At 30.4% G+C, this 285,071-nt stretch overlaps 25 protein-coding genes, 3 long non-coding RNA genes and 1 other non-coding gene across 39 annotated transcripts; 14 read left to right on the top strand and 15 right to left on the bottom strand.

Annotated features, from left to right (window-relative positions):
* The first annotated feature begins 7,624 nt into the window (after positions 1-7,624).
* LOC123199691 lies at positions 7,625-8,415 on the top strand. The gene is made up of 2 exons (XM_044614732.1): positions 7,625-7,983; positions 8,130-8,415. The coding sequence occupies exons 1-2, from the start codon at positions 7,727-7,729 to the stop codon at positions 8,305-8,307; spliced, it is 435 nt and encodes a 144-aa protein (XP_044470667.1). The 5' UTR covers positions 7,625-7,726; the 3' UTR covers positions 8,308-8,415.
* Positions 8,416-8,643: 228 nt separating this feature from the next.
* On the bottom strand, positions 8,644-13,984 carry LOC123199814 (small GTPase LIP1). Of its 2 annotated transcripts, XM_044614882.1 has the most exons (7): positions 13,428-13,981; positions 12,448-12,539; positions 12,209-12,350; positions 10,764-11,068; positions 9,399-9,452; positions 9,134-9,264; positions 8,644-9,044 (listed from the first exon to the last, which is right to left on the bottom strand). In XM_044614882.1, exons 1-7 carry the CDS (start codon positions 13,522-13,524, stop codon positions 8,849-8,851), a joined length of 1,017 nt encoding a protein of 338 aa, XP_044470817.1. In that variant the 5' UTR covers positions 13,525-13,981; the 3' UTR covers positions 8,644-8,848. The 2 variants fall into 2 exon arrangements, with proteins under 2 accessions (XP_044470817.1, XP_044470818.1); XM_044614883.1 differs by lacking the exon at positions 9,399-9,452 and having other exon boundaries at positions 13,428-13,984.
* Positions 13,985-15,613: 1,629 nt separating this feature from the next.
* On the bottom strand, positions 15,614-18,193 carry LOC123199674 (probable WRKY transcription factor 51). Its single transcript, XM_044614707.1, has 3 exons — positions 17,874-18,193; positions 17,622-17,777; positions 15,614-15,898 (listed from the first exon to the last, which is right to left on the bottom strand). Exons 1-3 carry the CDS (start codon positions 18,110-18,112, stop codon positions 15,676-15,678), a joined length of 618 nt encoding a protein of 205 aa, XP_044470642.1. The 5' UTR covers positions 18,113-18,193; the 3' UTR covers positions 15,614-15,675.
* Positions 18,194-35,946: 17,753 nt separating this feature from the next.
* Positions 35,947-39,705, top strand: LOC123199677 (ras-related protein Rab7-like). The gene is made up of 7 exons (XM_044614712.1): positions 35,947-36,220; positions 36,320-36,346; positions 37,600-37,699; positions 37,841-37,987; positions 38,711-38,791; positions 38,883-39,028; positions 39,450-39,705. Exons 1-7 carry the CDS (start codon positions 36,156-36,158, stop codon positions 39,511-39,513), a joined length of 630 nt encoding a protein of 209 aa, XP_044470647.1. The 5' UTR covers positions 35,947-36,155; the 3' UTR covers positions 39,514-39,705.
* A 1,350-nt stretch (positions 39,706-41,055) lies between these two features.
* On the top strand, positions 41,056-43,241 carry LOC123199295 (iron-sulfur assembly protein IscA, chloroplastic). Its single transcript, XM_044614220.1, has 3 exons — positions 41,056-41,253; positions 41,854-42,075; positions 42,994-43,241. The coding sequence occupies exons 1-3, from the start codon at positions 41,094-41,096 to the stop codon at positions 43,134-43,136; spliced, it is 525 nt and encodes a 174-aa protein (XP_044470155.1). The 5' UTR covers positions 41,056-41,093; the 3' UTR covers positions 43,137-43,241.
* A 9,403-nt stretch (positions 43,242-52,644) lies between these two features.
* LOC123199297 lies at positions 52,645-56,666 on the top strand. The gene is made up of 2 exons (XR_006498320.1): positions 52,645-53,352; positions 53,490-56,666. It is a non-coding gene; the product is annotated as an uncharacterized LOC123199297 (long non-coding RNA).
* A 2,365-nt stretch (positions 56,667-59,031) lies between these two features.
* LOC123199296 lies at positions 59,032-59,868 on the top strand. Its single transcript, XR_006498319.1, has 2 exons — positions 59,032-59,220; positions 59,552-59,868. It is a non-coding gene; the product is annotated as an uncharacterized LOC123199296 (long non-coding RNA).
* A 13,073-nt stretch (positions 59,869-72,941) lies between these two features.
* LOC123198942 (iron-sulfur assembly protein IscA, chloroplastic-like) lies at positions 72,942-74,433 on the top strand. The gene is given in 4 exon segments (XM_044613747.1): positions 72,942-72,948; positions 73,216-73,341; positions 73,344-73,421; positions 74,236-74,433. Coding segments are annotated over 4 exon segments (348 nt in total). The 3' UTR covers positions 74,373-74,433.
* A 10,178-nt stretch (positions 74,434-84,611) lies between these two features.
* Positions 84,612-87,721, bottom strand: LOC123198774. The gene is made up of 2 exons (XM_044613544.1): positions 86,962-87,721; positions 84,612-86,877 (listed from the first exon to the last, which is right to left on the bottom strand). Exons 1-2 carry the CDS (start codon positions 87,503-87,505, stop codon positions 85,493-85,495), a joined length of 1,929 nt encoding a protein of 642 aa, XP_044469479.1. The 5' UTR covers positions 87,506-87,721; the 3' UTR covers positions 84,612-85,492.
* Positions 87,722-90,029: 2,308 nt separating this feature from the next.
* Positions 90,030-91,577, bottom strand: LOC123198940 (filaggrin-like). The gene has a single exon (XM_044613746.1). It carries the CDS (start codon positions 91,575-91,577, stop codon positions 90,030-90,032), a length of 1,548 nt encoding a protein of 515 aa, XP_044469681.1.
* Positions 91,578-95,880: 4,303 nt separating this feature from the next.
* LOC123198470 (probable ATP synthase 24 kDa subunit, mitochondrial) lies at positions 95,881-99,853 on the top strand. The gene is made up of 7 exons (XM_044613150.1): positions 95,881-96,034; positions 96,492-96,585; positions 97,035-97,179; positions 97,578-97,688; positions 98,041-98,187; positions 99,169-99,291; positions 99,457-99,853. The coding sequence occupies exons 1-7, from the start codon at positions 95,996-95,998 to the stop codon at positions 99,518-99,520; spliced, it is 723 nt and encodes a 240-aa protein (XP_044469085.1). The 5' UTR covers positions 95,881-95,995; the 3' UTR covers positions 99,521-99,853.
* A 1,172-nt stretch (positions 99,854-101,025) lies between these two features.
* Positions 101,026-110,204, bottom strand: LOC123199605 (RNA cytidine acetyltransferase 1-like). The gene is made up of 26 exons (XM_044614635.1): positions 109,833-110,204; positions 109,618-109,709; positions 108,910-109,081; positions 108,701-108,823; positions 108,211-108,384; positions 107,544-107,654; positions 107,310-107,443; positions 107,111-107,204; positions 106,635-106,733; positions 106,357-106,493; positions 106,074-106,171; positions 105,126-105,249; positions 104,925-105,012; positions 104,742-104,841; positions 104,613-104,665; positions 104,302-104,478; positions 104,161-104,198; positions 103,790-103,883; positions 103,296-103,475; positions 103,066-103,174; positions 102,900-102,975; positions 102,683-102,827; positions 102,433-102,561; positions 102,059-102,184; positions 101,539-101,604; positions 101,026-101,444 (listed from the first exon to the last, which is right to left on the bottom strand). The coding sequence occupies exons 1-26, from the start codon at positions 109,935-109,937 to the stop codon at positions 101,181-101,183; spliced, it is 3,108 nt and encodes a 1,035-aa protein (XP_044470570.1). The 5' UTR covers positions 109,938-110,204; the 3' UTR covers positions 101,026-101,180.
* Positions 110,205-112,112: 1,908 nt separating this feature from the next.
* Positions 112,113-115,067, top strand: LOC123198569 (protein SLOW GREEN 1, chloroplastic). The gene is made up of 4 exons (XM_044613272.1): positions 112,113-112,863; positions 113,913-114,059; positions 114,269-114,349; positions 114,545-115,067. Exons 1-4 carry the CDS (start codon positions 112,228-112,230, stop codon positions 114,728-114,730), a joined length of 1,050 nt encoding a protein of 349 aa, XP_044469207.1. The 5' UTR covers positions 112,113-112,227; the 3' UTR covers positions 114,731-115,067.
* Positions 115,068-116,528: 1,461 nt separating this feature from the next.
* LOC123198609 lies at positions 116,529-119,587 on the bottom strand. Its single transcript, XM_044613324.1, has 2 exons — positions 119,213-119,587; positions 116,529-118,178 (listed from the first exon to the last, which is right to left on the bottom strand). Exons 1-2 carry the CDS (start codon positions 119,537-119,539, stop codon positions 116,868-116,870), a joined length of 1,638 nt encoding a protein of 545 aa, XP_044469259.1. The 5' UTR covers positions 119,540-119,587; the 3' UTR covers positions 116,529-116,867.
* Positions 119,588-128,167: 8,580 nt separating this feature from the next.
* On the top strand, positions 128,168-134,843 carry LOC123199777 (tRNA(His) guanylyltransferase 1-like). Of its 3 annotated transcripts, XM_044614828.1 has the most exons (13): positions 128,168-128,579; positions 128,712-128,843; positions 128,954-128,998; positions 130,413-130,582; positions 130,669-130,754; positions 130,921-131,028; positions 131,355-131,611; positions 132,025-132,156; positions 132,246-132,290; positions 132,791-132,960; positions 133,136-133,221; positions 133,591-133,698; positions 134,263-134,843. In XM_044614828.1, the coding sequence occupies exons 1-13, from the start codon at positions 128,476-128,478 to the stop codon at positions 134,377-134,379; spliced, it is 1,560 nt and encodes a 519-aa protein (XP_044470763.1). In that variant the 5' UTR covers positions 128,168-128,475; the 3' UTR covers positions 134,380-134,843. The 3 variants fall into 3 exon arrangements, with proteins under 3 accessions (XP_044470763.1, XP_044470764.1, XP_044470765.1); XM_044614829.1 differs by lacking the exons at positions 128,168-128,579; positions 128,712-128,843; positions 128,954-128,998 and adding an exon at positions 129,232-129,418; XM_044614830.1 differs by lacking the exons at positions 128,168-128,579; positions 128,712-128,843; positions 128,954-128,998 and adding an exon at positions 129,435-130,261.
* A 773-nt stretch (positions 134,844-135,616) lies between these two features.
* TRNAG-GCC lies at positions 135,617-135,687 on the top strand. The gene has a single exon. It is a non-coding gene; the product is annotated as a tRNA-Gly (tRNA).
* Positions 135,688-136,301: 614 nt separating this feature from the next.
* LOC123199459 (geranylgeranyl transferase type-2 subunit beta 1-like) lies at positions 136,302-142,826 on the top strand. 2 transcript variants are annotated; one of them, XM_044614472.1, is made up of 10 exons: positions 136,302-136,394; positions 138,895-138,948; positions 139,063-139,213; positions 139,449-139,565; positions 139,894-139,960; positions 140,039-140,187; positions 141,251-141,384; positions 141,462-141,560; positions 141,725-141,800; positions 142,505-142,826. In XM_044614472.1, the coding sequence occupies exons 2-10, from the start codon at positions 138,895-138,897 to the stop codon at positions 142,597-142,599; spliced, it is 942 nt and encodes a 313-aa protein (XP_044470407.1). In that variant the 5' UTR covers positions 136,302-136,394; the 3' UTR covers positions 142,600-142,826. The 2 variants fall into 2 exon arrangements, with proteins under 2 accessions (XP_044470407.1, XP_044470406.1); XM_044614471.1 differs by lacking the exon at positions 136,302-136,394 and adding an exon at positions 138,280-138,625.
* Positions 142,827-146,827: 4,001 nt separating this feature from the next.
* Positions 146,828-149,409, top strand: LOC123199682 (glucan endo-1,3-beta-glucosidase 8-like). The gene is made up of 2 exons (XM_044614720.1): positions 146,828-147,193; positions 148,158-149,409. The coding sequence occupies exons 1-2, from the start codon at positions 146,859-146,861 to the stop codon at positions 149,257-149,259; spliced, it is 1,437 nt and encodes a 478-aa protein (XP_044470655.1). The 5' UTR covers positions 146,828-146,858; the 3' UTR covers positions 149,260-149,409.
* A 1,438-nt stretch (positions 149,410-150,847) lies between these two features.
* On the top strand, positions 150,848-156,164 carry LOC123198703 (S-adenosylmethionine carrier 1, chloroplastic/mitochondrial). Of its 5 annotated transcripts, none has more exons than XM_044613452.1 (13): positions 150,848-150,950; positions 151,099-151,160; positions 152,074-152,181; positions 152,623-152,705; positions 153,124-153,200; positions 153,522-153,612; positions 154,044-154,097; positions 154,197-154,292; positions 154,445-154,534; positions 154,735-154,786; positions 155,317-155,378; positions 155,454-155,534; positions 155,793-156,164. In XM_044613452.1, the coding sequence occupies exons 2-13, from the start codon at positions 151,106-151,108 to the stop codon at positions 155,916-155,918; spliced, it is 975 nt and encodes a 324-aa protein (XP_044469387.1). In that variant the 5' UTR covers positions 150,848-150,950; positions 151,099-151,105; the 3' UTR covers positions 155,919-156,164. The 5 variants fall into 5 exon arrangements, with proteins under 5 accessions (XP_044469387.1, XP_044469386.1, XP_044469390.1 ...); XM_044613451.1 differs by having other exon boundaries at positions 151,059-151,160; XM_044613455.1 differs by having other exon boundaries at positions 150,899-150,950; positions 151,059-151,160; positions 155,858-156,164.
* Positions 156,165-156,530: 366 nt separating this feature from the next.
* LOC123199786 lies at positions 156,531-178,261 on the bottom strand. Of its 3 annotated transcripts, none has more exons than XM_044614842.1 (26): positions 177,967-178,261; positions 176,984-177,165; positions 174,550-176,799; positions 173,015-173,090; positions 171,193-171,315; positions 169,108-169,363; positions 168,519-169,013; positions 168,262-168,447; positions 167,862-168,155; positions 166,490-167,122; positions 165,885-166,284; positions 165,669-165,796; positions 165,083-165,250; positions 163,618-163,818; positions 162,872-163,432; positions 162,729-162,788; positions 162,287-162,612; positions 161,653-162,079; positions 160,771-161,238; positions 160,117-160,233; positions 159,900-160,021; positions 159,091-159,814; positions 158,635-158,889; positions 158,292-158,474; positions 157,689-158,030; positions 156,531-157,614 (listed from the first exon to the last, which is right to left on the bottom strand). In XM_044614842.1, the coding sequence occupies exons 2-26, from the start codon at positions 177,156-177,158 to the stop codon at positions 156,865-156,867; spliced, it is 9,720 nt and encodes a 3,239-aa protein (XP_044470777.1). In that variant the 5' UTR covers positions 177,159-177,165; positions 177,967-178,261; the 3' UTR covers positions 156,531-156,864. The 3 variants fall into 3 exon arrangements, with proteins under 3 accessions (XP_044470777.1, XP_044470778.1, XP_044470779.1); XM_044614843.1 differs by having other exon boundaries at positions 176,984-177,159; XM_044614844.1 differs by lacking the exon at positions 167,862-168,155.
* A 7,044-nt stretch (positions 178,262-185,305) lies between these two features.
* LOC123199772 lies at positions 185,306-186,970 on the bottom strand. The gene is made up of 3 exons (XR_006498417.1): positions 186,413-186,970; positions 186,022-186,316; positions 185,306-185,918 (listed from the first exon to the last, which is right to left on the bottom strand). It is a non-coding gene; the product is annotated as an uncharacterized LOC123199772 (long non-coding RNA).
* Positions 186,971-192,992: 6,022 nt separating this feature from the next.
* LOC123198597 (zinc finger A20 and AN1 domain-containing stress-associated protein 6-like) lies at positions 192,993-194,061 on the bottom strand. Its single transcript, XM_044613311.1, has one exon. The coding sequence runs from the start codon at positions 193,708-193,710 to the stop codon at positions 193,186-193,188; it is 525 nt and encodes a 174-aa protein (XP_044469246.1). The 5' UTR covers positions 193,711-194,061; the 3' UTR covers positions 192,993-193,185.
* Positions 194,062-203,439: 9,378 nt separating this feature from the next.
* Positions 203,440-214,279, bottom strand: LOC123198891 (receptor-like protein 56). The gene is made up of 12 exons (XM_044613690.1): positions 213,867-214,279; positions 213,599-213,760; positions 212,797-212,871; positions 211,257-211,331; positions 210,874-210,948; positions 210,246-210,311; positions 209,281-209,355; positions 208,798-208,872; positions 208,547-208,612; positions 208,182-208,256; positions 207,145-207,219; positions 203,440-205,706 (listed from the first exon to the last, which is right to left on the bottom strand). Exons 1-12 carry the CDS (start codon positions 214,255-214,257, stop codon positions 203,581-203,583), a joined length of 3,336 nt encoding a protein of 1,111 aa, XP_044469625.1. The 5' UTR covers positions 214,258-214,279; the 3' UTR covers positions 203,440-203,580.
* Positions 214,280-249,960: 35,681 nt separating this feature from the next.
* On the bottom strand, positions 249,961-256,042 carry LOC123199419 (putative receptor-like protein 16). The gene is made up of 3 exons (XM_044614418.1): positions 255,422-256,042; positions 253,073-253,147; positions 249,961-251,791 (listed from the first exon to the last, which is right to left on the bottom strand). The coding sequence occupies exon 3, from the start codon at positions 251,522-251,524 to the stop codon at positions 250,529-250,531; it is 996 nt and encodes a 331-aa protein (XP_044470353.1). The 5' UTR covers positions 251,525-251,791; positions 253,073-253,147; positions 255,422-256,042; the 3' UTR covers positions 249,961-250,528.
* Positions 254,604-256,012, bottom strand: LOC123198939 (zinc finger A20 and AN1 domain-containing stress-associated protein 6-like). The gene is made up of 4 exons (XM_044613745.1): positions 255,717-256,012; positions 255,515-255,614; positions 254,812-254,909; positions 254,604-254,646 (listed from the first exon to the last, which is right to left on the bottom strand). Exons 1-4 carry the CDS (start codon positions 256,010-256,012, stop codon positions 254,604-254,606), a joined length of 537 nt encoding a protein of 178 aa, XP_044469680.1.
* Positions 256,043-265,259: 9,217 nt separating the features above from the next.
* On the bottom strand, positions 265,260-270,383 carry LOC123198938 (receptor-like protein 15). The gene is made up of 6 exons (XM_044613744.1): positions 270,380-270,383; positions 270,177-270,251; positions 268,654-268,758; positions 268,157-268,231; positions 267,164-267,400; positions 265,260-266,887 (listed from the first exon to the last, which is right to left on the bottom strand). Exons 1-6 carry the CDS (start codon positions 270,381-270,383, stop codon positions 265,260-265,262), a joined length of 2,124 nt encoding a protein of 707 aa, XP_044469679.1.
* Positions 270,384-270,817: 434 nt separating this feature from the next.
* Positions 270,818-278,878, bottom strand: LOC123199417 (internalin A-like). Its single transcript, XM_044614416.1, has 9 exons — positions 278,817-278,878; positions 276,006-276,080; positions 273,997-274,071; positions 273,636-273,710; positions 273,384-273,449; positions 272,010-272,084; positions 271,560-271,634; positions 271,309-271,374; positions 270,818-271,015 (listed from the first exon to the last, which is right to left on the bottom strand). Exons 1-9 carry the CDS (start codon positions 278,854-278,856, stop codon positions 270,921-270,923), a joined length of 642 nt encoding a protein of 213 aa, XP_044470351.1. The 5' UTR covers positions 278,857-278,878; the 3' UTR covers positions 270,818-270,920.
* Positions 274,361-275,379, top strand: LOC123199418 (3-isopropylmalate dehydratase small subunit 1-like). The gene has a single exon (XM_044614417.1). The coding sequence runs from the start codon at positions 274,538-274,540 to the stop codon at positions 275,048-275,050; it is 513 nt and encodes a 170-aa protein (XP_044470352.1). The 5' UTR covers positions 274,361-274,537; the 3' UTR covers positions 275,051-275,379.
* An 88-nt stretch (positions 278,879-278,966) lies between the features above and the next one.
* Positions 278,967-282,844, bottom strand: LOC123198937 (receptor-like protein 56). The gene is made up of 7 exons (XM_044613743.1): positions 282,463-282,844; positions 281,394-281,468; positions 280,274-280,348; positions 279,801-279,875; positions 279,377-279,451; positions 279,069-279,143; positions 278,967-278,989 (listed from the first exon to the last, which is right to left on the bottom strand). Exons 1-7 carry the CDS (start codon positions 282,842-282,844, stop codon positions 278,967-278,969), a joined length of 780 nt encoding a protein of 259 aa, XP_044469678.1.
* Positions 282,845-285,071: the final 2,227 nt, after the last annotated feature.

Here is a 285,071-nt window from a genome sequence, read left to right as displayed (position 1 = left end):
GAGGATGTTCATAATATGTAGAAAAATGACAAAGTATATAACATATTGAGTATCTAAATTAAATTGGTATTTAATTGGTTTAAGATATTTTAATAATTGGTAAATGACATAGATTTCTAGCCAGAAATTAAAATTTTTAACAAGAGAACTGTTAACCCTTCGATTCAAAAAGATTTAACATTAATAAATAACAACAAAGCTAAGGAGGTTTTTACATTAATACATAAATTTAAAAAATAACAAATTATATATCATATTTTTGTCATATCAAATAAACAAGGAAAAGATACTAGTGATGAAAACTTTGCTCTTTTATCTTTATAATACAAATTAATAAGATTAATGTTGTATGTTTTGAATATTTATGTAACATCAATAAATTAACTTGTAATAAATTAACGTATAATAGTATCTGATTAGGAGATTTTAAAGTGAGAGAATTAATAAATAATCGCATCATCTAATCACAAGTTATCATTTAAGTTTATACAAATAAATTAGTAAAATTTATTTATACATATAGGTTTTTTCTTTCTGAAATCCATGGATACAGGCAACTGAAAAAGACGAAACACATAACGATAAATATCTATTTTTTACACTAATCAATAGCCACTACGAAAAAAAATCCAACACTAGACATAATACATCTTATGGAAAATATTAATTTTTTTAACAATATTATATATACATATTTTGAATATATAAAATAGGTATATAAATAATGTGTTATTTTATTATTAATTTAGAATTACCTAACTATATTATAACACTTATTTTGTACTTATTTTATATATGTGAAAGTACATAAAATATATACACATAATTTAGTTTTTTTTTTTTTTTCATAAAGAGAAGGTGGTGGTATACTGTAAATATTGACAACTCAGTTTTGCATGGCACTTTATTTCCCACAACTACCTTATCAACTTGTTAATGAATGTTATATTAAAAAAAAAATTAAAAAAACCTTGTTAATAAATGTGTTCTCGATCCGTGTCTTTCATTTTATACCATAGGTCTTTTCTGGGGCACAGTTCTTTAAGAATTGCAGGAGATATATTAATGGCTTCGTCCCTTAGTACTGGTTAACAAAATCATTTTATTTTATTAGCAGAGACATATAACAACGAAGCATCAGAAATACATCAAGCAAAATATATCAATCGACCCAGAGAGGGATTCAAGTAACTAGAGCAAAGATTTAAATCTCAATCTTATTATATTTTAAAATTAATTTTTTAACGTATTTAAAATAATAATTATTAAATCAATCATTAAATTTAAAATTTTACATATTTAATATAATCAATTCAATCTTAAAAAAACAATCGAACTCTATATAATTAAAATATAATTTCAATCATAACAGCACGTTTATAGTTTACATGCATGTTAATGTTAGTAGTACATTTTCAGATGCAGCTGAGGAGCTTCAAAAGACTAAAATATAGATTGAATATTCATCTTTCTATCGAGAGGATGCTTGTTATCGGGAAATTTTTTACCACTAGATCATGTCAAGATCTTAGTCATTCAGTTCAAAATGTTCGAATAACAGTGCTGGCAGTAACATGCTACGAAAACTACATACGAGTAATAATTTTTTAAAATGATATAGAATTCATTTGAAGCTTGGAAAAGAGGTAAAGTTTTTTCTTCCTTCATATTTTATGATACTTGAAAATCATTATAGTCCGGGAAAATTTTATGTTTGAACATTGATGCTTTTATATTTATTTTTTAATTGTTATTGGTTTTTATTTCAATTAAAAAATCATATCAAGAGAGAATTGTGATCCGTAGCAACACTAGTCAACATATATATATATTGTATAATTTTTAATCCACAATCTAATGTATTAACATTTAATCAGATAATTTTAAAATAAAAATAAATAAATAATTATATTATTTAATTATAAATTTTCATCCTGTTTCTGTATAAAAAATTATATAATTTATTTATTGATATTATTTTATTCTTCACATATATATGAATCGTCAGGTGGTAATACTTTGTTCAACGTATATTTAATTGAATCGGACTTACTCTGATTATCAAACTGTCAGTTCATTGATGATGCATTCATTCATGGCTGTATCCGAAAACTGTTTGCAACATTGATACTTTCAAGAAAAAGGATAGGATTTGATAAAAGGACTGAATATATTAACTCGATGCTTGGAAATTAGAGTTGGTTTCCGGAACTCACCCAACGGTGAATTTAAGTTTAGTTTGAATTTATATCATTTAAGTTAAGGTTAAATTTATTCAATTTGATATATAATAATTTAATAATATTATATACATAAAAATTATACACAGAGTTTATACACAAATTGATATTACGATAACCGGAGATAATCTGTCAACTGGTTTTATCTTCTTTTATAGGAATCAAATTATGAAGATAAAATATTTAATTTAATAACACTAATGTAATATTTGTCACATTACTGTCATATCAATTTGTGCATAAATTTTATACACCTGTAGCCTTATTGATAGTAATATTATATAATTGTTAAAATAATATTTTTAATAAAGTAAATATAATTATCGAAAGATGAATAATATAACTAAAAGGAATAAACAAGTCAAGTTGGAGTTTTATCTCGAATTTAATTTGTTAAAGCAAAGCGTGGATTCAAACCAAAATTGACTTGGATTTAATCCACCCTCAATGAAAATTCAAAGCATGAACACTACCACAGTAAATTAAGAATACCTTTCTTTTCTTTTTTTTTTAATCTAAACTTTACTATTGGTTCATTTAACCCGAAATTTTCTTCAGTTTCATTCAATTAAATTGTTGCTTCAGTGATTCATTCATCTCTTTTGAATCTTTCAAAGCTGAATCAGTTTGATTATTTATAAAAAAACAAGTTACTAAGTTAGATCTCCCCAATGAGCCATTAGGGGGCCAGATTTTCTCAGAGTGGTGTCATTGTTCACGAGGCAAGCAATTTGCATGTCACTTAAATATTTGATATCGAAAGGAGGCAAGAACTATCGCATGTCACATGAAGAAATGAAGAGGAGCAACTGACACCTGAAATGAGATTAAATAAAATGTTCACAATTCATTGTATCAGTATTGGATTGACAACTCTCCCTGAAAGACATGAACATAAATCTTGAAGGTGACTGATTGTTTCAATATTTTTACAATATTAGGAAAAATAAGCCACTCTAATGCTCTTCTCCCATATAAAGATACATCATTCATCGGAAAAGTTAACTAGACTCATAATTATTGCATTGGATAACTTAAAAGTTTAATTTTAATATGATATTTATGAGTCTCAAATCTAAATTCTTTTAAGACTATTAAAAAATTCCACACATAATCATTCAAGCTATCATTGGGATAATACTATACATTTAAACAGTGCTATATCATAGTAGATGAAGCCAATTCTGGTGTGATAAAAATTGAATGATGGAGGATTTTGAGACTGAAACGGGAGATAAATAAGGCAACAAATGTTAACATTGAACACTTCATACAATCACAAACACTATGAATCTCAACTTATTTCACGAGGAAATTTACATGATCTAATGGATTTTAATTAGACCGTCGACTATTATGAATCTGCCTGTTTTTTTTTTTAAATTCAGAATTCAGTTTCTTAGTAGGAAAAAAAAGGTCCTATTAAACATAATATTAACAAATTGTGGTATGAAGCAATGCTTTTAAACCTAAAACAAGTGCTAATCTGGTTATAGTTAAGAGTTCTTATTGAATCTATGGAAAAAATTCTGAATAGACAGCTTTACCTGACTGAGGGACCACTAAATTATTGAATCTAGGATGAAATATTAAAAACCTACTTCATTTAAAACATAATAAAAAAATCTAATAAACTTTCAAAAACCCTAGCTGGTTTAGAAAATGGTACCCTAATTCATATTTCATTAAAAAATTTCAGTAAAAATCTGACATTAAAAAAAAAAAACCTTTTATCAATGTTCTCTAACATATCATAGAGTCATTTGAGGATTGACCTCAACACACCTCTATAGATAGAGTTGCCCACCTTAAGAGTTGATCATTGAAGATTAAACTCAGTTTGAATCTATAATAATTTCAATATACTTCTAGAGATCTAGTCTTATATCAACACTTTAGGCATGATAACACGTTTGAGCTAGATCAAGCCTCACAACACTATTAATTAGAGGTTAGATCAGCTTTATCCAAGATAATACATTAGCATATTCCTATAAAACAATTCATCTCCTCTTCAAATTATCACAAGTACCATGTCGATACATTCTAATTTGCCATTTTGAGGTTAATCATGGAATACTGAACTTGATTTTGCCCTAAAAGAGATGAATTTTAATTAAAATGTACACATTTTAGTGAAAGACCACTTAAAAGATAACTTTGAGATCATTGAATCATTTACATCTAATAAATTTTATTTTAAGTTTGTAAGTGTCTAGTAAATTATGAATTTTTCTGTTCACATATTATTTTGATGTGTTCAATCATATTTGAATACAATATATGTTTACATTGTTGATTTTAGTGTCAATCTGAATGTCAGTATGTTCTACTTTTCCGTGTTCATGTCAACCATAGAGTATTGAATTTGATTTTGCCCTAAAACAAATTTTAATTACAATGTCGACATTTTAGCGAAGGACCACTTAAAGATGACTCCGACGTCAATGTCTCATTTATGTCTAATATGACAGTTTTCTTCTCTTTTATGTAACTTGTTAAGGTAGTTAATATAGATATTGAATGAGATCCACAACTCCTGTAACTCCCCTTCCTCATAATTCAGTTTCATCCTTAATGTTTGGGTGAATATTTTGAAGAGTTACGAAAAGGGTCCCCAAAGTTGAATAAATTTTTAAGGAAAGTATACAACATTTTACTGTAAAATTCATATCAATTGGAAGGCCTCACATTCCATAACTAAATTCATGATATCCTCCAGCATATTAATCAAGTAATGGCGAGAGGTTAATGTTTTAAATTCTACACATATTTGATTTTGTTTCTATCTTGTCGATTTGGTTCAATGCATGGATAGAAGATGAATTTTATGTCCAACATAGTAAATTTTATTTTTAGCTTGTAAATGTTCGGCAAATTATGAATTATTTTTAGCTTTTACTTGAAAGGATTTTAGAATAATAGTTGAAAGGATTTCATCTTACAGTTTAAGGAAAGCTTGGACAAGTCGAGTGGGATATGAGGGGTGGTCCTAAAGAAGGGTTCTTGAGTAGATCTGATAGTTTGTATCATTGAATAATATACATATCGTGTTAATTTGGATTTTTTATCAAAAACTTTCAACTCTAACCCAATCTAAATTAGAATTGTATCGAAATTTTTTAATCTTAACCCAATCTTTTAATGTTCGAATTGATCTGATTTGATCTAAATTGCCCAGAATTATTTATTATTTTTACTCTCTAAAGTGTTTTTTATCATTTTAATCTCTTTACTAAATTATCTCAATATATTATTAATAAAATACAGGATATAATATTTTGTCTTATTGACAAATAATCTAAAAATTTACTTACCAAAACTTTTAAAACACTTTAATAATCTGACTAACCAAATTAAATTTTTATTACTTAGTAATAAAATAAAATATTTAAAAATATAATTATATGCAATCTGTAAATATTTAAATTTTTACTATAAAGGTACAATATATAATTTCACTAACTAAATTAATTTCTTACTATTTAATAATAAAATAAAACATTTAAACAAAAATAAACAATAACATGAGTAATTATAATTATATATAATTTATACGGATTTCAATTGTTGTTGATATTGTGTTTTAACATTTTTATAATTTATTTTTAACAAATTTTATTCAAGTAACATTTCTCTAAAATATTTGAATCATATCATATTACTTTCGTGTGAATCTTAACACTACCTGATTTAATGTCAAATCATATTGGGTTAACTCAAAATAAATTTTGTATTAAAAAACGCATCCCTAACCTAATATTTTTTGTGTCGTATTGGATTAACATGTTGTATTGAAAATTGTCAGTTTTATCCCTGACCCCCCTCGAGTTTTAAAAATATGAATTATCCTCCCTAGGCAAATAAGTATTTAATATCTTTTAGGTTTGAAAAATTACTAATTTAATATATTTGAAATCTCAAAATAATTCTTAATTGAACCTCTATATTTTTATTTATATTCAATTTTAACTTTTTTATATTGTATTTTTTGATCCACCACTGGAGATATGCGTGTAATTCGTATATGAGCTTAGCAATTGGCAATTAGGATTTGTCGAAATAAATATTGTAAACAGTAAAGCTTGCTTAATTTCAACTTAGTATCAGACCGTTGAATATTTGATCAGTGATTTTATTTAAATTAGATTTAATGTCATTGATGTGGACCAAAAAAATCTTTTGCATTTAGTTGATGTTTGTTGGGTGTAGCAAACTTTCATATATACAATAATCAACTCCATGTCGTAGGGACATCTATACATGTGGAAAATTGCCATTCCAGTTCAATAAAGTGACAACTTCAACATTTTTTATATATATATATATATATATATATATATATATATATATATATATATATATATATATATATACATACACACACACACATACACACGCACGCACATACACATACATATAAAGACTCAAGCAAATTTATTTATCATTTTTAGCAGATCAGTAATATTTTGTACATCTAGTTTTGAATATCTAATTAAGATCTTTAATTTGAAATTATCTAATAATATTATGACATATCATTTAAATACTTAAAACTATGTACATATAGATATATTTATATATATATATATATATATATATATATATATATATATATATATGTATACACACGTATTTATTTCCGAAAAAATGTTAAATGACAACTTCCCGCCTAAGGTTTGATGAAATGGAAAATTCTCCTTTCTAAGATTGAAAAAATCAAATCTTCACTTGTCATTTATATCAGTTAGTGATTTTTATTTGATTTTCTTGGAAATAATTGTCTTACGCTATTTTTAAAATTGTAAAATTATTATTATCACTTAATATAAATGTTAATTTGTCAATATATTCTTATAATTTTAAAATTTTAAAATTTTTATCACTTAAACTCTTAAAAAATATGATAATTTTAACTGTGTTAACATTTTTCCCTTCGTTTATTATTATGAAGGTGTAAGTACATTTTTAAACCATCGATGAGCATATTAAAATTTTAAATTTTCAAAAACATCCTCAATTTTTTAATTCCAAAAAGGTCTCAAAAATTATAATTCACCTGCTAACTTTTGAAAGGGGAAATAGAAAAGAAAAGGAGAAAAATGAAAATAAAAAAGAATAAAAACAAAAACAAAAAATAGAATCAGAGAAAAAAAGAAAATAAAAAAATTTATGCACAATTAACATCCTATCTTTTCACTTGATAGGCTTACTAGTAGAAGTGAAAAACAGGTGAGAATTTAGCTTTTTCAAACTTAAAAGTGAAAATGTGTTACTTCAGCCAACCTTAGGCGGGACATAAAATTTTGGCCAAAAGAAAAAAAAAATCCTTTGGCTGTGTGATTGAATTGAACAAACCTACGGATCTCACCCTGTTCAAACGGACATGACCACCTTAAATTAGCCTTTCTTTACTAGAACGCGTAAAAACTTCCACCAACTTCCGAAACTACTTTTCTTCTCTTCCAAATTCATGCGTGAGCGCCATGGACGACATTTTCAAAACAACTTTAATCCTTCTTTTTCTCTGCTTCCTCCTTCTTTCTCATCAAACCCCCTTTGCCGCAGGTGATGGCCGAGGAGGAGCAACAGACACTTCCATACTACAAGAAGAGAAACCATCTCTAGCCAAGATGGTAACAGATTCAATTTCTACTTTGAAAAACTCCCACGAAAATTCCTGGGGAAAAATTAAGACAGTCTTTCATGCCATGCAGTTAAAGTTTTTTCCTCCAGATTTAGAGTAAGATTAAAATTTATGATTTTTACCTTTTTTTTCCTCATATATTTTATATTGATTCTAAGATCTGTTTTAGAACCTAGCCAGTAATTATGAATCTTGATTAATTAATATTTGTAGGCCATTAATGAGACTTTTGTGTGGAGTAGTTTCAGAGGGGCCAATGAAGCAGATGCCGAAGGTGGGGCCGGAGAGAAAGTGAAAGAAGCAGCTAAGAAGAGTGCAAGCAAGAGCAAAATTGCAGTGGAAGAATCAGCAAAATCTGCTGCAGAAGCAGTGCAACAGACAGCTGAGATCGTGAAAGAGAAGCTTCATGATGAACTTTAATTATCTGGGTCATTACCATGCCAGAACCCCAGCGGTTTGGCATGAAAAAACATCATTGTATCGGTTAAAAAAAATTCTCTGAATAAACTATCGATATTTTCAGTCAAATGATCGAAGAGGGGAAATCTTTCAGAACAAACCACAGTAACTATAATTATCTCTAATTGATGTTATTGAGTTGATTCAAGTAATTTATAATCCAATCGATCAAATAACATGAAAGAATTCGAAGAGAACCATCTTCCCAGAATCTGAAGAGCTATATCTAATCTTCAAAAGCAATAATAAAACAAAGCAACCTACTTTAACAAACTTCCATACATCAGCTTGAGGCCATTAGAAAAGAGAAAGAGTTCAATTAAAAAGAATTAAATGTAATTTCCATCGACGAATATCATTTTATACATTATACATAGGCTTTAGAGATGTAAAAGAAACGACGAGCCAGGTTTTTACAAGCAGAACAATCAGGCAAAAGAATCGTAAAGCAAAAATATGAAGTACCTCCTGGTAAAATCTCACTCATTGTAAGCCAAAATGATTAGACGTTTATATCAGTGCGCTTTGACCGAGCAGTGTTGCTGATTTCCTGGGAACTGCTCAGGGAAAATCTTGGGAGGCTATAATTCTCAGGCACCGAAACTGGCTGCTGAGGATACAACGTTGGAGGTGGCGTGAGATTGCGCTGCGCTGGAAGAGGAGGAAGCATGTTGTGCTTGTACAGATTGCTGCTAAAACTGGAGAACCCAGAAAGATAAAGATCCATAACTTTAGAATGGTGAATGCAAAAAGATATTGAAAGCATATTAATATATTAGGAAGGTACCTTTTAGTGTTGTATGGCTTTTCCTCGTCACTGAAATTTTCATCTAATCTTTGAACAGATCTATGAACAGGGGGAATGGACCATGGATTTGATGCCGGTAAGTCATCTGAAAAATATCTTCTCCTGATCAACTGAAACAAAACGAGGATTCTCAGAAAAGTTCCCACAATCTCCGATGCATAAAAAGTTCTTAAGATACATGCATATATGCTGCAACTAGATCTGTAACATTGACACTAAGCAAAAGAAAGACAATTATACAGACCGCACGAAAAAATTTCAACAAAGCTTCCTTGTCATATCTCGCTCCTTTGGCAGCCTGTACATGGCAACAAAGGAACCGTCATATAGATTCACATCTAATATATAAACATCAGAATTTTTATGAGAGATATTACCAATTAAGCGAATCAAATTTTACTGATTACCAACTTTTTGTAAGTTTTCACTTCCACATATTATACTGACCTTATGCCACTTCTGTAACTAAAAAGAGAAAAAGCTGTAATCTATAGAAATGGAATCACTGAGAGAAGGATGGCCACCACCAGGTGAAAAGAAAGTATCATGCAATGAAATCTTAAGATATCATTACAAATAATATCAAATAATGTAGTTCAATGAAGAAGATTAATTTTGAGGGAACGCACATAAGAAACAGAACAAATATGATTTCAAGACTTTGAATGCTAATACCCTTCTCTGTCGAAAGTTAGAAAGAGAATAGAAGATCTTAGATGAAACAAGATACCATATCATTTATACATCTATCCAATAAAATGCCATCAGAAACGCATTCACGTTAAAACCAGCAATCATGGTAGTGATAAGTAGCAGAAAGATAAAACTAAGCACATAGCATGTGGATAATGTAGTACATTTTTCCCGCATATAACTCTCTGTAGACAGATAGTTGTTATCAGATTCAACAGGAAGAACCAGATTGACAAAAGAATTGATACCCCTTCCAAAGTGGAGGTCTGGGGTTGGTATTATAATGGGATCATAAAGGCATGGAATTATATACCATCTAGCAGATAATATATGATAAAGCCCCTACCATCTCCCACTTTTTCTCTCTTTAAAAAATAAGTAGACAGCAGAACATGAAATACTAAAATGTAAACAGGGAGGCTAAGTGCAGCAAGAAGACAGGATAGTAAGGCATAATAGACAAGGAAAAGTTGGAGTGGTGCATTCAGCAGGCCAATTCCAACAACCAAGAGACTTCACAAATGCACCTGATAATTCCAGATATCAAACGTAAATGGCATTTCAGGCACTACTGAGTTGCAATTTGCCAGTCCAAAAAGTTAACCAAAATGGTCAAGCATGTAATACAAACAACCAAGAGGAGACAAACACATAGAGCATCTGACTCATCGACGACTCTGTTAAAAAAGGCCTAATCCAATGCAATCCATACATGCACTCTACATGTGCTTTGATTAATAGTCTATAATGTTCAAATGCCTATAATGTTCAAATGCCATATAAAGCGGCCAACCTATAGTAAATACAGAGATTAAATTCGTGAGGCATGCAAACACCCTCAAAAGTTTCCAGAATGACAATACAAACAACCGAGAGGAGACAAATGCATTTCTTAAACTTGCCAGTGCATGCTTACCGCAATAAGGCTTCCACTGCCAGGGAAACTTTCAGTCAGAGGAAGTTCCTCACTAGATGGAAGCAAACCCTGTTTCTCGACCCAATGACGAGCGACATCAACAAGATTGCCACTGCTTCCTCCTGTACCCTCTTTTGCAGCAATATCTGCTTTGTTACCAATTACAATATATGGCACAGGAAGACCACCAGGACCTCCAGAACCCAGAGGAGCTGAAAATGACCCAGTAGCAGCAATCTCAGCTGCCCATTTCTGCAAGCTTGTTTTTGTCCTTCTCTGAGAGAGATCATGAACAAATATTACACCTGCACACAAATTATTTTACCTATAATCATTTCTAGAGATTCATAGATAGAACAGGGTGAAATATGTAATAGAAAAACTAATCATCATTGAAGTGGGAATAGAATTAGAAGAAGAGTATCTACATACAGTTGAATTACAAATGAACCTTTTAAGATAAAAATACTAGTGTATATATACTATGGTACAGAAATTGATGTTCAAAGCAGATTCTTTTCCAAAAATATATTTTTGGAAAGTGATTCCATCATGGTTAACAAAATTTAATCTGGCTGCTAATAAGTGGCAAAAGTTTTCAATAGTACTTCTACTGCTCTGCCGCATTAAGAGTAGGGTGGGTTAAATGAAAAGCAAATATCAATCCATACAGCAAAAACTGAGAGGACACTACTTGTGAATTTACAATACCATCGGCAGAAGGTATCTACCATATGAAGCTCAACATAGACCAACCAAAGACAGTGACCTCGACAGGTGAGAGCACATTTAGGTAATTATAGGAAGCCATCATTCCCACTTAAAGGTATTATTCAGCCAGGACTGTACAAAAGTTCTCAAACTTCAAGGCAAAAAGAAATCCAGACAAGAACCTTTGCAATAAAAGATAAAGATTTCATTGATAAAACCAAAAATTACGATAGAAGTGACAACCCCATAGGCTGCCTCACTCCAACATCGTGTTTTTTTCCCTTCTTTTTTAGTAGGAAGCACAACAATAAAGTTTTGCACAATTGAAACTAACCATTGAATAAAGAAGGGCAAGCACACAGCCAATGAAGCACCTACAGTAGCAACTTATGTTTTTATACCCAGAATCCCTAGAATTTTCATACATCTTCACCAACTACTAACCGAGGGATACTTCCAGAACTCAGATCACTGTAGTTTGAAACTTGTAAAAAAAAAAAATTCTGAAGTACGTGGCTCTCAGGACTTGAACCAGTCAACCCAACCCTTAGGATTAACAAGAAAGTACAGTGACAGGCAATAACTAAGGTTCACTGACTTACAAGCATACAAGGCCATAGGTTCCCAATAAAGAAGTATTAAGGAACAAGTTATGTATAGATAACTTTCTTTTCTTCTTCAAACTAGAGCCTTTGACCTTCTTAAAATTTGACATACAGTTACTCATATCTCACCGTTAATTTGCGAGTAGAAAAGTGACCGACAATCTTTGTATCTCTCATGTCCTGATACATCCCAAAGTTCAACAAAGAAATCTCTCTCTGAATCACCTTTGATGCTATTTGAAGAGCTACCGGAATTTCCATAAGTAATGTGCTGCATGAAAGAAAATAATAAGTAAATAAACAACTGACAAAGATTTGAACTACAGCAATAGGTGTAGAGTTCAGAACATTGCTGAAGTATGTCCTACCTTCACAGCAACTGTACATCCAATTGTTTGGGGAGGGTGAACAACAGAAGAACCATTGACAATCAGATGAACAAGAGAAGTTTTCCCCACACCTAAGAGAATATGAATGTTAGAAAATGAAGTCTAACATCAAATAATGAATTTGATAGATAAATGAACAAGACAAGTGGTTGAAAGACAACTGAGGACAAGTGTAGCGAATAATCAAAAAAGCAAATCTTTTGTTTTTGTTCACAGATTCGGCAAACAATTGTGACTGATTCACAATGTGATCATCTCAAAGAACCAGCAACCAAACCAATACAGGAATAGGTATTCTGAAATATCAAATTGACTTGTATACCAACTTTTTAACTGAATAATCAGAACCATCAAACCCACAATTCCCATAAGTTGCCTATACAGCTACTAGCCTAATCCTCATATGGACTAAACGAAAAAAATAAGCAGAAAACTCAATAGCATTCTACATGTAAAGAAATTTAATTCATTCTCAAATGCAAAGAATCTGCCTTTTCTCCAAGACTTCCTATGCAATGTACCACAAGGCCTCAACCATATGAGATTCAATAAGTTGATAGATCCAAAGCCTAACGCACTTCTCTTATAATACCAATCATACTTCTAAATGATTGAGCTCCACAAACTTAACATTTACAGCTACCATAAGCTCTTTTACTCTCATAAATCTTTAACAAAGAGAACTCTTTTCATTCCAAAACCTTCAACTCAACCGATCCCAAAAACTAACCTTAATACAACACTTAAAAACCTAACACAATTTCCACAAACAAAAAAAAAATCACTCAAAAGCATACCAAAACCAGAAAACAGCAACAAAATCAACATAATCTAGCACATTGCCAAAACAATCAGATTCGAGAGCACCTGTTTCTTAAGTTCCCCCAACTTAAATTCACTTAAAAACACAAACATACAACTGAAGCAAAATCAAAATCAATTAGATACAAACTAACTACCTGAATCGCCAACAACAAGAACTCGAACTTGCCCACAAAGTGGCCCACCATTCAGCTCTTTGCTATTGTTCTCCCGCTCACGTTCCCTCCAAAACATTTTTTTTAATTTTTTTTTCACAATATAACCCCCAAAAAAACAAAAGAAACTCAGCTCCAAACCAACAAGCCAAAATCTTCAAGTCCCATCAACCAAACCACTCAACTTCAATCCAAACCGACACTTCCTCCTAACAGGTACCTCAAAATCCATGTTAAACTCAATTTAACCCAACATTTCTTCACATAATCAGAACCAATTCGCTGTAATTAAAAATACCCAGTTCAATTAAATCACTAATTTGCAGATCTAACAGTAAATCTCGATCCGGATTGTTGAAAAAAAATCAAGTGGGCTTATCCGCAAACTTGCTGGAGACTTGAGTTTCGAATGAACAAGATCTGAAATTGAGAATTTTTATGAGTTTGGGATTTTATTTTTTTTCCCAGTTGAATCTGCCGAAACCAATTAAAGGGTTTTTTAAAAAGTTATTTTCTTTTATTTTTAATTTCTTTTGTGATCCAACTGAGTGTCGTGACGATGGGTATGCGTGAAGACGAAACGTAGAAACGTGTAAATGGAAGGTGCTTTACACGCGCTAAAAAGCACGTGAGGTTTTCTGCTTTCTTTTACCACTTTGTTGGAGCGGCCCATGGACACTAAACTATTTGGAAAAACATTTAACATGAATTAAAAATTTGCGGCCCAAGTGTACCCACCCATGTTTAGGAACCGGATCCGCAATTGATCCAGTGGAGTAGGCAGTCTGATCCAACTAACAGTTGAACTGTTTAATCAATCGGATTTTATAGATAATAATTTGGGTTGATGGCGCCGTTACGTGTTTAAAAATTTTTTAGATTTCTTATTTGAAATCTTAATAAAACAATTTTATCTATTTAAAATGGGTATATTTTAAGGATGTTTTAGATCCAAAAAAATACGATGCTTTAGATACTGATATAATGGTAAAAGATTTCAATTCAATATTTCATAACTTTTGTGTAGATCCTATAAATTGGAATCGTTTTCGTTTGTTCTCAAAAATTAAACTTACAAATTCAATTTGATGTTTAATTCAAATTAGTCAAACTCACGCAAAAGTAATCCCAAGTCAAGTTGACTAAACTCAATCAAGTTGTCAGAAATTCGTCAACAGATTCATACCTCATGTAACTTTTCAACTTATTCGATAATTTTTTTTCATCTCTGATAACTTTTACTTTTTTTTAATGGCCTTTTACTACATCTCTAACAAATTTATTGTCAATCAATTGATCCAATCATTTGAACTCATGTTAACCTTGGTTTGATTTTAATTTAATTTGAATCGGCCTAATTGCACTACTAATGTTAACTTTATACGTTAACTATTGCACTACTAATGTTAACTTTATACGTTAACTAGAAAGTTTTGGACAGGCCAACCCAAAAAATCTCTTAATGATATGGCCCCAACCCAATGTGTGTGTGTGTGTGTGTGTAATATAATACATGCATATTTTGTAAACACAAACGAGTACAAATTTATATGTATTATCATATGATTAGATATTATTTTATTATATTTCAAAATCACTCAATCATATGATGATACACATAAATATGTACTTATTTGTATATTAAAAGTAAATACATATAATTTTATTATATTTTAATATACAAATATGAAGCACATTATTATCATCTATTGATAACAAAAATTACATCAACTTAAATTAAAGTGTATAAGAACTATCTAAATTCATTTCCTTGCATGTGGCATCAATATATAAATCCCCATTTAAAAAAATATCAACTAGTAAATACCGCGATATATGTAATAACAAACTAGTTACTGTAATAATTTAATAAAAATAACATCGATCTTCTTTTAAAGGCCAACCTTTAAAATTAAAAAAAACCTAGTTGAGGTAGCAACACTTACGTCCAATACACAAATATATATATATGTATAGCTAACATTTCATGTAATAATATTGCATTCTGAAAAGATGAATTGTCTATCAATAACAACGATTAAATCATTTTAAATTTAATTATAATAACGATCTAAATTGATCTCATCACATGCAATATCAATCTGGTAATGTTATTTAACTAATTTTCATGTTATACATAAAATTATCGATTTTAGTGTATATATATATATATATAAACACTTAAAACATGTATTGACAAATCAAAACTCTGAGAAGAAAGAATAGATAGCTATGAAAAAGACGAAGAAGAAAAGAGAGGAGAAGAAGCCTGCAAAGTGCAAGCATCGTTAGGAAGCATATTGAAAGAAGGGATTTGATTATAATAAACATCACAAGGGCTTTCATGATTGTGAACTCCTTCATAAGTTGTTATCACATAGCTTGAATCTTCTCTGTCTCTTTCTACTCTTTTCTTCACGTTACATCCCCCACTTGAACATTTGTAATAGTTCCTACATTTTTCAAATTTATTTATTAGAAATTTGTAATTATATAAATTTGTTACACTTAGAGAGAGGATGGAAAGCAATTGAAAATTTCAAAAAAAGAGAATTTCTTCTCAACGTGACAACGATAGTGAAGAAATAATTGAATAATAAAACTATATGCATTTAGTTTTGAGTATCCAATCGAATGTCTAGATAAAATATTATAATGTGATTAATGTGATGCAACCCGATTAAAATCATATCAAACATGTGCAATTATAATGATCATGACATCCATTTTCATCTTAGCTATGATTTTGACAATCAAAATTACACCTTTTGAAGGGGTGATTTTCACAAAATGCATATAAATTGATACAATCCAACCATAGTCTATCTTTTCGATTTTGTTTTTAAAATTAAAAAAAAAAAACATTCAGAATCATTTAATCGCATCAAGAAAGATACAATCTAATTGAAATCATATCAAACATGCGCAATTATGATGATTATGACATCCATTTGCATCTTAGCTATGATTTTGACAATCAAATTGCACCTTTTCATGGGTAATCCGACAAAATACATATAAATTGATACAATCAAACTATAGTTTATTTTTTCGATATAATTCATCAATAATAATATTATATGTATAAATAATATATATAATTTTTATATAAATAATAATATAATAGATAAAATAACACTTAATGATTTAAATATGTACATGATTTTGATAAAAATTGTAATTTGCTAAATATAATATTCTATAAATATTTATTTATTTATTGAGATTTCAATCTCTTAGCATATATTCTCTTCATTTTTTATAGCCGCCTTGCTTTACAAGATGAGACAACTGAACTGACAAATAAGAACTAGAACACAATTTATAACATAAATTAATAAATTAATAAATTACTTAAAATATTTTATATATATATATACACACACACATTATTCTTCAAATTACCCACTAGATTTTTATATATATATATTTTTTTTAATTCATCTTTCCCAAGAGCATCTAGTTTTAACAAGTGTGAATATAATAGTATGTTATCTAAGAGGATATGAACAAGAAATTTAAAATAAAATATTTATAATTTACCATTTTTATTAGATTAACTTGACCAAGTAGGGACTACTTTGACTCATAATTTTCACTTAATTATATATTAAACCACTTTAAAGCAACATTATAAAATAAATGAACAAAAACTATCAAAATATGAAGCAAATGAACATATTATTCTATTAAAAGTAATTACTATTATATACTAAATTTTACAATTTGGTTTTTGTTTTTGTTTTTATTTTTTTTAAAATTGATAGCTATAGTGGATAATGCCCATTTGCAAATTGCAAGCCATTTTCATCTTTAGTGTTGAGTGCCTTTCAATTATTTCCATCTCTCTCCAATTAAAGCTTAATTATATGGATAAATTAAACTCCAAATTAAGAGAATTATTTAATCTTAATTAAGTTCTATATCAGTAAAAAAAAAAAGTCTAATTTTAAGTATTGTCACTAACTATATAATATATATTTTAATTAATTAAAGGCAATAACCCAACTATGAATAATAATAATGGGGTCCATAATCTGCCATTTTTATCATGACATCTCCACTCAATTAATGCATCACCATGGAACTTGAATTTATATAATAATTAATATAGCCTCAAACTTAATGATCTAATTAGCCCTTAATCATCATCTTAATCAATTCTTAATTAATTACCTCGGATTGGGGCTGTTCTTCACCGACTTCTTCCCATATTTCCTCCATTTAAATCCATCGTCCATCACTTCAAGCTCCGATTTCGTCCTGAAGGCCACCCTGTTCCCCGCTTCATTATTCTTCTTCTTTTTCATCGCCACCCCATTTTCGGATTCCCTTTAATCACATAATTAACAAAAACATAATCAGAATTGATAACATCAAAAGGGTTTCATCTTAAAAAACCAAAAAAATAATTTAAAAAACACTTGCATGTTACTGTTTCTTGAGGCTGCACCAGTAGAGTATCCGTGAGGGATCATTTGTAAAGACACCATGCTTTGAGAAGAGTAAGAATCTTGATTATCTTGATCATGGTCGTGACGATAATCAGCGGTAATCAGATAATCGGAAAGCTCGAACTCCGGCTCGACTGTCGTCATGTTATAGTGATGATGATCAGGAAATAAGGGAAAATTAGGGTTAGGGTTAGCGTTTTGAGGGAAGTTCATTGTTACCTAAAAAAGCTGCAGAAGAAGTAAAGAGAGAAAGCTTCACACAGGAGAGGAGAAGAAGGCAAGCTTTAGCAAGCAAGGTAATTATACATATATATAAAATTATTTATCTATATATATATTTATATATTTTGTAATTAAAATTTCTCTTTCTTCTAGTTGGTCGATGGACACTTTCCTAGAGGGATCCAGCGAAGATTCCTCGGGTTGCCAAGTGTCGTGATCAGATGAGGGCAATGAGATGATGTCAGCATGATGACGTCATCCTAAAATAAAGTGAAGATAACATTGTTGTTTAGTGGACCACATATAATAATAATTATTATTATTATTATCCTTAATATTGATCAAAAATACGATCACAAATTTGAAGAACTTTAGAGTGTCACGGCTAATATAGATTTTATTTAATAGTTTTTATAGATAGTTTGGGTGACAAATATAAGATTATTTCAATATGAGACATAGATTTAAAATTTATTAACTATATATTAAAATTAAATATTAATTTATCGATGTAAAAATTACGTAATCGATCATCGGATTCGAATTTCTCCTGTTTATATAATCGGTTTAGTATATTTTAATGAATAAGAAGAACAAAAAAATTAAAAAATAAACGCAAGCAGTGTTTGCTTAACCTTTATTTTTTCTACAGTTGTGGTTGTCTTCATTTTAATTTTTTGTTTTTGTTTTTGATTGGCTGCTTTCCTTCCAGGCTTAAAATTTTTTCTATGGGTGGGGGCTCTTCTTTACTGTTAATCGATTCCCTTTAAAAATAATAAATGCAGTTTTTTACTCATTTAGCATTGACCTTAAATAATAGACTTTAAAATATTATTATTTTTAAGAACTTAATTTGTTATTAATTTGTTCGTTTTAATAGGTATTTATATGATCTTATTTGATATAATTTGATAATTTTTTAACTTAAATTAAAAATTTTTATATCAAACTAAATTATTTTAAATTTTAAATTAAACTAAAAAAATACAATTTGACCATGATATGAATCTATTAAAATCATTCACTTCTAAATATATATTATTTAATAAAATTATATTATTTAATAATATAATATAAATATGTAAAATAAATATTAATATATATAATATACATGTAATGAAAATAATAAAATAAATATAAAAAAAGTTATTCACCTAATTATTTATTAAAAAAATCTGTCAAATATAATTATATATATGTATTTTAAAAAAATACGGTTTACAGTTTGATTTAGTTTTAAAATCTTTCAAACTATAACTCGAACTAAAAACTGTTATTAAAAAATTTATCAACTAAAATTAAGTTATTTTACAAACTAAATTATAATTTTTAAACGATTCCATCTGATTTTATAATTTAAACTAAATTATACACATCTTTACGTTCTAGAGTCGGCTTCCTAATTGGAGAAAGGCTTTAATATAAAATTCATAATTTGATAATCGAGCCCAAAATTTTTTTATTACAGAATAATAACTCTAATTAAATAACTATTAACAAAATCGTAGAATGCATTATTGGATACTTGACTAATTAGACTTTGAACAATGAACAAATCCATCATTGTTAATTCACTTAATCACATCTAGTTGTAAAACCAATAATTCAACCATTTTAATGATGGAAAGCATTATTACATTTATTTCTTTATTTAATTATAATGGCTTATAAACAAAAATTAATTTAAATTAAATTCAATCATTGAATTGGCAGTATTCTTATATTTGACTTTAAGTGCTAATAAAATTAATAGAGTATTAAAATTTTTAATAAAAAGGCTTAAATTTAAGTTTATACTATATTTATGAAACCTTAACTTGATACAGTGATTAGGACTCTTATTATTATATTATGGGTTTATCTATTTAACGAATTCGAACGAAGTTCTTGATTAAAAAAAAATAATACCCCTATATCTCTATTTAAAAGAAAAAAATATAACATTGTAAGGGTGTGTTTACCTTGGAGAAATTAATTAAAATAAACAAAATTTTGTTTAAATCTCTTAAATTTTAATAATTTTTATATATCATATAAATTATATAATCTTTGTGATCAACAATAACATTTTTAAATTATTTTAGTATATCGATAAAGTAAAAAGTTGATTGAAATTACATAAAAATTATATTAAATAGGTAAAAAAAGTTAGTTAAAAGTTTATTCGTGATCAGTAAAATTTTAAATTAAATGGGTAAAAAAATATTTTAATAAATTAAAGTACAATAATAAATAATATTTAAGTCCCTTGTGAAGCATGTTTACCTTTAATAAATTATAAGAAATACTATTTGTTTCTCTTTTAACTAGAAAAATTACCCAAATAACCAACTTTTTTTTACTGCCGTACTCTTTAGTAAAAGAGAAAATAAATTATAATCTTTAATTTTATACTTCTTTGGAAAAAATATTTCACAAAAATTAAAGTATGGTCAAGCAAGTTTAGGGTTTAGAGTAGGTATTTTCTTTACTTTTCTTATATATAATTATATAATTAATTTCTTTAGTTTTTTGTGCTTAATTATTTTAGATGCATAATATATATTTTTAAGTGAGGTATAACGAAAATAATATGCTAATGTTATCTATATTTAGAAGGGTTAGATTCAAATCGAATTTATTTAAGCTCATGCTTAATTTATCGTAAATGATCTCGAAATGAGCTTAACTCAAACAAGTTCGAGTTAGAGTCTGATAATTCAATATTTTCAAATTCAAGTTTGAGTTTTAAAAGTATTTGATTTATAAAGCTTACGAATTTAAACATTTGATATAAATTGACTAAAATAATATCGTTCTGATTAATATACATCAAAATGATATTATTTTAGTATTAAGTTGAACTTAAAATTCGATTTAAATTCGAACTCAATCTGAATTCAAACTAGACTCCTCTCAAATGAGTCGATCTTGAATATCTTTATAGCGAGCTTGACAATCTTAAGTTTGAGATTGTATCTACTAAAACAAATCAAATTTAAGTTTGATTTAATTCGAATCTAATCTTAATATTTAGGCTATTATCAATGAAAATACGCAATTTGAAAAAATGTCTAGATTCATATTATATATTGCCTGCTTGGGAACAATGTTTTGGTCAATGAGAGATAATTCAATACTATTTAATTAATTATTATTTCTAAATAAATATTCCCTTTGACTGTTCCATTTATACAACCATTGATGGATAAGTATACTAATAATCCTCTTAGTCAAAATAATTTTGATTATTAAATCAATCGTCAGCCAAAATTATATCATAATGTTTGAATGAATCATGTCTTCATTTGTATTTTTTATTTGTGCTTTTAAGTTATTTATTTTATTAAATCATATGTTATTACTTATGCAAGATATTTTCATATAGGGTTTGACTGGATCCCAATTAAGTTAATCTGTTGATCCTTACATATGTAGTGACTTGTTGTACCATTTACAGTTGGACTTGAATAAAGGTGGTCCGAATTTGAAAACCGATTTAATTTAATTTGACTCAATTTAAATTTAAATTAAATTTAAGTTAGAGAGAGTTTAACTCAGTCTGATTTATGAGTAGTTGAGTGAATAGTTTAATTCGATTCGAACTTAGCTTATAGTTCAATTTGAATTATATTAAGCAATTTTTAAAACAACATCATTTTACCCATTATTTGATAAAATGACGTTATTTTGTTAATAAATCAAAAATTTAAACCATAAATTTAAACTACAAATCTGACTAAAAACTTGATCTAAAATCAAACTAAACTCAAACTAAATTATTTTTATTTGAACTGAATTTAAAATACTCTTAATTTTAGCTCAATGAACTTAAGTCATACTTAAACCAAATTATTTTTTCTTCGAATCAAACTTAACCCCAGAGGTGTTTGAACCTAATCGAGTTTGTATCCGCTCCTAGATCCAATTAATGATAAAATACTTAGAGGGTATTTAGTTTGAGTAATGTTTTATTATCAAAATAGAAAGATTACCTTAAAGATAAATTACTTAGAAGATTACTGGGTATAAATAATTACTATGTTTGATAAAATTTGGTAGGTATAAATAATTAGTATGTTTGGTTAAAGGTAATAAAAGATTACTAGTAAATTATTTTACTTAAATGTCATTGAATATAATTATTTTAAAATATTTTTTATATTATTTATCATATTAATTAAAAATAAATTTATTTTTGTCTCAAAAAATTAATAAATTATAATATAATTATAATAAAATCAAGATTACCTCGATAATCTTTAAATACCTAAGGTGAAAGTAGTAATTAGATTACCATTTATATTACTTATCACATCAGCATTAGTAATAGAAGAGTACTATAATATTTTATTACTGATAAACCAAACAAGAGAATAAAAAATAAATTATCAAAGTAATATTTAAATACAGAAACCAAACGTCCCTTAAGGTAACATATTTTTTTCAAATAATTTTCCTATCATTTTGTCAATGCATGGTTGGTGACTATTTTTAAAGCAATACGCAAGTGATTTTCATCACCCGGAAATGATGTAAGAAAGTTGAAGGAAATGCATGCATATAAGACATTAATTAATTTGTTAAAGGATATCGACCTGAGCAATAAATTTTATTTACAAATAAAGTAATACTGCCCCATATAAATAATGAGTATAATTTTATACATAAATAATAATATATTATTATATTATTAATTATTAATTTATCTTTAATTTAAAATTATCTAATTATATAATAATTTATTATTATTTTTATATAAAATTATGTTTATTATTTATACATATAATTTTAATCTATTTCTGCAAAAATGATAAGAATTGGAAAACACCAAGGAATTTTCAATTAATTGACGGCAATTTTTTGAGGAGGACTTCTAGGGTTTGGTGGTGAAAAGGACTTTCAAACTTTGACTTGTACACAGGAAGTCATTCTCAGCCACGAATGGCTAATCCTATCTATAATTTTACATTAATTTCTAAGATCAGATATTTTTGTAATATTAACTTTAGTTGTAATAATTTTTACCGTCAATTAAATTAAATCAGTTAACAACATATCAATATCGATGTTCAATTTTAAGGATAGTGTATAATTTAGTTCAAATTATAAAATTAAATCAAATTACTTAAAATTACGTCTTAATTTGGTTTAATTTTTAAAATAGTTTAATTTTGACTAATAAATTTTTGAAAAATAAGTTTTATTTTGAATTATGATTTGGGTGATTTTTTAACCGAACTAAATTATAAACTGTATTTTTTTAAAATACATATATAATTATATTTAACAAATAGGTTCAAACTATAATCTAAATCAAATGAAACAATTTTTTTATTTTATTTAAAAAAATTTTAAACTATTTTTTTAGTTTGATTTGAAAACACTCTCGAATTGCATTTTACCGGATCATGTACACCCCGATTCAGTCCTTTAAAAAATGTCACACCTCTATGTGTGAATATTTTCACATATATTTTTTTAATTAAAATAGTTTGATATTAATTAATTTGATAGAACTATATTTATTTATTTTATTAAATCATATGTTATTACTTATGCAAGATAGTTTCATATAGGGTTTGACTGGATCCCAATTAAGTTAATCTGTTGATCCTTACATATTTAGTGACTTGTTGTACCATCTACAGTCGGACTTGAATAAAGGTGGTCCGAATTTGAAAGTTGGTTTAATTTAATTCGACTCAATTTAAATTTGAATGAGTTAGGGAGAGTTTAACTCAGTCTGATTTTTGAGTAGTTGAGTGAATAGCTTAATTCAATTAAAACTTAGCTTGTAATTCGATGTAAATTATATTAAATAATTTTTAAAACAACATTATTTTATCTATTATTTGATACAATTATATCATTTTATTAATGAATCAAAAATTCGAACCTTGAATTTGAACTATAAATCCAACTGAAAACTCAAACCGAAATCAAATTAAACTCAAACTGAATTATTTTTATTCGAATTAAATTAAAATACCCTAAATTTTAGCTTAATGAACTTAAGTCATACTTAAATCAAATTATTTTTTTTTCGAATCAAACTTGAGTCCAGAGGTGTTTGAACCTAACTGAGTTTGTATCCGCTCCTAGATCCAATTAATGATATAATACTTAAGGTAACATATTTTTTTCAAATAATTTTCCTATCATTTAGTCAATGCATGGTTTGTGACTATTTTAAACAAACACACAAGTGATTTTCATCGATGTGAGAAAGTTGAAGGAAATGCATGCATATAAGATATTAATTAATTTGTTAAAGGATAACGACCTAACCAATAAATTTTATTTACAAATAGAGTAATATTGTCCGTATAAATAATAAATATAATTTTATATATAAATAATAATATATTATTATATTATTAAATATTAATTTATTTTTAATTTAAAATTATTTAATTATATAATAATTTATTATTTTTTTTATATAAAATTATACTTATTATTTATTCATATAATTTTAATCTATTTCTGCAAAAATGATAAGAATTGGAAAACACCAAGGAATTTTCAATTAATTGACGGCAATTTTTTGAGGAGGACTTCTAGGGTTTGGTGGTGAAAAGGACTTTCAAACTTTGACTTGTACACAGGAAGTCATTCTCAGCCACGAATGGCTAATCCTATCTATAATTTTACATTAATTTCTAAGATCAGATATTTTTGTAATATTAACTTTAGTTGTAATAATTTTTGCCGTCAATTAAATTAAATCAGTTAACAACATATCAATATTGATGTTCAATTTTAAGGATTGTGTATAATTTAATTCAAATTATAAAACTGAATCAAACAACTTAAAATTACGTCTTAATTCGGTTTAATTTTTAAAATAGTTTAATTTTGACTAATAAATTTTTGAAAAATAAGTTTTATTTTGAATTGTGATTTGGGTGATTTTTTAACCGAACTAAATTATAAACTGTATTTTTTTAAAATACATATATAATTATACTTAACAATTTTTATTTTATTTAAATCAAATCAAACAATTTTTTTATTTTATTTAAAAAAATTTTAAATTATTTTTTTAGTTTGATTTGAAAACACTCTCGAATTGCATTTAACGGGACCATGTACACCCCGATTCAGTCTTTTAAAAAATGTCATACCTCTATGTGTGAATATTTTCACATATATTTTTTTAATTAAAATAGTTTGATATTAATTAATTTGATAGAACAATATTTATCTACCATTAGGTTTATTTGTAACAAGTGAATTTAGTTTAATGAAATAAATCCAATAGAAGAGTCAATGCGGGCTCTTTGGCTCACTTTTAATTTTGAAAAATTCTCACAAATTTATGACAAAGACCTCTCTTTCATCTGAACTTTCCTGTCAAAAACTCCTCCTTATAGTCAGCCATGACTTCGGACAGTGACCGGTGGATCTATTGCAGATAAACGTTGTCTCACATAGTGCCAAATCTTGTGAAGGAAGTTTTCTCCTTTAAAAGTCTCGATACAGAAAATGAGGACTATTTTTGTCACTGTCGCAACAGTAATCCAAGCAATTTTCCTATTACTATGAAACCATGCTTTCAAAAGGTTGTTTAGGTGGTCCCAATATATATATATATATATATATATATATATATAACAAAGTTTTTAAAATTAGATTAAAATAAAAATTGTTTTGAATATTGATTTTAGTTAGATTGTTTAGATTAGGGTTAGATTCAAATTAAGTTTGTTCAAACCTGAAGTTCGAGCTCGATTCGAATAAGCTCGAAACGAGTCAACTCTAAGCCAACTCGAGCTCGAGCTTGAGGCAATGTTTTCAAGCTTGAGTTGAGTTCAAGTTTAATTGTCAAAGTTTGTAAATTAAAAAATTTGATATAAAATAATATCGTTTTGATCAATATGTATTAAAACGACATCGTTTTAATAATGAATACTCAAATTCGAAATGATCCGAACCAAACTCAAATCAAATTCGAGCTCAAGCATAACGAGCTCGAGAAGCCCGAGTTTGAGCTCTATTATTATTAAGTCGAGCTGAGCTCGAGCTCAGTTTGACTTGAATCTAACCCTAGTTTAGATTGATTGGTTTGATCAGAATTATAGTATTATGTAAAACTCTGAAAAAATTATGCTAACTACATATGTTTTACACAATAAATTTTATATTATGTTAACTTTTTATAATTAACAAAATATATATATTATTGGACATAAATTTAATAAATAATAACCATTAACTTTATATCAAAACAAAACATATATATTAAACAAATCTAATTTAATAAACAAATACACTATTAGACACCCAAACAAGCACAAATCTAATATATGCATTAAATAAGAGATAACACCAACCAACCAATATAACTATTGTCGAATAAATAATATTCAATCTAATATTTAACAAAACATATTAAAAACATAATTCGTTTAACATAAACTTTAATAAATGAGTAATTGGTCATTTTTCATTTTTCATTATCATTAATGATAAAAGATTTTGTCATCGTTCTTGTTGCACCCTTTATTATTTGTTCGTCTTCTGCACCACCATTTTCAATATCATTATCTACAAAATTTATAATTGAATATTTTATTTTCTTTCAACTAAAAATTCATCATTTATGCAAGTGTGTAAATATTTTGTAAGTGCCAAAAAATATTTTTACCTGATAAATTATATGATAAATCATAATTCATTGGATCATTATTAATGGGAATAGATTTTTCTCTATAAAGCATTTGATTCAATTCATCTGCATTAAGTTCACCGAACTTTTCTTCCTTGTCCATTATCCAAAAGTTTGTTTTATCGATACTTTCATAATCAATTGAATCAAAATTTGATTTCTTCTAATATAAACGTAAACGGCCCACATGATAAGAATTAAAAGATTAAAAAACAATATTCCAATAGTTATTAAATTGAGTAAAATCATATGTAAAGTTGTAATTAATCAATAAACATGATAAAATAGTCTTAATAAAAATATTCACAAATATAACGATGCATAATTGACAGTTGTATTACCTATTTTACAAGCGTAAGTTATAATAAATAAAAACAATATCATTTACACGTTGATATTCCAATTTATTTCTCTTCTTAGTATGTATGCATTCAAAAACACTCTAATTACGCTCACAGCCTGAAGATGTTTAAGTTTAACTAAAAATGTTAATTGAAAACTTTTGCAAATTAGGAACACTGTACTTATGTGTCATCTACCATTTATCTAATACAAAATAACACATAAATAATTATGTAATAAAATTTTATAAATTAGAAAAATAATTGAGAAATGAAAAACAAACAAATTAAATTCATACCAGGTGGGGTGGTTTTGCATGTTTCAATAGTAAGTTGGCGTGAGAAACTTCTCTCACAATCGCAAAACATTTTACTTTTTTCCACTCACTTTGGCTTCCTTTTTATGTATACGAGCAATAAAGTAAATAATAAATACCACTTATGCAAATAAATATGTATATCTTTATCATATTATATAATTAGAAAGTATAATTTTTAATTTTTAAATTTAATAAAAATAATATTCGTTATGTGAAAGTCGAAGACTCAAAAACTCATAATCAAATTTATTACTCATCATACATAATTTTATAGATTCATAATAAACAATAATATTCGTAATTTGATCACTAAGTTGGCTTGATTGAAGAAGATTGTCATATATTGGTTTATTATATATAAACAAGGTGTCACAGAAGACTGATATTCAACTTCCAAATTCTTAGAAACTAATCACATTAAGAATAAAATACATATAGTCCGGACATTCAATACAGATACATAATAAAATTAAAAATTCATAGCATAAAATTACAAAATCGGTAATAATTAGTAAATTATGAATTAACAATAACTTATTGAATTGATAATAATATTAACAATAAGTCAATTACAAATTAACAATAATATATCGAATTAACAATAACAATAAATTAATTACAAATTAACAATAACAAATCAACCAATTATTAAACACAAAAAACCATAACACAAATCGACAGACACTAAAAGTCAAAACCTATTAAGTTAAAAGTTAAAAATATGACAATGTCGGCTTGCTGTGCATATTTGACCAAATTATCAAAAGAAATAAATTTAAAAAACATTGTGCTCATCTTAGCATGTAATGTATTAGGATGAGTTCAAAGTTCGAACTTCAAAATTTTAAAATTGAGTTTGAACTTTAAACTTCAAAGCTTAAACAAAAAAGTTATAAAATCTTATAAACGATCAACCTGTCATCGTTGCCATTGAAGTACAATCGTCGGTCATAACAACAATGGGAATTCGTCATCGTTAGCTATTGTATAAGCCTAAGAAGTCATCATGAATGGTTGCAAATATAACTATGAATATCGTTGTCGTGTGAGCCTCTAATTGAAACCAATACCTGTCGGTGTCGTCGTCATCGTCAACACATGTCTTCAAATCGTCGTTAGTAAAAGATGAATCAATGCCATTTTGAATTTGTGAAGTTGGAGAAAGTTGTCAGCCTATAGTTTTGCTTTTGGCTTCTGTGTTACGTGGACTACATGGAAGAAGGAAAAAAACGGTTTATGTTTATATTAAAACTTGAATCTGAAACCCCCTGAACCGGGTTTGACTACAGTCTAGGTGTGAACCAATGGTTCATCCGCAATCCAACCTAATTTTTAGTCTAAAGCAGTTCTACCCTTTATATTTCCTGTCTAAAGTACCGATTCACAATTTTGTCAGTTCGACCAACTGGTCCAGAGTGATTTTTAAATCTTTGATATAAAATAGTATAGGTTCAAGTTTTTTATTGTAATATTTCAATATCAAACTCTTAATTTACATAATTCAAGGATTGTAAGATCAATCAATAGGGTTAGAGTTTTTTCTATTCGATGTTTGATAAAGCGATCTGGTTTAAATAAAATTTCTTATTACAAAAAAAAAATCATTCTCCTAAAAATCAACAATTATGGTTGAAGTCTAGTTATGTTCAACAATATTGTTGAACCACGAAAAAGAAAAGTTTGTCTTATACTTTTATTATTGCATCTATTCATACTTTTATATTTGAATCTTTTTTATTCAATGTATTTCTCATCAATGCATATTTCCTCACCAACAATATATATGTTCTTTAAAGAGTGTAATAAAAGTATAATTCATTTGAGTCTTGAAAATTAAATCTCTATCATCAAATTATAATTTATTCATATAATTTACTTAAGTTGTGCAATGAAAAAAATCTTGGTCTCTTCCTCTATGTTGGCCGATGAGGGAGAGGATGATCGACAGCCAATGTGAAAGAATCGTTATTAAAGAAAAGAGGAACAAACTCTAGAAGAAAAATTATTTCTTTTCAAACTTTCGGGGAGGGGGGGGGGGGGGGGGGGGGAGAGGGAGATTGTGAGATTTTTAAATTTAGGAAGGAAAAATTATAAAACTTTAATTTTTAAAATTTTTTTAGTAGACAACAGTTTTATTTTTAATCCTAATTGAGATTTTTCATAGAAATTACTCATAGGTGGATATTTTGAGTTTTTGAAACTCTACAGATATGTATTTATCTTTGTATTAATGCTTGGATGGGAAATAGTCCTTGGGCCAATTAAAGAAGCATAATAATTTTATGGTTTGTGATAGAGCCAGAAATTTATGCGAGAAGGAGAATTATTAAGTTTAATTAATTTTATAGTGGTTTAATGGAATAAAATAGCAAAATTAAAAGTTACATTAGTGCGTAATATACAAATAAATAATCAAAACTAAAAAACTGTAATATTTTCTAAGTGAAAATAAAAAGAATGGGTTTAAATATTTGAAGGTGCCGGAATGTCAATATGGAAGAAATATTAAGAGTTTTTAAAAATCTTTTACCCTCTTTTGAATGTGGTTCAAATTTTATTGATAGCAACTATGTGAAGTTTTTAACATATAGGTCAAACGTTGGTAAGGCTAGGACTTAAAAAAAAAAAAAAATAGTTCATTCACATGTGACACATCAAAAGGTTGAGTTGGTTCGTGGCATGGTCAAACTCATTTTTTAAATAAAATTATGTGTATATATTTTTTATATATAATTTAGATATATATTATAATATGTCATTATATAATTTGATAATTTTAAATTAAAGATAAAATAATATCAAATAATATGATAACGTAGTATTTGTGTATAAAAAATATACACATATTGCATTACTTTTTTTTTGGCATAGCTTGCGGGGGATATCTAGGTTGTATCCAAGGCCTTGGGTATGGCCAATAAAAATAATTAAAAATATATAATGACTGGGTCAACTCATGTGCTAAGGGTTTGTGAAGACATGGCCGTAGAACTTTGGATCGTGCCACAAGTCGGTTTGATCGACAAGGTCCATCAATTGACAAACCTAAACATAATAAAACCTACAAACACACAAAGTCACACGGGATTTAGGGTGATATGACCCACTACTATGTGTAGTCGAATTTCCATCAAGATTAAAAGTTGATGACACATCTTATCTAGATCATGACTAAAACCACTTTTGATTATCAATTTGACTTGATTTATGATTTAATTGGATAAGTCAAATTAGATTATAATTTAATTGACGAGTCAAACTAATCTAGTTAACATTATAAGTTACTAACATCAACAAGACCAAACCTGTTTTAAAATGTTAATTAATGTCAGCATGACTAAATTCATTTTAAAATATTAATCAGACCACTTGACTTACGAATAATCCCTTTAACAATATCTCAACCCGCTTCAAAAGCGTTAAAGGAAAATTACAAGAGGTGTTAAAATGGACCAACAGCTGCCATGTATATTTAATACAATTTATTATTATTGGGGTTTATTAAACATATGAGAGGGTTGGGCTGGCTTGTAGCCCAGCCTGGATCTTCTTTTTTTGGCATGAGAGATGGTAAAAGTTGTATTGAGGGCCTTGGAGTAAAGCCCGTGGGCCAATATAATAAAAAGTAATTAAATATTATAAAAGTTAAAAAATTAAAAAATATATAAAATAGAGGGTCAACTTGTGAAAACACGTGCGCTGATCTACTAAGGATTATGAAGGTACAATTTAAGAGATCTTGGTCTATGTCATGGGCCTTATAATGTTTGCGGGCTAATTAGGACTACAAAGTCAATCAATTGACGGGTTTAGACATAATATAATCTACGGATATGATGAACCACGTTGGGTTTGGCTTGACACAATCCACTAGGGATGGCAATGGGGAGGGGCGGGGAGGGGATATCAATCCCCGTCCCCGTCCCCGTAGGGGATATCAATCCCCATCCCCGCCCTGTCCCCGTTACGGGGATAAAAAAGAATCTCCTTCCCCTCCCCGCGAAGGAAAATCCCCTCTCCATCCCCTCCCCGTCCCCACGGGGAAAAATCCCCTCCCCATCTCCGTAAATATAAATTTTAATTTCTTTATGTATTTCAATAAATAAAATAAATCATATTCTCCCAAAATATCACTTGCTACAAGAGCTACAAAATATTCATTATTATTTTAGTTTAAATACAAAGTTTTCATAAAATCTAACAATATGCAATAATCAATCTCTTCATTAGTAGCTCTTCATGTATGTGATTTAGGGTAATTTTATAATAACATTAAATTTAATACTTTTCATTTACTTCAATTGATTTTATCAAGTTTATAATTTGTTTTTTTTTTTTTGTGTAAAACCTGGTGGATTGACTAACTAAGTTTTGAAGTTGAAATAAAATTAATTTGGTGCATTTGCATTTTATGATAATGAGATTCTGGGGTTTTTTTAATATATTAAATTAATAGTTCAGAAATTAGTAAAAGCTGATAATTGATAATTCAAAAATTAGTAAAATTAAAGTTATAGTTTTAATAAATCATAATGTAAAAATTTCTAGAACTTAATAGTTTAGAAATTATTATATTAATATATTAGATTTAAGGGGTGGGAAGGGGTGGGGTAGGGTGGGGAGGGGATGGGCCGGGCCGGGCCGGGCCAGGGCGGGGAGGGGAGGGGAGGGGAGGGGAGGGGCGGGGCTGGGCGGGGCGGGGACATATGTATCCCCGTCCCCGACCCGTCCTCGACTACGGGGATTTTTTTTATCCCCATCCCCGCCCCTTTCTCCGTTTTTATCGGGGAATCCCCTCTCCGTTAGGGTCGGGGAGGGTCGGGGCCCCTAAAATCGGGTCCAAATTGCTATCTCTACAATCCACTATCAAGCACGAGGTTTAATGATTATTTGACATAGAAAAATCCAAGAAAGCATTTTCCTTGAATTTGCCTTGATCGATTCTCTCAAAATAGTGCAAGAGCCATAATTTCTTTTTATATATTTTTTTTATGACTAATGCTATATGCATATAATAATTATACAAATTGATATGACAATTATTTAATAGTAATATCATGACAGTGTTGACATGTAATAGATGAAAAAATACTTATATCACTGTTATATCAGTCTACGTAATTTCTAATTAAGCATTGATTCAAGATGAATGAATACGAGAAAATTTAAGCCAATGGAAAATGTTAAAATTTAAGTTAAAGGGAGTGATAAAACAAAAGTATCACAAATTATTTTAATCTTATATTTGGTTTATTTTTTCACATTGAAATCATTAGGCCCATAAAATATTAAAACCCTACAATTTGTATATTTCTAATTATACCAGCCCAGCTTAGCTTTCCCCAGCCTCTTATGACAAATTTTATTCAAGAAAAATTTAAAATCGAACTTTCAAAATAATCAATAATATAATTTGTAAAGGTTAATTTGTTCTCTCTTCTAACTTTTAAATATCATGTGAATCTCACTAACTGGTGGAGAGAACCTTCGAGTCTGTGGGCTCTGAGCCAATATGGTAAAACTAGATTTCATCATTAATTGAATTTGCATATGACATTTAGAATCAAGGTTAGAAAAATAAATATTAGTTTATCTAGTAGTTCAACCAATAACTTATTACTTGCAAGTCTTACAAACACCTAATCTAACTGAAAACACAAGACAGAAACCCTAACAACGTGCTTCTACCCTTAAACACTACTAACAAGTCCTTAAATCTACCTAGCTATTATATTTAAAAACATACCAATCAACTTAGAAAGTAATCACGAAACGAAGTACATGCCCAAAAAGATTTACCTTGTTCAAGTTTAATGACAAGGAAAATGCTATGGTACTATGTTTGATTGGAAACAATGAAGGTACTCTAGTTCATGGTCATTGAAAAGACAAGGAAAACGACAACAAATTTGAGAGGGGTTTGAGAGTTCTAAAAGATTGAAGGTTTTGTAAAGACTTTTAGGGGTTCAAAAAATTTAAAAGGTTTAGTGATATTTTTAAGATAAACAAGTTGAATAAAAGATTTTAACGACATATTTATAGATAAGTTAAGGCTAAATAAAAATCAAAACTAGCACTTAAGTTGGTGACATGTGTCCTCAATCCTATGAGAAACATGAATGGTGTCTAATAAGAAGTTATAATGATTTGAATCTATCATGACAAATATACGACATGCTATTCTCATCTCCTATTATCATGAAAGCACATTTCATTCCTATTATTCATTGTAGAGAGATTGTATAATCATCTCTAATTTTAATGGGATAACATAATCGTTAGACTTCTTTAGATGTCTAAATTCATTGTACGAAGATTTAAATATATCTTTTTATAAAATTACAATATTATTCTTTCCTCTTGTATAAGTATATTAATTTGCAAAAGCAAAGAGATGACAAGTTATAATTTCATATTATTACCCTGTCATGATTTCACTAGAAAACTTAATGATATACCTATATATATAGATTTATGAATAATAGGCAGAATCACTTTGAAAATATGTTGTTCATGGTTGATAGACCTTATAAACAGGCTGATTTAGTCAGGTGATGATCGGATTGATGCAGGTGTAGGTAAAACGGATGTGAATTTAAAGCATATCAAATTATACGAGAAATAATTTTTAAAACTCGTATCAAATCCTATAGATACGGGTAGACTTATGGGTTACCTAATATATTAATTTTTAAATATTTCTCTTTTGCTTTTATTATTTTAATGTATTCATGTCATAATTTTTGATATTATTTTAATCAAGTACATAAATATTGCGTGAAAGAACAAAAAATTATCTAAAATTATATAAATGTTTTCTATATATTTGAAGAATTTTATCATTAAACACAAAATAAATATTTATAAGTGTTTAGTGCTTATATTGTTTGAATTTGTTTTCAATGCAATAAATTATGTAATTTAAGGGTGGATTTGAGTTAATTTTATGTTAAGAGATAAGAAAATATATGAATTTTGTATTGAATATATTACAAGTTTAATGTTGAAGAGAAAAAAAAAGATGAATAAGAAAAAAATAACTGGTGACCCGTGGGCATATCCCTTCTGTCTGTAAAAAATTATTACTCACAGATACAAAATCAAAAATCTAAAATTAGTATCCATTTTTAGATGAATTATCTATGAGTCCCATAAATAACTCGCCTGTTTTGCCATGCCTAATGGTTGATGAAATTTTTTGGTCATTATGTCTTGTTGTGTAACAAATGAAGTGTAGAATACCTTCACGCAAAGATTAAAAGTGAAATTACAAATTTGGTGTGACGAACATTCAAAATATAAACTTTTTTTTTAAATTTGCAAGCTGTCCATTTCAAGAAGGTGGACGAAAATTCCGATGAAAAGATAGGCAAGCACGATTGATAAAATAATTTTGATTGACTGATATATGATTACAGCAGGGTTATGGCTAAAGGGTCAACGTGACAACTAAGAATTTTTTCTTCATTAAATAAGTCAACACAAATAAGACTTAACAAATATTTTTACCCCCAATTTGCCGCTGAGAATACCATAACTGTATTGAATATGAGCAATATTGAAGTAGAAATAAAATAAATAAGTACATCAATCATTTATATAAGAGTGGTGTTATATATATTAATAATATATACAAATTTATATATAATTTTGTGTATAAATAATAATGTATTATTATATGATTGAATAGTTTTAAAATAGAGATAAAATAACACTCTTTCACGTGGTCATATATTATTCTTTGTACATATTATTTATATATATAATTTTATTATTTACATAAAAATATGGGAATATATTTGTATTCAGTAGTATCTATAGTTAAAAATCTAATATTATTATCAAATTCAATAAAACTATGTGTATAAATAACATCGTGTCACTATATAATTAGATATTATTTTATTTCTAATTTTAAATTATTCAATCATATGATAATATATTATTATTTATCTATAAAGTAATGCGTATTGTTAGTGTTATATCAAATTTGAATATTATAATATTGGATAGCTTCAAACATAGAGGTGGGCGAAGCAATGTTTTCTAAACCACGTCATACGTCAATTTGGTGGAGGGGGAGATCCGGTCCGATTGCAACTAGTGCTTGGATTGGTCAACAATTTAAAAATAATATTGAAAATAATTTTGTATAATTTATTATTAAACATATAATTTGAATTATTTTAACATGAAAATAAAATTAGTTTCATGGTCTGTACAAGTTTAAGTCCCAAGAATTTAGAAAAAAAATGATTTTTTATGTTGACCTAATCAAATTTGGTTCAACTATTTAAATCGCCTTATTTCAAATACCATTCAATTGGTTAGATTGATCAATTCAATCCGGTTTTGGAAAAGTATCCTTTCACGACAGATTAGAGGTAAAAAACTCAAATTTTCAATTGGCCACACAACCAAATCATTAAAAATTTAATTTTGAAACTCAAGCTTCGCTGGCGCCCAGCCAGCCTATAGCTGCTTCATATGTTTGGTTGGCAAAGAGCTCACATGCATGAAGTTCTCTTTTCTCTTCCATCACTTCAGAAAAAAAAAAAAAAAGAAAATTAAGAAGACTCGAGATCACCAACCCATCTTCAGATTATGACGGCTTTTGCTTTTCTTATCATCTTCATGGTCCTTCTCTTTCTTCTCTGAAACTTCAGTATTTCCCACTTTTTTGTTTCTTCTGTAAATTTGAAAAAAGAAAGAAGAAGAAAATGGACCTGTCTGTCAACACGAAGAGAAGGAACTTGCTTAAGGTTATTGTTCTTGGAGATAGTGGGTATGTTTTTTTCTGGTTTTTGTTTTTGTTTTCTGTGTTTTTGCTTTTAGTTTGGTGATGAACTTCTTGTTGCCTTTGCAAATTTGGTTGTTTTCTCAGAGTGGGGAAGACTTCATTGATGAATCAGTATCCTCTATTACTATTATACTTGATTTCTTTTTCCTTTTTATGATTCAGAAATGAAATGATTTGTCTACTGCTGTGTTTTTGAGGCCACTTCTGTTCATTTTTTAGTTTCCAGTTTTTTGGAACAGAGTAACACCTAATCACATAAAAATTCATTTACGTTTATTCATGTTTGTACTTATTACTATTACATATAGTATTACTCTTATTAATTATTGTCTTTTCTTCCATATGTTAGAATAACATAATCGAATGTATCAAATTATTACTGTTTTTTTATTAAAGAGCCCAAACTTTTAGTATTCCTATTAAAAATTATCAAACAAACACAAATTATGAATATTTGTTTTATTTTGGAAATAAGGGGATTAATTTAAAACATTTAATAAAAAATTATAAAAGTTTAGTACTTCTAATAAGAAAATCTAAAAACTTATTTATTATAATAGAAAATTTTGAAAGTTTAATCATTTCAATAAAATAAATAAAATTCGATTCCTTCTATGAAAAAAAAAAGTAATACTTTAATACCTCCTATTGTTGTTATTTAGCTCCTCGTTTAAATAAAATATAACAATAATTTAGATGACCCAGAAAGCATAATACATAGTTGGTGACATTAAAAATAAATTAAGAGGTGTTAGTTGGTTGTATTTTTCAATTAATTAATGGCAGCCATGTCGTGGTGAAGAAGAAGAAGAAGAAGAAGACAATGAGAAGTTCAGATGTGCATGTGATTGCCTGATTTGGGAACTGGAATTAGTTTAAATTATTGAAAGATTAGCTTTTATTAAAGCACTTACTTAGTAAATGTAAAAACACATACCTAAAAGGTTGCTTTTGAAGAAGCATTTAATACTTTGCAGTAAAGTCCTTTTTTGGATAAGATTGTAGTTGAAAGTCACTCCAAGAAATGTGTTTCATGTTAATGGGATCTCTGGTTACTTCTCTAAAAAAGTGTCTTTAGAGTTAAAAACTTCGCCCCGATTTGATTTGCCGATTAGATTGGAAATATTAATATGACATAATTAAAATTTTAAAATAATTTTTACTAATAAGATATTATCATTATGTTAGTATGACATTAGATTGATCCGATTTGATGAATGAACTACAGTTTAACGTTATTCATTTTGTTCAACCCTAGGTAAGTTAGTTTTAATTGGTTTGTTTTTGTTGAACCATATAAATCCCTATATTTAGTGTAAATTCACTATCATTTGTGTTATGTTTGTTCTTAACTAGCTATTTAGATATGTGTACAATAAGTTCAGTCCACGGTACAAGGCTACAATTGGTGCTGATTTTGTCACAAAGGAGCTACAAATTGATGACAAATTGGTCACTTTGCAAGTAAGTTTCAAATACCCAATGTAATTTAGGGTTTTGATTAAATACCCAATTAGTATTTAAAACTGAGTGCAGATAACATTACTCTTTTAAAAGAATCAGACGTTCACAGAAGAGAAATAATGTACATAGATTTGTTAACAGATATGGGACACAGCCGGGCAAGAAAGGTTTCAAAGTCTAGGAGCTGCATTCTACAGAGGTGCCGATTGCTGTGTTCTTGTTTATGATGTAAATGTACTCAAATCCTTCGAATCGCTTCACAATTGGCGTGAAGAATTTCTCAAACAGGTTCCTTATGCTTATGTTTCTTGTTATTTTTTAAAGTTTTATGGTAAAATTGTTTTTTAAATAACAATGTTAGACATATTCATTTTTAGTAAATAAATAGTCACATATTTGATGTGTATCATTATATAATTAAATATTATTTTATCTTTAATTCAAAGTCGTTCAATCACTTGATGATACATATTATAGGTGTACCTATTTGTGTATTTAAAATAGGTATAAATAATTTTATTATTTTTTAAAAACATTTCAATCAAATGATGTTTTTATCTTGGTTTTAAAAATTGAAACCAATTGACTAATTTGACTAGTTGGACTGTCATTTATTAGAAAAAACGTTTTGAAAACTATTTTTAAAGTTAGACCGACTTAGACCGTATTAAATTGGGTGGTTCAAACAGTTGGATCGGATGAAAAACTAATTTTGACCCAATCAGTATAAAAAAACAAATTTTTAAAAAATTCATTATTAAAACTTGAACCCAAGGCTTCATCTGTTAAACTAAATTTATTTTGATGTTAAAATAATTCATATGATATATGTAATGATAAATTATATAAAATTATTTTAAATATTATTTTTAAACAGATAATTAATCTAACTGTTGATTAGACAGTCTGACTACTGGTTGAACTGGACCACCCCTTTCACTAGGTCCACGTCCAAATGTTTTAAAGAGATTTTACTGTATATATAATGTGCAATTCATTACTATGAACCAGGCAAATCCAGCTGATCCTGAAACATTTCCCTTTATATTAATTGGAAACAAGCTTGACATAGATGGAGGAAACAGCAGAGTGGTACATTTTTCTGTATCTCATTATAATGTTATTAAATTTGTTTTTAATATGTCACTTTGGCTAAAATAATTATTTGAATGAATTTGTGAAGGTTCTTGAGAGACAAGCCAGAGAATGGTGTGCTTCAAGAGGAAACATGCCTTATTTTGAGACCTCAGCAAAAGAACATTACAACATTGATGAAGCTTTCCTTTGTGTTGCAAAAGTTGGCCTTGCCAATGAACACCAACAAGACATGTAAGTATATTATTTCTTCCTCTTCATCTCCGAGCAGATAGTTCTAACTTCAAATTGAACTCAAGGTAACGTTTGTTTGAGTTCAGTTTGGTTGAAATCCACCTTTAACATTATTACTATAGGTGACTTTTACGGTAAATTTAGTTGAGACCCGCGAGGCAATGACGTGCAAACTTGCTTATCTTTGATGAAGTTAACCAATACAAACTATATGAATATGATAGTGTAATATTTTAGTCCAATAACTCGACTTACGATTAAGATATTTTCTATTTTAGATACATAATTTATCATAGTTTCATTTTTGAACTTTGTACTATAAAACATGTTTTGATAGTTAAGATGCCCATAAATAACTAACCTTTCTCTTGTTTTGTCCGTATAAAATTTGCCTAATTAAACAGGTTTTATATTTTTACAGATACTTCCAGGGCATTTCTGAAACTGTTTCTGAAGTTGAGCAAAGAGGAGGATGTGCATGCTGAAGTATAAATTCCTAGCTTAGCTTAATTAAATAAATTTAAATATTTAATCCCTTCTTAATTTTCTTGCTTTCCTTCCAATTATTCTTTCAGTATATAAATTATTCCTCCTCCTCTTCCTATTATTATTATTATCATTAATCAATTAATCTTTTGTATAGTAGCATTTATTCAATATATAGACTTGTGTTTTAAGATTTTTTTTTATTTTATAAATAAATTTTTTAAGACTCGGACTAAGTATTGACCTGATTTTAAGTCAATTCTTCCTATCAATGTAATTGGTCGGACAAACTAGTGATGTTAATAAGATAGAATTAAAATGTTAATAAGTTTTAATTATGTTAATGTCAACATAATGATTGGATTGATCTGACCCAAAAGTGGAATAATGGATTAACAAGGTATCTAACTTATCCTCAAGCCAACTCAGTTCGATTGTTAAAATAAGTTTTAGTCATAATTTGAATTGAATTTGTTACTAATTTTTATGTGAACCAATCAGTCCAATATATATTTTAAAACATTAGTATAAATTGCAACTTCGACAAACTTATAAAATCCTATTTATTTTCTCTCTTGATAATAAATTTATCGAACGTTTGGTGGAAAATAATCATTTAGTTTTAAGAAAATGGGTGTTGATGAATACAAATGATTGATATAAGATCAAAATAATTTTAAATTAAAAATAAAATAAATAAATAAACCACTTAATTATATAATAGCTAATCAATGTTAATATTTATTTTATTATTACTAATAATATTATTTTTTATACTATTATGATGGATTAAAGATGAGCAATTCAGGGCCTTTGTTTCAATATATAAAGAAATCACTTTAGTAATTTATGTTTTATTATTGATAGTATTTTATTTGGTTGTGAGATAATAAAATATTTCAATAATTTGATTATCATATTCATTTTAGGTATTAAAAGATTGTCAAAATAATTTTGATTTTGTTACAAATTTATCCTTAATTATTAAATTTTTAAAACTAAAATAACAAGTAATATTAAAAATATTTTATAATAATTTTACATAATAATATTTTAATAAAATAATATTTTAATATTTTTAATATATTCAATTAAACGTAATAATCATTTATACATATTAATTTTTATTAAAATAAAAATATTTTATATTTAATAATCTTTTAAATAGTTTATTTTTGTATAATCTTTTGTTTATGGAAAAAAAATTAGACAAATTAAAAGCACTATATCACTTATCTGCGTTTATAAAATTCAAAATTAAACTCTTTTTTATTTATTTGAAATATTAATAAATTTGAGGGAGATTTAAAAAAAAAAAAACACACACACACACTGAGTTAAGACAAAGGGCAACTCAAAAGTATCTTCTATCCATGCAATTTTAGCCTCATGAATAAAAAAATTGAAAACCAGAAACTCCTCGACCGTTCGATCCATCTCCACCTCTATCAGTCAGTCAACCAAAACCGCTTTGAATATTTCAACGGCCAAGATATTACCACTGAACCACCAACTTCCGGTTTTATTTTATTAAATTAAACTGTGAAACACATTGTTCATTTCCACTCTCTCCTATCCAATGGCGTTCTCTGCTCTGACATCGCGTAGCCCCGCTCTTCTTCGCCTTCCCAACCACTCGCCGTCCGTCGCCGGACATCAAAGCTCGGCATCTCTCCGGTTTTCGAGATCGAATATCGGCCGTCGATTGTCTTTTTCAGTTCGATCATCCTCAACTCCAGGTAAACAATTTTCTTTTCATGAAAATACCATTTTGTTTTTTATATTTTACATATAATTTTATGAGTTTGAGCTAATTTTAGCTATAAAAAGGATCAAACGGTCGTTTTTATAATAAAATTTGTATTTTTTATTTTTGATGTTATTGATTTCATGATTAAAGCTGTAATTTTGAATTTCCTGCTTAATTAGGATCACTTCTAGTTAGCAATTTTATTTTTAGTTTTTTTTTGCTCAAAAATTCAGTCGTTTAATTTTTATTATTTAATTATTTTAATTGATTTAATTTAAGTTTTTATCATATTTTAGCACCTAGATGTATAATTAAGTTGTGAATTGCTTTTTTTTGACGCATAATTGGGGTTGTTTTGAATTAAGCAGCGATATTTGTAGTAATTTTGTTGAAGTTAAAAAGAGTGATTTAGAATGGTTGAGCTAATTTAGTATTTTATATTTATTTGCTGTGATATATTGTGCATAATTTTATTAGTTGTGTATTTTTGGCTGCAACTTGAAAAATTTTTAAGCTTGATGAAGATATTTTTATTCAATTAAATTTACAGTTTAGTATCATTTTAATTTTGTAATGAGTTGTTCTTCAGTGGCGGTGCCTCCTGTGGAGGGGTTGAGTCCAGCTATTTCGCTGACAGAGAATGCACTGAAGCATTTGAATAAAATGAGATTTGAGCGTAGTGAGGATTTGTGCTTAAGAATTGGAGTTAAACAGGGTGGATGCTCAGGCATGTCGTACACAATGGAATTTGAGAGCAGAGCAAATGCGAGACCTGACGATTCAGTTATGGAATATGATGGTTTTGTAATTGGTATGCGGTTTGATTCTTTGTTTGTGTAGTTAATTGAATTTTGTTGCTTGTTGCTGTTTATTGAATTTAGTTACTTATGGGTTTTTGCTAGTTTTTGCTTGGTTGTATGTGGATGTGTAGTTCTGTGATATGATGTATGTGTTAGTGCAACATTTCTTTGAGTAGAGCTTGTGTCTTGTGAAAGTAGCAATTAGGAAAGTCAAGTTTTATGAAAAAACTGTCAATGGAAATAGTTATTTAAGGTTGTGGAGAGATTTGTGCTGCATTTTGAAGTAAAAGAGAAAGAGCTCAAGAAGAGTTAAGAAGTCCAAACTTCGAGTTTTTCTTAGTAGGGATAAAACAGCTTTTTAAAAAGCTGCTTCAAATGAAAACAAGAATTAAAGTAACTTCTAAAAGTTAAAAACTTGTTTCACAAAAAGATAATTCATTTCGAATGGGCGCTTAGGATATGAACTCTTCTTGATATCATAGACACTACTTTGCATGCCTGCATATGTGAGTATGTATTCTTGTTTGTGCATTGTTTTTTTTCTCATTTGTTCTTGTGAACTTCTTTTGGAGACTTATATATTGAACTAACTGAAGTGTCATCATTTTTAAAATTAGATAGTTTTTAAGAGAATGATAGTGTGGATTGTCAGGAATGTTTAGAATGGAACAAATCTGAGATTGAGATGTAATGGAGAATTCAAGTTATCTAAATCTGAGAGGATGATTGTGGGAATGGTTAGGGATATTTGTGGTGGAATTGATTTGAGATCAAACTTTTGGTTTCTGTTATGGGGTTGCACAGTGAGGAAGTAGCATTGATCTTCCCTGTTCACAGCTTTTAAAGATGTGTAACATTATCAGTATTATTTTATTTTTATCTCTCTACTGTAATTACTTATTTGTATGTACCCCTATCATTGGTTGCAGTTTGTGATCCAAAGAGCCTCCTCTTTTTATTTGGAATGCAATTGGATTACAGTGATGCTCTCATTGGTGGAGGCTTCTCTTTCAAGAACCCAAACGCTACTCAAACTTGCGGTTGCGGTAAATCCTTTGCAGCTGAGATGTGAAATCATATAGTTTATACAAACACAATTTAAGTATTCAACATATTACTAGTAGCTTGTGTACAAAGGAAACTCCTAAGAATTTAGTATAATTACATGATTCTAATATTTCTGCTGCATTTCAAATTTCCATTGGATTCTGCTGAATTGTGAACCCACTTTACATTATTGGGCAAGCTTATTCTTGTGTGATTTGTTGAATTGTTAGAGGATACTTTCTCTGCATGTCCTTAAGAACAGGTTTATTAAATCTATATCGAATCAATAAAGGATCTTACTTCTTCTGTGAGTTTTTAAATATTTGAATGCTTTTATGTTGAGTAATACTACCATTTACAAATAAATTGTATAAATTTATTTGTATAAACTGAAATGTTAATATTTGATTGGTTGATTTTAAAGTGAGAGAAAAAATAAACAATTATATCACTTAATCACAAGTTGTTATCTTAGTTTATATAAATAAGTTTGTACAATTTGTTTGTACTTATAGTTTTACTCTTTTATGTTGTACTCTTTATTCAAGTTTATTTGTCAGTCTAATTATTTATTTTAGTTTGGTTGTTGATACGAACCTTTGGAAAGTCACACCTTAAAAACTAGCTATTGAGGTGAGAGAACTTAAAACAATATAAACCTCACTCTAGTTGTCCATATTTTTCAATATGGGATTTAAGTCTTATACGTTGTACTTGAGATCCTAATATACCATCACGCAGACTTACTGTGCACTAGCTCCTCGCTAGTGTCGGACAAATACTGTAATGCTGGTGTCATCATCCACACTACATGATTGCAACTGGGAGACATAGTGATGATTTTAATATCGAATGATATGAACCTTAGGAGATTCACATCTTAAAAACTAACTATTGAAATAGGAGAGCGCAAGTCCATATAAACCCCATACTAGTTGTCCATATTTTTCAATGTAAAATTTAAGTCTTATACCTTGTACTTGAGATCCTAACAATTGTTAATCTAATTGATTTTTTTATCTCTAATTTAGAAATCAACAAATTATAAAGTAGATCAGTTTATATGGATAAGTTTTATTTGCCTTATTCTTTCCAGTATAAATAGTCATTATGTGTTTTCCATTGATGAATAGTATCAATTTATTGTGAGTATTTTTATCTGAGAATAAAAGCAAATAGCTGACAAAGAAATTGATCTACTAGTTTGTACAATCTAATGCTCATTATCAGTGTATTTAAATTGTGGACAAAAAATGTGTTTGCTTAGTTTATTGTTCCTGAAATATTTTATTTGGGATTTCCAGTTTCTACTAGTTCATATTAGTGTACCTATTCTGCACTGTAAAGTTGTTCCAAGATTCTCCAGCAGCCATGGTTGTTCTGAAGGTCTATTATATATGTAAAGAATATGCATATAAACATGCATGAAAAAATAAAATTAATGAATAAAATTATCTTCTATCATGGTCATTCATGATAGTCTATCAATCTTCGATGTCAATGCATAACTATCTTCAGTCTTCAATCTTCGATGAATAGATAGTCTTGAACTGATGAGCAGGCGTTCATCAATCTTCAATGCATAACTATCTACTATCATGGTCATTCATAAACCTAAGGGGGCGTTTGGTTTGGGTAATGTTTTATTATCAAAATAGAAAGATTACTTTGAAGATAGATTACTTTGAAGATTATTAGGTATAAATGATTATTATGTTTGATAAAATTTGATAGGTATAAATAATTATTGTGTTTGGTTAAAGGTAATAAAATATTACTAGTACATTATTTTACTTAAATGCCTATGAATATAATTATTTTAAAATATTTTTTATACTATTTGTCATATTAATTAAAAATAAATTTATTTTTATCTAAAAAAATTAATAAATAATAATATAATTATAATACACTTAGGATTACTTCAGTAATCTTTAAATACCTAAGGTGAAGATAGTAATCAGATTACCAACTATATTACCTGTCACGTCAACATTGATAATAAAATATTATTGTAATATTTTATTACTGACAAACCAAACAAAAGAATAAAAGATAAATTATCAAGGTAATCTTCAAAACTTCGAACCAAACGTCCTCTAAGGGTATTTTATCTTTCTATTATATGCATGATTGTTCATCAAGATGAGCAGGTGTTCATGATGTCATTTTCGATGATTATGAATAATGAGTAGCGCACATGCATGTTTGTCCATGATCGTGCGAAAAATTTATAAGCCATGACAAGGCATGCACTATGGCATGTACAGGCATTCATGGCATTTGGAAATTTTATTCTAGGCATGGGACGACAATGCATGACTAGTGCATGGTTGTTCATGATGTCTGAAATGGCTAAAATATATTGTTTCTTGTTTTAACTAACACACACACACACACACACACAGAGTAGATTGAATACCATCTACATTCATCATAGACACAACATTAATATACACCCAAAACATGTCAAATATCAGAGAAAAACACTATTAAATCACCGATTATAACATAACCATTCAAACTACTCAAACATTTAAATTATAACCAATTCATATCCTACATAATGTGCATTATTCACATCAACACATAATCACACAAGAGTGCAAAATAATCACTAGCGTACCTAGAAAATGCTCCACAGCACTGCAACACAAAATCAACCAACCACAAATATGGATTTTCATATAATTAAACATAAACGTGTTATCATACTTAACAAACAATGCATGGCAACCATTCTCAAACATCCACATAATTCTATCCTATTTAAATCACACTAGCGGAGGAGGATAAGATTGGCATTTCTACTTACTTGGTCTCTTAGGATGCGTGGAAACATTGCTGCTGGATTTTGTCTCTCTCTGTCTCTCTATAAATTTCCCCCTTCAAACCTCATCGAAAACTGCCACCTATAGAGTCAAAATCTCCCTCTCAAGTGCACCCTAGCTTTGGCTAAGACTGCATTAATGTATTTTGGAATTAATGCCCAAATTCACGATAATGTGCCGTTTTAAAACACAGTCTTCATAACCATATGAATAGACATTTGCCCTACGGGTGAATGGTTGTTCATCATAATTAAAATTGTAAACATGGTTTTTATGCACTTTATCGATGTCCATGTACTCACGAATGGTCGTGCATTGCCTAAAATTAAAATTAATATTTAATTTCAATCCTTTCACAATCCACGATCAACAAAAGTCAGCATTCGTAATTATAAATGACTCTTTTACCCCTAATCATATTTGTGGGTGTTACATGTACTTTCTTAATCTCTTTAGCTTTTACTAATGCATTTGTAAACAATGTCTTGGAAACAACATCGTGTGCTTAATCAATCAAACTTGATGATGAATCCTTCTTGAAAAGCATCTATACTATTTTTGCACCATCTTGATTAAAGTACTTATTCTTGTGTCAAACATATGAATGACTTGATGATCGTATTGTCAAGATTGACCTAATAACATATGATAATCATCCATACAAATAACATCACACCATACCTTTTACCAACAGAAAATTCACTAAGCATCGTCTCATGACCTTCACATCATTATTATTTCATAACCAAACAAGGTTGTATGGATTTTGATTGTCAATTTAATTATTTATTTTATTTCTAATTCAAATCAACTAATTACATTAGGACATATCAATTTATATGGATAAACATGATTTGGCTTATACTTTTTTGTATAAATAGTCATTATGTGTTCATAAATGATGAATAAAAGTATTGATAACTGACAAAGAAATTGATCTACTTGAACAAACAAACTTGAAATTATGAAGACAAACCAAACTTTAATTTCCAGAACACAATCATGAATTTCATAAGGGATGCTCACTTTCGTGGCAGATTTATGTATCAACTACTTTTTCCTCCCAACCGTTCATCTCCGGCAGTTTCTTCTGTTGGTTTGCTCTGGTGCCACCTTCCAATTCATGGACTGCCTGGACACTCGGCTGTTTCTTGTCTTCATAGTCACTCGACTCAAATTTAGCTTGCAGGCAACAAAATATCTTGGAATCTATTGTGTTTATGCATAACTGCATTTCCCTGCTCTTATATAAGAATTCACTTCCCTCATGTGTCACATTTAGAAAGCACTACTTCCCACACTCTCCGAAAGCGTTTTCCTGAAATATTTTGTATGAGATTTCCAGTTCTACTAGTTCATGTTAGTGTACATAGTCTGCACTGTAAAGTTGTTCCAAGATTCTCCGGCAGCCATGTTGTTCTGAAGGTCTACTCTATATTTACTCATATTATAAAGTCATAATAATATAAAGTTCTTCATAGAACAAGAATATAAACATGCAAAATCGAAGCTGTAGATGAACAAAATATACACACGTCATAAACTCATTTCAATCTTACCTATGATCTAATCACAAGAGAATCAATAAAACTATATGCATCCAATTATGAGTACCTTCTAGGTACTTAAATGATGAGTTATCATGTGATTAATGATTTTAAATTAAAGATAAACTAATATCAAATTACAAGATAATGTATCATCTGACTTCTTAATTAGGTACTCAAAACTGGGTGCACATAACATTGTTCCAAGAGAATCCGAATAGAGTATATGACTTCTACAGAGGACTCCTGTAACCCTCTTCAATTGCTCAATTATGAAGAAAGATCTTTATCTTTTGAAATTCATTTCAAAAGTCCCCTTTGGAAATTTTATCCAGAGAACGAGCCAGTGAGCAGCATCCTTTAACATAATATCCTAAAAGGAATAAAGCAGAAGTGTAACTTTGAAGTTTATGCTATAACTAATAAGTTACATTATATAATATTCTCCTTTAGACTTATTTTAGATGCTTGATGTTGTTTTACTTGATGCTTTTTTTCCCATAATTTTTAATAATTCAAAGATCAGTTGTGCTTGTTTCACAAGTTTGAAATTGGAGCCTCTAATCCAAATCATTCCACTCCATTCTCCAAGCAGGAATTTTGATTTTCTTTGACAATGGAAACTTTTGAAGGATACATGTTGCAAAGTAGTAACTTGAATTCTTAACGAGGTTATCCAAATTTAGAAAGTGTGGATTCAATAACCCAAAAACTCAATAACGTTTGTCATGTGTCAGATTATTAGAAATTCAATAATCAAAAGCTCACACTTAGCTGTCGACCCAAATCATGGTTGTAAAGTGTATTAAGTTTATCCTTATTAATCACATAAAACTCATCTATAAACTTTTATTAGATCATTTAATTACTCTATTTTAACAAAATCAAAATTATAATTAATTTTAACTTACATCCAAAAAACTTCTAACATAAATCCTCTAAGAATCTGCTAAAACATAGTGTCCCATCATTTAAATCAGAAAGCTAAAATACAAAAAGGAAAAACAAAGATAAGCAGTACAAGTTGCATGTATGGAGGATTTGAGCAAAATGCTCTATAATTTCAACACCAAATAGAAAGAAAAATATTCAGGTCAAATCTGTGTAGTACACGTGCTTAACTAATAATCAATTACTTAAAATAAAAACAGAAAACAAAGGTGAAACGATGTAAATATGTTCACATAAAAATAAGCAGTATGTGTACATATGTCCATAAGAAAAGTGTGACACAGAAAAATCAGATGTGAACACAAAGTTTATGATTTGTCAAAACACTTACATTTACAAAACACACAAATAACCCAAATCTTGAAAACACTATATTTACTCTAATAAAAGCTCAAATCTGTAAGGCATTTTTAACAGATAAATGGTAGGCCTTAGAGGCATCGATTCTTTTGTTTTATTTCACTTTTTCTCAATCAATTTCTTTCAGCTACAGTATAGCTGGTAGAATACTCCACTGACTTGTGGAACACTGATAACTTTCAAACTATATACCAAGCTTAAACTCCGTAGCAATATTTTCGAAACCAAACTAGATGTCAACCCAATGGTGAGGGCGGTTTGGTCCAACTAACAATTGAACTGTTTGATCGATGATTGAATCAGTTAACTGTTTAAAAATAATATTCAAAACAATATTGTTTAATTCATCATTAACAATACAATCTGAACTATTTTAACATCAAATGAACATTGTTTGATGCTATGCATACTTAGGAAAGTTGATTTTTTCACGCTGACCAGGTCAATTTTTTTTGGGTAATTATCAAATCTGGTTTTTCTCTGGTTCAATTGTTCAAACAGCTTCTTCAATCTGGTCTAACTAACTCCAAAAATGGATTTCAAAGAAACCATACCGCTTTTGCTAGCAAGTGACGATATGATCTAGTTTTTAAAACCATGTTGCTTAGCATAAACGATTCTTCTATAAATCTTCAAAATATGCTTCCACAAGACTGATTGGGTAGGCCTATTAAACTTGCTTACTGCATCAAAACTACGCAATGAAGGTTCCTCTTTTATACTATTTAAAACAAGCACTTTCTAATGGAGAATATTTAATGAGGAATTCAGTGTTGTTAAGGGATTGCTTCTTGTAGAATCCTCATACCTGCATTTCCCCTATTTCCAAAATAAATGAAAGAGAGTATGATTAAGATGTACTTCCAGAAACAAACAGGAGACATTGAAAAGTTTATAACAGAAGAGAAAAAATTAAGTACTAAATGTAGAATCTTGCATGTATAGTTCTTTTCTTTGTAATAAAATACAATAAAAATATGTGTATTTCAAGTTATCTAGATAATATATCATTATAGAATTAAGTGATTTTGAATTAAGTATAAATTAATATTTAATCACAGGATTACTCATCGTTCATATACTCAAATCAGGTGTGCATAGTATTGCTCATCTGAATATCAATCCAATATTTCAATGGAGGTTCCATTTCGATGTCATAAACACTAGTATGCATGCCTGCATATGTGAGTATGTATGTATGTTTGTTTGTGCATTGTTTTCTTTCTCATTTGTTCTTGTGGACTTCTTTTGGAGACTTATATATTGAACTAATTGAACTGTCATCATTTTTAAAAAAAGATAGTTTTAAAGAGAATGATAGTGTGGATTGTCAGAAATGTTTAGAATGGAACATATCTGAGATGGAGATGTAATGGAGAAATCAAATTACCAAAATCTGAGAGGATGATTGTGGGAATAGTTAGGGATATTTGTGGTGGAACCGATTTGAGATCAAACTTTCGGCCTCTGTTATGGGTTTGCACTTTGAGGAAGCCTCATTGATCTTCCCCGTTCACTGCTTTTAAATTTGAAGTCCACTGATTGTGGAACACCAACTTCTCTTAACTTTGAAAGACAGAAATGACGAGTGGTCGATTCATAGTAGCAAAGTGAGTTTGAACCATGACTATGGAGGAATATAATGTAAATAGGTTTATATGTCACCCATTTCTTAATGTGACAACATACACGAAGAATACAAAATTATAATTCATTTAATAAGTGAGTCTCTTTTATCAAATGACTCAACATGGCTTCAGAAATTTGTTTAATAAATTGTTCTTATGAATCAAATGGCATGAAACTTCCTATTTATTCCTTTTGATGCACTTAACATGGTTGTGCAAATTCAGCTTGTTCACCTATGTATAGAAATTTAACCAGTCTAATTCATTTACACAAATCAAACTCTCTTTTTAAGAAAAAACAGTAAATAAGATATTGATCATCATAATTATGGTTTCTATGATACATTATAAAGATGTGTAACATTTCCAGTACTATTGTTTTTATTTTCATCTCCCTACTGTAATTGCTTGATTTATTCATGTGTCTCCTCTTCATTGGTTGAAGTTTGTGATCCAGAGAGCCTCCTCTTTTTGTTTGGAATGCAATTGGATTATGATACGAACCTGGTAGGCCCTGCAGATTTTTCCAGGAGACTCTGCAGAAGTGATGCTCTCCAGCAGCAAAACCAGCACAACCCAGTTGAAACTTCCTATGATACCCTTAGGTGAATCCCACATCGACAAAGCACGGGAGAGATGCTGGGTCTGTGTGTGCTCTGTCTATGGATCCCACATTGGTTAGTGGTGGGAGAATTGAATTGGTTAAATAGCCAGTGAGCTCCTTAACTGTTAAGACGCGTTTTGGGTTGCAAAGCCCAGAAGCAAACCCATGATGGACTGTGTGTCCAAAGTGGACAATATCTTAACAGTGGGCCGGGCTATTGGACCTGGGGTGTTACAAATGGTATCAGAGCAACTCCGCGTGTCCTCTTGATCGATGGTGGGACAAACCTCAGCGAGGACGCTGAGTCCCGTAAGGGGGGGTGTATGTGATACCTCTAGGCGAATCCCACATCGACAAAGCACGGGAGAGATGCTGGGTCTGTGTATGCTCTGTCTATGGATCCCACATTGGTTAGTGGTGGAAGAATTGAATTGGTTAAATAGCCTGTGAGCTCCTTAACTGTTAAGACGCGTTTTGGGTTGCAAAGCCCAGAAGCAAACCCATGATGGACTGTGTGTCCAAAGTGGACAATATCTTGACAGTGGGCCGGGTTATTAGACCTAGGGTGTTACAAATACCAGTGAGCTCCTTAACTGTTAAGACGCGTTTTGGGTTGCAAAGCCCAGAAGCAAACCCATGATGGACTGTGTGTCCAAAATGGACAATATCTTAACAGTGGGCCAGGCTATTGGACCTGGGGTGTTACAAATGGTATCAGAGCAACTCCGCGTGTCCTCTTGATCGATGGTGGGGCAAACCTCAGCGAGGACGCTGAGTCCCGTAAGGGGGGGTGTATGTGATACCCCTAGGCGAATCCCACATCGACAAAGCACGAGAGAGATGCTGGGTCTATGTATGCTCTGTCTATGGATCCCACATTGGTTAGTGGTGGAAGAATTGAATTGGTTAAATAGCCAGTGAGCTCCTTAACTGTTAAGACGCGTTTTGGGTTGCAAAGCCCAGAAGCAAACCCATGATGGACTGTGTGTCCAAAGTGGACAATATCTTGACAGTGGGCCGGGTTATTAGACCTGGGGTGTTACAAATGGTATCAGAGCAACTCCGTGTGTCCTCTTGATCGATGGTGGGGCAAACCTCAGCGAGGACGCTGAGTCCCGTAATGGGGGGTGTATGTGATACCCTTAGGCGAATCCCACATCGACAAAGCACGGGAGAGATGCTGGGTCTGTGTGTGCTCTGTCTATGGATCCCACATTGGTTAGTGGTGGGAGAATTGAATTGGTTAAATAGCCAGTGAGCTCCTTAACTGTTAAGACGCGTTTTGAGTTGCAAAGCCCAGAAGCAAACCCATGATGGACTGTGTGTCCAAAGTGGACAATATCTTAACAGTGGGCCGGGCTATTGGACCTGGGGTGTTACACTTCCACCTGAAGCAACCCCGTTCCCAGTATGCAGCAGAGTCCAAGATTAGTTATCACCACGCAATTGTAATACAGGATGTATTAAACTTAGAGAATTGATTAAACTATCACAATAGCAAAATATTTGTATTGATTCAATTTACTCTAATGAATACACTGTTCATATACACGTTACAAATCATTTACATTAATCTTTCCACTGTCCATAACCCAAGCACATAACCACAAGTACACACAAAATCAATCCCTTCGATCTTCCTTTCCCCGAGAGGCTACCTCTCCCTGCTATTCTCTTTCTTCTCAATTGTTAGCCCCCATTTTCTTTCCTCCTCCCCTTTTATATCAAGCTCCTCAATGTTGTTTTCCCGCTCTACTCTTGTCACATCAGCTTTGGGTGCCTTTATGGTCCCCTCTGGCTTCTGGTGCACGCTTGCTGTTTTTGTTTTCAGCTGAAGTTGGCCTATTGCTTCTGCTCCAGTCTGTTGATCTCCAGGGGCCTCTCTTGCTGTCCCTTTCTTCTTGCTTTTATTCCTTACATAGACCCTTGCTCTAACAGATTACAGCGATGCTCTCATCGGTGGAGGCTTCTCTTTCAAGAACCCAAATGCTACTCCAAATTGCAGTTGCGGTAAATCCTTTTCAGCCGAGATGTGAAATCATATAGTTTATACAAAGAAAATTTAAGTATTAAACATATCACAAGCAGATTGTGTACAAAGGAAACTCCTAAGAATTTAGTATAATTACATGATTCTAATTCTTCTGCTCTGCATTACAAATCTCCATTGGATTCTGCTGATTTGTGAACCCACTTTACATTATTGGGCAAGCTTATTCTTGTGTGATTTATCGAATTGGTAGAGGATACTTTCTCTGCATGTTCTCAAGAACAGGTTTATTAAATCTTTATCAAGTCAAGAAAGGATCTTACTTCTTCTGTAAGTTGTTAATCATTTGAATGCTTTTATGTTGATTAATACTATAATATACAAATAAATTGCACAAACTTATCTGTACAAACTAAAGTATTAGTGTCCGATTGGTTGATTTTAAACATAGCTTGTTTGCCTTACAGCTCTTTGTGCGAAACGCTCTTGTTTCCTGCCGAGCTGCTGATGTTTGCATATTTATCATCTTTGAAGCTTGCTTACCCTGGAAGCTTTTGCGCAGAGCTGCTAGTGTTTATTTGTTCTTTATCTTTGAAGCTTGTTTGTGTGGCAAAGTTTTGTGCAATGATGCCACTATGCGCAAATCCATCCTCTTTGTTGAAACTTGGTGGCCTGTTAGCCTCCTGTAAGGGGTTACTTTTGATTGTCCACGGAGAGGTGGAGTCTTGACTGTTGAAGCTTGGACTTTGGTGATTTCTACGCCATTGCCAACTGGGACCCTTTGTTTTTGGAGAGATGGTGTCTCCAAAACCTGGTGTATGGCTGCTTCCATTCTGACCATTGACGCTGTAAGTTGTATGTGGTTCATAAACTTTATTCTTACCCTTCTTTGCTATAGGAGAGCTGGTGCCTGGATTTAATCTTTTTCTACCACACATCATCAGACAACTCCGCCAGAAACTTGCTTTAGGAGTCTTAGGACTTTCAACTTCATTTTTGAGTTGTTCATCTGTAGATTGTTGACCAGAGGCTAGCCATCTAGAGTTGCTCTTGCCTTGTGTAGTAGCCTTGCTATCATCCGTGGATGATTTATCAAAAGCCTGTCCTGAGCTGCTATCATCTTTAGCAGTACCTTTTGCGGTACTCTTATTGTCATCTGCAGATTGTTGACCAGAGGCCAGCTGTCTAGAGCTGCTACTATCTTTAGCAGTATTTTTTGTGGCACTCTTATTTTCATCTGCAGATTGTTGATCAGAGGCCCGCTGTCTAGAGCTGCTCTTGCCATGTGTGTTAGCCGTGCTATCATCTGTGGATGATTTACCAAAGGCCTGTCCTGAGCTGCTACTATCTTTAGCAGTATTTTTTGCGGCACTTTTATTGTCATCTGCAGATTGTTGACAAGAGGCCAGCTGTTTAGAGCTGCCACTATCTTTAGCAGTATTTTTTGCAGCACTCTTATTGTCATCTGCAGATTGTTGACCAGAGGCCGGCTGTATAAAGCCGCTCTTGCCTTTTGTAGTAGTCGTGCTATCATCTGTGGATGATTTACCAAAGGCCTGTCCTGAGCTGCTATCATCTTTAGCAGTATCTTTTGCGGTACTCTTATTGTCATCTGCAGATTGTTGACTACAGACCAGCTGTCTAGAGCTGCTACTATCTTTAGCAGTATTTTTTGCGGCACTCTTATTGTCATCTGCAGATTGTTGATCAGAGGCTGGCTGTCTAGAGCTGCTCTTGCCGTGTGTGGTAGCCATGCTATCATCTGTGGATGATTTACCAAAGGCCTGTCCTGAGCTGCTACTATCTTTAGCAGTATTTTTTGTGGCACTCTCATTGTCATCTGCAGATTGTTGATCAGAGGCCGGCTGTCTAGAGCTACTCTTGCAGTGTGTGGTAGCCGTGCTATCATCTATGGATGATTTACCAAAGGCCTGTCCTGAGCTGCTACTATCTTTAGCATTACTTTTTGCACCACTGTTATAGTCATCTGCTGATTGTTGACAAAAGGCCAGCTGTTTAGAGCTGCCACTATCTTTAGGAGTATTTTTTGCAGCACTCTTATTGTCATCTGCAGATTGTTGACCAGAGGCCGGCTATCTAGAGCCGCTCTTGCCTTTTGTAGTAGTTGTGCTATCATCTGTGGATGATTTACCAAAGGCCTGTCTTGAGCTGCTATCATTTTTAGCAGTACCTTTTGCGGTACTCTTATTGTCATCTGCAGATTGTTGATCAGAGGCCAGCTGTCTAGAGCTGCTACTATCTTTAGCAGTACTTTTTGCGGCACTCTTATTGTCATCTACAGATTGTTGATCAGAGGCCGGCTGTCTAGAGCTGCTCTTGCCGTGTGTGGTAACTGTGCTATCATCTGTGGATGATTTACCAAAGGCCTGTCCTGAGATGCTACTATCTTTAGCAGTACCTTTTGCGGTACTCTTATTGTCATCTGCAGATTGTTGACCAGAGGCCAGCTGTCTAGAGCTGCTACTATCTTGAGCAGTATTTTTTGCGGCACTCTTATTGTCATCTGCAGATTGTTGATCAGAGGCCGGATGTCTAGAGCTGCTCTTGCCGTGTGTGGTAGCTGTGCTATCATCTGTGGATGATTTACCAAAGGCCTGTCCTGAGATGCTACTATCTTTAGCGGTACTTTTTGCGGCACTCTTATTGTCATCTGCAGATTGTTGACAAGAGGCCAGCTGTTTAGAGCTGCCACTATCTTTAGCAATATTTTTTGCGGCACTCTTATTGTCATCTGCAGATTGTTGACAGGCCAGCTGTCTAGAGCTGCTCTTGCCTTGTGTAGTAGCCGTGCTATTATCTGTGGATGATTTACCAAGGGCCTGTCCTGAGCTGCTACTATCTTTAGCAGTACTTTTTGCGGTACTCTTATAGTCATCTGCTGATTGTTGACCAGAGGCTGGCTGCCTAGAGCTGCTCTTGCCTTGTGTAGCAGCTGTGCTGTCATCTGTGGATGATTTACCATAGGCCTGTCCTGAGCTGCTTTTATCTTTATCAGTATTTTTTGCAGCATTCTTATTGTTTTCATTTGCAGCTTGTCGACTAGAGGCCGGTTGTCTAGAGCTGCACTTACTTTTCAGAATAGTCGTGTTTTCATTTGCAGATTGTTGACCACATGCCTGTCCAGAATTACTCTGATTATCAGTAGTAGTTGCTCTCCTGCCTACATTTTCTCCACCGGATTCAAGTGTTGGTTTGTTGGTTTCTGTATTTTTTGCAGTACAGCAGCCGCAACAACACCATTTACCAAGGCAGTCACAGAAACTTTTCCAGCAACCTGGTGGATCAGGAATAGTGGGTTGTTCAGGGCCATTCTTTTTCCCATGCTGTTGTTTCGGAGTCATAATTGCAGAGTTTGTATGTAAATAATTGCGTTGGGTTGGTGATTAACCACAAATTCCGTGGTGTCTTACAAAAAAAAGTTCAAAAAATCCTCCTGGAAAATTGTCCGGAAAGAATATTTATCTTGGAATTACTTCCAAGACTGTGTTAGAACATGCTGCACTGTGAAGTTGCCCCAAGATTCTTCCATTAAGAATTGCTCAACTTCCAAGCAAAAAACGGATAATAGGGACAAGCAAGAATTAAAGCAATAAATAAAATATGCAGATGAATTCTCAGAATAAGTGCTTACTGTTACCTTTTGCATTCCCAAATTTTGGCGCCAGAATATCTGTTTTAACTTCATTATTGCCTGCTTGATTAAGAACATTTTTCGCATTTCATTGGTTTCTGAAAGTAGTCCTGCTTGCTGCCAATGGCTCTTGCTATTCATTTCTTGCTGAAGACCCACTTTTGCTGCCTTTTTCGAATGAATGTTCAAAGGCACTATTTGTTAAGTTTGAAATAGTGGTGGATTCGATCTAAGCCAAGATTGGATTGAAGTCGTAATGTCCAGCCCAGACTGCTGTACAGTGTTATCATGGAGTTGCTGATGAGTGAACAGTATCATTGGAGAAATAAACAATGTTGTTGACATCAGTATCATACAAATTGATTTCTAACCAAACCACCAAATTGAAACTCTAATTTGAAATTGACTTGTTTGAGTTGAGCCATGAATCCAATCCAAGCCAACTTGGATCGATCCACCCCCAGTTTGGATGTCTTGTACTTCCCTTTTTTTAAATCTATTCTTGTCTAACATCTTCTTCAAACAAGTAATTGTGGAAAGGTTGGTCTTCAGCCAAATCTTGTACCTCAGTAGCATAGATTCTTTGCTAACCTTTCTAAACTAAACAGTAAACAAAGCTTATCAGTGTGGCTCACATAGAACACTTAGCTTTTGTAAAAGTAAGAACCAAAAGATACATGTAAGTGTACATTTGATGGGAATATCTTGTTTTGCAAACTCAAGTTTAAAACTATATTAGAGAAGCAATATTATCTGCATCCAGTTTTGAATATTCAATTAGATACTCAAATGATGTGTTATTATGTGAATGTTTTCATTAAAACAAGAAGAGAATTGAACCCCCCCCAAAAAAAAAAGGACAAATTTGAGAAAAATGTGATTGCTATATGAAATTGGACTCAGTAAGCAATGTTGAGCCTTTCAGCAAACCTTATCTACTGACCCTCTAAGTGCTCTCTGAGATTGTTCGATCAACATTTCACCGAACAGTCCTGAACAAATGTTTGTTTACTCGTATAATCTTCTTCATGTCACTCAAATGCCAATGAGAATTTATTTAGAAAGCTTGTGGTTTTAAGTCACCTGGCTTGTCATTTAGATCCCAAGAGAATCCATGCTAAACCACTTTGTTTCTTATCTAGTATGGTGGTTTCTGAGTGTTTGGGACTTCAGCTCGGCTGGCCTGTATAAATTGGTATGGCTGAAACTACACCCATCAATACTCCACTGGCTAATTATATTAAATTGTTCAGTTATCAGAGTCTAAAAATTGATAAGAAGGTTTTGTGTCAACTGTTCCTCATGTTAATGCATTTGGGTGTTCTTAGATATTTAAAGGTACTATAGATTATGAGCTTTTTTTTTTAAAACATAGATAACATGTATGTTGATTCAAAATATGTTTAAGATATTGATGATGAGAAGAAATCTACTACAGGCTATGTATTTACTGTTACAAACAGTCCACATATCAAATCTCACGATCTTAATTTGTTTTCTATATTGTTTCTATACTTACACCTTGAAAACATTATTTTGTTCTTGTTATCATATATCTTGTATACTAATCAGTAGATGAAATAAAGTATTTTTGATTATACGCGTCTATATTTGGAAAATGAATATTTGTATCTATGATCTATGTTCAAAATTCTTTTGGCACATTTATTTGACTTGTTCGTCTGCTTTTCTTTTATGCAGATATCATTTCTAGTAACTTTAAATTTTTAAAACAAACAAAAAATTGTTTCATAAAATTCAAAGGAAAATTCTAACCGTACTAGTCTTAAAACTGAAATCAACTTTGTTGAGAAACTTCGAATATAAAAGTTTCTTTATAAATCTGATGCGTACTTGATTATAATGCTTTATTGTGGCAGGTGCTGTTGTCCTCTGGTCGCTTTTCAGCAATTGGATGCCTGGAGATATTCTGATTGTTTGTAAAAGAATTGTAATGCTGATTTTGTAAAGAGGCTGTAATATTCAAGTTATAATACTGAATAAATCAACTCTTTATTAAATGGAAAATAGTGCAGAGTACACTGTTTTATTGGCCAAATAGAAATAAACAGAACACCCAAAAACAATGAAGAAACAAAGTAAATACTCAGGAACTGCAGTGAACAGTTTCCAGAGTCCCTAGGCTACCAAGCCTCAACCCAACCTAAAGGTTTACTAATTTTCTGGATGCCTTCCCCCGAGACTTTCCTCCACTTTTAACATTATGTGGCCTTCCTGTAAATCAGCCCCATTATCCCTTTGATTGCTCTGATGGGCTAGCTGTGTTGCCATCTTTGTATGATCTGCTGAAGCTCTATTCAGAGATGTCATATTTGGTTCTGCCAACTGTTTTTGGGCTGTTGGAGATGCATTTCCTCTTTTGCCCTTCCTGTTATAAGCTCTAATGATTGGGGGTCTATCAAAATCCAAACAAAACCAAAATCTAAAACTAATTTGTATGTTCCAATCTAAAATAATGCAATTTATATACAAAGGAAAAGCCTCTTACAAATCTAATAAACAAACAATACATGACGATAATTCAGGTAATGATCTCAACACTTTTGTTTATCATTCTTCAGTAGTGGGATTAAGATCCTCATTATTTTTCATTGTCTTCTTGTTTAACATCTTCCTACGCTAAAGAACTGTGAATTGGTTGTTCTGTGACACCAGCTTTCTTTCCCAAATCTTGGTCAGAGTTACCCAAACTCTCTTTTAAAGAAAAAAACAGTAAATAAGATATTGATCATCGTAATTATGGTTTCTATGATACATTATAAAGATGTGTAACATTTCCAGTACCATTGTTTTTATTTTCTTCTCTCTACTGTAATTGCTTGACCTATTCATCTGTCTCCTCTTCATTGGTTGCAGTTTGTGATCCAAAGAGCCTCCTCTTTTTGTCTGGAATGCAATTGGATTACAGCGATGCTCTCATCGGTGGAGGCTTCTCTTTCAGGAACCCAAACGTGACTCAAACTTGCGGTTGTGGTAAATCCTTTGCAGCCGAGATGTGAAATCATATAGTTTATACAAAGAAAATTTAAGTATTAAACATATCACAAGTAGATTGTGTACATAGGAAACTCCCAAGAAATTTAGTATAATTACATGATTCTAATATCTCTGCTCTGCACTAGAAATCTCCATTCGATTCTGCTGAATTGTGAACCCACTTTACATTATTGGGCAAGCTTATTCTTTTGTGATTTGTCGAATTGTTAGAGGATACTTTCTCTGCATGTTCTCAAGAACAGGTTTATTAAATCTTTATCAAGTCAAGAAAGGATCTTACTTCTTCTGTGAGTTGTTAAACATTTGAATGCTTTTATGTTGATTAATACTAAAATATACAAATAAATTGCACAAACTTATCTATACAAGCTGAAGTATTAGTATCCGATTGGTTGATTTTAAACATAGCTTGTTTGCCTTGCAGCTTTTCGTGCGAAACGCTCTTGTTTCCTGCAGGGCTGCTGATGTCTGCATATTTATCATCTTTGCACAGAACTGCTATTGTTTATTTATTCTTTATCTTTGAAGCTTGTATGTGTAGCAAAGTTTTGTGCAGTGATGTCAGTATGCGCAAATCCATCCTCTTTGTTGAAACTTGGTGGCCTGTAAGCCTCCTGTATGGGGCTACTTTTGATTGTCCATGGAAAGCTGGAGTCTGCACTGTTGAAGCTTGGACTTTGCTGATTAAGACTCCATTGCCCACCGGCACCCTTTGTTTTTGCATAGCTGGTGTCTTCAAAACCTACTGTATGGCTGCTACCATTCTGATCATTGATGCTGTAAGTTGTATATGGCTCATAATAATCGTCTTACCCTTCTTTGCTTTTGGAGAGCTGGTGTCTGGATTCAAACTTTTTCTACCGCACATCATCAGACAACTCTGCCAGAAACTTGGTTTAGGACTTTCAATTTAGCTTACAAGTTGTTCATCTTTGAAGCTTGTTTGCCTTACAACGCTTCCTGCAAAACGGTTCTTGTTTCCTGCAGGGCTTCTGGTGTCTGCAGATTTGTCATAATCTTTCTTCTTTCCTTTAACTACGGCACTTTGAGTACCTTTTTCTGGATACAATTCTTGTTTATTTCCTGCCCTTGAAAAACTTTTTCTACCACACATCATCATACAACTCTGCGGAAACTTGATTTAGGACTTTTAACCTTGCTTTTGAGTTGTTCATAGGAGCCATCAAACTGCCCACCGAAGGTAGCCATTTTTTTTTCTTTGGTAAGTAAGCTTGTGAAGAAATGGAGTATTCTTCACAATCACAGCTGCAGTAGGCTGAACCAAAAATCTACCTTGCACAAGCTAAATAGTCCTGCCAACAAGTTTAAAGCAGAGGGTACTTTACTTGGAATCCTGAAAAAGGGGAAAAAAAAATCTTAGTGTACTTCCCATAAAGTTGTTCCAAGATTCTTCCATTAGAACGGTTGATATTTGACTACTTGTTCTCACTAGCTGACATTGGAATGTTGTTGGGCTGCTTGATCCGATCTTAGAAAAATTTTAAACCCTGCCGCTACAAACTGTAGAAACTGAAATTCAGAGTATATTTTTTATTCATATTTTTACTATTACAGAGATACGTTTATATATACACATTAGGTATTCTAGAGTAGGAAACTGAATATTTGATTCCTATAATTGAGATCCTAAAATCTGCGTCTACCATAATTAATTCTTATAATTAAGCTCTATATCTACTAATGCACATATTCACAAATTCTGTAACACTCCCCCTCAAGTTGGAGCATAGATGTTAATCATGCCCAACTTGTTACAAATATAATCAATCCGAACCCCATTTACAGCCTTAGTGAAAATATCCCCTAACTGTTCTCCAGTCTTCACATATCTTGTAAAAATAAAGTTCTGCTGAATCTTCTCTAGAACGAAATGACAATCAATCTCAATATGTTTAGTTCGTTCGTGAAACACGGGATTAGAGGCAATATGAAGAGCAGCTTGATTATCACACCATAATTGCGCTGGTAAGGACATCTGGAAACCTACTTCAGTCAAGAGTTGATATACCCACATTATCTCACACACAGACTGAGCCATAGCTCTATATTCTGATTCTGCACTAGATCGGGACACAACACTTTGCTTCTTGCTCTTCCATGATACCAAATTTCCTCCAACAAAAACACAATAACCAGTGGTGGATCTTCTATCTATTTTGGAACCTGCCCAATCTGCATCTAAAAAACATTCAATATTAGTGTGACCATGATTTCCATACAATATACCACGTCCAGGAGCACCCTTTAAGTAGCACAAAATTTGCTCCAACGCTGTCCAATGATCGACTGTTGGAGATGACATGAATTGACTTACAACACTGACAGAATATGCAATGTCAGGACGAGTCACTGTAAGATAATTCAACTTTCCCACTAATCTTCTATACTTCTCAGGTTCTTCAAACAGGTCACCATCTTTTGTAAGCTGTAGATTAGGAACCATTAGAGTGCTACATGGTTTGACTCCCAATTTTCCTGTCTCAGTCAATAAGTCAAGCACATATTTCCTCTGAGATAGGAAGATGCCTTTCTTGCTTCTTGTTACTTCAATGCCCAAGAAATACTTCAACCCCCCTAAATCTTTTGTTTGAAACTGCGTGTGAAGAAATGATTTAAGAGAGGAAATTCCCACATTATCGCTTCCAGTAATGATAATATCATCAACATATACAACCAAAAGAATACTACCAGCTTCGGACTGTCTATAGAAAACTGAATGATCACATTTGCTCTTTATCATGCCAAACTTTTGAACTGCCTGACTAAATTTTCCAAACCAAGCACGAGGACTTTGTTTCAAACCATACAAAGATTTGCGAAGCCAACACACCTTTCCATACTCCCCCTGAGCAACAAAACCAGGTGGTTGCTCCATGTAAACTTCCTCTTGAAGGTCACCATGTAAAAATGCATTCTTGATATCCAGCTGGTGCAAAGGCCAATTATAGGTAGCTGCCATAGAAATAAATAAACGAACAGAGGTTAACTTAGCAACAGGAGAGAAAGTGTCAGAATAATCCACCCCATAAGTCTGTGCATATCCTTTGGCAACCAACCGAGCTTTAAGGCGAGCCACTGATCCATCCGGATTAACTTTAACTGTGAACACCCATTTACATCCAATGGCTTCTTTCCTGCAGGTAGATTGACCAAGTCCCAAGTACCATTATCAGCTAAGGCATTCATTTCCTCTATCATAGCCTCACGCCAACCAGGATGAGATAGAGCTTCATGAGTGGTGTTAGGAATAGAAATAGAATCAAGTGATGCAATAAAGGAACAAGAAATAGGGGATAAGTGACCATAAGAAACAAAAGAAGAGATAGGATAAGTACACTGCCTTTTACCTTTTCGAAGAGCAATTGGTAGATCAATATCATTAGGAACTGGATCAGACGACGAAGAGGATGGTTCAGGACATGTCTCCGGAGGTTGTTGTCGTCTAGAGTACACCTGTGTAATGGGTGGTCTGGTAGGAGTAGACTCTTCAGGTAGAGAAATTTCTGGAGAACTAACAGATGTAACAGCATCCTCTAAAGGGTGAGATGAGGTAACAGTGTACACCAACAAATCATCATCCTCCCCCTGAATATTGTAAGTGGGAGAAGCAGAAAAGAAAGGAATGTTTTCCAAAAATGTAACATCAGATGACACCAGATATTTGTTTAGGGTGACACAAAAACACCTATATCCTTTTTGAAGACGAGAGTAGCCAAGAAACACACATTTTAAAGACTTAGGGTCTAACTTTGTGACACTAGGACGAATATCACGAACAAAACACGTACTACCAAATATTTTGGGTTTAATAGGAAATAAAAGTTTATCTGGAAAAAGAATAGTGTAAGGGATCTGACCTTGGAGAATTGATGATGGCATACAGTTAATTAAAAAACAGGATGTGGAAACCGCATCAGCCCAAAAATGTTTGAGAACTTGCGTTTGAAACAAGAGTGCTCGAGCTGTTTCAAGCAAGTGTCTATTTTTTCGCTCAACTACTCCATTTTGAGATAGTGTGGCAGCACAAGAGGATTGATGAAGAATGCCATTTTGAATCAAATATGACTGAAAAGATTCAGAGAAATATTCTTTGGCATTATCACTACGTAAGGTATGAATAGAAACATGGAATTGTGTTTTTATTTCAGCATGAAAGGCACAGAAATGAGAAAACACTTCAGAACGATTTTTCATTAAATAAAGCCAAGTCATACGAGAATAATCATCAACGAAAGTAACAAAATATTTAAACCCAGTTTTGGACACACTAGGACAAGGACCCCAAACATCTGAATGAACTAACTCAAAAGGAGAGTTAGCTCGTTTATTGACTCTAGAACCTGAAGACAGACGATGATGTTTGGCAAATTGACATGACTCACAATCTAACGAAGATACATGACGAAATTGTGGACATAGGGTCTTCAACACAGGTAGAGAAGGATGCCCCAACCGACAGTGAGCTTCAAATGGAGTTAAGGAACTGGAACAAACAATAGACCTTGGCATTTGCATATCTAGTACATAGAGACCCCCAAATTCATGTCCTTTACCAATAATCTGCTTCGTCATAAGATCCTGAAATAAACAATGATCAGGAAAGAATGAGACACAACAGTTAAGCGCACGAGTGAGTTTGCTTACTGAAATTAAATTAAAGGAAAACTGTGGTAAACTCAAAACAGATGACAATGAAACTGATAGGGTTAGATTAACAGTTCCAGAACCAAGAACAGATGATGTTGATCCATCTGCTAACGTAACATTAGAAGGGGATGTAAATGACTGAAAGGTTGAAAAAAGATTAGAATTACCTGTCATATGATCTGTAGCACCAGAATCAATGACCCACTTGGATGAGGAGGAAACAAGACATGTATTTGGTTTACCTGACTCAGCATTGGCAGTGATAGGAGTTGATGAAGACTTTAGTGATTCTTGGTACTGGGAGAACTTGGCATACTCATCTGCAGAAATCATAATAGTCTCTCCAGATAATGAATTGGTAGCAATATTGGTCGCTGCAACATGTGCTGATTGGGATTTTGAAGCCCGATTCTGTAACTTCCTATAAGTACGCTTTGTATGGTCTGGCTCATGACAATAATAGCACACAATCCCTCCTGACTCATGATTACGATCAAAAACTTTGTCACGGTTGTTGCTGCTCCCTCCTCTATTCTTATTATATGAGCGTCCAGTTTCAAATGCACTACTTCGACCAATAAGAGCACTGTTATTCTGAAATGATGGGGTGCTTTCTGTACGAAGTACCCTAGTAAATGTGTCATGCAGAGATGAAATTTTAGGACTAGCAAGTATCTGAGATTTGGCAGTTTCAAACTCAGATGGAAGACCAGCTAGAAAGCTCATGATGGCCATTTGTTCTCGTTGAGTTTGCTGAACCTTCACATCATGACTAAAAGGTAACAACATATTAAGTTCTTCATAAGTTCTTTTGAAATCCATAAAATAAGATGTGATGGTTTTGTCCTGTTTTTCTGCACGATAAAAAGCTTTGCACACCTCATATATGCGAGAAAGATTACCTCTTCCAGAATACAAAAAATCTAAATATTCCATTAGCTCCTTAACCAATTCACAGTGATTAATTAAACTGACTACCTCACTTTCAATAGAATTTCGGATCTGTAAAAATAATCGAGCATCATCTCGCAGCCATGCTTGTCTGGTACCATCCGTAGGAGGAGCTTGTGTAAGGTGATCATCTTTCTCCAGACTCAACAAGTACAATCGAACCGTTTTACTCCAATCCAGATAATTAGAACCATTAAGCTTGTGTTCAGTGATTTTTGACATTACAGGAACCATCTCAGCCATGGTTATCGGTTTAATATCTGCCATAATAGTACTCAATACAGCCGAATAAAATAAATAGTGAAAATACCCTTGCACAAATTGATTTTTGCAGTAACTAAGATCCAAAAACGCTGCACAGGCGACACAGAACAATGAAAAATAAGCGGAAACCTGGTCAGAAAGAGGGATTCGTCAACAGCAACTGTTCCGGCGACGACAACGGCGCATTCGACGGCGAAATGCCACGGAAGATTGGGGATCTGAATGATCGGCGTCGTCTGAGTCTGATTGTACCGGCGGTGAGAATCAACGCGCCACAGAAAATGAGATCTGAGTGTTCGTTTTCAGAAGGAACAGGCGGCGCGTGTGGGTCACGCGCTGAGCTTCCGGTGGTCGGATTCTGGGAACCTGACGATCGGCGAAGCGCACTTCTTTCTAGTGTGGCGGTGAGAACTAATGGCCACTCTACACCGGTGAACTACGAAATTGCTCTCTAGGGCTACGAAATTTCTGAATTTGCACACTTGGGCAAACCAGGCTCTGATACCATGTAGAAACTGAAATTCAGAGTATATTTTTTATTCATATTTTTACTATTACAGAGATACGTTTATATATACACATTAGGTATTCTAGAGTAGGAAACTGAATATTTGATTCCTATAATTGAGATCCTAAAATCTGCGTCTACCATAATTAATTCCTATAATTAAGCTCTATATCTACTAATGCACATATTCACAGATTCTGTAACACAAACGAACAATGTTGACAGGGAAATGGCCGAATTACCACCTTGGTAGGCCACTCTAGAAAGGATATAGTTACACTCTAATCTCTAAGATTCCACCACAAGGAAAAAGAGAAAAAACTAGAAAGAACTTCTCTGAAGAAAAATTTATCTTATTCAATTGATGAAAGACAACCACAAAGCAGCCCAGGAAAACAATTTTTATTTTTTTTAAATAAAAAATACCAGGTTTTTTTAAATATTTTACATATATTTTTATCAGTTTGAGCTAATTTTAGCTATAAAGGGGATCAAACGGTCGTTTTAATTTTAAAATTTTTATTTTTATTTTTCATATTATTGATTTCATAATTAAAGCTATAATTTTGAATTTTCTGCTTAATTAGGATCATTTCTAATTAGTAATTTTATTTTGAGTTTATTTTTTTTTAAGAAATTTAGTTGTTGAATTTTTTATTATTTTAAATTAATTTTTGTCATATTTTAGTATCGAGATGTATAATTAAGCTGTGAATTGCAATTTTTGGACGCGTAGTTGGAATTGTTTTGAATTAAGCAGCGATATTTGTATTATTTTTGTTAAAGTGAAAAAGAGTAATTTAGAATAGCTGAGCTAATTTAGTTTTTTATATTTATTTGTATTTGAAATATTATGGATAATTTTTTTAGTTGTGTAATTTTAGCTATAAATTGAAAATCCTTTAAGCTTGATGAATATTTTTAGTTATTTTTAGTTAATTCAATTTAAAGTTTAGTATTATTTTTGTGATATCTTTAGACAAATCCCACATCAGTAAAATACGAGAGAGATATTGGGTCTGTCTATATATCCCTTATCGATTAGAGATAAGAAGATTTAATTGGTTAAATAGTTTGTGAGTTTTCTAAATTGTCAATATGCGTTTTAGGTTACAAAGCTCATAAGCAAAACCATGATGAACTGTGTGTTTAAAGTGAACAATATTTTAACAGCAGACTAAGTTATTAGACCAAGGATGTTACAATGGTATCAGTGTCACTTCATGTATCCTCTTTAGCGATGGTGAGATAAACATTAACAAGGACACTATGTCCTATAAGGGGGTGTATGTGACACCATTAGACAAATCTCACATCAACAAAGCACGAGAGAGATGTTGGATCTATTTGTGCATCTCTTATCGATTTTGGATGAGAAGATTTGACTGATTAAATTGTAATATACAGTTTTTGTATAAAGAGAAAAAGGAAACAAGTATACTTTTTGATAAAGAAGATATGAGGAGATACCAAGATTTAATAGATATGGTTGCAAATCAAGAATTAAGGAAATTTTATATTGGAGGATTAATATTTTTGAAAAAAAAAAAAAGATTTTAGGATTTGATGAATTTTTTAAAAGAGAAATAAGGGATATGATTGGATTTATTTGGAAATAAGAAGATATCAATTGTTTACAATTAAAATAGTCTTTATCCCTTTAAATAGATTTTTATTGGCTAAAAAATTGTTTTTTTCCCAAAAGTTTAGAGCTCACAAAAAAAAAATATTAGTTTTTATTTTTATACTTGGAAATTGAAAAAGGGAGAGGTGTAGAGTTATTTGGATCAACAAAAAGGGTTGGAGATTTGAGTAAGTTTAATCTTTCAATTTCATTTTATTTAGTTAAGTTAAATTTAGATTTAAATTATGTTAGTATCATAGTTAAGTCAATAATTGTGTTTGTACATATTAGAAACTGAAAATTCTTAACAGTTTGTTATTCTATTTTTATTAAACGTTTTGACGAGGAAATTTATTTTATTTGCAATCTAAAAATTTTCTAGAAATTTTATAACATGTATGTTCAATTATATCAAATTTTCGTGAATTTTTGATAATTACAGAATTTATTAAAAATCTTAGAGCAATGACTGTTCAATAGAAAAAAATCTGCATTCTAGCAATTTGATGATCTGAATTTCTTGAACATTTTGATAAAGTATTTGAACTCAATTTTATCTGAAGATTTTTCTGAAAATTGTATTATATCCCTATTCATACATGCCCAAATTTCATAAAGTTTCAATGCCTATAGAAAATTTTAAAAATCAAGAAATAAGGGCTGTCCAGTAAAGATCTGGTTTCTTTGACAGTGTCGATGTGCTCTCTTTATTGAACGTTTTGAAAACGAAATTTAACTTTGTTTCATTTGAAACTTTTTGTGAATATTTTATTACATGTCTACTTTAATTTAGCCGAATTTTGTGAATTTACTATGAGTGAGTAATTTATTCCAGTGAAGAGTTTGTATATGCACAATTAGTTTTAATGGAGTTTAGTATGATTTAACACTAGGATGATGATTTGTAAGGTTTATAAGTTATTAGTGGATACTTTTAAGATTAAGATTTGATAGTATTAAGTTTGAATTATGATTGTTAGGACAACGTGAAAATATTGGTATCTCGTTAAGTGATTAAAGACGTAGTCAGAAATTGTTGAGGTAAGTAAAAGCTTACATAATATGTAATGATTTTTGTTCTATATGGAAAATGTTTATATGATTATTTATGTTATAGAATTTTTTTTACTAAGATTGATAAATTATGTTATGATTTTATTTTATGATTATATGTTAGAAGTATATAATCTTTTTATTTAAAATACTTTTGAAAAGTGTTTTGATGTCTTTCTATAAAAGAAAACTTATGCTATATTATATGGTTGTTAAGATGAAAGTAATTGAATGAATTTATTGAATAAAGATTTTCTACTATTTTTCAAAGATAAAGATTTGTTAGAAAAACAAGTTTTATAAGTTTTTTTTTGCAGAATGTCCATAGTAAGATAAGGAGTTGACGGATTTATGAATCTATAAATATGACTGGATCATAAAACATCCAGGGACATATGTTGAATGATGAAAAGTCTGCGGACCAATTATGAATATGAACACAATGAAAGGTCTGTGAACCAATTATGAATATGATGAAAGGTCTACGGACCTGTTACGAATATGAATACGATGAAGGGTCTGCAGACCAATATGAATAAGAATATGAATTATAAAAAGTCTGCGGACTTATGATGAATATGAATAAGAATCGTACCAAGTCACCACGGATATGTGTCACTGTGACAAAGGTTAAGTACAAATTTTATTTTTTCTATTTATAGTAATGTTTATGAATTATTTTAGGATTATCTTATGACAAATGATGAATCTTGTTTCTCTTTATAATTGATGAATATAAAATATTTATTTTTGCTTTTCCTTAGGATAATGAATATGAATTTGTTTACATTATTTTTTTTATAATTTATGGAAATGTTTTATTTTTGTTATGGTTAAGGAGTATCAAGAGTTTTATTCTTTGTTTTTTTTTTTTTCAAAGATATTAATCCTCCAATATAAAATTTCCTTAATTCTTGATTTGCAACCATATCTATTTAATCTTGGTATCTTCTCATATCTTTTTTATCAAAAAGTATACTTGTTTCCTTTTTCTCTTTATACAAAAACTGTTTATTACATAAATAGCCTATCTGTTAGAAATGAGAATATTTGACTGGATAAATAATCTATCAGTTAACTGTTCTAAAAAAGTCAATAGATACAAAAACTTTATTTTTGACTAATTATTTTGAAAATGAAGAAGTTTACAACGTTTATCTATTAAAAAAGTTATGTATTATGTTTGTTTTTATTTACCGAGTTGACAGCTCACTCCTCGTCTCCTTTATTTTACAGAATAAGTTTTCTAGAATAGATAGGAGGAGTGAAATAAAATGAACTCAAGATTGGTTGAGAGATTGAAAAGTCTTGATGTCTAGATTTTATTGGTTATAAATATTAGAATTACGGATTATTATTTATAAGACGTGATTATATTTAATTGTTTTTGAGACTATTTTCAGAAGAATAAGAATATATTATGCTATAAAATTATTTTTATTTACAATAAAGTCATGGATTAAATTAGTTTTATATTTTCGAGCGAGTTTAGAATCTGGGGTGTTACAATTGTGGGAATTGTAATATACAGTTTTTGTATAAAGAGAAAAAAGAAACAAGTATACTTTTTGATAAAGAAGATATGAGGAGATACCAAGATTAAATAGATATGGTTGCAAATCAAGAATTAAGGAAATTTTATATTGGAGGATTAATACCTTTAAAAAAAAAAAACAAAGAATAAAACTCTTGATATTCCTTAACCATAACAAAAATAAAACATTTCCATAAATTATAAAAAAAATAATGTAAACAAATTCATATTCATTATCCTAAGGAAAAGCAAAAATAAATATTTTATATTCATCAATTATAAAGAGAATCAAGATTCATCATTTGTCATAAGATAATCCTAAAATAATTCATAAACATTACTATAAATAAAAAACATAACATTTGTACTTAGCCTTTGTCACAGTGTCACATATATCTGTGGTGATTTGGTACGATTCTTATTCATATTCATCATAAGTCCACAGACTTTTTATAATTCATATTGTTATTCATATTGGTCCGCAGACCCTTCATCGTATTCATATTCGTAACAGGTCTGTAGACCTTTCATCATATTCATATTCATATTCATAATTGGTTCGCAAACCTTTCATTATGTTCATATCATAATTAGTCCGCAGACCTTTCATCATTCAATATATGTCCCTGGATGTTTTATGATCCAGTCATATTTATGGATTCATAAATCCGTCAATTCCTTATCTTATTATGGACATTCAGCAAAAAAAAAACTTATAAAACTTGTTTTTCTAACAAATCTTTATCTTTAAAAAATAGTAGAAAATCTTTATTCAATAAATTCATTCAAATACTTTCATCTTAACAACCATATAATATAGCATAAGTTTTCTTCTATAGAAAAACATCAAAACACTTTTCAAAAGTATTTTAAATAAAAAGATTATATAGTTCTAACATATAATCATAAAATAAAATCATAACATAATTTATCAATCTTAGTAAAAAGAATTTTATTACATAAATAATCATATAAACATTTTCCATATAAAACAAAAATCATTACATATTATTTAAGCTTTTACTTACCTCAACAATTTCTAACTACGCCTTTAATCACCCAACGAGATACCAATATCTTCACGTTGTCCTAACAATCATAATTCAAACTTAATACTATCAAATCTTAATCTTAAAAGTATACACTAATAACTTATAAACCTTACAAATCATCATCCTAATGTTAAATCATACTAAACTCCATTAAAACCAACTGTGCATATACAAACTCTTCATTGGAATAAATTACTCACTCATGGTAAATTCACAAAATTCGGCTAAATTAAAGTAGACATGTAATAAAATATTCACAAAAAGTTTCAAATGAAACAAAGTTAAATTTCGTTTTCAAAACGTTCAATAAAGAGAGCACATCAACACTGTCAAAGAAACCATATCTTTACTAGACAACCCTTATTTCTTGATTTTTAAAAATTTCTATAGGCATTGAAACTTTATGAAATTTGGGCATGTATGAATAGGGATATAATACAATTTTCAGAAAAATCTTCAGATAAAATTGAGTTCAAATACTTTATCAAAATGTTCAAGAAATTCAGTTCATCAAATTGCCAGAATGCAGATTTTTTTCTATTGAACAGTCATTGCTCTAAGATTTTTAATAAATTCTGTAATTATCAAAAATTCATGAAAATTTGATATAATTGAACATACATGTTATAAAATTTCTAGAAAATTTTTTGATTGCAAATAAAATAAATTTCCTCATCAAAACGTTTAATAAAAATAGAATAACAAACTGTCCAGAATTTTCAGTTTCTAATATGCACAAACACAATTATTGACCTAACTATGATGCTAACATAATTTAAATCTAAATTTAACTTAACTAAATAAAATGAAATTGAAAGATTAAACTTACTCAAATCTCCAACCCTTTTTGTTGATCCAAATAATTCTACACCTCTCCCTTTTTCAATTTCCAGGTATAGAAATAAAAACTAATTTTTTTTTTTTTTGTGAGCTCTAAACTTTTGGGAAAAAAACAATTTTATAGCCTATAAAAATCTATTCAAAGGGATAAAGACTCTTTTAATTGTAAACAATTGATATCTTCTTATTTCCAAATAAATCCAATCATATCCCTTCTTTCTCTTTTAAAAAATTCATCAAATCCTAAAATCTTTTTTTTTTTCGAAGATATTAATCCTCCAATATAAAATTTCCTTAATTCTTGATTTGCAACCATATCTATTTAATCTTGGTATCTCCTCATATCTTCTTTATCAAAAAGTATACTTGTTTCCTTTTTCTCTTTATATAAAAACTGTATATTACATAAATAGCCTATCAGTTAGAAATGAAAAGATTTGACTGGATAAATAGCCTATAAGTTTCTCAAACTATCAAGACGTGTTTTGTGTTGTAACACCCAAAACCCTCAGTGAGGACACTGAGTCCTGTAAAAGGAGGTGTATGTGACACTCTTAGGTAAATCCCACATCGGCAAAACACAAGAGAGATGTTGGGTCTGCTTGTGCATCTCTCATTGGTTAGGGATGAGAAGATTTGACTGGTTAAATAATCCATTGATTAAGAATGAGAAGATTTGATTGATTAAATAGCCTAAAAGCTCTTCAAACTGTTAAGACATGTTTTGGGTTGCAACGCTCAGAAACAAAATCATAATGGACTGTATGTTCAAAGTAGACAATATATTGACAGTGAGTTTGGCTATTGGACCAAAGATGTTACATATTGGGTTGCAAAACCCAAAAACAAAATCATGATGGACTGTGTGTTTAAAGTGGATAGTATTTTGACAGTAAATCGGGCTTTTGGATCAGAGATATTATAATTCATGATAGATTGTGTGTCCAAAATGGATAATATCTTGACAATGGATCAAACTATTGAACCAAAGATGTTATAATTTTAATTCTGTAATGAGTTGATCTTTAGTGGAGGGGTTGAGTCCAGCGATTTCTCTGACAGAGAATGCACTGAAGCATTTGAATAAAACGAGGCTTGAGCAGAGTGAGGATTTGTGCTTAAGAATTGGAGTTAAACAGGGTGGATGCTCAGGCATGTTGTCACAACAGAATTTGAGAGCAGAGCGAATGTGAGACCCGACGATTCAGTTATGGAATGTGATGGTTTTGTGATTGGTATGCCGTTTGATTCTTTGTTTGTGTAGTTCATTGAATTTAGTTGCTTGTGGGATTTTGCTGTTTATTGAATTTAGTTACTTATGGGTTTTTCCAAGTTTTTGCTTGGTTGTGTCTGGATTTGGAGTTCTGTGATATGATGTATGTGTTAGTGAGACATTTCTTTGAGTAGAGCATGTGTCTTGTGAAAGTAGCTATTAGGATAGTCAAGTTTTATGAAAAAATTGTCAATGGAAGTAGCTATTTAAGGTTTTGGAGAGTTTTGTGCTGCCTTTGAAGTAAAAGAGAAAGAGCTCAAGAAGGATTAAGAAGTCCAAACTTTGAGTTTTTCTTAGTAGAGACAAAACAACTTTTTAAAAAGCTGCATTAAATGAAAACAAGAATTAAAAATAACTTATAGAAGTTAATAACTCGTTTGACGAAAAGACAAGTCATTTCGAATGGGCACTTAGGATATGAACTCTTCTTGATATCATGAACACTATTATGCATGCCTGCATAAGCGAGTATGTTTGTTTGTTTGTGCCTCTTTTTCTTTCTCATTTGTTCTGGTGGACTTCTTTTGGAGACTTATATTTTGAACCATTTGAAGTGTTATCAATTTTAAAAGTAGATATATTTTTAAGAGAATGATTGTGGTAGAACTGATTTGAGATCAAACTTTTGGTCTCCGTTATTGGGTTGCACAGCGAGGGGGCAGCATTGATCTTCCTTGTTCACGGCTTTTAAAGATGTGTAACATTATCAGTATTATTTTATCTTCATCTCTCTCCTCTAATGACTTAATCATATGTCCCACCATCATTGGTTGCAGTTTGTGATCCAAAGAGCCTCCTCTTTTTGTTTGGAATGCAATTGGATTACAGTGATGCTCTCATTGGTGGAGGCTTCTCTTTCAAGAACATATCAGTTTATACGGAAAAGTTTTACTTACCTGATTCTCTCGTATAATTAGTCATTATGTGTTTGTCAACAATGAATGGAAGTATGGATAGCTAACAAAGAAATTGATCTACCTGAATGAATAAACCTGAAATTACAATGACAAACCAAACTTTAATTTCCAAAACAGAGTCATTTTTTTTCATCCGGGATGCCCACTTTTGTGGCAGAATTATTTATCGACTGCTTTTATCTTCCCACCGTTCATCTCCGGCAGTTGCTTCAATGGGTTTGCTCTGGTGCCGCTTTCCAATTCATGGACTGCCTCAACACTTAGCTGTTTCTCATCTTCCTGGTCACTTCGACTCAAGTTTAGCTTGCAGGCAACAATTACCCATAATGAGATATATCTTGGGATCCATTGTGTTTGAGCATAACTGCATTTCCCTGCACTTATATACGAATTCAGTTCCCTCATGTGTCTCATTTAAAACGTTTCTCGAAAATATTTTATTTGGGATTTACAGTTCTACTAGTTTGTATTAGTGTACATATACTACATTGTAAGGAGTCTAGTACTGACATTATTTTGTTTATTTTTACAGGTAATAAAATATTTTAATAATTTTCTATTATTAATATTAATGTAGTATGATAGTTAATATAAGAGATAATATGATTATCATTTTTATTTTAAGTATTAAATGCTTACAACGATAATCATGATTTTATTATTATAATTCTATTTTATTATTAATTTTTGAATAAAAATACTTTTGTTTTTAGTTAATATAATAATATGAAAAATATTTCAAATAATTATATTTAAAGACACTTACGTAAAATAATATATTAGTACATTTTTATTATCCAAACTAAACACAATAATTATTATCAATTTTTACCAAACATAGTAATAAGTTATACCTACTAATCTTATAGTTAATTTACCTTTGTAGTAATTTTTTATCTTGATTAGAGTAATGTTTTATTAAAAAAAATAAAAAATTTCGACAAAAATAAATTACTAGATATAAATAATTACTATATTTAATAAAAATTGGTAAACATAAATAATTATTATGTTTGGTTGGCGGTAATAAAAGAATACAAATATGTTATTTTATTTAAATGTATTTGGTGTAATTATTCTAAAATATTTTTTATGTTACTTGTGATATTAATTGAAAATGTGAATATTTTTATCCTAAAAAATTAATTAAGTAAATAAAGAAATATACCAAGATTACCTTAATAATATGATGCATAACACCATACATGAGCAAAATCCAAAAAAGGGTGAGCTAGAAAATATTGTTTACCCTAAATTGCACTACTTTACAATTTTTTTCAAATTAGGCTTCAAATGCAATTCCAATGCAGGCAAGCTTTGCACACAAGTGTTTATAACATATTAAACTATCATATCATTAAGTGTTGTACTAATATTGATCAAGGCAAGATAATCAAAAATGAAAAAAAACGGTAGTGGTAATTCTGTAATTTTTTATACAACTCTTTATTAAGGCAAGGAAAATAATACACACACACACACTAAAATAGCATCAAATTGGAACACAAGCACAACCAAGGCATAAAGGATAAATCCACCAACCTTGGAACTCCACCACCACTCCCTAAATACAAGAGAATAGATAAAGAATTGAGAGGAATAAAGGATTCAAGCTTTTACACTAAAAATGACAAAGTTCCCAAAAAGTTCTTTTTACACTGGAATGCTTAGCCTTTATATAGAATGGGCTTGACGGCAATGCTTGCATAATTTTAACAAAAAAATCTTATTTAGATAAACTAAACTCCTCAAATTAAGCTAAGTCATTCACTCCTTAATTGAGTTATGCCTCATTAATTTGTATGGAAACAAAAGTGGTTGTCTTTTCCCTCAAATCTATGGACTATGTCCCCTAACTTTGGCAACTAATTCCCACTTGGTTTAAGAGTAATAATTTGCATTGTTTTGGGCTCAATGGGCTTTCTTGTTGCTCTTAGATGGCTTGGACTGTTGGAGAGACTTTACTTGGACCTTTTTTAGGCCAAGGAAGTAGCTTATTCACTTGGGTCTTGAATCCATTCAAGAAGACTATATCCAAAAGAGAGATTGGGCTTGTTTAAGGCTTGAACTCTAACTTTCATGGATCTCTAGCTTGCTAAGAAGCTTGTGGCTTGCTTGTGACTTGAATTTGGAAAGGGAACCGAATATACATTATCCTCTGCAGTTTGAGAAGGATTTGTCCTTAAATCTTCAATGTGTTCATCCTCCAAATAGGGTGAAAGGTCACCCACTTTAAAGGTAACCAAAACTCCTCTCATCTTATCTAGATGATTCACCTTGTAAGCATTGTCATTAATCTTTTTAAGCACTTCAAAAGGACCATCGGCCCTAGGAGTTAGCTTACTCTTTCTCTAGGTTAGAAACCTCTCTTTCCTTATGTGCACCAAAACCAAATCACCCGATTGGAAGAGTGAAGGCTTTTTATGCTTGTTGATCTTCTTTTTGTAAGCTTCATTGGCCTTTACAATTTGCATCTTGATGGTTTCATGAAGCTTTTTTATGATGTCTACCTTTTCACTAGCTTCCTTGCAGGCTTGAACATCAAGAAGCAAAGATGTTAGATCTAAAGAAGTTAAACTATTTATGTCATACACTACCTCAAATGGAGAGTAGTCGGTCGATGCACTTGGGCTTTATTGAAGGAGAATTCAACTTAAGCAAACTTCAAGTCCCAATCCTTCAAATGTTTGCTAACCAAAGCTCTCAAAAGTGCTCCCAAAGTTCTATTAGTCATCTCTATTTGGCCATCGGTTTGGAGATGATCAAAAGTGTTAAACATTAGCTTAGTCCCTAATATGCTTCATAAAGTTCTTCAAAAGTGACTCACGAACTTAGTATCTTTATCCCAAATAATGGTTCTTGGAATTTCAAGAGTGTTACCACCTTCTTGAAAAATAACTCAACTACTTTGCTTGCATCTTCAATCTTGATGCATGGAATAAAATGAGCCATCTTTGATAACCTCTCCACCACTACTATGATGAAATCTGTTCCCTTTTGAGTCCTAGGTAAAGTAACAACAAAATCTATGCTCAAATCCACCCAAGGTTGATTTGAAATAGGTACAAGCATGTAATAACCCAACTTGAAATGTGACTTGGACCTTTGATAAGTGCTACATCTGAAAATGATAGCTTAGACCTTTTCCACCATCTTAGGCTAATAAAAGTGCTCTTTAAGTATGTCCAAGGTCTTATTAATTCCAAAATGACTTGTTAGACCTTTCCCATGAGTCTGTCTAATTAAAAACTTCCTAAAAGAACCTTTTGGAACATATAACAAAGACCCGTTAAAGAGAAAACCATCTTGGATCGAATAATCTTTATATATTCCCTTGGAACACTATTACATGATCTCTTTAAGCTCTTTATCATCTTGATAGTACTCTTTTATGAGTTGAAACCTAAGAACTCTTGCATCAAGGATGGTAAGCAAGTAATTTCTCCTTGAGAGGGCATCGACAACCACATTAAAGGATCTTTACTTGTAAGATGAAACAAAAGAGAATGATTGAAAGAATTCTACCCGTTTAGCATGTCTTAAGCTAGTTGTATGTTAGCCATTAAAGAACTTCAAGGCTTGATGGTCGAAATGGAGAACAAATTATTTAGGCCTTAAGTAATGACTCTAATGGTGAAGAGCCCTAACAATTGCATAGAACTCTTTATCCTAAGTAAAGTATCTCCTTTTGGAATCATTTAGCTTCTTACTAAAATAAGCAATTGGCCTTTTAGCTTAAGTAAAGATGGCTCTAATGCCAACTCCACTTGCATCACATTTTACCTCAAATAACTTGTCAAAATTAGGTAAAAAAAGTAAAAAAGTTTCACATACCCTTTTCTTAATCTCTTCAAAGGCCTTAGTTGCTGTTGTGGACCATTCAAAGCTACTCTTCTTCATACTTTCAATAATGGGAGCCATTATGTTGCTAAAATTAGGCACAAATCTAATATAAAAAGATATCAACCTGAAAGCTTCATGCCTCAATGATAGTCTTTGGTTGAGGCCAAGACTTGATAGCTTCAACCTTGGATTAATCCATTTTCACTCCTTCTTTAGATGCCACATACCTCAGGAACACAACTCTATCTACAAAGAATTCACACTTCTCCCTTTTTGCATACAACTTGTTCTTTCTCAAGACATCAAAAACACTCTCCAAATGCATAACATGATTATCATAATTTTACTATATACAAGTATATCATCAAAATAAATAACCATAAATTTGCCAAGAAAAGGTTTGAGTACCTCATTCATGAGTCTCATCAAAGTGCTTAGAGCATTAGAGAGGTCAAAGGGTATGATCATCCACTCATATAGGCCTTTTTTGGTCTTAAAGGCTATCTTCCACTCATCTCCTTCTTTCATTCTAATTTGATGGTAGCCACTACTTAAATCAATCTTTGAGAACACACAAGCACTATGTAATTCATCAAACATATCATCAAGTATAAGAATGACGTACCTATACTTGATGGTAATGTTATTTATGGCCCTACTATCAATGCATATCCTATAGGTGCCATCTTTCTTTGGAACAAGTAATGCCAATACTAAGCAAAGACTTATGCTAGGCCTCACATGGTCTTTTTCAATTAATTTATCAACTTGTCTTTATAGCTCTTTAGTCTTTATAAGGTTACATTTATAGGCAGGTTTGTTTAGAAGTGGTGCTCCCAAAATCGAATCAATTTGGTGCTCAATATCCCTTAGTGGAGGAAGACTGAATGGAAGCTTTTTGGGAAATACATCCTCAAATTTGGCAAGTAAAGGTTACACCAATAGGCTTGGTTCATTCTCCTCTTGGTTACTTTTCCTTTCAAATATTAACAAGGCATAAACTGGTTTATGGTTAATGAAAGCCTTCTTTACTTGTTGACCACTAAAAAATAAACTCTCCTTCTTGACTTCTTATCTCTTAGAAGCTATTTGGAGTTGTTGTGGACTAAGGAGGGCTAGAGTAATGGTTTTATTCTTGAACCGGAAGGAATAAGTATTCTTCTTACTATCATGTTTCACTTCTCTATCAAATTGCCATAGCCTCCCTAGTAGTAAATGGCATACATCTATGAGAATGATATCACAAAGCATTCCCTCATTATAATGTTTCTCAATTGAAAAAGAAATAAGGACTTGCCTATTTACTTGGAGACTAGTCCTATTGCTTAACCATTATTGCTTGTAGGGTTGAGGATGTGGTATGGAAGGCAACTTAAGCTTGTCTACTAATGTGGTTGAAGCAACATTAGCACAATTACCATTATCAGTGATCAAGGAACATACCTCCCATTGATGGTACACTTTGATTGAAAAATATTGAACCTTTGTTCTTCATGAGGAAGATTCTTGACATGCAAATTTCTTCTAACCACTAACATTTCTCCTTCATCAACCCCTTGAATCACTTCATCATCATCATCATTGGATTCAACTAACTTATGGCCAAGGGCTTTATTTTTTCCTTCTTTTATTGAAGTGAGTCTTTAATAGTTTATATCTCCTTCAAAGTTAAAGCTCTTTTATTTGGACAATCGACTTAGACGTGTCCATAAACATGGCACTTAAAGGACTTTTTATTAATGAGGCTTGTCTTCTTCGGTTTAGGCTTCTCCTTGGTTACTTCTACCCCTTTTTCCTTGTCCTTATCTTTTGTAGAAAGTTCAGCCTTGGTGTAGGATGAAGACCCGTTATGTAATGTAGTCCCCTTAGATAAAGTCTTAGAGACCATGTCCTGATGGCTTTTTTTTGCTTCTTAACCTTGATGACTAAGTTACACACATATTTAAATGAACAATAAGGTTGAAGCTCCCCCATGTTTGTTATATCTTATTTAAGGCCCCAAGGAACCTTGCAATGGTTTGCTCTTTCACTTCCAATAACTCACTTCTCATCATTAATTTTTCAGACTCTCTAATATGGCTTTCAACACTATTATCACCTTGTTTAAGAGTATGCAACTTTAGGTACAAGTCTTGTTTATGGTTATCGAGTAGAAACCTTCTCTTCATGAGCTTCTCCTAAGCCTTACTTTTTCTTTCCCTTCCTTCTTTCTTTGCATCTTCAAGTTTTCCCACCATAAATAAGTATAGTCTTTGAATTTCAAAATAGCCACCTTGCACTTCTTCTCATTCGAAAAACCTTTGTATTCAAACACCTTTTCAATTGAGTATAACCAATCCATAAACTCATCAGGGCTTGTATTACCTTTAAACTCTAAGATATCTATCTTAAGTCTTTATCATCATCTCTATCTCTTCTTGGGGCCCTAACTTGTTCTTCTTCACTTGAATCACTATGAATAACCAATTCCTCTCTATAATGTCAAGGAGGAGGGTGTTATCTTACAATCCTTCTTGGAATGGGAAGTAGAGGTAGGTGGTTTTGATTCAAGTTTATATCCCTAAGCAATTGCATGAGTTTGGTCATTTGGTCTTGAAATTGTAAGACTTGGTTCATTTGGTTTCTAAGTTCTAAGATTTCCCCTTGAAGTCTCATTTGGCCAATTTGCCAAAGGTAAAGGGGTGAGAATGAAGAAGATGAGTCTTTCTTTTGGGACATGTTTAAGTATGGATAGGTGGGTTAGACTTGAGGTTTTAAGGTATTGGTATTTAGTGTTATAGGGAGAATTGGGTTGGGAATGTGTTTGAAGTGTTTAAGTGTGAATTTTGGTTAGGGTAGGTTTTAGTATGTGTTTGGGCTAGAAAATGGTTTGGTTTTAGGCAAATTTTATGTTTTGTAAATAGTACCTGTCGGTAAATAGTAACTTTTGGTAAAAAATAGTAACTTTAAGATGAAGAAAATTATAATTAGCTCACACAAACAACTAAAGCTCTGATACCAAACTGATGCATAACACCACGCATGAGCAAAAAATCCAAAAAGGGTGAGCTAGAAAATACTATTCACTTTAAATTGCACTACTTTACAATTTCTTCACATTAGGCCACCCTAAATGCAATTCCAATGCAGTCAAGCTTTATACACAAGTATTTATAACACATTAAACTATCATATTATCAAGTGTGAATCAAAAATGGAAGAAAATAGTAGTCGCAATTTTATAATTTTTTATGCAATTCTCTGCCAAGACAAATAAAATAATACACAAACACTAAAATGACACTGAATTGGAACACAAACATAAGCAAGGCATAAAGGATAAATCCACTAACCTTGGAACTCCACCAAACACAAGAGAATGAATAAATGAATTGAGAGGAATAAAAGCTTCAAGCTTTTACACTAAAAATGACAATGTTCCCAAAAAGTTTTTTACATTGGAATGTTTAGCCTTTATATGGAATGGGCTTGGAAAAGACAAGGAAAATAATACACAAACACTAAAATGACACTAAATTGGAACACAAACATAACCAAGGCATAAAGGATAAATCCACTAACCTTGGAACTCCACCAAACACAAGAGAATGAATAAAGGGATTGAGAGGAATAAAAGCTTCAAGCTTTTACACTAAAAATGACAAAGTTCCCAGAAAGATTTTTTACATTTGAATGTTTAGCCTTTATATAGAATAGGCTTGACGGCAGTGCTTGCATAATTTTAACAAAAACATCTCATTTAGATAAACTAAACTCCTCAAATTAAGCTAAGTCATTCACTCCCTAATTGAGTCATGTCTCATTAATGTGCATGGAGACAAAAGTGATTATCTTTTCCCTTAAAGCTAGGGACTATGTCCCCTAACTTTGGCTCCTAATTCTCAATTGGTTCAAAGAGTAACTAAATTGAATTGTTTTGGGCTCAATGGGCTTCCTTGTTGCTCTTGGATGGCTTGGACTCTTGGAAAGACTTTACTTGGACTTTCTTTGGGCCAAGGAAGTAGCTTATTCACTTGGGTCTTGAACCCATTCAAGAAGAGAATATATCCAAAAGAGAGATTGGGCTTGTTTAAGGCTTGAACTCCAACCTTCATGGATCCTTGGCTTGCTTGTGACCTAAATTTGAAGTGTGAACTGGATTTGTTTCATAATATTTTATTACCTAAGGTAGATATGATAATCAATTTATTTTTTATATTAACTGTCACATTACTAATAGTAATAGAATATTAACGAAATCTTTTATTAGAGTAATTTTTGTGTTCTTCAACCAAATCCCCCTATATGTAAAGAATATTTATGCCTTACTAATATGATAAAGTTTTAATAATATAAAATTATGTAAAGAATATTTATGCCCTACTCATATGATAAAGTTTTAATAAGATAAAATTCTTCATAGAATAAGAATATAAACATGCATGAACAAGTGAGCAAAATCAAAGTTGTAGATGAACAAAATATACACACGTCATAAACTCATTACAGTCTTACGTAAGATCTAATCACAAGAGAATTAATAAAATTATATGCTTTCAGTTTTGAGTATTCAATTTAGTAGTAGGTATCAATATCATGTGTCATCATTATATGATAAAGTAATTTTGGATTAATGATAAAATAACATTCAATTATATCATGACACATCATTTGATTACCCAATCTAATACTCAAAATGAGTGCAAATAGCATTGCTCCAAGATAATACGAATCAGGTATATAACTTCTAGAGAGGAGACCCCCATATCCCTCTTCAATTGCTTGATTATGAAGAAAGTTCTTTATCTTTTGAAATTCGTTTCAAAAATCCCCTTTGGAAATTTTATCCAGAGAATGAGCCATTAAGCAGCATACTTTGAACATAATTATCCTAAAAGGAAAGCATCTACAATATGTCTAACTTAGAAGTTTATGCTATAACTAGTAAGTTACATTAAATAATATGCTCTTTTGGACTTATCGTAGATGCTTGATGTTGTATCACTCCATGCTTTTTGTCCCCTTAATTTTTAATAATTCAAACATCAGTTGTGCTTGTTTCACGAGTTTGAAATTGGAGCCTCTGAATCTGGATCATTTCAATCCATTCTTCAAGCACGAATTTTGATCTTCTTTGACAACGAAACTTTTGGAGGATACATATTGTATAATACTGAGCCGAATTCATGAAGAGCGGATCCAATAACCCAAAAATTTAATAACTTTTGTCCTGCATCAGATTATTAGATCTTATAGAAAATTTAATAATCCAAAATCTCTCACTAAATTGTTAACCAAAATCATAACTTTTGTTGTGAAATTTATTAAACTTATCATTATTGATTATATCAAGCTCATCTGGAAACTTATCATTAATGAAATCAAAATTATAATTAATGTTAACTTACATGCAAAAATAAGATAAAATTATATGTTTTTAATATTTTTGTTAAATAATGGTTTTGTCTTTATATTTAATGGCAATTTTAACGAAAGTTTAGAGATTGGTAGGTGTTTGGGTTTTTCATCTAACGTAGATATTCTTTTGAGATTGGACTAATACTTGGGTAGAAAATAGTCCTTGGGCCCTTACAAAACACACAAATAACCCAAATCTTGAAAACACTTTCTACTATTCACTCAAATAAAAGCTCAAATCTGTAAGTTCATTTTTTACAAATAAATGGTAGGCCTTTATGGCATAGATTCTTTTGTTTTATTTCACTTTTTCTCAATCAATTTCTGTTAGCTGCATTATATCGCTGGTAGAATACTTATCCGCTCAATTGTGGGACATTCAATGTTATTTTAAAATAAGGAAAATATAACACTTAATTGCATAATGACGCATCATCTGTGTACTTAATTAGGTATTCAAAACTAGAACACATATTATTGCTCTTAAACTATACACCAAGCTTAAACTGCCTAGCATAAAAGATTCTCATAAAATCTTGGTGTAGCTTTTATTCAAAATATGCTTCCACAAGACTGATTGGATAGGCCTATCAAATTTGCTTACTTCAGCAAAACTACGCAATGAAGTTTTTTTTAAGTACTTTTTCAAGCAAGCACTTTCTAATGGAGTATATTTAATGTGGAATTCAGTGTTATTAAGGGATTGCTTGTTGTAGAATCCTCATACCTGCATTTCCCTATTTCCAAAAGAATGAAAGAAAGTATGATTAAGAACTATTTCCGTGAACAATCAGAAAACATTGAAAAAATTATGACAAAAGAAAAACTTATTAAGTACTAAATACATAATCTTGCATGTATAGCTCTTTTCTCTATAATCTGATTATCAATCCAATATTTCAATGGAGGTTCTTGTCTAGAGCCTGGCTAAAAAAATGCTCCAAGACGAAAAAAGAAAAAAATTGCAGAAAATATCAAGCTGGAAAAGAACAGAGTTAAAAGGAAGCTATTTTATTGCTATTTATGTAAAAGAAAGGGGAAAGAAAATACAGAAATTAATCTTTTTGTTCAAAGGAATTCAAGAAACTGAAGTTATTTTTTGAGTTTATTTCTTCTCCTGGGTGTCTTCTTGTTGTCCAGAGCCACCAACTGCAAATGTTCTAGGGCCTTGTTCCCATGGCTTGCTTTTGAGCCAACTTTTGCTGCTCTGGCTCTGGGAGAGCCTTCGGGTTCATTTGACTGCAGTTATCCTCCTTGTCCTAGGTTGCTAAACCTTGTAAACATTGAAGAGCTATGTCTTGTGTTTACTTGACTTTCATTGTGCTTCTCTAATAATGTGGAAGGCTGGTGTCTATTGTTGTTATTGGAACTTACTAGCCGTCAAACTTTTGCCAATCACTGATGTTTGTATAATTGTCATCTCTGTTGAAGCTTGTTTGCCTAACAACCTGTGGGACAGCATTGCTCTTAGCCATTATCAGAGGGCTATTGTTGGCAAATTTATCATCTTTGAAGCTTGTTTGGCTCACAATTTTTCTCCCAATGCTGCTCTTTGTGAATACAGGGCTCGGATCTGCATATTTATCATCATTGAAGCTTGTTTGCCCATTGAACAGTTGTCCGACTCTGCTTTTCCTTGTTATTGCAGGGTTGTTGTCTGCATATTGACCTTCCTTCAAGTTTGTTTCTATGGCAACCGTCATTGAGCTCGGTTGTTTTTGGAGAGTTGGAATCTAAATAATTACCATTTTTGAAGCTTGTTTGCCTACCAAATTGTTGTTGTAAAGTACTGCTTTTGGTTAAAACTGGTGAGCTAGGATCGTCATGTTCATCTCCTTTGAAGCTTGTTAGCCTAGCAGCAGCTCTCTCAACACTGCTATTGTTTGCTATAGTGCTGCTGGTCTGCAGATCTCTCATCTTTGAAGCTTGTTTGACTTACAGCACTTCGCACGAATCTGTTCTTGTTTCTTGCAGGGCTGCTGGTGTCCATAGATTCCTCATCTTTGAAGCTTGTTTTCCTAACAACAATTCGTTCGAAACAGCTCTTGTTTCCTATAGGGCTGCTGGTATGTGCAGACATCTCATCTTTGAAGTTTGTTTGCCTAACAACACTTCCTGAGAAACTGCTCTTGTTTCCTGCAGGGCTGCCTGTGTCTGCAGATTTCTCATCTTTGAAGCTTGTTTGCCTTACAACACCACGTGGGAAACTGCTCTCATTTCCTGCAGGGCTGCTGGTCTCTGCAAAATTCTCATCTTTGAAGCTTGTTTGCCTAACAGCACTTCGTGCAAAACTGCTCTTGTTTCCCGCAGAGTTGCTGGTGTCTGCAGATTTCTCTTCTTTGAAGCTTGTTTGCCTTACAACACTTCCCACGAAACTGCTCTTGTTTCCTACAGGGCTACCGGTGTCCGAAGATTTCTCATCTTTGAAGCTTGTTTGCTTTGCAACACTTCCTATGAAACTGCTCTTGTTTCCTGCAGGGCTGCTGGTGTCTGCAGAGTTCTCCTCTTTGAAGCTTGTTTGCCTAACAGCAGTTCGTGCGAAACTGCTCTTGTTTCCTACAGAGCTGCTGGTGTCTGCAGATTTCTCATCTTTGAAGCTTGTTTGCCTTACAACACTTCCTACAAAACTACTCTTGTTTCCTGCAGGGCCACCGGTGTCTGCAGATTTCTCATCTTTGAAGCTTGTTTGCCTTGAAACACTTCCTACAAAACTGCTCTTGTTTCCTGCAGGGCTGCTGGTGTCTGCAGATTTCTCATCTTTGAAGCTTGTTTGCTTTGCAACACTTCCTATGAAACTGCTCTTGTTTCCAGCAGGGCTGCTGGTGTCTGTAGAGTTGTCCTCTTTGAAGCTTGTTTGCCTAACAGCACTTCGTGCGAAACTGCTCTTGTTTCCTGCAGAGCTGTTGGTGTCTGCGGATTTCTCATCTTTGAAGCTTGTTTGCCTTACAACACTTCCTACAAAACTGCTCCTGTTTCCTGCAGGGCTACCGGTGTCTGCAGATTTCTCATCTTTGAAGCTTGTTTGCCTTACAACACTTCCTACAAAACTGCTCCTGTTTCCTGCAGGGCTACCGGTGTCTGCAGATTTCTCATCTTTGAAGCTTGTTTGCCTTGCAACACCTCCTACGAAACTGCTCTTGTTTCCTGCAGGGCTGCCAGTGTCTGCAGATTTCTCATCTTTGAAGCTTGTTTGCCTTGCAGCACTTCCTGCGAAACTGCTCCCATTTCCTGTGGGCCTGCTGGTGTCTGCATAATCATCATCTTTGAAGCTTGTTTGCCTTGCAGCACTTCCTGCGAAACTGCTCCCATTTCCTGTGGGCCTGCTGGTGTCTGCATAATCATCATCTTTGAAGCTTGCTTGGTCTGGAAGCTTTTGCGCAGAGCTGCTGATGTCTACATATAGTCCATCTTTGAAGCTTGTTTGTGTGGCAAAGATGTCGGTATACATAAATCCATCCTCTTTGCTGAAACCTAGTGGCCTGTAAGCCTCCTGTAGGGGGCTACCTTTGATCATCATTGGAGAGCTGGAGTCTGCACCATTGAAGCTCGGACTTCGCTGATATTGATCACTGGTACCCTTCTTTGTCTTCAGAGAGCTGGCGTCTCCAAAGCCTGGTGTATGGCTTCTACCGTTCTGATCATCGATGCTGTAAGTTGTATATGGTTCAGAATCTTCCTTCTTAACTACATCACTTTGAGTACCATTTGCTGGAAACATTTTTTGTTTATTTCCTGCCCAGGTGCTTGTAAAAGGTTGCGATTCCCCTGAAGAACTTTTTCCACAACACATCATAAAACTCTGCCAGCAACTTTGTTTAGGACTTGGGTCTTTGTTTTCGATCCGTTTATAGGTGCCATCGCCATCAGGACGCTTACAGTAGGTAGCCATTTTGTTCTTTCAGAGGTGGCCTATTTTTTATCTTTGGTAAGTAAGCTTGTGAAGAAATGGGGTATTTTTTTACAATCACAGCTGCAATGGGCTGAACAAAAATCTATCTTGCACCAACTAAATAATCCTGCCAACAAGTTTAAAGCAGAGAGCTTTTCACTTGGAATTCCAAAAAGGCAAAAACATTTCTTGCTGGAGACCCACTTTTGCTGCCTTTTTTCCAGTGAATCTTCAAAGGCCCTATTTGTTAAGTTCAGAATAGGGGTGGATTCCATCTAAGCCAAGATTGGATCGAAGTCATAATATCTAGTCTAAACTAGTATACAGTGTTATCATATAGTCACTTCTGGGTGAATGGTATCATTAGAGAAATAAACAGTGTTGTTAACAATGGTATCATACGAATTGATCTCTAACCGATCAACCAAATTGAAACTCTAACTCGAAATTGACTTGTTTGAGCCAAGCCATGAATCCAATCCAAGCCAGCTTGCATCGATCAACTTGCAGTTCGGATGCCTTGTACATCCCTTTTTTTTTAAATCTATTCTTGTCTAACATCTTCTTCAAACAGGTAATTGTTAAAAGGTTGGTCTTGGCTACAAATTTTGTTCCCCAAATGATGCTCCTGTCATATCTGCAGAGCATTCGTTGCTGATTTTCTGCTTGTTTTCTAACAATTCACCTGGTTTATCTCTACCATCATTTTCCATTTTAACAATCTGATCACAGCTGCTGAAATCCTCGAATAGTATTGGATCCATCTTCTTCTCTGCAACTTCAAGACTTCCATTGCTTTTATTCAGCAAAATTCCCCAAATAGGTGACTTTTTCAGTTGCTTGCTCATTGCTACTCTCAGTAGTTCTATGTGAATTTTATTTTTGTTATTTACCTAGCAGCCCCATATTCCCGACGATGCTGCCTGTGTTGTTAGCTTCAGGATCAGGAATGTGGTTGCCATTGCCCTCTTGCAACGAAACAGTAAACAAAGCTTATCAATGTGGCATAAATGGCATTCCTTCACATAGAACATTTAGATTTTGCAAAAGTAAGAACCGAAAGGTACACACAAGCGTACATTTGTTGGGGAATATCTTGTTTTGCAAACTCAAGTTTAAAACAATATTAGAGGAGAGATGCTATCTGCACCCAATTTTGAGTATTCAATTAGTTACCTCAACCAAAAAAAAGAGGAAAAAGAAGAAGAGAATTTTGAAAAAAATGTGATTGCTATCTGAAATTGGACTTGGTAAACAACGCTGAGTTTTTCAGCAAACCTTTTCTCCTGACCATCTAATTGCTCTCTGAGATTGCAAGATCAACATTTCACTAAACGGTCCGAAGAAACATCCCTTTACTCGTATAATCTTCTTCATGTCATTCAAACGCCAATGAGAATTTATTTTGAAAGCTTGTGGTCTTGAATCATCTGGCATGCCATGTAGATCCCAAGAGAATCCATGCTAAAACCACTTTGTTTCTTATCTAGCATGGTGATTTCTGAGACTTCAGCTTGACTGGCCTGTATAAATTGGCATGAATGAAACTAAGTCCATCAATACTCCACTGGCTAATTACATTAAATTGTTCCATTATTAGAGTCTAAAAATCGATAAGAAGGTTTTTCGTCAAATGTTCCTTATGTTAACGCATTTGGGTGTTCTTAGATATTTAAAAGGTACTACAGATTATGAGATTGATTTTTTACATAGATAACAACTTAGTATCTATCATGGGGTATGTCGATTCAAAATGTGTTGAAGATATTGATGATGAGAAGAAATCTACTACAGGCTATGTATTTACTGTTACAAGCATGCACATGTCTAATCTCACATTCTGAATTTGTTTTCCATATTGTTTCAATACTTACACCTTGAAAACATTATTTTGTTCTTGTTATCCTGCATGGTGAATACTAATCAAGAAATGAGATAAAGTACTTTTTTACCATACAACTCTATATTTGGACGGTGAATATTTGTATGTACGATCTATGTTCAAAATTCTCTTGGCACATTTATTTGACTTGGTCTGCTTTCCTTTTATGCAGATATCATTTTCAGTAACCTTAAATTTATAAAACAAACAACATGTTGTTTCATAAAATTCAAAGGAAAATTCTAACTGTACTAGTCTTAAAACTGAAATCAGCTTTGTAGAGAAACTTTGAATATAAAAGTTTCTTTCTAAATCCAAAACAAAACCAAAATCTAAAACTAATTTGCACATTCCAATCTAAAATAATGCAATTTATATACAAAGTAAAAACCTGTTAAAAATCTAATAAACAAAAAAATACATGACAATAATTCAAGAAATGATCTCAACACTTTTGTTTATCATTTTTAAGTGGTGGGATTAAGATCCTCATCATTTTTCATTGTCTTCTTGTTTAACATCTTCCTTTGCTAAAGAATTGTGAATTGGTTGTTCTATGACACCAGTTTTCTTTCCCAAATCTTGATCAGAGTTACCCTAAGTTTCAGACAGTTTATCCTTCTTGGTCTTGTCTCTAACTCCTCATCTTCCATGGTTGTGCTCCTGCTTTTGGTTCATTTGACTAGATGCCTGTTCAGAACTGCTCTTATTTCTAGCAGTATTCGCGTTCTCATTTGCAGATTGTTGAACAGAGGCCTGTCTGGAGCTGCTATTTTCTTTTGCATTAGTTTTGTTGTCATTTGCAGATTGTTGACCAGATGCCTGTACGGAAATGTTTTTACTTTTTGTAGTAGTCACATTGTCATTTGCAGATTTTTGAACACAGACCTGTCCAGAGCTGCTCTTATCCTTTGCAGGAGCTCGGTTATCATTTGCAGATTGTTGACCCCATGCATGTTCAGAACTGCTCTTCTTTTTAGCAGCAGTAGTCGCATTCTCATTTGCAGATTGTTGAACATAGGCCTGTCCGGATTTGCTCTTATCTTTTGCAATGGCTGCATTTTCAACTGCAGATTGTTGAACAAAGACCTGCCCAGAGCTGCTTTTATCTTTTGCAGGAGCCGTGTTGCCATTTGCAGATTGTTGAACAAAGACCTGTCCAGAGCTGCTCTTATCTTTTGCAGGAGCCGCGTTATCATTTGCAGATTGTTGACCCCATGCCTGCTCAGAACTGCTCTTATTTTTAGCAGCGGTAGTCGCAATCTCACTTGCAGATTGTTGAACAGAGGCCTGTCCAGATTTGCTTTTATCTTTTGCAGTGGCTGCATTGTCAATTGCAGATTGTTGAACAAAGACCTGTCCAGAGCTGCTCTTATCTTTTGCAGGAGCCACGTTGTCATTTGCAGAGTGTTGACCCCATGCCTGCTCAGAACTGCTCATATTTTTAGCAGCGGTAGTCGCAATCTCACTTGCAGATTGTTGAACAGAGGCCTGTCCAGATTTGCTTTTATCTTTCGCAGTGGCTGCATCGTCAATTGCAGATTGTTGAACAAAGACCTGTCCAGAGCTGCTCTTATCTTTTGCAGGAGCCGCGTTGTCATTTGCAGATTGTTGACCCCATGCCTGCTCAGAACTGCTCATATTTTTAGCAGCGGTAGTCGCAATCTCACTTGCAGATTGTTGAACAGAGGCCTGTCCAGATTTGCTCTTATCTTTTGCAGTGGCTGCATTGTTAATTGCAGATTGTTGAACAAAGACCTGCCCAGAGCTGCTTTTATCTGTTGCAGGAGCAGCGGTTTCATTTGCTTGTTGAACAAAGGCCTGTCCAGAGCTGCTCTTATCTTTTGCAGTAGCCTCGTCGCCAACTGCAATTTGTCCAGAATCACTCCTATTTTTTTCAATAGCAGGTTGTTGAATCAAGCCCTGTCCAGAGTTGCTTTCATTTTTTGCAACAGCCGCACTATCATTTGCAGATTGTTGACCAGATGCCTGCACAGATACTCCACCAGAAACACGTGTTGGTTTGGTGGTTTCTGTATATTTTGTATTACACCAGCCACAACAACACCAGTGATAAAGGCAATCACGAAAACTTTCCCCGCAACCTGGTGAATCGGGAAATTCATTACTGCGTTTTGCAGAGCCCTTGTTTTTCCTGTTTTGGTTGGACCGATAACTACTCGAAGCCATAATTGCGGAGTTGTATGTAAATAATTGTGTTGGTGCTTAACCACAAACTCCCCTGGTGTATTCCTTCAAAAGCTTAAAAAAATTCTCCCGGAAAAATGCCTAGAATAATATTTATCTTGGAATTACTTCAAAACACTGTGTTAGAACATGCTGCAATGTGAAGTTGTTCCAAGATTCTTCCATTAAGAATTGCTGTACTTCTAAGCAAAATACAGATGGATGGCAACAAGCAAGAATTAAAGCAATAAATAGAATATGAAGATGAATTCTCAGAATAAGTACTTACTGTTACCTTTTGTTTTCCCACATTTTGGCGCCATCATATCTATTTTATCCTCGTTTGTGCCTGCTTGATTAAGAACATTTTTTGCTTCTCATTGATCTCTGACAGTAGTCCTGCTTGCTGCCAATGATTTTCTGCGCCTGGCTTTTGTTGTTCATTTCTTGCTGTAGACCCACTTTTGCTGCCTTTTTCTAGTGAATCTTCAAAGGGATTATTTGTTAAGTTCAGAATTAGGGTGGATATGATCTAAGCCAAGATCAAATCAAAGTCATAATGTCTAGCCCAAACTAGTGTACAATGTTTTTAAGGAGTCACTAATGGGTGAACATTATTATTAGAGAAATAAACAATGTTGTTGACAATAGTATTATACGAATTGATCTGTAACTAAACTATTAAATTGAAACTTTAACTTGAAATTAACTTGTTTGAGCCAAGCCATAAATCCAAGTCAAGCCAGCTGAGATGGATCCACCCCTAGTTTGGATGCCTCGTACTTCCCCTTTTTTTATCTATTCTTGTCTAACATCTTCTTCAAACAAGTAGTTGTAAAAAGGTTGGTCTTCGCTACAAATTTTGTTCCCCAAATGATGCTCCTGTCATATCTGCAAGGCATTTGTAGCTGATTTTTGCCTGTTTTCCAACAATTCACCTGGCTTATCTCTACCATCATTTTCGATTTTAACAATCTGATCACAGCTGCTGAAATCGTCCAATATTATTGGATCCATCTTCTTCTCTGTAACTTTCAAGGCTTCCATTGCTTTTATTCAGTAAAATTCCCCGAATAGGTGGCATTTTTGCCTGTTGTATGTTGAAGAAGTCTAGTAATTTTGGATTACTCAAAGTTATTACCCTATAAGAGAAACTATATGCATAACTTTACGTAAAAACAATACTCTGTTATTATATGATTGGATGTTACTTTATTTTTAATTTTCAGTAATGAAATCACATAATGATATATTATTGTTTGTGCAAATAACATTACTATTTTAATATATAAAATTAAGAAAGAAATTTTCTTTAGATTAATTATATTGTCAGCAACTTTGTGGCCATAGGGATATTGCCAAACCATGGAAATGTTGTGTGTTTTTCTTAGGTCTGTCAATTTGGTCGGAGAAGTCTGCAGCCAAATTGTTCTACCCAAAAAATTTGGTTTTAAATCAAATAAAATTCAGGTTTTAGGTAGACTTAGACAAAAAAAAATTATCTATTAAGTTATCAGGTTTGAGCTTTAATAGAGATTGTTTACGTTCAAAACCCGATATGACTCAAAATTTATTATGAATAAGGGTATATTTGTTAGGTTTTTAAATTAATACGATATAATAAATATATCTTACAATATAATACTTATTATTGATATAGATCAATACACTTTTTTAAGAAAAATGATGAGGCAATATGAGTATTTATAAAAAATTTTCAAATGCTAAGAGTATTTATGATATTTTCTAAAATGATGATATGTCAATTATATTCTTTATTAATATTTTATTATTTCATTTTTTTTAAATGTGCATCATACAATACAATATAATACATGATACATAATATAAAAAATTAAATTTTTAATACACGATTTGACTATCATGATTTGAACTTTTTAAAATTATCATTTGTCATTTTCCTTAATATATATTTATTTTGTCATTTTCCTTAATATATATTTATTTTTTCATTTTCTTTAAATATATATATATTTAATATTTATTTTGCATGTTTATATTATATTTTTAAAAACTATAATTCAATTAATTTTATTAAATTATATATATTTTTTAAGAAATATGATTTATAATTTGATTCAGTTTAAAAATTGTTAAGACTACAATCCAAATTGACAAAAACAGTTTGAAAATTTTGCAATCCAAACCAAACTATTTTACAAACCAAACTATAATTTTTAAGTGATTTAATTTGGTTTTATAGTTTGAACTGAATTATATACATTCCTAATCAAGTCTAATCAAATATCTTAAGCCTAAATGGACATGTACCTTTGTAGGATGATAGGGTAAAATGATATAGACTAATGGATACAAAGATGTCGAAGGTGATAGTTAGCAGAGATATAGTCTTTAAAGAGAAAGCTATATTGAATAGATAAGGATCATTACGAACAAGTAGATTTGATTCAAGTTCTTAAATAGAAATCAAAGTTAATATTGATAGCCCCTCAAAATCAATTCAACTAACAGTATAATCAGATGATAATAGTGATGATTCAAACATGCCAAAGCCATAGGAACACAACATTGCCATAGATAGACTGAGGTGCACAATTAAACCACTAGCTAAGTATCGTTCTAATGATGAATATACTTCTTTTGTTTTACTAACAAGTTGTGGAGATCTAGTTTCTTTTCAAAAAAAAAAAAAAAACTATATCTAATTATGAGAAGGAGAAATCGAAGGGCGTTATGATCGAGGAGACGAGTCTATGTACAAAAATCAGACTTTAGAGTTGCTAAACTACCAAAAAAAAAGACATTATTGGTATAAATAGGCCTATAGAACAAAAGAGGGAGCATAGAAAAAAATCACCAAGTATAAAGCTTGGGTTGGTAATTGCTAAGGGTTCTCACAAAAGAAGATGATTGACTACAATGAAGTTTTTTCTCTCGTGATAAGACATACAACAATAATAATTCTTTTAATATTGACAAATCAATTAGACTTGGAGTTAGAGTAATAGGATATTAATACCATATTCCTACATGGTAAGTCGGAGGATGAGATATCCCAAACAATAGTGTAAAATGTTTAACTCTTACAGTTAAAATATTGGTTTTACTAGGTGTGAGTGTGATTGGTATGTATAGAATTTTAGATAATAATTTCTATATTTAATTATTTATATATGTTGATAGTATGATAATTATCGCAAGAGATAAGGATAGTATGTGTCCAATATATCTATTTATATATAATTTGGGTATACAAATAATTATACATTATAAGTGTTATTAAATGATTAAGTAATTTTAAATTAAAGATAAAATAATATTTACTCATATGATAACATAAATAAGTGTGTATATATTTATATATTTAAAATAGATACATATAACCGAAAGAACATTGATATGAAAGATTTAGGGGCTACTTGGAAAATTCTTAGCATGAAAATTAACATGGGGCAAGAAGGATTTAGGAGCTGTTAGAAAAATTCTTAATATGTGTTAACTTAAATTGAAATATTTGATTTGTCATAGTAATTTTTTTTATCTCTAATTTAAAATTAATCAATTATATAATATATATATATATATATATATATATATATATATATATATATTTATTTATTTATTTATTTATTTATTTATATTAAGAATACAACTATGTATACAAACAAATCTCACTAACTTATCTATACAAGTTGAGGTGTCAACTTGTAATTAGGAGATATAATTGTTTATTTTTTCTTTTACTCAAAATCACTCAATTAAATATTACCGTTTTAGATTATATGAATAAATTTGTATAATTTATTTATACATATAATATTACTATTATAATAATTGTTAGTGCATTTTATCATTATCATTATCACTATTATTATTATTACAAAGTCAAAAAATGTAATTTTTTTAATTTTCTATAGTATAAATGTAACAATAAAATTATTTATACAAATAATAATTTATTATTATGTGATTAAATATTATTTTATTTTAATTTTTAATTATTCAATTATATGATGAGATATCATTATTTGTGTATAAAATTATATATAAAAATTATACATTACTCTAAATGTAATTTATTGGAGTCAAATTCAAATAGTTTTAATGAAAAATCAACAAATTAAAATAAAAGTGGCTTCTGTTGCTTATTGACTATGACGATTTGATATAGAGTTGATAAAAAAAAAAAAAAAATTTAATTTTTTCCACAAATAAAAATGAAGTTTGACTCTCACTACCTCACAGCCGTCGATTTCGAATACATCAAATCACATTCTAACGGCTCACATAGAAGGCAAATGAACACCTGAAAAGCATGGAATCACTCTCAGTCTCAGATAATCCTCATAAGCAAAATCGCAGAGCTTCCAAACAAACCCTAAACAACATACACAAGCAAAATCAACGAAGAAGAAGAAGAAGAAGGCTGAGGTCCGATCATGGCGTTCTCTTCTCGCCTCTTATCCAAATCCAAACAGGTGGCTAAATTACTCTTTGCTGTTCCAGATCGGGATAAGGATATCCTTGACGTCGATCAAGTCTTCCTTATTCTCGAAGACTAAAGTTTTTTACTCCTCATTGATCGATTTTGTGTTTTTGTTGCGCGTTTTGTTCTATCGGATCTGAAATGGCAGTGTGTTTATTTTTGTTTTATTTAAAAAATTAAAATGAAAATGTATATCTGAAGGTTTTGTTTTTTCGCATTTTAAAATCTGAAATTTGCTGAAAAGTCTGATATGTTTAACATTAGTAGAATTTTTCATTGGTGGATTTGATTAATTATCATAGTGCAACTGAGTATTATTTATGTTTTAAAAGGGAAAAATTTTAGATATCATTAACATTTATGTTTTTTATTATTTATTTTTGCATTGTTTGACCCTTGGATTTACAGTTTTTCTTTTTTTTTTTAAATTTTGTACTGGAAATGTGTAGTTGTGTGGGAGTCAAGTGATACTGCAACAGCAGCATGCTATTCCAGTGCGTTACTTTGCTAAGGAAGCTCCACCTAAGGCTCTTAAGGGAGATGGTGAGTGATTGTATTGTTGTTTTAGTGTTTGTTTGCCTGTGTTGTGTAATTTGCAACTGTCTATCGATTTTAAGCATATGGGCATTGTTTGAATACTAGTTTTCTCTTTTAAATTTACTGAAGAAAAGATTATTGATGGTAGATTGTGATGTTTGACTTTTTGGGTGTTATGATTATTCAATAATGAAATAATTGCAGTAGAGGGATTTTACAAATTCTTGATTGTAGTTGATATTGGGTGTGTTGAACTTTTTTGGGTGCTTTAACCGTTTAGAACTTCGATACTTTCATTAGGAGAAACAGAAGCAGTGGAATGGAGATTTTTATTTTTGGAGAACATCTCTATCTACTGATATATATATATATATATATATATATATATATATATATATTTATTTTTTATGTTATTTGATAATTTACTGAACAAGTACGCTCATTCTGCTGAATAGAGATGCTGAAGAACATCTTTCTGGAAGTTAAGAATAAATTTGAGACAGCCATCGGGATTCTTCGGAAGGAGAAGATCACCATTGACCCAGATAATCCTGCTGCCGTTTCTCAGTATGCCAAGGTCATGAAGACAATCAGAGAGAAGTAAGTTCATTCATTTCATTGGGTATTCATTTATTTCATGGTTGCCCTCTTTTTATGTATACTGGTGCATTTTAGGGAAATGAATTGAGATATGTATTTTCTATCCATTTAATTATACGTTTAATATTTATGTGTGATCTCTATTCTATGTGGCGATGTGTATATTATGCTTACAATTTATTGAAATATCACTTCACAACATATTATCAAGGATATTATTCTTATAAATTTTTTGAGACTATCTGTCCGTGTTTCCTGCTGCTACATCATTGTTGAATAAATATAAATGGGGTGAATGTTGATTTTGAGAGTAGAACCATGTATGCTACATATATGTTGCCCAAATTTTACTTTTTCAATTAATGTTGAATTTACCTATTCTACTTTGGTATCTGCAGGGCAGACTTGTTCTCAGAATCTCAAAGGATTAAGTATACCATCGAAAGTCGAACAGAAGGAATTGCAGATGCTCGGACATATTTGTTGACGTTAAAGGAAATCCGTATCAAGTATGTATTCATTTATATATTTTTCATATTTTAGATATAACTGCATTGCAGTTGAAGCTTTGTACTTGTGTTTTTATGTGCTGTGACCACCCTTTTTTGCTAGAATGAATGGAATTTTGAAAAAGACTTTTATAACCTCTCCATGCTTTCTTAATTTTTCTGCCTGTGCATTTAGGCTATTCTTCTAGAAGTGATGATAAGAAATGGTTAAATCTTCTTTTGGCATGAGACTATGCATTGAATGATGAAGCATCGGCGAGATTGACTACTTCTGTATTAATTGTGGATTCAAAATAGCTCCAAAGTACAATTGAAGCCGTAACAATTATTATTTTCATGATTTTTGTTTCAGGAGAGGACTCACTGATGAACTTGGTGCAGAGGCTATGATGATGGATGCCCTCGAGAAAGTTGAAAAGGAAATTAAAAAACCTCTTATGAGAAATGATAAGAAAGGGATGTCTCTGCTTTTGGCTGAGTTTGATAAGATTAATAAGAAGTAAGTATCATTGAAACAGCTTTGTAGCTTCTTTGTATATTAGCATTTTTGTGTGTGTTATGGGAATTCAGCTGAGGCTTAATAGTTGGAAGGTTTATCCAGTAGCGTGAGTGAACTTTAGCTTGTTCTTATTTATGCTTACATGTCAGAGGAATGATGACACACCTAAAAGTGTTCAGTTGTCAATTTACCCCATCAATGTCATATGTGGGTTATGGGTTGGTTTCATGTCAATTTCCTCTTTTATATGTATATATCGGCCCGTTGTAAGGGCTTATACAGTATATTCTGCAATGTAGATATGCATGTGGGTTTATTTTTGTGCATGTAGATTGTTATTTAGTGCACAAATCTTGAGTCATGAGTCATGGAATAAAGTATCATTTTATGTGATGAGATATTTCCATATGATTTAAACCATATTTATAAAAGAATAATGAAATTGAGTTCTCTTCAAGTGTCATCTGTGCAGTTATTCACTGTTCTGATATAGAGGTTAGGTTTAGTCAACTATTGATTACACAAATAAAATTCTCACTTTGGTGTGACTTGTGTGGTCATGTGGAGAATGCTAAATTTACATGCTTCACTATTTAAATTGGAGAGAGTAAAAACAAACAATTCATTTAAAAGTGTTAAAAGTGGCACATAAATGATCTTTTGCCAACCAATATCTCTATTCCTCCTTTATTTTTGTTGTTCTACCATTGTGAGGTTTTGCGGTGCAAGCACGAAAGTTAATTTTCTCGATTGGGTAAGCAGGAAGGTCGTTTGTGTTACACCTAATAACTGAGGTAATAGAATATGGATTGTGGGCCTATATAGATTTCTGTTTAGAAAATCTATAGGATCCGTCCTGGTTACTGCATTATGTATTCCAGTTCTTTAATGTTTGATACCGCTTGAAATTTTGTTTTTTTTCTTTTTAAATTTACTTAAGGCCAAAAAGTAAAAACTACCTCTGATAATTTCTCTTACCAGGCTTGGAATCCGGAAGGAGGACTTGCCAAAGTATGAGGAGCAGTTGGAACACAAAATTGCCAAAGCACAGCTGGAGGAGCTAAAGAAGGATGCTCTCGAGGCTATGGAAACCCAAAAGAAGCGGTAGGCACTGAAGATTGCAAATGGCAATTAATGCAGAGGCAGATGCCTTTGTTTGGCCGTTGCTATTCAAATTCAGATTGCCCATATCAAAATTTATTGCAAGAGATAAAAAGTTTCAACTATTTTTGAGTCAGAACTGATATAAATCTTATTTTCCGACTGCAGGGAAGAGTTCAAGGATGAGGAAATGGCAGACGTGAAGTCGTTGGACGTCAGAAACTTCCTCTGAGATATTCAATATCTGGTTTTCTTTTACAATTTGATTCAAGGTTGAACTATTGTGCAACATAATCAAAAACTGGCTCAGATTATGAGAATACCTTTTTTATCACTCTGCTATAATAAAAAATTGACCATGGGAGATCCGGAAATGCCATGCTGTTTGTGCTATGAAAATACATTCAGCACTCTCCATGTTTTTTGTTTTTCTTAATCAAATATTTCATTGTATCTAAAGCCTCTCCACATGAATCTTTTAGGCGCTGAATCTTGTGACTCAACTCATTCATAGGATTATATTTTGCTCCCTTTATTGAAGCCTGAAGATGAATGTTTGCTTGCCTCTTTTTGAGTTTCAAATTTAAAAAAGAAGTAAAGCTTTTGGTTGGTATTTCAATCAAGTGAAGATTTTCTCATTTCTGTAATAGATGGTGTATGATTAGTGCTGCAAAAAGGAGTTGAGGTATGCGAGCTATCCACAGTTTGGCTTGACTTGATTATTGTCAGAGTTAAAGCTCGAACAGATCGAGTTTTATACTCTGAGCTTGTTGCTTGGCATTTGAGTTACGTTTGGTTTGAATATATTATGAATAAATTTGGAAAATTTTTAAACAATTTAATTACATCCTTAATGTTATTGTTTACAAATTCTCACTAGCTTCTGAACCCGCAAGTCTTCAGTGAACTCTATCTAGCTTCAATTTGGCTCAATTTGTTTGCACCACAATGTATAATTAGCCCATGAAAAAAAGAAAATGTTCCTCTAAGGTGTCTTTGTGGAGGTATAAATTGTTAAGCATACAAAATTAGTATTTGTATAAAGACAATAAAATATTATTTTATTTAAATATCTTTAAATTTAATTATTTTGAAATATTTTTTTAATGTTATATGATATATTTATTTTAAAAATTTATTAAAAATAATTATAATAAAATTAAAATTACATTAGTAACATTTTAATATAGAATAATTAGTTTATTTCTTATATTGTTTATCATCTCACTATTAGTATTAAAAAATTATCAAAGTATTTTTTTAATTATAAATCAAATAAAATAATATTTATAATAAAAAATATATGAGCAGAGTAATGTTTTAGTACTATTAATTAAACAAAATGGTAGTATGTGGAATAAACTTATATCTATATTGCATATTAGTTTTTTCTAGCATAACACTTTAGATGTTTCCTTCAGATGTGAAATTTTAAGAATGGTAGATAATAAAAGTGAAATAAATTGTCCAAGAACACAAATTCTCGCCTTGAACTGAAAGGAAAAATTAACTTTGAACTGAAACGAAAATTTGAGATCATTAGATGTCTACTCAATTAAGAGTCATAAATCTTTACTTTTTCCTGTCTTTCGCATGTTTTTCCACTTTAATGCCCATGGAAAGTGCTAAGAAAATTTTAGAAGAAATTCCCAAAAAGAAAAAAGAATTGGACTTTAATCCAAATGCAGCTATACATAAATTACGGTAGAAATCAAAACAAAAGCTTGTAGCCTATTCTTCCCTCAAAATTGCATTTGCATATATAAATATGCTAAATTGAAATACAACAGAGTAAAAATAACAATAACCAAATAATTCCCATCTACAAGCAGAAACTCATTCCCTCTCGAGCCTGTTCTATGATAAAACTGACTCTCTTTATGTCTAAATAATTAAGATTTATGCTTCTTACTCAATTTGGACTTGGAGCCGTGTTCATCTTTACCTCGCTTTTTCCCATCTTTTTGACTCTCTTTTTGCTTTGAGGGCTTGTCAACTTTGCTTTTGCTGGATTTCACACTAATCACACTCCCAGAGATTGCCTTTCCGCCACCGTTTTGCAGAGCCTTGTCAAAATCACCGTCTTTGTCAACAATGGCAAACTGTTGAAGCAAGTCAGGATCCAACATACCCTCCACCTTGGATTTCATCTCCTCCTATAAATGGTGTTAAGTGAGTGGACTCGGTTTGGAATTCCCAGCAAAAAGAAACTAAATATATAAATAAAAAAAATAAGGGTAAGAAAGACACCTCAACTTGCTTTGCTGCTTCTTTGAGATCTTCATCGAGTGAGATACTATGAGGTTTCAACTCAAACTGAAAGCGGATCAAGATGTCAAGTTCAAAGTTGTGTTATTAACAATTAAATCATTCTAAGAGATGAGAGGAAAAAACAATTTGAAGTCTGCATCTAAATAATAGGTAGCAAAACGAAATGCAGTGGAAGAACTCTATCATATCTAGTGACATACTTTGCAATGACTCACAGCAACATTGGCCTTGAAGTACTCACAAGATCGACATACTTTTTAACAGCAGTAACTGAGTTTCATAAATCCATTGACATGCACACTAGTAAATTTATATCCCCAATTCACATAATTTAATACACAGTCATGTTGTGTTTTGGAAGTCACTATTCATGCACCCAAACCAGGGGAAACCACAAGAGATAATAACCATACTGGTGACTGAAACTGAGATCTTCACGTATCTATACCAGCTTATATTTAAATTTAAGGCAAGAGTGCAAGGCGAATTCTTGACTTACATCTCTTAGTCGAGGTAGAGCCGATTCAGTGTCCTCGGTTAAAATACCCGTGATATATTTGTGCAACTTCTTCATAACCTTTTTAAACAGTGTAAGTACCTGTTGCCTCTCCAACTTCATTTGTCCCTGCAACACAAGAGTTCAATTGAGCATGAATTGGTCTCTTCACATTCAACAGCCAACCCAAAGACATTGAGACTAGTACATTATTATATATAACAAAAATATTTGGGCTTCTTTATTTTAGGAAGGATATCTAACAGAGATATTAGATGCTTCCAAAGATACAAAAAATTTATTACAGTTTAAAAAGCTATAATAAAGCAGTTGTGCAGATAAGTGAAATTATTTGAAGAGCAAGTTGAGAAACAAACCTCAATGTAAGAGATATCTTGCCGCAGCAAACCAATGCAAAGCAGTACAGAGGCCTGAGCATAAGACAATGAGACAGGAAGCTTCTCTTGGAAATATAGGTCAGCCAGATATGGGTGAATGTCTACAATCTGGGGAGAAGGAAAAAATAAGAGAAAAAGATTTAAAGACAATTATAAGTGCAAAATATTAAATAAATATAAAAATAAAATGTAGCATTCTCTATCTTATTCATCATTTTCGAGATCTTACCCGGGTATAGTCAATAAGACCATCAATATAAGCTCTCACCCGCTCCATGTTGTCTTGTGATAAAATGTCATTCAACTTCAAAGTTTTATCTGGGGTGGACTCTGTGGATTCTCGCTCCGCAAAGTTGATTTTAGGGTCCAAAATGCTGAAAGGTTGTGTAGGTTGAGAAATTATGCAACTAAACTAACTCAATGACAATAAAATATCAAAAGCTTACCTCATTACAAGCTTATAGTCCATATTGCTTAACTTAACATCTGAAAAAATTCGTCTGGCAAATCTTCTCCTGAATTCTAGGAATATTCCACAAATTATCAGGCTAGGAACAAAGGACAATGATCAAAGCAAAAGGAGAGACAAATAATTGTTAAAAATTAAAGTACCTCGGTAAAATGGACCAAAGAAACCCCATTCATCTGATTCATCAACCTCAATATCATCACTGGACAATGGTTTCAGGACCATACATGTATGTTCACCAGTCACAGCATTCTTCATGATTAAATTAAATGAAAATTAAAATCAATTCCCAAGTAGTCCACCAAAGCATGTGAAAGTACGTAAAATTGAGAAACAATGAAAAGAAAATTGACAGAAAAAATAAGCATCTTACAGCATTGGGAGCAATAAAGAAAGGACCAAATTTATGCCTCCTCCAAAAACGGAAAAGGTCCAAGGTAAGCCCAAAGGATACACCGATGTAATTGAGCTTCTCAGGTCGCCGTTCACGAAGATGTACAAGTAGAGGGGGAAGATTTGCTCTAGGTTTTATATTTTCTTCAAGCAATGAAACCTGCAAGTGCAGTGTTCACAAGGTCACAGAAGATCTTGTTATCCTAATATTTATAGTTCCACCAACATTAAAAAAAATAAAAGAGAAATGTCAATCTTAACCACAGGAAAACAAGAGCACAATCTTGATGCAGAACTCAAATATTCAATGCAAGCAAAGTATACATTCCCAGCCAGAAAAGACTGGTGAAATAATTTTAAGCATTAAAATATTTGTGGGTTATGCTAAAAACACAAGTATCAGCAAATATCGAATGCGATTTTTTTATTTTATTTTATTTTTTTAAACTAGTAAAGCTAGCTACAAGGGTGAACCTTTTCGGCAGCTTCTGTAAGTCTAACTTCTGGAGTCTCCAGTTCATCTTCAACATCCATCTCAGAAATAGAAGTGAACTGTCCTTCATAATACCTGCAGACAATCTTAATTAGAAATGCTTCCCTACAAAAGAAATTTAAAATTATAATGTTGCATGTCAAAATCAGAAGCCAAAGCTTCCACTTTTCCATTTTTTTTAAAATATGTCAAAAGTTATTATGCATTAGCTGTCCAGCTTTTTCATATTCATGATATCAAGAAAATTTTAAAACGTTCATATTTCAGATATTAAAATCAACATGTAATAATTTTGTGGAAGAAATGTATGATGTGGAGTAATACTACTAATGGAAGTAATAAATGCTCGTACCTTGCTAAAAGTTCCACAGCAGCAGAACCATATCCAAGCTGTAAAAACCCAACATGAGAAGTAAATTAGAAAATATATATTCATATTATGTTTGGAAAAACTAAAGAGCAGAAAAAAGGCATGAATGAGGCGGGTAGTTACCCTCATTGCATTTGGATGGGTGGCAATGCGAACAATGCGAGCACCTGAAAGACTAGGGAAATCTGTATTCCTGTATTCTTCAGCGAATTTCCATGGAATTTGGTCTCCAGAGGGTTGATAGCCAGCACTTAAACTTTTAATAGCAGATTTACGAGAAATCTGCCCTTCAAGGCAGACCTGTAAATGTGTAAACATGTTAGCATGTTTACATATGTATATGCAATATATTATTTGCTCAAAGGATCATTGCATGCTAAAATGGAACCATTAGTAAAGTTTTTTATTTATTTATTGCACATTCAGATGCAAACCTGGATGACACACAGGATGTCAGGAAGTTGATTCTTGGACTCATCAACAGGGCCTGAATATAAGCAGTAAAAATGAGCATCTCAGCTTAAAAAGGTAAAGAAAAATACTCCGAAGGAAAGTTGATATACCAAGTAAAACGAATAAATGGTGTGCTGGAGCATCAGCCATTAGTTGTAGATCATTGGGAGAATTTTTATAGTGAGAAGAAACATATAGTGCCATCATTCGCTGCAAATAGGAGACATATAAGCACCAAGATTATGTATAAACAAAATGAAATGAATAAACATGGGATCGCACTATATGATTACCTGCAAAAATAACTCACTGTCCTTGTGATAGGAAAAAAGTGTATCCCGATTAACATAGTAGAGATCACATTCATTGGGCGGAGGTAACCTAATTTTCCAAAACAGAAATTTATAAAGATAAGTTACAATGATTACATAACTGAGAAAATCAATGAAGGTGTAGGCAGTTTCAACTCTTCAAATCAACAATTTTATACAAACCTGCTGACATTTGGAATAAAATTTGCAACATCCAAGCAAAGCAAACCATTAAGCCAGGACTCTATTGGATCACCAGATGCATATCTGATAGATTCAGTAAGTTCTATCTTTTTGAAAAGACGGCCTGCATTCAAGGACAATTGATCACTCAAAAAAATTTTAAATAATATTAAAATCTTTGAATACAATGGCCGGCCAACAATACTTTTAAGCAGACAAGGATTGTCTATTGAATACTTAGGATATAAAGGTTCTTATGGACATTGCAGCAGCCTAAACTCCATATTGTTAACATAGTATATCACCATATTCACCTATTCAACAAAGCATATCTTCAGTTAGTTTTTGTCTTTGCGGCTGTCTGAAACCATACATGAATAGACATACTGTGGACAGCTTGTTCACTTTTATGCAAATCTCTTTCTAATATATCTACGTTGATTCAATTTTAATCTGAAAAATTAATCTGAAATGGCCATATACAAGTGCCCTGAACCACACGCAACAAAGCACGCTACATCATCAATCCTAACAACATGAAACAGATATTATCAATGAAAATACTTAAAAAAAATAAATAAAGGAAAAATATCACATGATCTAAAAATAAACTAACAGATAAAATACACATATCAAACGTATGAACTTCAGTAAAGGAAATGCCCTTCTTGATAATTATAGATTTTATTTTCCCTTTTCATGGAACGAGAAGCAAAGTGGGTGTTGCTAAAAGGTGCATAATGTTGCTTAGTCAATAGACTCGAAGAACATCAATAATCATAATTTCCAGGCAGCCAGACAACACTAATGAGTATATTCCAGTTAGTTATGTCAAAGCTCTTCTAGACAAGAATCGCTATCATCCATTAAAACAGCAACCTTTATAAAAGATGGCAACCTTAACACGCCTAGACATATAAATTTAATTCAAAGAGTTATAAAATATACCACTGGTTGAACCCTCCACACCCTTAGCAGACATCTGGTTTTGCTCTTCCAATTGGTTCAGAAGTTTCAGGGACAAGGATCGACCAGTTCCTTCATAGCTTTGAATGCAAGATGAGAAAGAACAAAATTTCATCAGAAAATTATCAAATCAAGATTTTCTTCCTAAACCACAAGACAGAATCAACATGCTTAACAGGAAAATGAGAAGAATAAATATGACCAAAAAACAAAGGTAAAGTTAACAGTTAACCATGTACAAACAACTATCAAAGACATATCATACCCATTAACTGTAGATGAAAGGAAGACAAGATAAGGGCCAAGCAAGGATTTCACAACTGGCAATGGTATGGCTGCAGCTTCATCAACGACCAGCAATTCAACTTGGGAAAGCTTTTCATATTCATGTGGTTGTATATACTGCAAGACAAAAAGTGAATCGAACAAGCATGAGCAAAGAAAGCACATAATGCTGTAATTCTAAGATAACAATTGCCACCCTCATGCAGCAAATATTGGAAAGCGTCACCTAGTACAAATAGTCTAGCAATGTATATTAACCTGAATTGTTTGTCTGTGCAGCTTGTAAATATTAATTCGCACAATTGCCTTTTTATACTCAGGGTTCGAACTTCTCACCACATCGTAATCAATGTGTTCCTGGAATAAAGGTTAAAGTAGATTTGATATAGAGTTAAAAATGAAAAGACAACAACACTTAAAAATTGAAAATCTAAAACACAGAGCAAACACATAGATGAATCACTTCATTTGCATCAAAGATAACCTGAATAACTTCCAGAAATAAATTGGAAAACTCCAAGTGACATCAACAGAGAGAACTAAACATATTGCTTTAAAAATTTAACTGCCCCAAACAGCATACATAAAAGGGCTAGCTTATTCAGGGATGGACATAAATGTCATTTAGCAAAAGATTTATGGAATCTAGAAGAGCTTATATAAAATGAAAAACAATCATTTGTAGGAATTATTGTAACATATCATTCAAGCATTGGGAGAGAGTACAACTATACCTTATATTCAATTGCAGTGAAACCCTTGCAAACGAATTCAAATAAAGTTTTCAAGTTCTCAGGACTTGGTGCAGTCACAAATATATTAGAGTACCTATGCAGATACATTTCTTTCATAAGAATCTAACAAAATTAAATGTTTAAACAAGTAAAGAATAAGTTCAATAATAAACAACTCTACAAAATTTTAGCAGATTACCCTGCAGCAATAGCTCCAGCAACTGCTAAACCAAGTGCAGCGGATTTCCCACGACCACGAGCAGCAAGCAGAGCCACTGTGCTACGTAGGGTTTTATCCAAAATTGCATCAAGAAATGTAATGACAGCTTTTCCCTACTCAAACATGAAAACAATATCTCAGCCACTGATCAACCATATTAATCCGCTGAACAGATAGAATCAAGAATTATTGTTGCATATAAACATTCCCAACCTGATCCAATGTACAACATTTCTTAATCAAAGGACCAGCTGGAAAGTCATCATTTAGTTGTTCTTTCAAATTCTTCAGGTCCCGCTCTGCTTCTGATAGCCCTTCAGAGTCCTTTAATTACCAGAAGGAGGCAAAAGAATAGTAACATAAAGCATAAACACTTTTAAAATTCAACCACTAGTGATATCAAATGATGACAAAAATGTCCCAGTTTAAAAAACAAACTGAAAAAAGGATGCAGTTTTACATTTCCATAATAGAATGACATAACAAAAAAAATGTGCCACTTGGAAAGCTTAATTTGTGGAAATAACTGCAAAATAAACAAGAAATCAAGTTGTTCTAAACAGCTCAAGTTCGGCTCATCTAAATTCTTCCTCACAAACCAAAGAAACCAAGTCAAAAACAACTTTATGCTTCAGTAACATTCTGACCAAGCTTGAAAACATTCACAAAAAAGATTACCTACTTGTTCACATAATTACTTATAAAAAGGAATTGTTGTAGAGTTGTTACATAATATAGTTCATGATGTCTATAAAACAGTGAGCCACTAGAACAATCGAATAACCAAACTAAATTACAAATTTGATGAAATACAAAACTGACATTGTAGTGGAATTGCTTCTGTAATATAGATCCCAAAGGTAGAGGAACAGAAAATTACCTCTTTAACAGGAACAGGAGTGATTGACCTGATGTGAGATGAAATAGGTAAAACATTCAACTCATCATCCATAACTACGCATGTTTTGCATGATGCAAGAGACAGAAGAAAACGTTCATTGAAGCGCCCAGCAGCTTCAGAATGGGATTCTGTACGGAACCTCCCATGGACATCCTGATACCACCAGCATTTTGTAAGTTTACATTGTAACAATATGAGCACAAATGAGGGATACAAAAAAACGGCTGTTCCATAAATGTCAGTATATCAGTAAATAGAATGTTATGGTCATGAACACAAAATCCATAATCATATCAATTATAAATAAAAGCAAGTGGGGTAGACTTTTATGAATGCTAGGGTGTCAGCACAAATGCTTGACTTCAAATAAGGCGAGGAGAGAAAAAGAGGAAAAAAAATACAATTTATCCAAAACACAATTAATCAACAAATATCATAACCAATTAGGATCTAGAAATATAATCCATACCATGACCATGGTGCACAAACTGGTCAGGGAGGAGAGAGAACGAAGCAACAATACAATTAAACCACCACCCTCCACTGTTTCTATCGTTCTAGCCAGGAGATTTGGAGTCAAAGCCTCAAAATCCTAGAATAAAAGCACATACAAAATCTATAAAGACCCCCAGATATCAAAAGAGATTGAAACATCAACAAGCAACCATCAAAAGCTACCTGCAATATGCACATCCCAAATGTATTTCCAAGAACCCTTTCACTATCCTTGTATAAGCAATATGTTAGCCCTCCAGTTTCAAGAAAAAGTTGAAAAGGATCAACTTTTTCAGGATCCAGCAGTCCTCTCTGCATTAACTTCTTGATCTGCTTTGCGCGCTTTTTCTTGTGACTGCACAATCACAACCAAATTACGAATGACTCCAGACACACCAAAATCCATAAAATAAAGAACTCAAAAGGCATAAAATTATCAATAGCATGTTAATCAATACAATGCAGATTTAAATGCTTCTTTTTTGGCTCTTCATTCAAACAAGTCTTCCTAAAAATATCAGAAAAATAAAGCGCTTCTCAAAAAAACCACAATTATTTATTTTTTAACAGTCCTTGTTTCAGCCAACCTCCATACATGTAAATTTTCTTTTTGATAATTCAAAATAGCTTTTAACATTGTCAAAATAACTCAGATCTGCCCCCCAAATTTATTTTTGGAACAAACTTGTTTAAACTAGTTTTTAAACTTCATTACATTGATTAGCAACCAATTAGAAACAAAAGCAATCCTTCAGATAAAAAACCTTCTAAAATTCTGCATTATTTTCGATTCCAGTCAAATTCTATCCAAATAGATATAACTCCCATATGAACCCTATATCTGTAATTTCAACTAAGTTTATTAAAAAAGTTAAATAAATAAATAAAAACCTGCTGAGTTCAAGTTTATCCTTGTAGCACCACAAAACAGTCGGTCGAGTTTTGACGACGGCCTTGCTGAGCATGTAATGAAGATTAACAATCTGCACAAACACGACAACAAAGAAAACAGCATCAGAACGGCACCGTAACCAACTGAATTGAATCACTCTACATGCAACTCTAACAGCTTCAAACATTAACTCATCAGCAGAAACAGAACATGCCTGGTCACGTGACTTGTCACCGATTATGACAAACATTGAACGGTGTCGTTGCTTGACACCATTCTCGATTAACGTTCTTATGCGCTCGTCTACCTTCTTCCTCATCTCTTTTTACACAATTAACTAAATAATTAAGAATAATAATTAACAATTTTTCTTTTTGTGAGTGTTATTCTGTTGCAGTCTGAACCGCAAATCGGGAAACAGAGTGACAGTGCGAAGAAGAAGAAGAAGAAGAAGTTGATATAGAAGAACAAGAAATTCCAAAGGAAAACACAGTTCCAAATTAAGAGTGTTATTGCTCTTCTTCGCCTGCAAGTTTCCGCCTTTTGGGTTTAAGAGATTTCTCTTCAACTTTTCTACGTATTAGGGTTTATGAGTAAACGAAGAGAGGTTGCGGAGCAAGAGTTTAAGTTTTAGGCAGAAGGACGATTTTACCCCTCCAGTTTGAAATTCAGCTATATTACTCACATAATTATTAATAATATCACTCTCATGCTTTCAACGGAATTCATAATAAAATAAAGGCCAAACAACTATTTCCCACCCAAGGTTTGATGTTTTCTCAAATATCCCCTTTTAACTGTGGAAACACCAAACACCCACCCATGGTATGTTAAATTTAACAGAACCCCAACGCCTAAAAATTTTATCTCTTTTTGCCCCCTAAACTTTAAAAACTAAAATTTTCCCCCATCCTAAATTTTTAAAAATAGCAGTTTCACCCTAGGGTTTCGTTTTGAAATCTCCGGCGACATCTCTAGCTCTATTGTCGATGGTCTCTCCCTCCTGAAGCATCCTCTCCTTCTGGAGATCTCTTTCCTCCCATTTGGAGGCCCGATCGACTTCGAAGACGCCTTGGAAGACGAAGAACTTTGTTGGAAAAGATTCATCTTCCCAGACGAAGACGAAGTTGTCGTCTTCATCTGGGAAGACGATTGTCTTCCCAGACGAAGACAATGGCTTCGTCTTCGTCTCCTAAGGTTTCTCCGACTCCGATCGGGCGTTCAAATAGGAGGAAAGAGATCGTCGAAAGGAGAGGATGTCTCGGGAGAGAGAGGTCGTCGACAATGGAGTTGGAGATGTCGCTGGAGATTTCAAAATGAAACTCTAGAGTGAAACTGCCATTTTTAAAACTTAGGTTGGGGAAAATTTTAGTTTTCAAAGTTTAGAAGGGCAAAAATAGATTATATTTTAGTTTATTTTTTAATATTATAGAGAAAATGACGATTTTACCCTTATCATCGTTAATTTTAACTGTTCATGGGTGGATGTTTGGTGTTTCCATAGTTAAAGGGGAATATTTGAGAAAACATCAAACCTTGGGTGAAAAATAGTCGTTTGGCCTAAAATAAAGGCGAAAATACTTTGTTCCCACCTATATATTTCTCTCATTTTTTTATCTCATTTTAAGAATAAAATGAATATTAAAAAATATAAAATTTTATCTCATTTTTTTATCATAGTTTTCAAATTTTATATATTTCTCTCTAAATTTTGAAAAGTGATATTTCTTTTTTAAGAGTTGCATTTTTTTACTAGTTTCTCCAATGACTAGACTTTGACCACGAATCGATAATGAATAAAGGATAGAAGAATCACGCCAACAAAAGACAAAGATCTAACAACGAAAAAGGTTGATGGATGATGAATTGTCAAATCAAAGATGAAGGTTCAATTCATCAAAGTGAAGCTTTCATCATTGCTTCCCGTCAATTCAACTCTAAAAAAAGCTTCCATTATGTAATTTGTCTTTTTTCAAAGCCAATTCAATAGAAAACGACAATAGATACTTCGCTTCGACAAATTAAAGCTTTATCTTTAATTTGATGATTTGTTATCTGTTGGTGTGATTGTCTATCCTTCATGTATTGTTAATTTGTAATCGGAGTCAAGTTGTAGGAGAAGCTAGTAAAAAAATACAAACCTTAAAAGAGAAATATAACTTTTCAAATTTTAAATTAAAAAAATTATGTGTTTTTAAAATTAAGATAAAAGTATAGTTTTTTAATATTATTAGTTAAATAATAATTTTACTTTCAAATTTAACGAATTTAATTAATTGTAATAGCTTATGGGTGAGCATTTAGATTTTTTAAACTTATTGATAAAAATTTGCAAATGCACTAAACCTTGAGTGTGAATCGGTCTTTTGGCATAAAATAAATCTTAATGATTTTGAATTATTCATCCTCTTTATTACACAAATTAATAATTATTTTAAACTTCAATTAAAACGACAGCGTTTCTTCTGTTTTGTCCGCTTCCCGAAACCCCAGAGAATTTGAAGATTAACACTACAGCTAGAACCCTCAAAAGAGTTCTTCAATGGAGAACCTGATCATTCTCTGGTAGTCACTCTTTTTTTATAGAGATAATTCAATTCTTCTCAGACATGTCTTCAATCAAGGCCTACTCTCTACATCTGCACACACAATTTCACCACCCCAAAACTACAAACCTCCACAAATCACCATTCATAAGTCTTCCCCACAAGAAGAAGCCTCAAAAACTCACCTTCCAAATCCAATCCCGCATTTCTCATAAACCCAGCTCAAAAATTCATTGTTCAAGCCCTTCTGCATCATCAAATTCAGAAATTTTAAGGTTTTTACAAGAAAAGGTTGTGACTTTCGTTGTGGGGTCAGTGATTTTCTTGGGTTGTTTTGGGTTTAGTGTGAGACCAAGCTTGGCATTGCCTGGTAACGAGGGCAAAGTGAGCGAGAATTTGACAGAAAAGAGTGAGACACAAATGGGGGACGATGAAGAAGAGAATATGTTCGAGAAGATTTTGGAGAGAGAACCAAGGAATGTGGAGGCTTTGAAGGTGCTGGTGTATGGGAAGATGAGGAGAGGGAGGACTTCGGAGGCTGTGAAGTATATTGAAAGGCTGATCAAAATCCAGCCGAGGGAGGTGGAATGGAGGCTGTTACAAGCGCTTTGTTACGAGATGATGGGGCAGTTGAGTACAGCCAAGAGGTTGTTTAAGGAAATTTTGAAGAAGAGGCCTCTTTTGCTTAGAGCTTTGCATGTACGTATGGATTCTTGACCTTAAGATTATATGTTGTTTGTTAGTTTTATATGATTATGCAATGCATATGATGTGGTTCTTGTTTGTCTATAAGACTTGGAAGGTCAAAACAAATTTCAATTTCTTCCATTAATTCAGTTTGGACTCTGTTATAACAATGTACCGAAGTAATTCATTTTCAAATGTTAAATTTCATTACTGTTGTTATTTATGGTTACTTGATATTTTCATTTGTTCATTAGAAAAAAGGTCGGTATTTTGTTATCTAATTTTTCAGTGCTTTGGCCTTAGACAGCATTGGTAGGAATCACAATGATTTAATTCAGTTATTCAAGTTCTAATGAAGTTCGGCTTTATATCTCTAGACAAGAAGATTACATTGCAAAATGATTGATTGATTGTCTCTTTGGCAAACTTAGTCAAAACTTTGATTTAAATTTGGTCCAAATGTGTGTAAGTAGCATATTTCTAATGTGAAACTTCTTTACTCTTGCTGTCATTGTTACGTAGATGTCCTTGTTGGTTTGTGAGGAAAAGGTCAACACTTTGTTATCTAATTTTATGAGTTTTGCAGCCTTACAGAGCATTGATAGGATTCACCATAGGATTTAATTGGGTTATTCAATCTCTAATGAGGTTTGGCTTTATCTCCTCTTTGGTCGACTCCTTGACAAACTAAGTCAAAAATGCCTTTACGTGGATGGTAGTAATGTTGATACTCCTTTGTACTTGTTTATATGATTGACAAAGCCTGTTTGTTACCAATATTACTTATTTCTGGTGTTTGAGTCATTTTCCCGTAAGTGTCAACCTACGGAGTTTTCATTGTGTGTATATACATATATATCCTATCTAATTGCTGTTTGGCTAAAGTTTCATTGCCATTTTTGAAACATAAGTAGATTTCTAGTTGATACCGAATGAAACAGATGACTTCAATTAATTCGACCTTGATTCTGCTACCAAATATGGTACAATTGTTCAAAGTCATTTAGTTTATTTTGCATTATATCATAGAACTTTCGTGCTTAAGCCTTCTGTTTCTGCAGGGTCTAGCAATGGTGATGCACAAAAACCATGAAGGCCCAGCTGTTTTTGAGATGCTAGCAAAAGCTCTGGAAGTTGCACGTCGTGAAAAAAGGGTCAACGAGGAGCGGAACATAAAAATTTTAATTGCACAAATGCATGTTGTTAAGGTGACTTTTTAAATGATTTTCGTTTATTAAGCTTGTATATATGCCAATGCATTTCTCATTTACCATTGTGGGTAGGGAAACCTAGCTCGAGTGCCTATTGAATTCCATTGTTCTTGCATTTTATCTTATGGATAGCTTCAACCTTCATGTTGGAGCAACTGATAAGTAAATTGAATATACACCCTTTGCAATGTTCATTTGCCTTGCAGGGTATGCTGGAGGAGGGCTTGAAACAATTTCGAGTTCTGGTGAATGAAAATCCTCGAGATTTTCGACCCTATCTTTGCCAGGTAAATCTCTTTTCATCATAACATGCTGCTAGTGGGTATCTACAACAGTTCACAATCGCTCAAGTTCATATTTTAGAACAAAAATAAGTAAATGATGTGAATAATGCTAAGGATAAAATAAGTCTTCAATGGCATTGAGTTGCATTTCTTTTTTTGAAGCAGTACTGAATAACCAGTTGTTGGCATTTCTGACAGGGCATAATCTATAGTTTGCTGGATAAAAAGGAGGAAGCAGCAGAACAGTTTGAGGTATATCGAAGCCTTGTACCCGATGAATTCCCAGAAAGAGGATTTATGGACGATGTTGTCTTAGCAGCAAAAACCAAATCTAGGGAGCAGCTTCAGAAGGAGTTTAAAGCTCAATTCTCACACAAGAAATGAAGCACCAGAACTCACTCTTTCCTCAAATGACTACCATCATCAAAAACACATATTATAGGCATTCAGCTTGTCTTAAAATTGTTGGTGCTAAGCCAATCTTCACCAGGGTCAACTTTAAGACTGGCAATATCACTATGCATCACAAAATGTTTACCCTGTTCAAGCTCAGTCTCTCTTTGTTCACAACATCTTCCATACCACTTATGGGGTGATTTGATTCGTCAGTGAAATCCTGTGTCATTTCTTCCTTCATATTGTTTTAATTTCATAGTCTTAATATAATTGTGAACTGGTTTTAGAGACATGTATATTGTATTAGGTGAGAGTTATGGTGTGACTTTTCTCTAGAAAAATTTAAAAAGTTTTGTGCAAATAATAATCTAATAGATATTCCAATGGTTTTAAAAATAATCTAATAAATATTCCAATGGTTTTAAAACTGGACCAAAGGCTTAGGGATTTGGATGGGGTAAAGGCTGAGGAACTTGGATGGGGGTATGGATCTAGTGGTTTGACCATCGAGTTACCTTGGTCAAAGCCATAAGCTGATTCCAGCTATAAATTTAAAAAGGTAAAACTGTTTAGACGTTTTTTTAAATAGTTTACCTATTTGAACACAGTCAACCAATTCCACCGTCCTTTGATCTAGACCTAATCCGTCGCCAACTCAATGTCCAATGCGGGAATGAAAACTTTGACCTATTCTTGTTGCAAAGATAATCTCCACTGATAACATTTCTTTTATAGGAATCAATATAATGCATATTCTAATTTACTTGAGGCTACGCAAAATTTAATAAAAGCTTCATACAGATTCACCAGTGACAATTGAAACATTTTAGACTTGAAAGTGAAACATCAATCTAGATAATCAATAGAAGGCCAAAAGACTTATTCCCACCTAAGGTTTAGTGCATTATCAAAGTTATATCTACTAACTTTTAAAAATCTAAATACTCATCCATCATTTAACTTCTATTAAAATTTTCAGTTAGTTCTAAAGATAAAAAAGTCATTTAATTAATAATATTAAAAAAAATAAAATTTTATCTCATTTTTCCACTTTAATTTTAAAAACTAATAATTTTTCTTCAACCTAAGTTTTGAAAACTCACATTCCCCTTCTAAGGTTTCATTCTCTACTTTCCTTCTTCAGCTAACCCCCATGCCTTCTCTACTAGCTACAAAGATAATGACCTCTCGATCAAAGATGCATGGATCTGCCTCTGCCTTCTCGACAACCACGAAGATCAACCAATGCACAAATCAAAGATCTCAATAGCCATGAAGATGGTGAAGCGTAACAAAAGGTACAAGGCAGAGATGGATCTCAGCATGAAGAAGCAAGAGAGAGAGCATCATGTTTGTGGCTGTCATCTTCGATTTGTCTTCGTCCAAAAGGCAAGAGGAGCATCGACAGAGTAAAAGGTATAGAAGGTCAACCAGAGAAGGGAAGAGCAGAATGAAACCTTAGGGGGAAAAATATAATTTTTCAAAACTTAGGCGGGGATATTATTAGTTTTCAAAACTAAAATAAGAAAATAAAATATTTTTTTTTTTTTAATATTACTAGTTAAATAATGTTTTTACCTTTAGAACTAACTGAAAATTTTAACAAAAATTAGATGAAAGATGGGTATTTGGGTTTTTGAAAGTTAGCAAATATCACTTTAGCAATACCCTAAACCTTGAGTAGGATAAGTCATTTGGCCTTAATAGAAGGGATATTCTATGTTCTTATTGTGCTCATTCAAAAAATTTAAAGAAGAAAATATTAATGTAAAACATCCAGAAATCATTTAATCATAGGCACTATATGTCATCTTATTCATTCTAAGCAAGAAAAAATATTTTTCAGCAGTTGGATTAATCAAGTTTATTTATATGAACCATAGAGAATTATGCATTACATTTAATTCACTCAATCACTTATGGCACAATATCTGACTATAAAAGCTTACTATCAAAGAGAAAATACCTATTGAGTGTAAATTGCCATCAAAGAGGCTTTCAAATTTGGCTGACCTTTAAATGGAAAATGAATGCATAATCCTCAATCTGCTGATCTTCCTGTTCATGCCGGATCCAGGGGACCATTAAGACAGAGTGTAACTTATTGCCTTATTGCCATATATTGCTAAACACAGGACCAATTCTGGTCTTTGACATCAATTGTCGAATGCAAACTTGAACCCTCTGGAACTCCTAATGGAGGATCCCGGCATGAGGAATTGTCAACTGTAAATAGTTCCCATTCTTTAATTCCACACCTGTCCAAAGCAGTAACCAATCTACTTCTCTGTGTCTCACCTGGGTAAGCCCCATTCGGACCAACAAGCACCGCTCCAGTATAAGACTGCCCAGCAACTCTCGCAGCACCATGATAATGAAACAATCCCCAACTGAAATCATCAGATACATCAACAATTGTCCAAAACTCTTTGGAAACAACCCCATTGTCCAAGACAGTGAAGTAAAATGTCCCTGGAATCTTGTCTCTCTTAACCCGATACTTCCGTCTCCTCCAAACCATTTGCCCCTCTAGAGTTCTTACCTGAAAAACAGGCTCATACCAGAATGACCCTTTAGCCTTTCCCCTATAAAATAGCTGGTACTGGCAAGGGAATTGGTCATAGGCCGGGTTTTGCCCAGCCACGACACGCCAACTCCAATCCAAACTCCCCAACCAGCCAACAAAAAGATCTTCAGCAGTTTCATGGGACAAGTCTTTTCCTCGAAACTTGGCCATTGGAGGCACATAAGGTTTTTCAGGGATCATTGCATCCAATTCCAGGCAATTGTTCTTCTGTAATACACAAAGAGAGAATGCTTCCAGGTTTGGACTTTCATATGAAGCAATACACCTATAATTACACACCTGATCCACTGGACTGCACTGATTCAAACACTGAAGAGCCTTCCTACAATTAGGATCCAAAAGACAGTTTAGTATCTGAGGTCCACAATTCTTTACCATGCAGTTAAGAGTCGAAAAACCCTTTGATCTCAAGTTCCGAAGTGTTGGCACTGGCTTTATATAAGCGTTGATTATAACCAATAAACAGAACTTTATATCATCAGAATTGTGTCGATCCCACGCCTCGGATACAGTTTGGATAAGTTTCACTGATTCATTCACTCTTTTTGGCTGTGCAACCCCAACAATTTTGTCAAATATTGTCCCTTTTGTTTCAGCATGGACATATGTTCCCCCCAGTTTATTTGTTAAATCCAAAGAGGAGTCAAAGCTAATTATATTCGGGACATTTTGGCTGTTTCTCCGAATCCACTTCACAGACTCTTGATCAGTAACAGCAACAATCAACAAAATGTCTGCATGCTTCAATTCCTCTTGCAGATTGACTACTGTTTGATCAGAAGAATGCCTGAGATTGTCTATGAACACAGCCATTTCATATCCTTCATCAACCCATTTCAGTCTCCTTGCCTTCTCAGAGAGAAAAGATTCAGCAATGGTTAGTTAAACTTTGCATAAACAAACACGATTATCAATCAGACACACATATCCACAGCATTATGTGCTGGAAATCCATACTCCACATGCAAGGAAACTGAATACCTTTTTTTTGGTAAATTGAAATCTAATATCTCAGATGCTTGCCTAACCTTTTCAGCTTCAATAGTTATTCTAATGATTTCTTAATTAGCCTTGTTTTAACTCTAATTTAGGTAGACAACATATCCAATATATGTGCAACAATATAATTGCAACAAAGTGGCTGTAGTTTAGTGGTAAGAATTCCAAGTTGTGGCCGTGGAGACCAGGCAAGAATCCCAGCAGCCACATTTGTGTGTTCCAACCTTAGCTCAGTTAGTAGAGTAGAGGACTATAGTGGGCTCAACCCTTTAGCCATCCTCAGGTCACTGGTTCAAATCCGGCAGATCGGATCCTCTTCCACTTTTTTTAAAAGGATTTTATATGGAGCAGACAATTTTTTTATTTGTAATCAATAATTGTCTAAACAACAGGGTATACTATATTTTCTTTTTCGATATTACTATGTATGGTTGGACTGATTTTGCATTAAAGACAAATAAACAATTAAATCACTAATCACATTATGGCACGGACTCTCAGGATGCAGGGACGGAGCCATTAAGTGTTCAGAGGGGTGCATAAGCCCCCACTGACCTTGCAAAATTAGTCAAGTCCGCTTCTATACTGTATTCTTACCCACTGTTAATCTATTTCTCAAACCTCAAATATATTTTAAGCTTGCTCTTTTGTTCGTTTCTCCCTTCCTCTTCTAATAGTATTTGAAGTACATGAACCAACAGCCATTATATCTTACAATTCGAAAATTAAAAAAAAAAAATTCTCTTTTACCTTATTTTCTTCACCTATTTAATATAATAGTATTTAAAAAATTGACAAATAAAACTATCCATTATTTGAGTGAAAAAGAAGCTACTTTGATGCGGCATTATCAATTCTTTAAGAACAAGCAGGGTAATACTTACAGTGTGGAGCATGACCTCTTGCCAGGTGGCGTATTTCAGGGGGCTGACGGAGCCCTCACCGACGACGGCCACTATTCTCACCGGCGTGTCAGTTTGCTCAGTCACAGCACACTCATTCTTATCCAAAACCGCCGGAATTTCACCTCCCGAACGGAGAATAGTATTTCGGTGGGAAAAAAACGGTAGAGGAAAGCTTGCGGTTCTGTGGAAATGGATGACCGGTGGTGAAACGGCCGCCGAGATATTGAACGGGCTGTTTGATGGGAGAAAACCGGGTTTGACTTTGGCAAGAGCGGGTGCTTCCACAGACATGTCAGAAGTAAACATAAGCAAAGCCCTTTGCTAAATTATGGGATTTTTAATACAAGAATTTAGATAAGTGGGGAAAGTGCTTTTTCGGGAAGCGCTTCTTCTGGAAGCAATTTTTGCTAAAGTCACGTGACGTTGTCAAGTGAAGAAGCTCACCTTAACCATGTGAACTCTTGAGGTAGGGATTTATTCCCACCCAAGGTTACTCTCCTCTCAAATTTTTATCTATTATTTTTTAAAAATTTAAAAATTTATTTATTAATTATTAAAGATATTAATTTTAAAAAGTTAATTTAATTAATAATATTAAAAAAATTAAATTTTACCTCTTTTTTTCTTTAAACTTCAAAAATTAATCTTTTCTTTTTTGTCAAATTTTAAAATGTAACATTTTCAGTATAAATTTTACTTTTCATTCTTTACCACTCCTTTTAATGTCATCTCTAATAATCTCTCTCTCCTAAAACTTTTTCTCCTCTAATCAATCTCTAAAATTCAAAAACAAAATTATCTTCATTTGGGAAGATGATATGGAGGGTGGATTTTTTTTAAATCAAGTAACATAACTTAGAAGAGTTTAATTTGGGACAATTATAGTTTCACTCTATCTAAAAGATAGTTTCCTTAAATTAGTTTAAATTTGATTTAATATAAACAAAATTGAGTTCAAGTCTGGCTATAATATCAAATTGAGTCTTAATTGAGTTTGCTTTAATACTCGATCAAGCTAAAATTGATCAAAATAACATCATTTTAATACATATAATTGAAATAATATTATTTTGGTTTATTTAAATTAAATTTTTCTAAGTTTGCGAGCTTGAAAATTTGGAGACCTCATACGTTCAGTTTAACAATACAAAATCCAGCTTAACAATACAAAATTTTTAGGCTTAAACCGAATTGACAATCATATTCAAATTAATTCAATTCAAATCTATCTTTAATTAAGTTGGATTCAAGTCAAGATTATTTAAATTTCAATTCAGTTCAAATAAGTTCACGGAAGAGGTTTGTACTAAACTTTGGGTGTGAAAAAGTCTCTTGGCCTAATTTATATACAAATCCGAATCCACCCCTTAAGGCTGGATTCGAGCATAATTGAGTTCGAGCTCTATTTGGTTTACATATAGTTAAGCTCAAGTTCGAGAAAGTCAAGCTCAAACTCTACTCAAATTCAGTTCGATTAGTTTTTTGTTATTAAAATGATGTCGTTTTAATACATATTAGTCAAATGATGTCGTTTTATATCAAAATTTTTATTTGAAAATTTTGACGAATAGCTTAAACTTGAATTCGACCGAACTCGTATACAACGACTTGTTTCAGACTCATTCGAATCAAATTCAAACTCGAATAAATTCGATTTGAATCTAACCCTACCATCCCTCACAGGGATATGCCGCAATAAGTCTGGACCAAGTCGAGGCTTGATCTTAAAAACCATTGGTTCCGAAAGTTTATCCAAAATTGCCCCCATGCAGGATGGAACTACAGACCTCCACTGAGCTATAGGGGCTTCCGTTGCCCTCTGACTTGATCACTGTTTTCTGATTCTTTTTTTTTAAATTCCTTTGAAATAAAATAAAAACAATTAATTATTAACAAATTAATGGCCATATGTTTAAGGGAAAATTCTAATTCTGATAATAATTAATTAATGTTAATAATAAATATGTTATTAATTATTTTCTTAATTAATCTTAATAAAGAAAAAGCCAAGACCAATTATAAAATTATGAACTAATATTTGATTTGAAATTCCTTATATCCAAACATATGCAGTGTCTTTGGCTAACACTCTTAAAAGTCGAAGTAACATTTTACCACCTTTAAATTCAAAAGTTCATTTTCACACTCTCATCAAATTTTATAGTTTACTTTAATGGTAAAATGACCAAAAAAGTGGTAAATGTAAATAAGTAAAAAAAAAAAAGTAAAATATTCTTATAATTTGATAATAACACCCTCTTCCTATCCACTTTCTTCCCAATTATAATAGCAACTATTCTTTTAATTATTATATTTTTTATCGGTAATTTTCTAACGAAAAAGCTCGTAAGACAACTTAATATCATTCCTTGTTTTTAAATAAATGTAGTTTTGTCTAAACACCTCTCAATCATAAGATACGATATCGATTATCCAAACACAATTACAAATTGTTATATCACTAATGTCATCAATAGAGCCATAAGTTCAGATATGACATGAGAAATACATAACATAAAATTGTATTATCGATATTCAAAACCTCTTTACAACATCAACTACAAAAACACAAATTCATAAAATAAAACCTTTGCTTTTTAATATAAAACTATTGAATCATACTGACAAATTAAAAAATCAGTAGAAACAAAATGATTAAGATTTTATATCAATGTACCGACTGATTTATTTTGTATAAACTTAAATTAAACAAATCAATCATAAACCATAAGATATGTGCACAAGTTATAAAGTACTAAATTAAATTCTTTTGGGTTATAAAGTTACTTGGAACATCATAAAATTTGAAGTCGAAAAACCTTTAAAAATCACTTAAAAATCGAAAATATGTTATGAGAGGTCATCTACTTTAGAATCTTTGACATTCAATAGAAAAAATTATAATAATTAAGTTTTAGAGTAAAAAGCTAATCAATTTATAAAAAAAAAATATTTAAACTCTCTCATCAAAAATTCAATAACCTAAAGATCTATATTAAACTGTCTACCTAATCATAATTTTTAAATATATTAAATTTATTTTTATTGATTAGTTAAATCTATTTATAAATTGTTATAAATTATTTAATTTTATTAAACTAAAATTATAATTAATATTAACCCATATTATAAAATAACTAACATACCCCGCAATAGTGTCTACAAAAATATAGCAACAAAAAGGCATCTACTCCTTTGTGCCAACTCATGAACTTCTAATCTAACACCCCCGCAAAAGCCAGGTGGCAACAACAAATGAGAAGAGGGCCTACCAAATCCTGAAAAATAATCAAACGACTGTGAGACATTTGGCGCCTAAGCATTCCCCATCAATCCATTACCAAAAATCTCCCTTGGCAAAAACACTTCTGCTCGGCCAAATTAGTTACCTCATTGTTTTACAATTGGATTAAAAATCAAATGATTCAACTTATTATTAAATATAATAAATAGATTTTATTTAAAATTTTATAAAAAATAAAATTAATTAAAATAGTTATATCTATAAATATTAGAATATATAATTTTTAAAAGTAATAATTATTCATTTAATTTTAATGAAACAATTAAAATTAAAAAAATTTTAATCTCATGATATAGAAAAAAAATAATTCTGTAAGTTATTATCTATAGAAAATATTTTAATAAATATGAGATATTATTTTTTTTATTACCAATTTATTTGATTTAATCAAGTTTGACCAAGTTGATGGATAAACTATTTTTTAATATTAAACGGATTTAACTTAGAGTTAGTTTTTTATTCAACTGATTAAATTGACTCATCCGATTCGATTTTAAAAACAATGCTTTTAACACTAATGGATTTTGATATTTGGTAGACATGCATTATAATATCAGTTGGAATGGCACTGCCGTTAACAGCCTCAAATTCTTGGATTATGCTGGAGGCCAGCAATGTCGACGCCACAAAATTGAAATTGTGGTCATCAATTAAGGGTTTTTTTTTATTATAGTTACCAATATCTTCTTATATATAATATGTATCTAATAATATAATTAATATATGATATATATATAATATATATCATATATCAAATTAATATAATATAATAAATATATTATACAATATAGTACATATTTTATAATACGTTATATATTATCGATACATATTGATAAACTTTTTAGAGAAAATGATGATATAATATATGTGTATATAAAAAATTTAAAATTTTTAAGAATGTTTGTAATAATTTTGAAATGATGACATATTAATTAGATTTTTTTATTATTTTATTTTTTAGAAGTTGTATAATATAATATAATACTCAATATATAATATAAAAAATTAAATTTTTAATAAATGATATGATATATAATTTAATTATCATATTTTGTACATCTAATTGAAGTTGGGAGGTAAAAACATTTAAGAGGTAAAAGATTAATTATTTAATTATATTTTGGACTTTTCATTGGTACTATAGGTAAAGTTAACAACATCTATTAATAGAATTGAATAAGTAGAGTTAGACTCGAGTCTGTTTAAGTTCGAGTTTGAGCTCAGTTTGAATGAGCTTGAAATAAGTCAACTCTATATAAATTCGATCGAGTTCGAGCTCGAGCTTGAGTTACTTGTCAAAATTTTCAATTAAAAATTTTGATACAAAACGATATTATTGTGATCGATATGTATTAAAACGATATTGTTTTAATAACGAAAAATGAGTCAAGGTGAATTTAAACTGAATTCAAATTTGGCTTTTACGAGCTTGAGCTCAGTTATATATAAACTGAACTGAGCTTAAGTTTGACTCAATTCGAATCTAGCTCTATGGATAAGAAATGTTTAAACAAAATTTTCAAATTTAAAATATGGGATATTACCGTTTTATCCAAATTTGGGTGAGAAATAGTCATTCAGCCTATATTTCAATCATATATTTTTGTATCAAATTTACAACAATAAAGTTTAATTTCCCACTTTACTCTTTTTCTCACTTTAAAATCACACACTTACATATTTTCAAATGAATTCGTATAGAGAATTAGGAAGATATGTTTGTATATATAACATTATTCTTCAAAATAGTTATCAATATCTTAAAATATACAATATGTATTATATGATAGGATATGATAAAAGTGAAAAATGATACGTATCATAAGGTATATTAAATTAATATAATATAATAAACGTATTATATAATAAGATATATACCCTATGATATGATACATATTATTAATATGAATCGATACATCTTTTTAGATAAAATGATAATGTGGTAAAGGTGTATATGAATTTTTTTTAATTTCAAGGGTGTTTGTTTGAGATATTTTCTAAAATGATAATTTTTTATTATTATTATTTTTTTAAAATATATTATACAATACTATACATAATACGACAGATAATTTGACTTCTATAATTATTATGTTATCCAATATCTATTATATTGAATATGATTGAGATTGTGTGTAAATTGGACACTGAAAAATTTTTAATATTATTCAAGAAACTATATCTATAATTATGTTATTGACGGCTCTAAAAAATTATTTCAACAAAGTGTGAAAAGTGTTTACAAAAAGGATTATTCTTAGAATGATTTGATTTTAAAGAGATGCCTAAAAGAATAACTGGAGCTTTTTAGAGCCTCCTTGCTTATATTGTGTAATCTAGTATGTTTAATAATTCTATTATCTCATCCTTCTTCTTCCATTTTTTCAGGGCAGGGACGAATAGTTACCATCTTATCTATTACAATTCAAATTATGTAGTCTAGTACATATCTAAATCTATTGTTTTCGGTGAAAGGTTGAGCTAGTATTAGGATTAAATTCGAATCAAATTTATTCAAATTGAAACTTACATAAATTCTAAACGAGTTAAGCTCAAACAAATTTGAGTTCAAGCTCGAGTTCAAACTTAAAAGTTTAACTTTTTCAAGCTCAAATTTTAGAGTATTTATCTCGTCAAACTCGTAAGCTAAAAATTTTAATACAAAACGATGTTATTTTGATCAAGATATATTAAAACGATATCATTTCAATAACAAATTAGTTTAAAGCTTGAACTCATTTGAAACGAGCCGAACTCGAGCTCAGTTTCATGCAATCGAACTGAACTCGAGCTTGGTTCAATTCGAATCCCACCCAAGAAAGCTCGAGCTCTGCTCGACTCAAGTCCAACCCTAACTAGCATGTTCTCCAACTTATGTATATAAGATCCATGAGATAGTTATAGTGACATAAAAACATTAACAAAATTATGTGTAAACATTTTAAGTATATAAATGAATATATTTTTAATATGTATCATTATATAATTGAATAATTTTAAATTAAAAATAAAATAATATTTACTCATATAATAATATAAATAAATATTTTTTTATTTATATATTCAAAATATAGACATATAATATTACTATGAAATTTTCAGCATTTCTTGTGGTCTAATAATATGAACCCGTTGTCTCTGAAACAGTGCTTCATGAAGATTCAAACATTGATTTTCAACTCTTGGGCAGAAATTTCCACCGTATTTCCCACATTTTTTCATGCCCTTCAACACGTTTTAACATGTTTTGTTCAGCAAAATAAACTGATCGAGTTTTTCCTAGTCTTTGCTTCCTTTTATCATTTTGGTTTCCATGGTCAGCCATCATTTCAGACTTCTATATATCCATTTGTAATTGCTGACATTTTACGTTCTGTATCTCAAATGATCTGGTATGACTTTGTTTTATGCATTTTCTAAGCACTTTCCTCTACCTTTACAAAAGCCCAAAAGCCCTATTCCCACCCAAGGTTTGGTGCATCCGATTCCACTTATGAAATTTCAAAAACTCAAATACTCACCCCATCATCCAACTTCTATTAAAATTTATTGTTAATTACAATTATAAAAATGTTATTTAACTAAAATTTTATTGTATTTTTTGTTAATTTAAAAAATAATATTTTCTCCCCCCAAAGTTTGAAAAGTTATATTTTCTCCCCTAAGATTTTTTTCTCCTTCTCTGGTTACAACTCTATTTCGACCCTTTGTTGGCCTTCCCAGATAGAAATGCTAGTCTTCATCTAGACCGTTGAAGATGAATTGTTTTAGTCTTTTCATAGGATGAAAATGATTCGTCTTTGTCTATATAGATCAATCATTAATAAGATCTCTCAAGCGGGAGAAGAAAATAGGTGGGAAAGCTAGCTATCCGTTGGAACAGAGTTGTTTCTAGAGAAGAAGAAAAAAATTATATAAGAGAAAATGTAATTTTTTAAATTTTGGGTGGAGAATTGTTAACTTTTCAAACTGAAAGAAAATTAGATAAAATTTTTATTTTTAAAATAATTTTAGTTAAATGACTTTTTCACCCTTGTAATTACTAGCAAATTTTAACAGAAGTTGCATTATGGGTAGATATTTGAGTTTTCAAAACTTGGTCGGTGCAATTAAATAGACCAAACATTGGGTGGGACTAATTCTTTTGGCCTAACAAAAAATTGTTCTTCCGCCAAGGAATTGTATTAGTTTATCAGGATTTTGGACCATCTTGTTCAAGAATCAAACTTATTCAAACAATGGCCAGTCCAGGTCAATAACCAAGAAACAAACTCCATTTTAGAAATCAGTCAGTGCTCGCCGTTGCCCTATATATAAGTTCACATACAGGTATCAAGATCATCTCCACCAAAACGCCATTAATTCACTTTCAATCTGATCTCAGTTTCATTACAACTTGCAAAGAGGGCTTAACTAGCTTCATCTGACAAATGGGCTCCAAAGCTTCTTTCTTGACATTTTTCTTTGCTTTCACCATTTTGTTTACTTCAAGTGCAGTACAACTCGGTGGTGCCATGAGGCCTTTGAACGAGAAACCATTGCTGAATAAATACTTTCCAGGTCTTGCTCTTATTCAGTCCCTTCAAGCGGGTCCTGTGCCACCGATTGGCGGTTCTCCTTGCACGAACATCCCGGGAAGCAGCGGCGGCAGCTGCACATCAGCAACATTGACTGGATCAATGAACATTGCTGGCGGTGTCGTTCGTGCACCACCTGCCATTCCACGCAATGTTAATGATATGGCGGTGGCCTCTTGAAAGGTTAAATAATTCTGAGAATAAAAAGCGAGATGCAAGCCACTAAAGTTGCTTGGATTGGGAAGGTTTAAATTATTTGATTGAACAAGAAAGTGTAATTAGATGTAATTGTGAATTACAAATGATGTCTTTATTGATTCTTTTATTCGAGTTCTTATAAGTACTTATATTTTTCTGCAAACTTCAACTGTAAAATTCAAGTAATTTTCTACATATGATTTTAAAATATAATAACTATTTTTCTTTTTCATTATCTTTATTTCTAGCATATTTATTTTTATTTCTTTTCCTTTTTACAATCTTAGGTGTGCATAATTCGATATAAATTGTAAAATTAAACTAAATTGTTTAAAAATTATGATTTAATTTGGTTTGTAAAATCGTAAAACTAAACTAATTCAATGGAAAACAACAATAGGAGCTTCAATTAACTTCAATTTGACAATTTGTCATTGGACAGTGTGATTAGTTTATCCTTCATGCGTCATTGACTTGCAATTGGAATTCGGTTGCTAAAGAATCTAGTAAAAAAATATAAACTTTATAAGAGAAATATAATTTTTTAAAATTTAAAAGAAAAAATTATAAATTTTTAAAACTAAGGGAGAAAAATAAAATAAAATAATATTTTTTAATATCATTAAAAAAATATATTTTTAAATTTTTAAAATTTAATTGATAAAAATTTGAAAAAAACACTGAGCCTTGAGTGGGAATAAGTCTTTTGGCATAAAATAATATTTAATGATTTTAAATCATTCATCCCTTTTATTACACAAATTAATAATTATTTTAAACTTCAGCTAAAACGACAGCGTTTCTTCTGTTTTGTCCGCTTCCCGAAACCCCAGACAATTTGAAGATTAACAGTACACCTAAAGCCTCAAAAGAGTTCTTCAATGGAGAATCTGATCATTCTCTGGTAGTCACTCCTTTTGTATAGAGATAATTCAATTCTTCTCTGACACGTCTTCAATCAAAGCCTATTCTCTTCATCTTCACACACAATTTTCAAGCTAGAGCTGCAAACGCGAGCGAGCGAAAGTATTTTTGCTGCGGCAGCGGAGGCACGTGTATCAACTTAGGGTTATATGCGCGTAAAAGGATTTTCTATGTAATTTTATTTGTGAACACCAAGTTTGATGGAAGTTCTGTGAGAGGACAAAGAAGGAAAAGCAAAAATGGCGAACAGCAGATATGAGTATGTGAAGACTTTTGAAGTGGAAGATGAGGTTTTCATGCCCAACTTGATCGTTGTTAGAATCGACGGCCGGGATTTTCAGAGGTAGTATTCAAAAGGTTTTTTTGTTTTTCGAAGTGAACTAACGAAACTTGAAAGTGACTGAGCTTTCGATTGTACGTTAATTGTTATGAGGTTTCTTTACATGGGTTGTTTTCATTGTTAATGTTATGGCAGGTTTTCTCAAGTTCATGAGTTTGAGAAACCAAATGATGAGAGAGCTTTGAATTTGATGAACTCATGTGCGATTGCAATGTTGGAGGAGTATCCGGATATAGTTTTTTCATATGGGTATAGTGATGAGCATAGGTTGGTGGTTCAACTTATTTATTTGTTGATTTTTGTATGTGGTGATGTTAAGTTTTGGATGATTTCCATCTTGTTTGATTCTGTGTGTGTTACTCTGGTGTAATTTGCAGCTTTGTTTTCAAGAAGACAACAAATTTTTACCAGAGGCGAGCCAGGTTTCAGTTCAACTTTGTTTTATTGTTTTAGTAATTGCATCTCACTTGTTTTAATGTAATTGATGAAGTTGTAAGAAGTTAAGTGGTAACGGGAAACGGCTGCAGAGGTGTAATGAGAAAGTTATAATGGATTGGGTTGTAAATATGAAGGTAAACTTAGAGATTTATAATAAAAACAATTGCTTATATATAGCAACACCACACACCACCACACACCACCACCCCACCACCCCCCCCCAAAAAAAAAAAAACCGGAACTTAAAAGTCAATTTAAGGGCACACAATACAAATGCATGAAGTTAGAGAAACAAATGTATGAACTGAGATGCTTAAAATTTGACAGAAGTTCTATATGAGGATTCAAAGTTATTTTGATTTGAAGGAAGAAATCCAAGACATGAAATATGGTTTTCCTGCAAGGTAATTTGCTCCTCATAAAATATAAAATAGAAATTAACAATAAAAAAGAGGAACTATTCCATATTTGTCTAATAATGAATATCATTTTTTTCTCCTTGAAAAAATATGCTTGAAACATTTATTGAACGAGTTTAGCCCTCCTTAAGTTCAACTACTGGATAGTATAGTATTGTAACGTTTAAGAATAGGGAAAACCAATTTGAAGTATCTCTATATAATCTGCCAAAAAAACCAAAAGGGCAATAAACCAGAATAAAGCATGTGGAGGTCTAACCTCTTCTTTCAGTTATATATGCGCATACTACCAAAAACTCTTTTGATGTGTTTCTTGTTTATAGACTTTATATCAAAGTTTGAGCCTCTCTTTTTTGTGTTTTCATCTATTCTTGCTTGTAAAATGTTAATCTTTACCTTAGGTGATATTTGGACTACTTCATTTGTTTTGTGCTTGTCTTGTGTATGTGTGCCTTTGTAAGAGTGTTTTTATCCCAATTTTGCAAGTCTGTATGGTCTTTGTAAAGGTAATTTTCCTCCTATTTTGTGATCTTAAATGGCCTTTGTAAGAGTGTTTGTACCCTATTTTGTGTTCTTTTACACTTTTGCTTACCCAAAAAACATTAGATAGTCAATTCTATCATACATATGCATAAATTAATATGCTGTCATTTAAAAAGTTTTCTGGATAGGCAAAAAGTGAAAATAGGAATGCATTTGAAGTATTGGAAGCATGCCGACATTGATAATTTTCTTTCTGTCTTTCTGTTTTTTTTTTTTTGGGTAATGGGAAGCCTAAGATTCAGAGTACCCAGTAACTCTACCATGCTGCTTGGAATGGATGACTGAGTATGATGGCAGAATTTTGAAATAGATTTTATCGGTTTCCTATCCTAATGCATAAAAATGTTTACATGCTGGCTTCCATATGAGCCATTTAGATTTTCTCCCTTGGTGGAATTGTATATGATTTATATGGTTCTTGAAATTGAACATGCAGCAAAATTCTGTCCCTCACTGTATCATTCTTCACTTCTATGTATGTCACAAAATGGAAAGAGTTCTTCCCTCAGGAGAAGTTGAGATATGCCCCTTCATTTCATTCTCATGTCGTAAGTTGCGCATCAATTGAGGTTCTTCAAACATACCTTGCATGGAGACAAAATGATTGTAAGTAAACCATTTATTTATGCCATTGCTTTTCTTTTTTAAATTAATTGAATCTGAAGGTACTAAACTCATGTTTGGGTTGGCAGGTCATACGAACAACCAATATAGCACTTGTTTTTGGATGCTGATTAAAAGTGGAAAGACTGAAAGGGAGGCAGAAGAATTTCTGAAGGTGCTAATTATAGATTCTGCTTGTGTTTGTGTGTGTCTTTGTATTTGTATATTATTTATTTTGATCGAAATATCGTTTTCAGAGTCTTGTGTATACATTTCTGTGAGCTTGTGTGTATCAAACCTTGTTTTGATTTTTGCTTATTCTACATCTTTCAACCATGCAGGGAACTCAAAAGCAAGATAAAAATGAACTTCTTTTTCAGCAGTTTGGTATCAACTACAAAAATCTTCCTGAATTATTTCGTCAAGGATCTTGTGTTTTCAAGACAGAGGTAATCTATCCATCCATCTATTTATGTAGAATTATGTTGCTGTTTACCATAAAAACTCAGTGATTTTGTATCTTGGAGACTCCACTCTATTGGAATCTTTGTGCTCATAATTTATCAGCCATAAGTTTTGCTGATTTTTAATTCAAACATGAGAGGGACACAAATGAATTTGCAATTCACTGAGTATCAACTTGGGAAAATGAGGCAATTTTAGATTGACTTTCCTAAGTGAATTAGTTGGGTGGAAAAGAAAGCAAGATAAGTACTATTGGACAAATATTACTCTGCCATGAGTATGAATTTTTATTCCCTTTTTTCTTTATCAGGTGGAAGATATTGTTAAATACCATGAGGATGGCACTCCTGTCAAAAGACTGCGGAGAAAGCCGAGGATAGTTCACTCAGAGAATATAGCTGGTAGAAACTTTTGGAGTGAGTGTCCATGTCTTCCTAAGGAGCTGGGATGTTTTGAAGAGAATGTTGGCAAAATTAAACCAGATTATGTTAGGTCCTTTCTATTTGAAAACAAGTTGATGCCGTGTGCATGGATTGTAATTAGAATTGATGGCTGCCATTTTCACAGGTAAAGCTTTTGTTGACAAAGCAATATCTCCTTCTTGATATATTGAGTTTCACCTACAAAAAAAAAAAAAGATGATACTTTATTTCGTAGTGTATATTTTGAAAAATATAGACAACTAATTCAGTTAGAAGTGCCTGCTGCTGTTCTACCAAATAATTGACTATGGCATGAGGGTACAATTTATGAAGTAAACTTATTTTGTGTAGATTTACTCTCAAAATTATATAGAGTTCACATGGTAAAAAATGTAAAATTTAAGTGCATAATATCTGTTAACTATTTCTCTCTCTGCTAATGGGTCACTATTGCATGAACCGATTTGGTCTCAAACTTGTTATACATGGGATTTTGTTGTTTATTACCTTCCTAAAATGCTGCAAACAGTAGTCAAGACCTTTTATGATTTTTGATAGATTCTCTGAAGTTCATGAATTTGAGAAGCCCAATGATGAGAAAGCTCTGAACCTTATGAATTCATGTGCAGTGGCTGTTTTAGAAGAGTTTCAAGATATAACCTTTGCTTATGGTGTTAGTGATGAGTACAGGTATCTGATATGATTTATTATATCTTACGTTGGCTCTGCTTAATGCTTCTACCAATATTTAATTCCTTCATTGTTGTTATCCCTTCCAGCTTCATTTTGAAGAAGGAATCTCTGTTCTTTCAAAGGCGAGCAAGGTTTGCCCTGCCTTTCCTGTAAAAGTTTCCTGCAATTCCAACATTTGATTTATGGCTATTTTTTTAAAAAGTTGTTTTCGGAGATATCTCCTTAATGGAAAATTTCTGTATGATGAAACTCAACTCTTAATGATGTTTTTCACTTGTATTGGTAGTGGAAAAACTATGGTAATTTTAGACCATGCTCCCAGCAATATAGTAATACACAAATGGCGGAGTAATTTGTTTTATAAAAACAGCTCTTTCACATGCCATATGTGTCTTGTTTTGTCTAGAAACATATATCCAAGTATTTAGGTTTCAATTATAGATTTTTATAAAGATATATTTATATGTCACCTACCATCTCTTTTTGGCTGTGGAAGTCACTTGTGCTGCATACTCTGATGCATTAAAACAATTATGTCAAACATGATGGAAGTCATCATTTCATGCATATTTATCGCTTGATGAGCATATGATTTTTAACATTAAACTTATCATCGGTATGATCTTTGCAGTGAAATAGTGTCTGTGATTGTCTCCTTCTTCACTTCTATGTATGTATTGAAATGGAAGGAATTCTTCCCACAGAAAGATTTGAAGTATCCTCCCTCTTTTGATGGACGGGCTGTCTGCTATCCATCATCTGATATTATTCAAGATTATCTGGCATGGAGACAAGTTGATTGTGAGTGTTCTTACTATATTTATTTTCTGGAGGATGCTTTAAATTTTGAAGGTTTTATTTTATTAATCAATAAATCTGTTTTTTTTTTCAAATAATGTGTTCGAGCTTGATTTTTAAAATACTGTTATGAACTTTCTGGTAATTTACGTGATTCACAAAACTAATTTATTTGCAGGCCACATCAATAATCAGTATAACACCTGTTTCTGGATGCTTGTCAAGTCTGGTAAAAGCAAAAGTGAGGCCCAAGGTTGCTTAAAGGTGGTAGTTTCTTTTCATGCTATGATTGCAGGAATTGCTCTTCATTAAATATCGTATTACTAAATTTATCATATTTACCCTTGTGGGGTTCTTATACATGTTGATTTTGTTTTGGCTTCAATATTCTAATTCTATATCCATTTAACATGATATGTATGCTTTTCACTGGAGTTTCACTTTGTCTCTTTTTGTTTTTTACTTCCTGTTGCCTGTATAATGAGGTTGAGAATAGAGAAGCACTTTCTTTTATGCATGTGGTTGGCTGTAATATAGATGCTATGCATGTAGGAGCCTATTGAAATTAATGGCAAAGTGAGAGGTGTTTGCATGAAGTGTCTCAATTATTATTATTATTTTCCTTCCGTGCAGGGTACTCAAGCACGGGAGAAGAATGAACTGCTTTTGCAGAAATTCAGTATCAACTACAACAAATTACCAATGATATTCCGCCAGGGCTCATCTGTATTTCGAATTGAGGTTACTTGTGCTCCTTATTGAAACCCATACTAAAATATTTATGTAATATACAGTCTGAAACAGGATAAGGTTTTTGTGAACTTGGCTTATACATGATTGAGTGAATAAGGAATACATATGGCTTAGATGTTTTGCCTGTTTACTTCAATCATAGCCTTCGATTTCAGTCCTGGCCTTAACCGATAAGCCACTTGGTCCATTTTCAGTCAGGCTCTTTGCTTTCCTATTCCGAGCTCTTTTCTTTCATCTTAACAGCAGTCATTATCTGATAGGTGCTTGCTGCAATTGTTATACCTATATTGTTTGTTTGAAAGTTAGATCTACGTTATATCCAAAGTTAATGAAAGCTATTTAATTTCTTTATGCACTTTCCAGTTTGTCCTTCATGATCGACTTTTCTCCCATTTGATGTACATAGTTTGAAAGATCATGTTAAATTTGTTATCCCCTCTTCTTGGGAAGTGATGACGAATATTATTTCTAATGAGTCAGGCAGTGATTCCTAGAGTAGTTTGCCCTCTATATATATAACTTTTCAGGCTGATAGATTCATATTGTGTGCAGACAGAGAAGACTGTGACGTTTGGGAATGGAGGAAAGCTACAGGGTGAAGTAACTGTTTCACACTGTAATATAATTGAGCAAAGCTTTTGGAGAACACACCCGAGCATCCTCGGCTAAGGGCCCCTGATACTTTGAAGTAAAAACAGGTCACAGTTTCTCTTCTGTTTGGTTCTCTAACAACACTCATTGCTTCTCTGTTTCCAACTTAGTTATGAAGTCACTCTTTATCTGTCTAAAACAATTTAGAGACTAGAAACTATGGGATCTTTCTTTCATATAGAAGGCTTTAGTTTCTGATGCTCAGGAAGTTTAAAAGTTACTAAGCAGTTTCACTCATGTTGTTTGGTCACTCATCTTTTATCGGAGCCACTGCAGGGGCAAGGGGGGCACTTGCTGTTCCCCTGTCAAAAATTCCTGCCTCGATCACTGGATTCACTGCTTATATTTATCAATTTTACACTTGATTTTTGTATGATTTTGGTTGTAATTCTCTAGTTATGTACTTAACATACCAGATGTTCAGCTACTCGAAACAACAAAATTATGCCCATGGTCGCAATCTCGAGATCTTTTTTAAGTTATTCTCTTTCCCTGTTCAGGTTAAATAGCACTATCACTCCGTACTTTCTGATGCCAATTCAACTTTCTTATGTTTCCTGATTGGAATATTATCCATTGGAACCACATATGTTTTTCATCTGAATTTCAAGATACATAGGAAATAGACATGTTCATCTGCTGTTATTAGAAGTGAAAACTGAAACATGTTCATGTTTTCAGCTGTCTCGTTTTTCGTTTTTATAACTTACATGTTGAACAGTACAAGAAAATCGAAGTTAGCTTGGAAGTTTTCCCATTTAGCAACAATCAGGATATAGAGTAATCACGTAACCATTCACAATGGAATAAAATTGTCACGTTTACAAAATTGGGCTCGAACCTAAATTGGAGTTTAGATCGAATAAATTAAAATTGAATTAAAAATTATATTTGTTTTCATAACTTTCAAATTCTAATGCTAATGCAAAATTATCTTATTCTCAATCTTAAACTTAGTTTTTTCAAATTTAAACTAATTTTGAGTTGGGTTTTATTTGAGAGCCGGAATTTGCTCTAGCCTTTACAAAAGGTTTTTTTTATGAGCATGGCTGATTATAAATTAGAGTAATTTATCTTTAACAAAGATAAAACTTTGGATCTCAAAAAGTCTGTAAAATTTGTGAAGTATTATAATTTTTAAACTAAAGGATTAAGTTTAAATATGGGCGGCTCCCGGTGACCGAAAGGGTCAAAAAATAAACTTTCAAAGTAAACTATGTTAGAATAAATTTTTCTTTAGAATGTCCAACCAAAAGCACCAGTGGTCTAGTGGTAGAATAGTACCCTGCCACGGTACAGACCCGGGTTCGATTCCCGGCTGGTGCATTTTTTTAAATTTGATTTTCAGGGTTAATATGAATGAAATCCCAAATACTGTGGTAAGAAATCACCTGAGAATAAATTACAGGGCGTTCAGGAATTTGGTTGGGTTACTGTTATATAAGTAATAAACCGTACTGGATTTTGGCTCTGGGTACAGTTTGTTGGTTAATATGTACAATATGTATAGATCAGAAACGCTGGGGTCGGTAAATGATTAACTATTAAGTGTCATTATTACATGTTCCCCACATGTTTAAAATTGGTTAATAACTTTATCACCCCTTAGGTTTTGGAAACAAATTTAAAAGTTGACTTTAGGGTACAGTTTTTTAGGATATAAATGGAATATTTCATAGTTTGAGGGGTGATTGGTCATCAAAATTTGAGGTGTAAATAAACATTTCAAAGTTTGAGGGTGTAAATATAGCTTTTAAAACCAAAGGGTTTAAAAGGATCAATTTTTTTATTTAAATAAAAATTTTTAAATAATGATTTTATATTTTATTTTGACTATAAAAATTAATGGACGGGTGAATATTTAGATTTTTAAAAGTTAATTAGGGTTTTTTTCAAATTTTACTATATCTTGGGTGAGAATAAGTCTTTTTTGGCCTAAATAAAAGGAGCGAAATTACTTTCTCTCACTCGAAACGAAATCTGGGGTTTCATCTTTTCACTCTAAACGCAGTCTCCTTGTCCCTATTTGTGAGGTACGCCGCTCTTCCTTTCTTGATCTATAGTTTCTTCTTTGTGATTTGTATGGCTGCTTCATCAATTACAAGCTTCCTTCAGTATGATAAAACCTTTTGATTCGGTATACGTTCTGAGTTTTACGTTGTTATTTTTAATTGTGCGCCTTCTATTGAGCATGATTAATTTGGTGTATGATAATCATGTTAAGCATGAGAAAAGACCATACTATCCCTATATCCCTAAATACAAACTCCAGATTGGTGGCTAGAGGCTAAAGAGTAGATGTATAAAATTACGTGAGATTGGAAATAAATTGAAAAAAGAAATGAAAAGTTTTGTAATATTCTTAATTCCGTAAAGTAGCTATAAGACCAAATATTAAAATCTAATATGATAAGTTTAATAACAAAATTTGTACCAAAAGTTTGACGGAAGTAGATTATTTTATCAAATTTTAAAATATTGTGGATAATTTATAATTAATTTAAACTTAATGTCTAAACTGCAGTTTCTGAAACTTTAGAAGTGGTATACCATTTTAAAAATATAAACACATAATTTGTAAAAGATAATTTTTAAATCTAGATCCATGAACAACAAATCTCCATTGCCATTGTTGAGTCCACATCCATTGGAATCCACTTTTTTTCGACGTTTCGCTGTTGAATTCCTTAATTGTATCCATTAGAATTTGTTCAACGTCAATTTCAGGTCTTCGTCAGTCATAAATTTTTTTCGAATCTGCTTGGATCATACCATTTTTCATTTTGACATTTAATTTTGATTAATTTATGCAACGCAGCTGAACTAAGGAAGAAATAAAATTCGTGGTAGACTTTGTTTGTTGAATGGACACTTTTAGAGTTCTCAAACTGGAGTAACAAGCATATAAAACTTCTTTTCTATAGTTCAATTATGGATGATTCTTAAGTGTGTTTTATTATGCAATTGTTAATATTTGGGTTTTAAAAATCGAATCGGATGATAAATTGTTTTGATATCTGGTTTTGATCAAATTGGTCAAGCTATTTTAACTGATTGATTGGACCGCATTTTTTATTTTATATAAGAATCTGAATATTTTATAATATATAATAATAAAATATGTTTACACTAGTTTACAAATTTACAAATTCCAAATGTGGAGTTCACTTATTAATTTACAAAATAAAAATTATAGACATGCATAAAATATATATATATTCAGATTACATAAAATTACAATTTTTTAATAATTAAATCAACAAAGTATTAAGTTTTAACTTTGATTTCATTTCTAAGTTAATATGTGTTTAAAATTATACCTACAGGGTTTGAAAAATAAAAAATCTCATTTATCCATTAAAAATATCAATTAAAGTTAAGGATAGAACGGTCATTAAACAAAAAACTAAAGTTTTATTACTTTTATTCTCTTTAGTTTGAAAATATCACAAATTTGCCCAACTGAAGTTTAAAAAATCAAAATTTCCTTCCTAGGGCTTGTCGTTGTCTTCCTCTGAGATTTCCAATCGTTGTTTTCATTCAAGACAAAGACATTTTGACGAAGATAATTTCATTTTTGTAGAAAGAAATAGATTTCGCCAATGATTGAGGTGTGATTAGTAAGGATATTTAAGTTGGGAGGGAAAGCTTACGCTGCTAGAGACAACAAAGTCGCCTTCTCTGATGATGGCTTGCAAATCCTAGAGGAAAATTTTGATTTTTTAAGCTTTAGGTGGGGGAAACGTAGTTTTCAAACTTAAAGGGGTAAAAAAAAATATAGATTTTTTAAATTTTTTATTAAATGATAATTTTATCCCTAACTATAATTGAGATTTTTAATAAATGGGTGAAACTTTCGACTTTTTAAATCTCACATGTGTGACTTTGTGAGAACACCAAAGTTTAGGTGGAAAATAGTCCCTTTGGCCCGCTAAATATTTGCCAAATGGCTTCAAATCTGACTGATTGGTTAAGAGCCGTTGGATCACCAAAATAATGAAAGCAAACAACAATTAAAGGGGCCAAGCAGGTCGAATAGGCGAAGGGATTTAGCCATTGAATATAGAGGCTTATTAGATGCTCCATCAGCAACGCCGCCAATCCTTTCACAAGAAGGGCACAAGTTGAGTGTCCCCGCCGGTTATTGCACCAGTTTCAAAACTTTGAGATCTGAAAGCTCTTTCTGCAAGAAGAGCCGAAGTTGAAGAAGAAGCAAACGCGTGAGAAGAACGTCGGCAGTGCAGAAGAAAGGGCTGGAGAAGAGGTGTTTTTGGTTTTATTTTTCAATTTATAATTTTTTATTATAGAGGACTGGATCAGGTTGAACCGTATTGGACCGCGAACTAGAAACAAACTGCAGGTCCAACCGCGGTCCAGTCCGAAAATATGTATTAAACGAGTGTTTTTAGCTTTAGAATCCGTTTGAGCTACCGGTTCACGGTCCGTCCGGTCGGAACAGCTGTCTGGTCCGGTTCTGTAAACCGCGGTTAATATGTTTAGCTAACTTTGTCACTTCATTTTACTGAATCACAGATGGGGGAGCTGGCCGTTGATGAACATGTAAAATACATAATATCAGTTGAAAAGGTGTCTTTTTTCTTTGGCTCCTCTCATAAATTTACACATTTTTATGTCATTATAAGATATGCATTTCAGGTTGTTTACTAAAGTCTTCTGGTTATGTTTATATTGTTTGCTCAGAAAAAGGATAGTTTTGAATCCGTGGTGATGGAGCATCTGAGATTGAATGGAGCATATTGGGGATTGACAACTCTGGCTCTTTTAGGAAAGCTTGACGCTGTAGATAAAGAAGAAGTTATTTCATGGATGATGAAGTGTCAACATGAGTCTGGTTGTTAGAGAAGCTTATTTTTAGCTATTCTGTTATTTCTTTTATGCAATCATGAGAACTCTGTAAATTTCTGCATAAATGCTCTTGTTATTAGGTTGGACCTTTAACATAGAAATAGTATAAAATAATTGATGCTTATCATTTGATAGTTTAAGAGTTGTGAATCCATTCCATACAACGCCAGGTGATAATCATAGTAGTGATGAATGGATGATAGAGATCTTTTGCTATGCAGGTGGCTTTGCTGGTAATATCGGACATGATCCACATATACTGTATACCCTTAGTGCTGTGCAAGTTTTGGCTCTCTTTGATAAGCTAGATGTTCTTGATGTTGATAAGGTGTCAAATTGTATCCTCATTCATATGGCAATTTGTTCATAGGATTACCACTCTTAATTACCAAGTTATTTAATCATGCAATCTACAACTCTTTTTTCAAGATATGCAGTAGATCATTTGACTAACATAAATATTTGTGAGTCTTGATTGTTACAATTATCATTATTGTTATGTTTTTGTTTACTCAAATACAGAGAAGTAAACAGGTCAACAAATTGGCTGTCTTAGGTCCTAAAGAAAATTCATTTTAGAAAAAGAAAAAACAAATTTCTCAATGGGAAGAAGTTATGGAACATTATAACTCTAGGAAAATAGTGTTCACTTAACCTTCAAGTCAGATATTGCTGGGCTGCAAAACGAGGATGGATCCTTTTCAGGGGACATGTGGGGCGAAGTGGATACACGGTATATTTTGCCAGATTTTTTGTTAAATCTGCATTGGTGCTTTTCTGATATGATCTCTTCTACCAAATTCCTTTTTAGGTTCTCTTATATTGCCATATGCTGTCTCTCAATACTAAAGCGGTTGGATAAAATCAATGTGGATAAGGCTGTGAACTACATAGTGAGTTGCAAAAATCTGGATGGTGGATTTGGATGCACTCCTGGTGGGGAATCTCATGCTGGGCAAAGTATGTTGTGTATATACCATTGCATTATTGTACAAATTTTATATCTGAATTGCTCTTCACGTGTGTGAATTCTATATTTACCCACTGTGCCTTTTGATATTCTGTATAGGATAGAATTCCATATTATTGACATGTTGATTCTAACAATGATGATTTGTTGAATTTCTCTTAATTACTTTGAATTTGTGTACTCTCTGCCTCCTACTTATGTTTGAAGTTAAAGGAAGTGTCATTTTCACATAGATGTATTGCACAGTGTCCATTTTTGAAAATTGCTTGATTCTGTTTTTTTTTTCCGGAAGTTTGCATACTTGTGAATTTCTGTTGTTGAGTTTTTACTGCTATAATTACTAGGGAGAAACCGAAAATGATACAAAAAAGGACACAGGGATTACAATAAGAATGTGATGGTGTAACTTCTGTCTGGGACAAGAAAATCTAAATTGTAGTTTAGCTGCTAAATATTTCTCCTTGTACAGTAGCATAAATCAGTCAATTGACAAGGGCCACTAACCAAAATTTATGTTATGAGTACCCTAATATTTCTTATCAAACTTTTTACCCTTGTAGGTTGCAAAGCAAGACCCCTATTTTGATTACTTGTCGTAATTCTATCAGTTACTTTAAATGGCTTGAAGCAGGAAATATAATTGCTTAGGGAAAGTGAACAGCATATTTGGTGAAATAAAATTCAGATTTAGCATCCATCCCTGCTTTTAATGTCTTCACCATATTCTTTTATACATGAATTTCATGTGTTGTAGTTATAAGATACCATCAAAATCATCCCTGCTACTTTTTTTTTGCCTTCATCCAAGATGAATTTGGTAGAAATATGTGTGCCTATTAACTTCTAACCAAAGGATACTTCAAATGGAACATCCAAGTATAATTTTGTAGATTTTATGTTAACATAAATGTGTGGTCAGTATTGTCTAAGACATGAACATGGTTCTTGTTTGTTCATGTTTTCTCAAGCCAGTGAATGGGTGGATTAATCATTGGCTCTATGTTAAATTAGACTCAAATATAGTACAATGTTTATTTGTTGATGTGGGTGCAGTCTTTTGTTGTGTGGGTGCTCTTGCTCTTGTTGGGGCTCTGCATCATGTCGACAAGGACCTTCTTGGGTGGTGGTTATGTGAACGACAAGTCAAATCTGGTGGTCTAAATGGGCGCCCTGAGAAACTTCCCGATGTGGGTATTTTCTCCCAAACTCCCAAACCAACTTTTGTGTGGGAATATGCTCACCATCATCTTATTGAATTGGTTAGGTTTGCTACTCATGGTGGGTACTTTCTAGCTCTATCATGATCAACAGAGCCCATTGGATCAACAAGGAGAAGCTTGTTAAGTACATCTTAGATTGTCAGGTTAGTTTTAGCTTGATCGATTGCTGCGTTATTCTTCAAAATAATCTCCAGAGCATTCTGCACCACCAATTATATCACCTTATGCTTCTGGATTTCAGTTCCCAAAATTGTGTCCAAAATTTCAAGACTTTCTCTGATGTACTCTGAAATTTTTAAATTTGCAGGACACCGAAAATGGAGGTATTTCTGATAGACCTGATGATGCCGTTGATGTCTTCCACACCTATTTTGGAGTGGCAGGTATCTAATTGCTTTGATTCTGTTTATTTGACTAAAGCATACGACTTTGTTATTTTTCCCCTGGCATAATGTTCAATCAAATCCTCTTTTAGTTTTTTTTTTTTTTTTAATCTGGTAAAACTCTTTTCTGATTCCTTACTAGTCTGTGAATTTCGTTGCCCATCCATTCCTTTAGCATCTTACCTTTTACTTCCCAACTTCTTTCATTTGTTGAATTTTCTCTCCAGCAATTGCCTCTTCAGCACTTCTGACAAGATTCTTCCGAAAATACATCTTATAAATCTAACAAGATTCTTCCGTAATTTTTATTCTGTACTACTGTCACCTAACCTCTGATTTTTAACTATTTGCTTCTTTTATTTATTTATTTATTTTCTGAGATGGATTGGACATTCTCTGTTCCTGTGCTGCACTTAAGCTTTAAATTATTGTTAGTTTCAAGGGTAGAGTTAGACTTACCCACCTGGCAACCTTCTTGAGCATCTCCATCTCGACCATGATCCAAAAGGATGGAAAGGACCTAGGAGGGTAACTGGGTGGGTACAGTTGTAATGTCTGGATTTGAAACATTCCACATAATCAGAATATACTGTTTCAATGATTGTATATCAGATTTTCCCAGCATGAGCTTTCAGCATGATTATTTACCTTTCATAAATGTCATTTACCAGTTCTAAACTTTTTGTTCTTTACCGTCGATGCAGGACTTTCACTTCTTGAATATCCTGGAGTGAAAGCAATTGATCCGGCTTATGCTTTGCCTGTCGATGTTGTAAATAGGATTTTCTTAGCGAAGTAACAGGTTTGTTTGGTTTCAGAAAATGCAATGTTGCTGGGGGTTGGGTTGAGATTGGGGCAATCTTAACCCCTTTACGGTAGTGTTACCCAATGTTTTTGGCTACTAACAATTCAGTACTTAATTATTGGAAGTCTTAAAAAGTATAGTTAAACTATTACTATATGAAAGATTGGACATGAGAAAGAAAAGCAGTAATCAAAAGCCATACCTACATGTATAGATTGTTACATTGTGCTCCTTGGGGATGTATTCAATTTAAGTTGCCCGAGTTCAAATTTAAGTGCAAAACGAACTAGTTAAGTTTAAATTAAGAATTAGATTCGTTTTCATAAGTCAAGTTTAAATTGATTCGAATATTTGAGTTTGAATTGGATTAGATAAAATATAAAGGTAATTTATTAATATTAAAAAAATTATGAACATAATTATGTATGAAAATTAACCTTATCTTCTTCCTTTCTCCTTAAACTTAAAATGCTAATCTTCAAACAAATATATGAATATTGATATAAACAAAAGCTTAACCAAAACCAAAATACAAAATTGTGGGAGCTACAAAAATTCTTTGTTCGCTGATCAAGTTTTGTATGAATATTGTTAAAGCCCCATTATTTTGGTTCAATTTAGATTAATGTATCTTAATGGTTAAGATCGCTTCTAAGTATGGTGTTTTCAAAGTGCCTTTAGGATTGGATTTGATTTAATTTGTTCATGCTTGAATTCTAGTTTAAATTAAATGAGTTGAGTTTGAACCAAAAATTTGTTTGAATTTACTTCGAATCAAATACAACCCTAAGTGTGTTATGTATGTTGTATAAATTTCAACCAATAATTTAAAAATGTGTTATTTTGTAAGGTAAAAAAATAGGTTGTCAACCTTCCCTATACATATAACAAGATTTTGTTGAACTAATGCAATAGCAAGATTTTGTTGAACAATTCTAAAAAGCAAGATTTCATTGAACATAGGGTTAAATTCGAATCAAGTTTGTTTGAGTTCGAATTGAGTCTAAAATGAGCTTGATTAAACGAGCTCGAGCTTGAAAGTTTAATATTTTCGGATTTAGGTTTTAGGGGTGTTTAGTTCGTAAAGGTCATGAGCTTGAAATTTTTGATATGAATCAATTAAAATCACGTTGTTTTGATTAATACATGTTTAAAATAAAGTTTTTTTTAATATTGAACCAAGTTCAAAACTTGATTCGAGCTTAACTCTTCTCAAATAAACTGAGAGTCAAGCTTGAACACCTTTGAAGTGAGTTCAAGTTTGACTCTATTAAAGCAAAAACACCTCGCCACTTTGATTGAAGTATAACCATTACCATTGATCCAATGATGAGGAAGATGATGAGAGTGATGCTAAAGGCTACTGATAATGACAAGACCAAGAGAAGTTGAAGATGATGAGGGCTTGATCAAAGCACAATGTTGAGGGAGTTTGTGAAAATGGCATATTTGGATTAGAGTGCATTTAACAGGTTTTGAGTATAGATAACAAGAAAGTAACTAGTGGAAAAACGATAAGAGGTACGCTAATGTTGATGATAAGATAATAGCCAACAAAGAGAAAACAAGAGGTTGAGTTGTGAGGTTAGAATTATAAGGTGACTTACCAAGGTAATGAAAGTGGTAGCTTAGTGGTAAGCCAAAAAAGAGCTCGACTTAAGCAAGTTCAAGCTTGAAAGTTTAATATTTTTGGGTTCAAGTTTTAGGGGTGTTTAGCTTGTAAAAGTCACAAGCTTGAAAATTTTAATACGAATAAATTAAAACCGTGTTTTAGCTAATACGCATTTAAAATGATATCATTTTTGTATTAAATCAAACTCAACTCTTCTCAAAGAAGCTGAGAGTCGAGTTCAAACACCTTTGAAGTGAGCTCAAGCTTGACTCCATTGAAGCAAGAACACCTTGCCAATTCAATTAATGTCTAACCATTACCATTGATCCGATGATGAGGACGATGATGAGAGTGATGCTAGAGGCTACTGAGAATGACAAGACCAAGAGTAACTTGAAGGTGATGAGGGTTTGATCAAACCACAATGTCGAATGAGTTTGTGAATATAGCACATTTGGATCGGAGTGCATTTAATAGGTTTTGAGTGTAGATGACAAGAAAGTACTGAGGGAAAAAAGATAAAGGGTCATGGCTACACCTGTATACTAATGTTGATGATGAGATAATAGCCAATAAAAAGAAAATAAGAGGATGACTTGTGAGGTTAGAAGTATAAGGTGACTTGCCAAGGTAATAAAAGTGGCAACTTAGTGGTGAGCTTGAAATGAGCTCGACTTAAGCAAGCTCAAACTCGAGCTTGAGAGTTTAATATTTTTAGGTTCGAGTTTTAAAAGTGTTTAGCTCGTAAAGGTTACGAACTTGAAAATTTTGATACGAATCAACTAAAACCACATTGCTTTGACTAATATGCATTTAAAATGACGCCATTTTAGTATTAAATTAAACTCAAAGCTTGAGTTGAGCTTGACTCTTCTCAAACAAGTTGAGAGTAGAGTTTAAACACCTTTAAAGTGAGCTCAAACTTGACTCCACTAAGGCAAGAACACCTCGCCACTTTGATTAAAGTCTAACAATTACCATTGATCCAATGATGAGCCAACAATGAGGACAATGACGAGAGTGATGCCAAAGGCTATTGAGAATGACAAGATCAAGAGAAGTTGGAGATGATAAGGGCTTGATCAAACCACAATGTCAAAAGAGTTTGTGAAAATGGCACATTTAGATTGGAGTGCATTTAACGGGTTTTGAGTGTAGATGATAAGAGAGTAATTAGTGGAAAAAAGATAAGAGGTCATGGCTATGCCCGTACGCTAGTGTGAATGATGAGATAATAGCCAACAAAGAGAAAGTAAGAGGATGACTTGTATGGTTAGAAGTATATAGTGATTTGTCAAGGTAATGAAAGTGGCAACTTAGTGGTGAGCCTAACATGAGCTCGACTTAAGTGAGCTTGAGCTTAAGCTTGAGAGTTTAATATTTTCGAGTTCAAGTTTTATGGGTGTTCAGCTCGTGAAGGTCGTACGCTTGAAAATTTTGATACGAATTATCCAAAACCATGTTGTTTTGACTAATATACATTTAAAATGACATCGTTTTAGTATCGAATCGAGTTTAAACTTAATTCAAGATCGACTCTTCTCAAACAAGCCAAGAGTCAAGCTTGAACACCTTTGAAGTGAGCTCAAGCTTGACTCTATCGAAGTAAGCTCAAACTCAAAAGTGCAGCTCGAATCTAACCGTAATTGAACAAATGTAAGAATTGTGTTGTATAGTTTATTGTTTCTTAAAATTTTCCATGTACAAAATTATGTGTGTAATTTATTTTCTCTTTTTTTCATCCAAATTTGATGTGTATCTAGTTTTGAGTATTTAATTAAGTATTTAGATGATATATTATCATGCGATTAAATTAATTTGAATTAAAAATAAAGAAACACATAATTAGATGATGACACATTATCTGATAACTCAACTAAGTATTCAAAATTGATTGCACAAAGCAATGTTCAATTTATATTATTTGTATGTATAGTTTGTTACTTAAAAAAAGAAAAAGTAATCTATTATATAAAAATGAGTGAATATTGTAATTGGTACAAACAAGATGATGTATCATTCCAAATCATCTAATAATATGATAACACATCAATTTTACGGTTAGATTTAATCTTAGTCAAGTTCACAATCGGTTTGAACTTAACTCGAATCGATAATATCTAGTTTGAGTTTGAACTTATTCAAATTATTATATAGTGTTACTAAAAGTTTATTGACCGAATGAACAATATTATTAATATAATAAACAATATCATTGGAGAAGTGAACAAGTTAAACTCAGTGTAAGTTGTCAAACTAGAAACCTAACTAAAGTTGTTTATATTTGAGAGCGCAGCCCATTAGTGTATGGAGCATTATTTATACATATATATACACATATATACTCCACCTAAAATAGTCTTCAAACGTGATTAGTTACAACTAAAATAATTCAATATTGAAAACCTAAATTTAGAAAAATCAAGTTTCAATTGACAACAATACATGAACCAAATTCACAGCAGAAACTTTCCATGAAAAGAAAAATCCCCTAAACTCCCGCATCACCTTGCATGCATTTTCCTTCATGCAAAGCAAAACCCTATACGTGAAGGAGCCATAGCTAACCACAAACAAAGAATCTCAAATTTTCTCAAGCATCAAGTCAAGTCTTGCCTTTGCAAGACCAGTTGGCTCAGCAATGGCTCGAACCACGCTCTTCCTCTTGGTCTTCTCTGCGATTCTTGTGGTCTCCGTTGACGGCGCAACCGTGGATGTTGGGATGAACTGGGGCAACATCGCCTCTCACCCGTTGCCGCCGCCCATTGTGGTGCAAATGTTAAAGGATAACGGTCTTAAAAGGGTGAAGATCTTCGATGCCGATGGCTACACCGTCAAAGCCCTGGCCAATACTGGGATCGAAGTCATGCTTGCCATTCCTAATGGAGAGCTTTTAAATATGGCTGAGGATTATGAACTTGCAAAGGATTGGGTCGAAGACAATGTCACTCAATATATAGACACCGTCAAAATCAAGTTAGTAATAGAAACTCTTCTTTCTTTCTTTCTTTCTCTCTATCTCTCTCTATATATTTAAATATGTGTATGTCAATGTTTTTGAAACCTACCTGCAAAGGGTGCTTCGAAGGTAGAGAGTTTGAGTTTAAATCCTCTAATAATATACTAAAATAAGACAATTTTTTATTAACTTAGTTCAATCATTGTGAGATTGAGCATTAAACCTATAGTTTTACTTGTTTGGTGTGGTTAGTTTGATCCTAAAAAGGTAATTTAATTTGGGTGAGATTTCTTTTTACAAAAAAATGTTTTTTAAAACCATATCAAATGGGTTGGTTCAATTGATTTACAAAACCGGTCTACAGTTTACTCTGATTTATATATAAATATTAACAAATTAAAAATTTGGTTATACTTGCTAAAACTTATTAAACCAAAAAAATCAGGTTTGTATAATACTACACAATTTTTATCTTGTATAAAAACTTAAGGGTTAAAATTTGTAAAATTTTAATTTCATTAACAATAAAATTTGTATTTGATTTTTCTTTATTTATGTAATATAATGCTAATTATTTGATTTATATATATATATTTGGCTTTTTCTTAGTTTTTTATTTTATTAATTGAAATTTATATCTAAAAAAGAAAATGTATTGAGTTGTTATTAATACTTGTTTCTCACATCACTTATGTTTTAAAAATGTGATAAATAATTAATAAATTTGGAAATAGGTAAAACCAACCGATCGAGCTACAATGAGATAAATTATTCGAATTTAACTTATTCAGAGTTACTTCTCATAAATTTTTTATATCACTTGTGTTTAAAAAATATGATATATATTTAATAAATTTGAAAATAAGTTAAATTAGTTGGTTAAATTGTAAACCAATGAGATAAACTATTCGAAGACACATTCAGATTTAAAAAAATTTGTTTACGCATGTGTCTAACTTGCTTGTATGAATTTTGATGTAGATATGTAGCAGTTGGAAATGAGCCCTTCTTGAAATCATACAACAATACCTTCGTGAAACCCACTTTGCCTGCACTGAAAAATGTTCAGAGAGCTTTGAACGAGGCTGGCTATGGCAAGACAATCAAAGCATCTGTGCCTCTAAACGGTGACGTTTATGAATCGAAATCAAACTTGCCATCCGATGGCGTTTTTCGCAAGGATGTAAGGGACATCATGCAGCAACTGGTGAAGTTTCTGCGTGACAACGATGCGCCTTTCATCGTCAACATCTACCCTTTCCTCAGTCTCTACGAAAACCCCGATTTCCCCACCGAGTTCGCCTTCTTCGGCAACGGCAAAACCGTCAGAGACAAAGACCATAGCTATAATAACGTCCTCGATGCAAACTACGACACCTTGCTTTGGGCTTTGAAGAAAGCCGGAGTGCCGGATTTGAAAATCATCATTGGCGAAATCGGCTGGCCGACGGACGGAAATTCGTTTGCCACCAGCAAGAACGCGGAGAGATTTTACGACGGTTTGTTTAAGAAGCTGGGGACGGGCAAAGGCAGCCCGATGCGGCCGAATACAAAATTCGACATTTATCTTTTCGGTCTGCTTGATGAGGACGCGAAGAGCATTGCGCCGGGGGATTTCGAACGACACTGGGGGATTTTCCGATTCGACGGGCAGCCGAAGTTTCCGATAGATTTCACTGGACAGGGGCAAAACAAGATGCCAGTGGGGGCAAAGAATGTCAAGTATTTGGAAAAAAAGTGGTGCGTTTTTGACAAGGGCGTTAAAGACTTTTCACTTGTGCCTCCTCAAATGGAGATAGCGTGTGGATACGGCGACTGCACCAGCATCGGCAAAGGCGGATCTTGCGACGGCCAGAGTAATATAACGAAGATCTCGCATGCGTTTAATATGTTCTATCAGATTAAAAATCAAGAAGAGGATGCTTGTGATTTCGAAGGATTAGCTTTGGTGGTGAAGAAGAATCCGAGCACCGGGACTTGTTTTTTCCCGATTCAGATCGAGAGCGGTGGTTTTAGGGTGGTTGTCGGGTCATTTGCTACCATTTTCGCCGGAGTTTTGCACGCTTTCTTAACATTATTCTGATCACCATTATCACCCTTGATAACAGAACTCGAATAAGATCACTCAAAGATTTAAAAAAAAAAAATTGAAATATTTATTTTTTTATCGATTTTGTAAATAAAATAATATCCGAATTATCGAAAATTGTAGTCTCTAGTGATCTTGCTGTAACAGTTAATCTTTGTCTTTGTCTTTCAAAGGAAATTTGTTTTCAATTCTAAGAATTATTAGAAGCCAATGCTATATTTCCCATCTAAGTTTTAACAGTATTTTAAAAATCTAAATACTTATCTATACGTTAATTACTGTTAAGATTAAAAATAAAATTGTTATTTTACTAATATAAAATTTAATCTCATTTTTCTTTTAAATTTTAAAAATTCATATTTCACCCTCGCAATCCCTAAAGTTTTCTCCTCTTTCTCCCCAATCTCTAAGGTTTTTTCTTTTTTCAACAATGATGGTCATCACCTTTAACTCGATTATCTCTCTCTTCAACAGATAATATCGACAAAGACAAAGTTATCTCGTCCCTTTATCAATAGAGACAAAAGAGGGCGTAGATTCTTCGTCTCCATATTTCACATATTTTACTTGAAATTATATACATTATTAAAAAGGTTTTAATTTTCAGCTTCATTATAATTAAGTTTTAACTAGTGATGTTACACGATCAAACTTTTTTTTAACAAAGTTTTCGAGACTTACACTAGAAAAGCATTTAGTCATTGAATAATGGGCAATTAGTTATATGAAAAACAGTTAGACATGCCCAATACATACATGATGCTTTAGAATGTAAGAATAAGTCTATCTATCCAATAACAATGTTAAGAGTAACTCTTGACAATTTAATTTGTTTGTATGATCTTTCGTTATGTCAATTCAGTCTTGTATTATTTAGGGATCATATTATTTGTCTTAGTTATAATTCATATCGTTACTTCGCTAGATTTTATTTAGAAAAATTAATGACATAATAATGCACCGAATTGTAAGTTGAATCATTTTAAATATTCTACTTTGTCAAATTACTTGCACATACTAATTCTATGTACCTTTATTTGGTACAAGTTTCAATATTATCCATTGATTATTACAATCACGAAGTTACCCTTAAACTTATTAATTATAATTATTAGTATTTTATCATATAAAATATATATTTTATAATATAGTATGATACAGATAAAAAATGATATGTTTTATAAGATATATCAAATTAATATAATATAGTAAACATATTATTTGATATGATATGATACATATTATTGATACAAATTAATAATCTATAAGAAAAAATGATAATGTAGTAAAAATATATACGAAAATTTTTAAAATTTTAGGAATGTTTGTTATATTTTTTAAATTAATGATATATTAATATAATTTTTTATTATTTTAATTTTTAAAATATATATCATACTATACGATATATGATACTAAAAATTAAGTTTTTAATATACGATACGATACGTGCTTTAACTGCTATGTTATTGATAATCGTATTGTACTAAATAAAGACAAGTCAAAAACGTAATAAACTAACAGAAGAGGGTGTTCACAGTCGTTTCTGAACTTTTTATAGGGTCAAAAATTTTAAAACTATAGGGGTGTTAGTGAAATTAACCGAAACAAAGCCCAACACTCTTTCATCGTTTTCTTCCATCGAGATTTCCAACTTCGCTTCTCCCAACGGCACTCTCCCCCAGGTTCGCTCCTCCTCTCTCCAGTTAGCTTCATTTTCTCCACTTCGCCTCTATTTTTCTTCTTCTTCAATTTATTGTTATTTTAATTTTTTATTAAAAAATTAATTTCAGGCGACTTTGAGTAATATAATTCCATTTCAATCTGTTATAGGACCTGGATGGGTCCTTTAACGCTGGCTGTTGATTCGAAAGACAGTTCTGCAGCTTCTCCAGGTACTTTAAAAAGCGTCGCTGCAGCTTATTTCGTTTTCGCTTTAAATTTCTTCATAATGATTATCCATTGATTTAGATTTTAGAAAATTTGGTTAAAATTTAAGTGACTTTTCAGTAAACAGTTTGTGATCAAAGCCAAAAAGAAAATAACTAATTATATGTTTTTATTCTGGATACTGTTTTTGGAATGTTATATGGAAAATAATTTTTTAGTTTTTTTTTAAATTAATATTATTCTGGTTTATAATTTAAGTTTAATTTTTTTTAATTATTGAATAATAAATTTTGAGAAAACACAGTTTTGGCTTGGTTAAGTGTTTTCATAAACAGTTTGTGATAAAATCGAAATAAAATTGTTTTCTATGTTGTTGTATGCTTTTGATTCTGAAATTTGTTTTTGAGTATTATATAAAATCATTTTTGTATAAAAATTAACTTTGATTTTACTGGAAGTGTTTTCAAAATGATAATATGTATATGTTTTTTATTCTGAAAATAGTTTTTGAATAAAATATCAAAAGCATTTTTGGATATAAAAAATGTTGAGATACAACTTTGAATATGATTTTTGAATTGTAAAATTAAGTAGGTTGTTATTTATTTATTTTTTTGTTAATCTTGGATTAGTTCTAAATATAAGTACTTTTTTCATGTAGAATCTAGAAAAATAACAAATATGTGGAAACTCTGAAAAATATGTGACTTTTGAAGTTTTTTATATTAATTATTATTTAAAAAAGGAAGAGTTCATCTACAGTTCCTTGAAGAGGTCGGTAGACTTGTTAAGGGTTACTTAATTATGATTTTAACTATGAATTTGTACTATGTGCAATAATTGTTTTATTTTGTGGGGGAAGCTTTTTTTCTTTGTACAATGTTGTTTGAGCTTTGAACAGGTGACACATTTTTGCAGATGTATCAAACAAGAAGATGAAAGAGTTGCAGCTGAAAACAAGGAAGTCATTTGCATCAGTTAGCATGGAAAAGCAGAAACCCTTTGATTTCTTTCGTACTTTATTTGGCATGTGCAGTTTACTTTAAGTTTCTTGTGGTGAAAGATGGAATAATCCTATTGCATTTTCTTTTTGTGTTCAATTTGTTAATTTTTAAGCAGGGTGCAAGTGACAATAACCCTAAACAAAATCTAGTCTGTGTTCGATTATTCATTGCGTTTAAAATCTTCAAACAATTTATTCATGTCACTTAGCTCTTAATCATGTGGAATTCTCATTTTTGGACACTCGCTTATTCATGAGTGATTTTTGTTCACAAAATGTTTAGGGCAAGTTCTTATAAAGTCTGTGACTGCTTTGTTCTTTGAAATGATTGAAAACACAGATGTAGTGGTTCAGTTTTTGTTCATGACATATAGTTCTAAATTGGTTAATGTCAATGCTGCTCATTTAGCAAATCTTATCATGTAGTTTTCATGCATACTTATTGGTCAGGCAAAATTTTGCAGAGGGAGTTATAGCAGGAGGTACAGCTGGTGTTGTTGTTGAAACTGCTTTATATCCTATTGATACCATAAAGACAAGGCTGCAGGTATGTTAACCATGCTGTTATATGTTTAATTGTTTCTTGGCTAGAGTTAGGAATTAGGACTTGTCACATATCAGTAGTCAGGAAGATTATCTATCATTGATATTAGTGCTTCATTACTCATTATCATGCTCGTCTGCTTCTTTAGGAGTGCCTTTTTGTCCGTTGCTATATAAATGACTAGTACTTTCTGTTTTCTAATGTTAAGGAATTGCAATTGAAATCTGTTTCTATATATATGAAGGTCACTAAACAAAATGGTTCCTCTTCCCAGTTGACTCCTGTCTTTTCATGGGGTTTAGATAGAAATTCATTTAAGTTGTATATGTAAAGTAGATGAAGGTGACTCTAATAGTTCCCCGTTATCCCATAACTTAGTAATTATTCTGGGCTTATAACTTTTTTACATATATTTTTATAGGCTGCTCAAGGTGGAGTGAAAATAAATTTGAAGGGCCTTTATTCTGGTTTGACTGGAAACCTTGCTGGGGTCTTACCGTAAGTACTTAAGAACTGCATATCTTCCATGTTTTTACAGGAAAATGCATCTAGTTGTTTCTATACCTGTTAAGGATCTTATTATATCTCCTTTATTTTGCTAAAAACACGGAAGTTGGCTCTGAAACTTTCAAAAATTAGAGAGCAAATCATTTGCTTTAGCCCTCTTTGTCAGATTTTTTCCCTTTAATTTATCTATTATCTGAAGTTGTGTTGTTTGTTCATCTGTTATTATGGAATATGTATTGATGTACCGATATAAGCTCTTATACTGATTTTGTGCAGTGATATGAGTGTAATTCTTTCATACTTTGTTTACAGTGCTTCTGCCTTATTTGTTGGTGTGTATGAACCAACAAAACAGAAGTTGTTGAGGATGTTTCCTGAAAATCTTAGTGCTGTTGCTCATCTGGTAATTCTGTCTTTGCTATCACATAATACTGATGGTTGCTCTGAAATAAGCATATCAATTTGAAAGTTATAATTTTAAAGGTTTGCCAATATTTTTCCTTCGAGCATGTTTAAATTTGTTTTGCTGGTTGAAGTCCCATGGAAATCATAGATATTCAAGCTTTCCTGTCTCCCTCCAACACACTTTCTCATTGGATGAAACTATTATATTATACTTGACTTTAAGCTCTGCAGTTTGATGTATCTTCATCTTTTGTTATATCAGCCTCCCAGAAATTCCTTTAAACATCCCACCCATCATTCTGAATGGCTTGGCCCAGTGATCACCTTGAATTTGTTTGGTTGCCTAAATTTAACTCAACAGTTCAAGTCTGTGTAATTTTCTTTCTAGATTATTCTTTTCTTGCAATAAGTTTTTTAAATATTATACAGACAGCAGGTGCAATTGGAGGGGTTGCTGCTTCTCTCATCCGTGTGCCAACAGAGGTAGATTTTTCTACCTATGCATTTTTCATTTCAGGAACCGCTTTACTAGGTGTATTTCTTTTGTGTTTGGGTTAATTTTTACCTTTTAACAATTAACAGGTTGTTAAGCAAAGGATGCAGACTGGGCAGTTTGTTTCAGCTCCAGATGCTGTCCATCTAATTGTTTCTAAGGAAGGATTTAAGGGTCTATATGCGGTATGAGATTGAAATATTTCTGTTGACCTAAGGTTCATTCTTTATTTTTTTCTTTGTTCTGTGGTTTTAATTCCTGACTTGCAGGCATATAGGTCCTGCATTTTGTTAATTATTTGGGGTATCTAAATTAAACGACATCTTTGAAATCTCAGGGATATGGATCCTTTCTATTGCGGGATCTGCCCTTTGATGCAATTCAATTCTGCATGTATGAGCAGCTTTGGTTGGGTTATAAGGCAGCAGTAAGCTCCTCACCATGCATTTTTTCATGTTATTTTGCATTTGATGGTTATATTTTGTGATGCGACCAAACAACTTAAATTAATCTCAAGAGTGCTTATGATTTTATAAACAAGTTCTTTTGATCTGAAGATGAGCACAACCAAACAGACTACTAAGTTTTGTTCAATTGCGAAGTTTGACAGTTTCTTCCTTTTTGCAGGCATGCAGAGAGTTGAATGATCCTGAGAAAGCTGTCATTGGTGCTTTTGCTGGTAATGACTTATTCATACTCTTCAATCTGGAGCATGTAATGTCTTTTCACAAGATACAACTTCACATTTTTAACTATCAAATCCATCATTTGCCTACATTAATAGAATGCAAGAATCGAAGAGAAACATTTTAATTACCAAACTGGGCCTTGACCTGTCAAAGGCCTGGTTCAGGTTCTCCCAGTCCAACCAGTTGGACCGGTGGTCAGACCTTAAAAACAATAATCTTCAAATAAATAATATTTGTGACATTTCATAAATGAAATTAGTGATCTAATTTGTTACCCAAAGTTAGCAAATGTTAGGATTCAGGAGTCCTAGCATTTGCAAAAATTTTGCAAAATGCATTTTGATGTCATGCTAACAATCAGTATGGCCTTGAACTGGTGGTTAAACTACGAACAGATGTACAATGGCTAAAGCCATTAGACTGCTCGACTGGACCAAACAGGCATGCAGGTCTCAGCTGGACCGCTTTAACATGGACAATGAAGTTTTATCTTAATATGTTTTAAATTTCTCTTTTATAGGGGCATTGACTGGAGCTATTACAACTCCCCTCGATGTGATTAAAACAAGATTAATGATTCAGGTAAACAATAATTTCTTTTTTCTTTATAAATTATACTCTGCTGGTTCACCATACCATCTATATTTTCCATTGTAGGGATCTGCAAACCAGTATAAAGGCATCTTTGATTGTGTTCAAACTATTGTTGGAGAAGAAGGACCTCCTGCTCTTCTGAAGGTATGCATTCCACCCCCCCAAAAAAAAAAAATCTAGTTGACATGATTGAAAATACCCTAACAAGGGCAGAATTATAATATAAAATGCAGTTACAGGAATTCGAATTCATAAGATTTGTTATACAAATGATATAATAAGACTCTTTCCTAAGTTCCAATTTTAGATGTTATCCTTGATTCAAAACTGCTCAATCACATTATTATTGGTATATAAATTGATTGATAATACTGAGAGAGCTACATTTCCTCTTCACTGTAGGGCATTGGACTGAGGATACTGTGGATGGGCATCGGAGGTTCAATCTTCTTTGGTGTCCTGGAAAGCACAAAGCAAGCGCTTGCTCAGAGGCGTCCATCACCTCCTGATCAATCAAAGCAAGATTAAATGAATGTTCCTGATCGAATTCACAAAGCATTATTATTATTATTATTATACACCAATATAGCATCCAAAACTGTATATCATTCTTGCTTCCCTGACGCCGGTAGCTTTGCAAAATCCAGTGGTGAAATCTGCATTTGATAAAATAAGTTTGCATTACCTTGTAGACGAAAAAGATGAGATAGATATACCTTTTGAATTAGGAATTACCAACATTTTTATTTTTCAAGGCTTTTATTTTTCTTTTTTTTTTTTTGTTCTGTCAAAGATGGTTATTTTAAGCAATGTTGTGAAAGGGCCAATTCTTTTGATGGATAGTTGGATTGATGAACCGATTAAACAAATATTTAAAAATAATATTTAAAATAATTTTATATAATCAATTATTAATTATATATCTGAATTTATATTATTATAATAATACATTTGTTTATATATATATATATGCGCGCATGATAGAATGTGTTTTAACTACAATGCAACCGGGATCACCTTGGTCAGGTTTCCAGGTAGTTCCATGAGTTCTCAACTTACTGAATTTGTAACCGTTTTCATGGGTGACGATGTTAAACAATATGTACATTGTTCTTACATATAATTTTATCGTTTTATGAGTAACTCAAAATAAAATTTCATATTCAAAAATTTTAAAAAATATATATGTACACATTTTACATTTCTAACAAAATTGACATTACCCATTGCAAAAAATTCCATCATCCAAAAATTAAATGTTAACCACTTCACAAGATTTCCCAAGCTTCCAACTAATTCACACCGTCCAAAAATATAATCTCGTTGCTAATTCATCAAAATAGAGATTTACCAGAATAAATATCACCAGCAGCGCCATCATGCTGTGCCCATTGATGATGTCACTTTCTGGCTGGTGACACTATCGGATCAGCCCCTTGTACCTTGCAATTGTTGGCATTGGTAGCTGTATTAATCACATCAATGGGAGGTAGGCCCCACCATGCCCTCTTCGAAGTACGAGTGGTGCACCAATGTCGGGAACCCGATCCAACTCCTTTGTCAATGAATCAATTACATCGGTGAACCCGGTTGCCACAGTGGCCAGCTGCATCCGTAATCTCAGATCCCTAGTTCTCTTCAACAAGCATCTGAATGATCTCCCCAGATGTTTAGCCCAATCAGCTGGCAAACCTCCGCCGTTCAGCCAGACCGAGAATTGGGACTGGTCACCCCTGGCTGCCACCTCAGCCCGATAGAATTTTGCCAGTTCAACAAGCATAGAAGGCTGGAGAGGAAGCACTGCCACGAATTCAGCCACAAAATCTTCCGTTAGTTCGGGATTGAGCATCTGATTCCAAAGTACCAGTGCCCATTCACTTGGCTGGTTAAGACCATAGGCTTCGGCAACAATTAAAGCCTCCTGGAAACGAGATTGCCCAACCAGTGCTCGTCGTGCATTGGTATCAGAAAGGTTCAGCCATTTATAATCCGGCATTCGAATTTGAAGAGACACAAGGGAAGCCTGTGCACAGGCTCTACGTGTTTTGTTGCCAGCATCAATGGAAGAGTGAACTTCGGCAGCTTCAATGAAGTAACGCATGGAATCTAGTAGGTCTTCATTTTGGTCCCTGTCAGCACGATGAAACCACTGCTGGCAGGACTGCTCTGCACGCGACTCTAAGAGAGAAGCTGTTTCATGCTTCATGTCAAAGTGATTATAGACCTGCAAAACGAAGATCAAGGTGAATATATAAACTCAAAGGTTGGAGAAAATAAGTGGCCTAAGAATATACAAACCATAGCGAATGCATCAAGGTCGTTGGGGTTAAAATGCTTCAATGATGTGAGAACAGCCATTCGGAATCCTCTGATAGCCTCAGCAGTGCCAGTATTTGTATCTGCCGCAGCAGAATACTTCTGAAGGAGGAGATCCAGCTGACCATTTTCTATAAGAATGCCAAGAATAAAATTAAGGGCATGGAAGTTTCCAACACCAGTTATCAGGCGAGCCAAACATGGGAAATCACCCTCCAACACATAAGCTTCAACCCTGGTTGCAGCAAGGGCCACAAGAACATCAACTCCATCAAGGCAAGCTGATGACTTGTAGAAATGGTGAGAGAGAATGAGAAGCTCAACCTGTGAACAAAGACGCTTACAGTAATCAGAAGCTGGTGCACATACAAAACAAGACTATAACAACATACAAATACTTTTGCTTTACAATGGCAGCACTACCGATAACGTCACCACAATTATCAACATTTCCACAAATTTAATTTCTTCATAGAGAGGCCTAACGTAGATTTTAATTAATTTTCATTGATCTCCCTTAAAATTTGGCTTTATCAGATGCAATGGATTGCATTAAAATCAGCTTATAATTGATAGTAACAATACCTCACAAGCATGTGGTATTTCCTGTCCAGTAATCACCAAACGCATGAGTGCATGGCCAATTTCTGGTTCAGAAGGACAAAGCTCTGCCCACTTCAAGAAGTCTGAGAATCTCCACAATAGAGGAGCCGGTCCTTCCTCCTTCTGAGAATCCATGTAACCCCCACGGTGTGCAGCCAGTAAACCCTACAGACATAAGAGGATGGTAATCAACAAATTATTGTAGACAGTGCCGCGACAAGGCACATGTCTGGCACAAATGATGAGTTGTTATAGCTAATGCCAAAAACCTAAAATCTTTGTTAAGCATCAAATACCCAGTGAAAATGAAAATAACATTGCACACCTTTAGGAAGGATTCAGCAAGAATTTTAGCAATACTCGAGGCTGGCATAGAATGAGTTTGCACAAGGAGATGTGCTTCTTCAAATGATTCTTGTGCTTTAAGAGAGAGAAGCTGTAGCAATTCAATTGGTTGCTTGTCAAATGCCTCTAAGAATGGAAGACCCAAGACATTTGCAGCTTTTACGACTGATATTATCTTCTTACATAGACCACGCCCGTGGCCTTCAGTGAAAATAGTGGCTAAACTCTCCAAGACCTAAAGTTGCATATTCAGGTATTAAAACCCATCAAAGAACATAAAAAAGAGAAAATTATCATCAGAACAGACAGAAGAGGACAAACTACAAATATCCCATTGAAAGAGTGAATTCATCCATTCTAGAGCTGGATACCAGTTAACTTTGGACTTAAATAGTATGAGTGAGACAAAGAAACTAAGGGATATTTGGACAAAAACCTGCAGTGGATAGATGAAGTTTTGGTCGGTCACTATATTGTATGATTGAATGACCGAACGCACTTCCTCATCGAGCATTGATATTGAGACTTCTCTATTAGGTGTCGAGATAGCTGCAAGCTTTAAAGCAACATCAACAATTACAAATTCAGATGGTACATGAGCTGGAGACAACTTATGTTGGAGCTGCTTGGCAGCTGCTATTTGTCCAAACTCCAGAAGAGAAAGAACAGCCCTTTCCAGCTCTGCAGGTCCAACCCGTTCCTCCCATTTTGGAAAAGATATTTCCATTGTCAGGCTTTCATCTTGCAATTGAGAATCATTCCTAAAGTTGAGCGGTATGGAACTATCTTCAGGTTCAGTGCTTTTATCGATGGTGTCTACTAATTGCCGTCTTAATGGCATGTAGCCTTTCGCCCTCCGTTTTGCCTTTGTATTTACCCCAAATGTAGTTGAAGAATTGGCATCCAACACTTGGTTCTTGAAATTTCCTTGGTTATTTTCCCTAGCATCATGTTTCTCCGCAAGTCTGTTTCTCGTTGAATTCATATGATTATCCATTTTTGTTATAATATTTGCAGTCCGGTCAATGATATTTGAAGTATTTTCCCGGGTGGAACTGGTTAAACTGAAGTCTCCTTCACTTTTCACCTGAGCTTCTGATTCTACTGCTAAGAGCCATACTCTAGTCTCAATTTCTCGCAGAAGATGCAATGGATAAACTCTGATAAGAATGATCACAAAGGTCAGTTTGGTAGTCATATACTATGCAAAATGGCAGCAACTGGACCAGCTTTCAAGTTACTTACGCATTGCACTGGGTTATCATTCCACTTAACCACTGAAGTGAAAGCAGCAACATTTCATGAAGCTCTCTAGCCGGAAGATCTTTCTCAAGTGCTTCTGCATGTTTAAGAAAGAACAATCCAGCCTGCAAACAATATGAAAGCAGATTCTCTAAGCACTATGCAAGTTGCCAGAATCATGATTCTGACAGGTGCATGTGCTATCATAAAACAAACGTACCTGTAAAGGAGGGAATGCATATCTGATGAATAGTGTCTGGCAGTGGCCCCATAAAGCAATTCTCTCTTCAGGGACATCCCAAAGGAACTCTTTCCATTCAGCCACCATGGATTCAGCCTAAAATGAGGGGGAAAGAGTCAGCATTGACAAGTTCAAGAAGAGAGCACCAACAGGTGCTTCAAGATATGGCAGCGATGATAAGGATTCCCATCACAAATGACTAGACAAAGGGTCTGTAGCAGAGTCAATAACAACATAAAAGGCATTTTCCCAAGTGAAAAAAGACATATAAGTGCCATGTTATGATAATTTCAGCAGTAATAACTTATATGAAGAGGCTTCTGTAATTAAAGGTGATCAAAGTGATTACTTGGAACATGGATTCAGAAATTATTACACAGACAAGTCATAAAAAAATTAATAACCTAAAATTTTTAAAACAAAATGTCCAGAATAACCTTATTAAGTTATAAATTTCATGGACAAAAACATTAGAATCTGCTATATTAGAGTTTGTGTAGGCTTGATAGTTTGAACATTAAATTAGTGATTGTTTCAAATTCCAGTTGATAATCCTCCTCCAAGTGAGGAAAGTTCAGCAATCTTTTGAAGTACTAGGGATGGAAGGAGGAACCCATATTGCAATTATAGTACCTGAGATTCTGTAACATGGTGAACAGTAGATTTCCAAGGTCCACCACTGGCATCCAACTGCTTGGCCCAGTTGCGTGCTTGTTCCCAATGTCCATTCTTTTCTAATGCAGTTAAAAGTGAAGCATCATCTAAAGTCTCATCCCCTAGTTGCAGACCATCATCTTTTCGCAGTGAAGGCTCCGCCAAATTAATTTTCCAGCAGAGTCGTCGATAGTAAGTAGCTGCAGATCCCCAATCACCAAAGTCAGTAGCAGCAAGGAGTTGCAATAAGCATCTCTTCTCATAAGGAGATTGACAAGTTGAAAGGATAGTATCAGCAGCTTTTACAGCAGTTGAGCTGACCCATGAAGTTCCAGTCTGGCCTTCTCTTCCCATATTTGCCTGTGAATGAGTTGACTCTTCCTTTAATCTGGCAGAGAAGGAACCAAGATGTGCTGATGCTTCGGATAGGCGCATCTGTGAAAATGCCTGCAGAACAAGAAGATAAAGTTAGCATTAGAAAATAATCCTATCCACCTCATTCCCATAAGTAGTTTAACACAAAACCATAAACATAATTCCATGAAGTCAACATCAAATCCACACACATAATAACTCAACTGTAACATCTTTTAATTGAAGTTTTATAAAGGGTGCGAGGACATAATTTATGCACTGTACTGTAATTTAATATTTCCCTAAACCATGCATATCTAAGAGCTCACTGAACATTGAAGTGAATGATCTAGACTTAACATCAAGATGCATGTTCTATAAGGTAAAAAAGGAGTGCCTCAGAGACATAAGGGTCCATAAGTCAAGCTTTGTAATACATAAAAGGGAGCTCTACACAAAGAATCACAATAATAAATGTAAAGCTGAGATTTAACTTTGCTAACAAACCTGAAGAGCTCGAATGAAAGGTAACAAAGGACATGAAGGAAGGAACATTTCAAATGCTCTCAACAGAGGAAGAAACAAGTGTTGTTCACAAAGCACTGCAACCATCTTGGACAGGGAAGCAGGGTCTTCAACTAAATCAGTTTGACTGTTAATATGGTAAGCATCTTCAATTTTTCCTTCCTCCCCATTGCTGTCCTGGGCAGTTAATATTCTTGCATCAGGATAAGTATTTGATATATTAGATGAGGCAACCAAGGGATCTGTGGATATTGGCTCCATAAGCCGTCTACGTTTTGGGTTCCGCCGGTTGTAACGAAATGCAAGGGGTTTACCACCAGCTGACATGGAATTAGTGGCTTCCACAGCTGCCGCAACATTATCTGCTATCTGTGAAGCTATGTCATTCACCTTTATGGATGAAGTTTCCCTGTTAAAAGTAGCAACAATGAGATCTAGTCCTTACCACTAAGCAAATCTGAAGTATTAATAAGAGGAGCTAGGATGCTCTAAGATACTAAAGGAATAAAGCATATTTATATGAAATTCCATACTTGCATTGGCTCCCCTCCAGCACAAAAGCTCAAACATCCAAAACTTAAAAAATAGCACTAAAATTTATGATATATGTTGTAACCTGGCTGCAGTAATTTCCAGCCAAACAGTTAGGCAGGATAATGGTGTAGCATCTGGAAAGCATGATGCAATCATTGCCAAAACAGACCAGGACAACTCCTTTGCTTTAATCAAGAGGGCCCCTCCAGGATTTTTCTGCTTCTCGCAATCTGCTAAAATTCTAGAAAGCTCAACGGGGACGTATAAATTTTCATCTAAATAGGAACTTTCACTTTTTGCTGTAGCATCCATGTAAGATGAAGAACTAGCTTTTTTCCTTGATTGCATGCCCTTCAAAACTGTTAACACATGAATTTTGAGACGTGGGTCACTAAACTCCTTTGATGCCTGAACCATGGACAAAAGGACATAAAGTGGTCAAATTTTCATCACAAACAATGTTTTTAATTAATTTCAGAAAATTTTATATTGAGAAAAACTACTGAAGAGGAAAGGAGACTTACCACTTGGACCACTGATTCAAAAGGATACCCCCCAACTTGAGCTTCATATAAAAATCCAACCTTACGGAAGACAAAGGCAACATGAGATACAAAACTGGAATAACATTCCTTAACCAAACAATAGCGAAAACATTAGAACATACCCAATCATTATCTCGTGCTAATACACCAAGGTATGTTGTGCTTAGAGGAAGATGATGCATCTGACAAAAAACTGTAACCAAATTCCAGTGCTGGCTATCAGCTTTTTGTTGGGATCTTAATTCAGCTCCATCACCAATGCCAGTTGACAGCCAAGATCCACAAGTCTTTCCATCTAACATTACTGGAAGACTTGCCTTTTCCAAATGTTGTAGGACAAGCATTGGAGCTCTAGAAGGCTGTGTGTCACTAATCGAATTTGTATTTTCCCTTTGGTTAGCCTTGGTTGCATTATCCTTATGCAGATATTCATCTGCCAGTGCTCGAGCCAGAGACTCTGTTATATCAACTCCATGGGATACTACATGAAATGCAGAGCCCTTAGGTGAAAGTTGCTTATGACTGTCACTAGTTTCACAAGATTTGTAGAAAGAGGATATCCTTCTCAAAGCTGCTATATCAACACGGAGCATGCTGGCAGATAAGCCACAAAGCTCTAGAAGAAAAGCAGATGAAGCAACCAAAACAGAGTCTTCAAAATGTGAAATAGCAAGCGGTATAACCTAAAAAATTTAAATCCCATTAGATACTAACAAAGCCCTAATTAGATAAAACCAATAATTACTTCAACAATATATTAATGTAAAAGTAAATTATTTCATATCAGTAGAAAAATAATCAAACTGCAGCACACTAGATATATTTATTTGGGTAAATAAACCTAGACGATAAGGAAACTGATAATTACAGATGAAAGAAGGGACTCTTCGCCTTGTTGGATAGGTGAAAGAAGTGTTTGAACATCAGATTGAACATTTGCCTGTCCCTGTGCTGAAGAACTTGATCGGCCTTCTGATTTCAACTTCTCAACTCTAACATAAAGAAGATGGTTAAAAGCTGCCAAGGCACGACCACGATGCAAGTGGTGCTCAAGTCCAAGTCCAGTTTCCTAAAGTTAAATGAAAGTTTAACAATAACTGAGAAGAAAGCAAGTAAAAAGAAACAATGTAGGTACTCCCAGCAGAAAGCAAGCTATTAAGCAAGTGACAGTACACTATGACTATCCAGATATTATCATAGCTGCCAAAGACATTTTGTGAAATAGCAAGCAAATAACAATGTATGAATAAACTTGTAAACTTGTCAAACCAGCATTGCTCTCAGAAACCAAGGAACATGGTTTGTTTATATTGTGCATAGGATAAACAACATATTCCCCTACGAAAATCAGGGTTAGCTCGTCTTCAGATAGTTTAACTTCTGGAAAACTGAATACTTGCATGCATAACATAGGACTGTGTCCTTCACAACAGAGAATGTGTCACCCACTCTCTTCAGATTCACTTGACAAGATATCATGACATTATAAAGAAGTTTTATACAGATGGGAGTACATTTAAATGTAAACTTTTGCCTTGAATCATTGAATAAGGAAGGCTAAAAATTACTGACACCATCCAAAGGGGCATACCGACATTGTGTTTACATCATCAAAGGTGCATTATATGCAAAAAGAGAAGTCAAAAGCATTAATTGTCTTTCTTGCACCTCTGCATTGCTTTACATCTCTGCATTAGTGCATATTCGAACATTAAAAATTCATGGGTTGTGCCTATCCAACTTTTTCTGTCAAAACTGGAAGGCATAATGTTTTTGGGAGGAAAAGAAGGTTTCGTGAGACCGTCAAGTGATGGCCATATTATGTGCAATATGGACTGAGAGAAATATACGATCAAGAGAAAAGGTTTTGATGTTATGAAAGCAACAATATAGCCTTCCCCTTGTACTTCTGTCTCTTTAGAATTTAGAGAACCTTCTTTTTATTCACTACAATAGTTTTAATTGTAAATCAAGAATTGCCTGACATAAATTGGACCAATGAATATTTCTCTATTTTTTCCAGGTATCTATTTTAGTGTCTTCTGAAGGATCATGAATCTTTGACCTATTTTGTGAGTTAGTCTCTCCACCTTTGTGGACTACTTTCATTAATACTTCTAGAATCATAAAATTGTATGACATTTCTTATCAACAAGTAAGAAGATCAATTGTAACCATACTTATATATTGCAACTAAAATTTCAGACAAGTAGTACCTCAGGCAAAAGAGAATGCTATGACAAAATCCCATGAAGCCAAATATAATTTCAGTCAACAGCTAACAATTATTGCTTTTAGAATGAAAGAATTGCCTTGAAAGAAAAAGAACGTACATGGAGTGAGGAGTCATAAAGTTCCTCTTCAATATGCTTCTGGATAGTTGCTTCCCATGAGATAGCATTAATATCAGCATGTCCATGTGCATTTATGAAATATTCAATGTCTCTATATAGTGAAGATTCTGTAGGCAGATCTGGAAATGCTTGCCATCCAACCGGTCCCTGGAATCACATGCAAACAAAATCATTAATGTCCAGGCAGATAATGTAAAATTATATTGTAAACCATTTTTTCCTCACAAAATTAGTGGAAGATTATATTCAAACAGTTTCAACATTGATTTACATTCACACACATAATTGATACACCTTAGAAATGATGCATGTCAAGTTTAATCTCAACCACTGAAAATTTTTTAATTAACGGTTTACAAATTATGTCACAATTTGTTTATAAAAAATATAAGATAAAAAAATGAAGCTTAATACTATATATTACATAAATCGTAACAATGGCAAATATCAGTCAAATGGTACATAGTAAATTACTTTCAATAAGCATAGTAAAATCAAGACTTATGATTGGAAAATTGCATGACAAAATCTCAAAAGTATCTTACGAAGAGATTAAAAGGCATACCTGAACAAAAAGCTGAATTAACCTCTTTATGGCCTTTGGAAACCAGCATGGCAGAATTTGAGAAAGTGATGCATCACGTCCAGAAGAGAAGAAGATGTTGTCACGCCAATTTAGGTAGTCTGATAAAGCTGAATTGCCAAATAAAGTGAAAAAAATTAACAATGTTATACAAATTGAATCCAAAGAACATAAAGAAGATAAGAGGAAAAAGCTGACCATTCTTCACTTTAAGGCCTACAAAAGTGCAAACTGTATCTTGTCCAAAACATGCAGCTACAAGGGTGCGCCACAATGTAGGGAACTGTTGTAAGGCGGGCCGCAAGTTCTCCAACGAGCACTGGGCTGCAGAAGTACTGTGCCTGTTTACACCACCACTACTTAAACAGTTTTGAATTGGAGCAGGGGCATACATTAGAGTTGCTAAAGCCGCCAATTCCCATCCCCCTTCCGCAATGTCATCAACAGTACAGATAATGTCATTGATCTCCAGAGCACTTAGGTTGTTACCAGAAACCAAATTATGTGACATTATTGCACGAGCATTAAAAAATGAAGCATCATATTCACACCCCTTAATCCTAGATAAGAGTAGCCACCTTGCCCAGTGACAATCTCCCTGAACAGATGTGTCCAACAAAACAATGAAAGGTAAGAAAACAAAATATATTAGATTTATACAAAAAATATTCATGTATACTAGATGTTACAGTATACAAATAATGTACAGTATAGGTTGTACCATACAAAACTTTAGCAAAACATGTTGCAATAACAAAGAGAACAAAGTGTGACAGACATGGACAATAAAAATGAAAACTTACAGCAGCTTCTTGCAATGATTGAAGTGAATTGCTATCTAGAACCAACTTGTGGTAATCAAAGTAAAGATCCAAAAGATTTGGCAAGTTCTGTTGCACACAGTGATGCGTAAGTAATTTATGTAAAGCTTGAATGGTACCAACAGAAGATCTTCCAACAATATCTGATAAACTGTCAATAGAATCATCATCAGATGAAATTATATTTCTGCTAGTAATGAAGCCTGAACGGGCCAAAAGAGTTACAATTTCTGCAGTGTCTTCCCAGTATTCCTTCAAAAAAATAAATTTCCTAGCTAGTTCCTGCTCCATGAGCCTCCTTAACCACACAGAGCACATAACATTGGCAGACAACCTAAACATTTTGATATCTGGCACATCCACATAAACAGCATCCAGTTCTTCTATAGAACATATATAATTGCCATAGTCGGGAAATTCACTATTGCTAGCAATAGTAGAAGCAGGCTGTGAACCATTCAAAGCAATATGGAGGCTTCCATCTGACAGCACAGATGCAGGAATAACATCTAGAAGTTTGGAAACTTCTTCCCAGTCATTATGGTATATGTGGTACTCCAGTTGTGATTCCCATAATACGTGAACACCCATAAGAAAAGGTTGATCCAGCACTATCTGCATATAGAAACATTTCTTGAGAAATTTACAGGCCCATGCTTTGATTAAAAAGCCCTAGAGGCATAAAAGTAAATTGTAATAAATGAAACAAAAATGCATTAATAATATATTGCTCTAAAGAAATATATATCGGAGAATTAGCAAGAAGAGGAATAATACAACCATTGGTATTAAAATAAAGATATAAACTATCTCAATTTTAAATCTAACTATCTAGCTGGGCTGACAGCCATAAGTTCACTGAGAGACAGGACTTTCAAACCCAAAGAAGTAGGAGGGGAAGAATTCAAGACAAAAGTGAACAGCAAAGACAGATACTAAGTGTTGATCTACTGGTTGACCAAACATATGCTTCAGATATCGGGTATCTCATATTCATAATGAAGAACATCTACCACTTTAAAAGTGACAAGAGAATAAGAGTATTTTGCTTTAGACAGGATCATACAAGGAAAGAGCAAAACTGGAAACCTCCTTACTAATCCTAAGTCCTAATAGATTTCAATTAACCATCCAAAAAAAATATTGATGCATGCACACACACTACATTTGCACTTTTTCGCTTCCCATTCATAGGAAAATAATTCAGTGCCCATAAAAGATAGTGGGTTGGAACCTCAAAGTGGACACCACATCCTGTATTAAGACAATAATACATTTTTCTTCAACTCCAGTTTCCGCACAGTTCGACACATCTTTTGAAATGTTCAGACACAAAGAAAGAGCAGCAACTTACACGATCAATGGTTCTCTGATCCCATGCATTAGACCACACTGCAGCAGCAGCCCAATATCCAGCATGAGTGTCATTTTCATCAATCACAGGTTCAGATGAACTTTCATTGACATTTGTCCATGAACCCAAAACAACTCCATCAATCTCACCACACTCAATGATAAGATGGCTAAATAACTGTGAATGCAAAAGGTGCAAATATACTCCTGGAGAATTTAAATTTGATGTGTCTTCTGCGACTTCCCCTTTCCGGCCACGAAAAGTTCTCCAGAAACTACTACTAGGATAAAGTCTCTTTTCCAATACAAAGAGAGAGGAGAGGGAATGAGAATTCATCAGACATGGAACTTAAAATCACAGAATGTTATCTTGCAACAAAAAAATATAAAATTGTTCATACCTCAATGAGTGATATACTCTCCAACATCTTCCACTCATGCGGTCCCAAGAAACCATATCTTCTCATCTCATCAACAATTTGCATTCGTAGAGATCTCCTCACGGTGCCAAATACCAACTGTTTAAGGCAGACTTCAATATCCTCCCCAAGCCTTTGCAATGTTGCTACAGCAAGCCCAGTTTCACCCTATTGTCCATGTATAATCAGTGCAGAAATAGAAATAACCTTAGTTTTGTTTAAGAACTAACAATAGCTACCTTCAAAAATAGATCATAAGCAATAGCTCTTCCAATGTCACGAACTTCAGTGAAGGTATCATGATGCTCTTCCTCAGTAGCAAGTTCTGTTGAACGTTGAAGATGCAACTGAAGAACTGCCAAAGGAAGGCGACCAGAGAGTAGAGCATCACTGACTACAGTTTTCAGGTCCAAATTATCCAATTTCCAACGTGCAATCATATCCTTTGGATTTTCCAAGGGAAGCGTTTTCTTTCTAGAAAGTGCCCCCCGAGACATATGAACAGATGCTTCACCAGAATATTGTAGATCCAACTCAGACTGAGAACTCACATAATCTTTGGGCACCAAAGCAAGCTTCTCGGTATCATTAGAACCCAGGGTAGACAGAGAAATTGACAGTTCATTTTCATTTGAGTTATCTAATGATACTGCTTTTGCTGAAACTATCGACATCCGAGATTCATTCTCTGATAAATTTGGCTCTGCCAAGCTTAATGCCTCCCTACCATCCACCTGAACCAAAGTGCAAAGACATTGCTTCAAATTTAACAATAATATGCAAGACCAACAGTGACATGAGCTGTAGAAAAATAAAAAAATATCCCACCAGCCCTTGGCCAGCCTTTTTAAATTTTGCACTCAGTCGACACTGCAAATTTCGAATAATCTCCAAAAAGTGAGCCATCTCAGAAAGCCTCCTAGAATTTTTTGCATCATTTTGTTCTTCATCCAATAAAGTTGATGGAAGAGAAAGTAACTTCATTCCGTTCAATCCCTTTAGAAAATATGCCTCATCTTTATGAAGTTGTAATCCATACTTGCGAATCATTTTTGTAGCAAAGCAGGAGGCTAAAGTAAGAAGCCTGTAGCACAGAAGATCACAAACAGTTATATATAAAATAAAAACAAGTAAAAGAGTAAATGATCAAAAAACATTAAGACAGATTCATTCAAACCAAAATCATTACAGCAATTATTTCAGTTACAACACTGATTTAAAATATAAAAATGATAGTAGATTGGCATTTAAAATCATATACCTTACTATTCTGTACCATGGACAAACTGCTAAGATTCATAGATATCATTCATTAATAATATTCAGTCCAATCATAGAATACAAGCATTCTCTAATTGATTATTTCCAAATCAATCAGATTCAAGATTCATCATAGTTGATGTGGACCACAATGTTATAAGAAAGCAGCTGCATAAATGTTACTAGCTAATAGATGTTGATGAGGTAGATGCGTCTAATTATTCACCAAGAGAATATAGGGATGGAAAAAATGAAAAAAGCTGAAAAATGAAAGCCTAACTGAGTACATGTTTCCATAAATTAAAAATAGAGAGCCGAAAACCTTGTAGACAAAACAATCACATGTGGATTTCCAAAAATTGGCAATTTCCAATGCAATGAAAATTTTCAAGTATATACCAAAAAAAAATCTCAGCCAAAGCTATCATATACATAAGAAAATGAAAGACATAAAAAGGTTCCACAGAGAAACCTAGCTCAAAATGATTCATTTTTTTATTAAGGACAATCAAACATCAGATGAGATAACACAAGTATTCTTGTCAAGCACCTAAAGTAAACCATTCATGTTCCAGTTTCCTTTGCTAGGAGCTCACGATCATTTAAAAGTCCACCCATGTCCCAGTGATGAAAACTTTTTCACCAAACTGACCGAAGGCATCAGTAAAGAGACGAGGACCACACTGCTTTGGTTCTAAGAGAAGTCCCATATTCGTCCAGTTTCTGATGCAGAACCAGGATCTATAAATTTCATAAGTCAACCTATCTACCAAGCTGGCCCTAAATACAAGTAAACCAATTAACCCAACCTGATGCTCAAATAATAACTGACCCAACAAGTTTTCTTAGGATCAAATAATTTGACTCAAGATTCAAAAGAAGACCCTAATGAGCACCAAAAGTGTAAACTGAAACTTTATAATATTTGATGGTTTTTATGTAATTAGATCTATATGATGACAAACTGACATGAGGTCCAACATTGGGATTTAGACCAGGCCAAATTTCTTTGTGTGTGATTGTCTCTATCTCCGAGTCCCTAATTAAGCTTGGCTCTTTTTTCTTTCTAATTTTGTGCTCATGGAAATATAAAATAAAAAAGACAAAAGAGCCAAGTTAAAATAGGGACTCAAAGAATATTCTTCTGAGATTCTGATGTCCACCAAAATAGGAATTACATTGAGAATGTAAGCATTAAATAAAGATCCAAACACAGTGACAATGTCAGTATAAGTAATATAAAATATAACATACATGCAATTAATGACAAACTAATCAAAAAATGAGACAGAATTACATCTATTACATTCAGATCTCCAACCGAGAATTCTTAGGTCTACTTTAACATCTATTTCAATATTCTAAGTAAACTTTTTAATTTCTGGTTCTCAAAAATATTCCAATTTTACCTACAGAAAAAGGCGGGGCTCTGATAGGTTAATATGTCATAACATCTAGTCAAGCTCTATATGATCAGCGAAAAAAATATTAAATCAAGCCCTTGTCTGTCAAGTTGAGCAGCTTACTTGGAAGGAACCAAAATATATCAATATTTTTTTATCTGAATGAAGTAGCATTTATGTTAACTAAGGTACATTAATCTTATTCCTCAAAAACAGCCATTTGTGAGATACAAAGAGATAAGACATTTACCTTGATGCAGAAGATACCTCATTGTCATTGCCATTTTTATGACACATCAGATAAATAGCAGCAAAGAGTAATCTCAGAATGCCTTCTTCCACCAGATCAACCTCCACAAGCATTTCCAAAGATCTATTCAATGACCAAAACAAAGAAAGTAAGAGCATGTTTGATACAGAATTCAAGCCCAGGTTTTTTAAGACGGGATAAAATAAATTTTATAAAAAAGTGTTTCGTTACAATGCATTGAAATGTTTCAATACAAGTTATCCAATACAATCCTGAAAAGTAGAATAAAAAATATTTAAAAAACCTATAGTTTTTAACTTTGAAAATGGTTTTTGAAAATTATACCAAAGATGCTTTTAGATATTAAAAATATTGTGATATAACTTACATTTTTCAATTGTATGTTAGTTTTAAAAATTATTTTTGGATCACAAAGCAGGCAGGCAGAAATATTCATCCAGCAAATGTATTGTCAACAAAACCTATTCCTCAATTTGATGCACCCAACACAAGCTGTTCCACATGTAGATTCTAGTATAGTGCAACAATTTGATCCATCAAACACAATCTGTTCCAAAATTGGAAACTGGTATAGTACATAATAGAGTTTCTATGGAATAAGGGTGTTTAAGAAAGGATGAAAACCTAGAGATTCTATGCAAGAGAGTCAATAGTAGAGCTTCTCTACGGGCATTGGTTACAAAGCAATATGTAGGAATTTCAATCTATCTATCTATCTATCTATCTATCTATATATACACACTTATACATATACAAACACACACACACACACATATATAAATTCAAAGGGATTGAGCAGCCGTTGTCTCTTGTATTTTCTTAGTGAATTCATGCTCTTTTCTTTCGAAAGGACTTCTGATTCCTCCATTTGCACATTGAAATTCTATCGAATTTAACCTTTATCATAAAAATAATAGAGGGAGGGATGCTTAAAATCTTGGAAGACAAGATCTCTCATCTTCTGTACCAGAAGACATCTCTCAATTAATTCCAAATTTTTTGTCACTCTGCAGGGGTGGGAAGGAGAAGTTTGCATCATCACAGAACAAGAAGGTGAAATTTTCAACTCTCACTTGCCCTCTTCCACCACACTCCCCCTCCCATCTTCTATCAAATAATACTTTATTGATATATAAATTTAGTTGGCTCAAGTTATTCAGAAATCCTGATCTAACTTCTACCAATGATCTGAATGAGGCAATTCAAAGCCTTAAATAATTCAACAATTAAATTTAATATCCTAATAATTCAATTTACTAGGTCAAATAATAAAGCAAACATGTGCATCCTGTCACCTATTCAGGTCAACCTTCTAAAATAAAAATATTTCAATTATTAGTCAAAAACTCTTCCTGAAGAATCATAAATATAGAGCAGAAATATTAAGATCAACTAGAACAAATAGCAAGACAACAATCTGAAAATAACAACTAAAAAACTAATTCCTAACAAGAAAAAAGTAGTGAAAAATGTTGTTCTCAGTTATCTAAATAAGTTATTCCAGAATAAATATGATTTAAGAAGTCAATGATTATAAAAGTTCCAATTCAATCGCAAATGGGCACATCTCTAATTCAACTGCAATTATATCTACACCACCTAACATAAAAAAAATGATTTGGTGCATGTATACCACAATGTCATATCCCTACATGATAACAAAATTTACACAAGTATCAATAACAGCCTACTTTCTGAAGCCATAAAAGCAATTACAAAAAAGGAACATATACATGCACATATGCAAATATACATAAATGTGTACATGTGAGTAACTGTGTATGGACAAATATGAACTTACTGCTGTATTTCATCAAACTTCAAGTATTCTAATGCCATTTGCAGCTGACGCGTCCGAGAAATTTTCAGCTCCCACCCTGACATCACAGTAATTCACACATCAAAATTATGTTGAGAAAATGTGCTTTAAATGCTTCAAAGTGCAGCATATCTTTGAAAATGCCACGGTCTATATCATATTATAATGTCAGAAAGGAAAAACTGGCAACAATGCAATAGAGGAGGTATTTGTTAGAACAATTTGGACATTGGATATGAATTCGCACAAACAAGTTAGATTTAATAAAGCGCTAATCAAGACTAGAAAGAAAATTTGAAATGGAATTCTTCATTGCACTTGATAACCCTCACAATATTTTAAAATTAAAATGGAAGGACAGAAGTTGAAACAATATTTCAGGAATGCAATACTTCAAGTTCCAGCAGTTCATTCTTTTGTAGAGCTGGCATACACGATGAATAGTTGAAATAACCCTAAAGGTTCAGTTAAGTGGTTATGACACTTGGTTTCAAGTATCCCGGTCCACCTACTTTGATAATAATTATATCTTACAAGTTTACCAGCTACCAAGTGTATAGGGTCAGGAAGTTGCCCCAAGTTCAGGACTTGATGAACACAAGACAGTTAAAAGGATTTCTGAAATGTCATATTCAAGATAAAACTTTTTAGATCACTGGCTAATTAAAGTGTAAATTAAACAATTTAAGGACTTCACATGGTAAGGGATATGAAACAAAAAATTTCTTTTAGAACACTAAAAAATATGTAAACTATTTGTCACAACCCTCACCACTAAAAGCATATAATAAATCATGAAAGAGTGAACAAAATGGTAGCTCCCCCATGCCAAGACATTCGACTAAACAATTACCCAATGACCAACCACAAACCTACTTCATACAATTGTTTTTTCCCAATGCAATCATGAAATCTACATTTGCTCAACATCCCTACAAGATACTTCTATAAGTTCACCATACACATGCTTCTCCCATAAAATTTCCTTTCTCAAAAAAGGTTTAGGCTATTATGCATAGGTTTGAAAATTTTAATGGGCACGGCAAAAACCGCTACTCCAAAATCCGAATTACATAAATTTTTACATGCAGATTAACAATTTCATACCCATATTTCTTTTATTTGTACTCCTAGTCCTACTGCAGGCTTCCCAAACACCATGAAAAGTAATTCCAATCTTGTTTGTAAAACCATGAATGTTTCACGATTGTCTATGGTTCCATTTCAACATTAATGAGAGCAATTTATGTGGATTTTTTGTTCTTCATTCAATAAGGATTGGACTGCAGTTGTATTTCAACTTTCTGACTCCAGAGTCTTGTCTGTTCAGTCATTTATTTAGTAAACAGATCCACCTATTTGTAAATCATTTTTTCTTAAGTAAATTTATATGTATTTTATCAAAAAATAAAAGAATTACTAGATCACAGCTGTGAAATTGAAGAATTAATCCTATAAATATTTCAGGACATCAAATCCTAGATATTCAACACAAAAGGCTGAATAATTATTCTCACCATTTTCCACACATAAGCGATCTGCCTCTTCAGGGCCTTCATACAGAATAACTCTATCCAAAATTTCGACCTTCCAAGGTGACCAAGGCTGTTTTGTTTCTCTCATTTCCAAATTGCTTCTTTCTTGGCATCCTACACCTGTCTTCATGCATGATTGCCGATAGCCAATCGTTTCAACAGGGAGGAAATTTGATGGAACTGAAACAGCGGGGAGAACCACTGATAGCCCATCCTCAGTTACCAGATATAAACAACCCTGAAAAGTGCAACCAACTGCTTTTCCAACAGAAGTTTCTTTCCTGCCCGGTAGATAAAACATTTCAGACCCACAATTCAAGCAACTATCATCATGAATTGCTGAATCTGTATGCAGATCAAGGTGAACAATTTGGGCACTCTCTTGCCTCTCAATATTATGGTTTTTGGTCAGTCGAGTGATTCCCAGTGGTGAAAAAAAGATACAATCATCCGCACCAAACCTATCTGTGGGAAGAAAGATGTTTCGCACAAGGTGATACTGTAAATCAGAATCATGAAAACTCTGGCAAATCATCTTAGATGTAACAGAAAATCCACTCAAACACAAGTCACACTGCCCACCATTTCTATGCACATTTTGGTGTTGCCATTCGTGAAGCAAAGCATTTCTAATATTGTCAGATAAAGAAACGTTGTTGTTTCTTTCAGATGAAATGTCTAATCTATGACAACAAGAACTTGATGAATTAGAATGCACCCACTGGTGGCCAATATCACAACCACCAGCCTTCCAACCAACCAACATCCCAAGCCCCAAATGCTGGAAATGTGGAAGCAATTTTACAGATATGTTATACTTTTCAAGAATGTGATCACCAACATGTACAACATATATGACACCATATTCATCAACCACAGCCAAGAGGGAGGTATATGAAGCAACGATCACCCGTTTAAACATTCTTCTACCAAGGCGTCCACCATGTTGATAAGTTGATGATTTATGAACTTCATCAACTTGCTTAATTTGCACATCAACACCTACATGCAATTTTTCTTGCTCATGCAAATTTGAGTGTGGGTCAAGACCACAGGTACGTAAAATATCAAGATGTGCCAAATGGTCACCAGACATAGCATCATAAAAAAAGATTATGCCACCAGAATTGAGGCACACGAGAAGATTACCAGAAAAGGAGAAGTCTGTCCAGTCAGACACCAAGCCTATATTTAAACTTTCCTCCAACTTCACAGCAGAAACCCACTGGATTCCCCATCTATTTAACCTAGCAACAAGAAGTACATATTTCCTCCTATTTCTCTCACTCTCACAACCAATATTAAGAGATAACGGATCCACAAGTTTCAAAAAGAATCCAATTAAGCAATGAGAATTGCTAGAAAAAACTCTAATACATTTGTATGGTCTGTTAATGTCAATACCTAGATAATTCGGCAATACATCAGACTGAATATTTAGACTAGTTGAAGCCAAATGAGAATTTGTAGGCAAATCCAAACCAGTATACTGTATGCTCTCTTTAATTGCCACAGAGTTTTCTTGAGTAGGGACTTGCAGAAGTGGTAAATTACTATCTAGTATGGTAAATGATACAACCTTCGCAGAGCAAGGAATTGATGACTTCTTTGGAAACCTGGTACAAATGTTACCATCAGATTGAATAGTTTCAGCTTTGGTTAAAAAAGAACGCAGCCACCTCCTTGAAGGAACACTTCTTGATGACCTATCATCCCCTGCCTCCCTGCATATACTCTGTGAACTCTCCCTACTGCCATTGGCCACAGATTCATCCTCAACATTTCCAGTGCCTTCACAAGACAAATAAGAAGCCTCCTCTGCCAATGTATGATGTACTGATGCAGAATTTGGCCCCCAATCCACCCACCTACCTTGCTCAAAGTCACCCTGCCTGGTCGTTGCACTATCATCATTAGGACAACAAAAAGCATGAACTGTCACACACTGGTCGCCCGAAATAAAAAGAAGCTCTCTAAACAAGGCATCCTTGTGCTGATTATAGGAATCCCCACATATACCCCAAGCCAGTGAGTTTACATCACAAACAAAAGGGTAATTATTAGATCTTGAAAAATTACGATCAAGAGAAAAACCATTATCAAAATCCATTACTGATCCAGAAGTGCATGGCATATTATCCTTTGAATCTGACCTACTTAGAGAAGATGAACATGGATCTTGAAGACTTTCATCAAAACAATTTTCTGTAATGTTCCTATCTATAGAGTGCCCTGCAAATCGAGAATATGAAATACAATTATATCAAATCTTGTGTTCCAGATAAATGAAACGATAATGGTGGCAATGCCATACATGCACATGTAATCATTCACCAAAAACACATACTTAAATCTTGGCAATCCAAAGCATTCAAAACTCCATTAAAGAAGATAATAATGAGACAAGAATATTCACCTGTGACCAGTGGCAGCAGCAATGCTTCACACTGATATGAGAGCAACAATAGCAGCTCCTTCGTTGGAGAAATAAAGGCTTCTCGAAATTCTGACAGGTTTAACTGGAACTGAGAGGGGTCCCACTTGCGCAACTGCAGTACAGCAGGCCCCTCAGCACCCAAAGAACAGTCCATTCTGATCCTATGTGTGAACAAACAAACAACCTCAAAAACATGAGAGAAGTAAAATAGTATAGCTGTCACCAAATTCATTCACACATTTAATAGCAGATAAGACAAATTAACAACTAGTCACCTTCTTACCACATACATAATTCAAAATGAAACGCTTACAACATCTAATAGACTCCAATTAAATAACAATAAAATTTACATGAATTCTACAGCATACCACTTCATTTTGGAATTAACATCCGCAATTCAGGATCATTTCCATTTTCAATTCCAAACAAAATTCAATCCACACACGAATCAAATCAATCCAACTCCATTCCATTTCTGTTTTAAACAAGTCCATTGACGCATAAATCAATTAAATTCCACCCTGTTATGCTCCAAAAAGCGCATTAACAATTTAAAATCAGTTCACAGTCTTAGTCTCTAAGCATTTGCATCATAACAAAGACTTGATCGTTCATTAATTAATTTCATTAACAAGTTAATCAACTAATTAATTTATATCAATAATAATAAGCAGTTCAAACATTCATTTTCTTGACTAAACATTCATTCATTGTCACTTTCTTTCACTATTCTCCGCAACCAAACCGCGCTAGTTAAAGCTAATAAAACAGTTTCAAATCCAAAATTAATCAAAAATAAAAATAAATAAAATTACACAGAAAGAATCAAACTCGCAAGCATCGCATACTGTAAACGAAATTAAATTTCAAAAACTAAAAAATATTTTTAAAAACCCTAAAAATGGCGAAATTTTCACACTTCAAACTCAGAAAATGCGAGAGAATGTTCGAGAACGAACCTGTAGGCGTAAAACGGAGTGTCGTTTAATGAACAAACGTCATCTCCCAACAAAAGTAAATCACAAGAACTCTCTTCTCTTCTCTTCTCTGCTCTTCACTTCTCTCGTCTGATTCTGTGTGCTTCTGTTTTCTTGCTTTTTCGTATTTTTTTTGTTTTTATTTTTTAAATAATGTTAGCGAAGAGACAGCGAAATTGTGGATGGACGAAAGCGGACGGAAGTGTTTTTAAGATTCGGAATTGAGTTGCCGAAGGAAACGAAGAAGGAGACGGGCGAAGCTGGGGATGTTTTGGTCATTCCAAGTTTGATCCAATCGGGGCCTGACGGATTCTCCTGGAGCGGATTTTCTGGGGCGGGGATTTGGGTTTTGCCATGAGTCCGTGAATCTCAGCCGTTGACGATATATAGACGATTTTTGAATTTTTCTCCATTAAATTACATATTAATTTTTTATAATTCCTTGGAGTGTCAAATCTTTTTCTTTATAGAAATGTTTGCACGATAATAAAGTTATGTGTATCTATTTTAAATATATAAATAAATACATATTTAATATATGTTATTATATGTTTAAGTGATTTTAAATTAATAATAAAATAATATTCGATTACATAATAACATACAAAAATATATACTTATTTGATTATTTAAAATATATATGCATAATATTACTCATTTGTATAGTCACTATTCCAAACCTTTTCAAGAAGTGATAATTGACAAAAATGATAGTTAACTATTGAACAAACATAAATTGTGTTGCGTTAGATATTAGTTAACATTAAGATTAGATTTGAGTCAAACTGAATCCGAATAAGGTGAAGTTTGTTTTTGAAGAGATTTAATTTGGACTCATTGACTTTGGAGAATAACTCGTTCGTGCTTAACTCATTTTATAGATCAAGAGTTCGTATGCGGCTCGCATAAGGCTCAGATTCATATAGACAAGTTAAACTTGTTCTCTTATGACTTGTGCAACATCTTTTAAAATTTTTTTTAATATATTTCAATTCGAGTTCAAGTTCATGATTAGTTTTCAAATATATTTTAGTTCAGGTTCAGATTTGTGATTAGTGTTCAAATATATTTAAGCTTAGATTCAGGTTTAAGTTCGTACATGTAGGGCTTGAGTTCAAGTTTATTCGAACAGAGTTTATATCATACTTGAACAAACTTATTTTGAATCTAACTATAATTATCATTTACTTAATATCATGTGTGTATGATGGAAAACAATAATTTGCTTATCTATTTAGTGTCACTGTGATTTTGCCTTTAATGCAACTGCTCGGATAGTTAATATTTGAATTTGAATTTAAATTTTGTAACCACCAACATTATAATTTTTTTTTTTTGAGAATATTAGTACATTAAAATCTACAATTTTCAAAATGTAAATTTATTTGCAAAACTGGATCAACATATTGTAGTAATAGAGATGATGACTCAATAATGTATTGATTTTGTATATTTAAATTATATATAGTAATAATTTACTTTTTATTAATAAATCCTTATTTATTACTATAATATAGATACTTGTAGAGTAAATTTTTTTTTAATTTTTTGATAATATTAATTATGGATGATATAACTTTGAAACTCTTAAATGTGAAAATGATTAGTCATTATTTGAATTATCTTTTGGGGTCCATCCATGAATTATTATATTTAACCGGTAAAAACTCAATGAGAAGTGTCGATGGGGTTGAATATGAACCGAATCAAAATTAAATACATCATAACATAAGTTTAGTTTGAATGAAAAAAAAATTGGTTTAAATTTGACTTGAATTCATCAAGTTATTATTAAGGATAGTTCAAATTCGATTCAAATAAAGATAGTTTAGTTCAAGTTTAGTTTAAATTTATAGTTCAAATTTATGATTAAGATATGTAACTCAGATTCGTAATTCATATTCATGACTCATTGACAAAATGACATCGTTTAACAATTATTTAACGTAATTCAAATTGAGTTATGAGTCAAGTTTGAACTGAATCGAGACATCTATTTAACTCATAATCCAAACCCAAGCCAAGTTTGAACTTTAAATTTTTTGAGAAAATAAAGTTTAAAACTCTCCCAAAAAGTTAATATAAAAGTTATAGTTTAATACAATCTAACACAAGTGTATTCAAGAAAATGAATTGCAAGTAAATAGTTCAATAACAGTTTGTTCACAAATGTATGGAAGTTATTGGTTGCAAAAGTCATTTTCAAGTGGATTTGATTGAGTTTATATAGGGGAGAAAAAAGAAAACTATCATTGTACACAAAACTAGCTATTTTTAATTTTCTAAAAAATGCAAAATTCGATCACCAAGATGTAATTCAATCAACCATATATGATGTGACACTTTTATAGCATCCATGTGACACTAGCTATTAGAAAATTTATAACACAATTCGATCGATTAAAAGAAATTCGATCAATCAGATTTCTAAAAGTCAAAATACATGGTTTCTGGATGATCCGATGCCTCCCATCGAAAAATTCTATTGGTAAAATTGAGTCCACTAAATTTTATACTTTTACCCCTTGAATTTTAAAAATTTTATTTTCCCTTAAAACTTTGAAAAGTGACAATTTAATCCAATTTGAAAAACTCTTTCAAAACCAACTTTGAGATATGAAATTTTGATCCATAAATAATTATAATTTCAAATGAGTTATTGAAATTTGATTAAAAATTTGGCTTAACTCAAAAAGTTTGAAAAAATTATATTTTAACCAAAAAATGGGAAAGATATGAAAGCAAATTTTTGGGTGAACTTTCGCACACAAACAAAATGTTTAATCAAAACTAATACTTTAATATACCAAAATCATTTACCTAAACTTGAGTTTTTTTTAAATCTTCAAAAATCCTTCACCTGAATATTGTTTTTTATTTTCATTTTGTTACCTCTTCAAATGTATTAGGTAAATTCTTATGATCTAATTTTATATTTAAGTAAAATTGTTAGTTAATATGATTAACAACATATTAATTTGTTATTATCAAAATAAAAAGATAATGACTCATTGAGTCAACACTAAATGTCACTGTTAATTCATGACAACTTATTTTGAACTTGATAAAATCAAATTGATGATCAAACTCGAATCAATTTAATTCAAATCCGACTCTACTAGTTGGTGTTAAAATGTTTTTCACTCCACTGTTTTAAAAAAAAAATCAAATATTAAAACAAACAAAATTTTTACCTTCACCCTCTAGTAACAAAATTTTAAAATTCTATTGTCACCCATAATTTTAAAATTTAACCTCAAATCATCAAAATTTAAAAAGGAAAATCCTTACCTTATCCAAATTTCATAAACATTCACTTTTGTCTCATTTCTTTCACATTCACCTTCTTCTTCTTAAGTTTATTGGTCAACCCTCACAATCTTGTCCAACTTCAAAATGTTGACGTATAGGCAACGGAAAGAGATCTTCAAGTCAAGAAATAGGAACAACAAAATTGTGGCAACTTCTCCAATGAGTCAATCAACATAAGTTGAAATGAAGAGATTGTGGCAGTGGTGAGTTTGTTGACAAATAAAGATGAGTTGTTGTAAATAACGAATTCGACTAGAACTAGGATTTACAAGCTTTAAAGTGATTAAATTGCAAATTTTCAATCCCATAGAAGGTCAACAATTCATATTTAAAACATTTGGGTGAAACTTGTAAAGAGTTATATTTTAATTTTTCACCTTTTAATTTATAAAAAAATTATTATTTTACTCCTGAGTGAAAATTATTTTTAACAAGAAAATATAACTCAGTCTTTAATTTAATAAGCAATTAACAAGCCGATGTGCAATCTCCCAAATTTGTTTAAGTTTTTATCATGGGCAAAAGCAAGTGGATTGCAGGACACAAGCGATTGTGATTTTAAAGATAATTAATTATTTTCCCACCTAAGGTTTGGTTTAAAGACAGTTTTTCATTCTTAATTTATATAAATAACATTTTTTTATTCAAACTCAAACTCTATTAATAAAAACTAACAACATAAGAGCAAAATAATAATATTATTCTATTAATGTTAAAAATAAAAAGCAATAAATTTTTATTAGACTCAAACATTTTAAGTATGATAATTTAATTATTAAAAAATACGATCGCATTTTATTCAATTTTTAGGGATGTAACTATCATTTTTGAAACTATTAAAATGTAAATTGATAGTTCAAAAACTTCTAAATGACCCCAAAACTTTTTTAAATTTCAAATAACCCTCTAAATTTTTCATAAAGATGTTTGATTTTTCAAAAATTACAAATTATCTCCTAATATATGATTACATAACAAAGATACCCTTATTTATAAGAAAAGAGGAAGAAGGGGTAAGAGTAAGAAGAAAAGAAATTAAATGAACTTGTATATAATTTGAATATTTAAAATATTATTTTAAATTTTTTTGTTAGCTTAGAGTTATATAATAATTTAAAAAATAAATAGTATGGATAAAATAATAATTTTATTTTTTAATTCTATTATTTTATTAGCAAAATTTAATTTTGAATGAAAAATTATTATTTATATTTTATTTTTGGGTAAGAAAGTTATTTATATCAACTAAGCGTGAAAAAGTGTTTTAAGGATAAACCTTAGGCAGGACCATGTGATTCACTCAAAAGGATATTTTCTACTAGCAAGGAACTACCAGGATGTTAAAGGACTCAATGACTAGCCATCTTTTTTTTTTTTTATTAATAGAATTATTTGATTTTCCACCCAAGGTCTAGAATTAAAACTTTTTCGCCTACTCAATACATAAATTAAACTTTTTTTCATGTAAAACTTAACTCCATTAAAAGATTAAATTTTTAACATCCAAAATTTTTGAAAAATAAAAATAATGGCTGTTTTCGGATATCATCATTAACATTTTAAATGTGACATCTTGATTATTTTATAAGTTTGCAAACCCATAATTAAGTTACTATAGTTTGAAAACTCGAACCACCAAAACTAACACCCATTCAAACCCTATTAAAACCACTACCCACCCATACCCTTAAGAACCCTAAACATGACTACTTGACCTTTACAAGTTTAAAATTTGTAACCTAATCACTACAATTTAAAGTTTGGAAATTTGCACCATCATGACCATCATTCATCCAAACCCAAGATTATATAAACTCGAACCTACTACAAAATCAATAAAATCAATAAAATATGTCGAAAAACATAGGGTGAAAGTAAAAGAGGAAGAAATGGATTTATGACATTTGATACGTAAAAGATTAATTTAAAATTTTGTTAATTTAAAACGGTATAATCATTTTTAAAAAATAAAATAATTAAAGGTTTTATGATACTTAAACTGTTTGATTCTTTTTTATTATCGAAGTTAAATTTTGAATATAAAATATATTTAATATATTGGGATTGAAAAAGTAATCCTCACATAGAAAATTGTAAATTACTCTTTAATAATATGCACTAGAAATTAGAAAGTGGCATTATGACAAGTCATATTTACACTAGAAATTATAAAAAATAGGTAAAAGTAAGGGGTTTAAACGAAATTGTCCAAAAAATTCAGATTAAAGCAAAAATACCCAACTTTTGTGAAATGTCGAAATTGCCCATATATAAACCTAGCAAATTTCCCCTGTCCCCACTGTGAAATCACTATTCAAAAATAGGGAAAAATTCGAAATTTTCCCTTGTCCCACTGTCATCGCATTGTCGGCCAAATTTTCGACGATTTTTGTGGTTTCCAACAACCAAAAATGGCACAACACGTTAGAATATCTTCCGTCATCTTGTTTGAATCAATTTATTGTTCATATTATTGAGATTTGAGTGAGATTTTACGGTTTAGAGTTTAGGGTTTTGATTTTGAACAATGCTTGAAATGTTTTGATTCTTGGTCGTTTTCGTTGAATTGGTTGAGGGGTTTTGTGTTATAGCCTACATAGATTTGATTTGTGTTGAAATTGGAGGCCGAAACGATAAATTTTTGGCCAAAAATTCATTCCGAAGCTATCGGCAGTCGACAGTGGGAACAGTGTTTCCCACTGTGGAACGATTTCTCCCACTGTCAACAGTGGGTTAGGGGGTTAATTAGCCTTTTTCAAAAAATCAGGGAACTGTGGAGAGTCCTAAATCCACTGTGGAGTTTTTTGAAATTTGCCACATCACAGTGGGTTGTTATAGTGTATATCGTGTGTTGGGGGGAAATTTGCTTTTTTGAAACTACAGGGGTGCTAAGAGACTAGAAAATTACTAAGGAGTCAGGGAAAATATTGAACCTGTTTATAATAGGAATTTTTTTAGGGGGTAAATTGAAAATTTTCTTATATAGGGTTTCTCAACGTGTAGTTTTCGAATTTTATATCCGTTTTTTCTGATTTAGGGTTTTTCCATATATAGTTTTCGAGTTTGAGATTCAGTTTTTTTGAATTTTGTGTTTTTTTGACACATTTAACAATGTGTTTTTTTATCGTTTTAGGATATATCGATTTGTATTTTTCAGATTTTCGAAGATTTTTTTCAATTCTTGTCATTTTAGGGTATTTCAACTTTTAGAATTCGAATTTCAGTTTTGTTTTTTCGAATTTTACCGTTTTAGGATATATCAACTCATATTTTTCAGATTTCAGAAGAATTTTTCGATTCTTGCCATTCTAAGGTATTTCAACTTTTAGAATTCGAATTTCAGTTTTATTTTTTCAAATTTCACCATTTTAGGATATATCGACTCTTATTTTCCAGATTTTCGAAGAATTTTTCGATTCTTACCATTCTAGGGTATTTCAACTTTTAGAATTCAAATTTCAGTTTCGTTTTTTTGAATTTCACTGTTTTAGGATATATCGACTCATATTTTTCAGATTTCTGAAGAATTTTTCGATTCTTGCCATTCTAGGGTATTTCAACTTTTAGAATTCGAATTTCAGTTCCGTTTTTTTGAATTTTACCGTTTTAGGATATATCGACTTGTATTTTCCATATTTCTGATAAATTTAACGAATGTTGCCATTCTAGGGTATTTCAACTTTTAGAATTCAAATTTTAATTCCGTTTTTTTGAATTACACCGTTCTAAGATACCAAAATATTATTTTTTACCTTTTATCATTTCCTTTTTTATTGTTTTCTATTTTTCATCTTTTTATGTGCGTATGTGTATGATGCACTTTATAAAAAATTATTTCTGATTTGAGTGATGTTACTATCAAACGTTAGATGAAATAAAGAAATACTCAAACAACTCATTCTAACAAATATAAAATGAAGAAATAATATGTACTAAAGTTATTATATCACATATCAATACAATTACACATTTGAAACAATAATAAAAATACATTGGTTACATGTAACTGAAGTACAACAATGATGAATCATGTAACTAACAAAATTGATTCCACCAAATTTCAAAATCTTGTCCCTTTGCCTTTTTTAGATGAATGCTGCGGAACGGAGGTCGGCACGGGTGCTGGTCTTTTACATTGGGTTCGTATGTGTCCTGGTTCATGGCAACGACTACAAATCCTCGGTGTCACATTTTCTCCCTGTGAAGGACGTCGATTTCTATTGGAGGGATGACCCAGACGACGACTATCGAGGAGGGGGGCAGAATAACCATTCCTTCTGGTGAGTGCAACCAATCAGATTGATTTCTAAGAGGATTGACAAGTTCTTGATATATTGCACGGTAGATATCGGTCCGAAAGAATGGATGAACCCATGCATTGACATTCGTGAGTCTTATATGTTGTGCAACGACGATGTCATGCTTGCACGGAATACATGAAAGCTGAAACTTTCTACATGTGCAAGACATTTCACCAAAGTCTACAATACCCATGAATCCACCAAAATCGACAACTTGATACCGAGTCTATGTAATCGATCGAACTTCCAAATGTGTAGACTTTGATAGACAACTGCTGATCTTCTCCTCTGCCCAAAGGGTGACAAAGTTAGGACATTCGTCTGTAATTTGAAAAAATATTAACAACACATTTGGTAATATCCAAAACTAAGGGAAAAAAGAACACGAGAAAAAACATTTAATTCATAATGATTTGATACTTACTTGCATGGTTTCTTCTTTCGTAAAACCATCACTATATGGTACCACGAATGAACTCCAGGAGCATTGTGATGGGTAGGCCTCGTGCATGTCTGACAAAGGTATTAAATGACTTAGCAATGTTAGTGGTCATGATGTTGTAACAATACCCTGGAAAGTACGCTCTACTCCAATGCTCAAATCCGACATCACGTAGATAAGCTCCAGCTTGAGGGTTCATTGAGTCAAGAGATTGCATCATCACCTCAAATTCTGATTCTGTGTATGATTTTGCAGCTTTCCAATATGCCCCCGCAACCTGTAAGATGGAAAAAATTATGATAACTGATTATAATTAAAATGTACGAAAAGGATAAACTGTTACAATTTTAATTACTTGTTTAAAACACTATACTTTTGAGTCTCGTTTATACTTTGCTCGCATGTTACACAGAAGATGATGACAACAACATCCATGGTGGACATCTAGAAAGACTTCAGCCATTGTCAAGTATATAGCATGATGTCGATCTTAGATTATTGCTAACTCAAATAGGTCATGGATACATTCTTTAATCCTCTGGAGAAACCAACACCATGTGTCATGATCTCCTTTTTTATCGACACTGAAATCGATGGGATATATCTGGTTATTACCATCAAGAGCCACTGCAATGAATAAATGTCCCATATATCGACCTTTAAAGAATGCAACGTCAATGCAAATAATCAGGCGGAGATATTCTCTGAATGCACGAATGGAACATCCTAATGCCATGAAAAAATTCTTAAATTGATGGTCATCATCCATTTCAATAGCAGTAATGGTGCCTGTATTAGTACGCTATAGATTGTAGCAATAATCTAGTAAAAGCATAAATGATTCCTCCGATGAACCTCTTAATGAATTTATAGCCCAATTTCTTGCTCGCCAAGCCTGTGAGTATGAAATATCAATTTTATATCGGTCGACGATGTCTACAATTATTTCTTTAGGCCGATAAATGCAATCAATCATCACAAACTTTGATCTCATTAATTGACCTAAAGCTCGGGCCCCAGCTTGTCTGTGATGTGGCATGATTTGATCAACTGAATATATGTGGATAGATTCATAAAGTTGATCCCCCACACTTCACCGACTGTGGATTTGGTTGCATGTATATACAACTCACAATTTTCAGCCTTGCACTTAATTTCCCAATGTTTCTTGTCAGACTTTTTTACACCGAATTGAAATCCTTTAAGTAAGGCGAATTGCTTTACAACGTCTTTCAATTGAACTTTATTATGGAAAATATCACCAACCTTTACACCATTCTCCTCTCGAATCGATCTAGAATCACCTGATGATGTTGATGGCTGTGGAGGAAAATCAGGAAGCCACCTAAATGGATTAGTAGGGGCATTGTCAAAAAATAGCCCAGAATAATTTCCACCACCTGAAATAAGATCTTTAAGCTACAAACTATCCATACCCTCGGTAACTGATGTCATATACTTAGGCTCTACATCTTCTGAAGGAATATCGGACATATCATTTCCATCAAAGTCACCCCAATCGAGAACTCTATCTTTTTCTCCATGAGCCCATGAGTTTGCAATGTACAACAGGTCATTACTGAAATCAATCAACTTTTTCAAATCGTATTCTTTTTTGACCCCACTACTTTCTTCTTCATCTTCATCTTCATCTTCATCTTCTTCCTTCTGCCCTTCAATTGGGGTATATGTAACAAAAACAAGAATACATTCCTGTAAGTACTGGGACATATCAATAAGACCCTGGACATCTTCATCATTTTGGATCTATACGGGACAGTCGAACTCTATTTTTCTTGGCTTCATTGATAGTTAAAGGTAGTTTTTCATTGGATCAATACTGCAAGACTTCTTCAAAAGCTCAATAAATCCCTCGAATGTTGTTCCATAAGGGATTTTAATCAATTGTTTGACTCCTCCAACATATTTCATTGTGTTGTTGCCACCTTGAATCCATTCTCCCTGGTAACGAACCGATGCACAACCATCTATTTTAATTATCAATCCTGCAATGACAAGTTTTTGAAAATAATTATTCATTTATAATAAAAAAATCTGTAATAACTATGTAAAACAGTCGTACAATTATTAATATAAAAAACACTTTACATATTTTTCTAATATTTTATTTAACCCCCTATAATTATTTAACAATTTATATAACACTCTCGTATGTTATCTTATATCAAAATGCATCTATATGTTCTTAACGTTCTATTTAAAACGTTTTTATAATATCTATACTTTGAAATAGATATTCAAATTCTATACCTTAAAATACTTTAAAATGTCAATAATAAAAAATTTCTTCAGAAATATGAAAAATACGAGTTGATATATCATAAAACAGTGATTTTCAAAAAAATAGAACTGAAATTCGAATTCTAAAAGTTGAAATACCTTAGAATGACAAAAATAAAAAATTCTTCAGAAATATGAAAAATACGAGTCGATATATCCTAAAACAGTGAAATTCAAAAAACAAAACTGAAATTCGAATTCTAAAAGTTGAAATACCGTAGAATGGCAAGAATAAAAAAATTCTTCAGAAATCTGAAAAATATGAGTCGATATATCCTAAAACGTTAAAATTCGAAAAAAAGAAACTGAAATTCGAATTTTAAAAGTTGAAATACCTTAGAATGACAAGAATAGAAAAATTCTTCGAAAATCTGGAAAATATGAGTCGATATATCCTAAAACGGTGAAATTTGAAAAAACGACACTGAAATTTGAATTCTAAAAGTTAAAATACCCTAGAATGACAAGAATCAGAAAATTATTTAAAAATTTGAAAAATACGAGTCGATATATCCTAAAACGGTGAAATTAAAAAAAAAAACTGAAATTCGAATTCTAAAGGTTAAAATACCGTAGAATGGCAAGAATCGAAAAATTCTTCGAAAATCTGGAAAACACAAGTCAATATATCATAAAACGGTGATTTTAGAAAAAATATAACTGAAATTTGAATTCTAAAAGTTGAAATACCTTAGAATGACAAGAATCGAAAAATTCTTCAGAAATCTAGAAAATATGAGTCGATATATCCTAAAACGGTGAAATTTGAAAAAACGAAACTAAAATTCGAATTCTAAAAGTTGAAATACCTTAGAATGGCAAGAATCAAAAAATTCTTCGAAAATCTAGAAAATACGAGTCAATATATCCTAAAACGGTGAAATTCGAAAAAACAGAACTGAAATTCGAATTCTAAAAGTTGAAATACCGTAGAATGACAACAATCGAAAATTTTTTCAGAAATCTGGAAAATACGAATCGATATATTCTAAAACGGTGAAATTCGAAAAAACCTAAAATTTCATTTATAATGCTCCTACAATGTTTAATATCAAAATGCCCCCCAATTTTAATAACATTTCATTTGACCTCTCAATTATCTCTTTCTTTATTTAATACCCTTGTATGTTGTCTTGTATCAAAGCAATACCTATCTATTCTTAACATGTTATATAAATCCTTTATATATTGTATATTATAAAAAAAACCCATATTTATCTAAAATTATTTTAACCCCCCATATTTGTCTAACATTCATTTACCCCTATATTATGACATATAAACTAGACTTAACAAATAAAATTAAGTTTTAGACTAAGATTGGTATAAATACCTTTTTTTGATGAATAGTTTTTTTTCGAATCGAATTCAAAAATACAAACTTCTTTTGTACGAACGAATCCCTACTAATTGATCTTGAATAAAAATGAGAGTGAGAGTGAGTGTTTGAGTGATATGAGAAGTGTGTATAATAAAAGTGAGTAAAGAGAGTTTATATAGATGAGGAGAAGGGTAATTTTGACATTTTAGAAAAAATTATGAAATAAAGAAATATCAAAATACCCTTACAATGTTTAATATCAAAATACCCCCTAATTTTAATAAAATTTCATTCAACCCCTCATAGTGAGTGAGGAGGGTTTATATAAATGAGGGGAAGAGTAATTTTGGTATTTTAGAAAAAGTTATGTGCATTTTTGCTTAGAAATAGTAAATTTGGGCATTTTTGTTTGAAAATAGTAACTTTGGACATTTTTGCTTAGTGGGAACACATTTTGGCCATTTTTTATAAGTTCCCTATTTACACAGAAAATTTTGTATTGCATGATCAAAATTTATATAAAAAATATTAAAATATTTTTTATCACAACAAATATAATAGTAATTTCGGTAAAATGAAAATAAGAACTGTGAATCAGAATTTTTCAAGAACACATATATATATATTTTTTTAAGATCTATTTGAATTGTGATGTGATAATAATTTTAGAAACCAAATACAATTAAATATTCTAAATTATATAATTTTTCTATTTATTCATTTAAAATTTTTGCTTTCAAAATGAAAAAAATTAAATTCAAATTTTACTATAAACAGTAATATATCCCTTATTTCCGAGAATTAAAATTAAATTCTATATTAATCCAGCAGAGGGAAATTTAAGTCATATTTAGCCGGGCAGCTGCCAATAACCCATAGTACTAGGGATAGATACAAACCAAATCTGAACACCCTTAAACTTAAATTCAACTTAAGTAAAAAATAACTCAATTCGTGTCCAGCAAGCCAACATTAAAAGTGATTCAAGTTTGATTTGAATAAAATAATTTAATTTGAATTCAATTCTAATTTAACTCAAATTTATAATTTAAATTCGTAACTTCAATATATGACTTAGATTCATGGTTCGAATTCGCGATTCAATAACAAAACAACGTTTAAAAATTACTTAATATAATTCAAATCGAACCACAAACTAAGTTTAAACCAAATCAAACTATATATTTATCTCGTAAACCAAATCAAATTGAACCTCCTAACTCAAATTTGATTCAAATTCAAATTAAACAAATTTGAACCAAATTGAATTGACCTGAATCAGCTTTCAAGGTCAAGCCAACTCATTTTGGTCCAACATTAAATAGGGTCTTCTCTTTTTCTATGTTATATTAAAAAAAAAAAAAAAAAGAAATAGAAGAATGATAACCAACATCATTTACAATGCATACAAAGTTCAATTTGATTCTAACCAGACTTAATCTAGAAACACTAGCTCAAAATGGCCAAAGGACTTACTCCCCCCCAAAGTATGTTGTTTTTCCAAGTTTCTCCCCTTTAATTTTGAAAATCTTAAATACCTACTCATGATTGATTAAAATTAATGGTTTTAAGGGCAAAATAGTTATTTTATCTGTAATATTAAAAATAAACTAAAATACAATATACTTTTGCTCCCCTAAACTTTAAAAACTAAAAGTTTTTCCCTAATCGAAGTTTTAAAAAATGGCAATTCCCCCCTAGCGTTTAGTTTTCAGAAGCTTCCACTCCTTCTGGCGACCTCTCTCCACTCAGTTGGACGCTTGATCAGCGTCCAATGAAACTTGGGAGACAAAGACGAGGATCCCGTCTTCATCTGGGAGGATAATTGTCTTTCCAAAATTGTTTTCCCGAACAAAGACGGGATCCTTGTCTTCGTTTGGGAAAACGAAGAGTTTCGTCTCCCGTCGTCTTTCAAGCTTCATTGGGTGCCGATTAGACGTCCAACTGAGTGAAGAGAGGTCATTGGAGGGAAAGGAAGCTTTGGGGGAGAGAGAGACCGACCGCAATGGCGCCATAGATCTGGAAATTAAACCCTAAAGGAGAACTATCATTTTTCAAAACTTGGGCTAGGGAAAAACATTTAGTTTTTAAAGTTTAAAGTGGGGAAAAAAGATAAAATTTTAAGGGGTTAGACTACGTTAATTTTAACCGCCTATGAATGGGTAAGTGGGATTTTCAAAATTAAGGGGTAAGAGCTTGAGATTGGAGGATACTTTGGGTGGGAAATAGTCTTTCGACCGCTCAAAATAGACAAACTAAAACATCTTTATCTCCAGCTCAACTTGACTTATAAATTCAAGGCTCAAACTTGGTTTTGAGCAACTTGGTTTGGAGCAACTTGATTTTATACTCAACCTTTGGTTTGAACTCAATTTATTCGATTTGAACTAGAATCAAACTCAAATCAACTTGGATTGTATCCAACCTTACTTGGCATTGCCTATATGGCAACCCTTTTCTCCTATATTTCATCATACTTGTATACATATCCAAGCTCAAATACATAATTTTTTAGAGAAAATAGAAAGAATGAAAACAAAATCGGCATCGCTACCTAATATTGCCTATAAACAAACACACACACACACACACACAGAGATTTGAGGAATTGTAAGCATAAATCCAAGCTTAAGTACATTCTTGTGCATATGAAACTTGATTACACAGCTAGTTTTCCAATGGATAGCCATAAACACATTTGCTGAAACCATGCAACAGAGAAAGGTAAAATCCTACAATATGGTAACACTAACTCTGACTGACAGGCCGAAAGCATAAAGATTAGGATTATATATACTTAAAATACAACCAAATAATTTCAGTTATACACCACAAATTATGACATGTTACCACTTGCATTACATACTTCAGATGCCTTAAAATGAACTGAACCCTGAAATGAATCGTATTCCTAAACAAAGAGACACTTTTGGATGAACCTAGCACTGCAACGCAAACATGTTCCTAAACATATAAAAAAACAGCCATCAAGGGGATTACTTGGTTCATTAGATATGGGATTCCGATCTTAAAATGCCACTATTGAGAGTATCACAAACCAAGTTGCTATAAAGATATACAGTACACACAAAATTGCATGGATGCAACTCTAAATACACGAGGACAGCTTTTTCAATGAAGTAATGCAAATATGCAATCAAATATTAGTCTTTTAATCACTCTTCTACATACAGCCTCAAATCCTAACTTTATGAATGCAAGTAGCAAACGATCTTTCCGCACATAAATTGAAACAACACAAGAAGTAATGAAACAAGAGAACAAATACAGCAATGGGGACATACATACACAACCAAAGTGAGAACTCACAGCTAGAAATTACTACTAAGCAATATATTAACCAAATGTATTTGACATCAAATTCCACATGCAATAAACCCAAACAACCAAACTGTACACAAACACAAACAAAAGTACCAAAGCAATGGAGGCAACTTATTATCTCCAACACCACTCTTCATACACCAAACCTCCATCGCCACTGCCACCATCCCCGCTCCCCATCATATCTTCTCAATCTTATCAGCCTTCACCACCGGATTTGCCTTCGCAACAGCATCCTGCCCTGCACTCTTGTAATCAAACACACAGTTATGCTTATCTGAGTATCGATGAAACGAGCAAAACGTCTGCCCACACCGGCACTTAAACCCCGTCAAGCCAACCCTTTTCTCGCAAAAATTGCACCTATTGCGGGGTGGTTTCTCCACATTCTCATTCCCCCTTCCCACATTCCCCGGCGATGGCCCCTCACTTGCAACACCCTGTTCTACCACAACAAAACCCTCTTTCCCAACTGGGCTCGTCTTAATTTCCTCTACAACCGATTTATTCTCGCTCTTTTTTGATTCTTCATCAAAGATTTTGGATTGTTTCAACAGATAATCTTTGTAGCACTTTGAACAAAGATTATTGGAGCTTGAACTCCCAAAGAATCCACAATTATTTGCACATAAAATTGGGGTATTTTGAGGTTCAATCTCAAGACTAGTCTCTTCTAGCTTTCTCTTTTGGGATTCTTGTTCCATTTTTTTTCTTCAATTTATCAACAAGCAATTTAATTTAAATTAATTTTTTCCTTTTTTCAAAAAAGAAAAAAAAACTAAAACCCTAATATATGAATCAAATCAAATCATAATTCAAGAGCTACAAAGAATAGATAAATCTGAAACTGAACGAAAATGGAAACGTAAGCGACCAAGGGCAACATACACGGATATGACGTAGACAATTTATAGATCGGAGATTGTACGGACGAGAGTCAACGATTGAGATTTGATATGATGAGAGATTTGGAGTGACAATTGATGATGAAGCAGCAGAGGTTTGAGAGAGAAAGACAGAGAAGTAACCTGTGGAAGCTGGCAGGTAGAAGATAAATATTTTTTTTTGGTAAAGTTTTAATTTTTGTTTTTTTGTTTCCTAGCGGAGTCCCTATAGATTTGTTAAATAACAAAAACACCAATTATTTTTGGAAACGATAAAACTCTCCGAATTGATTGGCATGATTATAAAACCCCCTTAAAATTGTGCAAAATCTTTCTACTAAAAATAAAATTATATGCATAAATAATAAATATAATTTTATATATAAATAATAATATATTATTATATTATTAAATAATTTTAAATTAAAGATAAAATTATATAATTACATATCATTGTTTATACACAAAGTTGTATAAATTGTTTGTACATATAGTGTTACCCTTATACAAATGTAAATAATTAAGATGTCAAAAAAGATAAAGTTTGACCGCTAAGGCCGAAACTTTCTACACCTATGACACCCATGGTAATATTTAGTATGTATTTGGTTTGGATAATATTTTTAAAATAAAAAATAAAAATTACTACAAAGATATAATAGTTCAAAAATTAATAAGAATATATTAGTATTTTATTAAGTTAAATTGATATATATAAATAATTTTGTTGATAGTAATAAAAAAATAAAAAAATATTATTTTATTTAAATGTATTTAAATACATTAAATTAAATCAAAAGTGCGGTGACATAAAAAACCACCACAAATCAAAAGTGAGTGCTAAATTAAAGAGTTTAGTGGCATCGACAAAATCAATACAGTTGACCTCGATCTCATATTCTCATATTGACCGAATGGATCTCGATCTCATCTTCTCATCTCAAAAAAAATCAATAGCAGTCTTATCTCTTATATCAATAGTAGTATATCGATAATGGTTGGACCCTACTAGTGTTCGGATCTTTGTTGGATCTCATTTTTGCTAAGAATTTCAAAGATAATCAATTCAACATAAACCAATTGTGAATAGATGATGGAGTCAACAACATGGGTCAATTTGATGAGAAAGATTTTAACAAAAAATAATATTCTCAATTTTTTCTGATGATCTAGGTGGCTTTGGTTTGGGTTATGGCAGGTGTCAAATAGTTTGTGTGAGTGGTGGTGGTAGCGTAGGGGGTGCTAGTGTTAGTAAGTGATAGCGTGAGTGATTGTAATTTTAATTAAATACAAAAACATTTTTGTTTTGAAAATTGTAGAAGTAAAGGCAAAATAAACACATTGAGAATCTGGTTTACTTGTTATTTTAATTGAACACAAGGGCATTTATGCCCAAAAAATTTAATAAGTGTAATAACAAAATTAAAATTTTTTATTACTTGATGAACAAATCATAGCAATGCAAAAATAAATTGTCAACTAATCATATTATTAAATCGCATATTGTTACATTATTTTGCATGAACAAATTAGTTTTTTTTTGTGTGTGTATAATTTTATTATAATATAAAATAGGCATTGTATAGATATATGTATCTCTAAAAACCACCTCGATAGCCCAAAGTAAAAAAAAAAAGATTTTGATCCCTACATTGCACATAGAGCAAGGTCATCGCAAATATAGAGGAGCTTCGATGCCCAAACCAAGCAATGTGTATCTAACAGAGAGGAAGTGTGCCAATTGCCACTAGAACTCACATCAAAGAGCAATCTTGTTATGATGATCTTGTAATCTAAATGAAATTGAATGCAAAGTGACAACATCATTTCCCATAGTCCTTGGAGTGCTTGTATCATTCCTAACATCTGAGTAACTTCATAAGGGAGACTTTTTTTTAGATATCTCTAGTTATCTCTTTCTCTTAGAATCTTCTTAAGCAAAAAAGATATTCAATGGATCATTTCTATAATTCTTCTGATAATTTATCGAAATCACATTTGTAAATGTTCTCAAGTAACACATTAAGAAAAAAGTAACAACACTATAACAAATATAGGTTTTGCTCAAACAATTAAACTAATTAAAAAATTACTTCACTTTTAATAGGTTATTGCTATTGTTAATCATGCATGGAACACTTTTCTATTGCATTTTCATCACAACTCTCATATAATATCCTCGTACAATTAAACTATCACATTAGTGTATTTTCTACATTAATAAAGGATTTTCTAGTGATTTTCTTAAATAGTAAGAATAATGATCTTCCATCATATTTTTCAAACCTTTCTTTTATATTTTTTCAGTTATTTCACAATCCTTACAAAACTGTTTACAAGAATACCCAAATTTTTCACAAACCATTGAAAACCTCCTATAATCATTTAAAACTCTCTTTATATAATTTAAAATCCTTCCATCTCTTCAATAATTGTAGAGGGTATTTGTTGAAATCTAAAAACTTTAGGTAGTTAAACAATCTCATTAGGGGGTATTTGATGATTTCATCTTTGTTTCAACCAAAGATGACCAGAAAGGAAAGGGAGAGCAATCAAAGAGAGAGATAAAGTGGGACAGAGGACAACCAATTGTCGGAAAAGATGAATCAGTGCCAGAGAGAAGAGGTACAAACCTTAGGGGACATTTGTTAGTTTTCAAAATTTGAGTTGAGAGAAAATTGTAAGATTTCTAAATTTGAGGAGGAAAATATGATAAAACTTTAATTTTTTTTAATTTTTAGTAAATAACGGTTTTACCCCTAATCCTAACTAAGATTTTTAACAAAAATTTGCTTATGAATGAGTATTTAAGTTTTTAAAAGTTAGAGAGTGAGAGTTTGACACTTCACTATACCTTGAGTGGGAAAAAGTCTTTGGCCTATTTTTTTGAATCCAATGGGGTTAAATGACTCTCTCTGACCTTCCCTTAGTCCACCCTGGTTCCAAGCAATATATTATTTTTGTAAAGAGCAATGTTATGTGCATTGCGTGTATAGTGCATATAGCATAATATTCAAATGATGTATCATTATATGATTAATTATTACTTAATTTTTAATTTAAAATTTTCATATCAGTATCCAATTGGGTCCTTTGACTGGGTTATAAAGTTTTATTGTTTCATGAAATATCAAAAACCACCCTAAAAAAGGGTTTTTGATATTTTAAGGTATTTTAAAATATTTTGTAGAAAATTTTATGATATTTTTTTAGAAATTTTTTTATCATCTCAGGGAGGTTGCCATTCCTTGCTGAGATTCAGCAAGGCACTCGTAATAATATATAATGTATGAATGAGTGAATATGAATGATTTAAATAAATTAATATATTAGTATCTGATTTAAGAATTTTAAGTTAAAAATAAAATAAATAATTTGATCATTCAATAACATAATGATATGTTAATTTATTTGTACCGATTAAGTATAAATTAGAGCACTTGTTAATTATTTTGCAGGACTGAGTGTAAAATTAACCAACTCTTTTTTTTAATTATGATAGTGTAGTAATAAATTCGTGCAATTTTATTATTTTTTAATTATTTATGTTGAATGTAAATTCATATAATTATTTTATATTTTACAATTTATTATAATTTGTAGCAGATTCAAGTTAGTATAATTTAATTGGAACAATAGAATCATGAAAATATGGGAAGTAAAAAAACTTACTCATTAATTTCTTTTTTTCTGATTTTCATTACGTAATGAAAATTCATTGATATTCGATATTCACCAAACCTTAAAGAAATTAAGCCCAAAATCCAACTTAAGACCCAATTCATCAAGCCCAAACAAAATGATGAACAACCACGAATTCAAATTTCCTTCCTTCAACTCATCAATGTAAATACTTCCTGTAGCAATCATCTTGTAGAAATACATGTATAAACGTTAATATGTCATTATTTGATTAAATATTTTTGAATTAGTAACCCAATCACATAATAATATTCATTGTCGATAGTAGTTTGTATAATTTAATTCAGACTGTAAAATTAGATCAAATAGTCTAAAAATTTTAGTTTGGTTTGATTTGAGTTGATAAATTTTTGAAAAATAGTTTTTAGTTTAGGCTACGATTTGAGCCATTTTTACACTAAACCAAACTATAAACTGTATTTTTTAAAATGCATATATATTTAACAAAATATTTCAATAAGCAATGAGATGTATAACTTTTTTTTCATATATATTTTGTTATTTTCTTTATACGTATATTATATATATATATATATTTCATATTTATTTTACATGTGTATATTATGTTTTAAAGAACTATAATTCAATTAATTTTATTAAATAATATATACTTAGAATTGAATAATTTTAATAGGTTCAAACTGTAATTCAAATAGTATTTTTTTAGTTTGGTTTGAAACAAAAAATAGTTTGATTTGATTTGAAAATTTGGTTTGAAAAAACTTTCAAATTATACTAAATCAAACCGTGTATTCCAAAGATGTTAATGGGCTAGGTCGGATTGACTCTAGTTATACCCATCGAGCTAATGGGTTGGGTCAGCCCTTAGGCCCAAAAGTAATGAGCCTTTAGGCTAGGCCAATCTATTGATGTGTGAAAGCCCAAGGCTTAGGCCTTAATTAGGCTGGGTCGAGTCGTGCCTTAATAGGGTTGGCTCGACCCATTTAAACAATATTTAAAAAGAAAAATTGATTAAAAATTTTTAAACACAAATTTATTTTTCATATATTGAAAAAATTTTGATTAAAATTTCTTATATATATTTCATATTTATTTTACATGTGTATATTATGTTCTAGAAAATTATAATTCAATTAATTTTATTAAATAATATATATGTAAAAACGAATAATTTTAATATGTTTAAACTGTAATTCAAACTGTATTTTTTTAATTTGGTTTGAAACAAAAAATAATTTGGTTTGATTTGAAAATTTTGCAACTCGTTTTTTTTCAATTTGGTTTGAAAAAACTTTCAAATTAAATTAAATCAAACAGTGTGCACCAGAAATGTCAATAGGTCAGGCCGGACTAGCTCTAGCTATACCGATCAAGCTAATAGGTTGAGTTGGGCCCTAGGCCTATATAGTAATGAGCCTTCAAGTCGAGCTAACCCATTGACGTGTGAAGGCCCAAGGCTCAACCCTATATATATAGGGTTGGGCCAAACCTTAATTGGGTTGGGTCAAGCCGGACGGACCTGACCTATTTAAATAATATTTTAAAAAAATTTTGATTAAAATTTTTAAACATAAATTATTTTTCAACTATTAAAACTGAGGATAGTACTTCGAATATTTTATTTATAATACCTCACTTGCAGTAGAGAAATATTGTGGTTACATGATGAAAAATATTATAAGTTTATAATATAGTATAAATAAATTAATTTACATATTGTATAAATTAAAAAACATAAATAAAATAAAAATAAAATTATAAACATAAATAATTATTATTTATGAATTCAAATAGTTTCCAAAAGAGAGTTGATGAAAGAAAATGAGATTGAGAATATAATAAAAAAATTGAAATTGAGAAATTTGTAAATAAAATTGAAAATGAAGAAAAGTTGGATGAGTTTATATTAAAAAAATAAATTAATTAAAAAATTAAAAAAACTAAAAGGGTTGGGCCAAACCTTAATTGGGCTGGGTCGAGCCGGACCTGACCTATTTAAATAATATTTTAAAAAAATTTTGATTAAAATTTTAAAACACAAATTATTTTTTAATTATTAAAACTAAGGATAGTACTCCGAATATTTTATTTATAATATCTCACTTGCAGTAGAGAAATATTGTGGTTACATAATGAAAAATATTGTAAGTTTATAATATAGTATAAATAAATTAATTTACTTATTGTATAAATTAAAAAACATAAATAAAATAAAAATAAAATTATAAACATAAACAATTATTATTTATGAATTCAAATAGTTTCCAAAAGAGAGTTGATGAAAGAAAATGAGATTGAGAATATAATAAAAAAATTGAAATTGAGAAATTTGTAAATAAAATTGAAAATGAAGAAAAGTTGGATGAGTTTATATTAAAAAAATAAATTAATTAAAAAATTAAAAAAAATTAAACAAGTTGGAAATGGGCTTTGCCACAAAGGCAGAAGCCAATTCTGCCAGAATGGCAGAAGCCCATTTTTAACAGCAGAAGCCAACCAGGCGGAATCTTGTGGCAGAAGCATAGCAACTAAATATTTTTTTAATTTTTTTATACAATGTTTGGTCGGATCGAATTGGGTCGGCTAGTCTATGGGTTTAAAACTAAAGCCTTAAACCTGGCCCAATAGGCCCATGGGTATACTCGACACGTTACAATATCGAGTCGGGTTTTCTTGTGGTAGGCCTCAATTTTGTGTTTTGGGTTGGGCCTCTATTTGGGCCCACCCAATTGACATGTGCACACCCTTAATTGTTAACATACATAGTATTAGTCTACAAATAAATTTAAATAATAAAGAAGGCCTCATTTAACTTGAAGTGGTGAGATCGAGTTGCTATTTTCATAAAGGTCTGGTTTTAATATAACATTAAATGTAAATAAAATGTGTAAAACCTTGAATAAGAAAAAGATAAAAAGTGATCAAAACAAATGTTCATTCTTTGGACATGCTTTCTTGCATACATGTTTAATTTTACATACCATATGAACTAAGCCCATATAATTTATTACTATCAAAATGACATATGGAGTGAGAAACTTTAGAAAACAATTACAATTTAACTTATTATTAAATGTGATTATTATGCTTTAAATATTCCATCATAATTTCTTAGAGTAAGCATTTTTTATAATTATTGTTTTCTTTAAAAAAAATATAAGAATATTTGTTACACAGTCAAAACTATTCTTCTGTCTAATTTGAGAATATGATAGATGTAAAGACAATTAACAACTAACAGACAAACATTACATCAACTTGCAGTTTGAGAAGAAGCTTTTGATAAGACAGTTTATTACAGAAGCCACAAACAAGAAACAGAGGTTCATGCCCACTATGACTCCTAAAATTTGCCTAACATTAAATAAGAGTTTCTTGTTGTTTTAGACTTATTATGAGTATATACAAACCGATTTGAGTTGGAATAGACTCTGACTTAAGTTCGATTTTAATAAAAAATAGTTTGATTTGAGTTTATCAAGCCAAAATTAAGCGTAACTTGAGTTCATATGGTTCAACTTGAATTCGTGATTTAAGTTCACAATTTATTTACAAAATGATGTTGTTTTGTAAATTATTTATTAATCCAAGCGGCTTATTTGAATAATAAATTTAGGTCAAACTCGAGTTACAATCTGAACTACATATTTTAGCTATGAATTTAAACAAAATTGAGTTAAACTAACTTTTGAGACCGACCCAACTCAATTCGGACTTAACCCTAGTAATTACTTCCCTCAATCTCAGCTATTAAGTGCAATTAATCTCCTACTATATCAGATCATGATGATGTCCGTTAAGTCCTATATTTCCTACAAACTTGTTAATGATATACTTGATAGATCTTTTGACTTTTTATATCAAATACTTCACAGAACCTGTTAATGACATTGGTTAATGTCAAATACATATAAATCATTAGTAATGCATTCCAAACTTATTAGCTCTCTATAGTGATAGTTCCTTTGCCCTTGATATATTTACTATTTCCTTTCACGTTTTTCTGATTTGCATATTCTCTCATGTGCCCAATTTGACCATATTTCCTGCAATTAACATTGGGTCTCTACTAACATTTCCACTATAGTGATATTGTTCTTGTAGTGTGGGTAGGGTGAATAAGTTCCATAATTGCTTTTGTAGTTCTTTGCATTGTTGTTATACTTGTGGTTGTTTTTTTTTTTTTTGTCTTTGGACTCTTTCTAAATTTTGTGCCTTTGCTATCAAAGCACCTTCCTAAAATCCTCCTGTCTCATCATCCTTTTTGGTTTTTGTGTATTTAGTGCATTCACCAACTCCGCCAATTATATACTTGATAGATCCTTTGACTCTTCTAATGAAGAGATTTTAGACTCATATTTCTCAGGTAGAGTTATAAGGATTTTCCACACAATTCATTCATTAGAGAAATTCGTACCAAACAACCTCAACTTGTTCACTGTGCTTAACAACTTGTTAAAGTAATCTTTGATGTTTTTTGTCTTTTTCATCTTCTATATTTCAAACTCTCTGATCAATTTGAGCATTTGCATGTTATTTGTTTTTTCATTACCCTGATATTCCTTTTTTAGGTAGTCCCAAATGTTTTTTGCACAATCCAGTTTCATGATCCCTATGAATATTGCGTTTGACAAAGTAAAAAATAGGCAAGCTTTGGCTTTGAACTTTTTGGTCTTCTTTTCCTTATGGTACTTGAGTTAGGCCATTGTAGGATTTCATGTAATCGATTAATGACATAATCTTCCTCTACTACCTCCCAAAGGTCTAATACATCAAGATGAACTGTCATTCTGATAACCCATATTAGATAATTATCACCATCAAACATTGGTGGTGTGAGAGATGTGAATGATGTATTTGTTTCCATTGTTATGACTTTGGTTTAGTGTTTTGGTTTGTGTTTTTGGCTACCTCAGCTCATAGTTTCATTTGTTATTGTATTGCACAAAGACAACACAAAAATTTTTTTTTTAAGAGATGTATTTTTGGCTTAAAATTATTGGTTTCTTTTTTTTATTCAATACAGAAAAAATCTAAATAATCACTTGATATAGGGATAACTAATAATTTAAAATAACAATTTAAAAATAAGTAATCCTCCTAATGACTTGGTCTTCGTTGTCATCCCAACATAATAACTTCATACATCAGTAGTCCATGTTAGTGTAAATAAGATTATTCAAAAATATTTTCTTCTACTTCTGTAAATTTTTATTTAAAAAGATTAAAAATTGCATAGTTTGGTTTTGCAGACACACATATAGGATGTTTCATTATTGATTTTTTTTTCTTTGATTGATTGAAATAATGTAAAATAATATTGATGTTGATCTCTAATGAACAGAAAGCCAAGCCTTAGAATGAGATAGCAATCTAAAAATCTCTGATGTGTAGAAAGCCAAGCCTTGAAATATTGACATAGGAGGAATGGGATAACAATTTAGAAATTCTGGAGGACTTGGTCAGAAACCCCAGAAAACTATATTAAAGGCATGTCACTTTGGTATTTGATTCTATTACTTATGAAAAAGCTAATTAGTAAATATATGTCATATATATTACATATAACACTTAAACTGTGTATAGAAGTAAGTAATGGTGATTGCTCGTATAATTACAATAAAACTATATGTATAACTTTGTTCACAAAAAACAATATATCATTATATGATTAAGTGTTATTTTACCTTTAATTTTCAACTATCCAATTATATGATGACACCTCATATTTTGTACACATAACATAACTCAATTAATTAATAGTAATAAATGGTGATTTCTTCAAATTAATTTTTTATAAACTTGAGCTAGACCTATTTCATCTTCAACCAATATGGAATAATGAGCATAGAGAAACCTACAACATATAAACTTCATAGATGTAACTAACTAAAGGGATGCCATCTTTTGACTTAACATTTTGATTGACACATGGATTCAACCACTGATAGCTTTTTATACATGAAAATCAAGATGGTATCAACTTATTATGATGTATATATTGATCAAAATAAATGCCAAATATACTTAGGAAAACCAATAAAAACATACATAAAGACGTACATTAATGAAATTAAACCACATTCTACGCCAATGCGAGTTGATCCAAAGGATCACTATCAACACCAATATAGTTGTGACATATGATCCAACAAAACTCCAGGTGAATGCTTCCATGTCGATAACAATTTCATTATTATCTTCATCTTTCATAGCTGTTGGAGGTTGTGGTATTGCCGTATTAGTGCAACTCTTCTTAATTAATTGACCACAAAGATAAAGATTGCCTTTATAACTACTTTCATTAAAACTTCCAAACTGAGCTTGATCGGGAATGGATCCCGATAAGTTGTTGTCTGCCACGTAGAAGACCTCCAAATTATATAGTTGAGTTAACTGTGGAGGAATCTGGCCACTTAATTTATTATGGGAAAGGTCTAGGCTCTCTATCTCTTTCAAATGGGCAAAACTCTCTGGTATAGGTCCCGATAACAAATTGTGAAACAAATTCAATGATAAGACTCCTTGAAGCTCTCCAATTTTTGATGGAATTTCACCAGTTAATTCATTGTCTGACAAATCCAATCCATAAACATGACCAAAAGTATATCCCTTGTATGACTCTAATCTATTTTTCATTGTAAATTCAACTGTGAAGGTTATTTCTGCATACGAAAATTCTCCAAAACCATTATGCATAAAAAATGATGAAGCTAATGTATCATAGAAGACATCTAGGTCATTACTAGACGTACCCCAAGAATACCCATCACTATAAAGTTCACCATCAATCTCCCCTACCATACTCCAACATGTAAAATTAGTAAAACATGATGGTATTGACCCATTGAGTTTGTTACGTGAAAGATCTAAAAGACCTAGCTTTTTTAATTGACACAATTGATTAGGAATATTACCTTGTAGGTCATTGCCTGACAAGAGGAGAAAATGAAGAGTTGAGCGATCATTAAACCAATGAGAATCAATATTTCCAGAAAACTTGTTGTCTCTCAAATCAAGTGTAATCAATTTAGACATTTCAAACAATGAATTTGGGATTGATCCACTCAGAGAATTATTTTGCATGTAAAGATGGTTCACTGAAAGATTAAAGTCACGTGTTATAGATCCTGACAACTTATTTTTAGAGACATCTAGCACTGCAAGACTTTCAAGATTGCTTAGCTGAATGGGAAGAGTACCTTCTAAGAGATTATTTAACATTAAAAGACAAGAAAGACTTGAAATTTTGCCAATCCAATGTGGAATTTGACCAGATACCTTATTGTTACTGATATCTAAGACAATTAAAGAAGTTGCGTTCAAGAGCCCATTTCCAATCTTCTCACTAAAGTTGTTGTTGTCCAAGTATAGCCATCGTAATTGTTTTAGGTTCATATGCCTAGGAAAAATCTGCCCTTGAAATTTATTATCTGATAGTCTTAGTAATGTTAATGAGAAGCAACCATTAACAAAATTATCAGGTAACTCGCCTGAAAAATTATTACTAGACAAGTCCAAAAAACTAAGTCTCTTCATTTCACCCATTGAAGAAGGAATATTACCCTCTAATAAATTCTTTGACATATCTATATATGACAATCTAGGCAAAATTGTACCTATATTCTCAGGCAATTGACCTGTGAAATTGTTTCTAGCAATAATTAGACTATGTAGATTGCATTTAGACTTAGGCATTTGAAAGATTCCCGAGAATGAGTTATTCCTCAAACTTAGATATTGTAATTTGGTATTATTTTCTAGCAACCAAGTGGGAAATTTTCCAACCAATTTGTTATCAGAAAGGCCAATAATTCTTAAATTGTAATGGTATGAAAGAAAAAGAGGTATGACACCTAAGCTACAATTTTGTAATAGGATGACCTCCAAATGATATGTTTGAAGCTGATTTTCACTTGTAGGTTGAAACAGATCATAAGTCGAGGAGCCTTCTAAATTGTTATGGGAAAATGACAAATATTTAAGGGATGTCAGATTACCAACAACAAATGACAAGTATTTCCCACTTAACTGATTGACTGAAAGATCAAGAATCTTAAGGTGAGTTAAGTTGCAAAGGCATTTCAAGTGGTGATTGTAGAAATTGTTGAAACTGAGATCCAATATAACCAAGTTCTTCAATTCACATATTCCTAAAAATGGAATTGAAAAAATAAAAGGTTAAACACTTATACACAAACAAGTGTGCACAAATTAATTATGAAGGAAATTTCGAAATCATATGAAAAAAAAAAATAACAAAATGTTGATAACAAGAAAAGAAGAAATAACCATATTGCAAATCTACTCTTTCAAGCTAACTACAAATATAAATTCTTCCACATAAATGAATATGTTTCTAGAGCATGTATACAAGACAACAATAAACTTTATCTTATACCTATTATATTATTATTATTATCAACACTTAAGTTTCTCAATTTTTTTTAATCTTACACCAAGAGAAATAATTAGATTTTAAAATACAAAAATCACTCTTCAATAACCTTATATGATTTAATTAATTTATTTGAGTTAAATAAATTGTCTGTAAAGACTTTTCAACATATATTGAGACATGTCATGTGATTGCCACTTCATAAGTTTGATTACTTAAGAGGTTCAATTACAAACGGTGTTATCATTCATTTTAACAGTAAAAAAAAAATTTTAGTTTTTTTTATGTCTTCAATATGGACGATTTGATTAACACTTAAATCCTATATATTAAAATTTCTCAAACTTACTAAAACTAGGACCAATAAATAATTATATATTCTCAAAGATTAATTGAATCCAATATTTAAGTATTAAATATTTAAATTGAAGGCTTTAATATTACCTAGTGGAGTAAGAGAACCGTTTATTCCATTATCATTCATATACAACTTTTCCAAACTTCTTAAATTTTGTAAACTTGCATCAAGGAAAAAACTAAATTACTAAACAAGAAATTAAAATATTACCTTATATCCTATTTTCTCTCTTATTTATTTATTTACTTTATTACTATTTAGTTTAACTTATTTAATCAAACTTCTTGGATTAACCAATCAATTATGATATATTTATGATAATTAATCACATGAATAACATAATTGTGATTTTAATTGTATTCTTAGAGTATTTAAGCTATAATCCAAAAGCTAGTAAGTTTAGTTTTTTTTTTAATTATTTGATTTCATTATTTACTTTTAATTTTTAATCTAAAAGTTCTCACATTAGACATTGTCAATAATTATTTGTCAAACAATTTTCTTTTTAAATTATTTGTCAAACAGGCACAATTGGATTATGACATTGTCAATAATTATAAGTTACACTAGATATGCACAATTTGATTATTACATAATCAATCATTCATATCGGATAGTGAAGTATTTACGTAAATGATAATATTTAAATCTTCGTCTACTAGTACAATGCTACTAAACTACCGTTATAAGATCTTTGTTATATGAGTGTTATGTCATCTACTTAGTGTGTACATTATTTTATATATTTAAGAGTACTTCTAACTATATTTGATTTTTTAGTGCAATATTTATATCATAAAATACAAAATTTTATGAATTTTAAAAATCTATATACCTGAACTTGCTACAGAAGTGTTGATTTGGTTATACGATAGATCCAATATTTTTAAGTTTGTCAAATTTGCTAAATCTGCATGAAAAGATTTAAATAAATAAGATATATACAACGGAGCAATCAAGAACATTTATAATTTTGTCTATAATATGAGTAGATTTATCATCAAATATAACAATCATGCCATTATAAATTTTTAAAAAATGTAGATATTACATGCCATCAAACTCGAAATTTTAATGACTTGGAAGGGAATTTAGGGAAACCAATCCAATCATAATATTATAAACTCATCATTATTACTTAAATCCAACCATTTCAAATTTGTCAAATTTCCTACCAATCCAAAAATTTAAATAAATTAGCTAGAGAAGGGTTAATCTAGGTAGACACTAATTTTATACCTCAAAATTTTAATTTCTTGGAAGAGAATTTAGGGAAACCGATCCAATTAAAATATTATAAACCCATCATACTGTTTTAAAAAATGTATCTAATAGTATCTACAAGGAAAACCTCTACTATCATGATCAAATTTCTATATACCAATTTAATTTGAATTTTTAAATTTAATTATTTAAAATAAAATTTGCTTCACGGTAGATGCCCATTTATTTGATTTTCATTTAAATCCAACACTTTCAAGTTTTTCAAATTTGATAAACTTAAGCAGAAAAGAAAAGGAGATAAATAGAATTTTAAAATCATATAAATACATGAACTTTATTAAAAAAAATTTCGCTGAGTAGAAAATGTAAAATTTTCTGATTTAATTCTTAAATTTATAAATGAAAAAGATTAATAGAATTTAAAATTCATATATAGGTATCTATAAATGAAAGAGCAAAATAAAAACATATGCAAATATTTTATATTTGTTTAAAGAATTACTTGATAATCAAAAGGTTAAATTATACGACAACAAAGCTTAAAAATCTATTATTATTAAGATAAGTAAATACCAAAATTGGCAAGATATTTTTAATTTGATAATTTGATATCAAACTTTGAGACCTACTAGTTTTCATTGTTGTTACCTAAAGTAAGAGAACCACTGTTTATTTCATTAGATCTCATATTCAACTCTTCCAAGTTTTCCAAATTTTTTAAACCTGCATAAAGAGACAGTTGGTTAATAAAAGAAGAGACAACAATACTACACTCCTGCTCTTTTGAGCTTTCTAAATATATATATCCCTCTAAAAAATGTATATTATTATTATCTCTCATATCCAACATTCCCAAGTATCACTTTATTTATTTTATAGGTTTGATTGTTTGAAACATATCTTAATATTGTTTATCTACATATAATGTGAAGCGTACTTGGAATAAAGGTTCAATTACAAAAGTGTTGTTATTCATTTTAATAGTAAAAATAAAATTTTGCAAAATTTTATACCTTTAGTATCGGTGATTCGATTCCCACTTAAATCGATTCTCTTCAAATTTGTCAAATTTACTAAACCTACACCAATGAAAAAGACAAAAAATTATAAAAATCAGATAGATAATTATAGAAAAAGTTAGATAATTATGTATTCTCAAAGATTAATTGAATCCAATAGCTAAAATTACATAACAAATTATTTTTAAAATTTTGAATATTAATATTTAAGTATTACATATTGAAATTGAAGATATTATTGTTACCTAGCGGAGTAAGAGAACCACTCATTTCATTAGAACTCATGTACAACTCTTCCAAACTTTTTAAATTTTGTAAATCTGCATAAAAATGAAGTTAGATCACTAAATATATAAGAAATTAAAATATTACTATATATTCTACTTTCTCTCTCATTTATTTATTTACTTAATTACTATTTAGTATAACTTATTTCATCCAACTTGTTGGATTAAATAATCAATTATAATATATTTATAATAATTTTTTATATGAACAATATAATTGTGATTATAATAATATTTTTAGATTATTTACTAGTACAATACTACTAGACTACCAGTATAAAATCTTGGTTATATGAACATAATGTCATCTAGTTATTGTATGCATAAATGATAATCAAATTTTGGTATTTTTGTTTGCAATAACTTGTAAGTATATTTGATTTACATTTTTTTTACTGTGATATTTATAGAATAAAATTCAAAATTTTAAATGTTACATACTTGAACTTGCTAGAGAAGTGTTGATTTGATTAAAATATAGACTCAGGCTTTTCAAGTTTATCAAATTTTCTAAACCTGCACCAACAAATATAAGTTCTCTAAGATTGGACAACGATAGGTATGTAAATTGCATTTGAAAGATGTAAATAGCAATAATGAAAAATTAATAAATAATCAATAAATATCTGTAGTTTTGTCAATATCTAAATATCAATAAATAATCAATATATTTGGGTAATTCAACATGAACACTTATAATTTTGTCTAAAATATGAATAAATATTGTCTTCCCATTTGTCCTCATATATATCAATCATGCCATTATAAATAAATATATGTAGATATTATATGCCATCAAACTTGATATTTTAAATACTTGGAAGAGAATTTAATTTACAAAAACCAATCTAATTCAAACCTGCATAAAAAGAGAACTGATTGACAAAAGAAGAGATACCAATGTTGCAATCCTACTCTTTTGAGATAACCATATTCTTCCACAGAAATGAATATATTTCTAAAGCATGTATACAAGACAAGAGTAGACTTTGTCATATACTTATGGATATTATTATTATCTAAATAATGTTACATTATGACTCAAATCCAACACTTCCAAGTTTATCTTTTTTTTTTTTTTAAGAAAGAATTAGATTTTATAATACAAAAATCACTATCTAAATACCGTATATGATTCAAGTAATTTATTTAAGTCATAATAGACACAATAAAATATAATTAGCTTAAAAAGTAATACTGTATACTCTTAAATTGTATGAACAAACTCTTCAACATATATCAATTTGATAGACATGTCACTTTATTTATTTTATAAGTTTGTTTATGCAAAACATTTTTTGTTTCATTTATCTATATATTATGCAAACAACACTTCGAATAAAGGTTTACAAAAAGTGTTAACATTCATTTTAGCAGTAAACAAAAAATTATGCAAATTTTCGTACCTTTAGCATTGGTGATTTGATTCTCACTTAAATCCAATATTTTCAAATTAGTCAAGTTTACTAACCCTGCGCCAATAAAAAAGTGAAATAAAATATAAAAATCAGATAAATAATTATAGAAAAAGTTAGATAATTATGCATTCTAAAAAATTAATTGAATTCAACTATTAAAACTAGATATCAAGATATTTTTAAAAGTTTTAACATTGTTATTTAAGTATTACATATTTAAATTAAATATTTTAATATTACCTAATGGAGTAAGAGAACCACTAATTTCATTATTATGCATAGACAATTTTTCCAAACTTTTAATATTTTGCAAACTTGCATCAAAATAAAGCTAGATTACTAAACATATAAGAAATTAAAATATTATTATATATTTTTATTTCTCTCGTATTTATTTATTAGGATTGTGAAATAATGCTGAAATTGATAATACTTTAATCTTTATAAACTAGTGCGATACTATTGAACCAACCACATAAAATCTTTGCTATGTGATTTTTGTTTGAATGAATATTTTTATATATACAAGAGTATTTCTAACCATACTTTTGATTTTTTAGTATGAATTTTATTGCATAAAACACAATTTTTTTATAAATTTTTAAATGTTACATACCTAAACTTGCTAGAGAAGTGTTGATTTGATTTGAACTTAGATCCAATGTTTTCAAGTTTGTCATATTTGCTAAACCTGCAAAAATAAATAAATCAGATAAAAAAGAAAAAAGTTTGATAAATAAATAAACCACACACGTGTGTGTGTGACATCAAAATCAAAATTTTAATTATTTGGAAGACAACCCAATTCAAATATTATAAATACATTATTCTGATTAAAAATATATCTAGAACTTATGTTTAATATTATCTACAAGGAAAATCCTCTAATATCAAGATTAAATTTCTATATACCATTTTAATTTGAATTTTCAATTTTAAAAATACTACATAGCTTTTTAAGTATTACATAATAAAATTGAAGGAAGGTTTTAATATTACCTAATAGAGCAAGAGAACCACTTATTCTATTTTCCTTCATATACAACTCTTCCAAACTTCTTAAATTTTGTAAACCTGTATCCAGAGAGAGCCAAATTATTACATAAAAAATTTGTTTGTTATTTATTTACTTAATTACTATTTAGTATAAGTTATTTAATCTTTATTATTAGATTAAATAATCAAATATAACATGTTTAGGATAGTTTATTATGCGAATAATATAATTGCAATTATAATCACATTTTAAAAAAATTTCAGTTATAATCCAAAAGTTTATAAAATTAGATTTTTTAAATCATTGGATTTAATTAATGATTTTTTTAATTTTAAACTAAAAGCTAAAGTTTATAAAATTTCAGTATTAGGTATATTGGACACTTTAACATAAACAATCATCTTTTTAAATTATTTGTCAAATAGACACAACTGGATATAATAATTTATAATAATTAAATTATTATCATATAATCAATTATTTCTATAATAATAATTTATAATTATAATTCAATAATCATAGGCATTATTAGTATAAAATCTTGGTTATCTGATCATATTGCCATCTATTTAGTATTAGTATATGCATAAATGCAAGAGTACTTCTAACTATGTTTTAATTGTGATATTTATGGTATAAAACAAAATTCCATTAATATTATAATTATAACTTAGATCCAACATAACATATATATTGCAATCCTACCATTTTGAACTAACTACATTTATAAACTCCTCTACAAGATTACATTTTATAATACAAAAATAACTCTTTGAAAACCTTATATGATTTGAATAATATATTGATTTGATATACATATTAAGTGATTTTATACCTTTGGCATGGGCGATGTGATTCATACTTAAATCCAAATTTTTTAAATTTGTCAAATTTACTATAATTATGTCAAGTCATTATTAAAAGTTTCTAACATTGCTATTTAAATAATGTTATCTAGTATACAACTTTTTCAAACTTTTTAAATAATAAATTCTATTTAAAGTAAGAGAATCACTAATTCCATTTAAATAATAAATTTAATGTTTTAATGGTATCTAGTATACAACTCTTCCAAACTTTTTAAATAATAAATTTAAATATTACTGTATATCCTCTTATTTTAATTATTAGGATAGTTAAGTAATCAAGAAAATGATAATATTTCAATCTTTGTTATCTGATTTTAATATCATGTATTTAATATTCATAATTGATAAATAAAATTTAATTTTTGTTTATATACATTATTTATATATGCAAGAGTAATTGTAACTATACTTGGTTGGTTGGGCCTTTTTTTTTTTAATTGTGATATTCATAGCATAAAGCCTAAAATTTAGCAAAATTCATAGCACCAAAAGAAAATGAGTTTCAAAACCACGTAGCAAATGAAGATTAAGTAAGATACATTAATGATTTTTATTGGTATAATTGACAAACTCATTACCTTTTAATTTTTTTCTTTGTATGAATGATTTTATATATGCAAGAGTATTAATAACATAAAACTTAAAATTTTGCAAATTTTTAAATACTGCATACCTAAATTTGCTAGAGAAATGTTGATTTTATTGAAACTTAGATCCAACCGTTTCAAATTTTTTAAATTTCCTAAACCTGCACCAAAAATTTAAATAAATAAGATAAAATAGAAAAAAGATAAAGAATTTGAAAACTACATAGAAAATGAAGGTTAAAAGGAGAATTAAGTACTTTAATACAAATAAAAGTTGTCGTGATTTGATAATAAAATTCATATGAAAATACTTGTATTTAGGTACTCTATTTATTCCAACAATTTGATTTAATTTTTTACCAGGATCTAATAAAGAAAGCTCGGATAGCTGCAAGTCTTTTGATATCAATTTTATTACCTTTATGCATGAATTTTTTTTTTTTCTGATCACTGGATTTTAGCCACTGGCTGACCAAAATTCCTTTTTATGATCTTTTACCCAAACAATACAACTTGTCATTGACAAATATTATTAATTATTATTATAAATATACGGTTATAATAGTAAATATAATTATTATTTGGAAAAACAGACACATTATTTATATTATAATTATTAAATGTTTTTGTGTAACTAAATAATATTAAGTTAATAAAACAAAAGAAACTGACACCGTAAACAACAATAAACATCCCCTAAGAATGTTAATATCAATAAATTAATAAGAGAGATTATTGTTATAAATTCCATTAATATCATAATTATAACTTAGATCCAATATTTCCAAGTTTGTAAAATGAATTCTATACCTGCACCAAGAAAAAAGAGTTAGTTTTTGAAATTAGAAATAAAAATAAATTAAGATTAATTAATTAAATGTTGTATACCTTGTTTCACCAATTTGAGACCTTCTCCCATATTATTTCCCCAAAGATTCAAAGTGGTAAGTGAAGTTAGGGTAGTCAAGTGTGATAAAAGGGTGGCGTTGAAGTAATTATCTCTAAGATCGAAGATCTTGAGTTTTTTCAAACTCCTGAAACCATCATTTGCTGTAAAGGTATAGTAAGATAATATAAATACTTTTTGTTTGACTGTTACAAAAGTAATTTAATATGAGCATGTATTTTAAGCTAACTACTTAAATAATATACATACCTTTATTCTCATGCCAACCTCCAAAGTAATTCCCAGATAAATCAAGGTTTTCCAGCTCTTCAAAAGGATGAAACAAGGACAAATTTAGAGTTGGCTGTCTTTGAAAATCTTCATTATAATCGAATTGCCTAGTGTAATTGAGGGACAACTTGATGACATGTCCAGTGGTGGCGTTGCATTGAACTCGCTCCCATTCACAACAATTAGATGTTTTATCATCAGTCCATGAAACAAGACTTTCTTCTGTTTTGTAATCACTGACTGATTTTATGAAGGACTTCAATTCTAATAGACCAATCCTTTCTTTCTCCAAGAAACCTTTGAGTCCATGTGCTTGAACCAAAACTATAGCAACCATCAAGAACAACTTGATCAGCGACCTTTCCATCATATTTTCTTCTTTAATCTATTACTCTACTATGATTTTTTTTCTTTTTGATTAGAGTTATATAGAACTAAATTTGAAGTCTCTATCAACTTTTCTGGTTTTAGTCATGACAATCTCCATCAACTAATGGAGTAAATTACACGATATTGGTTTACTTAATTTGTCAACACAGTTGATAGAATTATCAAGCTTCTAGATTACTAATATATAATCAACTCAAAAATTATAATTCCTCAAAATTTGAAAATTTTATTTAAAATACTAATTTAATCATAAAATCTAATAACTTACTTATTATACCATCCATATGATGCGCTAGATTATGCTAAACATAATAGTCTAGATCCATTCTACCATCAAATAATATAGTTTGATAGTGTAATTAAAACATATTGGATTATACTAGATGGTGCTAGACTTGATAATCTAATACATTATGTTTTATTTAGGGTGCATTTGATTCGAATAATATTTTATTATCAAAAATAAAAAATTATCATAAATTACCAAGAAGATTATTGAGTATAAATTATTAATATATTTGATTAAAAATTATACATATAAATAATTATTTTTCTTAGTTGATATAATAAAAACACATTAAAATATTATTTAATTAAATATCCTTCAATATAATTTATTCTAAAATGTTTTTCATATTACTTATAATATGAAAAAAGAGTATTTTGGTCTTAAAAAATTAATAAGTAAATATATAAATAAAATAAAATCAATATTATCTTAGTGATTTGATAATTTTTTAATATTTAAAGTGAAATTAGTAATGAGATTATCATTATATTAATGTTACATCACCATTTCGTAATTCATTACTAATCTGTCTTTTAAATAAATCATTGGTATTTTGGGAATTAAACTTAGTGTTGAATATACACAAATAGTAATTGCCAACATTCCTATCTATCTTTCTTTCTCTCTCTCTCCATATTTGGACAAGATTTATCAATCAAAGACAACCCATTTAAAATTAAGTTTTATGTATAAATTTCAAATCTTAATCAATTAATGGGCTAACAATTTTTGTTTGTTTAGTTTACCTCAAATTTGATGAGTCAAATAATCAATTTTTTAAGTATGTAATTCTTTTGTTTAAAAAAAAAAATTAAATTATATAGAAGAACAAAATTTTCAATCTATTAAAAAGTAATTACTCATTTAAGTGAATTCATTACAAATATATTTACATTGATTGAGTCACACATAAACAAATATATATGTATATTATTAATTTTTTAAATTAATTTGCAAAAATTTTAGCAGAAACTATTAGATATTAATCACTTAAAATTAAAAAATTATCATCTCACAAGAGGATTCGAATAATTTTTTAAACTATTAATAACTCAATTACAAATAATTTTAAATCAATTAATATTTAAAGTCACAAGTCAATTACTATTTTGGTTTTAACAATTTTCTCCAATTGATACGCCAACAAATTTGCTATCATAAATTTGAAAGCTGGGCTAAAGACTTTCACATTTTCTCATTAATGAAATTTCATTGCTCTTTATCAACTTTCAAAAGTGACTTTATAGTTAGAGTCATTTATTAAAAGATAAAAAAGGAAAACAGCATAATAATATAATCTTGTATGCATTAAAATCTTATGTTGAAATTTCAAACAATGTTAATAGTCGACTCGCGTTTAAATAATGAAAGTATTAATAGTCAAGTCTTTTATAAAAAAAACAAAGAAAGAAAATGATATAGCAATATATATCGAAGACAATATAATATTGCATTAAAATCTTGTCGTTAAAATTGCGAAAATGTTAATAATCCACTAGTGTGTTTAAATAATGAAAGTATTAGTAGTAAAGTCTTTCATTTAAAAACAAAAAAAGAAAATGATATATCAATGCCCTATATAATCTTGTAAGAACAAATGATAAAATCTCTTTTTTGCCCTTAGTTATTAAAGGATTTCTTTTTCACCATTATCTAGAACTACACATATAGAATATTGCTCTTTATTTTTACTATTCAAATAATAACAATATCATAGGCTAGACTTTGGGATATTAATTAAAATAGACAAAAAATTTTCCGCGTAAACGTTTTTAGGCAAACGCACAGTAGTTTTACTTTTATAAGCAAATTTTTTTATAACTTCAAAAATACCCTCCGACCCCTCTATACGTAGGCGCTGGAAGGAAGGTTTGAGTGCGTGAGTGCGTGTGGTGCGTGAGCAGTGTGCGCACCATTTCTTATATATATATATATATATATATATATATAAAATAATATAATATATAATATATTATATTAATATAATATATTATATAATATAATATTTAATATATATATTTAATATATTATATTATTTAATATATATATATATATTAAATAATATAATATAATATTTAAAAAATATAATAAATATATAATAAATATTATAATATTTAATATAATATACATAAATAATAATAATAATTTTTAAATATATATTATATTATTATATATTATATATATATTATTATAATATAATAATAAATATATATAATAATATAATATATATTTAAAAATTATTATTATTTATATATATATTATATTAAATATTATAATATTTAATATATATATATTTATTATATTTTTTAAATATTATATTATATTATTTAATATATATATATAAGAAAGGGTGCGTGCGCACTCTGTTTATATATATTAATGAGGGTGCGCGTAATAAGTATTATAAAAATGATATAACAAGTAATTATTGCTTTAAGTGAATTAATTACAAAATATATATATATATTGAACAAGTATACATACTTTTAATTTTTTATTAATTTGCAAAAATATTAGCAAAAATTAGTAGATGTTAATTACTTGAAATTAAAACATCAATGTATCATAAGAGGATTTTGATAATCTTTTAAACTATTAATCATTCAATGAAAAATCATTTTAAATTAATTAATATTTAAAACCACAAGTCAATTGCTATTTTAGTCTTACCAATTTCCACCAATTAATTGGTCAACAAATTTCTTATCATAAATTTGAAAGATTGGCTAAAGACTTTCACATTTTCTCATTTATGAAATTTCATTAATTTTCATCAAATTTTAAGGCTATATTCAAGTCATTTACTAAAAGACAAAAACGAAGAAAAAACAATATAGCAATACATATCTTAAATAAAATAAAATAATATTATATTAAAATCTTGCCATTTAAATTACAAAAAATATTAATAGTGGACTCATGAGTTTAAATAACAAAAATATTAATAATCAAGTCTTTTATTGAGAGATAAAAAAAGAAAATGATATAATAATACATATCTTAAACAATATAATCTTTTAGTAACAAATGATTAAATGCCTTTTTTACCTTGATTATTAAAGAATTTCTTGTTTACCTTCATCTAGTATTACAACTATAAAATATTGCTCTTTATTTTCACTATTCAAATTATAACAATATCGTAAAGTAGATTCTTGGTATTTTTGAACAAATTATGTAAAAAACCGACTCTCCACTTTCGTTTGATTGTTTATTTATATTTTTACACCAAATCCCAACAAAGTTCAATGTACTTAATAAAGATTTTACAAAATCTTAACCCATTTCAAATTAAGTTTTATGTATAAATTTCAAATCTCAATCAATTAATGGGCCAACAATTTTTGTTTGTTTAGTTTACTTCAAATTTGACAAGTCAAATGATCAACTTTTAAAATACGTAATACTTTTGTATTTTTAAAAAATTAAATTATATAGAAGAACAAAATTGACATCTTAATAAACTTTATTATTTTCAGTCAATAAAAAAATTATCAAGTGGAGTGAATAAAATGACCAATAACTTTAAATTAAGTTATTAATATATCAAAATATTAAAAGAAATTACTAAGGAGTGATACTAAATAGCCCCTTTTTTCAATCTTATATTAATTAGTGTCAGTCATTATCAAGTATCATGAAAACGGTATATTAACAAGTAATTATTTATTTAAGTGAATTCATTACAAATATATTTATATTGATTGACTCACACACAAACAAATATATATACTTTTAATTTTTTTATTAATTTGTCAATATTTTAGCAAAAATTATTAGATATTAATTATTTGAACTTAAAACATTATCATATTATAAGAGGGTTCTAATAATATTTTAAACTGATGCTAAGACAATTTACAAATCATTTTAAATCAATTAATATTTAAGACCACAAGTCAATTACTATTTTGGTCTTAACAATTTCCACAAATTGATGGGCCAACAAATTTGTTATCACAAATTTGAAAGTTTGGCTAAGGACTTTCACATTTTCTTGTTAATGAAATTTCATTACTCTTTATCAACTTTCAAAATAAGTCAATAGTCAAAGTCATTTATTAAAAGACAAAGAAGGAAAGTAATATAACAATATAATATTTCATGCATTAAAATCTTATATTGAAATTACCAACAATGTTAATAGTAGACTCTTGCGTTTAAATAACAAAAAGATTAATAGTCAAGTCTTTTACAAAAAGACAAATAAGGAAAACGATATAGTAATATATATCTAAAGCAATATAATATTGTATTAAAATTTTGTCATTGAAATTACGAAAATGTTAATATTCTACTCTTTCGTTTGAATAATAAAAGTATTAATAGTCAAGTTTTTTATTTAAAAATGGCCAAAAGACTTATTCCCACCAAAGGTTTAATGCAAACTCAAACTCATACCTATTAACTTTAAAAAATATAAATACCTACCCATTTGTTAAATTTTGTTTTCACTATCAAGAATAAAATTGTTATCTAACAAAAATATTTAAAAAAATTATAAATTCATCACATTCACCCCCCTTAGGTTTAAAAACTAAATATTTTTTCCCACCCAAAGCTTGAAAAATGACTATTTCCCCTATAGGGTTTGCATTTTCTCATTTGCCACTCCTCTGATGACTAGAACTGACCAACCTCAATCGTTGACACTTCTCGCTCTCTTGGACAATGACAAATCATCAGTCAATCAAAGGTGGGTCGACAATTCATCAGTGCACCGAAGGAATTTGTGCATTGCATAGAGCTGACAAAGACTTTATTTCCTCGTTGGATCGATCTATGCATTAATCAATACATAGATAGATCGAATAGATCTATGTGATACACATGTCACATAGATGCTTACTGATGATTCGCCCTCCTCGTCTGGAAGATGGGATAGAGGAGGTTGCTTGGCTCCAATCATTAGAGAAGCGACAAGGAAGAAAATGCAAACCATAAGGGGGAAATAGTCATTTTGCAAACTTTGGGTGGGAGAAATTGTTAGTTTTTAAACCTAAGGGGGGAATGTGATTAATTTATATTTTTTAAATATTTTTATTAAATAATAATTTTACCTTAACGGTAACAATTATACAAGTGAATATTTGGATTTTTGAAAGTTAATATATATGAATTTGGGTTTGCACTAAACCTTGGGTGGGAATAAGTCTTTTGGCCTTTAAAAACAAAAAAAGAAAATGATATAACTATATAATCTTGTAGGGACAAATGATGAAATCTCCTTTTTACCCTTAATTATTAAAGGATTTCTTTTTTACCTTCATCTAGTTACACCTATGGAATATTGCTCTTTATTTTCACTAATTAAATAATAACAATATCGTAGAGTAGGCTTTGGTATTTTTGAATAAACAATGTAAAAATTGACTCTCCACTTTCGTTTGTGTTTTTATTTATATTCTTACACCAAATCCCACCAAGATTCAGTATACTTCTTGCAAACTTCTACACCAACAAAAAAGAATTAACAAAAGCTTAACCTATTTCAAATTAACTTCTATGTATAAATTTCAAATCTCAATCAATTAAAGGGCCAAAAGTTTTTTTTTTGTTTAGTTTACCTCAAATTTGACAAATCAAATTATAAACTTTTAAAGTACATAATACTTTTGTTTTTTTTTTAAAATTAAATTATATAGAAGAACAAAATTGACATCTCAATAAAATTTATTGTTTTCAATCATTAAAAAAAATAATCACATGGAGTAAATAAAAAGGCCAATAATTTTAAAGTAAGTTATTAATATATAAAAATATTAAAAGGCCCCTTTATTTAATTTGTATTAATTAGTATCACTCATTATCAAGTGTCATGAAAATGATATATTAGCAAGTAATTATTGATTTAAGTGAATTCATTACAAATATATTTATATTGATTGACTCACACACAAACAAATATATATACTTTTAATTTTTTTAATTAGTTTGTCAATATTTTAGCAAAAGTTCTTAGATATTAATTACTTGAAATTAAAACATTATCATATTATAAGAGGATTCTAATAATCTATCGACATGATAATAATTCAATTTACAAATCATTTTAAATCAATTAATATTTAAAGCCTCTAGTCTATTATTATTTTGGTTTTAACAATTTCCACAAATTGATGGGCCAACAAATTTGCTATCACAAATTTGAAAGCTTGGCAAAAGACTTTCACATTTTCTTGCTAAAGACTTTCACATTTTCTTGTTAATGAAATTTCGTTACTCTTTATCAATTTTTAAAAGTGAGTCTCTAGTCAAAATCGTTTATTAAAAGACAAATAATGGAAACAATATAACAATATATATATAGACAATATAATATTCCATACATTAAAATCTTGTGTTGAAATTACAAACAATGTTAATAGTTGACTTTTCTATTTAAATAAAGAAAGTATTAATAGTTAAGTCTTTTATAAAAAGATAAAAAAGGAAAACGATATAACAATTCATATATAAGACAATGTAATATTGTATTAAAATCTTGTCATTGAAATTACGAAAATGTTAATAGTTCACTCTTGCATTTAAATAATGAAAATGTTAATAATCAAGTCTTTTAATTAAAAACCAAAAAAGAAAATGGTATAACAATGCATATCTTAGACTATATAATATGAAATCTCATTTTTACCCTTAGTCATTAAAGGATTTCCTTTTCACATTCATCTAGCATTACACTTATGAAATATTGCTCTTTTTTTTTTTAACTATTTAGAAAATAATAGTATCATAGAGTGGGCTTTTGGTATTTCTAAGCAAACTACTTAAAAAATTGACTGTTCACTTTCTTTTGTGTGTTTATTCATATTCTTACACTAAATTCCACCACGATTCAATAAACTTCTTGCAAACTTCTACACCAACAATAGTCAAGAAAATAATTCTGGGAAAATTAAAGTGGAAAAAAATAATGGCCATTAAAATCACAGTTTTGAGTATCATCAAGAAATGAATATTATGCATGTTGGTTGTGTCTAGACTTTGTGAGTAAAATTAACATGTAAATAAATTGAACATGATTTAATTAACCAAAATATCAAACACCTACCGTAATTTTGAGAATCACAAGCATAAATTAACTTTGAATAAATTGATGGAGTAAATTCAATTTCCAATTATTTGGTTTGCCCAAAATTCAATAAATTAAACAGCGGAATTTAACAACCACTAAATATTGGTTGTTTTTTGTATGAACAATCAATAAATGTTAATTGTGGAGTCTTTTACTATAAGACAAACGTGAAGAAAGATTATTACTATAAATTTGGGAAATATATATATTTCCTATTGACTGAAAAATAAAGCTCTTTCATAATTGAAAGGGCTTCTAAATATTGAAATTTCAACATACAACTAGACAAATTAGAAAAAGAAATATCATGAACCTAAAGGTTAGATTAATCATAACTCATTTATTTCATTTTTTTTTGTCACAAAATTCTTGATTATTAATGAAATAAATTAATTGGATAACAATTTCATCTTTTAATTTAAGATAAGATTAGTAGTCAAATCTTGTCATTTAAATTATGAAAATGTTAGTCTTGCATTTAAATCATAATTGTATTAATAGTCAAGTCTTTTAATGAAAATGAAATACTTGAAAGAGTCTTGTTTTTTAAATTATGAAAAAGTTTCAATAGTCAAGTTTACTTTTCAATAATGAAAGTTTGCTTTAATGGTAAGTCTTTTATTAAAAGATAGAGAAAGAAAATAACATAGCAATACATATCTTGGACAATATATCTTGTATTCAAAGTCTTGTCTTTTAAATTACGAATATATTTTAATAGTCAAGTCTTGTGTTTAAATAATGAAAAATTTAATAATCAAGTCTTGAGTATTTTTACGCGGTTCTACAACGAACATAGTTTACATCAATGGGACCAGATGCAACAATCTTCAAATTCACTAAGCACAACAAAATGTAAATATCATGAACATAATATGTTTTATTAAAAGATATTATAGAACTAATATTTTCCTATTGATCGAAAAAGAAAGCTTTTTCGTAATTGAAGGGCTTGTAAATGTTGAAATTTCAATGTATAACCTGACAAATTAGAAAAAGAAATATCTTGAACCTAAAGATTAGATTCATTATTGCCACTTGTCTATTTCATTGTTTTGGTCACAAAATTCTTGATTAATTAATGAAATAAATTGACTGGATAACAATTTCATCCTCTAATTTAAAATAAGAGTAGTAGTCAAATCTTGTCATTTAAATTATGAAAATGTTAGTCTTGCATTTAAATCATAATTGTATTAATAGTCAAGTCTTTTAATGAAAATGAAATACTTGAAAGAGTCTTGTTTTTTAAATTATGAAAAAGTTTCAATAGTCAAGTTTACTTTTCAATAACGAAAGTTTGCTTTAATGGTAAGTCTTTTATTAAAAGATAGAGAAAGAAAATAACATAGCAATACATATCTTGGACAATATATCTTGTATTCAAAGTCTTGTCTTTTAAATTACGAATATATTTTAATAGTCAAGTCTTGTGTTTAAATAATGAAAAATTTAATAATCAAGTCTTGAGTATTTTTACGCGGTTCTACAACGAACATAGTTTACATCAATGGGACCAGATGCAACAATCTTCAAATTCACTAAGCACAACAAAATGTAAATATCATGAACATAATATGTTTTATTAAAAGATATTATAGAACTAATATTTTCCTATTGATCGAAAAAGAAAGCTTTTTCGTAATTGAAGGGCTTGTAAATGTTGAAATTTCAATGTATAACCTGACAAATTAGAAAAAGAAATATCTTGAACCTAAAGATTAGATTCATTATTGCCACTTGTCTATTTCATTGTTTTGGTCACAAAATTCTTGATTAATTAATGAAATAAATTGACTGGATAACAATTTCATCCTCTAATTTAAAATAAGAGTAGTAGTCAAATCTTGTCATTTAAATTATGAAAATGTTAGTCTTGCATTTAAATCATAATTGTATTAATAGTCAAGTCTTTTAATGAAAATGAAATACTTGAAAGAGTCTTGTTTTTTAAATTATGAAAAAGTTTCAATAGTCAAGTTTACTTTTCAATAACGAAAGTTTGCTTTAATGGTAAGTCTTTTATTAAAAGATAGAGAAAGAAAATAACATAGCAATACATATCTTGGACAATATATCTTGTATTCAAAGTCTTGTCTTTTAAATTACGAATATATTTTAATAGTCAAGTCTTGTGTTTAAATAATGAAAAATTTAATAATCAAGTCTTGAGTATTTTTACGCGGTTCTACAACGAACATAGTTTACATCAATGGGACCAGATGCAACAATCTTCAAATTCACTAAGCACAACAAAATGTAAATATCATGAACATAATATGTTTTATTAAAAGATATTATAGAACTAATATTTTCCTATTGATCGAAAAAGAAAGCTTTTTCGTAATTGAAGGGCTTGTAAATGTTGAAATTTCAATGTATAACCTGACAAATTAGAAAAAGAAATATCTTGAACCTAAAGATTAGATTCATTATTGCCACTTGTCTATTTCATTGTTTTGGTCACAAAATTCTTGATTAATTAATGAAATAAATTGACTGGATAACAATTTCATCCTCTAATTTAAAATAAGAGTAGTAGTCAAATCTTGTCATTTAAATTATGAAAATGTTAGTCTTGCATTTAAATCATAATTGTATTAATAGTCAAGTCTTTTAATGAAAATGAAATACTTGAAAGAGTCTTGTTTTTTAAATTATGAAAAAGTTTCAATAGTCAAGTTTACTTTTCAATAACGAAAGTTTGCTTTAATGGTAAGTCTTTTATTAAAAGATAGAGAAAGAAAATAACATAGCAATACATATCTTGGACAATATATCTTGTATTCAAAGTCTTGTCTTTTAAATTACGAATATATTTTAATAGTCAAGTCTTGTGTTTAAATAATGAAAAATTTAATAATCAAGTCTTGAGTATTTTTACGCGGTTCTACAACGAACATAGTTTACATCAATGGGACCAGATGCAACAATCTTCAAATTCACTAAGCACAACAAAATGTAAATATCATGAACATAATATGTTTTATTAAAAGATATTATAGAACTAATATTTTCCTATTGATCGAAAAAGAAAGCTTTTTCGTAATTGAAGGGCTTGTAAATGTTGAAATTTCAATGTATAACCTGACAAATTAGAAAAAGAAATATCTTGAACCTAAAGATTAGATTCATTATTGCCACTTGTCTATTTCATTGTTTTGGTCACAAAATTCTTGATTAATTAATGAAATAAATTGACTGGATAACAATTTCATCCTCTAATTTAAAATAAGAGTAGTAGTCAAATCTTGTCATTTAAATTATGAAAATGTTAGTCTTGCATTTAAATCATAATTGTATTAATAGTCAAGTCTTTTAATGAAAATGAAATACTTGAAAGAGTCTTGTTTTTTAAATTATGAAAAAGTTTCAATAGTCAAGTTTACTTTTCAATAACGAAAGTTTGCTTTAATGGTAAGTCTTTTATTAAAAGATAGAGAAAGAAAATAACATAGCAATACATATCTTGGACAATATATCTTGTATTCAAAGTCTTGTCTTTTAAATTACGAATATATTTTAATAGTCAAGTCTTGTGTTTAAATAATGAAAAATTTAATAATCAAGTCTTGAGTATTTTTACGCGGTTCTACAACGAACATAGTTTACATCAATGGGACCAGATGCAACAATCTTCAAATTCACTAAGCACAACAAAATGTAAATATCATGAACATAATATGTTTTATTAAAAGATATTATAGAACTAATATTTTCCTATTGATCGAAAAAGAAAGCTTTTTCGTAATTGAAGGGCTTGTAAATGTTGAAATTTCAATGTATAACCTGACAAATTAGAAAAAGAAATATCTTGAACCTAAAGATTAGATTCATTATTGCCACTTGTCTATTTCATTGTTTTGGTCACAAAATTCTTGATTAATTAATGAAATAAATTGACTGGATAACAATTTCATCCTCTAATTTAAAATAAGAGTAGTAGTCAAATCTTGTCATTTAAATTATGAAAATGTTAGTCTTGCATTTAAATCATAATTGTATTAATAGTCAAGTCTTTTAATGAAAATGAAATACTTGAAAGAGTCTTGTTTTTTAAATTATGAAAAAGTTTCAATAGTCAAGTTTACTTTTCAATAACGAAAGTTTGCTTTAATGGTAAGTCTTTTATTAAAAGATAGAGAAAGAAAATAACATAGCAATACATATCTTGGACAATATATCTTGTATTCAAAGTCTTGTCTTTTAAATTACGAATATATTTTAATAGTCAAGTCTTGTGTTTAAATAATGAAAAATTTAATAATCAAGTCTTGAGTATTTTTACGCGGTTCTACAACGAACATAGTTTACATCAATGGGACCAGATGCAACAATCTTCAAATTCACTAAGCACAACAAAATGTAAATATCATGAACATAATATGTTTTATTAAAAGATATTATAGAACTAATATTTTCCTATTGATCGAAAAAGAAAGCTTTTTCGTAATTGAAGGGCTTGTAAATGTTGAAATTTCAATGTATAACCTGACAAATTAGAAAAAGAAATATCTTGAACCTAAAGATTAGATTCATTATTGCCACTTGTCTATTTCATTGTTTTGGTCACAAAATTCTTGATTAATTAATGAAATAAATTGACTGGATAACAATTTCATCCTCTAATTTAAAATAAGAGTAGTAGTCAAATCTTGTCATTTAAATTATGAAAATGTTAGTCTTGCATTTAAATCATAATTGTATTAATAGTCAAGTCTTTTAATGAAAATGAAATACTTGAAAGAGTCTTGTTTTTTAAATTATGAAAAAGTTTCAATAGTCAAGTTTACTTTTCAATAACGAAAGTTTGCTTTAATGGTAAGTCTTTTATTAAAAGATAGAGAAAGAAAATAACATAGCAATACATATCTTGGACAATATATCTTGTATTCAAAGTCTTGTCTTTTAAATTACGAATATATTTTAATAGTCAAGTCTTGTGTTTAAATAATGAAAAATTTAATAATCAAGTCTTGAGTATTTTTACGCGGTTCTACAACGAACATAGTTTACATCAATGGGACCAGATGCAACAATCTTCAAATTCACTAAGCACAACAAAATGTAAATATCATGAACATAATATGTTTTATTAAAAGATATTATAGAACTAATATTTTCCTATTGATCGAAAAAGAAAGCTTTTTCGTAATTGAAGGGCTTGTAAATGTTGAAATTTCAATGTATAACCTGACAAATTAGAAAAAGAAATATCTTGAACCTAAAGATTAGATTCATTATTGCCACTTGTCTATTTCATTGTTTTGGTCACAAAATTCTTGATTAATTAATGAAATAAATTGACTGGATAACAATTTCATCCTCTAATTTAAAATAAGAGTAGTAGTCAAATCTTGTCATTTAAATTATGAAAATGTTAGTCTTGCATTTAAATCATAATTGTATTAATAGTCAAGTCTTTTAATGAAAATGAAATACTTGAAAGAGTCTTGTTTTTTAAATTATGAAAAAGTTTCAATAGTCAAGTTTACTTTTCAATAACGAAAGTTTGCTTTAATGGTAAGTCTTTTATTAAAAGATAGAGAAAGAAAATAACATAGCAATACATATCTTGGACAATATATCTTGTATTCAAAGTCTTGTCTTTTAAATTACGAATATATTTTAATAGTCAAGTCTTGTGTTTAAATAATGAAAAATTTAATAATCAAGTCTTGAGTATTTTTACGCGGTTCTACAACGAACATAGTTTACATCAATGGGACCAGATGCAACAATCTTCAAATTCACTAAGCACAACAAAATGTAAATATCATGAACATAATATGTTTTATTAAAAGATATTATAGAACTAATATTTTCCTATTGATCGAAAAAGAAAGCTTTTTCGTAATTGAAGGGCTTGTAAATGTTGAAATTTCAATGTATAACCTGACAAATTAGAAAAAGAAATATCTTGAACCTAAAGATTAGATTCATTATTGCCACTTGTCTATTTCATTGTTTTGGTCACAAAATTCTTGATTAATTAATGAAATAAATTGACTGGATAACAATTTCATCCTCTAATTTAAAATAAGAGTAGTAGTCAAATCTTGTCATTTAAATTATGAAAATATTAGTCTTGCATTTACATAATAACAATAATAATAGCCAAGTCTTTGAACAAAAATGAAATAACAATACATATCTTTAGAAAATATAATCTTGTATTCAAAGTCTTGTCTTTTAAATTATGAAAAGGGTTTAATAATAAAGTTTGCTTCTCAATAATGAAAGTTTGCTTTTAATTTTCAAGGTTTTAATACTAAGTCTTTCATTAAAAGGTGGAGAAAGAAAATAATATAATAATACATATATTGGACAATATAATCTTGTATTCAAAGTCTTTTCATTTAAATTCCAAATATGTTTTAATAGTCAAGTCTTGTGTTTAAATAATGAAGCTATTAATAATCAAGTCTTGAGTATTTTTATATAGTTTTACTACAAACATAGTTTACATCAAAAGGACCAAGTACAACAATCTTTAAATCCACTAAGCACAACAAAATGTAAATACTCAAATAGAAAATTACCTCAATTAAAACAAGTTCACAAGACCTAAACTCTCTTAACATTTGATACACACGTATTTGAAACAAATACAAATATCCCACTCGTAATAAGGTTCAATCTCCCCTCGAACAGTCAAACTAATATCCTTTAAGTTGTTGAGATTAAAATCCCTTCAACGTTAGGTAAAAAACGTATCTTACGATTTGTGTAGCGAGGTAGACTTGCTAGATGAATTTAAGAAAAAAAACCATAGTGAAAGAAACATTACTGAACTACCATAAAAACGAAGAGACCTTGCCTACAAGACTATAGAAAATATCAGAGATATATGAAAAATATTCAGGTTATCAAACAAAGGAGAGAAGAGTAGTTTATATACCCAAATCAAGTCTTCATGATGCTAAAACTTGTATCCAAGAAACAGTCCATGTGTCTTTGTTGGAATTTCTCATATGGTGATAATTTGATTATACTGAAACCAGATAAATATATAGTCCATAATCAATTTATTGGGCATTATATGATCCTTTTTTAAAGCCCATTACACTTTATATTGGGCATTTTAATTTGGGTGATAATTATGGGATATTGTAGTCTATTGGGCTTTTAATAGGAGGGTTTAATAGACTTTTTATTAAACAAGGCTAGGTCTCCTTCCCAAACAAAATGTGCGATGCTTTACCTCATTCCAAAAACTATCCCATCTTGGACTGTTACTGTAACCTCTCCTAACCATTAGCTGTGTTACAGAAAAACGATAAGAGTTCCCCTATTTTAGAGGGCCCGAAGAATATTTTCTCTTTTTAATTATGCCCTGTAACACTCCCAATTAACAATTCACACAAACCAGTCCTACCAATCGACTAGATTTTCATCAACTTAATCATAATTAATAAAATAAGTACATAATAATAACCATCATAAAAATTTTCACCCACAGAAACTTTATAACTAATTTTTTTTCATAACTAGCCATATATATATATATATACATATATAGATATAGCTATACACAATCACATATATATATATATATATATATATATATATATATATATATATATATATAGGAAAATAAAATATATACAGATCCATCAATATCTACATCAAGTATATATATATATATGCATATATTCACATATACATCAAAACATATATATCAACAAAAATATGGTGTCTTCCTCCCTTAGTCTCATGTCTCATTAGTGCTCCCCGGGAACCTTTGCTGCATTTCTTTACCTGTAAAATATTAAATTAAATTGAGTGAGCGACTATGGCTCAGTAAGAAAATCATACTTAATACTCAAAATATTTTATACCAGTATTAATCTCTTCCATACTCAACGTGTTTGGGCTATTCATATATGAAATTATTGACACGGAACACGTATTAAACACATATCATAATTCTCTTCTTTCACCAATTTATTCATTTTCTTACTATACAAATATGATTCACTCGTTATGATTTATGCATGTATGAGTGCCATGACATTTCTATTTTCTGATCGTACATCTTTCTCAACTCTTTATCAGCCACACAGGCTTGTATGCATAATTCTAATGCAAATGACTTTCATAAAATATTTACTAATTTTTTTTTCTCTCTCTCTTTCTCATTGACCGGTCTAGACTACATATGACAGTACTTGCAGTCACCATACAAAGTACAATTATCTCTTACACGCATATTTTTTTTCCTTTGCTGTCCACACAATACAGCTAATATTTTTCTTTGCTGTCCATACAGTACAGCTAATATTTTTCTTTGGCTGTCCACACAGTATAGCTGGTTGTCCACACAGTACAATCGATTATTTTCTTTGCTGTCCACACAGTACAGCTCGCGTGTAAGGATTTTAAATATGTTTTCTGCTTTTCTATATCATATGAGTCATTATAAAACCAAAAATACTTGTTTTCCATTTCTGAAAGCATGCATGACTTAGAAAATATTTTTCCTCTTTCTTTATTTTTTTCTAAATCATGCATATGCTATGATTTCTCATGTATACATATATAACCATAATATGAAATATATCCATTCATTATTTTTCCTTATTCTTTTTACTCTTTATCAAATATCATATTATTTCCTCATGCATTTATATATATCTCATGCATTGAATTAATTTCAAAATATACAATGTAGGCTTAATATAACGGTTATTTCACATATCATGCACATAATTAAGCAAAAATTAACCTATATCACATAAAATGACATTTTTGCCCTTATGGCCAAAAATTACATCATGAATCCTAATGAATTTCTTTATTCTTTTAAGCATAAATCACCTTAATTCTAATACTTTACACACTTATATAAGTAAAGGTTATTTAAATAACCTAACTCAAATTTACTTCAAGTATGTAAAGTATGAAATTCTTACCTTTTATTTGCTAAATAGATGATTTAAGCTTATTCACCTTCTTTTCTTCTTTCTGGCAACCTTATTCAACCAAAAATATAATCATTCATCAAAACTCCAAATTTCACATCGCTTAAAAATTAAATTTCTTACCTTAGAACTGATCAGAATTGACAAATTTACACTTTTTATAACTAGAGGCTTTGGAAATTAGGTGGTTTAGCTAGGCTTTTTGGTGAATTTTAGTTGAAAGGAAAGCTTTAGCAAAAATGGTGGAGGCTCTCAGCTAAAATGAAGAAGAATGAATAGGGTATATGTTTTATAAGCCTTTTGGACCATTTTGCCCTTAATCTTTTCCATAAATGACTATTTTATCCTTAGTCAATTACCAAAATTCCTTAGCGCCACCATATAATTTCAAGTGTGCCATTCAATTTTAATTCCCACTTTGTCCCTTGAATCTTTATAAAATGACCATTTTACCCCCTTTGAAAAATATTGCTCATTTAGTAGTTTTCTATAATTCTTTTACAATTTCTTTACACAACAAGTTATAAAATCAACTCTAGGGATAATTTTGGAAGTAGAGTTTACTGACACACCTGAATTCGGATGTTACAGTTACTAGGAAGGAAGACCTTTACTGCATATCAATATTTAATCTCATATTTCTGCATCAAATTAATCTACTTCAGGAGATGACTCAATCAGTTTTGTCTAAAAAACCTTGAATTTCATTTTACTATTTTATAATGTTATGGGCTTGGACTTATTAAGAATTAAATTGACAAAATGAGATTTTACAATTTTGAATATTGCCTTGGTCAATTCATATTTTGTTAACATTTGGTATCCAAACATGCACATAAGATTATCGAACTTGGTTTTGTGAATATATGTTGAATTTTTGTTTTATGGCTTATTAGGTTTTGTGTCAATTGAAACTCAATTTGTTTGAATTGGAATTTAAAAACCTTGAACATAGCTTCACAAGCCTTTTTTTATGAATGTAACATCCACAGATTCTAGTCTTTTCTCTTGCATTTACAATGAGCCAATTACTTGTTTCTAGAGAGATGCACACCCATGTGAAAGGCACACATGGTCATGCATTGTCATCAAATTTGAATTTTAAAATAAGGTAAGAATCACAATAAGATCTAGTATTGTCTTAGTTGTGCGATACGACACACACCTATGTATTGTAGATACACTATTGTGTGTTGCATTCAGGAGGCAAAAAAAAAAAAAACTCGTTTAACCTAATCTCTCATATTATTCTCACCCACAAATGCACCCAAAAGAGAGAGTAGTGAGAGAAGAGATTTTCAATTTCCTAAAGAAGCTGTCATCACCTAAATTCTTTTAGCCATGCCAAGAACTTGCTTGAGCACTGAAAGACAAGTAAGTGGTGACGTTTAATTATATAGAACTTGTGATGCTATTGGATTATGGTTGAAAGCATGAAGTTGTGCCCTTGAATTTCTATCAAGAATATGATAATGGTTTCATCCGTGTGAATTGATACTTGATATGGATGGGAAATAGATGCATAGCTTGGATGTTATTGTTGTTAGGTCAAAAACCATGATTATGGACATCTTTGTTATATTGAACTCAATTGAATGTTTCCTCCTTGATAAATGGCTTAATTCTAAATATTTTAGTAGTGTTAATATATGTGTATATTATGCTGAATGGCTAGAGACACTGTTTGAGATGATGTTAGGTAGAAGCTTGTTTAATGATGATGAATGTTAATGGATTGAGTGATTAGACGTGTTTGTATTACTGTAAATAGGAAAATATATATATTAGAGATGTAGATGTAGGATCCTATAACCTGTATGTATATGTGATTGCCAACATCTAGTCAGAATAGTGCAAAAACCACAGTATTGAGATCTTCAGATCGTGACACACGATCGTATATGGCCATATACATGCCCGTGTGTCTTCGGTTTAACATAGCAAAGTCTGTAAATTTTGCACTCGTTCTAAGGAAAAACACACATGTCGTGTGGTATGGAACACACACCCATGTGTGACTTTCCAAAAGTAGACGTTGCGCTTAAAAAAAGGCACACGAGGGTGTAAGCACAATGAAGGGGAAGAATAAGGAAAAGAAAACAATAAGAGATTTTAGTAAGAAAGACAAGCTAGATAAAATTATAAATAGTACTTGACTATGTAGAAGACGACATAAAACACTTATCGAGTCGGATCTGGGTTAAAAATCAGAAAAGTTAAGAAAAGTAGTTTATATATAGATAGCCATTAGTTATGTGCATACGTGGCAAGATACATGAAAGTAGTAGGGTTGGATACCGATGAGATACATCATGCACTTAGTGCTAATGCGCATATCTAGTCAGTTCATTTCAAGTTTGTATGATAAGAGATTATGACTTTTCAGATATTTTCTCACGTGTTCAATAGGATGTATCACATATGCATCCACGGTAAGGGTTATCCCATGATAGTTTAGACAGTCGTTCTGATTAGTTTATATGATAAGGGAAGGGATTACTAATAGATTTTTTTTCGGTGTGACTAGGGTGTTCCAGATAACTAGCTCAATAGGCTTTATGACATGTGTATAAGATACGACAGATAGTGACATATAAGGTGTCTTATGCTTTCCCTAGAACATCAGATATATCGATTTTAACTTAGGCCTTAATAACCTTTATAGATAGTCTTTCCCAAGGCACGAGAGTGTTGAGTTATGACTATATCCAAATTCACAAATGGAATGTTAGGTTTCTCAGTTTTATAAGTATTCAAGATGTTGACAAGTCACTGGCTTACTAGATGCTTTCACTCACATATTCTTTTTTGTTGTTTTACAAGTAAAAGAGAGTAACAGGGCATGCGAGAGAGCTAATGGTCTAGTGAGTAGCTACATGAATGCAAGGGGCATAACTATCATTTCTAAACTTTCTTTCCATTTTAGTGTTTTGACTATTTCAGTTACAGTTTGATATTGTTTGTGCACAATAACTATTCAGATGGAGTTTTCAGACATTTCTTACATTTATGAATTTTAATAAATGAGGTATTTATTCATATTTCACCTTTTTGCACGCTTGAAAATTTATGATCATACATTAAATTACAAGGTCTAAATTAAATAGTCTAATTATACACATCTTTTCGGATCATATCCAAGTAAGGGTATGTATCTGGGTTTGACCTAACCCAATCAACATCAAACGGGCTTTCTTGACCCAAAACTCGATCAACTTGAACCACATGTGTCATCGACATGTAATGGCATGTGAGTAATGTCGACAGCTCATGCTAGCATGTGTGGTTCTATGTCAACACCTGTGATTATTTTTCTGGCATGTGTTGGTGTGTGAGGATGTTTTCCAGCACATGGGCATTTTTCGGTCCGTGTTGGTACATCATTATGTTTTTCTAATGTGTGATAATACATTCTTGTTTCCTTGAAGAAGCCTAATAACATTTGCAACACTTGTATAGCCATATTTGTTATGGTTTATTACATTTTTGGTGCAAACCCTTAGGAATGCATTATAGTTCATTGTGTTTGATGCAACATTATTGAATATTAATTGTCATAAATATTTATAGTTTGTATCTCATGCAATCTTTAGTAAGACAATTATTATAAAGTATCATAGGATTAATTTTGTGAGTTGTCAAAATGTCTAAACACCAAAGCAATTCATTCATCGAGACTTACGAAAATTTCCATTTAGATATGATACATTTTTAGTTTTAGTACATGTAATTTCTTGCCCAAAGGGGCTTATTATATGTATTAAAGTTTTTGGTTCCATAAGGTTAATTTTGTGAAGATACATGGTCATGAATGGTTCTAATACTCCTAAAGGTGATTGTATTTATTCAATTGATATGTGTATTCTTTTTTAAAAAATGAATAGTGATCTAGAAAATTTATCTGCCCGAAGGAGATAATTGTTTTGAAAATCATATTTTTTTATGGTCTTCATGTTGTTTTTTTTTAAATATATAACTTTATGTTGGGGACTCTAATAGCATGTTATTTCTTCTACCCAAAGGAGAATTATTGGTGATGCAATAGGGATTCCAATTTAGAGTAGCTTATGAAAAAGAAAATGATATAATAATATATATTTTAGACAATATAATCTTTTAGGGACAAATGATGAAATCTCCTTTTTACCTTGGTTATTAAAGGGTTTTTTTTTTTAATCTTCATCTAGTATTACACCTATGGAATGTTACTCTGTATTTAAAGGGTTTCTCAATCAATTAATAGCATGATATTTCCTCTATCCAAAGAAAAGCTAATGATGATGCAATAGAGATTCCAATTGAGAGTAGCTTATGAAAAAAATATATATATATAATAATACATATCTTAAACAATATAATCTTTTAAGGACAAATGATGAAATCTCTTTTTGACCTTGGTTATTAAAGGGTTTCTTTTTTACCTTGATCAAGTATTACACCTATGGAATGTTGCTCTTTATTTTTTGAACAAACCATGTAAAAAATCAACTCTTTGCTTTCAAATAATAACAATATCGTAGAGTAGACTCTTGGCATTGCTGAACAAACCATGTTAAAAATCAACTCTCCATTTTCGTTTATGTGTTTATTCATATTCTTACACCGATTTCCACCAAGGTTCAATGTATTTCTTGCAAACTTCTACACCAATAATAAAGAGTTAACAAAACTCTAATCTATTTCAAATTAAGTTCTATGTATAAAATTTAAATCTTAGTCAATTAATGGGCCAACATTTTTTGTTGTTTAGTTTACCTCAAATTTGATAGGTCAAATGATCAACTTCTAAAGTATATAATTTTTTTTTTTAAATTAAATTATATAGAAGAACAAAATTGACATCTCAATAAAATTTTCTACTTTCAATCATTAATAAAATTAACAAATGGAGTACATAGAACAACCAATAATTTTAAATTAATTTACTAATGTGTCAAAATATTAAAAGAAATTACTAATGAGTGATACCTAATAACCCTTCTTTTCAATCTATATTAATTAGCATCACTCATTATTAAGTATCACGAAAATGATATATTAATAAGTAATTATTGATTAAAGTGAATTCATTACAAATATATTTACATTGTTTGACTTACTCACAAACAAATATATCTATATTAAAGTGAATTCATTAAAATTTTTAATTAATTTGTCAAAATTTTAGAAGAAATTATTAGATATTAATTACTTGAAATTAAAACATCACTATAAAAAAAAGGGTTTTAATAAGAGGAAAATTTTTTTAATTCTTTTATTAAGAAAGTTACAAAGATAGGCAACGATGAGATTTCCCATTGTTGAAGTTTTTTAACGATAAAAAATAGACTTTTAACAACTATATTCTCTTTGTTAAAGTCATAAATTTATTTAATTTTAATGAAAATACAAAAATTAGTTGCTAAAATCATGAAAAAAGTATTTATAATAACCGGATATTATCTGCTCATTTTTTCTTCTCTTATTAATGCTTTCTTTTTTAGTGTAGTATCATATCATAAAAGGATTCTAATAATCTTTTAAACAGTTAATAACTCAATTACAAATCATTTTAAATCAATTAATATTTAAAACAAGTCAATTATTATTTTGGTCTTAATAATTTCCATCAATTGATGAGCCAACAAATTTGCTATCATAAATTTGAAAGCTTAACTGAAAACTTTCACATTTTCTCATTAATGAAATTTCATTATTCTATCAACTTTCAAACATGAGTTTGTAGTAAAGTCATTTATTAAAAAACAAAGAAAAAAGTGATATAACAATAAATATCTTAGACAATATAATCTTGTATTAAAATCTTGTGTTGAAATTACAAAAATATTAATAGGCCGCTCTTGTAACTAAAGTGTTAATTGTTAAGTTTTTTATTAAAAAACCCAAAAAAGAAAATGATATAACAATATCTTAGACTATATGATCTTATAGGGAAAAATGATGAAACCTCTTGTTTACCTTTAGTTATTAAAGAGTTTCTTTTTTATCTTCAGCTAGTATTATATCTATAAAATATTACTTTTTATTTTCACTATTTAGATAATAACAATATCGTACAGTAAGCTTTTGGAATTTCTGAACAAACCACAAAAAAAAATCAACTCTTCACTTTCTTTTGTGTGTTTATTCATATTCTTACACCGAATCCCACCAAGGTTGAATGCACTTCTTACAAACTTTTGTAGGATCGAATGGCCTAAGAAGGGGGGTGAATTAGATAATTTAAAACAATCTTTACCTAGTTAGAGAATTAGAATAATTTATTCAAATCAATTAATATTGCCTATTTTTAATCCAATTTGTGAGAATAACTAAAAATATTTCAAATAACCAACACAATCAAAATAACATAACATAAAATTTGAGTTTAAGGGAAGAGAAAATCAAACACGCGATGTATAGTGGTTCGGCTCAACCCGGCCTACGTCCACTCCTTCAAGCTTTCTCTCTTGAAGTATTCCACTAATCCTTGGTTGACCAAAACCTCAACCAAGCTTTTCTTCACAACCAAAATAGCTTCCAAGGTGCTATTAACCTTTATAAATGTTAATACTCAATTTCTCTCACAAAAAATTTTCTAATCTCTCCAAGAGTGAACCTCACTCTTTTATAGTACGAATTTTAGTACGAAATTAAAATATGATCTCTCTCAACAGTGTATATGAAAGTTAAATCTTAGTACAACCCAATGCAAATGAAATTACAAAGTGTATGAGCAAGGGTTTTGATTAGAGAGAAGAATTTGCAAGTAAATAGCTCAAAACTAATTTGCTCTCAAATATATGAAAGTTTTTTGTGGCAAAAGTTCTTTTCGAACGTATTTGATTGGGTTTATATAGGAGAAAATGAGAAAAGTTACCGTTGTGCACAAAGATAGCCGTTTTAGTTTTCCAGAAAACGCACAATTCGGTCGATCAGATGTAATTTGATCAATTGGATGTGACGTGGCACTTCCATGGAGCTTATGTGGCACTAGCCATTGGAAAATTCAAACCAAAACTCGGTCGACTGAATTTAATTCGGTTGACCGAATTTCTGGAAGCCAAAATACATGGCTTCTGGACAATTCGGAAGCTGATTCGATCGGTCAAATTTGGTCGACCAAATTTTATTACATTTTACCCCTTAAGTTTTCAAAAATCTATTTAACCCTTAAAACTTTGAAAAGTGACAATTTAACCCATTTTTGAAAATTCTTTCAAAACCAACTTTAAGATATGAAAATGTAGTTCACAAAACTTTATTATTTTAAATGAATTAATAAACTTTAGTGAAAAAAATTGGCTTAACCCAATAAGTTTGAAAAACGACATTTTAACCCAAAATGTAAAAGATATGAAAGTGAGTTTTCAAGTGAGTTATCCCATGCAAATAAGAATTCTAATCAAAACGAATGCTCCAAATTATAAACATGTCTACCTAAACTTGAGTTTTACTTCAAATCTTCAAGAATTCTTCACTTGAGCTTTGTCTTCATTTTTATCTTGAAACTCCTTCAAGTGCATTAGATAGACTCATGCAATCTAAACACACACTCAAGTAAAATCATTAGTTAATATGCTAAGGGACATATTAGTTTGTTATCATCAAAATAAGAGCATAATGACTCATTGAGTCAACAACTTCTACAACTATAATAGTCAAAAAAAAAAATTTCAGAAAATTAAAAGGGAAAAAGAAATTGCAGCCATTAAATTCACACAATGAGTATCATCTAAATATGAACATGATACATGTTGATTGTGTAGGTACTTTGTGAGTAAAATTAATGTGTAAATAAGTTGAACATGATTTATTTGTTGGGGCCACAGAACCTAAATCTAATTTTGCAAATTAATTAAGTCAATCAATCATAAGAAATATCATTTGCATGCAAGAAATAAAATAAATTAACCACAAATAAGCACACAAGATTTATGTGGAAAACCATCCAATGTAAAGGGAAAAAAGCACTAGTCAAATTTCGAATAAAATCCACTATCAAGAAAAATAAGATACAATCACCTATAAGTTATTCATGAATTTGAAGTCAACAGCTAAGAAATACTTAAATTATTTTTCTAGCCTAAACCTCACAATACTTCATAATTATGGATCAATACAAAAGAAATAACCCTTTAAATAATTTTTTAAATAAACTTTGATGATCTTGATAATACCTAGTGATAAATAAAAAACCAAGGAAAAATCTTACCTTTCTATCTTGATCTGTGTAGGCAATAAAAACAAATTCTCTAATGTGTTATTCTTGCTTCATCTTTGTGTCACACTGTATCACTCCAAAAAACCTAAAAGAGACACACACACACACACACACACATATATATATATATATATATATATATATATATATATATATATATATATATATATATCTTTTTATAACAAGGAGGTTTATGTAAATTTATTTTTATTATTTCATAATATGGGTTGGATCTTTGAGCCCATTAGACCAACAATCTCCCCCTCCAACCCATGGGAAGAATGTTAGCTCCTCAACATCACTTAGAACTTTGTCCTTCCATCTTAGCATAGTGTGAATTTTTAATAAAATCTCTCGATTGTTCACCACTTCATGAATCCAATGGTACCTCACATCAATATGCTTTGTGCCACAATGGTATGTAACATTCTTGCTCAAATCCAAAGCATTCTAGCTATTATAGTTAACCATATACTCATCTTATTTCGAACCCAATTCTTAGAGAAATCTTTTCAACCAAAGCATTTTTTTACCTGCTTCAATTGTAGCAATATACTCAACTTCAGTTTTAGACGATGCAACACACTTTTGCAGTTTAGATTGCCATGACATAGCACACCCTGCAAAAGTAAGCACATACCCTGAAATTGACTTTCCACTATCAAGGTGACATGTCATATCTAAATCAATATACCCTTCCAAAATTGGTTTTGAGCCCCCAAAACACAAGCACAACCTTTCAAGTATCTAAAGATCCATTTCACAACTTCCTAATGATCTTTCCCTAGGTTAGAAAGATACCTGCTAGCTACGCCAACTACATGAGCTATATTTAGTTAGGCGCAAACCATGGTATACATTAAACTCCCAACTATAGAGGAGTAAGGAATTGTAGCCATTTGTTCCCTCTTTTTCTTAGTAAAAGGACACGACTTCTTGTTAAGTTTAAAGTGATTAGTCAAAGGTGTGCTAACTAGTTTAGAACTCTTTCATATTAAATTTGTCTAGAACTTGCTCAAAATACTTCTTTTGTGACAACCATAACTTCTTAGATTTTCTGTCACAAGTAATCTATATGCCTAAAATCTGTTGTGTCTTGCCTAGATCCTTTATGTTAAAGGAATTGGATAACTTTTTTTTCAAACCATCAATCACCTTAGCATCATGTCTTACTATCAACATAGCATCCACATAGAGCAAAAGGATCACAAATTTACCATCAAGGAATAATTTGAAATATACACAATGATCTACCTTCGTTTAGGTATATACCCATGACTTACCATGAAAGAGTCAAACTTCTAGTATCATTGCTTAGGAGCTTGTTTCAAGCCATACAAGCTCTTCTTCAACTTGCAAACCATGTGTTATTTTCCTTTAACTTCAAAACCTTCTAGCTACTCCATGTATATTTTTTCCTCTAAATCACTATGGAGGAAGGCAATCTTCACATCTAATTTAAGGCCTAATTTTGCAAGCCCAATATGTAAAAATACAGATATAAACGCAATTGGGCCTTTAACTTCAAAACCTTCCAACTGCTCTCTGTGTGTGTGTGTATTCATTATTGACCAAACCACTAAGCCCAAATTCTAACTTAGGGCCCAATTTTGCAAGCCAAAACAAATTGATGAACAACCAGAGAATCAATTTTTGTTCCTTCAATTCTTCAATGTAATTATGTAAATACTTCTTAGAAAAAACACAATATGTAGAAATACAGATATAAACACTAACAAATTGTCATATGATTTGGTAATTTTGAATTAGAGTTTCTGTGACACTTAATTAGACTGGACAAATTTTGACATGATTTGTTAAACTGACATGACATAATACAAAAAAATCAGGTTAAGGTTATAATTTTCAACATGAAAAGTAGTTCAAACCGGGTTTGGGTTGATCATTAAAAAATTGGGTTGGATTTAGCTTGACATGAAGCTAACTCAAAATGACCCAAACTAACACAAAAAGTTTGAACAAAATATTAAATAATATGATATCAAGAAAAAATTTTCAATATCCTTTATTTTCTTTATTTGGCAGAAATAGTTTCAATCCACATAATCCCTATACTCTAATTCAAATCAATAAAAAAATTGGCATTGCATCACCAAACATCATATCTGCTCTCCTACCCACTACTTCTTGAAACATTGTACATATTAGCTGGATATTTACTTGGAGAAGTTAGCCTTACGTCTTTTGGCAAAATTTTATCATTTTTTGCTAATAACATTCATTATAATTTAATAAGTAAAAACCTATTTATAGTTTTTTTGTTGATGTATTATAAGTACCACTAAATTGAACTTATTATATTTGGTATGCCATATTTAGATACTTATAAATAGTTTTAATATTTATTACAACCACTTTCATAATATGAAATAGAAATTAAATTTCTTAAATATTTTACAAGTAATTGTTAATCTTTTTAGTTATTAATTGCATTATTTTAAAATTGAATTGTGGACTTATTTGGATTTTTTATTATGATATTTTGTTTTTTTAATTTCTACAATTGATCATATAAAAAAATAATAAACAAATTATTAGTATTAACTTGAAATTAAGCAATTTTGTTTTGGTAAATTGTCGTTTTATGTTAAAAAATCTTTTCATATATTATTTTGTAACAAATTGTATTATTCTTTGACATTTGACAAAGCGTGTTGTTTCATAATAAATCATGTCATTATATATTATGTTTTGATACGACTTTACTTGTTATAGAATTTAGGTTAATTCAAGTCAGTTTAGATCAATTTGAAAATATTTCAGTTCAGTTTAGGACTGAAAAATTTTAACATGATCCTATTTCAAATCAGATTAGGGTTTAAGGTCTTCAATCTAAAATCTAAACTAACACGATATGTACACGACCCAATAACATAAACTACCAGATCTATACTCAATTACATAATGACAGTACTGAAATTTATTATCATTGTTAAAACCTATAATATTACATTAAGAGAGCGTTTGGTTAAAGGAGTTAAAAGATTACTCTAGTAATCTATCATTCCTTACTTACATTACTTTATTTGGTTTATAAATAATAAAAAATTCTAGTAATGTTTTATCACTAATTATGATATCGCAAGTAATATAAGAGATAATCTAATTACCACCTCCACTTTAAGTATTAAAATATTACCAAGGTATTTTTTATTTTATTATAATTATATCTTTATTTATTAATTTTTTAAGACAAAAATAATCTCATTTTTAATTAATATAACAAATAACATAAAAAATATTTTTAAATAATTATACTCATAAGCATTTAACTAAAATAATATACTAATATTTTTTTATTGTCTCTAACCAAACACAATAATTATTTATGCATATCAAATTTTATCAAATATAATAATAATTTGCATATAGTAATCCTTAAGAAAACCTTTCAATTTTGATAATAAAATATTTTCCAAACCAAATGTCTCCTAAAAATAAATCAAAATAGAAAAGAATCACTTAACTTAAAAATTTAATGAGTCTTAGTTGCTATTTTCATAAAAGGTGTAAAACCTTGAATCAGAAAAAAAAAAAAAAAAAAAAAGTGATAAAAGCAGAGGTTCATTCTTGAACATGCTTTCTCGCATACATCTTTAAATTTACATTATACGTGCATAAAATGTGTAACACCTTGTTCATGTTCAAATCTTGCCAACCAAACCATACATTATTTTAACAAACAATATGAATTGATTTCTTGGTCATTGAGATTGTTCGGAGAAGAAAGAAGATCAAAAAAGTTAAAAATAATCAAGGGAATTTGTTATGGTTATATAAAAGACATCTTATGCATATATATTTTGAATACACAAATAAATACACACTTATATGTGTCGTCACGTGATTAAATGTTATTTATTCTTAATTCAAAATCATTCAATCACATGATATCATATATAAGTTTATATAAATTTGTGAGTTTAAAATAAGTACACAAAATTTTATTGAAATTATAATCATTTTTTATCAACTTATTAATACAAACTAACATAATATCATATGATTATACAAATCACCTAATTGATTTCTAATATGTTACCACGTCAGTTTGTTTAATATGTTAGTAAAAAAAAGTTTGTAAACGTAGTTTGCACATGTGGTTGGATGTTAATTGATTTCTAATTCAAAATCACTCAATTATAGTCACATGTCATTATTAAAGTGTTTAGTTTATAGTAATTTTTAATTATTACTTAGTAATTATATTTTATTATTAACATTATCTTGTTTGATTTGTTAGTTAATAAAATATTTTAAAATTTGAGTATCATATTCATCTTAGTTATTAAAAGTAACTAAGGAAATTTTAATTTTATTATGCTTTTATCTTTTTTTAATTAATTCTAGGATAAAAATACTTTTATTTTAATTAAAATAACAAATAATATAAAAAAATTATTTTGAAAATGTATAAAAAAATACCTTCATTTTGAAAATGTACTATTAAAACAGAATATGTTTTTGGAAAATATATGAAATAAATATTTAACATAAGGCATGTTAGTTTAACTAAACATAACAAAAATTTATATCTAATAATTTTTTCAATATTTAAATAAAACAATTTATTAATATATTTTTATAATTGCCAACCAATCACAATAATTATATATATACTATAACTAACTTTTATTGAACATAATAATATTTATGCTTGTTAATCTTGCAAAGAATTTATATTTTAACTGAACCAACCGCACCATTAAAATGCTACAGTTACACCCAATAAAAAAAGAAGTAAAAAAGATTTATCAAGTTAAAACGACACAACGATTCGCCTGAGAAGTCTTCGTGAATGTTTCATGCCTCCAAATTGACAATAACTATTTTAATTGGATAAACACATCTCAATTTTGGTTTATAATAATAGCAATAAGAGCTTCGTTGGGTACTCCTAGACCTGAATCAAGCTCATTCGGGTTTGAAAGTTGGTTTGGTTAAATTTGGCTTAGTTTCAATTTGTTTAGTTCGAATTTAAACTGAGTTCAAGTTAAAAGGTTCAATTTGTTTTAAAATCAGACCAAATTTGAGCTAGATAATTCGATTCGATTTGACTCATAAGTCATATAAATAGCTTAATTCGCTTTAAACTTAATTTGTGATTCGATTTGAATTATATTAAGCAATTATTAAATAACATTATTTTATCAATGAATTACGAATTCGAACCATAAATATGAATCACATATTTGATTTACACATTTAAACTCTAAGTTTGAGTCAAACTTAAAACGAATCATTTTTACTTAAATCAAACTCAAATTATATTTAATAGTGGCTCAACAAACTCAAACCGAGTTATTTTTCTCTTGATCTAAACTCAAGTCAAAAAATGTTTAACTTAACTCAGTTTTCGGTTGAGTGCTAATGCAATTTCGTGACTCTAAATGATATACACCATTGAAAGTTTTGCAAAAGATAAAATAAAGTAGCTAATTGATATACACATTAGAGTTTGAAAATCTCTAGTTTGTTTGAAACTGTGTTACATATATTCCTTATGGAAATCGGAGATAATTCAGCCAATGAATGCCATCCGTGCAACATTTTAAAACACATTATAAACCTCAAGAACAATGCAATATGTTGGAACCATTTTGCGTCTTTACTAATTTGCTAAATAGATATTCAAACTTTTTTCACTTACAATAAATATAGACGCGCATACATGTGTACATACACACACATATATAAAACAACGTTTTTTTAAAAAAATATTACTTTTTCATATATTTTTTCTAAATCAAAATGTTAAACAACATTTTTTTACTTTCAGATATCTCTCCAAAAAATATCACTTTAAGAAAACCTTTTTGAGTAACTACAAACAACAACTAATCGTAAGATCAAATAATATATCTTACCCATCATACATTAAGAAACATTGATACACTTTCCATCCTATGACAACAAAAAGACTTTTAACTAAGCAACAAATTTGTTCAAAATATTCATAAGGACTTTTCTATTTTCATCCATGACAATAAAAAAAACCTATCATTGGTTTTACAATGATATTTGAATTAGAAGCTTCAAATATTTCTATTTCCATTCAACTTATTCTCTTGAGTCCTATAAACATAAAAGTCAATACGGGAGAGAGGGAGACTCATATATACACTCCCTACGCCCTCCTGTACATACGCCTGTCATTCCAGCATATTGAAGTCTAGGTTCATAAAAAAATTTTCAGACTCAGAATTTGGGCTGCCCATTTGGGCCTCATATTTTGAGTTCAAGTCCAGTGCATTAAATTTTTTTGGGCTTCAGGCTCACATCAGTTCGTCCTTGCAACTCTAAAAACCTGCAAAAATACCCTAAGAACCTTGCAAGTTTGAAAACATAACAAATGCACCCTTGTCCATAATGGATTTTTTATCCCTAACGGGTCTCAGGTTTAAAAAACCTCTATTCAAACTCAAATATCCTGGCTCACCCAAGATTTGAATTTTGTTTAGCTCGAAACTAGCTTTTTCAAGTCAAACAATTGGGTCTCAAGTTTATCCTACTCAATTGACAAGCCTAACTATACAAATCCTCTTTAAGATATTTTGTAAACAACAATTAATAATTATATTATAGATATAGGTTTTCCAATCATTGAGATGAACGATTTTAAAAATTTTGTATCTCTTTTATTTTTTTTACTTATATTACACAATTATAGATATTAGTGTCTTATTATTTCTTTATTGACACTACCATAATCTAATTTTCATAGGACTCAAAATTGTACATTTCAATTGATAACGAGAAATTTCATCTACATGTATAATTTATTTGATAGAAAATTTCATTTTAACCTTATTATTATCGGAAAATAATAATAATAATTAAGTGCAAATATTTAATTTAATTTATGTGCATAATTTTGTTTTACATATCTTTGCATAGTGAAATCAATTTAATTTGTGGACTAGCTAAGAGTCAATCTATGGGTGCCTAAGGCAAGCCAAATGTCTTGGACTCTTGAAGCGAAAAGAATAATTTTATGAAAAATTTCATTAAATTATATTCTTCAAAAGAAGAATTATTTCATGACTCTTGTCACAAAATTATATGTTATAGTTTATTGGATGTATGCACCAATTTCAAACCTTATTATATCAAATATAATTACTTTGTTAGAAAATGAGAACATGTTTACTTGTAACAGCAAAAGACTCTTATGTTGGGTTGGGGCATATCATTAAGAAATTATATATGGGCTTGAGGTTGGAGCTGAACTTGGTTTTTGGGTTGGCCTCTTGGAGAAGGCCTCCCTGCTCTGATAATCATTGTCATTAGTACAATTAGGGTCGATCCAAACTAAAGTAAAACTAAACAAGGGTTAACATGAGTTTAAATGATCGGATGAATTGATTGGTAATAAATTTGTTAGAGAAGTAGTCAAAAGGCCATTAAAGAAAAAAACAAAAATTATTAGAGATGAAGAAAAAAATTATCGAATAAGATGAAAAGTTACACAAGAGTATGAATCTATTAACCAATTTTTGATAACTCAATTGAATTGAGTCAACTTGACTTGGGATCACCCTTATGTGAGTTTAACTCATTTGAATTAAATATCGAACTGAATTTGTAAGTTTACAGTTCAACTGTTAGTTTGATCAGACTGCCTACTCCAGTGGATCAATTGTGGATCCGGTTCCTAAACATGGGTGGATACACTTGGGCAGCAAATTTTTAATTCATATTAAATGTTTTTCCAAATAGTTTAGTATCCATGCGCCGCTCCAGCAAAGCGGTAAAAGAAAGCAGAAAACCTCACGTGCTTTTTAGCGCGTGTAAGCCACCTTCCATTTACACGTTTCTACGTTTCGGCTTCACGCATCCCCATCGTCACGACACTCAATTGGATCACAAAAGAAATTAAAAATAAAAGAAAATAACTTTTTGAAAAAACCCCTTTAATTGGTTTCGGCAGATTCAACTGAAAAAGTAAACAAATCAATCCGAAACTCATAAAAATTCTCCATTTCAGATCTCGTTTATTCGAAACTCAAGTCTCCAGCAAGTTTTCGGACACGCCCGCTTGATTTTTTTTTCAACAATCCAGATCGAGATTTACTGTTAGATCCGCAAATTAGTGATTTAATTGAACTGGGTATTTTGTTTTGAGTCATCTCCCTCTTTTAAGATAAATAGTATCAAATCTAATAGCTATTTTGTTAATCATTAGAAATTATTAGAATAATAATCAAGATGAAAAACTATGAAGGGAATAATAATCATAATCAAGATGAAAATTATTGGAAATTAACTATTATGTTGCATGAAAATTAATTAATTAATTATTGATAGATTGTAAGTAATTATTATAAATTACTATTGCTAATTGTTTCAAATCTTGTTATTAAGATAAATTTAAACTAAACTAAATATTTCAGCTTGTCGAACTTGATATGGACACCGATGTTGGAGTTTGTCGAACTGGATTGTTGAACTTGATATGGACACCAAACTAAATATTTTTTTTTTCTAATAATTATTTTTTTCTATTTATTGACCATTTCCTTTTTTAACATTATTGTTTACAAATTCAAATAAACTCAAACTAGTTATTTGAATTCAAGTCAAACTTAAACAAATTTTTATTTAGACTCGATTTGACTCAAATCTATCCCTTCCTACCATTATTTTTTATCTAATTATAATTTTGAACTTTACAAATTATTTTGAGTATGATTAAAAAAATTAACCATATTATATAATTTATTATTTCTATTAAACTAAATTAATCATTAATTTTATAAGTAATTTACCGTGCATTTGACTGGATCAATTACAACATTATTATTATTGAATTATGAAGAATAGGTAGCTTATCTTGTGGCTTAAATTTTGTAATTAGTATAATTCTTATTAATCTCAGAAAGTTATGGCACCCACAAACGTATAATTATTAAATTTTTTATAATTATTATGACAGAGCTAGGATTATTACTTTTAATTGAAGAGATTAATGATAACATTATTATTTTTTTTAATATTATAATATATTGTTTGGACTTTGAGAGATGTGGGGCATGCACGCGAGTTTGTCGGTTTATTTTATTAGCAAACGTATGAACAATAGTTGACTTGAATAAGTCTAAAAAAATTAGTTAGAGAAAATATCTCAATATAGTATTACTAATAAAATAAAGAATTTTTTTTAATTAGAATACAACAATAATGTAATAAATTATAATTTTATATCATTTGAAAATATATATAAAATATAGTTTATAGTATCGATTTGCCCTATAAGATTTTTGGTTGTATTAATTTAAAAAAAATATAAATTAGTAAAATTTAATAATTACTTTAAAAAATATTTTATTGATAAAAACTGAACATAAAATATAATTCAAAAATTCAAAATTGTTGAACAAATATAACTAAATTGTTAGACAAAATTAAAATTTGAACGAGATTTGAGAGTTTTATATTGAAATTAAATTAAAAAAACGTAGAAAGAGATTGAGTGAAGAAAATATAAAGAGAGATTGAAAAATTAGGCATTAGATGTGGTTTAAAGAGTGGGAGAGACGGATTTATATAGAAAAATATAAAAGAAATTTAATTTGAAAGGTTGGCTTGACCTGGTAGAAGCCAGGCAACCTTCTGCAGGTGCAGAATGGTAAAAAAATTTAAGTTTTTTGAATTTTTAAAACGTTCCACCACAGTAGCAAGACGTGTCTAAGCTATAGTTCTACTCTTACAGGCTGGGTTGATTGGGGGACTAGGGCTGGGTAGAGGGCCGCCTGACCCCCCCGCCATGTCTAGGTCAAGGCATCAGCCCACCCCCCTCTCAGCTTTCACTACCCCTTTCTTTAAAATCACTATTTATTTATTTACTTATTTTTGTTTGGGAAGAGCCAATCTCCCATACTATGAGTGCTATTTCATTAGCAGCAAATTCAGTCTTTCATGGCAAGACTAAGCACATCGAAATAGACGTGCATTTTGTTCGAGAGCAAGTGACGTCCAAAGCAGTAGTAATTCAGTGCATTCCATCACATCAGCAGGTGGCGGACATACTAACCAAGGCCTTGTCAGCAGCTCGTTTTGAACAACTTAGAGAGAGGTTGCAAGTGATTAAAAATGAGAAAGGGGGTGCTGGAGAAGTTGTTCAAGAAGATACTGAGGAATCAGTAAATTTTTTGCTATGCTGATTCCTTCTAAACTAGTAGGAAGCATTTTTGTGTCCAAACGAACAGATGGTGCACGAAGTTTAGTGACGCGGTGCGTTTTGTGCCAGTACGCCGCTAACATAGAAATGAACAGGAAATAGTCGTGCTTTCATCAGAAGGGAGTAGAAGTATAGAAGCCGAGGCGTTTTTGCTGATGAAGGATAGAAGATCAACAGCAGAGACAGGATCTCAGGGCAAATATGACATTAAATCTTGCAGTGCCCGATTTTCTCACAGGGCATTTCTCGCAGGGCAAATATGTGATGAACAAAAATATAATTTCATTGTAGGATTTTACTCAAGTAATTATGCCAACCATCAGACATCAGACAAGTGCCTAAGAAGTTATTTCTATCCAACATACAACAAGGGCATGGGTAGAAGTTCCAACTCGAGGTGGCATGGGAAGACTTTCATTCAGCAGGAAATTTTTTCGAAACATTGTGTCTTATTCAGTAATAGATATCATAATCTTATCAAATTCTAATTATAGCCAAACTTACAGTTCAATCAAAATTGCGAACATACGATTGTGATGAAAATAACTATTCATCGATATTAAATAAGGAATAACAACAAAGTCAACTCAAATTAGGAGGTGATATGGCGAAGATAACTCACATTCTCCAGAACCATTCACATTTTTTCCTCATCTAAATTCATATTCTCGGAGGCTAATACAAATTTTCATACTGGAAAAGTCATTAAATACATGCTCAATTGAAATAAACAACTTGATGATTGAAGAAATATGTCTAATTCTTAATAAATTAACAACATCAAACTTTCTTATATAAATAAATTTCCAATTTTTCACAATAAACCAGAACTGCTGAATACAATCTTTCTTGTTACGTATGCATCTGTAATATTACTGTTGAATTAATATTATATTTCTTCAGATTAATTTTTTTAGAAACTTGAGCCACACCCATTTCATCTTCAACCAATATGGATTAGTGAACAGCTTCTCATACATCAAAATCATAATGGTAGCAACTTATTATGGTGCACATATTAATCAAAGTCAATGTCAAACATACTTGGAAAACCAGTAAAAACATAAATAAAGACATACATCAATGAAATTAAACCAGATTCTACACCAATACGAGTTGATTCAAAGATCATTATCAACACCAATATAGTTGTGACATATGACCCAACAAAACTCCAGCCGAATGCTTCTATGTCAATAACATATTCATTATCATCTTCATCTTTTATAGCTGCTAGAGGTTGTGGTATTGTCGCATTAGTGCAATTCTTCTTAATTAATTGACCACAAAGATAAGGATTGCCTTCATAACTACTTTCATTAAAACTCCCAAATTGACCACAAAGATTAGGAATGGATCCCGATAAGTTGTTGTCTGCCACATAAAAGACCTCTAAAAAATATAGCTGAGTTAACTGTGGAGGAATTTGGCCACTTAATTTATTGTGGGAAAGGTCTAGGCTCTCTATCTCTTTCAAACGGGCAAAACTATTTGGTACAAGTCTTGATAATGAATTGTAAGACAAATTCAATGATAAGATTCCTTGAAGCTCTAACTTTTTATGGGATTTTACTAGTTAATTCATTGTCTGGCAAATCCAATCCAGAAACATGACCAAAAGTATATCCCTTATACGACTCTAGTCTATTTTTCATCGTAAATTCGACCTTGTGGTCTATTTGTGGACGTAATGATATAGAAAAGATTTTCATGAAAGAAAATGAATCATAGACAAAATCTAGTTTATCATCAATATCAATACCCCAAGAATACTCTGAAATGAGAGGTTTACAATCAATCTCCCCTACCATACTCCAACATGTCAAATTAGTAAAACATGATAAAATTGACCCATTGAGTTCGTTATGTGAAAGATCTAAGAGATCTAGGTTTCTTAATTGACACAATTGGTCAAGAATATTGCCTTGTAGGTGATTGTTTGACAAGAGAAGAAAATGAAGAATTAAGTGATCATTAAACGAACGGGGATCAATATTTCTAGAAAACTTGTTACCTCTCAAATCAACTGTAATCAATTTAGAGTTTTCAAACAATGATTTTGGGATTGATCCATTAAGAGCATTCTTTTGCATGTAAAGATAGTCCACCGAAAGATTAAAGTCATGTGCTAGAGATCCCAACAACCTATTTTCAGAGACATCTAGTACCAAAAAACTTTCAAGATTGCTTAGTTGAATGGGAATACTACCTTCTAGAAGATTATTTGACATTAAAAGACAAAAAATACTTGAAAATTTGTCAATCCAATGTGGAATTTGACCAGATACCTTGTTGTTATTGATATCTAAGACAATTAAAAAAGTTGCATTTAAGAGCCCATTTCCAATCTTCCCACTGAAGTTGTTATTGTCCAAGTATAACCATTGTAATTGTGTTAGGTTCATATGCTTAGGAAAAATCTGCCCCCGAAATTTGTTATCTGATAGTCTTAGTAATTCTAATAAGAAGCAACAGTTAACAAAATCATCTGATAACTCTCTTGAAAAATTATTGCTAGACAAATCCAAAAGATTAAGTCTTTTAATTCCATCCATTGAAGAAGGAATATTACCTTCTAATAAATTCTGACATATCCATATATGACAATCTAGGCAAAATTGTATCGATATTCTCGTGCAGTGACAAATATTCTAGGGATGTGAGATCATCAGCAACATACGACAAGTACTTCCTACTTAACCGATTGATTCAAAAATCAAGGCCTTTAAGGTTAGTCAAGTTGTGAAGGCATTTCAAGTGCTGATCATAGAAATTGTTGAAACTGAGATCCAATACAGCCAAGTTCTTCAATTCACATATTCCTAAAAATGGGATCAAATTGAGAAAATAAAAGGTTAAACACTCATACACAGATAGGCGTGTCCTAATTAATTATGAAGAGAATTTCAAAATTGTATAAAATAAATAAATTCTTCTATAGAAATGAATATGTTTCTAGAGCATGTATACAAAACAATAATAAACTTTGTCCTATACCTATGTATATTGTTATTATCATTTAGTAATGTTACAGTATGACTTGGATCCAACATTTCAAGTTTCTCAAATATTTCTAGTCTTACACCAAGAGAACTAATTAGATTTTAAAATATAAAAATAACTCTCCAATAATCTTATATGATTTAATTAATTTATTCAAGTCAAATAGCAGTTAGAATGAAATATAAATAGTTTAGAAAGTAATATTCTACTTCTGAAATATATATAAAGACTCTTCAACATACATTGAGACATGTTATGTGATTGTCACTTTATAAGTTTGATTATTTAAAACATTTTTTATTGTTATTTATGCAACCAGTACTTGAAATAAACGTTCAATTACAAAAGATGCTATTATTCATTTTAGTAGTGAAAAGAAAATTTTAGATTTTTTATGTCACTAGCATGGGCGATTTGATTAACACTTAAATCTATATATTCCAATTCCTTGAATTCACTAAACTAGCACAATGAAAAAGGGAAATCAAATATGAAAATCAAATAGGTTATTATAAAAAAAGTTAAATAATTATGTATTTTCAAATATTAATTAAATCCAACAAATAGATTGATAAATAAACTATTTATCAATCTATTATTACCAATTTCAATATTTGTATTTAAGTATTAAATATTTAAATTGAAGACTTTAATATTACCTATCGAAGTAAGAGAACCGTTCATTCCATTACCATTCATATACAACTATTTCAAATTTTTTAAATGTTGTAAACCTACATCAAAAGATAACTAGATTACTAAATAAAAAATAAAAATATTACATTGCATTCTACTATCGCTCTTATTTATTTATTTATTTTATTATAGTTTAATATAATTTATTTAATTCAATTTTTTGAATTAAATAATCAATTATGATATATTTGTGATAATTTATTATGTAAATAATTTAATTGTTGTTATAATCTTATTCTTATCCAAAAAGCTAGCGAGATTAATTCTAAACATTGACAACTTCCCTTGTCTTAAAATTCGAAAACTTTAACTTTTTTTTTCCTAGGGTTTTCAAAACTTATTCGTAATTTTTTTTATACTGTGATATTTATAAAATAAAACTCAAAATATCAAATGTTACATACCTGAACTTGCTAGAGAAGTGTTGATTTGATTAAAATATAGATTCAAGCTTTTCAAGTTTCTCAAAATTTCTAAACCTGCACCAACAAATATAAATTTTATATATATATATATATATATATATGAAAGAGCAAAATTAACTATAAGTATATCAATAAGACTGGATAATGATAGGCATGTAAATAACTTTTGAAAGATGTAAATAGCAATAATGTCAATAATGGAAAAATTAATAGTTCTAAATATCAATAAATAATCAATATATTTGGGCAATTCAGCATGAACACTTATAATTTTGTCTATAATATGAATAAATATTATCTTCCCATTTGTCATCATATATATCAATCATGCCATTATAAATAAAAATATGTAGATATTATATGCCATCAATCTTGATATTTTAAATACTTGGAAGAGAATTTAATTTAGGGAAACTTGCATAAGGAGAGAACTGATTGACAAAAGAAGAGATAACAATATTGCAATCCTACCAGACAAGAGTAGTCTTTGTCCTATACTTACGTATATTATTATTATCTAAGTAATGTTACATTATGACTCAAATCCAACACTTTTTCCACTCCTAGTTTGTATAAATAACATTTTTTCACTCAAACTCAAACTTTATTAATAAAAACTAATAACATAAGGGCAAAATAGTAACATTACTCTCTATTAATTTTAAAAGTAAAAAGCAACAACTTTCTATTAGACTCAAACATTTTAAATATGACAATTTGACTCTTAAAAGACGCGATTGCATTTTATTCAATTTTTAGTGATGTAACTATCATTTTTGAAACTATTTAAACGAATTGATATTTCAAAAACTTCCAAATGACCCCAAATTTTTTTTAAATTTCAAATAACCCCCTAAAATTTTTCTAAAGACACTTGATATTTTTAAAAATTACAAATTATCCTCTAATATACAGTTATAAAACAAAGATACTTCTATTTATAAGAAGAGAGGAAGAAGAAGTGAGAGTAAAAGGAAGAGAAATTAAATGACCTCTTCTATAATTTGAATATTTAAAATATTATTTTTAATTTGTGTTAATTTAGAGTTATATGATAATTTTAAAAAATGAAATAGTATGAATAAAAATAATTTCAATCTCTAATACTATTAACAAAATTTAATTTTGAATGAAAAATTTATGTTTTATTTTTGGGTAAAAAATGTTATTTATATTAACTAGAGGTGAAAAAGTGTTTTAAGGATAAACCTTGGGTGGGAAAATGTTATTCACTCTTAAATATATTTTCTACTAGCAAGCAACTACCAGGATGTTAAATGACTCAATGACTAGACTTTTTTTTTTTTTAATAGAATTATTTGATTTTCCACCCAAGGTTTATAATTAAAACTTTTTCCCCTATTCAATACATAAATTACACTTTTTTTCATGAAAAACTTAACTCCTTTAAACGATTAAATTTTTAACATCCAAAATTGTTGAAAAATAAAAATAATAACGGTAAGTATAAATCCGAGCTTAAGTACATTCTTGTGCATATGAAAGATGATTACACAGCTGAATTTTCCAATGGATAGCCATAAACACATTTGCTGAAACCATGCAACAGAGAAAGGTAAAATCCTACAATATCGTAACACTAACTCTGACTGACAGGACAAAAGCATAAAGATTAGGATTATATATACTTAAAATACAACCAAATAATTTCAGTTATACGCCGCAAAATATGACATGTTATAACTTGCATTACATACTTTGGATGCCTTAAAATGAACTGAACCATGAAATGAATTGCATTCCTAAACAAACAGATGCTTTTGGATGAACCTAGCACTGCAAAGCAAACATGTTCCTAAACATATAAAAGAAACAGCCATCAAGGGGATTATTCGGTTCATTGGATATGGGATTCCGATCTTAAAATGCCACTATTGAGAGCATCACAAACCAAGTTCTTATTAAGATATATAGTCCACAAAAAATGCATGGATGCAACTCTGAATTCACGAGGACAGCTTTTTCAATGAATTAATGCAAATATGCAATCAAATATTAGTCTTTTAATCACTCCTCTACGTACAGCCTCAAATCCTATCTTTTAATCACACTTCTACATACAGCCTCAAATCCTAACTTTACGAATGCAAGTAGTAAACGATCTTTCCGCACATCCATTGAAAAAACACAAGAAGTAATGAAACAAGAGAACAAATACAGCAATGGGGGCATACATACACAATCAAAGTGAGAACTCAAAGCTAGGAATTACTACTAAGCAATATATAAACCAAATGTATTTGACATCAAATTTCATATGCAATAAACCCAAACAACCAAACTGTACACAAGCACAAACAAAAGTACCAAAGCAATGGAGGCAACTTATTATCTCCAACACCATTCTTCATACACCAAACCGCCATCACCACTGCCACCATCCCCCGCTCCCCATCATACCTTCTCAATCTTATCAGCCTTCACCACCAGATTTGCCTTCGCAATAGCATCCTGCCCTGCACTCTTGTAATCAAACACACTCTTGATAGAAGCAAAACGTCTGCCCACACCAGCACTTACACCCCGTCAAGCCAACCCTTTTCTTGCAAAAATTGCACCTATTGCGAGGTGGTTTCTCAACATTCTCATTCCCCCTTCTCACATTCCCCGACGACAGCCCCTCACTTGCAACACCCTGTTGTACCACAACAAAACCCTCTTTCCCAACTGGCTCGTCTCAATTTCCTCTACAACCGATTTTTTCTCGCTCTTTTTCGATTCTTCATCAAAGATTTTGGATTGTTTCAACATATAATCTTTGTAGCACTTTGAACAAAGATTATTGGAGCTTGAACTCCCAAAGAATCCACAATTATTTGCACATAAAATTGGGGTATTTTGAGGCTCAATCTCAAGACTAGTCTCTTCTAGCTTTCTCTTTTGGGATTCTTGCTCCATTTTTTTTCTTCAATTTATCAACAAGCAATTTAATTTAAATTGATTTTTTCCTTTTTCAAAAAAAAAAAAAAACTAAAACTCTAATATATGAATCAAATCAAATCATAATTCAAGAGCTAGAAAGAACAGATAAATCTGAAACTAAAAGGAAAATGGAAACGTAAGCGACCAAGGGCAACAAACACAGATTTGAGGTGAGGAATTTATAGATCGGAGATTGTACGGACGAGAATCAACGGTTGAGATTTAATGTGATGAGAGATTTGGACTGATGATTGATGATGAAGCAGCAGAGGATTGAGGGAGAAAAACAGAGATGGAATCTGTGGATGCTGGCAGAGAAGAAGATAAATACTTTTTTCAGTAAAGTTTTAATTTTTGTTTTCTGTTTAGCCCCTATAGATTTCGTAAAATAAACACCACTTATTTTTGGAAAGGATACAAATTCTCTGAATTAATTGGCATGATTTTAAAAATCCCCTAAAATTGCATGAAACCTTTATTCAAATAATAAAACTATATGAACAAATAATAAACATAATTTTCTATACAAATAATAATATGTCACCATATGATTGAATGATTTTAAATTAGAAAAAAAGGTAATATCTAACTATATGATGATATGTCATTATTTATATATAAATTATGTAAATTGTTTGTATATATAGTATTATTCTTCTACAAATGTGAATAATTAAGATGTCAAAAAAGATAAAATTCGACCACTGAGGCCAAAACTTTCTAGACCCATGACACCCATGGCAATATTTAGGATGCATTTGATTTGGGTAATATTTTTATAATAAAAAATAAAAAATTACTACTAAGATATATGAATTTAAAGATTAATAAAAATAAATTAGCATTTTTATTACGTTAAATTGACAGTAATAAAAAAATACTAAAATATTATTTTTTTTAAATACACTTAAATATGTTAAATTAAATCAAAAGTGTGGTGACACAAGAAACTATCACAAATCAAAAGTGAGTGCTAAATCAAAGAGTTCAGTGGCATCAATGAAATCAATATGGTTGACCTTGATGTCATATTCTCACGTTGATCGAATGGATCTCGATCTCATCCTCTCATCTCAACAAAGATCAATTTGAATCTTATCTCTCATATCAACAGTAGTATATCGATAATAGTTGGACCTTACTAGTGTTCACATCTTTGTTGGATCTCATTGTCGTTAAGAATTTCAAAGACAATCAATTCAACATAGATGAATTGTTAACAGATAATGGACTCAACAACATGGGTCAACTAGAAGAGGAAGATTTTAACAAAAAAATATATATATCCTTAATTTTTCTAATGATCTGGGCGGTTTTGGGTTATGGTAGGTGGCAAGTCATCCCAAATGTAGGGATCACAATCCGCTTTCCTTTGCTTTAGGCTCTTGAGATGGTTTTTTAGGGGTATACATAACACTAAAATGGATGTATATTTTGCTCAAACAATTGACTCACTTTAAAACTTACTTCTTTCACAGTTTATTGCTTTTGTTAATCATGCATAGAGCACCTCTCTATTGCATTTTCATCACAACTATCACATTAGTGTATTTTCTATATGAATAGTGAATATTACAAAGTTAGAATTTCTTAAATAGTAATAATAATGATATTCCATCATAATTTTGAAACCTTTCTTTTTATATTTTTTTAATTATTTCTCAATCTTTATGAAACTGTTTACAAGAATATGCAAACTTTTCACAAATAATTGAAAACCTCTTATAACGATTTAGAACTCTCTTTAAATAATGTAAAATGCTTCCCGCTCTTCAATAATTGTGGGGGTATTCATTGATATCTAAAAACTTTAGGTACGCTTTAAGTTAAACAATTTCATAGTAAACAATCTCATTTTTTTATTTACAAGTGCATGAGTTCTGATTGTGTGTACAGTAGATCAATTGTTGTCACACGCCAAACCTGTTTCCCTTGGGAGTCATAGAGCTGTTCTGTTTTAATTTGAGATAACATGACAACATCCTGATAAAAGACATTGACCTATAATTGTGAAACTGTTTGGACTGATCTGAAAATTTTAAAAACTTTGAAACCCGGTCAGTTTAGAAACTAACAAATAAAACCCTGTATAGTGTACGTTTTGTTTGAACTTAAATATTGAACTTATAAAAATATTATAAGCATGTTACATGCTTCAACTTAAATATTGTGTTTTTTCGTAAATAATATATGCTAGTTTTTATTATTAGTATTGACAACAGTCCCACTTTAGTCTTGCTACGAAAAAGGGACACCTCATATTTATTACTGTCTATTTATCTTTATTTACTTTTTATTAATACAGCTTCAACAGAAAATGACTTTTCATTAATTCAGATTGGTAGCAATGTCCCAGTTCTTTTTTGTCCACAGCATGTTCCCTGTATAATACAGAAAGAAATGAGTAACTGTAACATAGCAGAAATAATATTTAACGGCTGAAAGCAGCTGGCATATTAGTCTGAAAATTGTAGAATAATTTCACGTGCATGCTTTCTTTCTTGTCTGGAAAAAAACGATTGTTTTAAAGAGAAATTACTTTGTTTTGCAGTGCAGATGTATGTCATTTAGAAATCGAAAATTTCAACATCAATACCTAATTTTTAAGGACTCAGAGTTTATTTCTTTCTTGCCTTAAGTTATATATTCAACGTATTAAGATGGAGGCTGGATACTTCATTTTATTGGTCAGCCAAGCCGACCATAAATTTTTATGTAATGCTTGGAAAAGCAAAATAATTGGTGGGTTTAATCAATTTTTAGATATAAATTCAAGTGTGAGTGATGATGTAACCGAATTAATATTAAATTGAAGAGTCCAATTATTCACTATAATCTTATAAACTTATGTGATTTAAAATTATATTCATTCATGAACAGGTTTTTCCTTGAGATTTTGATATGTGCACTCTGATTTGAATGTATATAATATAATATTTAAATAATATATCATTATATGATTAATTGTTATTTAATATTTAATTTAATTTTTTTATATCAATATCTAATTAAATATTCAAATTAGGTACAAATTTTTATTGTTTCAAAAAAAAAAACCACCAAACAAATGGTTTTAGATAATTTTAAGGTCATTTTATATATTTTGTGGAAAATTTTATGATATTTTTTAGAATTCTTTTTATTAATCATTTCAGGGAGGTTGCCACTCCTTGCCGAGTTTCGTCAACTCACTTTTAATAATATTTTATGTATAAATAAGTGAATATTAACTATACAAATAAATCAATATATTATTATATAATTATATAATTTTAAATTCAATCATACAATTATACGATAACATGTCAATTTATTTATATTTAATAAATATAAATTAGAGCACTTGTTAGTTATTTCGCAGGAGTGACTGTAAAATTTATGATAGTGTTTAGTAATTACTTTATATTTTACAATTTATTATAATTTGTAGCCTTAAAGAAATTAAGCTAACCTTAAAGATATATATTCAGCATTCAGCTAACCTTAAAGAAATTAAGCCCGAAATCGAACTTAAGGCCCAATTCATCAAGCCCACACAAATGATGAACAACCAGAAATTCAATTTTTCTTCCTTCAAATCATCAATGAAAATACTTCCTGTAGCAATTATTTTGTAGAAATACATATATAAACATTGATGTATCATTATTTGATTAGATATTTTCATATTAGAGATCCAATCGCATAATAATATATGAGTACTTATATTCATTATTGGTAAAGGTGTGCATTATTCGATTAAAACCATAAAATTAGACCAAATAGTCTCAAAATTTTAGTTTGGTTTAGTTTGATTTGTAAAATGATTTAGTTTGAGTTGATAAATTTATGAAAAACAGTTTTTAGTTTGGGTTACGGTTTGGGCGATTTTCACACTAAATCAAACTATAAACCATATTTTTTAAAATGCATATATATTTGACAAAATATTTCAATAAGCAAATGAGATGCATAACTTTTTTTTTCCATATATATTTCATTATTTTCTTTACATGTATATTTTATATTTATTTTATATGTATATATTATGTTTAAGAAAACTATAATTTGAATAATTTTATTAAATAATATATATTTAAAAGTGAATGATTTTAATAGATTCAAAATGTAATCTAAACCCCATTTTTTCAATTTAGTTTAGTTTAATTTAAAACAAAAAATAGTTTTGTTTGATTTGAAAATTTTGCAACTTGTTTTTTTTTTTTTAATTTGGTTTGAAAAAACTTTCAAATTATACTAAATTAGTACATACTTATATATATCATCATGTAATTAGATGTTACTATATAGTTAATTTAAAATTATTTAATTATATAATAATAGATATTAAATATATATTTAAGATAAACACATATAATTTGATTGAATTCACGTACATAAATTTGAAATGTGTCAAATCTTAATTGAAATTAGGTGAGACCAATTATAACCAATTCACAAGTACAATCATTTTTATTCTATTTTGTGAGGGTTTTTTTTTGTAATTTTAATGTGCTGAAATTCATATTTCAAAGAAAATAATATATTTTATTATAATAATAATTGTATAAATTTATTTTTAATGGATTTTGTAAGATTTATGTTTAAAACATAGGTTAAACATTTGATATTATTTAATAAATTTATTATAATTTAATAATAAATTAAATTAATAATTTAAATTAATCAAATTATAAATTAATCAGATAATCCATTTCATCATCAAGTCAATTTTAAAAACATTGGTGGTTGGTAAGTGAGAAAATGAAGGATCGAGCATTAGAAATTTGGGACATTGGAATTTGGAGCCAAGTCTCGAGTGCTTTGGCTGAAACTAAATTTTTTCCTAAGTTTTTTCTTCATGTAAGATAAGTGTTTACGTGGAATGTTACGTATTTTCGGATACAAATGTCATTAAATTTTCAACATCGGATCGAAGGTAAATAATTGGTTTTTGACTTTTAATTTTACACATTGAAAACTTTGAAAAACTCCCACTAAACCCTTCTAAGAATTGTTGTCTTCACAGATTGAAAGACCAAGCCCACAAAGCCATCACTTACATTTGATTTATGTTTTTGCTTTAAAAACTTTATGATGTCATACAAAAATTGGCAACATTTAATTGTGACATATGGAGTGAGAAACTTTAGAAGACTATTACAATTTAACTTATTATTCAATATGATTATTGTGCTTTAAATATTCCATCATAATTTCTTAGAGTTAGCATTTTTTATAATTATAATTCGCTTTAAAAAAATACAAAGAATACTTGTCACATGATCAAAACTACTCTTTCGTTTAATTTGCGAGTATTATAGATTTTAAGACAATCAACAACTAGTTAGACAAATATTACATCAACTTGCAGTTTGTGAAGAAGTGTTGGATAGGACATAGCTTATTGCATAAGTCACAAATAAGAAATAGAGGTTCATGCCTACTATGACTCCCAAAATTTGGCTAACACTAAATAAGAGTTTCCTATTATTTTAGAATTATTATGAATGGATACAAACCGATTTGAGCTTGAGCATACTTTGACTTCAGTTTGGTTTTAATAAAAAATAGTTTGATTTAAGTTCATTGAGTCAAAATTAAAAATAACTTGAGTTCATATGGTTCGATTTGAATTTGTGACACAGTTTATTTACAAAATGATGTTATTTTATAAATGATTTATTAATCAAAACAACTTATTTGACCCATGAATATGAGTAGAACTTGAGTTACAAATTTGAATTACATATTTGAACTATTAATTCAAATAAAATTGAGTCGAACCGACTTTTGAAACAGAGCCAGCTCAATTCGAACTCAACCCTATGAATTACTTCCCTCAATCTCAATTATTAAGTACAATTACTCTCCTACTATATCAGATCATGATGATGTCTATTAAATCATATATTTCCATATTTTACAAAAAAAATTATACATATATCGCAAAAAGGTTAAGGAGAGAACATTTTTAACATTCAATTGTCATTCTAGCATTGTAATGCAACTCGTTCATTTCATTGCACGATATTATCGTGAACATAGACTTTTGGTATTTCTAATCAAACCACATTAAAATTAGATAGTCTAGTATTCTTTCTGTGTCTCCTCGTACTCTTGCACCAAGTTTGAACGACAATTTGATTTGCTTTTCATGGGTGTAAATCTCAACAGCAACAATACTCAAAAAATATTTAAAAAACCTCCTGTTTTATATGTTTTTTCATGGAAGTTGAAGATAATTCAACGAATGTATGCTATTCGTGCAACATTAAAAAACACATTATAAACCTCAAGAGCACTACAATGTGTACAACAAATCTTGTTTCAATAATGTGTGTATATCGAAAGTTTATTTTATGAAAATCAACCAATTTTCATGCATGCATATGGGAATTTTGTTAAAGCACATGATAAATTTTATAAACGATTTATGGTGGAGCCATTTTGGGGCCTTGATAATTTGCTAAATAGATATCAAAATCTTTTTTGCTCAAAATACACACACACATATATATAAAAGAAGTGTTATTTTTATTGTTTTCTTGTAACTTACCAAGGAAAAGATATTATTTTCTTATATATTTTTCTAAACTAGGATATCAAACTGTATTCTTTAATTAGCATATGTCTCCCTAAAAAGCATCACTTCAACAAAACCTTTTTGAGTAACTATAACCAATAACAAATCATACGATCAATGGTAAAAGAATATTTTTTACTCATCATACATCACGGAATGCGGATAAATCTTCCATCCCGTGACAACGAGAAAACTTCCACTAAACAACAAATATTATAATGATATTTGAATTAGGAACTTTCAGATTCTATTTCCATTTAATTTACTCTTTTGACTTATATATACACTCTCTAGTCTCTCTTACACATAGGTTTGTTTGTTGAGCTTATTGAACCAAGTCTGGCCACTTTCAGCTTGGGTTTGTAAAAACATTTTGGACCCAAGCTTTCGGCCTGCCCATTTGGGCCTCATATTTTTTGTTTTTAATTTTTTTTCGGCTTAAGGCTTATATTGGGTTTATTCCTATGCAAAAACACCCCTATAAAATTTGAAAACCTAACAAATATACCCTTATCCATAATTATTTTTTGGGCCCTAACAAATCTCGAGCTTAAACAAAGTTAGGTCCCAAAGTTAGCAGCATTTACTGTTAGAGTGCCTTAATTTTTGACATATGATCTCAAATTATGAAAAATTTGAAAACCAAAAGTAAGAGAAAGTGGTATAATTTAGGTAGCTTTAAGAGGTAAAAGGTGCATATGTAAAGGAACCAATGCCTCTTTAGATTATTGGAAATTTGCTTTCAATTTTCAAAAACACAACCATTTAAGGCAACTTTAATTATGACTTCATGTTGGGATATTATACATAAATTGCCTCATTATTAGTTCAGCATTTAGCTTGCCACCTACATTATAAAATATATATTATGTATGTAAAATTTCGTACACCAACAAAAAGTATACAAGATGAGAATGACGATTATAACTAGTGGAGTAATTTTGTGCCCACTATGTGAGATGATCGGTGGATAACATCATGTGAAATGAATTAAACAGAAGGAAATTTTTAGTGTGGCTTTTCCATTGTTTAAGATTCTATGTCTATGATTATATAATTTATATTTATATCAATTGTAACATAATATCGGTAAATAATACATAATTTTTTTTTATGAAGGATCTTGTCATTTTTTCTCCACCTTTTTATAATCTATTTATATTAATTAATATATAAAGCGGTATGGTTATATTATTAAATTTGAATTTAATTTTTTTCCATGCATATGAAAATAAAGTAATTACACAGTTTCGATTTGATAGAAAATTACTGTTTTTAAATAATAGAAAATTATTTCACAAGTTTGGTCAATAAATAGTTTTATCATATAACATTTCTGATTTTGAATTATTATATAACCTTGTCTATTATGAGAAAATGAAAGAGCTCTTAAAATTGATAAAATATTATTTTTTTAATCATTAAACATTTTCAAAAAATCAATAAGATGACTTAGTCAGAAATGATAATCAAATTCACTTTAATTAGCAAATCTACTTTTGAATCTCGGTCGGTTGTCTTGACTGAACCAAAATTTTAACTTATATTATGTCAGTTGCAAAAATTTGGCACTTTATATTATAACATTCACTCTAAAGTACAAACAGAAGAGACTACTTAAAATTGTAATGTCAATATCTCTCCTGTAAAGTCCTTCATCAGCTCCCAAGTATCATTCTTTTCAATTTAGGCTTTGTTTCGATTCATTTGTAATCCTTTTCTGCCTACTTAAAATTTGTGGGCTTAGAAAAAGCAATATTAGACCTTTCATATATATGCAGCAATAACTTAAAATCAGTGTTTTCCTCAGAGTTTCGAAGAACCTAAAATCAGTATGATATAAGGATATCTAATAATTTAAAATAACAATTTTAAAATAAGTAATCTTCCTAAAGACTTGGTCTTCGTTAACATCCCAACATAACAATTTCATACATCAGTAATCCATGTCAGTATAAATACAAAAATATTTTCTTCTGCTTATGTAAATTTTTATTTAAAATGGTCAAAAACTACATAGTTTGGTTTTGCAGAAGCACACATAGGATGTTTCGTTATTGAGGTTTTTTCTTTGATTTAATTGAAATAATATAAAATAATGTTGATGTCGGTCTCTGATGAGTGGAAAGTCAAGCATCGGAATGTTCGAATAGGTAGAATAAGATAGTAATTTAGAAATCTTAGATGTGCAGAAAGCCAAGCCTCGAAATGGGGTAGCAATTTAGAAATTCTGGAGGACTTGGTCAGAGAGAATTGTATGGAAACTATGCCACTTTAGTATTTGATTCTAATACTTGCCAGTTTGAAAAAGCTAATCAGTAAATATATGTCATATATATAACATATAACACTCAGACTATGTATACAAGTAATTAATGGTGATTGCTCATATAATTAATAGTAATTAATGGTGATTTCTTCATATTAATTTTTTATAAGCTTGAGTCACACCCATTTCATCTTCAACCAATATGGAATAATGAACATAGAGAAACCTACAACATATAAACTTAAACTAAGTCAGAGATGTAACTAATTAATGGGACACCATCTTTTAACTTAAAATTTTGACTGGCACATGGATTCAACCATTGGTAGCTTCTTATACATGAAAATCAAAATGGTATCAACTTATTATGGCGTATATAATGATCAAAATCAATGCCAAATATACTTGGAAAACCAGTAAAAACATAAATAAAGATGCACATCAATAAAATTAAACCAGTGTCTACGCCAATACGAGTTGATCCAAAGGATCACTATCAACACCAATATAGTTGTGACATATGATCCAACAAAACTCCAGCCGAATGCTTCCATGTCGATAACAGATTCATTATCATCTTCATCTTTCATAGTTGTTGGAGGTTGTGGCATTGTTGCATTAGTGCAACTCTTCTTAATTAATTGACCACAAAGATAAGGATTGCCTTCATAACTGCTTTCATTAAAACTCCCAAATTGAGCTTGATTAGGAATGGATCCCGATAAGTTATTATTTGCTACGTAAAAGACCTCCAAATTATATAGCTGAGTTAATTGTAGAGGAATTTGGCCACTTAATTTATTGTGGGAAAGATCTAGACTCTCTATCTCTTTCAAATGGGCAAAACTCTTTGGTATAGGTCCTGATAACGAATTATAAGACAAATTCAATGCTAAGATTCCTTGAAGCTCTCCAATTTTTGATGGAATCTCACCAGTTAATTCATTGTCTGACAAATCCAATCCAGAAATATGTCCAAAAATATATCCCTCGTACGACTCTAATCTATTTTTCATTGTAAATTCCACTTTCAAGGTTATTTGTGCATGCAAAATTTCATCAAAACTTTCATCCATAAAAAATGATGAACCTAATCTATCATAGGAGAAATCTAGTCTATCAATAGCAAAATCCCAAGAATACGCCCAATTGAGAAGAGTATGAACAATCTTCCCTACCACACTCCAACATGTCAAATTAATAAAACATGGTGGTATTGACCCATTGAGTTTGTTACGTGAAAGATCTAAGAGACCTAGCTTTCTTAATTGACACAATTGGTTAGGAATATTGCCTTGTAGGTCATTGCCTGACAAGAGGAGAACATGAAGAGTTGAGCGATCATTAAACCAATGAGAATCAATATTTCCAAAAAACTTATTGCCTCTCAAATCAAGTGTAATCAAATTAGAGTTTTCGAACAATGATTTTGGGATTGATCCATTAAGAGCATTCTTTTGCATGTAAAGATAGTCCACTGAAAGAGTAAAGTCATGCACTATAGATCCCGACAACCTATTTTTAGAGACATCTAGCAGTGAAAGACTTTTAAGATTGCTTAGCTCAATGGGAAGACTACCTTCTAAAAGATTATTTGACATTACAAGGTGAGAAATAATTGAAAATTTGCCAATCCAATGTGGAATTTGACCAGATACTTTGTTGTTGCTGATATCTAAGACAACTAAAGAAGTTGCGTTCAAGAGCCCATTTCCAATTTTTCCACTGAAGTTGTTGTTATCCAAGTATAACCATTGTAATTGTGTTAGGTTCATATGCCTAGGAAAAATCTGCCCCTGAAATTTGTTGTTTGATAGTTTTAGAAATTTTAATGAGAAACAACCATTAAGAAAACCATTTGGTAACTCTCCTGAAAAATTATTGCTAGACAAATCCAAAAGATGAAGTCTTCTCATTCCACCCATTGAAGAAGGAATACTACCTTCTAATAAATTCTTTGACATGTCCACATATAACAATCTAGGCAAAATTGTACCAATATTCTCGGGTAGCTGACCTGTGAAATTGTTGCTAGCAATATTTAGCTGAAGTAGATTACATTTAGACTTGGGCACTTGAAGGATTCCTGTGAGTGAGTTATTCCTTAAACTTAGACTTTGTAATTTGGTATTATTTTCTAACAACCAAACAGGAAAATTTCCAACCAATTTGTTATCAGAGAGGTCAATGAATTTTAATTTGTGATGGTATGAAAGAAAAAGAGGTATGACATCTAAGTTGCACTTTCGTAATAAGATGTACTTTAGTTGATATGTTGGAAGCTGATTTATACTTGTAGGTTGAAACAGATCATAAGCCAAGGAACTTTCTAAATTGTTATTAGAAAGTGACAAATATTCCAGGGATGTGAGATCATCAGCAACATATGACAAGTACTTCCCACTTAACCAATTGGTTGAAAGATCAAGACCCTTAAGGTTACTCAAGTTGTGAAGACATTTCAAGTGTTGATCATAGAAACTGTTGAAACTGAGATCCAATATAGCCAAGTTTTTCAATTCACATATTCCTAAAAATGGGATCAAATTGAGAAAATAAAATGTTAAACACTCATACAAAGATAAACGTGTCCTAATTAATTATGAAGGGAATTTCAAAATTGTATAAAATAAATAAATTCTTCTACAGAAATGAATATGTTTCTAGAGTATGCATACAAAACAATAATAAACTTTGTCCTATACCTATGGATATGATTATTAGTATCTAGTAATGGTACAGTATGACTTGGATCCAACATTTCAAGTTTCTCAAATATTTTTATTATAGTTTAATATAATTTATTTAATTCAATTTTTTGAATTAAATAATCAATTATAACTCTCCAATAATCTTATAAGATTTAATTAATTTATTCAAGTCAAATAACAATTATAATAAAATATAAATAGTTTAGAAAGTAATATTCTACTTTTGAATTGTCTATAAAGACTCTTCAACATATATTAAGACATGTTATTCGATTGTCACTTTATAAGTGCTACATTCATTTTTACAGTAAAAAGAAAATTATAGTTTTTTCATGTCTTTAGCATAGGCAATTTGATTAACACTTAAATTCTATATATTCAAAATTCTCAAATTTACTAAACGAGCACCAATTCTAAAAAGAGAAATAAAATATGAAAATCAAATAGGTTACTATAGAAAAAGTTAGATAATTATATATTCTCAAAGATTAATTGAATCCAACATATATAACTATTTGCCAAGTTATTATTAAAAGTTTTAATATTAGTATTTAAATTGAAGATTTTAATATTACCTGTGAGAGTAAGAGAACTATTTATTCCATTATCCCTCATATACAACTTTTTCAAACTTTTTAAATTTCGTAAACCTGCATCAAAAGAGAACTAGATTACTAAATAAGAAATAATAATATTATATTGTATCCTACTTTTTATCTTATTTATTTATTTATTTTGTCACTTTTAGTATAACTTATTTAATATAACTTCTGGATTAAATATTTATGATAATTTATTATGTGAATAATGTAACTGTGATTATGATCTTATTCTTAAGAGTATTTAAGTTATACTCCCAAAGCTAGTGAGATTAATTCTAAACACTAAAACATCCCTGTCATAATATTCGAAAAACTTTTTTTCCTAGGGTTTTCAAAACTTAGTTTTTAAAGCCGGTGACTCTTGATATAAAATTGCGGCTTCATCACTCTCTTTCTCCACAAAAACCTTCACTTTCTCACCCGCACCCAAAACCCAAGCAAACCATTTCTCAATCATTTCTCAAATTCACTTCGATTTCCCACTGCCTCCACCACCTCACCAGCTATTTTCACAGCCTCAACCACCTCCAAAGATCCACGCGCCTCTTCCGTGATGTCACGCGCAGCCAATGATGCTGTCAAAGCAAACACAAACACATTTCACAGCCTCTGCTACGTGGTGGGCAACAACATCGACACAGACCAAATCATCTCCGCCGATTACCTCACATTAGCCCCATCCAAGCTCGAGGAATATGAAAAACTCGGCTCCTATGCTTTAATCGGTCTCCCTTCGACCTACACCATGCGTTTAATTGGCGAAAATGAAATCAAAACAAAATACAAAATCGTAATCGGGGACGATAACTTCAGATGCGAGTCTTCTCGTGAGCATGCGCCGGTGGCACTGGGAGCGGCTGGAGTTACGGTGGTTGCTACAGAGATAAACTTAACAAAATCCGGTAGGTTTTTCTTCATTTAACAAAGTTAAATGTTTTTTTTTTTTAATGGTTAGTTTTTTAAAATTTAGGTAGGATATTAAGATAAAATTTAATTAATTTTTAAAATTACAGGTTGGAGGATTATAGTCTTAATATTAATAGATTTTTTTAACTTTAAAGTTATTAGGTGGGTATTTAGATTTTTAAAACTTAATTATTAAGAATTTGTTAATAGAATAAAACTTGGGTGGAAATAAGTCTCCTGACTTATTTAAATCGAGGGAAAGCTTTAATATTCCCTAAGAGAACTGTTTATTTTATTGAACAATGTTATGTGTATTCATTTTTTGTACATAATTTATATACACAGTGATATATTATCATATAATTAGGTGATTTTAAAATATGTGTTATCATATGATAAATAAATATCTAATCACATAATGATACCTTATCTGTGTATTCAAATTGTGTATCAAAAATAGGTACACATAGTTTTATTATATTTTATTATCACTCATATATAATTCTTTTAAGTTTTTTAAATTTCAAGAGTGGGCTAAATCACTAAGTAAGGAATTAAAATATTATTATATATTCTGCTTTGTCTGTTATTTATTTATTTACTTAATTACTGTTTAATATAACTTACGTAATTTAGATTATTACATTAGTAATCAATCATAACATGTTGAGGATAGTTTATTATGTGAATAATATAAATTATTGGAAAAGTTTATAAAATTAGGTTTTTTAAATTATTGGATTTAATTAATGATTTTTTTCATTTTAATCTAAAAGCTAAAGTATTAGGTACATGCGACATTTTAACACAAACAATCATCTTTTTAAATTATTTGTCAAACAGACACAATTGGATTTGATTATCCCATTATCAATTATTTCTATAATAATAATAATAATTTATAATTATAATTAAATAATGATAGGTATTATTAGGATAGTGAAAGATTCATGCAAATGATGATATGCATAATTGATCATCAAATTTTAACATTTTTGGATGTAATATTCTATAAACGGAAACAAAATGTTTAAGTGTGATATTTATAGCTAAAACAAAATTTTATGGATTTTTAAATGTTACATACCTGAACTTGTTAGAGAACTGTTGAACTCATTATTACTTAAATCCAACCATTTCAAATTTGTCAAATTTCTTACACCTGCACCAAGAATTTAAATAAATTAGTTAGAGAAGGGTTAATCTGGGTGGACACTAATTTTATACCTCAAAATTTTAATTTCTTGGAAGAGAATTTAGGGAAACCGATCCAATTAAAATATTATAAACCCATCATACTACTTTACAAAATGTATCTAATAATATCTACAAGGAAAACCTCTACTATCATGATCAAATTTCTATATACCAATTTAATTTGAATTTTTAAATTTAATTATTTAAAATAAAATTTGCTTCACGGTAGATGCCCATTTGTTTTATTTTCATTTAAATCCAACGCTTTCAAGTTTTTCAAATTTAATAAACTTAAGCAGAAAAGAAAAAGAGATAAATAGAATTTTAAAATCATATAAACACATAAGCTTGATTTAAAAAGTTTTCGCTGAGTAGAAAAAGTAAAATTTTCTGATTTATTTCTTAAATTTATAAATGAAAAAGATAAATAGAATTTAAAAATCAGATATCTATAAATGAAAGAGCAAAATAAAAACATATGCAAATATTTTATATTTTTTTAAAGAATTACTTGATAATCAAAAGGTTAAATTATACGAGAAAACTTAAAAATCTATTATTATTAAGATAAGTAAATACCAGAATTGGCAAGATATTTTTAATTTGATATTTTGACATCAAACTTTGAGACCTACTAGTTTTCATTGTTGTTACCTAAGGTAAGAGAACCACCGCTTATTTCATTAGATCTCATATTCAACTCTTCCAAGTTTTTCAAATTTTTTAAACCTGCATAAAAAGACAATTGGTTAATAAAAGAAGAGATAACAATACTGCTGTTTTGAGCTTTCTAAATATATATATTCCTCTAAACAAATGTATATTATTATTATTATTATTATCTCTCAGATCCAACATTCCCAAGTATCATTTTATTTATTTTATAGGTTTGATTGCTTGAAACATATCTTAATATTGTTTATCTACATATAATGCAAAGCGTACTTGGAATAAAGGTTCAATTACAAAAAGTGTTGTTATTCATTTTAACAGTAAAAATAAAAGTTTGCAAAATTTTATACCTTTAGTATCGGTGATTCGATTCTCACTTAAATCGATTCTCTTCAAATTTGTCAAATTTACTAAACCTACACCAATGAAGAAGACAAAAAATTATAAAAATCAAATAGTTAATTATAGAAAAAGTTAGATAATTATGTATTCTCAAAACTTAATTGGATACAACAATTAAAACTACATGACAAGTTATTTTTAAAAATTTCAATATTAATATTTAAGTATTAAATATTAAAATTGAAAATTTTATTGTTACCTAGTGGAGAAAGAGAACCACTCATTTCATTATAACTCATATCCAACTCTTCCAAATTTTTTAAATTTTGTAAATCTGCATAAATATGAAGTTCGATTACTAAATATATAAGAAATCAAAATGTTACTATATATTCTACTTTCTCTCTTATTTATTTATTTACTTAATTACTATATATAAGAAATCAAAATATATCAAAATGTTATTATAATATATTTATAATAATTTTTTATATGAACAATATAATTGTGATTATAATCATATTTTTAGATTATTTAAGTTGTAATCCAAAAGCTACTAAGATCTATATCTACAAGTACAATACTACTAGACTACCAGTATAAAATCTTGGTTATATGAATATAATGCCATCTAGTTATTGTATTTTTGTTTGCAATAACTTATAATTATATTTATAGAATAAAATTCAAAATATTAAATTATACATACTTGAACTTGCTAGAGAAGTGTTGATTTGATTAACATATAGATTCAGGCTTTTTAAGTTTATCAAATTTTCTAAACCTGCACCAACAAATATAAATTTCATATATATATATATATATATATGAAAGAGCAAAATTAACTATAAGGTGTCTAAGATTGGATAATGATAGGCATATAAATAGCTTTTGAAAGATGTAAATAGCAATTAATAGGTCTAAAAATCAATAAATAATCAATATATTTGGGCAATTCAACATGAACAATTATAATTTTGTCACCATAATAAATAAAAATATGTAGATATTATATGCCATCAATCTTGATATTTTAAATACTTGGAAGAGAATTTAATTTAGGAAACCAATCTAATTCAAACATGTAAAAGGAAAGAACTGATTGACATAAGAAAAATAATAATAGTGTTGGATCTTTTAGCTTTCTGGATTCTATAAAAGCTTTTTCTGCTCACACGGGAAGATGGCAGGTGGTAATTGGTATTACTTCTATTCATAAGGATGACTTTACCCGTTTTGCTTTTAAGACACGTCACAGAAAACTAGCCAATGAAAACAGTCAATGAGAATTAAGAGGTTATTCAAATTTTTGCAATTTTTTTTTTCACCGCATATTTATGTCACAAAATTTAAACTCTTTTAAAAATATTATTGTATTTGATCAAAATGCAAAATTCATATAAGATTATTATTTAATCACATAATAATCTTATATTTTTTTTAATTTTATGAAGAATGAATTTAAATTTTAGATTATTAATTATTGATGGATAAATTTTTTAATTAAATTTAGGGTTTAATAAGTAATAATAAATGTCTTTTATTTGAAAAAATTAAAAATAAGCTCAAATACTAAATTATGTATTTATAAAAGATAAAATCTTCTACATAAATGAATATGTTTCTAGAGCATGTATACAAGACAAGAGTAGACTTGTCTTATTCTTATGTATATTATTATTATCTAAATACTGTTACATTATGACTCAAATTCAACACTCCTAAGTTTATCTTTTTTTTTTTTCAAAGAAAGAATTAAATTTTATAATAAAAAAATCACTATATGAAAACCTTATATGATTTAAGTAATTTATTTGAGTCATAGCAGATACAATGAAATATAATTAGTTTAAAAAGCAATACTATAAACTCTTGAATTGTATGAATAAACTCTTCAACATATATTAATTTGACAGACATGTTGAGTGATTGTCACTTTATTTATTTTATAAGTTTGTTTACTTAAAACATTTCTTATTTTCATTTATCTATATATTAAGCAAACAGTACTTCGAATAACGGTTTACAAAAAGAGCTATTATTCATTTTAACAGTAAACAAAAAATTGTGCAAATTTTCATACCTTTAGCATTGGTGATTTGATTCCTACTTAAATCCAATATTTTCAAATTAGTCAAATTTACTAACCCTGCACCAATAAAAAGGTGAAATAAAATATAAAAATCAGATAAATAATTATAGAAAAAGTTAGAAAATTATGCATTCTCAAAGATTAATTGAATTCAACCACTAAAACTAGATGTCAAGATATTTTTAAAAGTTTCAACATTAATACTTAAGTATTACATATTTAAATTAAAGACTTTAATGTTACCTAATGGAATAAGAGAACCGCTAATATTATTATTATACATATGTAACTCTTCCAAGCTTTTCAAATTTTGTAAACCTGCATCAAGATAAGTCTAGATTATTAAATATACAAGAAATTAAAATATTACTATATATTTTTATTTCTCTCATATTTATTTATTAGGATAGTGAAGCAATGGTGAAATTTATAATACTTTAATCTTTATAAACTAGTGCGATACTATTGAATCTTTGCTATGTGATTTTTGTTTGAATGAATATTTTTATATATACAAGAGTACTTCTAACTATACTTTGATTTTTTAGTGTGAATTTTATAACATAAAACACAATTTTTTTATAAATTTATAAATGTTACATACCTAAACTTGCTAAAGAAGTGTTGATTTGATTTGAACTTAGATCCAATGTCTTCAAGTTTGTCATATTTGTTAGACCTGCAAAAATAAATAAATAAATCAGATAAAAAAGAAAAGAGTTTGATAAATAAATAAAGCACACACGTGTGTGTGTGTGTATATGTTAAACCTGCAAAAATAAATAAATAAGATAAAAAAGGAAAGAGTTTGATAAATAAATAAACCACACACGTGTGGGTGCCTACAAATATTAAAAAAAAAAGATAAAAAAGGAAAGAGTTGGATAAATAAATGAATAAATAAACCACACACGTGTGTATGAACAAACCAATTATGACATATTTATGATATTTATTATGTGAATAATGTAATTGTGATTATAATCTTATTTTTAGAGTATTTAAGTTCTAATCCAGAAGCTAGTGAGATTAACTCTGAACACTAACAACTTCCCGTGTCTTAAAATTCGAAAACTTAAACTTTTTTACTCTAGGGTTTTCAAAACCAGTGACTCTTGTCTTCTTCTCTTATTCTTTGATAAAAAATGGCGGCTTCATCACTCTCTTTCTCTGCAAAAACCTTCACTTTCTCACCCGCACCCAAAACCCAAGCCAAACCATTTATCAATCATTTCTCAAATTCACTCCGATTTCCCACCGCCTCCTCCACCTCACCAGCTATTTTCACAACCTCAACCACCTCCAAAGATCCACGCGCCTCTTCCGTGATGTCACGCGCAACCAATGATGCTGTCAAAGCAAACACAAACACATTTCACAGCCTCTGCTACGTGGTGGGCAACAACATCGACACTGACCAAATCATCTCCGCCGATTACCTCACATTAGCCCCATCTAAGCCCGAGGAATACGAAAAACTTGGCTCCTATGCTTTAATCGGTCTCCCTTCGACCTACACCATGCGTTTAATTGGCGAAAATGAAACCAAAACAAAATACAAAATCGTAATCGAGAACAATAACTTCAGATGCGAGTCTTCTCGTGAGCATGCGCCGGTGGCACTGGGAGCGGCTGGAGTAACGGTGGCTGCTGCATAGATAAACTTAACAAAATCCGGTAGGTTTTTCTTCGTTTAACAAAGTTAAGTGTTTTTTTTTTAATGGTTAGTTTTTTAAAATTTAGGTAGGAAATTAAGATAAAATTTAATTAATTTTTAAAATTACAGGTTGGGTGAGGATTATAGTCTTAATATTAATGGATTTTTTTAATTTTAATTTTAATTTTAATAGGTGAGTATTTGGATTTTTAAAACTTAATTGTTAAGAATTTGTCAATAGAATAAAACTTGGGTGGAAATAAGTCTCCTGACTTATTTAAATTGAGGGAAAGCTTTAATATATAATTCTTTTAAGTTTTTTAAATTTCAAGAGTGGGCTAAATCACTAAGTAAGAAATTAAAATATTATTATATATTCTACTTTGTCTGTTATTTATTTATTTACTTAATTACTGCTTAGTGTAACTTATTTAATCTAAATTATTAGATTAAATAATCAATTACAACATATTTAGGATAGTTTATTATGTGAATAATATAATCGCATTTTAAGAAAATTTAAGTTATAATCCAAAAATTTATAAAATTAGATTTTTTAAATTATTGGATTTAATTAATGATTTTTTTTTTAATTTTAATCTAAAAGCTAAAGTATTAGGTATTATTATTTGTCATCTTTATAAGAGTAAGTTTTAACACAAACAATCATCTTTATAATATTATTTGTCAAATAGACACAATTGGATTTGATTATCACATAATCAATTATTTCTATAATAATAATAATAATTTATAATTATAATTCAATAATCATAGTTATTATTAGGATAGTGAAAGATTCATGCAAATGATAATATTACAATCTTATTTAGTATATGCATAATTGATCATCAAATTTTAATATTTTTGGATGTATTATTCTCTATACGTAAAATTTTTAAACTGTGATATTTATAGCTAAAACAAAATTTTATGAATTTTTAAATGTTACATACCTGAACTTGCTAGAAAAGTGTTGATTTCATTATAACTTAGATCCAACTCTTTCAAATTTCTCAAATTTCCTAGACCTGCACCAAAAATTTAAATAAGCGGTTATTCAAATTTTTGAAATTTTTTTCACCGAATATTTATGTCACAAAATTTAAACTCTTTTAAAAATATTATTGTGTTTGATCAAAATGCAAAATTCATATAAGATTATTATTTAATCACATAATAATCTTATATATTTTTTATTTTATAAAGAATGAATTTAAATTTTAGATTATTAATTATTGGTGGATAAATTTTTTAATTAAATTTAGGGTTTAATAAATAATAATAAATGTCTTTTATTTGAAAAAATTAAAAATAAGCTCAAATACTAAATTATGTATTTATAAAAGATAACATCTTCTATATAAATGAATATCTTTCTAGAGCATGTATACAAGACAAGAGTAGACTTGTCCTATACTTATGTATATTATTATTATCTAAATACTGTTACATTATGGCTCAAATTCAACACTTCTAAGTTTATCTTTTTTTTTTCAAAGAAAGAATTAGATTTTATAATACAAAAATCACTATATAAAAACCTTATATGATTTAAGTAATTTATTTGAGTCATAATAGATACAATGAAATATAATTAGCTTAAAAAGTAGTACTATATACTCTTGAATTGTATAAACAAACTCTTCAATTGTTTAAAAAGTAGTATTAATTTGATAGACATGTTAAGTGACTGTCACTTTATTTATTTTATAAGTTTGTTTACTTAAAACATTTCTTGTTTTCATTTATCTATATATTAAGCAAAAAGTACTTCGAATAAAGGTTTACAAAAAGAGCTATTTTTCATTTTAATAGTAAACAAAAAATTTTGCAAATTTTCATACTTTTAGCATTGGTGATTTGATTCCCACTTAAATGCAGTATTTTCAAATTAGTTAAATTTACTAACCCTGCACCAATAAAAAAGTGAAATAAAATATAAAAATCAGATAAATAATTATAGAAAAAAATAGATAATTATGCATTCTAAAAAATTAATTGAATTCAACTATTAAAACTAGATGTCAAGATATTTTCAAAAGTTTCAACATTAATATTTAAGTATTGCATATTTAAATTAAAGATTTTAATGTTACCTAATGGAGTAAGAGAACCACTAATTCCATTATTATACATATACAACTCTTCCAAGCTTTTTACATTTTGTAAACCTGCATCAAGATAAAACTAGATTACTAAATATATAAGAAATTAAAATATTACTATATATTTTTATTTCTCTTGTATTTATTTATTAGGATAGTGAAGCAATGGTCATAAAATCTTTGTTATGTGATTTTTTTTTGAATGTATAATTTTTGTTTGTGATTTTTTAGTGTGAATTTTATAGCATAAAACGCAATCTTTTATGAATTTTTAAATATTACATACCTAAACTTGCTAGAGAAGTATTGATTTGATTTGAACCTAGATTCAATGTTTTCAAGTTTGTCATATTTGCTAAACCTGCAAAAATAAATAATAAATAAGATAAAAAAGGAAAGAGTTTCAAGTTGGGACATTAAAATATTACTGTTTATCCTACTTTGTTTGCTATTTAATATATGTTACTAGATTAAATAATCAATTACAATTTATTTAGGATAGTTTATTATGTCAATAATATAATTGCAATTATAATCACATTTTAAGAAAATTTAAGTTATAATCAAAAAGTTTATAAAATTAGATTTTTTTAAATTATTTGATTTAATTAATGATTTTTTTTCCATTTTAATCTAAAAGCTAAAGTATTAGGTATATTGGACATTTTAACACAAACAACCATCTTTATAAATTATTTGTCAAATAGATATAATTGGATTTGATTATCATATAATTAATTATTTCTATAATAATAATTTATAATTATAATTCAATAATCATAGGTATTATCAAGATAATGAAAGATTCATGCAAATGATAATATTTCAATCTTTGTCTCCCAAGTTATCTGAGTGTAATGTCATCTATTTAGTAAACCTGTACCAAAAATTTAAATAAATAAATAAATTTCATTATTAACTGTTTTGTGTAACTAAACACCATTAACTAAAATCATTAGTTTTTTTTATGAACAAAATGAAAAGAGATAATTATTGCTATAAATTTCATTAATATTATAATCATAATTCATATCTGACTGTTATAGCCTTTTTAAATTTTATAAATCTGAATAAAAAAAGAGTTATAAATCTGAAATTTCATTAATATTAAATTTCATTAATATTATAATCAAGTATAGTTATAAATTTTATAACTATACTTGATATTTTAAATACTTCGAAAAGAATTTACTTTAGGGAAACCAATTTGATTCAAACTTGCATAAGAAAAGAATTAATTGACAAAAGAAGAGAACTGATTCAAACATATTCTTCTACACAAATGAATATGTTTCTAAAACATGTATACAATACAAGAGTAGACTTTGTCCTATACTTGTGTATATTATTATTATCCAACACTTTCAAGTTTATCCTTTCTTTTTTTTTTTAATTCCTACACCAAGAGAAAGTATTAGATTTTATATTACAAAAATCACTCTTCAAAAACTTTATATGATTCAAGTAATTTCTTCGAGTCGTAGCAAATACAATGAAATATAGTAATACTATATTCTCTTGAATTGTATGAACAAACTCTTCAACATATATTGATTTGATAGATATGTTAACTGGTTGTCACTTTATTTATTTTATAAGTTTATTTACTCAAAATATTTCTTATTTTTATTTATTTATATATTAAGCAAACTTTCAAACCTTTAGCATTGGTGATTTGATTCCGACTTAAATCCAGCATTTTCAAATTAGTCAAATTTACTAACCCTGCACCAATAAGAAAGTGAAAGAAAATATAAAAATTATATAGGTAATTATAGAAAAAGTTAGAAATTTATGCATTCTCAAAGATTAATTGAATTCAACCGCTAAAACTACATATCGAGAAATTTTTAAAAGTTTCAACGTTGATATTTAAGTGTTATATATATAAATTGAATATTTTAATGTTACCTAGCAGAGTAAAAGAACCGTTAATCCCGTTATCATGCATATACAACTCTTCCAAGCTTTTTATATTTTGTAAACCTGCATTAAGATAAACCTAGATTATTAAATATATAAGAAATTAAAATATTACTAATCTTTATAAACTAGTGCGATACTATTGAACCACCCACATAAAATCTTTGCCATGTGATTTTTGTTTGAATGAATATTTTTATATATACAAGAGTATTTCTAACTATACTTTTGATTTTTTAGTTTGAATTTTATAGCATAAAACACAATTTTTTTATAAATTTATAAATGTTACATACCTAAACTTGCTAGAGAAGTGTTGATTTGATTTGAACTTAGATCCAATGTTTTCAAGTTTGTCATATTTGCTAAACCTGCAAAACTAAATAAATCAGATAAAAAAGAAAAGAGTTTGATAAATAAATAAAGCGCACACACGTGTGTGTGTGTGTATATATGCTAAGCCTGGAAAAATAAATAAATAAGATAAAAAAGGAAAGAGTTTGATAGATTATTAAATATATAAGAAATTAAAATATTACTAATCTTTATAAACTAGTGCGATACTATTGAACCACCCACATAAAATCTTTGCCATGTGATTTTTGTTTGAATGAATATTTTTATATATACAAGAGTATTTCTAACTATACTTTTGATTTTTTAGTTTGAATTTTATAGCATAAAACACAATTTTTTTATAAATTTTTAAATGTTACATACCTAAACTTGCTAGAGAAGTGTTGATTTGATTTGAACTTAGATCCAATGTTTTCAAGTTTGTCATATTTGCTAAACCTGCAAAACTAAATAAATCAGATAAAAAAGAAAAGAGTTTGATAAATAAATAAAGCGCACACACGTGTGTGTGTGTATATATGCTAAGCCTGGAAAAATAAATAAATAAGATAAAAAAGGAAAGAGTTTGATAGATAAATAAACCACACACGTGTGTGTGTGTGACATCAAACTCAAAATTGTAATTATTTGGAAGACAACCCAATTCAAATATTATAAATTCATTATGCTGATTAAAAATATATCTAGAAATTATGTTTAATATTATCTACAAGGAAAATCCTCTAATATCAAGATTAAATTTCTATATACCATTTTAATTTGAATTTTCAATTCTAAAATATTACATAGCTTTTTAAGTATGACATAATAAAATTAAATGAAGGTTTTAATATTACCTAATAGAGCAAGAGAACCACTTATTCCATTTTCTCTCATATACAACTCTTTCAAACTTCTTAAATTTTGTAAACCTGTATCCAGAGAGAGCCAAATTATTACATAAAAAATTTGTCTCTTATTTATTTACTTAATTACTATTTAGTATAACTTATTTAATCTTTATTATTAGATTAAATAATCAAATAATAACTAAAATCATTAGTTTTTTTTATGAACAAAGTAAAAAGAGATAATTATTGCTATAAATTCCATTAATATTATAATTATAACTTCGATCCAACATAACATATATATTGCAATCCTACTATTTTGAACTAACTACATTTATAAACTCTTCTACAAGATTACATTTTATAATACAAAAATAACTCTTCAAAAACCTTATATATTTGAATTATAACAGATACAATGAAATATATATTGATTTGATATACATATTAACTGATTTTATGCCTTTGGCATGGGTGATGTAATTCATACTTGAATCCAAATTTTTCAAATTTGTCAAATTTACTATATAATTATGTCAAGTCATTATTAAAAGTTCCAACATTGCTATTTAACTAATGTTACTTAATAAAGTAAGAGAATCACTAATTCTATTTAAATAATAAATTGCATGTGTTAATGTTACCTAGTATGCAACTCTTCCAAACTTTTTAAATCAAGAGAGTTTAATAATAAATTTAAATATTACTATGTATCCTTGTTTCTCTCTTATTTTAATTATTAGGATAGTTAAGTAATCAGGAAAATGATAATATTTCAGTCTTTGTTATGTGATTTTAATATCATGCATTTAATATTCATAATTGATAAATAAAATTTAATTTTTGTTTATATGCATTATTTATATATGCAAGAATAATTGTAACTATACTTGGTTAGTTGGGCCTTTTTTTTTAATTGTGATATTCATAGCATAAAGACTAAAATTTAGCAAAATTTTAAATGCTAAGCCTGCACCAAAAGAAAATGAGTTTCAAAACCACGTAGCAAATGAAGATTAAGTAAGATATATTAATGATTTTTATTGGTATAATTGACAAACTCATTACCTTTTAATTTTTTTTTGTATGAATGATTTTATATACGCAAATTTTAAATATTGCATACCTAAATTTGCTAGAGAAGTGTTGATATTATTGTCACTTAGATCCAACCATTTCAAATTTTTCAAATTTCCCAAACCTGCACAAAAAATTTAAATAAATAAGATAAAATAGAAAAAAGAAAAAGAGCTTGAAAATCACATAGAAAATGAAGGTTAAAAGGAGAATTAAGTACTTTAATACAAATAAAAGTTGTCATGATTTGATAATAAAATTAATATGAAAATACTTGTATTTAGGTACTCTATTTATTCCAACAATTTGATTTAATTTTTGACGAGGATCTAGTAAACAAAGCTCGGATAGCTGCAAGTCTTTTGATATTAATTTTATTACCTTTATGCATGAATTTTTTTTTTTTCTGATCACTGGATTTTAGCCACTGGCTGACCAAAATTCATTTTTACGATCTTTTACCCAAACAATACAACTTGCCATTGACAAATATTATTAATTATTATTATAAATATACGGTTATAATAGTAAATATAATTATTATTTGGAAAAGCAGACACATTATTTATATTATAATTATTAATGTTTTTGTGTAACTAAATAATATTAAGTTAATAAAACAAAAGAAACTGACAACGTAAACAACAATAAACATCCCCTAAGAATGTTAATATCAATAAATTAATAAGAGAGATTATTGTTATAAATTCCATTAATATTATAATTATAACTTAGATCCGATATTTCCAAGTTTGTAAGATGAATTCTATACCTGCACCAAGAAAAAAGAGTTAGTTTTTGAAATTAGAAATAAAAATAAATTAAGATTAATTAATTAAATGTTATATACCTTGTTTCATCAATTTGAGACCTTCTCCCATATTATTCCAACGAAGATTCAAAGTGGTAAGTGAAGTTAGGGTAGTTAAGTATGATAAAAGGGTGGCGTTGAAGTAATTCTCATCAAGATCTAATATCTTGAGTTTTTTCAAACTCTTGAAGCCATCATTTGCTGTAAAGGTATAGTAAGATAATATAAATACTTTTTGCTTGACTGTAACAAAAGTAATTTAATATGAACATGTATTTTAAGCTAACTACTTAAATAATATACGTACCTTTATTCTCATGCCAACCTCCAAAGTAATTCAAAGACAAATCAAGGTTTTCCAACTCTTCAAAAGGATGAAACAAGGACAAATTTAGAGTTGGATATCCCTGAAAATCTTCATTATAATTGAATTGCCTTGTGTAACTGAGGGACAGCTTGATGACATGTCCAGTGGTGGCGTTACATTGAACTCGCTCCCATTCACAACAATTAGATGCTTTATCATCAACCCATGAAACAAGAATTTCATCTGTTTTGTAATCGTTGACGGATTTTATGAAAGATTTCAATTCTAACAGACCAATCCTTTCTTTCTCCGAGAAACCTTTGAATCCGTGTATTTGAACCAAAACTATGACAAACATCAATAACAACTTAATTAACGACATTTCCATCATATTTTTCTTTTTGAATCTATCACTCTGCTTTAACACTCTATTATGATTTTTTTCTTTCTGATTAGAGTTATATAGAACTAAATTTGAAGTCTCTATCAGCTTTTCTGGTTTTAGTCATGACAATCTCCATCAACTAATGGAGTAAATTACACGATATTGGTTTACTTAATTTGTCAATACATTGATAGAATTATCAGGGTTTTAGATTTCTAATATATAATCAGCTCAAAAATTATAATTTCCCAAAATATGAAAATTTTATTTAAAATAGTAATTTAATCATAAAATCTAATAACTTACTTATTCTACCCTCCATATAATGCGCTAGATTATGCTAGACATAATAGTCTGAATCCATTCTACCATCAAATAATATAGTTTGATAGTATAATTAAAACATGTTGGCTTACACTAGATAGTGCTAGACTTGATAATCTAACACATTATGTTTCATTTAGGATGTATTTGATTCGGATAATATTTTATTATCAAAAGTAAAAAATTATCACATATAGATTACTAAGAAAATTATTGAGTATAAATTATTAATATATTTGATTAAATTTTGTAAATATAAATAATTATTATGTTTGATTAATGTAATAAAAAATATTAAAATATTATTTAATTAAATGTCCTTCAATATAATTTATTCTAAAATATTTTTTATATTACTTATATTATAAAAAAAGGTATTTTGGTCTTAAAAAATTAATAAGTAGATATAAAATAAAATCAATATTATCTTGGTGGTTTGATAATCTTTTAATATTTAAAATGAAAATAGTAATGAGATTATCATTATATTAATGTCACATCACCATTAGTAATTCTTTTAAATAAATCCTTAATGTTTTGGAAATTAAACTTAGTATTGAATACAAACAAGAATTTTTCAAAATTAATTACCAATATATATATCTATCTTTCTCTCTGTCTCTATATTTAGACAAGATTTATCAATCAAAGACAACCCATTTAAAATTAAGTTTTATGTATAAATTTCAAATCTCAATCAATTAATGGGTTGACAATTTTTATTTATTTAGTTTACCTCAAATTTGATAATCTTTTAATGTTTAGGGTGAAAACAATAATGAGATTATTATTATATTATATGTCATATCACTATTAATGATTCATTACTGAATCTCTTGAAAATTAAACTTAAGATTGAATACAAACGATAATATTTTAAAATTTATCAAAGACAACCCATTTAAAATTAAGTTTTAAGTATAAATTTCAAATCTTAATCAATTAATGGGCCAACAAATTTTGTTTGTTTAGTTTACTTTAAATTTGGTCAGTCAAATGAATGATTTCTAAAACACGTAATACTTTTATTTTTTTTAAGCTAAATTATATAGAAGAACAATATTTGCATCTCAATAAAATTTATTGTTTTCAATCATTAGTAAATTATTAAGTGAAGTAAATAGAATGGCTAATAATTTTAATTTTCAATTAATGTGTTAAAATTTAAAAAAATATATTAATATTTTAAATTTTTATACAAGTGATATTAAATAACCCCTTTTTCCAATCTGTATTAATTAGTATCACTCATTTTTAGGAAATAAGTATTATAAAAATGATATAACAAGTAATTATTGCTTTAAGTGAATTAATTACAAAATATATATATTGAACAAGTATACATACTTTTAATTTTTTATTAATTTGCAAAAATATTAGCAAAAATTAGCAGATATTAATTACTTGAAATTAAAACATCAATGTATCATAAGAGGATTCTGCTAATTTTTTAAACTATTAATCATTCAACTAAAAATCATTTTAAATTAATTAATATTTAAAACCACAAGTCAATTGCTATTTTAGTCTTACTAATTTCCGCCAATTAATTGGTCAACAAATTTCTTGTCATAAATTTGAAAGATTGGTTAAAGACTTTCACATTTTCTCATTTATGAAATTTCATTAATTTTTATCAAATTTTATGTAAGTCTATATTCAAGTCATTTACTAAAAGACAAAAACGAATAAAAAACAATATATCAATACATATCTTAAATAATATAATATTATATTAAAATCTTGCCATTTAAATTACAAAAAATATTAATAGTGGACTCATGAGTTTAAATAACAAAAATATTAATAATTAAGTCTTTTATTGAGAGATAAAAAAGAAAATGATATAATAATACATATCTTAAACAATATAATCTTTTAGTAACAAACGATGAAATGC

Source organism: Mangifera indica, chromosome 16 (assembly GCF_011075055.1).
Source record: "Mangifera indica cultivar Alphonso chromosome 16, CATAS_Mindica_2.1, whole genome shotgun sequence".
In the NCBI taxonomy this organism is placed as follows: domain Eukaryota; kingdom Viridiplantae; phylum Streptophyta; class Magnoliopsida; order Sapindales; family Anacardiaceae; genus Mangifera; species Mangifera indica.
Note: the sequence above shows the minus strand (reverse complement) of the source record. Positions and strands in the feature narration are given on the sequence as shown.

Coding starts and splice junctions, on each gene's coding strand:
- LOC123199691 (XM_044614732.1), top strand. CDS start 7,727: ATGGACGACATTTTCAAAACAACTTTAATCCTTCTTTTTCTCTGCTTC. Junction 7,984..8,129: donor TTTTTTCCTCCAGATTTAGA/GTAAGATTAAAA, acceptor TGTGTGGAGTAG/TTTCAGAGGGGCCAATGAAG.
- LOC123199814 (XM_044614882.1), bottom strand. CDS start 13,524: ATGTTTTGGAGGGAACGTGAGCGGGAGAACAATAGCAAAGAGCTGAAT. Junction 12,351..12,447: donor GATGTACAGTTGCTGTGAAG/GTAGGACATACT, acceptor TCTTTCATGCAG/CACATTACTTATGGAAATTC. Junction 11,069..12,208: donor TTTCTACTCGCAAATTAACG/GTGAGATATGAG, acceptor ATTTGTGTGCAG/GTGTAATATTTGTTCATGAT.
- LOC123199674 (XM_044614707.1), bottom strand. CDS start 18,112: ATGAACTTCCCTCAAAACGCTAACCCTAACCCTAATTTTCCCTTATTT. Junction 17,778..17,873: donor GCCTCAAGAAACAGTAACAT/GCAAGTGTTTTT, acceptor ATGTGATTAAAG/GGAATCCGAAAATGGGGTGG. Junction 15,899..17,621: donor AAGAACAGCCCCAATCCGAG/GTAATTAATTAA, acceptor TGAAAAATGTAG/GAACTATTACAAATGTTCAA.
- LOC123199677 (XM_044614712.1), top strand. CDS start 36,156: ATGGACCTGTCTGTCAACACGAAGAGAAGGAACTTGCTTAAGGTTATT. Junction 36,221..36,319: donor ATTGTTCTTGGAGATAGTGG/GTATGTTTTTTT, acceptor TTGTTTTCTCAG/AGTGGGGAAGACTTCATTGA. Junction 37,700..37,840: donor ACAAATTGGTCACTTTGCAA/GTAAGTTTCAAA, acceptor ATTTGTTAACAG/ATATGGGACACAGCCGGGCA.
- LOC123199295 (XM_044614220.1), top strand. CDS start 41,094: ATGGCGTTCTCTGCTCTGACATCGCGTAGCCCCGCTCTTCTTCGCCTT. Junction 41,254..41,853: donor TCGATCATCCTCAACTCCAG/GTAAACAATTTT, acceptor GTTGTTCTTCAG/TGGCGGTGCCTCCTGTGGAG. Junction 42,076..42,993: donor ATATGATGGTTTTGTAATTG/GTATGCGGTTTG, acceptor CATTGGTTGCAG/TTTGTGATCCAAAGAGCCTC.
- LOC123198774 (XM_044613544.1), bottom strand. CDS start 87,505: ATGGCTACCTACTGTAAGCGTCCTGATGGCGATGGCACCTATAAACGG. Junction 86,878..86,961: donor AGACCAAGCAAGCTTCAAAG/ATGATGATTATG, acceptor CAAGCTTCAAAG/ATGATGATTATGCAGACACC.
- LOC123198940 (XM_044613746.1), bottom strand. CDS start 91,577: ATGGCTTCGAGTAGTTATCGGTCCAACCAAAACAGGAAAAACAAGGGC.
- LOC123198470 (XM_044613150.1), top strand. CDS start 95,996: ATGGCGTTCTCTTCTCGCCTCTTATCCAAATCCAAACAG. Junction 96,035..96,491: donor TCTTATCCAAATCCAAACAG/GTGGCTAAATTA, acceptor GGAAATGTGTAG/TTGTGTGGGAGTCAAGTGAT. Junction 99,292..99,456: donor ATGGAAACCCAAAAGAAGCG/GTAGGCACTGAA, acceptor TTCCGACTGCAG/GGAAGAGTTCAAGGATGAGG.
- LOC123199605 (XM_044614635.1), bottom strand. CDS start 109,937: ATGAGGAAGAAGGTAGACGAGCGCATAAGAACGTTAATCGAGAATGGT. Junction 106,734..107,110: donor TCACTGCAATTGAATATAAG/GTATAGTTGTAC, acceptor CCTTTATTCCAG/GAACACATTGATTACGATGT. Junction 102,828..102,899: donor GACTATAAGCTTGTAATGAG/GTAAGCTTTTGA, acceptor ACAACCTTTCAG/CATTTTGGACCCTAAAATCA.
- LOC123198569 (XM_044613272.1), top strand. CDS start 112,228: ATGTCTTCAATCAAGGCCTACTCTCTACATCTGCACACACAATTTCAC. Junction 114,060..114,268: donor CACAAATGCATGTTGTTAAG/GTGACTTTTTAA, acceptor TTTGCCTTGCAG/GGTATGCTGGAGGAGGGCTT. Junction 114,350..114,544: donor TTCGACCCTATCTTTGCCAG/GTAAATCTCTTT, acceptor CATTTCTGACAG/GGCATAATCTATAGTTTGCT.
- LOC123198609 (XM_044613324.1), bottom strand. CDS start 119,539: ATGTTTACTTCTGACATGTCTGTGGAAGCACCCGCTCTTGCCAAAGTC. Junction 118,179..119,212: donor AAGAGGTCATGCTCCACACT/GTAAGTATTACC, acceptor CTCTCTGAGAAG/GCAAGGAGACTGAAATGGGT.
- LOC123199777 (XM_044614828.1), top strand. CDS start 128,476: ATGGCGAACAGCAGATATGAGTATGTGAAGACTTTTGAAGTGGAAGAT. Junction 132,157..132,245: donor GGTGTTAGTGATGAGTACAG/GTATCTGATATG, acceptor TATCCCTTCCAG/CTTCATTTTGAAGAAGGAAT. Junction 132,291..132,790: donor TTCTTTCAAAGGCGAGCAAG/GTTTGCCCTGCC, acceptor TGATCTTTGCAG/TGAAATAGTGTCTGTGATTG.
- LOC123199459 (XM_044614472.1), top strand. CDS start 138,895: ATGGGGGAGCTGGCCGTTGATGAACATGTAAAATACATAATATCAGTT. Junction 140,188..141,250: donor GGAATCTCATGCTGGGCAAA/GTATGTTGTGTA, acceptor ATGTGGGTGCAG/TCTTTTGTTGTGTGGGTGCT. Junction 141,561..141,724: donor AGTACATCTTAGATTGTCAG/GTTAGTTTTAGC, acceptor TTAAATTTGCAG/GACACCGAAAATGGAGGTAT.
- LOC123199682 (XM_044614720.1), top strand. CDS start 146,859: ATGGCTCGAACCACGCTCTTCCTCTTGGTCTTCTCTGCGATTCTTGTG. Junction 147,194..148,157: donor ATAGACACCGTCAAAATCAA/GTTAGTAATAGA, acceptor ATTTTGATGTAG/ATATGTAGCAGTTGGAAATG.
- LOC123198703 (XM_044613452.1), top strand. CDS start 151,106: ATGGGTCCTTTAACGCTGGCTGTTGATTCGAAAGACAGTTCTGCAGCT. Junction 152,182..152,622: donor TTTCTTTCGTACTTTATTTG/GCATGTGCAGTT, acceptor AAAATTTTGCAG/AGGGAGTTATAGCAGGAGGT. Junction 153,201..153,521: donor AACCTTGCTGGGGTCTTACC/GTAAGTACTTAA, acceptor CTTTGTTTACAG/TGCTTCTGCCTTATTTGTTG.
- LOC123199786 (XM_044614842.1), bottom strand. CDS start 177,158: ATGGACTGTTCTTTGGGTGCTGAGGGGCCTGCTGTACTGCAGTTGCGC. Junction 168,156..168,261: donor AGAGTATATCACTCATTGAG/GTATGAACAATT, acceptor GTATTGGAAAAG/AGACTTTATCCTAGTAGTAG. Junction 163,819..165,082: donor TTTATGACTCCTCACTCCAT/GTACGTTCTTTT, acceptor ATTTAACTTTAG/GAAACTGGACTTGGACTTGA.
- LOC123198597 (XM_044613311.1), bottom strand. CDS start 193,710: ATGGAACAAGAATCCCAAAAGAGAAAGCTAGAAGAGACTAGTCTTGAG.
- LOC123198891 (XM_044613690.1), bottom strand. CDS start 214,257: ATGATGGAAAGGTCGCTGATCAAGTTGTTCTTGATGGTTGCTATAGTT. Junction 210,312..210,873: donor CACTTCTCTAGCAAGTTTAG/GTATGTAACATT, acceptor TTATTGGCGCAG/GGTTAGTAAACTTGACTAAT. Junction 208,613..208,797: donor TGGTTCTCTTACTCCGCTAG/GTAACAATAATA, acceptor TCATTGGTGTAG/GTTTAGTAAATTTGACAAAT.
- LOC123199419 (XM_044614418.1), bottom strand. CDS start 251,524: ATGGATGGAATTAAAAGACTTAATCTTTTGGATTTGTCTAGCAATAAT.
- LOC123198939 (XM_044613745.1), bottom strand. CDS start 256,012: ATGGAGCAAGAATCCCAAAAGAGAAAGCTAGAAGAGACTAGTCTTGAG. Junction 255,615..255,716: donor AGGGGCTGTCGTCGGGGAAT/GTGAGAAGGGGG, acceptor TGGTGTGGGCAG/ACGTTTTGCTTCTATCAAGA. Junction 254,647..254,811: donor TTCATTTTAAGGCATCCAAA/GTATGTAATGCA, acceptor GCATGGTTTCAG/CAAATGTGTTTATGGCTATC.
- LOC123198938 (XM_044613744.1), bottom strand. Junction 267,401..268,156: donor TAGTTCTCTTACTCTCACAG/GTAATATTAAAA, acceptor TCCCATTTTTAG/GAATATGTGAATTGAAAAAC. Junction 266,888..267,163: donor TGATCTGTTTCAACCTACAA/GTATAAATCAGC, acceptor ACAATTTCACAG/GTCAGCTACCCGAGAATATT.
- LOC123199418 (XM_044614417.1), top strand. CDS start 274,538: ATGGCGGCTTCATCACTCTCTTTCTCTGCAAAAACCTTCACTTTCTCA.
- LOC123199417 (XM_044614416.1), bottom strand. CDS start 278,856: ATGCTGGATTTAAGTCGGAATCAAATCACCAATGCTAAAG. Junction 274,072..276,005: donor CACTTTTCTAGCAAGTTCAG/GTATGTAACATT, acceptor TTATTTTTGCAG/GTCTAACAAATATGACAAAC. Junction 273,711..273,996: donor CACTTCTTTAGCAAGTTTAG/GTATGTAACATT, acceptor ATCTTGATGCAG/GTTTACAAAATTTGAAAAGC.
- LOC123198937 (XM_044613743.1), bottom strand. CDS start 282,844: ATGTCGTTAATTAAGTTGTTATTGATGTTTGTCATAGTTTTGGTTCAA. Junction 280,349..281,393: donor CACTTCTCTAGCAAATTTAG/GTATGCAATATT, acceptor CTCTGGATACAG/GTTTACAAAATTTAAGAAGT. Junction 279,144..279,376: donor CACTTCTCTAGCAAGTTTAG/GTATGTAACATT, acceptor ATCTTAATGCAG/GTTTACAAAATATAAAAAGC.